We start from the raw sequence: 275,824 nt of genomic DNA, 5'->3' as shown, positions 1-275,824 counted from the left end.
ATTTGCTTTCTTTTTTAAATATTTTTTTATTTTTATTTATTTATTATTAGAGAGAAGGAGAGGAATGGGCACACCTGGGCCTTCTGCCAGTGCAAACGAACTCCAGACACATGTGCCACCATGTGTATTTGGCTTATGTGGGACCTGAGGAATAAAACCTGGGTCCTTAGGCCTTATAGACAAGTGCTTTAACCACTAAGCCATCTGTTTAGCCCAAGAACATATTCTTAAAAAAAAAATTTTTTTTTACCCAGGTGTGATGATGCATGATTTTAATCTTAGCACTTGGGAGGCAGAGGTAGGAGGATTTCTGTGAGTTCAAGGCCACCCTGAGACCCCATAGTGAATTCTAGGTCAGCCTGGGCTACAGCAAGACCCTATGCTGAAAATCATAGGAGGGTCATTCCATAAAATTCAGTTTTCTTCTAGAAGAAAGCTAGAGATGACAGAAAAAAATATAATCTCATATTTAAGGTTCCAATTTGCAATTCATAATATTATTCCATTAGAGACTATCATTCAAAAATGTCTCCTACCCAAGAATGAATTATTTAACTAGGTGTTCAAACTGTACTTCAGAAGGACTCATTCATAATACATCACAATATTCTCAAAATGAGAATGTAGGTCACCCTGGCACTTCTCTGTCCTGCTTTCCACGCAGTTTTCAAGGCCAGTGTGCTAAGTCAGCACTAACTGTTCGCCATCAGAAACAGAATCCACAACAGGCACCTTTACCACGTCAGGCCATGGAGCTCTTTTCCCCTCAGCCCTTGGTTTTCCAATGAAGAGAGGGAGACATAAAGCTATAAAGGTGGTTATGGTTTCTTGCCAGGAATAACCCTAGTGCCTAGCATCTAGCAGTTCTGGTAGCAGAATGAATGTGTCAGGTAGGGACTAAAGTAAAGAGGAGGTGATGCATAGACATCTGCTATCTCCTCCCTAGAGGAATAAGTACATCAACATCCTCCCACTGAGGGAGCAATTGAAGGCATCTTCTCCAATCTTCTCTTCACCAAACTCTGCCATAAAAGTAGGCAAAAATAGGGGCTGGAGAGATGGCTCAGTGGTTAAGGCGCTTACCTGCAAAGCCTAACGACCCCAGTTCAGTTCCCCACTACCCACGTAAAGCCAGATGCACAAAGTGACACATGCATCTGGAGTTCGTTTGCAGAGGCTAAGGGTCCTAGTGTTCCTATTTTTCCTCTCTCTTTCTGACTCTGCTGGGCACGGTGGAGCATGCTTTTAGGCAGACATAGGAGGCAGAGGTAAGAGAATCACTGTGAGTTCAAGGCCAGCCTGAGACTACATGGTGAATTCCAGGTCAGCCTGGGCTAGAGTGAGACCCTACCTGGGGAAAAAAAAAAAAAAAGTACAGGAAAATATCTGGTAAGACCCTCCCCAGGCTGCACTCCCCACTCACATTGCGTATGAACACTCATGAAGGCATGAAGGCACATAAACCAGCCCTTCTGGTCTTTATCTCTCATTCTAATTCTCTATCAAGTGCTGCTCGGGGTATCCCTCCATCCATCGCTAGATATTATGAACGGCAAAGCGTTTTCCTTGGGTGAATGTCAGTTTAGGGAAGGTGGCTGTGCTGAGCCATTTCTGACTTAGACTGTCATTACCTCAAGGACAGGCTGTTGCTAACTACGATAAGCCCCAGCTGCAACTGTTCCAAGGCACTGTGACCTTGAAACCTTGCCTGCTGACCCACATATAAAAGCAGCCCCTCACTTGGTAGCAGAGGCCAGTAAGTTAAAAAGGAGACATACAGGGAAGAGAAAGGAAGGGAGGAGGGTACTTAATAGGTTGATATTGTATATATGTAAGTACATTGATTGTAATGGGGAGGTAATATGATGGAGAATGTAATTTCAAAGGGGAAAGTGTGGGGGTGGGGAGGAAGGGGATTACCATGGGATTTTTTTTATAATCATGGAAAATGTTAATAAAAATTTAAAAAAAAAAGAAAAATAAATAAAAAGAAAGAAAAAAAAAGCAGCCCCTCTATACTGACAGCTTCTCTCTACCGTCTTGCCCACTGCGTCTGCACTGCAGTGCATCTAACGAGCTCTCCACTGCCTTTCTCTGCCTTGGCGAAGTCTCTCACTTGGCCATGTCATCAGCCAGTCACCACAATTCCCACACAGCACTTTAGTCTAGGTCTGAAGTTACTCAGCGGTCATATGGCTCAGTATTTTCTCCGCTGGCTCCTTAACAGTGTTTGGGGGCATTTGCATGCAGCACCTGCTGAGCCTGCCCGCCCAGAGTGTCGTCTCATGTCAGAAAGGCCTCGTTGTATGCAGAGCCTCTGCTGTCAGCAGCCTGGCGTGTTGGCTATGTGGGGCACCTTCCCGCCAAGGCCTCTGCCCACACACCTTTGCAAGTCTGTCTCCCACCAGAAACAGCACAGCGCTTTTTGTCATTCGTGCCTTAGAGGGTGGCTTGTCCAGGCAGTATGGGCAGAAGGGTAGATTGGCATGCTTTCTGATATACAATACTGGGTGAGGAAAGTATTCCCCAACCAGATACACCTAGTCCCATTACACACGTAATGGGGACACAACCACTCCATGCAAATCCTCTGTAAACTACCACTTTTCACCCAAACTTATTTTTTTGTTTATTTATTTAAGAGAGAGAAAGGTGTGTGGGGGGAGAGAGAGAATGGGTGTGCCAGAGCCTCCAGCCACTGCAAACAAACTTCAGATGCATGCGCCCCCTGTGCATCTGGCTTACATGGGTCCTGGAGAGTCAAACCAGGATCTTTTGGCTTTGCAGGCGTAACTGCTAAGCCATCTCTCCAACCCTCACCCAAACTTCTTATTCTTTTCTTTATTTTTTTCTTTCTTTCTTTTTTCTTTTGGTTTTTCGAGATAGGGTCTCACTCTAGCTCAGGCTGACCTGGGATTCACTCTGGCCTTGAACTCATGGCGATCTTCCTACCTCTGCCTCCCGAGTGCTGGGATTAAAGGCGTGTGCCACCATGCCCAGCTCAAACTTCTTATTCCTATCAACCTTATATTCCTCTGTTCTCCCAGACTATATCTCTGTTAACAGAATTACAGTGCTTCAGAGCTTAGATGGCTAGGAACTCTAGAAACATCCTTCTCTTGACCTAATTTAACCCACTGTTGTACAAAGTCTTGGGTCTGCAGCTAGCGCTCAGGCCAAGGGACTCAGAACCTCAAACCTCATGTCACTCTTTGTTGTTGTTACTATGTTGTGTTTGAGACAGGGTCTTGCATCTTTTGTCCAGGGTTTGGCCAGTTCAGGCTGGCCCTGAACTCACAGCAGTCCTCCTGCTCTTGCTTCCCCAGTGCTGAGATTTACAGGTATGTGCCATTGTGCCCAGGTTTTGTCATTTTTCCCCCAGATATTTTTATTTGGGAGAAAGAGAAATAACGAGTATGGGTGTGTCGGGTCCTCCTGCTACTGCAAACGAGCTACAGATGCATACACCACTTTGTACATCTGGCTTTATGTGAAAATTGGGGATTTGAACCCAAGCCTTCCAAGAAGGTGCCTTTAACTGCTGAGCCATTTCTCCGCCCCTATAGTGATTCTTTATCTTTAAATATATATATTTGTGTAAGTGGACTGGAGAGCTGGCTCAGAGGTTAAAGGTGCTTTTTTTAAAAAGACATCCAGCTTCAGTTTGATTCCCCAGGACCCTTGCAAAGACAGATGCACAAAGTGGTGTATGCATCTGGAGTTTCTTTGAAGTGGCAAGAGATCATGCCCATTCCCTCCTTTCTTCCCTCCCTCGAATAAATAAAAATAAAAATATTGGGGCTGGAGAGATGGCTTAGTGGTCAAGGCATTTGCCTGCAAAGTTAAAGGACCCTGGTTCGATTCCCCAGGACTCATGTTAGCCAGCTGCACAAGGGGGCGCATGCGTCTGGAGTTTGTTTGCAGTGGCTGGAGGCCCTGGCGTACCCATTCTCTCTCTCTCTCTGCCCCCCCCCTTTCTCTGTCAAATAAATAAATAAATAAATAAATATCTTAAACCAGGCATGGGGACGCACGCCTTTAATCCCAGCACTTGTGAGGCAGAGGTAGAAGGATCACTGCAAGTTGGAGGCTACCCTGAGAATACAGAGTGAATTTCAGGTCAACCTGGGCTAGAGTGAGACCCTACCTTGAAAAACAAAACTATATATGTATATATATGCATATATGTATACACATACATATGTGTGTGTGTGTGTGTGTGTGTGTGTGTATGTACAGACTTTGCAAGCAAGCACCTTTAACCACTGAGCAATCTCCCTAGCTCTATTTTTTTTTTCAGTAGGTCTTTTTCTAGCCCAGTAGCTCACAGTGATCCTTCTACCTCTGCCTCCCGAGTGCTGGGATTACAGGCATGCACCACCATGCCCGGCATTGCCATCATTTTTTTTCTATATAATTACATTTATTGAGACTTTACTAATACACATATAATCCTAATACTTTGATACAGTCAGTAGTGTATGGAACAATTTATTACTGTCAGTATTGCCAGTTTATAGTTAATGAAACTAAAATTCAGAGAGTGGAAGTTACTGCCTGAGATCACCCATCAAGAAACTTAATCAGCACTCAGACTTGGAGATCCAAACGTCCTTGGCTTGCCAAGCAGTTGCATGTTAATCCCCTCTCTGGAGCCAGGGCCCTTTCCTGTCTGCCCCGAGGCAGCACCTCCTCCTGAGTGGAAGTTCCAAGATTTGACATTCTCTACGGGCACTTGATGATACACCACTGTTGTATAATGCACACACAAGGTAGGAAATGAAGTGTAGTTGGCTGACTTCTCTGTAGCAATTAAATACCCATCTTCATTTAGAGTGCTAGGAAAATCTCTATTACAGAGTGGTAGATCAAGTAGTCTTGTCATGGACTACCCCAAAGTTCCTTATCTAGACACACATGTGCCTATGAATGTCCACATTTAATACTTTCAGAGAAATTACCTTTCATATAATTTTAAGCTTTTCTTCTAAACAAAAGGGTAAGTTATTCTCTGTGCCTTTAGGAGAATACAAAAGTAGGGCCAGTTGTTTGTTTGACTGGGATCAGAGCATCCGCCTTTGTGGTCACATTAGTGATACAAAGAGACATGGAGGAGGCCAGGTCTGCAAATCTATCTAGACTGTAAAACGGTTAGTCAAATGGGCACCTGATGGGTCTGCAAATTTATCTAGACTGTAAGACTGTAAGTCAGATGGGCACCTGGTGCGTTCTGCAAATGCATCCAGACTGTAAGTCAAATGGGCATAAGATGGATAGCAATCTGTCTCCTGGTCAGAAATTTTCTAATAACAGTCAATCTTAGCCACTTCTAACAGTGTGCATAAGATATTTTAAATGTTTTTATTTTTTGTCAACAAAATATATTGTTAAGTATCATTGAGGTAAATTTGCTTCAATATACTAATAGAGACAATATATAACTTTTCTTCAAAAATGTTGGTTCCAGGCAAGTGTGAGGCAAAGCTGGCTTACATAACAAGTTTGACTACCAGAGCCACATAGTGAGAAGTTGTCTCATAAAGATAAACTTTCGAGCTCGGAGCAAGATGGCTCAAGTGCTGCACGCCCGAGGAGCGGCCCGCTCGGAGGCCTGGGACGGCGGGCCACCGTCGGCAGCCTCCTGCCCGGGCTCCGGAGACTGATGACCTCCAGTAAGAGGCCTCGGGAAGACAGCTGGTTAAAATCCTTATTTGTCAGGAAAGTTGATCCAAGAAAAGATGCTCACTCTAATCTACTAGCCAAAAAGGAAACAAGCAGTCTGTACAAATTACAGTTTCACAATGTTAAGCCGGATTGCCCAGAAGCCTACAACAAAATTTGTCAAGAGGTGTTACCTAAGATTCATGAAGACAAACATTACCCTTGTACCTTGGTGGGGACTTGGAACACGTGGTATGGCGAGCAGGATCAAGCTGTCCACCTCTGGAGGTACGAAGGAGGCTATCCAGCCCTCACAGAGGTCATGAATAAACTCAGAGAAAATCAGGAATTTGTGAATTTCCGTAAGGCAAGAAGCCACATGCTTCTCTCTTAGGAAGAATCAGCTGCTATTGGAATTCAGTTTCTGGAATGAGCCCGTGCCTCGGTCAGGACCCAATATATATGAACTCGGGTCTTACCAACTCCGACCAGGAACCATGATTGAATGGGGAAATTACTGGGCTCGTGCAATCCGCTATAGACAGGACGGGAATGAGGCCCTGGGGGGGGGGGCGGGGCGGTTCTTCTCTCCGATTGGGCAGCTATACATGGTGCACCATCTTTGGGCTTACAAAGATCTGCAGACCAGGGAAGACATACGGAATGCAGCATGGCACAAACACGGCTGGGAAGAATTGGTATACTACACAGTCCCGCTTATTCAGGAGATGGAGTCCAGAATCATGATCCCACTGAAGACCTCACCCCTGCACTGAAGCTCCAGAGCTTTGATGTGCCTACACAGATGATGTGATGAGCATTTGCCATGGATTAATTTTAACTGTACATCACGTGAAAAAGAAACACTGAGTGTAAACTGCTGTACATAGCTTGTGAGGCTTCTTTTCTTTAAAATTTCTATAATCATGTGAAAGGAGAAACCAAGGCAGTTTGACTATAGCTGTACTCTTGGAAACATCTGTTTGTCCAATGTTAACCTCCCACCCTCCAGAAAAAAATGAAAACTTGAAGTAAGACATGGTGGCTCAGGCCAGCACTCTGGAGACTGAAGCAGAATTGCAGCAAGTTCTAAGCCAGTCTAAGCTACATAGTGGATTTCAGGCCAGTTTGGTCTATAGAATGAGAGCCTATCTGATAGATAGATAGATAGATAGATAGATAGATAGATAGATAGATAGATAGATAGATAGCCAGCCAGCCATGTATGGTGGCATACATCTTCAAACCCAGCACTTGGAAGGCAGAGGAAGGAGGATCACTGTGAGTTCAAGGCCAGCCTGACTACAGAGTGACTGTTAGATCAGCCTGGGCTAGTGTGAGGCCCTACCTTGAAAAAAGAATTGAATACATCTGAATAAGATTCCATCTATGAAAAGCAATTAGCTATTTCTTTCTACCAAAAAGGGTGGGGGAGGAATCTGTTTTAAACTTAAAAGTTTTGACAAATTTCAGTAGGGAAGACAAAAATTCACATTTTGTCCTGTTTCTCAAACACTTTTTCTGAGTCTCAAACTAGGAACAAATTATAAGTGTGCCCATTAACTAGAGATGTTTTAATCCACTCACTCTGACTGTGCCCACAGAGTGTGCAACATGACATCACTAAATGGGCAGTGTTGGTTAAGGCACATTTCATCAGTAATTCAGTCTTCACAGTGTGTGTGTCTCTATGTGAGAGGAAAATAATGGTTTGAACCTGTGTATCATGTGATTTCAAAATGAACACCTTGAATAGCACTAATTTTATTTGTAATATTTTTCTATAAAACAAGTAGCTATTGGAAAAGAAGTTTTATTTTGTAAACTGTCATTTGTGACCTCAGACCTTCTCTGGTTAATATTTTAGTAAGCTCATAGCAGATACTTCCAAGATCATGTGTGAAGGATAGTGCATGCTGAGATTTGACATAAAGATACATACATTGTCTAGTTGTTTGATTTTATTAATATAGTGTGCCAATTTTGTGACTGTGATCATGTGAAAGTCCCATTAAACTAAAAAATTATGTCCTATGAAATTCTGTTCCACCAATGGAGGAACTTATATATAAAATAAAGTGTGAATAAATCTCTTATCAAATGTCATACTTTTACATGTGAATGGTTTTCTCCAAGAGCATAAAAAAGTAAATAAAATCCTCTTAATTTTCACACACACACACACACACAAAAAAAAGATAAACTTTCAGGGCTGAAGAGATGGCTTAGCAGTTAAGATGTTTGCCTGCAAAGCCAAGGGACCTTGGTTTGTTTCCCCAGGTCTCACATAAGCACAAGGGGTCACATGCATCTGGAGTTCATTTGCAGTGGCTGGAAACCCTGGCACGCCCATTCACATTCTCTCTCTCTCTCTCTCTCTCTCTCTCTCTCTCTCTCTCTCTCTTGCTCTCTCTCTCTCTGCCTCTTTCTCTCTCAAATAAATAAACAATAAAATATATATATTTTTTAAAAAGATAAACATTTATCTAGGCCAGAACTTCTCAGACTGCGAACCTTGTTTCCCAGGGGTCACCGTGTGACGTCAGGAGATAACTTAGATCGTCCTGACTGGATATGGGAGAGCCAGTGGTGGTCAATAGACAACATCCGGGGATGCTAACTGCCCTGCAGTGCACGAGGGAATCTTCCAAAACAAATGTCCTAGTCCAAAAGACACCCATAATGCCAGAGATAAGGAATCCCAATCTAGATATACCAAATGTCTTATGTTTCACATATTCTTCTTACGTCTAGATTTTTTTTTTTTTCAAGGTAGGGTCTCACTCTAGCCCAGGCTGACCTGGAATTCACTATGGAGTCTCAGGGTGACCTCGAACTCCACAGCACATTGCCATCATTTTTGAAAAATATTTTTATTTATTTTCAAGCAGAGAGATGGAGAGAAGGAGAGAATGGGTCGCCAAGGACTCCAGCAACTGCAAACGAACTCCAGACACAGGCACCATTTTGTGTATCTGGCTTTATGTGGGAACTGAGGAATCAAACCCCAGTTAAGGGAGCGTCGTAACCACTGAGGAATTTGTCCAGCCCGCACCACACCCGCCTTTGAGAAGGTTGCTTGGGATCTAAACTCAGGTCCTCATGCACTTTACCCATGGAAGCATTCTCCAGCCCCTTTCTCATTTCTTTTTTTTTTTTTTTTTTTTGGTTTTTCAAGGTAGGGTCTCACTCTGGCTCAGGCTGACCTGGAATTCACTATGTAGTCTCAGGGTGGCCTCGAACTCACAGAGGTCCTCCTACGTCTGCCTCCCAAGTGCTGGGATTAAAGGCGCACTCCTCCCTTTGTATGTACTTGGGGCAAGAAAAAGAAATGAGTTGCTTTTTTTATGTTTTTAAACTTTTTATTGACAGCTTCCATAATTCCAGATAATAAACCATGATAATTCCCTTCCCCACCCCATTCTCTCCCTGTCAAATCTTCCACCAATTCCCCCCCCCCTTTCAATTAGTCTTTTATTTTGATGTCATCATATGAAGGTCTTGTGTAGGTGGCATCAGGCACTGAGAGGTCATGGATATCAAGGCCATTCTGTGACCGAAGAGTGCAGTCCTATCATCCTTGACTCTTTTCTTCCTGCCACTTCTTCTGTAGTGGACCCTGAGCCTTGGAAGGTGTGATAAGAGATATCTCAGTGCTGAGCACTCCTCTGTCACTTCTCAGCACTGTGGTGTCTTCTGAGTCATCCGAGTGGTCACTGTGATCTGACCAAGTGATATCTCTAACCAAGTGAGAGTAGCATTAATATATGAGTATAGGGTGGGCATGTAGGGCACGCCTTTAATCCCAGCACTCTGGAGGCAGAGGTAGGAGGAACATCACCATGAGTTCGAGGCCACCCTGAGACTACATAGTGAATTCCAGGTCAGCCTGGGCTAGTGGGAGACTCTACCTCAAAAAAAAAATTATTGTGAGAGAGAGAAAGAAGTGAGCATGTGCCTCTTGCCACTGCAGATGAACTTTAGACTCATGTACCACTTTTTGAGTCTGGCTTTATGTGGGTACTGGAGAATTGAACCCAGGTCTGGAGGCTTTGCAGGCAAGTACTTTTAACCACTGAGCCATCGCTTGAGCCCAGAAGTTGCTAGTCATTGTTTTGCATTTCTCATGTGTTTAGTGAACTGACGCTTCAGGAAGTTGGGTTAACCACTTCTGAGTTCCATGGATAACTTTTTCCTCTAGTAACTGATCACATCAAAGCCACCATTCCAAAGCGTGGGTGACTGTTCTAGAAGCAGAGGTTTGTCTATTCCTGCCTTTTGTTCTTTCTCTTGCCAAGCCTCACCGTGGAAATTGGAGACGTTAGAAGTCGGGAAGATTTCAATGAATCCCAGCTACCTTAATACTACATGAAGGTAGCCACGCTCCAAGGTTAAGAACAGAATCCTTCAGGCTGCTAAGTCTGTCCAACCTTCTAACACTATCTGAAAGAAGGCCAGGGTCAAATACACGGTTAGAGGTACAGTCTCATGACTGCCAGTACTTCTTAAGAGCCAGGTTTTGGTTTTGTGTGCTCGTTTTGTTTTTGACAATACTGAGGACTGAACTCAGGGCTATCAGTGTACTAGGCAATCACATGACCTCTGAGCTTTAGATTTCCAGCCCTGTAATGGCCTCACTTCTGACTCAATTCCAAGTTTAGGAGGTTTCTAAAACCATCCTAAGGTTCAATAATTCACCAAAAGTAACCGCAGAAATCTTTGAAAGGTGTTCTACTCAGTTACACTTTATTTCAGGAAAGTATATGGGTCAAAATTAGCCAAAGCAAGAGCAGCACTAAGAATGTTCGGGGGAGACAAATCTGAAGCTTAAACCAGGCATGCTGGCACAAGCCTTTAATCCCAGCACTCGGGAGCAGAGGTAGGAGGATTGCTGTAAGTTCGAGGCCATCCTGAGACTACATAGTGAATTCCAGGCCAGGCTGAGCTAGAGTGAGACACTACCTTGAAAACCAAAAATAATAATAATAAATTTAAAAACCATCTGAAGCTTTCATTGTCCTCAGGATGCATTACGCTCCCAGTATCGGTCATCACAATGGGTATAGAGTATTGTCAACCAGGAAAGGTAGCCTGAGCCCAGTGCACAGAGTTTTTATTGGTGCTTCATTACTTAAGTAAAAAGTGGGGGGAAGTTTACTGGAAACATAGCACAGTGGTTAAAGGCACTTGTTCACAAAGCCTGACAACCTAGGTTCGATTCCCCAGTACCCATGTAAAGTAGATGCACAAAATGGCTCATGTACCTGGAGTTCATTTGCCGTAGCAGGAGGCCCTGGTGGGCCCATGTTCACTTTCTCTTTGTCACCGTCTCTGTCTCTCTCTCTTTTCCTGCCTCTCTCTCTTGATCTCTCAGATGAAAATATTTTTTTAGGACTTGAGAGATGGCTCGGCAATTAAGGCACTTGCCTATAATACCTAACGATCTAGGTTAAGTTCCCTAGTACCCACCTAAAACTTGATGCACAAAGTGGTGCATGCATCTGGAGTTTATTTTGCAGGTGCTAGATGCACCCATTAACCCTCTCTCTCTCTCTTTGCAAATAAATAAATAAAATACTAAAAATAATTTTTTAAAAAGACTTTGTTGGGCATGGTGGTGCACACCTTTAATCCCAGCATGCAGGAACCCGGGGTAGGAGGATCACCATGAATTCAAGGCCACCTTGGGACTACATAGTGAGTTCCAGGTCAGCCTGAACTAGAGTGAGACCCTACCTCGAAAAACCAAAATAAATAAATAAATAAATAAAAATTAATTAATTTAAGGGCAGAAGAGATGGCTTAGCAGTTAAGGTACTTGCCTGTGAAGCCTAAGGACCCAGGTTCAATTTGCCAGAACCCACATAAGCTAGATGCACAAGGTGGCACATGCAACTGGAGTTTGTTTGCAGTGGCTGGAGGCCCTGGCATACCCACTCTCTCTTTATCTCCCTCTTCCTCTCTCTCAAATAAATAAATAAATATTTAAAATATTTTTTTAAATTGGGCTGGAGAGATGGCTTAACAGTTAAGGCATTTAAAGCCTAAGGACCCATGTTCTCTCTCCCGACTCCACGTAAGCCAGACATACAGAGGAGACGCAAGTGCAGGGTTGCACATGTGCACTAGGTGGCACAAGCATCTGAAGTTTGATCAGAGTGGTAGAGGCCCTGGCGTGTCAATATTCTCTATGTCTTGTTCTCTAAAACTTTTTTTAAATTAATTTAAGGGGATGGAGAGATGGCTCACAGTTATGATCTTGCCTGCAAAGCTTAATGACTTGAGTTCCCCAGTATACACAGAAAGCCAGATGCACAAAGTGCTGCATGCATTTGGAGTTCATTTGCAGTGGCTGGAGGCCCTGACACTCCTCCTATTCTCTCTGTCTCTCTTCTTGCAAAAAAATTTAAAAGTAAATAAACAAATTTAAAAAAAGAACTGGATGTGGAGCTGGAGAGAAGACTCATTGGTCAAAGGCATTGACCAAAGCTTGATGATCAGGGCTTGATTCCCCAGTATCCATGTAAAACCAGAAACACGAAGCGGAGCTTGCATCTGGAGTTTGTTTGCCGTGGCAGGAGGTGTGCCCATTCTCTTCTCCAACCGCTCTTTCAAATAATAACAGAGCAAATAAAACTGAGTGTGGCCACACCCATTGTAACCGCAGTACATACATGGGAGCATGGGTGGAGACTGGAGAGACACTGGGACTCGCTGATAACAGCTCTGAGTTGAGGGAGAGACCCTGCTTCAAGCAATACAGGGGGTAAGCAACGAATGACAAAGACATCCGACATCCTCCTTGGAGCTCCTCATGTGTATGGGGTGCACACATGCATACACCACACATACTCTAAATACACACACACACACACGCACACACACGCGAGCGCGCATAAGGAGCATTTCATAAGAAAAGAAAACTTTATGTCATCATTAGGCATCACGGAAATGCAAATTAAAACCGTAAGGCTATAGCCCAGCACAACTACAGAAAGTTTAAGATTTTAGAGGCAGGCAATATTCAGGATTAAAGAGGAAGCAGAATTCTCACACACAGCCAATGGCTATACCAACTGGTGCCAGATGCTTTAGTTTGTACTAAAACTCAAAATATGCATGCGTGGGCTGGAGAGATGGCTTAGCGGTTAAGCGCTTGCCTGGGAAGCCTAAGGACCCCGGTTCGAGGCTCGGTTCCCCAGGTTCCACGTTAGCCAGATGTACAAGGGGGCGCACGCGTCTGGAGTTCGTTTGCAGAGGCTGGAAGCCCTGGCGCACCCATTCTCTCTCTTTCCCTCTATCTGTCTTTCTCTCTATGTCTGTCACTCTCAAATAAATAAATAAATAAATAATTTTTAAAAATATGCATGCTTAATAAGCCAGCAGTTCCTATCCTAAACTTATATATTTAACAGCAAGCCATGTATGTGTTCAGTGAAAAAGAAATCTGCCTAAGAATGTTTAGAAGTACAAGAACAACTCAAATGCCCGATATCAGTACAGTGGAGAAACAGTGATAATCACCCGGCTGGCACTGGGAATAACACGTGGTATAGATCTCACACCAGACTGGGCAAATGAAGCAGACGCCAGAGACTCAAACTACAACTCTACTTGCCTAACATTCAAAACAAAGGTAACTAATCAATCTATGCTGTCAGAAGACAAAACAGTGGTTATTCCTAGGACCAGTGATTGGAAAGGGGGATCTAAGGAGGCTCTATGACTATCTTGTCACCCTCGATCCAGATGTCACTTCAACAGACTAGTTCCATTTGTGAGTAGTCACCAGGCTGCCGACAACTGACACTTGTCTGTTGCAATGTTATGCTTCAATAAAATGTTTTATAAAAGTCACAAAGGGGCATCTTTGTGTGGTACTGGATGCCTTATCCCATGTTGAGTAAGAAGGGTGTGGAGCAAAATGCATTACTGTTATTATTATTATTAACCTGTAAGGCCCAGGCTGGCCTTGAACTCTTGGGCTCCAGTGATTCTCCTGCAGCAGCCTCCTGAGCATCTGACAGAGCAGTCAGTCTGCAGTGTGCCAGCTTCACCTAAAGATCCTGAAAGTGACGCAGCGTGCTCTCTATCAGAAAGGAAGAATCTTCTCCAAAGAAATTGGGGGAAACTACAAATAAGAAAATATGGGTTTAGCTGGATGTGGTGGCACATGTCTTTAATCCTAGCATTTGGGAGGCAGAGGTAGGAGGATCACCGTGAATTCCAGGTCAGCCTGGGCTAGAGTGAAACCCTACCTCAAAATACCAAAAAAAAGGGGGGGGGGCGTCTGGAGAGATGGCTCAATGGGTAAAGGCACTTGTTTGCAAAGCGTGCAGACCTAAATTTGATTCCCCATTATCCACATAGGCCAGATATAGAATGTGACACATGCATCTGGAGCTGGTTTGCAGCAGCAAGAGTCCCTCATGTGCCCATTCTCTCTTTCCTTTTTCAAATTAAAAAAAAAAAAAAAAAGTATTTCAACTAAATAATATATGGTGAGAACAATCATCCCCTCAGAGGTTTTTTTCAGCTTTGTTTTGTTTTGGTTTTTGTTTTTGAGGTAGGGTCTCACTCTAGGCCAGGCTGACTTGGAATTCACTCTGTAGTCTCAGGGTGGCCTTGAACTCATCGTGATCCTCCAACCTCTGCCCCCCCAACAAATGCTGGGATTAAAGGCATGCACCACCAAACCTGGCCTTAAGTATAGTTTATATGAGTTCTGTAAAAGCCAAATAATGTAGCACCTTTTCAAACTAGCAATGAAAAGGCAAAGAAACCTTTAACAGGTTATAGTTTCTGATAAGTATTGATAACTAGAACCCACATAAACACAAAGCTCTTTGGAATCCTAAAGAAACACTTAAAGTGTTCTTGAAAAATTACATCATTAGGTTTGTTTTTCCTGTGACCTTACTCTGACCTCTTAGCTGTTCTTATCTTTATTATTTTATGCTTACTTTTTTATTCTTTTAATCAATTTTTCACTTGTATTGCTTCTTTTTGATATTTTTCCAGAATTTTGTTTGTGTAATTCCACCAAAAAGGTAAGTGCAAAAAATGACTCTGAGATTTCATCTCACTGCAGTCAGGATGGCATTTATCAACAAATCGGATGACAACAAATGCTGGCAAGGCTACAGGGAAAGAGGAGCCCTTACCCCCTGCTGATGGGAGTGCAAACTTGTATATCCACTGTGGAAATCAGTATGGAGACTTCTGAAAAAGATGAAAAGAGATCTACCATTTGATCCAGCTATAACACTCCTGGGCATATACCTCAAAGACTCCACTCTTTTTTTTTAAATTATTTTTTATTGACAACTTCCATGATTGTAAACAATATCTCATGGTAATTCTCTCCCTTCCCCCACTTTCCCCTTTGAAACTCCCCTCTCCATCATATCCCCTCCCTCTCTCAATCAGTCTCTTTTTCATTTTGATGTCATGATCTTTTCCTCCTATTATGATGGTCTTGTGTAGGTAGTGTCAGGCACTGTGAGGTCATGGATATCCAGGCCATTTTGTGTCCGGAGGAGCCCATTGTAAGGAGTCCTACCCTTCCTTTGGCTCTTACATTCTCTCTGCCACCTCTTCCACAATGGATCCTGAGCCTTGGAAGGTGTGATAGAGATATTGCAGTACTGAGCACTCAGGTCACTTCTTTCCAGCACCATGATGCCTTCTGAGTCATCCCAAGGTCACTGCTATCTGTAAAGAGAAAGTTATCTACCAAAAGTGAGAGTAGCATTAATATAAGGGTATGAACACTAAGAGAAGTGCTTACTGGGCAGTTTGATGAGCATAGTATATACACTTAGCCAGATACCAGCAGATGTTACACCCCTAGGACTCATGACTACCCCTGTTATAGGTTTTCAGTATCAGGATGTATTCCCTCCCACGGAGTGGGCCACCAGTCCAATTAGATGGCGTTGGTTTCTACCATGACAGACGTGCCACTATTGCACCCATTGACTCATTTGGCCTGGCTGGCCAAATAGAAGGCTTGCAGTATCCACTGATGAGTATCTTCACTGGTGATTTCTCTCTCTCCCATTGAACTGCATGCAGCATGGTTTTTCCCAGCTTTCTGTCAGCTGGTCTACATGGCGGTTTTCAGCTCAGTTCCAGCAGGATTTCTCAGTGACTTTGTAGCCCAAGTATGTGGAGTCTTCAGCAATAAAGTCTATTCCTGGTGGGAAACCAAGTTTTTTGGTCTTTGAGGTAGGGTCTCACTCTAGTCCAGACTGACCTGGAATTCACTCTGTAGTCTCAGGGTGGCCTCGAACTCATGGCGATACCCCCACCTCTATCTCCCAAATGCTGGGATTAAAGGCATGCACCACCATGCCAGGCTCCCCAATCTTCTTTAAAATTTTATTTTTATTGTTTAAGAGAGAGAGAGAGAGAGAGAGAATTGGCACACCAGGGCCTCAGTCAGTGCAATAGAACTCCAGATGCTTGTGCCACCTGGTGGGCATATGGTGGGCATGTGCAACCTTGCACTGGCCTCGTCTTTATACATCTGGCCTACGTGGGATTTGGAGAATCAAACATGGGTCCTTAACTGCTAAGCCATCTCTCCAGCCTTCTGCTCCTTACTATAAAGATACTTAGCTGTGTTTTCTGCCATTATATTCACAATAGCTAAGAAGTAGAATAAGCCCAGATGCCCATCAACTAAAGAATGGATAATGAAGATGTGGTACATATACACAATGGAATTCTATTCAGCAGTACAAGAAAATGAAGTAATGAAACCTGTAGGAAAATGGATGAAGTTGGGAAAAAATTATTCTAAGCAAGGTCACACAGGCACAGAAAGACAAACATCACATGGACTTTCTCAGCTGTGGTTCCTAACTGGGATCAATTGAGATGAGTGCAAATGGTGGTAAGCAGCAGGAATATGGGCATGAAACTAGAATGAGACCGAGAGAGAGAAGAAATGGGGTGAGAGGAGAGAGGAGTGTATGTGTGGGGAGGAGGACAGAATGTTGGGAGTGGGAGGGGCTTGGAGGGGTAGAGATGGTGGGGAGGGAATTACACAACAGTTAAGACAACATAAACCAGTTTAATAGAAGCCCTCATTCTGGCTAGCATGCTACAACACATAACCACCAATAATGGAGGAGGAGGAGAGGGGAAAGTCCAGACAGAAGATGAACCTTAAAACCACAGACTCTGACCAGTAAATTCCAGTCACAGAATTGAGTTGTCCCCAGAGTGAGCTATTGGTCAGGAAGACCCATGAGGTCCCCCAAAACTATGTAGGCCATTGTCAAAACACTTATTACCCTGTCAGAACTAAAAGGTAAGACCCTATTGCTGAAGACACCACTGGCTGCAGTCACAGGGCATCAGAATACCATGCTGGAACCATAAGGGAAACTAGCTCTTTCCTGGCCAGCCCTCATAGTGCTGGGGAGCCCTATAGGAGCTGCTGGAGGACAATGGTTTCAACTGCTTGAATAAGTGGGGAACTCTGCAGACTACAAAATCAACCAGCCAGACAAGACACTTGTGCAATAGTAGCATGCAGCCTCTACAGGTAACCAACTGTCTTCTGACTGGACTTGAGGCCCACTCAGTAGGAGAGAACTTATATCTGGTACTGGAAACGAGGTCAAAAATCCCATGGTCGGAAACCCAGACTTCAAAGAGATGCCCCCACTGCTCTCTCGAGAATAAGAGTGGGCTTACATACCAAAAATCTCTCAAATAATTTTGCATACCCCTTTAATCCAAGCTGTTCTCACTCTCGGTTGGAGAATCTGCTTTATTTTATAGATGGCAGAGAAAACGGTGGAGAGCCAACATCCATCAATAAGACAAGAAGATAGTTGACTGCCCACCACGAAATGTGCCATCTCTATCACATCTATCAGGGCCTGGGAGAAATTGCAGAGGAAGTGACGACACGAATACTGCTCTTACCGCTAGCCTGACAGCCAGCTCTAGGGTGATAATGACAGACATAGTGATCAATCAAACACTACCAAAGCATAAATTCAGAGGCTACAAAGAACTCAACAGTAAATCAGACTGCCAACCGGCCTGTTCAGGGAACATTGAGGAAGTAGAAATATTCTGAAGCATGGTCCCCAGATACCACACTGACTTGAGGCCTTCATGGCCCCACAGTGAATACCATAGCCCCACCGAGGAAGGTCTCCAGGGTAATGGGAGCTGGAGTGAGGGGATGAGTATAACCTGTTATATATAACAATTAAAAAAAAAAAAGAAAGGTAAGTGCAGCAGGTAAAATTTGCATTTCCCTTTGAGGTGGTTTGGACCAAGTTTTTATTTTCCCCAAATTTAACCTTATCATGAGACACCCTGGCTCTGAGTCTAGCACAAAGTTCAACATGCTGCAGAGCCTCTTGGCCATACCTGCCGGCCACGAGGCTCCTGAGGATGGCAGGCAAGGGTAACCTGGCTAAGGCGAAGTTGGTTCAGCACTTCCTCTCACCGGGAGAGCTACAGGCATGAGCTCCACTGACCACACTCAGCACACCTACTCTAACCACCAGAGAGCCAACTTAGGAAGTAGAATCCTAAGGCTGTGAGCAACCCAAACGAGAACAATTTGAAGCCATGGATACTGGAAAGACTTCTGCTTCGTCATGAAATTTACTAAAGGAGGGAGGCATTAAGGCACCTTTTGCCTCCTGAAGCAAACTCCACCAGAAGTGTTTGCGATGCACTTTGGTTTCACCCAAAGTGGATTATCCCTACAGACTTAAAGGCAGAGAAGCGAAGCTCTCCCATGCTGACATGAACATCAAGATTGCAAACTCTGGCGCCAACAAGTTCACCTTTTATAACAAGCTGGATGCCTTTTGCAGCAGCCCCATGCTCCTGCCCTGGAGTTTCCCTAAAGTAGATATTTGGAGCCTGGGAGTATTAAGTACTGGTAAGTGGATTCCTGCCCGTTGATGGACAGAACTTCAAAGAGCCCCGCCCCTCCGCCCCCAGCAGAATATATCTTATTCCTCCTACAGAGCCAGGGAGGGTGAGAGCCTGCATTAGAAAGATCTCACTCTGAAACCCAGCAAGAGAGCCCACTGCGACAGATCCGTGGGGAAATGGGGGATCGTGACCACGAGGAACTTGAGTACCCTGTGGCATCCTTCCCCGACTACAAGGACTATTGGCAAACGGAATTCATACTGCCCGTGGGTTACAGACCAAAAGATCGCCGGATGGACCGAAAACCAATTCCTGAGTTCTCGGAGCTGAGCCGGAGTGCTCTATCACCACCTGAAATGCAGCCTGCAGAGGACCGGAGCCCCTCCCCCAGCCGCGAAGCACAGTGTAGGGTGTCTGCCAGCCCGGGGGGGTGGGGGTCAGCAGCCTGACCCTGACCTTTCATAGCTACTCGGAATCCGGCAGCGCAGCCCGGGGCCTCCCCGGCCCTTGTTGCCCCGCCCCAACATGCGTCACATCAGAGATTCCCCACCTTGGGGGAGGGGGGCAGCCAGACTTGGCAGGACCTCCGGGCAGCCTAGCTGGGTCCGGGCGGCCCCTTCCCAAGGCCGCCCTCCCCGCCCAGCGCAGCGCAGCGCAGCGCAGCTCCCCCAGCCGCCTCGCCCTCCGCGCGGATGGCAGCGGAGGCGGCAGCTGGGTCCTGAAGGGATCTCGTCTCCACCCGGAGGCTCCAGACCCGCAGGAGGGCAGGAGGAGAACACCTTCGTTTCAGGGGTGCCAGAAGGAGCCTCGGAGAGATGGGAAGCGAGCACCTCGCGGAGATGCTCCCGCCGGGGCAAGCCCCAGCTTGCTGGGCTCTGGGTGGAGGCTGGGACCCGTCCTGGCCCGCGCAGCTGGCCACCCTCGTGGCGCCAGGCACCTCTTCGTGGGAGCTCCCTGGGCACCTCCAGGGGCACACGGGCGGCCTCCGCGTCCTCGCCGCCTGGGCCGGCTGTGGGCCGCATTTGGCCTTCCCTCCTGCGCTCTCCGTCTTTGCTCGGCCTCTGCGGGGAGAAAGAGCCGGAGCTGTCAAACAAAGGCCCGGCGGGCGGCGGAGCCCCGCGCGCTCTCCCAGCGGTTGCCTGGCCGGGCCCCGCCTCTCCTCCGCGCGGTCCCGCTTCTCTCCCCAGGGTGTCGGGAATGCTAAGCTTTCTCCCGCCTAGAAGGGCCTGTGTCACAACTCCTGCTGCCCGCGTTCCTCTTCCCACCCTTTGGTATAAGCCTGGAACCCCCAAGTATCTATTTATTTATTTATTTTATTTTTTTGTTTATTTTTATTTATTTATTTGAGAGTGACAGAGAGAGAGAGAGAGAGAGAGAGAGAGAGAGAGAATGGGCGCGCCAGGGCTTCCAGCCTCTGCAAACGAACTCCAGACGCGTGCGCCCCCTTGTGCATCTGGCTAACGTGGGACCTGGGGAACCGAGCCTCGAACCGGGGTCCTTAGGCTTCACAAGCAAGCGCTTAACCGCTAAGCCATCTCTCCAGCCCGTCCTTCCCTTTCTAACAGGGTCTCTGGCCCAGAACCCGGTGGACTAGCCATAGAGCAGTTCCTAGTCTGACGAAACCAGGGTCGCTGTGGGCACTTGGAGGGTTGGTGCCCAGCACCCTTCAGTGGATTTCTCTGCCCTTCCTGTTCTCCAGAACTCCATGGCCAGATCAAGGGATCTCCTCACCCCCATCGATGATGCAGGGATCCAGGAGGAAACGGCTGCGCTCCTGAAGGGGCTGCGGGGTGGGAGCGCCCTGGCAAGGGGCTCCTTCCTGCCCAGCGTCCCTCCGGCATGCAATTTCTTTCAGGGATCAAATGCATAAAAAGAGAGTAATCTGGAATGTGGAGGAGCATGGCTTCCTCCTCACAGATTGGGACCACTGACTAGTATGACTATAAAATTACCAGACAGATTTACTTAGGTGGTTCTCATTTATATGATCAGGGAGAAATTCCCAAAGAAAATTTACTTTCTTTAAACAACTAAAATAACAAAATACTTGTTTGGGTGTCTGGTTAAAATGTTATTGTCACCCAAACTCAGGGGATCACACAGTGGGACTGGGACAAACAGACAGACAGACAGACACACACACACACACACACACACACACACACACACACACGCGCGCGCGCGCCATGAAAGTAAGAAAGGGACTAATTGCAAAGAACTGGTTTAATAAGAGCAGGAGGGGATAAAAGAGGGTGATGAGGATGAATATCAATCAAATGCATTATATAGCATGTATGAAATTGTGAGACAGAATATAAAACTCAAATTAAAAATGTTATTATCCACGGGCTGGAGAAATGGCTTAGTGGCTAAGGCCTGCAAAGCCAAAGAACCCAGGTTCGATTCCCCAGGAGCCAGATGCACAAGGGGACACGTGCATCTGGAGGTCATTTGCAGCAACTGGAGGCCCTGGCACATTCATTTTTCTCTCTCTCAAATAAATAAATAAATATAAAAATATATTATTAGGGCTGGAGAGATGGCTTAGCGGTTAAGCACTTGCCTGTGAAGCCTAAGGGCCCCTGTTCAAGGCTCTATTCCCCAGGGTCCACATAAGCCAGATGCACAAGGTGGCACATGCATCTGGAGTTTGTTTGCAGTGGCTGGAGGCCCTGATGGGCCCATTGTCTCTCTAGCACTCTCTCTTTGCCTCTTTCTCTGTCACTCTCAATTAAATAAATAAAAACAAAAAAATTAAATATATATATATATATATATATATATATATATATATATATATATATATAAAATTATCATTATTATTATCCAGGCATGGTAGCTAATGCCTATAATACCAGCACTAGGAAGGCTGAAGTCAGAGAATTACAGGCAATCAGGCAAGCCTGAGTTATAAAATGAGCTACAGATCAGCTTAAGCTAGAGTGAGATCCTGCTTCAAAAAATATGCTATTGGGCTGGAGAGATGGCTTAGCGGTTAAGCGCTTGCCTGTGAAGCCTAAGGACCCCTGTTTGAGGCTCGGTTCCCCAGATCCCACATTAGCCAGATGCACAAGGGGGCGCACGCGTCTGGAGTTCGTTTGCAGAGGCTGGAAGCCCTGGCGCGCCCATTCTCTCTCTCTCCCTCTATCTGTCTTTCTCTCTGTGTCTGTCGCTCTCAAATAAATAAATTTAAAACAAAATATGCTATTGTAGCCAGGCATGATGGCACACACCTTTAATCCCAGCACTTGGGAGGCAGAGGTAGGAGGATCATCATGAGTTCAAGGCCACCCTGAGATGACATAGTGAATTCCAGGTCAGCCTGAGCTAGAGTGAGACCCTACCTTGAAAAACAAACAAACAAACAAAAACAACAGCTAAAGAGATGACTTAATGGTTAAAGTGCTTGCCTGTGAAGCCTAAGGACCCAGGTCCAATTCCCTAGAATCCACGTAAGCCAGATGCACATGGTGGCATATGTGTTGAAATTCATCTGCAATGGCTAGAGGCTCTGGAGTGCCCATGTTCGCTTTCTGTCAAATAAATGAAAATTAGAAAATAGGTCATTGGCAACAGAATAATTTGGAAAACATTTTTGTACAAGCTATTCTCCCAGTTTTTAAATTTTTTTAGTTTTTTTTTTATTTTTTATTTTAGAGAGAGGAGAGACAATTGGCCCACCAGGGCCTCAGCTACTGTAATCAAACTCCAGGTGTTTGTTCCACCTAATGGGCATGTGAGACTTTGTGCTTGCCTCACCTTTATGCATCTGTCTTACGGGGGATCTGGAGAGTCGAATGTGGGTCCTTAGGCTTCAAAGGCAAGTGCATTAACCACTAAGCCATCTCTTCTCCAGCCTTAGCCTTAAATTCTTTTTAAAAATTTTTTTATTTATTTTTATTGATTTATTTGAGGACAACAGACAGAGAGTCAGAGAGAGAGAGAGAGAGAATGGGAGCGCCAGTGCCTCCAGCCATTGCAAAAGAACTCCAGACATGTGCACCCCCTTGTGCATCTGGCTAACATACTGGAGAATCGAGCCTGGAACCAGGGTCCTTAGGCTTCACAGCAAGCGCTTAACTGCTAAGCCATCTCTCGAGTCCCCAAGCCTTAAATTCTTTTTTTTTTTTTTTTTTTTTTTTTGGTTTTTTGAGGTAGAGTCTCACTCTGGTCCAGGCTGACCTGGAATTAACTCTGTAGTCTCAGGGTGGCCTTGAACGGTGATCCTCCTACCTCTGCCTCCCAAGTGCTGGGATTAAAGGCGTGCGCCACCACACCCGGCAAGCCTTAAATTCTTAATCCTCCTTCCTCATCTCCCAAGTGCTGGGGTTACAGGTGTGTGCCTGGCTATAATTTTTGTAAGTCAATGTTTGTGATAGATGATGATAGATAGATAGATAGATAGGTAGATATTCATATGAATGTTACCTTTAAGTATCAGCTTGAGATAAATTTCTGCCACTTGCACCCAAGGAATCTGGAATAAACAAAAAATTATCTGGGTTTGGGGAAGGCTTTTAAAAAATTGTCTTCTGGCCAAGTGTCGTGGTGCACACTTTTAACCCCCGCACTCAGGAGGCAGAGGTAGGAGGATCGAAGTGAGATTGAGGCCAACCTGAGACTATATAGCGAATTCCAGGTCAGTTTGGGCTAGAGTGAGACCCTCCCTCCAAAAACCAAAAACGGGGGAGGAGGCTTGTGTAAACATGATGGTGGGGATTGTGACACCCCGCCCCCATCCATGTAAAGCCAGGCACAAGCAGTGTACTGTCTGTGACCCTAATGCACCTATGGCAGGAAAGGTAGAGTCGGGAGAACCCCTGTTTGAGGGGAGCTGCAAAATACAAGAGACCATTCAAACAACACGGACCAACGACGCCCGGAGATTGTCCTCTGACCTCCATGCGCACACCACGGCACATGTGTGCACACACACCAAACAGAGGAGAAAACTACCACTTAGGTTTGATTGTACTTTCTTGGGCTATAGATATAAATCATATGAGGACAAAATAAGGAGCAATTGTAATAATGAGATTTATTTTCGTAACACTGCATTTGTGAGAGATTCAAGAAACTTTATATTTTTAAAATAGTTTTTTTCTTAGTTTTCCCCAGTTGTGTAAGTGGGACATAAATTTTAAAAGGAAGAATGGGTGCTGCTGTATTTCGGCAAAAAATTGAAGTCCCAGGCAATTATTTGCTTCTGGAAAGAGGTTTGTTTTTGTTTTTTCCTGAGGCAGGGTCTCACTCTAACCAGGCTGACCTAGAACTCATTTGATCCTCCTATCTCAGCCTCCAAGTCTTGAGATGAAAGGCGTGGCCCACACTTAAATTTTGATTAACCCTTCTCCCAAGCTCACTATGCCGAGTGAGACTCTACGTCGAAAATTTAAAGAAAAAATTCACTTACTTATAAAATAAGAAGGGCAAGGGAGTAAGGGAGATTAAAACTGTGATAAATAGAGTAACAAACAGCACAGACTGAGGCTCATCTCTAAGCATCTCAGAAACTATTGCCAATGCAACTCCCTCCAATCCTCAACCCACCCAAGCATCCAAATTGCTATGCCCTAAGGGCCCTGGGACACTGGATTAGAAACACTGTGTAAAATGCATGTAAGAGGTTTATGAGACACTTCCCTCTAGTTGTCAAAGAATGAATGTGGTCACTTATATCATTTATCTCCTCTCCATCTGCTAAAATGTCACTAAAACATAGGTAAAGGAGATTGATTTTTAAAAGTCAAACGACAAGAAGCCGGGCATGGTGGCACACGCCTTTAATCCCAGCAGTTAGGAGGCAGAGATAGGAGGATTACTGTGAGTTCAAGGTCACCCGGAGACTACATAGTGAACTCCAGGTCAGCCTGGGCTAGCCAGCATTAAGACTCTACCTCAAAAAACAAAAACAAGCTGGGAGTGGTGGCGCACGCCTTTAATCCCAGCACTCAGGAGGCAGAGGTAGGAGGATTGCCGAGAGTTCGAGGCCACCCTGAGACTCCATAGTGAATTCCAGGTCACCTGGACTGGAGAAAGACACTACCTCGAAAAACCAAAAAAAAAAAAAAAAAAAAAAAAAAAAACACAAAAAAACCAAAAACAAACCAAAAAAAACCCCAAAACAACAACAACAAAAAAGAAAACCCTCAAATGACAGAATAAACAGAAGCAGGAAGGAGCCACCAGCAATACAGTTTTGGAAGTGAGCTCAGTGGAGGGCTCAGCAGTAAAGGGACATCTCCATCACACCCTCCAAGACTCAGGCAGTACAGAAGAAGAAGGGGTAGGAAGAATCTAAGCGCCAAAGGCTGGGGAGGTGTTTTCCAGATACTAAGGGCTCATTATATTCTTGACTCCACAGAGGCTGCACAAGACCTATGTCATATCGGCTGTGGTGGATGATGGGGGGCAGACGTTGTTGGGTGTGGTGGTGCGCGTCTTCAATCCCAGCACTCGGGAGGCAGAAGTGGGAGAATCTCTGTGAGTTTAAGGCCAGCCTGGAATAGGGTGAGAACTTACCTCAATAAAAACCAAACAAGGAAAAGGAAAGATATTAAAATAGATTGGGGAGGGGGGGAGGCAGCTGGAGAGATGGCTTTAGCAGTTAAGGCGCTTGCCTGTGAAGCTTAAGGACCCAGGTTCAATTCTCTAGGTCCCATGTAAGTCAGGTGCACATGGTGGTGCATGCATCTGGAGTTTGTCTGCTAGGGCTAGAGGACCTGGAGCGCCCATTCTCTCTCTCTCTCTGTCTCAAATAAGTTTGAAAAAATTTTTTTAAATAGATGAGGGAATAATCAGAAGGAAGAGGGGGACAAACGAGGGTGGTGGGAAAGAATTATGTAAATTTTTAACACCAAGTTTTTTACTAAAAAAAAAAAAAAAAGGAAAAGGATCTGGTCACAAGAGTGGAGGAAATTGGGAAAGATTAAGGAAAACACATGAGATCAAAAAAAAAAAAAAGAAAAAGAAAGGCACACTCTCTTTCTCTCTCATCACTTGGGAACTTCTAGCTGTGGGTGAGTTTTTCCTTGGGCTGGCTTGGCCCAGGTCCAGGCCCAGCGGGGAGCGCCCCCTAGCCCTTACTCTCCACATGGGTTCTTTATCCCCTCCAGCTCCCCACGTGGAAGGAGCTCTTTGAACTTTCTTTTTTTTTTTTTAAAATATATTTTATTCATTTATTTGAGAGCAACAAAGAGAGAGAGGGAGAATGGGTGTGTCAGGGCCTCCAGCCACTGCAAACAAACTCCAGACGCGTGTGCTCCCTTGTGCACCTGGCTAAAGTGGGTCCTGGGGAATCAAGCCTGGAAATGGAGTCCTTAGGCTTCACAGGCAACTGCTTAACCACTAAGCCAGCTCTCCAGCCCTGAACTTTCTTTTCTCTTTTCTTTCCACGCGTTTTACCCCAGGCCTTCCACGGGTGAGATCTCTAGCCATGTGGCTGCCTTTTTTTGGCTCTACTTCCCTCAATAAATATAATAATTTAATTTTTAAAAGGGCAAAAAAAAAAAAAGGGTACAGAGATGTGCATTAGCTTTTCAGCAAACATGAGAAAACCCTAAACCAGCTGGTGCGTGTGGTTGGCTTCCATCCATCTGTAATCCAGGTTCTGAGGAGGCTGAGAAAGGAAGATTACCTTGAGTTTGAGGCCAGCCTGGATAACATAGACCCTGCCGGGGGGCAGGATGGTGGGGATAGAGGGAGAGAGAAAGAGAGAGAGAGGGAGGTTTGGGGAGGCTGTCAGGGCAGAAGTCACATTCAGAGAAGAGGCAGAGTGAAGAAAGGGAGTCACTGGAAGTCTGAAGTCAGAATGGTTAATGTCTATGCATTCATGGCACTCGTAGACACCAGAGGCTTACTCTCTGTAAGTAGTGATTCAGAGAAGCTCTGGAGTTAAGGGTCCTGTGACCCTTGGGCAGTAAGATAGTGCTGGAAACAAGAGAACAGGTGAGAGTCTACCTGGGAAGAGTGAGCTGCTCTGGGCCTCGGTTCACCTGGATCCATGTTAGTGGTTAATTTAAGTATGGCTGTCAGGCTACCTTGACTTTCTTTTCTCTAGTTATACATTTTTTTTTTTTTTTTTTTTGAGGTAGGGTCTCACTCTGGCTCAGGCTGACCTGGAATTCACTATGTAGTCTCAGGATGGCCTTAAACTCTTGGCGATCCTCTTACCTCTGCCTCCCGAGTGCTGGGATTAAAGGCATGCGCCACCATGCCCGGCTCTAGTTATACATTTTTTAATTCTTTATAATGGCATGCATTATTGATATATGCAAACAAAATTTGGTAAATAATTACTTTCCACTTAAACAACTTTGCTCCAACAATGGATGACATCTAGAGCAGTAAGTAAATAAAAGTGATGGTTAAGGTGCTTGCCTGCAAAGCCAAAGAACCCAGGTTCAATTCCCCAGAACCCACATAAGGCAGACACACACAGTGGCACATGCATCTGAGGTTTGTTTGCAGTGGTTAGAGGACCTGGAATACCAATTCTTTCTCTCTCTCTTTCTCTGTAACAAATAAATAAAAATATAAAAATATGAATAAGTTGATGAAGACCCAATATCCATTTTCCTTGTTTGTTTGTTTGTTTTTGAGGTAGGGTTTCACTCTAACTCAGGCTGACCCATTTTCTTTTTGCAGAGATGTAATTGAGCAGTAAGTGATTTCTGGGTGGGGGAGGGCGAACATGGCGTATAATACCAATGCCCTGTAAGTGGAGGCAGGAAAATCATCAGCCTGGGCTACAAAGTGTCATACTGTCTGAAAACAATTTTTTTAAAAAATGAAAAGAAATAAAAGAAAAACCCAGGAAGAACATCATTCAACTAAATGGCCCAGTTCAAACAAGACTGTGGCTAGTAAGCCCACATCTGCACATGATGAGCCCTTAATGGCTCTATAATTTCAACACCTTGCCACCCACAAATCTGGACATGCATATTTAGAACTAAGAACCCGCCCCACCTTTTGTAGAAAATCAAAAAACAAAACAACAACAAAAACAGCAGCAGCATCCAGAACCAAGCCTTCCACCATCCTCCAAAATATCAAATAGAGCCCAGCAGGTACCCACAATGAGAATCAGTCCTTCTGGGATATCCAAACGATTTCTGGTGGAGGTTCCAGCCGCGGTCCCTTTCTGGACGGCGGTTTGGTAACGTCTCCGAACCTCCGCGAGCCGCAGGGGCCGGGCGCGAGGGCCCTTCTGCGCCCGCCCGCCAGCCTGGCCCGCGGCCCTCCATCCAGCCCTGGGGCCTCGGGCTGCGAAGTGTGGAAGAGACCCGGGAGGCGTTGGATGGCAGAGAGAAAGTGTTTGCACATTGAAATATGCGTTTGAAAATTGCCCAATAAGGCAAAAAAAAAAAAAAAAAAAAGATCTTAGAAGACCTTAGAAGCTGTTAGAAGATGTGCAAGCAGCTATTGCCCAAAGGCGGAGGAGGGCCTAGGGAAAAGGGAGCAAGGATTATGCTGTAAGGGAGTTCCTTTGCAGTGGCTGGGGGCCTGGCGCGCCCATTCTCTCTCTTTCTCCCTCCCCCCTCTTTCTCCGTCAAATAAATAAATAAAAATAAAAATATTTTTTAAAAAAGCTGAAAAATCTCCAAATATTTGGTGATTACAATAAGATAAACTGGGTCTGTGGCACCTGCCTGTAGTCCCAGCTACTTGGGAAGCTGGAGCAGGAGGATGGCTTGACTTCATCAGGTTCGAGACCAACCTGGTCAACACACCAAGATTCCATATCTCAAAAAATATGCATGCATGGGGCTGGAGAGATGGCTTAGCGGTTAAGCGCTTGCCTATGAAGCCTAAGGACCTCGGTTCGAGGCTCGATTCCCCAGGACCCACGTTAGCCAGATGCACAAGGGGGTGCACGCGTCTGGAGTTCCTTTGCAGTGGCTGGAGGCACTGCCGCGCCCATTCTCTCTCTCTACTTGCCTCTTTCTCTCTCTGTGTCTGTCACTCTCCAATAATAATAAAAAAAAGTACATGCACTTCTAAATAACACATAGATCAAAGAAGTCTCAAGAGAAATTTAAAAATTTTTATTTATTTAAGTCAGACACAATGGCATTCACCTTTAATCCCAGCATTTAGACAGAGGTAGGAGGATTGCTGTGAGTTTGAGGCCAGCCTGGGACTACATGGTGAATTTCAAGTCAGCCTAGGTTAGAGTGAGACCTGCCTGACCTCAAAAGAAAAAAAATTTACTGAGCTGGAGAGATGGGTTAGCAGTTAAAGTACTTGCCTGTGAAACCTAAGGGCTCAGATTTGATTCCCCAGTACCCATGTAAGCCAGATGCACAAGGTGGCACATGCATCTGGAGTTTGTATGCAGTGGCTAGAGGCCCTAACACACCTAATTCTCTCTCTCTAATAAATAAATAAAATTTTAAAACATTGGGGGCAGGAAAGATAGCTTAGCAGTTAAGGCACTTGTCTGCAAAGGCTAGGACCCAGGTTCAATTCCCCAGATCCCATGTAAGCCAGATGCGCAAGGTGGCACATGCATCGGGCTAATGGCCCTGGCACCCTTCCCCTCTCTCTCTGACTCAGTCTAACAAATAAATAAAAATTTAAAAAATATACTGGGCTGGGGAGATGGCATAGCAATTAAGGTGCTTGGCTGTGAAGCCTAAGGACCCATGTTTGACTCCCCAGATCCCATGTAAGCCAGACACACACGGTGATGTATGCATAAGGTCACATATGCATACAAGGTGACACACATGTCTGGAGTTCCATTGCAGAGCCTAGAGGCCTTGGTATACCAATTATCAATCTCTCTCTCATAAAGTTTTTTAATATATTTATTTATTTGCATGTATGTGTGTATGGATGCCAGGGTCTCCTACCACTGCAAACGAATGCTCTTGCAAGCTTTACATGGGTGTCTGGGGAATTGAATCTGATCTAGCAGGCTTTGCAAGCAAGTGCCTTTAACCTCTGAGCCATCTTCCCAGCCTCTCAAGAAAAATTATGCTGTTTTCCCCCACTAAATGCAAATACAATTTTACAAAATGTGTGTGGTACAGCAAAAGAGTACTAGAGAAAAATTTATAACATTGAATGGCATATATAAGAAAAGCAGGAGCTGGGCCCTGAGGTGGGTGGGCACTTATACTATAGCACTTGGGAGATTCAGGTGAGAGGATCACTAGAATTCAGGAGTTCAAGACCAGCCCAGACAACATAGTAAGACTCTATTTCAGAGGAGGAAGAAAGGAAAGAAAGAAGAAAAAGAAGAGGGGTGGGTTTGTAGCTCAGTTGGTAGAATGCTTGCCCAGCATGCATGAAGCCCTGGATTTAATTCCCTGTTCTGCATAAACTGGGCTGGTGGTGCATGCCTGTAATCCTAGCACTTAGAAGGCAGAGGGGGCAGAAGGTTCAGCAGTTCAAGGTCATCCTCTGCTACTTAGCAAGTTTGAGCCCAGTGGTTAAAGGCACTTGCTTGTAAAGCCTGCTGGCTCAGATTCAATTCCCCAGACACCCATGTAAAACCTGCAAGGGCATTCATTTGGAGTGGTAAGAGACGCTGGCACCTCACATGTACACACATGCAACCAGAGCTACATGGGACAATGTTTTAAAAAAGAAAAGAGGGCTGAGTATGTCAGCTTCAGATACACAGTAACTTGAAGGTCAACCTGGGCAACATGAGACACTGTCTCAAGAAAGCCACATGGTCAAATGAAGTTTGAGATAAAGCTACTGACAGTAGCATGAAAAGGGATAGGCTCAAGGGAACAAGTGCATATTGCCATCAAAAAATAATTAAAAGGCTGACAGAAAGCTGGAAGAAGCCATTCTACATGTACATTCTACATTCAATGGGGGAAAGAGATACCACCAGTGAAAATACTCAACAGTGGACCCTGCAAGCCTTATAATTGGCCAGCCAGCCCAAATGAGCCAATGGGTGCAATAGTGGCACGTCTGTCATGATGGAAACCAACTGCCCTTCAATTGGACTGGAGGCCCGCTCCATGGGGGGAAACACATCCCTGATACTGAAAACTTAAAACAGGGGTGTAACATCTGCTGATGTCTGGAAAAATGTATATAGTATGCTTATCAAATTGCCCAGTAAGCACTTCTCTTAATATTTATACCCTTATATTAATGCTACTCTCACTTTGGGTAGAGAATCTTCTCTTTTCAGATGGCAGTGACTTTTGGATGCCTCAGAAAGTATCGTAGTGCTGGAAAGAAGTGACTGGAGTACTGAGTAACATCTTGATCACACCTTCCAAGGCTCAGGGTCTAATGCGAAGAGGTGGTGGAAAGAATGTGAGAGCCAAAGGAAGGGTAGGACTCCATACAACATGCTCCCTCCAGACATAAAATGGCCTGGATATCCATAGTGCCTGACTACCTACACAAGACCATCATAAGAGGAGGAAAAGACCATGACATCAAAATAAAAGAGAGACTGATTGAGATGGGGAGGGGATATGATGGAGAATGGAATTTCAAAGGGGAAAGTGTGGTGGGGGTATTACCGTGGGATACTTTTTTAAATCATGGAAAATGTTAATAAAAATTGAGAAAAAATTAAGGGGGGCTGGGGAGATGACCCAGTCATTAAAGGAACTTGCTTACAAAGCCTGTTGGTCTGAGTTCAATTCCCCATTACTCATGCAAAGCCAGATGCACAAAGTGTTGCATGTGTCTGGAGTTCCTTTGCAGTGGCAGGTGGCCCTGGAGCACCTATTCTCTCTCTTTTTCAAATAAATAAATTCAGCAGTTTTTACTGACCCAGGACACCTATAGCTTTACAACGAAAGTGACTTTCCTTAAAAGACTGAGGATTTTTCTGGGTGTGGTGGTGCATGCTTTGAATTCCAGCACTCAGGAGGCTCACCATGAATTTGAGGTCAGCCTGAGATTGCATAGTGAAGTCCAGGTCTAGAGTGAGACCCTACCTCGAAAAACCAAACAAAGAAGAGGGTTTCAGGGAGGAGTGGGAGGAGCTGCTGGCGGCAAAGGCTCTCCCCAATCCCACTTCGGTTTGGGTAGGGGCTTTATATTTAATAAGACATCTCTCATCCTGGAAAATATTTCAGCTGTCAACAGTGACTTGAATCCATTATGGTTTTGGAGCACAGAAACAAGAATACATACATACATGTGCATACACACACACACATACACACACACACACATGGAGAAAGACAGAATCTTACTTTAGTCCAGGTTGACCTGGAACTCACTTTGTAGTCCAGGCTAGCCTCAAACTCACAGTAATCTTCCTATCCTAGTCTCCTGAATGTTCACATTAAAGGTGTGCACCACCATACTTGGTTTAGAACGTTTTAACATGTAATATATAAAAATTTCTTCAAAAAGTAAAATATGAAACTGGAAGGATTGCACAGTGGTTAAGGCACTTACTAGCAAAGCCTAATGACCTGGGTTCGATTTCCCAGTACCCACATAAAGCCAGATGCACAAAGTGCTGCGTGTGTCTAGAGTTCATTTGCAGAGGGTGGAGACCCTGGTGCGCCCTTTCTATCTCTTACCTTCCCTCTCTTTCCTTGCAATGAATAAAAATATTTTTTAAAGGAACTATTCTTGGAGTTGGTGATACAGTTCAGCGGTGGAGCACTTGCCTAGCATGCAGGAGACTGAGTTCAATTCCCAGCATTGCAATCAGTCAATCAATCAATCAATATTTTCTTTCGTTTTTTTTTTTTGTTTTTTTTTTTTTTTTTTTTTTCAAGGTAGGGACTCACTCTAGTCCAGGCTGACCTGGAATTCACTATGTAGTCTCAGGGGGGCCTCGAACTCATGGCAATCCTCGTACCTCTGCCTCCCGAGTGCTGGGATTAAAGGCGTGCGCCACCACACCTGGCTTCAATCAATATTTTTGCAATAACCCCCTCATCAATTTCTATTCTAACTGAAAACTGAATCTTCACCCTAAAACAAAACCACAAACTTGAGGTTTGTTGCATATAACTAAGGCAAACACACACATGTAGAAAGAGAGGACTCAGGTGTTGGAAACAATGCTGTGGAACAAAACGTGTGTAGATAAACGGCAGTGGGCATGAGGAAACATTTTGTATGAATTCTGTCTGGAGGCACCAGCTCCCTCCTTGGGAGATCCACGAGCAGGGAGAGAGGGGAGGAGGACACTTCTGTCACTCCAACCTTAGAAACTCCATGTCGAAAAAGAGTGTGTGTGGATGGATGATATCTGGCTGCCCAGTGTCTCCTTAGTATCTCCTGGGTGAATATATCTGTTTGGGTCTGACTCACATTCATCTGGCCACTCCTTCTCCCCGGCCTTGGGTCCCTTCCTGCTTGCTAGCATAAAATTAAAAGGTTTAGATCCCCTGATGGCTAACCCTCATCATTCTGGATAGAGCTGTGGGAGCTGCTGGGGTATAATGGTCACCAACCACATGAACTAGCTGGGGATCCTGCAAGCTACAGAACCAACCAACTGGGCAAAATGTTCACTCCTGTGCAATAGAGGCACACAAGCTATGCATGGAATCAACAGCTCTCTGATTGGATACGAGGTCCACTCAGTGGGAGAGAAATCATACCCTCATACCTGTGACTGAGAACCAAGTCACAATCCTATGAATAGGAAGGTCATAGACTCTAGAGAGAAGCTCCCACTGTTCTTTGGCTAAGAGTGGATATGCCCATCGAAGTCTCTTAAATAACTATGCTTATCCTCTTCAATCCATGCTGCTATCCACACTGCTCTCACCCTTGGCTGGAGGGTTTTTTTTTTTTTTTAAGTTTTTAAAAAATTTATTGACAGAGAATGGGCTCTTCAGGGCCTTCAGCCACTGTAAATGAACTCCAGATACATGTGCCCCTTTGTGCATCCGGCTTACGTGGGACCTGAGGCCTTAGGCTTTCAAGGCAAGTGCCTTAACCACTAAACCATCTCTCCAGCCCTGATTTTTTTGTTTGTTTGTTCACTCTAGTCCAGGCTGACCTGGAATTCATGATGTCTCAGGGTGGCCTCAAACTCACAGTGATCCTCCTACCTCTGCCTCCCAAGTGCTGGGATTAAAAGCATGCACCACCATGCCCAGCTGGAGGTTTTTTTTTTTTTTAATGAATGTGACATTAATGCCCTTGGGAATCGAACCCAGGTTGTTAGGCTTTTTTTAAAAAAAAATTATTAACATTTTCCATGATTATAAAAAATATCCCATGGTAATCCCCCCCCACACACTTTCCCCTTTTAAATTCCATTCTCCTTTTTTTTTTTTTTTAAACAGATGACAGGGATAATACCAGGGACAACCAAGATCTTTCATTACAAGAAAAGATAGTTGACTGCCTAGCCCTAGATGTATCACCTCGATCACACTTGCGGGGATTTAAGCACAAATGCTGCTCTCATTGTGACCTTGACAACCAACTCTAGGGAAATGGCCATAGACACTGAGGACACTCAAAACTTACCCAGCAGAAATCCAGAGGTTTCAGAGAGCTTAACACCAGAGAAGACTTATAACACACCTGCCAAGGCTCAGGCCAAATTGTGGAAGAGGACACTGAAAGACTGTAAGAGCCACAGGGCGGGAAGGAGTATCTTGAGTCATCACCTCCCACCTACCAGACAGTGATGCATTCATGACCCTGAGGGGTGGACAGAGTTAGGGTGACTGAACCTCTGAGGGCAAATAGGTAGAAATGTTTTTCTTATCTCTTGCCTAGTTCCAAAGAGCTGTTTTTCCACAAACAATCAGGACCCCTCCTGGGAGGGAGGTCTTTCATAGGATTTAAACATTGTGGTTGGTCAAGTTCAGCCCCTGGAACTCAGTGCCAGAGCTAATCTCTTCCTGAGACTGCTCTTAGCCCTAACCAGCCAGCTGGCCCTGTGGTTCACCTGGGCCAAAAGACAGCCCACCACCCTGAGGTTATAAATACCTTTGTAAGGGGAGGGCAAGGCTCTCTGATCATTGGGGAACTCTGCATGGGTTCTTTATCCTCTCCAGCTCACAACATGGTAGGAGCTCCTTGTATTTTCTTCTCTCTTTTCACTCTCCCCCCTCCAACCAGATCCTTACCTGGTCACATGAACTCCTGAGCTACATGTGGCCCACATGGGCTTTTGGGCTCCACAAGGTGTTCTCCCGCCCTCCCCCCTTATCTTCCCTTACCTCCCACCCTTCCCCACTCCTTTGTAAAATTTGAATAAAATGTGGTATTTTAAAAATCATTCTCTTAGCCTTTAATCCCAGCACTCGGGAGGCAGAGGTAGGAGGATCACCATGAGCTCGGGGCCACCCTGAGACTACATAGTGAATTCCAGGTCAGCCTGGGCCAGAGTGAGACCCTACCTGGGGGTGGGGGTAATCATTCTCTTGAATCTGAAACTGCCAATTCTTTGTTTAGTTTGCATATATGAACTCAGGGCTTGGGGTTCCAGGAAGCACCCTAGAACTCCAATTTCCCCATTACAACCCTACAGTGAAAACCAACAACCTACTGAGGAGGGTCCTCAGTGGAATGGGGATAAGGGAGAGGAGAAATGAGTATAACCCAATGGGATATGACCAATATACGATATGTTCATAAAAATTAAAAAAAAAAAACCAAAATGATGGAATTAATAGGAAAACACACAAAAAATTAAAAGGCTCTTTCTGTCCAGGGTGGAATCCAGCTTCTTTCTCTTCAAGCACCTGCAGCGCGTCTGCTTTAGGTAAAGCCCACCTACAAAGCAGAAGAGGAGGCGCATGCGCATCAGCAACCGGCCCCCCCCCCCCAGCGGCCCTGGCAGCCGCGCATGCCTGGTTTTGCCTCGTCACTAAGCGAGCGCCCCCTCCCCGCGCACGCGTGCTGCGCCCCCACAGCTTGCTGGTCCCAGAAGCCCAGCCCAATATAGTAACTTTTCCTTCATGGAGCGGATGGGAATAAATTTATCTGCAAACAGCAGGAGACTGATGGGCAGTGGCTCTCCAGTCTCATAAGTTTAGAGCTAGGCAGCCCGGGCACAGTGGCTGTTGAGTGGCCACCAAAGAGGGCGCCCTCTCACGTCCTCGGTTCACGGGCCTTTGCCCTCTGGCTTATCTCATGGAGTCTTCCAGTCGGGAGAGGGGGAAAAAAAAGCTTTGCCATTTCATTCAAGGAGAGGAAACTTCCCCTCTAGTGTTTTTTAAATCCACATCTTTAGCAAGTCACTTTGAATTCATGATCCTCCTGCCTCAGATTCGTGAGTACTGGAATTATAGATGTGCACGTCCACCCTCCTCACATTTTTGCCCCTTTTTTTGGCATATTACATAACCGAGTTGGTGCAGATTAAAGGTCAGAGCAGGGGTTTTGTGGAGCTTTTTCAACTGCGAAATGCCTTGTCTCCCTCTGGTGGACAATGTCAGCAGTACTCCAGCCTGCAGAATCCCAGCACTCGCTGGACAGGCGCTCAAGTGTGCACCCCCATAACTGGTTTTATGCATTCTGGGATTCTAACCCAGGGCCTCAGGTGTGACAGACAAACACTTTACCAAGGAACTACTTCCCTGGCCCAAAGCGTCTCTCTTTCCTCTTTTCATCTCCCTTCCCCTCCCTCTTTCTTTTCTGGTTCTTCGAGGTAGGTAGGTAGGCCCATGCTGACCTGGAATTCACTATAGTCTCAGGATGGCCTCTAACTCACCGCAATCCTCCTACCTCTAAGGGTGTGTGCCACTAAGCCAGGCCAAAAGGTATCTATATCTGTTATCTTTATTTTTTTATTTTCGAGGTAGGGTCTCACTCTAGCCCAGACTAACCAGGGTGGCCTTGAACTCACAGTGATCCTCCTACCTCTGCCTCCCAAATACTGGAATTAAAGGCATGTGCCACCACACCTGGCTTCTATTTTTAAGAGAATGAAATTGAGCTACCTATTTTAGTTACTGCTACTAGATATATTTTTTAGTATTTTTATTTATTTGACAGAGAAAGAGGGAGGGGGAGGGAAGGAGAGAGGGAGGGGGGGAAGGAGGGACGGAGAAAGAATTGGTGCACCAGGGCCTCCAGCCACTGCAAATGAATTCCAGACACGTGCATCCACTTGTGCATCTGGCTAACGTGGGTCCTGGGGAATTTAACCTGGGTCCTTTGGTTTTGCAGGCCAACATCTTAACCTTAACCCTCCAGCCCTATTTCTACACACACACACACACACACTCTCATACATTCACTGTTCCTGGATTAGGAGGACTAATGAAAGTAAGAACTGTTATCACATTAGAATGTTGAGAGGAAGCTGGGCATTAATCCCAGCACTTGGGAGGCAGAGGTAGGAGGATCGCTGTGAGTTCGAGGCCACCCTGAGACTCCATAGTGAATTCCAGGTCAGCCTGGGCTAGAGCGAGACTCTACCTCAAAAGACCAAAACATAAAAAAAATTAGAATGTTGAGAGGCAGAGTGAGGATGGGTTCAGTTTCACAAAAATTATAATAATAATAAATACAAACTCCAGAGTTCAAATTCAGATTTATTGTAAACAGGACAATCCTAGGACCCACCATACTGGCAGTGTCACATGCTTTCATTTTCACATCAATTGATCAAAGACTTTAAAAGTCTCCAGTAACTAATAACAAACAGTGTGTTTCCTTCCATACCTCACTTGCTACACACCGAGGAAATGGCAGTCTCTGGGGAGTCTCTTATTGCTTATGGACTGTAACCTGGGACCCACTTAAGATGAGTCCACTGGTGTGCCCGAGGGACCCACAGTAGCTCTGGAGACAGAACATGCAGGAACACACTGACCACCAGAGCAGTTCATGGAAGACTACTTGTGGATGCTTTCAGATCTCTCTTCAGGTACCTTTCCTCATAAAAATGGCATGCTTTAAAATTTTACCCATTTTGAAAACAGAGCTAAAAATTATTCAACATCATGTAATTTTCTACAGAAAAGGTAGGTGGATTTCTATTTACTTTTACACCAGGACTTGTTTTAGATTCCTCTTGTGTCTATCTGCAGTTGGATGAAAAGCTGCATAGTCATGCTGGCTGTGGTGGCTCATGCCTGTAGTCCCAGCACTTAGGAAGTGGAGGCAGGAGATTAGGAGTTCAAGGTGCATAGTAGATAGATGCACAAAGCCAGAAGGAAGAGAGGACGTCATAGAACCCCTGATGGACAAAGCCAGGTTTCTACAAGGAGCCTCTTGAGGATGTGGATTACAAGACAGTTAAAGCACCACATTGACATGACAGTAGAGATGGAGCTCCACTGTTGAAAGCAGCCTCCACAGTTGCCCCAAATTGAGAAAAGTTGGAAAATGGCAAATGGTAAAACTTAAGATGTGAAAAGTCAAGACTACAAAAGATGTCCTGGCAAATCAAGTCTTTTAGAATTAAAATGTCATTCTTTACTTTGCCTAAGTCAGTGGACAGCAGGACCACTTACTGTTTCCAATGTCTGTATGTCGAAATACAGCCACAATTTCTCTTGAAACAAGTTTTAATAATAGCTAATATTTTATGGTGTTTTTTTTTTTTTTTTTTTGAGGTAGGGTCTCGCTCTAGCCCAGGCTGTCCTGGAATTCATTATGTAGTCTCAGGGAGGCCTTGAACTCACAATGATCCTCCTACCTCTGCCTCCCGAGTGCTGGGATTAAAGGCGTGCACCACCACACCCGGCAAACTAGTATTTTAAATGGCTGGTAAATCTACAATAACATTTTCACTGAAAAATAGTATCTCATGAAAAAAATATTTTTAAAGTCCAGTCATCATCTGTATGTTTATTTTTATAATATTCCAAAAATAACACTTAAGGCAAGATTAGACTGGTAGGGGCTTGAGTCTTACAGAGACTTGCTACTGAAGAATGCAAGGTTATTTTTGAGGCGGCTTTGCATTGTTGCCTTTTAAATTCCTAAAGGGGCAAAATGTTTTGGTTCACACACTAATCAAAATCTCACTGTAATAAAGCTATGGGTGCTTACAACAGCTGATGTTAGAACAGCATGTCACACACTCCATACAGCAATGCATTGATGATAAAATATATACCTGATGGAACACTGCAAACCAACTATTAACAACAAAAAAAGTCACTAGAATCCAGTCAGGAAAAAAAAAAAAAAAAACAACCCACAGTAATCCTGAGAAATTCAGTTTGGGACAAAATTGATATAAGGTGAATCTGTGTTTCTAGCACTATAAATAGGGTATTCTAGGTTTTTCCAGCGTTTTACTAGTTGGATTAAAAAAAATATTCAAATTTTATAAAAAGGTTAAAATCATGCCACATATAACCAGCAATTTCACTAATAAAAGAAAATGACATTGCTTTGTGCATAATTTACCAAATGTAATATTCTCCACTGATTTACATGAAACTATCAAATAGAAAGCAAAGTTGAGGATCAATTTTTTTAAAAGGTAACACTTTTCTAAATGTTTTGAAGCCTTTTCTGCCAACCTAGGAGGTTTTTAGAGAAAAGCTAACTTTTATTTTCTTCTGACAAATGACTATTAGAATATAATTCATTATTTTAAGCAGTTAAATAAGGAACATTTCTATTAGGAATGAAAAGAAAAAATTTAAGGTCTTTAAGAGGCATGTATTTTAAAAATATTCTACATGTCTAAGATTTTATAACTTTATTACTTTGGGTTTTTAACATTCTATATGACATTTGACAACTTTTTTCCCTGTTTGTTTCTCTAATAGTGAACCAGAAACTATTCAAATGTCCAAGATTGTTTTCCCAAACCCTGGAAGACTCAGGAACAGGTATATCCGTTTATACTTTCCCACTATGGGACACCTTCAGAGTTTTGCAGCCATAAAGTTAACATGTGGTCTCACAAGGGGAAAGAGTGGCAGGCCACGCTTGAACTCAGTCATGTTCTGGATAACTTCAGGCTGCAAAGAAAAAAAAGGTGTCTTTCAATGTGTTTGACTTAAAAATTAAACTGAACAAGATACTTCTTTTATTTATCTATTTATTTGAGATAGAGAGAGAGAGAGAGAGAAGGAAAGAAAAAGAGAGAATGGACCTGCCAGGGCCTCCTGCCACTGCAAACAAATTCGAGATGTATGTGCCACTGTGCATCTGGCTTTGTGTGGTACTGGGGAATCAAATGTGGACCATCAGGCTTTGCAACCAAGTGCCTTTAACTGCTCTGCCATGTCTTCAGCCCAAACAATCTCTTTTAGATAAGACAGCACTCCATATGCTGGGATTGGCAGATTCAAGGGGTCTGTGTTAGTCTGTAGAAGTACATCAAGTAAGACTTACTTTGGGCCAAAAGGAAGACTATGGGCTTTCACCAGGCGGGAGCTGAGCCTGAGACAACAGCAGAGGAGCCGAGGCTACATGCCCATTTCCTTCTCCTGCAAGAAAATGCCCATCTTTCAAGGATTAAAATTCAGAGGCACTGAGGAAAGGGCTAAGCAGTGTCACTCTGATATTCAATGCTAGGAAAAGATGTGGCCAGAGGTGACACATAGCACAGGGATACAACTCTTCATACAAGTGGCAAGGACATGCTGGAGTGGAAGCACATGCCTGTAATCCCAACACTTGGGAAGTACAGGAGACCAGCTTCAGCTATACAGTGAGCTCAAGGCCATCTGGGGCTACATGACACCCTGTCTGTCTCAAAACAGAAGCAAAGACAAGACATGGCTAGAGGCTGAGTGAGCAGACATTTGGGGAAGACTTCAAATAGAAGCCCAAACACCTGGTAACTTTAAGCCTCTAAAGAGGTTTTGAAGTGACAAACAAGCTTCTTTAAGTAAAAAGCCCTCTGGTCATGCAACCTAGTGTTTCTTACTTGTGGCAAGGGTGGTGCTTGTGACAAATTGATATCATTTTGACATGGGAACTCTCCAACAACAGGACCTATGAGAAAATAAAAGGTTTAATGCTTTGCACTCACTCATACTTACACACAACTTTCAACAAACTTGAGCCACATTTCGCTAATCTAAAAAACTCTAACAGAGCCCAGTGTTGTAGTGAAAGCCTTTAATCCCAGCACTTGAGAGGCAGAGATAGGAGGATTGCCATGAGTTCAAGACCACCCTGAGACTACATAGTGAATTGCAGGTCAGTCTGGACTAGAGCAAGACCCTACCTCAAAACAAACAAACAAACAACAACAACAACAACAAAAACCCAACTCTACCAGGCCCAGTTCACATGCTCCTCCGACTGTCTCGTGATGCCTGACAATGTTACTGGGGCCTTTAAAGCCTTGGCTGTACAAATTCATGCCCAGGACTGATCTGACTAGACTCTGAATCTCTGGCCTCTGAAAAGGATGCAGTCAACTATCCTCAGAAAGTCAGTGGAGTTAATGGCTGAGTGCGGACAATGGCCAAAAAGATGACTTGTTCTTCTTCCTCCCCACAGGACTGCACCCTACAGCCTCTCTGAGGTGCGCACGGCGAGCAGCTGTGCGATCCTGTGAAGCTGTGGGAGCCCGGCACCGGCACTGCCTTCTCCTTCGCTCTCCTTCCCTCTTCCCTGTACTCCTGCAATGCAGCAGACCGGTCTTCACTTCTTTCTCTTATCCCTTTACTACTGTGCTAAGGGACAACCAGCATATGCTCACTATAAGCCTCAAAATGGACTTTTAAAAGAGTTAGCACTCAATACTTACAAGAATCCATTTCTCTGGCAAGAACATGGACGGATACTTTGTGCCTCCTTGGTGCATCCACGGCCAACATTTCCTAGGCAGAAAGAGAAGCAAGATTACCCTCTGCCCACAGGCCCCTACAGAGCGGCTCTCTCTTGGAGGACTGAGGAATCAGTCCTCACAGAGATGGAAAAGATGCTTCCTTTACCTTTCCTCCACATGGTTTCATTCCACTCTAGAAAGATTCACAAAGGTAGGCAAGCCTTATTTTTTCTCGTTTTGTGGTGCTGGGAACCTCCTCATACATGCTAGGCAAATGCTATCAATGAGCTACATCCCCTTCTGGAAGGGGCAAGAATGACTCACGTTTCTATTTCAGAGAGGAGGAGACCTAGCCCAAGGTGATCAAGTGATTTGCTCACGCATTTGCAGTTAGCATGTGCTGAGTTGGGCTTAAGCGCTCATCCTAGTGATCACCAGACAGCACGCAGTGGTACGTGTGTGAGTGATGGCGCAGGCCAGGGGTTGATGTTGGGCGTCTTCCGCAATCACCCTCTACCTTATTTATTGAGACAAGGTCTCTTGCTGAACCTGGTCAGCCTGCACCAGAGAGCTGTCTGGCTGCACCTCCTGAGCACTGAGATTATGAGCACACACAGTGACATCCAGCATTTATAGAGTGCTGGGAATCTGAATTCAGGTTCCTATGTTTGCAAAGCAAACACTTTGCCAGCTACACCATCTCCACAGCCCCTGTCCCTTTTGTTTTGTTTTTCGAGTAGGGTCTCACTGTAGCCCAGGCTGACCTAGAATTCACTATGTAGTCTCAGGGTAGCCTCAGCGATTCTCCTACCTCAGCCTCCCAGGTGCTGGGATTAAAGGCATGCACCACCACGCCTGGCTCCCCTGTCCTTTGTTTATTTATTTATATTTTATTTTTTCAAATGTAAAGTCTTCCTCTAGCCCAGGCTGACCTGGAATTCACTACATAGTCTCAGAATGGCCTTGAACTCCTGGCAATCCTACTACATCTGCCTCCCAAGTGCTGGGATTAAAGGCGTGTGCCACCACGCCCAGCTCCCTGTCCTTTTTTAAAAGACAGGGTCTGGGCTGGAGAGATGGCTTAGCAGTTAAGGCGTTTGCTTATAAAGCTAAAGGACCTCAGTTCGATTCCCCAGGACCCACATAAGCCAGATGCACAAGGTGGCACAAGTGTCTGGAGTTCGTTTGCAGTGGCTGGAAGCCCCAGTACACCTTTTCTCATTCTCTCTCTCTCGCTCTGCCTCTTTCACTCTCTGAAATATAAAAATAAAAACTAAAAATTTAAAGACAGGGTCCCATATAGCCTAGGTTAGCCGTTATCTTGCTATGGTTGTGGAAGATGACCTTCAACTTCTGATCCTCCTGCCTCCCTCCTAACTGCTGGGATTATAGGCATGTGCAACCAAACCCTGTTTATGTGGTTCTAGGGATCAAACCCAGGGCTTTGCATGTTAGGCAAGCATTGTCGAAATAAAGCTACATGCCCAGTGCCTAATGATGTTTTAAGTCTATTCTTTTTCTTTCTTTTTTGAGTTAGGGTCTTGCTCTAACCCAGGCTGACCTAAAATTCACTATTTAGTCTCAGGCTTGCCTCTAACTCATGGAGATCCTCCTACCTCTGCCTCCCAAGTGTTGGAATTAAAGATGTGCGCCACCACACCCAACTTTCTTTCCTTTACAGCAGGGGGCGGGGTGGGGGGAGAATTGGTACACCTGGGCCTCAGCCACTACAACTGAACACCAGATGCTTGTGCCACCTAGTGGGCAAGTGTGACCTTGCGCGTGCCTCACCTTTGGGCATCTGGCTTACATGGGATCTGGAGAGAGATCTCAACATGGGTCCTTAGGCTTTGCAGACAAGCACTTTAACCACTAAGCCATCTCTCCAGCCCTCCTTTTTTTCTTTTTTGTTTGGTTTTTCAAGGGAGGATCTCACTCTAGCTCAGGCTGACCTGGAATTCACTATGTAGTCTCAGGGTGGCCTCAAACACAGTGATTTTCCTACCTCTGCCTCCTGAGTGCTGGGATTAAAGGGTTGCGCTACCACGCCAGGCTCTCCTTTCTTTTTCTTGAAATGATCTTGCTATGTAGCCCAGCTGCCCAATGCTGGGATTACGGACATATGACACTATGCCTGTCTCCTCTAGTATCTTTTGTTGTTGTTGCTTTGTTTTGTTTCGAGGTAGGGTCTCACTCTAGCCCAAGCTGACTTGAAACTCACAGTGATCCTCCTACCTCTGCCTCCTAAGTGCTGGGATTAAAGGCATGGGCCACTACACTTGGCTCTAGTGATCTTTTATTTACAAGCAGGAGAGAGAAGATAAAAGAAAGACAGAGAGGAGTGGGACAATGGGCATTCCAGGGCCTCTAGCCACTGCAAACAATGTATGAGCCACCTTGTTCATCTGGCTTTATGTAGACAATGGGGAATTGAACCAGGGTTGTTAAGCTTTTCAGGCAACTGCTTTAACCACTGAACAATCTCTCCAGTCCTGGCTTTAGTGATCTTTAATGCCTACAGAGATAATGGCCTGTCTTACTTAGGATAACCTCAATCATTACTGCTCTAAGAACCACCTCAAATCTATACCAGAGCTCTGCTGGTAAGTTGTGGTTCCTCATCTACCAAAAGAGGTAAGAAACTAACATTTACTGAGTCCTGCCTTGTATCAGGCACTCTCCTGTATTGGCTTTATTTTTCCTAAATTAACCATCACAATCCTATTTTAGTGACATGGAGTGTACAACACAGAGAGGAGACTGGGGAGGTGGCTCAGCAGTCTATGGTGCTTGCGTGCAAAGCCTACTGACCAGGATTTAATTCTCCAGCCACTATGCAAAGCTAGTCCCAAAAAGTGGTACAAGCATCTGGCATTGGGGCAAAAGACACTGTCACACACACATGCATACACACCATGTACAAATGAAAACTAAAAACATGCCGGGCATGGTGGCACACGCTTTTAATCCCAGCACTTGGGAGGCTTAGGTAGGAGGATCGCCGAGTTTTCAAGTTCACCCTGAGACTACATAGTGAATTCCAGGTCAGCCTGAGCTAGAGTGAGACCCTAACCCGAAAAACAAAACAAAACAAAAACCACCACCACCTAAAAACAAATAAAAATCCTGAGACTACTTAATACATGTGTTGAGAAGACTTTAATGGTGGTATCTCTTTTCTCGTGCTAAGCTTTCTCAATATGTGCAGGCATTAAAGACTCTCACGACCTCTGAAAACAGTTCAAAAGTTGAGTAATTATTTGTATAAATAGGCGACCACAGAGGCACCTAAATGGATGGACAATATATAGCTGTCACAGGTTGGAAAATACTCTACCTCGAGGTCTTGTTCTTTTGCTTTCCCTCCCACCAAACAGCGGAGAAATGATCTTTGTACAGTATGGTAGAAACAGAAAACATGAGAGGAGAGCCCAGAAACGTGTATTTAGAAAGTAGCAAGGGTGGGACCCAGAGACAAGCAAAGCAGTCCTGGTTTCCATATGAATTGTCCATGGCTTTTCTAACAGGAATAGGTCAAAATGAGTCTGAAATATTTAATTGTACAAAAAAACCTTCATAAATCTGTCCTGAATAAATTCAGAGTAACAGCACACAGGATAGCACCTACTCCTTTACCTGTCAAGACTAAGTAAAAATCCAACAGACCTTGTAGAACTTGATGATGTCTTCCTTGGTAAGTGTCTTTAAATATGCAACTTCTATGTTATCTGAAAAGGTAAGCAAACAATAATTTACTAGTATTACTACATTAAATAGTCCAAAATACTTAACAACAATATACCTCAAGCCTATCAAGTATTCATATTTTTAAATGACCATCTGTTCCTGTAAGTGGAAAAGGACAGATTTCAAGCACAAGTAAGTAGGTACAGAGTAATAGAATTTGGGATGGGAACCAGGTCTAAGTTCATACTGTGGATCTATCCTCCCAGAAGATGCTGGGCCTTGGGTCAAGTCACTTCAACTTTTCTAAGCCTCAGATTCCTTTGATGAAATAACTACTTAATAAGGCTGTCATGGCAACTAAGAAGATAACATATAGTAGCATAAAGGTAAATGTTCAATAAACGGAAGAGGCTATGTTCATTAACAGTGGATTCAACTACTACAAAAAGTCATAGGTGGGAGAACCAAGGCCCCGGCATGGTGGCTGGTCAGCATGTTGGTGTCAGAATAAGAATATGACTCAAATTCTAGTGTCTCAAGTGGCTTAGCTTACTCTGTTGTTAACTGGAAGCTGGTAGACAGAAGACTTCAGAAAGAACACCTCTTCCGATCTGACAAACCTTTGGAGATCCTTCAAGGCAAAAGTCTGAATTCATGTTCCTCTACAGCGTCCCTTGCCTTAAGAAATTCTATCTACAAGTTTTTCCTTTCATTTTTTTTTCTCCAGTGTTACGAGAAATAGACACCAATGTATCATACTCAGAATCTTAGGGGTACACTGACAGAACAAAGTGCACTGATATCTTACTAATACATTAACATGAAGCAATGTGAAACTCCACTTTAGTTCTGGAGAAGATAGGACATAATGTTTCTAGCAGGAAATTGTTGTTACAGTAAATAAGTGTCACCCTGTCTTGCTACCAAATAAACACTAAAATATCTACAAAGTGAATTTCACTTTGTGGAATGGCCTCAATGTTGGAGGTATATTTTTATCTTACCTCTATCATAGTTGTATTGCTGGGAGATAATTTCCCCCCAATATTTAGCACACTCTGCAGATAATTTCTTTGGTTTGTCTAGTCGACGAATTGCTAATGCTTGAATATGTTTTTGGAAGGCCTCTTCTGTCATTTCCTCTATGGACTTCTCCATGGTAATCAGGAAGGCTTCCACTCTGCTTTCCAGGTAGTGTGGTGGCTTCTCTGACTGGATGATGAATCGTAAGCCCTGTATGCCATTGGCTCGACGGGGCCCACTGAAAACAATGTAGCCTGAAACACAAACACCAGCCAGTCAGGATCTTAGCATTTGACACTCAGGCCATTTTTAAATTTTTTTTGAGGTAGGGTATCACGCTAGGCCACACTGACCTGGAACTCATGCTATATTCCCAGGTTGGCCCCAAATTCATGACGACCCATCCTCCCATCTTTCTTCTGCCTCTTGAGTGCCAGGATTAAAGGCATGCGCCACCATGCCTGGCTCAGGTTGTCCATCAGTCCCTGTGTCCCTCTGCCCTGGCCAGGTAAGATCTTACTCTACCCCAGGCTGACCTGGAACTCAATCTGTAGTTCCAGGCTGGCCTCAAACTCACAGTGATTCTCCTACCTGTGTCTCCCGAGTGATGGGCAAGGCATGTGCCATCACGCCTGGCTTCAGGCCAATTTTAATCTTTTAGAGTAAATAAAATCGATTTTTAGAACCTTTACATTTTTTACCCCTGAAGAAATAGGAACAATAAAGGCACTGTTCTGTTCCTAAGGACAGAGCAGAAAGACTACTTGAATAGTCATAAGTTAGGGATGATTTTTTTTCCTTCTTAGAAAAACATCCCACATTCCTATTCATCATTCAAAATCACATTCTGTATGCATCACTCTTTGCTAATTGATCCTCTTCAATCTAAACTAAAGTTATTTCTATTCTTATAAAATGCAGCACTTATTTCACTCCCTAACCATGTCCTAGCTCCGTCTGCTTTAACATCTAAGTTCCTCACATGAACCCAGCATGACAAATACACTTCTTATTTGATAATCCATCTACAGACTAGCTCAATTTAAACTGAAACTCTCAAGAACTAGGCTAAGTAAAGGAAGGTCATGGTTCTACTGGCATCTTGTGAACTCACACACTACCCTCTTTCAATACCTTTTCTCCATACCTTTCCTCTTTTTACTTTGTTCTTACCAGTTCAAAGCTATTACCCTTGGCACTTAGTTATATAAATGACACAAAAAAATAAAGGACCAAGCCGGTGTGGTGGCACATGCCTTTAATCCCAGCATTTAGGAGTCAGAGGTAGGAGGACTGCCATGAGTTTGAGGCCAGCCTGAGAATAAACAGTGAATTCCAGGTCAGCCTGGACTAGAGTGAGACCCTACCTCAAAAAAACAAAAATAAAATTAAAAAATAGATGAAAGACCAAGGACTCCAGAGTGACATGGAGCTGGTGATGTGCATGGCAAGGAGTCCCCGCGAGGGTTCAGTTTCCTGCTAGTCCCCATTTCTTCTTACCCAGTTGCTCCTTGGTGCGCAGCGTGTTGAAGCAAGGCTCAGAGATAATCTGACAGAAAAGTTCCAGAAACATATTTTCTGAGGTGCTCTGCATGTCTGTCTGGTAGTATATTTCGATACCACAGTTATTGTGAACTTCATTCCTCTGTTGGTAAACAAACCATCCTCCTGGAAAGTTGCAAAAAGAGAACAGGTTCAGAAATGTACTCCTGATCTAATAAAGACAATGGTATGTATATCTCACTTTTTTTTTTTTTTTTTTTTTCCATTTTTCAAGGTAGGGTTTCACTCTGGTCCAGGATGACCTGGAATTTACTATGTAGTCTCAGGGTGGCCTCGAACTCACTGCAATCCTCCTACCTCTGCCTCCCAAGTGCTGGAATTAAAGGTGTGCGCCAACATGCCCGGCTTGTTTATCCATATTAAAAAAAATATATTTTTCTTTATTTATTTGAGAGAGAGAGAGAGAGAGAGAGGCAGAGACAAAGAAAGAGAAAATGGACATGCCAGGACCTCTAGCCCCTGTAAACAAACTCCAGATGCATGCACCACCTTGTGCATCCAGCTTTATGTGGGTACTGGGGAATCAAACCTGGGTCCTTTGGCTCTGCCAGTAAGCACCTTAACTGCTAAGCCATCTTTCCAGGCCCACTTTATTTATTTATTTATTTAGAGACAGGGTCCAGTGTATCTGTATATAGCCCAGGCCAGACTCTCAATACTCCTGCCTTAGCTTCCTGCATGTTAGGATTACAGGTGTGTATTACCATACTCTATCCCTCACTTTTTTTCTTTAAAAAAATTATATTTATTCGAGAAAGAGAGAGAGAGAGAATGGCTGCACCAGGGTCTCTAGCCACTGCAAACAAACTTCCCAATGCATGAGCCACCTTGTGCAGCTGGCTTTCCATGGGTATTGGGGGATCAAACTCTGTTCCTTAGGTTTTTCAGGCAAGTGCCTTAACTGCTAAGCCATCTCTCCAGCCCCCTTCTCTCTCTCTCTCTCTCTCTCTTTTTTTTTTCTCTTTTTGAGACTAAGCTCAGACTGGTCTCAAGCTTGCTATGTAGTCAAAACTGGCTTTGAACTTCTCATCCTCTTGTACCTTCCAAGTGCTGGGATTACAGGCCTGTCCACCTGGCCTGCCTTTAGAAACAATTTTCTGATTGTAAACTGGCAACACTAAGTTCTCTGGTCATGGACTATAAGGCCTATCTTTCTACTTGCAGCCTTTTCACACATATCCCAAAATGTCTCCTCCTTCACAATGCATTACATTTCCCTTTTTAAACTGCAAGTGCCTTCCAACAGAGAGTGAAGCAAAAGATTGCTTAAGACATTCACATCTGATCATCTGACAAAATCAGAATAATTTCCTAACATGGCATTTTGAGAATGCATTCGTAAGTTGTGCTATTTTTGCATTTGAGGCAATTTAAGAGAGGATTTAGGAGGTTAAAAAAAAGAAGATAAGGTCCTAAGGAAGAAAGAAAAAGGGAATAGAGAAGAGGTATGAAAGATAAAATTAACTTTGAAATTGTGCCTAGGGGGAAGAGATGGCTTAGCAGTTAAAGGCACTTGCTTGCAAAGCCTGCTGCCCTGGGTTCAATTTCCTAGCATTTTTGTAAAGTTAAACAGAAAAAGTAGCTCATGCATCTGGAGTTTGTTTGCAGTGGCAAGAGACCCTAGCACATCCATATAAACATAAAAAATTAATTAAAAAATTATGGGCTGGGGAGATTGCTCAGTGGTTAAAGATGCTTGCTTGCAAAGCCTACTGGTCTGGGTTCAATTTCCTAGCACCATGTAAAGCCAGATGCACAAAGTGTGCCTAGAGTTCATGTGCAGTGCAAAAGGCCCTGGTGTACCTATTCTCATAAATAAATTATATATATTTGTTGTTGATTTTTTTGTTTGTTTTTGTTTTTCAAGGTAGGGTTTCACTCTAGCTCAGGCTGATCTGGAATTCACTATGGAGTCTCAGGGTGGCCTTGAACTCATGGCGATCTTCCTACCTCTGCCTCCCAGGTGCTGGGATTAAAGGCATGCGCTACCACCCCCAGCTCAAAATACACTTTTTTTTTTTGATTTTTTTTGTTTTTTGTTTTTTTCGAGGTAGGGTCTCACTCTAGCTCAGGCTAACCTGGAATTCACTCTGTAGTCTCAGGGTGGCCTTGAACTCACAGCGATCCTCCTACCTCTGTCTCCTATATATTATATGCATATAGGGTCTCACTCTAGCCCAGCCTGACCTGGAATTCATCTGTAGTCACAGAGTGGCCTCAAACTCACAGTGATCCTCCTACCTCTGCCTCCCGAGTGCTGGGATTAAAAGAGTGTGTCACCACACCCAGCTCCAAATACACTTTTTTTTTTTTTTTTGAGGTAGGGTCTCTCTCTAGCTCAGTCTGACCTGGAATTCACTCTGTAGTCTCAAGGTGGCCTTGAACTCATGGCGATCCTCCTACCTCTGCCTCCCAGGTGCTGGGATTAAAGGCATGCGCTACCACCCCTGGCTCAAAATACAGTTAAAAAAATTTTTTTTTAAATTTTTTAATTTTTATTAACATTTTCCATAATTATAAAAAAATATGCCATGGTAATTCCCTCCCTCTCCCCCATACATTCCCCTTTGAAATTCCATTCTCCATCATATTACCTCCCCATCTCAATCACTGTACTTACATGTATACAATATCAACCTATTAAGTATCCTCCTCCCTTCCTTTCTCTACCCTTTATGTCTCCTTTTTAACTTCCTGGCCTCTGCTACTAAGAATTTTCCTTCTCACGCAGAAGCCCAATCATCTGTAGCTAGGATCCACATATGAGAGAGAACATGTGGCGCTTGGCTTTCTGGGCCTGGGTTACCTCACTTAGTATAATCCTTTCCAGATCCATCCATTTTCCTGCAAATTTCATAACTTCATTTTTCTTTACCGCTGAGTAGCAAAATACATTTTTTAAAAAAGAAAAAACCTATTCCTAGACTGGCCTCAGTTTGAGTAAAGACAAATGCTAGGGGGTTTCTTCTCTCTTTTCTTGTAAGTGCTCAGGACTGAACACAAAACTCCTCACCTCAGAGCTACCTCAACCCAATGGTATGGCTTTTGAAAGGATAGCATGATTTTTCCTTCCTGCCCTATTGCAGAAGCATGTAGTAACCATTAACCACTTTAGAGATGACTGTGCAGAGCAGCAAAGCTGGCTGGACTCAAGGTATCTAAGCAGTAATGAGCTGGGTGCACGCCTTTATTTTATTTATTTTTTAAAAATTAATTAATTATTTATTTATTTGAGAGCTACAGACACAGAGAGAAAGACAGATAGAGGGAGAGAGAGAGAATGGGCGCGCCAGGGCTTCCAGCCTCTGCAAACGAACTCCAGACGCGTGCGCCCCCTTGTGCATCTGGCTAACGTGGGACCTGGGGAACCGAGCCTCGAACTGGGGTCCTTAGGCTTCACAGGCAAGCGCTTAACCACTAAGCCGTCTCTCCAGCCCAGGGTGACGCCTTTAATCCCAGCACTTGGGAAGCAGAGGTAGGAGGATTGGTGTGAGTTCGAGGCCCTACCCCCCAAAAACAAAACAAAACCGGGTTGGAGAGATGGCTTAGTGGTTAAGATGCTTGTCTGTGAAGCATTAGGACTAAGGTTCAATTCCTTAGTACCCACTTAAGCCAGAATTACAAATGGCACGTGAGACTGGAGTTCATTTGCTGTGGCTAGAGGCCCTGGCATGCCTGTTCTCTCTAATAAATACACAAATAATTGTTTAAAGATAATCTGAGGAGGGCTGGAGAGATGGCTTAGCAGTTAAGCGCTTGCCTGTGAAGCCTAAGGACCCCGGTTCGAGGCTTGCTTCCCCAGGTCCCACGTTAGCCAGATGCACAAGAGGGCGCACGCGTCTGGAGTTCGTTTGCAGAGGCTGGAAGCCCTGGCGCGCCCATTCTCTCTTTGTCCCTCTATCTGTCTTTCTCTCTGTGTCTGTCGCTGTCAAATAAATAAATAAAAATTTAAAAATAAATAAATAAATAAATAAATAAAGATAATCTGAGGCAATATGCTTGAGTTGGGGTAGGCAGAGATTCTGCCTTTATGGAGGTACAGTGTAATAAAAAGCTGGTAATGGTCTTTAATCCAAATTCAAGAGTTGAAGTAACTTGGGAGGCACAGGTAGGAAGATTGCCATGAGTTCAAGGTCAGCCTGGGACCACACAGTGAACTGCAGAACAGACTGGGCTAGAGTGAGAGCCTACCTTGAAAAACCAAAAAAAAAAAAAAAAAAAAAAAAAAAAAAAAAAAAAAAAGGGCTGGAGAGATGGCTTAGTGGTTAAGCGCTTGCCTGTGAAGCCTAAGGACCCCGGTTCGAGGCTCGGTTCCCCAGGCCCCACGTTAGCCATACGCACAAGGGGACGCATGCGTCTGGAGTTCGTTTGCAGTGGCTGGAAGCCCTGGTGCGCCCATTCTCTCTCTCTCCCTCTATCTGTCTTTCTCTCTGTGTCTGTCGCTCTCAAAAAAAAAAAAAAAAAGCTAACATACTGAGCAACTTAAAAGAGGGTGAGAACACTGTTCTATGAGCTAAAAGTGTAGGTGATTACTTGATAAAAGGGCTCTTTTGTTTCTTTTTTTTGTATTTTCAAGGCAGGCTCTCACACTAGCCTAGACTGACCTGGAATTCATTCTGTAGTTCCAGGCTGGCCTCAAACTAGGTGATCCTCCTACCTCTGCCTCCTGAGAGCTAGGATTAAAGGTGTGTGGCACCATGCCCAGTGAGTTAAGAGTTTTAGAAAAAGTTTAGTGGATGCTATAGTTTGGGTACCCTCTTCTCCAGTACCAGGGATTGAACTCAGGGCCTTGCATATGCTAAGCAAGTGCTCTACCACTGAGCTACATTGCTAACCCTATAGTTTGGACCTTGAATATTCGCCTCCGAAAGGCTTATGGTTGGCTTGCAGCCGTGTGGCATCCATGGGAGATGGTGCAAGAGTTTATGAGGCAGGACTTGGTGGAAGAGAGTGATGTCTTTTGGGGGCATGCTCTTGAAACAGATATTGTGACTCCAGCCACTCTTCCTTTCTTTGCCTCCTTCCAGCCCCACCATGTACTCCTACCACGACACACTGCATTGTTACATGTTCAAAAGTCCACGTAACCCCGAATGGAAACCTTCTAAACTGTAAGTCAAAATAAACTTTTTCTATGTTTCCTTCTTTTTTTGTTGTTTTCAAGGTAGGGTCTCACTCTAGCCCAGGCTGACTGGAACTCACTCTGGAGTCCTACACTGGCCTCAAACTCACTGCGATCCTCTTGTCTCTGCCACCCCTTCCAAGTGTGCACTACCACACCCAGATAAACTTTTTCTTATATATTGTTTATGTTGAGTATTTTTAAACAGATTTTACTTTTATTTATTTTTTATTAGAGACAGAAAGAGGGAGAAAGAGTGAGAATGGGCGCACCAGGGCTTCTAGCCACTGCAAACGAACTCTAGACGCATGTGCCACCATGTGCATCTGGCTTACGCGGGACCTGGAGAATCGAACTGGGGTCCTTAGGCTTCGTAAGCATAACCTTAACCTTAAGCCATCTCTCCAGCTCTATATTGAGCATTTTTAGTGATGCCAAACTTACTAACACTATGGATATGCTAGGCCAGGGAAGATGACTGTCGACACAGGAAGAAGGGTAAAAGGGATTACCATTTGAGAGGCAGCACAGAAGGGGAAGGGCACATGTGATGCACACACACAGAACACCAGTATGTATGGCCTCTCCTAAAAAAAATCAGGGCTGGAGAGATGGCTTAGTGGTTAGGGCACTTGCATGCAAAGCCTAAGGACCTGGGTTTGATTTCCCAGAACCCACATAAGCCAGATGCACCAGGTGGCATATTCGTCTGGAGTTTGTTTGTAGTAGCTAGATGCCCTGGCATGCCCATTCACTCACTGGCTGTCTGTCTCCCTAGTAAATAAAAACATCAATGCTTTTGTTCTTGGTTTGTTTCCCATTACAGAGTTTTATGTTTCACTTTTATTTATTTATTTGACAGACAGAGAGAGAAGGGGGGGGGGAGAGGGAGAGAATGGGCATGCCAGGGCCTCTAGCCACTGCAAACAAACTCCAGACATGTGTGACCCCTTGTGCATCTGGCTAACAAGGGTCCTAGGAAATCGAACCTGGGTCCTTTGGCTTTGCAGGCAAACACCTTAAAAGCTAAGCCATTCCTTCAACCCCCATTACAGTTTTAAATAATATTGAAACAGTGTATAGTGAATTTTTATATCAAAAGAAGCCACACTGCTAAATCCAATATATAAAATTTACATTATTCCTTTATAAAAATATACCTGTCATAAATATATGTTGCTATCTGTACCTGGGACTAATCCAAAACTATTTCTGTCAAAGATTCTAGTGGGTTTTCAATGAAATGTCGTCACCCTGGCTTCATTTACTTATTGTTTGTTCTTTCGAGGTAGAGGCTCATCTAGCCCAGGCTGACTTGGAATTCACTCTGAGGTTCCAGGCTAGCCTCGGACTCACAGATATCCTTCTATCTCAGCCTCCCACGTGCTGGATATTTATTTATTTTTATTTTTTATTTTTCGAGGTAGGGTCTCACTCAAGCCTAAGCTGACCTGGAATTCACTATGGAGTCTCAGGGTGGCCTCGAACTCATGGTGATCCTCCTACCTCTACCTCCCAAGTGCTGGGATTCAAGGTGTACGCCACCAGGGCCGGCTAATTGTTGGGTTTCTTTAGAGATAGGGTTACACTCTAGCTCAGGCTGACTCACAGCAGTCCTCCTACCTCTGCCTCCTAAGTGCTGGGATTAAAGCTGTACACCACTGCATCAGGCTTCTTTTTATTGTTTTTGAGGCAGGGTCTCACTGGAGCCCAGGCAAACCTGGAACTCACTCTATAGCCCAGGCTGGTCCTGCACTCAAGGCAATTCTATCTTTACCTACTGACTGTTGGGATTATATAGGCATGAGCCATTGGACCTGACAGGTTTTGTTTATTTTTAATTTTTGAGACAGGGTTTCAGATCACCTAAGCTGGCTTCAAACTTTCCAATACAGCCATGAATGATCTTGATCTTCTGCTCCATCTCCTGAGTGCTGGGATTACATGTATGCTACCTGGATCATGCGTTGCTGGTGACTGAATCCAGAGATTCATGTATGCTTGGCAAGTACTCCACCAACTAAGCTACATCCCCAGCCCAACTTCCATTTTTTATTTCATGCTAACAATATTTTTTAGCTTTGTGGTACATCCAAGTACTACATAATTCCAGTATCACTTTCTTCAAAAATGATTGTCTATCTCTGATTTGACCTCTGCTAGGTATGGTGGTACAAGCCTTTAATCCCAGCACTCAGGAAGATGAGTTAGGAAGATTGCTGTGAGTTCACAGCCAGCCTGACTCTAATTCCAGGTCAGCATGGGCTAGAGTAAAACACTACCTTGAAAAGAATAATAATAATCCATTTTTAATCACATTTCTACAAATAAAGGCTCCCAATGGATATTTGACATGAAGCCATAGATAATTATCTAATACATTAAACTTACCTATAATTACCCACATTATTATGCCAAAATAATCCATTTCCAAAGTTACAACATTTCAACTCACTGTCAGGGAGCTGGACTTCTCTATACCGAACCAACTGACTTGGAAGGAGAGGCTTGGTATGCGCATGTTCAATCAGGGTGTCTTCAACCATCTGCATGATTCCTAATGCAGCCTGGGGAGAGGAGATGTACCACAACCTATTAACAACATGCTTATGAAATAGTTTAGGTGACCATAAAAGTAACTTTTAAATCTTAAATTCACTTAATCCTGTTCAAGTGGACAGAAATTGAATTTGACAATCAACATGGTTGTAGTGAAGAGAAATAGATGATTGTGGGCATACTGTTTTGGACACACTATAGCAGAGTGGTAGAGAGTAAGGGCTCTTGAGGCAGACACCATGGAAATATATACTAAGTCCCTGGCATGTTCTACTTATTTATTGTTTTTTTGAGGTAGGGTTTCACTTTGACTCAGGCTGACCTGGAATCCACTATGGTGTCTCAAGCTGGCCTTGAGCTCATGGTGCTCCTCCTACTTCCAGCTCCCAAGTGCTGGGATTAAAGGCGTGCGCCACCACGCCCGACTTTGTTTAATCTTTATGATACATGATGCAGATCAGGGCAGACTTATCTCACTGTTGAAGGATTACATAGCTAATACGTGGCAGTGTCAGGGTGTGAATACAGGCTGACTGCATCTACATTATGTGATCCCATATAACATAGGAATAATTATTCCCATTACCTTCTTTTGGTTGCACAGGGCAGGCCACAGCAGAGGAGGCAGCCGTAAGCATAGGGACTCAGTTAACTAAGCATCATCATTCTACCTCCCTTGTGCCTTCTGCCCTCCTCCAGAACAAAGAAGGGTGAGTGAATTCTAGTATGTTTATCATTATGCTGGCTAAGTCTTGACACAGGCTAGAGGGAAAAAAAACACTTACAGTGCTCAACAAAAGATCGCAAAACCTTCACCACTTGCCTGCTTTGTTATGTTGCCATGGAGAAGTGCTTCAATGTGCAGTCGTGAAAGTAGCTGAGGTATGAAGGCCTTAAGGCGAGGGAGGGTGACATCTGTGACAGAGTAAGAAATAGTACTACATGTAAGTTTAAAAAACTAAAAAAAAAATTGTTTCTGAGGGCTGGAGAGATGGCGTAGTAGTTAAGGCGCTGTCTCCGAAGCCCAAGGAGCCTTCATTTCCCTATTACCCACATAAGGCAGATGCACATGGTGGTACATGCGTATGGAGTTTGATTGCAATGTCTAGAGGCCCTGGTGCACCCATTCTCTACCTGCTTCTCTCTCTCTCAAATAAATAGATAAATAAAATATTTTTAAAAATTTGTATTTGAGGGCCGGAGAGATGACTTAGCGGTTAAGCGCTTGCCTGTGAAGCCTAAGGACCCCGGTTCGAAGCTCGGTTCCCCAGGTCCCACGTTAGCCAGATGCACAAGGGGGCGCACACATCTGGAGTTTGTTTGCAGTGGCTGGAAGCCCTGGTGTGCCCATTTTCTCTCTCTCTACCTGCCTATTTCTCTCTCTGTCCGTTTCTCTCAAATAAATATATAAAAATGAACAACAAAAAGATTTGTATTTGAGATAGGTTGAGATTGACAATAGGTTTGCAAAAATATCAGAATTCTTTTTCTTTTTTGTTGTTGTTATGTTTTGTTTTTTGTTTTTCGAGGTAGGGTCTCCGTCTAGCTCAGGCTGACCTGGAATTCACTATGTAGTCTCTGGTTGGTCTTGAACTCATGGTGATCTTCCTACCTCTGCCTCCTGAGTGCTGGGTTTAAAGGCATGCACTACCATGCCCAGCTCCTTTCTTTTTGAGGTGATCAAAAAGAAAGAAAACTGAGCCAGACATAGTGGCTCATGCCTTTAACCCTACCTCGAAAAAAAAGTATTAACTATAAATAATAATAAATAATAAAATAAATCAAATTAAGTATTAGTAAATTAAGCTTTGTTTAGATTTCAGTTTTCCATTTTCTTTGGCCCATAACCTAATCTACAAGGCCATTGTACAATTTGTTATGAAGAATCTTTACTATCCTGTCACTGGTAACAGTCTTTTATGACTTTTAAAATTCTTTATTCTTTTAAATTTTATTTATTTATTTATTTATTTATTTGAGAGTGACAGACACAGAGAGAAAGACAGATAGAGAGAGAGAGAGAGAATGGGCACGCCAGGGCTTCCAGCCTCTGCAAACGAACTCCAGACGCGTGCGCCCCCTTGTGCATCTGGCTAACGTGGGACCTGGGGAACCAAGCCTCGAACCTTAGACTTCACAGGCAAGCGCTTAACTGCTAAGCCATCTCTCCAGCCCTAAAATTCTTTTTACTATTATTTATTTATTTATTGTGAGAGGGGGGAAGGGAGGGAGAGAATGGTCATACTGGGGCCTCCAGCCACTACAAACAAACTCCAGACACATATGCCACTTTGTGCATCTGGCTTATGTGGGTCCTGGGGAGTCGAACCCAGATCCTTAGGTTTTGCAGGCAAGCACCTTAACTGCTAAGCCATCTCTCCAGCCCTTTCATGACTTTTTATTTAAGAGAGAGGCAGACAAAGAAAGAGAAAATATGCACACCAGGGCCTCTAGCAAATGGACTCCAGACACATGTGCCACCTTGTGCATCTGGCTTATGTGGGTCCTGGGGAATCGAACCTGGCTCCTTGACTTTGCAGTCAAGTGTCTTAACCACTAAGCCATCTCTCCTTCTTTTATAACATTTTATTTTATTTTTTGGGGGGTAGGGTCTTGCTCTAGCCCAGGCTGACCTGGAATTCACTCAATAGTCTCTCAGGGTGAACTTGAACGCAGGAAGATCCTTCTACCTCTGCCTCATGAGTGCTGGGATTAAATGCATGTGCCACCACCCCTGGCCTTCTTTTATGACTCCCCCCCTCCTTTGTGGTAGAGTCTCACTCTAGCCCAGGCTGACCTGGAATTCACTATGTAGTCTCAGGGTGGCCTCAAACTCAGAGCAATCCTCCTACTTCTGCCTCCCAAGTGCTGGGATTAAAAGCATGTGCTACCATGCCTGGCTTGTTTTTGTTTTTTGAGGGAGGGTCTCACACTAGGCCAGGCTGGCCTGGATTTCACTATGTAGTCTCAGGTTAGCCTCAAATTCACAGTGATCCTTCTACCTCTGCCTCCCAAGTGCTATGATTAAAGGAATGTGCTACCATGCCTAGCCTGTTTAGTTATTTTATAGAATGTGCTTCATCAGCTGGGCGTGGTGGTACACACCTTTAATCTCAAGTGCTCAGGAGGTAGAGGTAGGAGGACTGCCATGAGTTTGAGGCCACCCTGAAACTACAGAGTGAATTTCAGATCAGCCTGGGCTACCTCGAAAAAACAAAAACAACAACAAAAAAGGAATGTGCTTCATCTGAGTTTATCTATAGTGTTTCTTGAGGATTAAATTTTATTTACATATTACTAGGAAAAATATACTACAAAAACAAAGTGACAGGCTGGGGAGATGGCTTAGTGGTGAAGGTGCTTGCCTGTGAAGCCTAAGGACTCATGTTCAACTCTCCAGGTCCCATGTAAGCTGATGCAGCGATGCAAACAGGCAAGGTCATACATGCACACAAGGGGGCACATGTGTTTGGAGTTCAACTGCAGTGGCTGGAGGCCCTGGTGTGCCTATTCTCTCCTTTACAAAAAAAAGGCAGTCTGTTGCTCTTGCCTCAAAACAAACAAACAAGAAAAAGTGCTTTTCTTTTCTTTTTTTTTTTTTTTGCTTTTTCGAGGTAGGGCTCACTCTGGTCCAGGCTGACCTGGAATTAACTCTGTAGTCTCAGGGTGGCCTTGAACTCACGGGGATCCTCTTACCTCTGCCTCCCGATTGCTGGGATTAAAGGCGTGTGCCACCACGCCCAGCTAAGAAAAAGTGCTTTTCTCAGTACAAATTAACCTAGGAATAGTAACCATTAAATGTATGGGTCCAGGTTGAAAATAGTAAATATGACTAAATTACTTAAATGCAAAAGCCACATCAAAGGCTTTTATGAGAAATGTGCATAGCTGATTTTAACAGAACTATTTTATTCAAAAGTATCATAATAAACCAAAAAGATCTTAAGAGGAAAAAAAAAAAAAAAAAAAGACAGCACTAGGCTTCACGTAGAAAAGAATCTCACCGTCCAAGGCTTCTTTTAATTCATCTTTAGTCCAAGCCACTTCAGTCATCAGCAAGCGGAGGTAGTACATGGCATGTTGGTGAGGCTGCTCAGCCCGGAAGTTATTAAGAGATCGCATATACTAGTGAAGGAAGAGATGGGCGTATGAGTTTTAAATGTATTTTAAAAGACCAGCCATAGCCCAACTGTTTTATATAAATGATGTTACTGAAATTCAAGAATATTTCTTGTTAAAGCAATTAAGAATGGTGCCTCACAGTTAGAAATGAACATGTGCATAGGAGTAGACATAACTTGAAGCTAGATAACCGATCTGCTAGTCAAAACTCTGTCTTATGACTTTCTGAAAAGCCACCTGGGTTGTTTTGTCTCTATAATTAGCATATTAGGAACTTCACTTTTTATTATCTCTAAATTCCAGTAGTCTAAAAGACAGCTTTTTTAGTCCTGCTGCTACATGTGAGATGAAAAGGCTTTGATGCTTCCAACCACTAAATATGTAATCTGTACCTGAAGATATTTCTGAACTTTTGTGCAGCATATGGTTTGGATTCAAGGAGGAAATTAAGCTTAAGAGGATCCCTTCTCAGAGATTAGTTTTGAAGGTTCAGCACAGAACCCTATAAATGTGTATGACTAGCAGATACCTTTACTGGAATTTAATTCTGTCACAATAGATCTTGTTTTGTATACCCTTGGATTATAGATTTTAATTTAAAAGTTGTAAGAAAAATATATGCTGTATTTTCTCATGGGTGAAGAAAGGAATGAATAACTATTTAAGTCCATAGTTGGGAGGTTTCCACAAGAGCAAACTCCTTGCATTATAATAACAAAACATTGCTTTACAAATATGTAAATAGCAAAGTTATGAAGTTGCTGACTATGATATTTATAGGAAATATTATTAGTTGCCTTGATGTAGTAAGTGATTTTTCATCACGTATTAACTCCATTTGCTTGTTCTTTCCTTTATAAAATCAGCTTTTCAAATAATTGATAATTAAGGTATGAAAGAATAATATCAATTACTCTTTGATAATGATATATTCAATGAGTAAAATGGAAAACTGAAAAAAAAAAAGAATGGTGCCTACTCTTTTCTGATCCTTAAACTAAAGGGCATGAGCTCCCATTATCTAGGCTGCATCTTTGCTCTTGGCATGTGACATAAACTCTCAGTGCCTTTCACTATGGAACATCTTTCATCCTTATAAAGTTATCTCGTTTTCAGGGCCTCTGTCTTTTGCCATCCTTAGATTCTACACAGAAGGTCATCCCCAAAATCTCCATAAGCAAGTATCATGGGTAGATATATATTCTGGATCTGCAATTGAAACTGAGTTTCTTTTTTTTTTTTTTAAATGTTTTTAATCTTTTTTTTAATTTTTTATTTATTTATTTGAGAGTGACAGACACAGAGAGAAAGACAGAGGGAGGGAAAGAGAGAGAATGGGCGCGCCAGGGCTTCCAGCCTCTGCAAACGAACTCCAGACGCGTGCGCCCCCTTGTGCATCTGGCTAACGTGGGACCTGGGGAACCGAGCCTCGAACCGGGGTCCTTAGGCTTCACAGGCAAGCGCTTAACCGCTAAGCCATCTCTCCAGCCCGAAACTGAGTTTCTTATAGTTACATAAATGAAGGTCATAGTTTAGATCTCAAAACAGCTATCTATCTCATACTTCCATTATTAGGAGAAACAAAACACACATTTAAGTGGTGAGGATACATCAGACCTAAACATGTGCATAATGGGGCAAAGCTCTGACAGGAGGACCTCAGTCTGCTCAAACATGTATTTGTCTGAAATAAATCCTGGGATGAAACCTACATGAAGTCTGTCATCAGGAGCTCTCTGTGACTGTCAGAACTGCCATTACACTAGTCCTTAAAGTCCACAGAAAGAGTTCAGTATATACTAGTACACTAGGCTTTCTAAGTAAAACACAGGATTTAGCAAACATAAGTTGAGATGAACGCAATAGCATTATGAATGCCTTTGTGTTTTGTTTGTTTGTGAGGTGGGGTCTCACTGTAGCCCAGACTGACCTGGAACTCCCTCTGTAGTCCCAGGCTGGCCTGAGCGCACAGCGGTCCTCCTACTTCTGCCTCCTTGGTGATGGGATTAAAGGTGTGTGCCACCACACCTGTCCAATGAATGCTTACTTATTCCTCTTCCCATGACTGAAAATTTTCACAGTAGCACAACTGTATTTTATAGATAAAAATCATTATAAAAATGAGTCATTACACTTACCGCCTCTTTGATAATTTCAAATCTTTTCTTATCAATCTCAAAGGTAGCCATTTTTTCAGTAATCTTCTTTAGCAAAATTGGCTGTTTGTCATTATAACCTTTCACCGAAAGCTACAGGAAGAATTAAAGGTATTAAAATCTTAAAAGGATTCCATAATTTCATTTTAAACCTTATTTTCAAAATCCCAACTCTAAATATAGTAAATAGAAAAAGCACAAGTTCAATGAACTTCTTATAAATAGGTTAATACTGAGGAAGAGAACATTAACCAGCTTTATATTAGGTAATATTCAAAAACTTAATTTCATGTTTCCCAAATAAGTCAACAGTAGGTAAACCTACCTGATATCAAACTATGGTGGTATACATCACTCCACAAAATTCCCATTCTTACTGCATCAATTTAATTACAGAATGTGTATCATTTTTTTTCTTTTTGGTGCTGAGAACTGAGTCCCCAGGGCCTCAAATGTTAAGCACACACTCCGCTACTGAGTAAAACCCCAAATCCCTAAATTTTATCTTTAAAAAGATATTTTAATAAATGTGTGGTAGGTTTATTAAAGTTATTATCTAAGTAACAGATGCATTCCAGAACAGCACATAAATATTTATACAATTATCTTTGGGCAGATGTGGCAACACATGCCCGTGGCAGCACTTGGAAGGCAGAGGCAGGAGTATTGCTGTAAGTTTGAGGCCAGCCTGGTCTACATACGACAGGCCAGTTAGGGTGACATAGCAGGACCTGTCTCAATTCCCCCCTTCCCCAATAGAGATAATAAAACCATCTTTGGAGAAATCAGGCAGTCCTGTTTTGCACTGCATGGATTTATATTACGTTCATTCGGTGAGATCAATAAAGACCCATAATCCTAAGCACCTGCTTATTTGGTGAATTGTGCTGATGTCCTAAAAGCCAATGACAAAGTTGTAGGAAAGATAGGCATATACACCATCAGGATTTTCTTTAGGACAATTTAATAGTCTCGAAAGCACTTTGAAAACACTTTGAAAAGCAGGGAAGGAGAGGCTACTATTATATTTCCATAAGTGGCATTTATACTAGTACAGACGACACTGCAGCTAGAAACATCCTGTGAGGAATGACAGACAAGGACCTAGCTAGAGCCTCTGGCCAGAGGAAGCATGTCATGTAACATATGAACTATAACAAGTAGTAGAAAACCCATTTATCATAAACAGATGGTAATATACTGTTAAAAGTCAAGAGCAAAAGAAAAAAAGAACAAAGTACTAATCTTCTTGTAGTTAATTTTGATTTCTGAATCTCAAATATGTATACTCAAGACAGTTAAAGTATATACATGTTCATGCATTTAAAAACTATTGAAAAATGTATTTGATGACATGAAAACAAAGCTAATGCAAAATGAATGAAAATGTTAAAATGCCAAAAGCTTTTGTGAAAAATGCTTTTATAAAAGTACTCAGGAATGCTCTCATTTTTTAAAAACCTAAACCATGTATCTTCAAGGAAAGTACAAATAAATATGTGCTATAAGATGAATGTTAATTTGAATGAGATATAATTCAGGGTTGAAAACATATCAGAAACACTTGAGGATGTGGACATAACACGTAAAACAGCTAATGATGCATGCTATAAAATAGTGGCCAGGTATATTCAAATACAAGGATTTTCCACAGAAATAAAGGAAGCTGATGTATTAGCAGACTTCAAGCACTATGGTAACAACAGTGAGGACATTTTGCTTATAAACACTCAAATACATGGAAAAAACATGCTTTTGGGATTAGTATGTTAAACATCTCAAGCAGAACATGCACATAAATATAGCACACATGTTCATAAGATGCACTAAATTTTCCAAATTACTTATTAGTGGAACTAATTTGAATTTTTCAATCATTAAATAGGTGCAAGAAAGAAAACCATCAACCTTCTTATTTAAAAATGCAGAAGTTAATAGTTTTCCCAAGCTCAACAGAAGCTTTAACAGTGTGGTGCCTTTTCTTTGGTTTCCATTTTACTTACAAGTATTGCATTCATTCCTGATGCAATGCCATAGCTCAAACCTGAGAGGCGTGCTGCATATGTATACTCTTTTAAATCATCCTTCAATAACCTGATAAACAGGTATGTCATGTTGCAATGGAGAGGATCAGCATAAATGTAGCGACTAACAAAAAGAAAAACAAAAGAAATGCTTTGATACCTCAAGCGGTGGCATGGTAATGGAGAAACATGACTGAAGAGTATGGATATGCAGCCTCAAGGTCTGGGTTTTTGGAAACAGTATAGGCCAACCTCACGCTTTACACAGAGATGGCTGTACTCTGTTTCTCTGAAGATCAAGACTTCAGACACAGAATGGGTAAGACCTAAACCTAGACTAGGGTACAATTTTGTCTGAGGAGAAAAATATGACAGTTTGATGACAGATGTTAAAAAAAAAAAATCAAGGCAAATCTGTATAATATGAATGATAAATAGCTGAACAGTTAGAATAAATGCTAACTGAAAAATTAAATGAAGAGAAAATATGATAAGCCATGAAGAATTTTTAAAAAGAAATTAAACTCATACCCACAATTAAAAATGCTTCCATCAAATCAATATAAAAATGTTGATGAGTGGAAGGCTCTAAGACATGGGTACTTACATACATCCCATAGATGGTATTTTGGAGATCATAGCTCAAGCCTGCTAGCTCTGCTGCATATGCATACTCGTTGAGTGAGTCTTTGAGGAGCTCAAGGTACAAATAGGCCATGTTACAGTGCAAGGGGTCCACATAAGCAAATGGGCTGGAAGAAAATGTTGACAGTAAAATAGCTGATTTATTACCTCCCAATGTAATGTGGACTTTTGAGGTGGATGAAGAAACTGAATACTGGTTAACATCAATTCCTGAGGATAGGATTGAATTCTTGAATCTGTTTATTTTTCCCATGAGGAAAAAAAAAATGTCTAAGAAAGAAGTCTTAACTATGCTGTGTGAAGCTGGGCTTAGTGGTGCACGCCTTTAATCCCAGCACTTGGGAGGCCGAGGCAGCAGGATTGCCATAAGTTCAAGGCCACCCTGAGACTCCATAGTGAATTCCAGGTCATCCCGGGATAGAGTAAGACCCTACCTCGAAAAAAAACAGCTCCATGTGCACATGTGTGGACTGGCAGCAGTAAGGAGAGGAAACAATTACATATCCTAAGTGGGGCAGCTGACCCAGCGTGTTAGCAACACAAGGCATGTCAGCATGTGCTGTCCCTGGCTATCGGAAGGAAGGGTGGCTGATAGGAGTAAACAGAGCATTTGTAGGTCCTCTCTGTAAACAAGCCATACCATTGGTGGATAGATGTCTCAGACTGAGAAATCTTTATGTTAAAATTAGATGAACTTGGCCAGGCATGGTGGTACACACTTTTAATTCCAGCACTCAGGAGGCAGAGCAGGAGGATCACTGTGCATTTGAGGCTAGCCTGGGACTACAGAGTAAGTTCCAGGATAGCCTGGGCTAGAGTAAGACCATACCTCAAAAAAAGGGGGGGCTAGAGGGGTGGCTCAGCAGTAAAGGCCCTTGCTTGCAAAGCCAAAGGACCCAGGTTCAATTCCCCAGGACCCACATAAGCAAGATGCACAGGGTGGCGCATGCATCTGTAGTTCGTTTGCAGTGGCTAGAGGGCCTGGCATGCCCATTCTCTCTCTCTCTCTATGTGCCTCTTTCCCTGTCTCTCTCAAAAAAAGAAATAAAAAATATTTTTAAAAATAAGATGCACTTAAGCCGGGCGTGGTGGCGCATACCTTTAATCTGAGCACTTGGGAGGCAAATGTAGGAGGATTGCCATGAGTTCAAGGCCACCCTGAACTAGAGTAAGACCCTTCCTTGAAAAACCAAAAAAAAAAAAAAAAAAAAAAAGAAAGAAAAAAGATGCACTTAAAAGAAAGACTGAGAAAAGAAAAGTGAAACTATTAGCCTACCCTTTAGCTTCCCCCAACTCAATAAAGTTAGAGTACTGTCAGTAAGAGTCAATAACCTAAATCATGTAATTGCAGCTAGAATTAGAAAAAAAATATTAAAATAGGAAAATATTTAAGTGAGAAAGAATAAGAGGATAGAAGAAATAATTACAGAGCATAAGAGCTAAATAGAACTAATCTTCATTTCCCAGACAGGAAATATCCTTCCTCAGGTCCCCTGGGTTGGTGGCAGCAGAACTGAAATTCAAATACAAGTTAAGCAATCTACATATGGCTTTTTAAAATTGGACTTCATATTTTATTTTTATTCATTTATTTGACAGAGAAAAAAGGAGAGAGAGGAGGGGAGAAGGAAGGAAGAAGGAGAATGGATGTGCCAGGCCCTCCAGCCACTGCAGACAAATTCTAGATGCATGTGGCCCCTTGTGCATCTGGCTAATGTGGGTCCTGGGGAATCGTACCTGGGTTCTTTGGCTTTGCAGGCAAATGCCTTAGCTGCTAAGCCATCCCTCCAGCCCCACATATGGCTTTCTTTTATCAGAAGGGCAGTTTCATGCATTCAACAAATATGTATGATAAGCTTACAAGTGCACTTCTCTAGGCACCGAGAATATAAGGATTAGGCAAAACCCCTGACTTCTCCGTGGAAATGGCATAGGTGGAGGAAATAATCTGATGTTCCAGGTACTGACAGTACATTGGGAAAATAAATAAATAAACTTAGTAAGGAGAATAGGGAATGGTGGCATGGGAAGCAAGGAGGGGAGACTGGTAGTTTGTGTAAGATAATAAGGCCACTGTGGTAATAGCACTAGTTGGGCCTGGTCCTGAAGCAAGCTAGGGAGCAAGCCTTAGGGGTAATGAGGGATGGACAAAAGAACTTTCTTTTCAGTCTGAAGTAACACCTACTGCTCAGACCTGATGACAGATGTAGGGGAAAAAAAATTAAGGAATATGCCTGCTGCTTATTTGGCAGCAAATGACAAATTCAACTTCTTGTAGCACAATGACTATACTTCTGATAGCAACATCAACAATTTTATCAAAATTGGGAACAAAGCAAAAACTATAAGGAAAAATATTTAGGTACTTAGAGATTTAAAATCAAAGAGTCAGGCTGGAGGGATGGCTTAGTGATTAAGGTGCATGTGAAGCCTAAGGATCCAGGTTCAATTCTCCAGATCCCACCTAAGTCAGATGCACTTGATGGCGCATGCATATGCAGTTCATTTGTAGTGGCTAGAGGCCCTGGTGTGTCCAATTTCTCTCTCTCTCTAATAAATAATAAAATGTTTTTTGAAAAAAGCTGGCCGTGGTGGTGCATGCCTTTAATCCCAGCACTTGGGAGGCAGAGGTAGGAGGATCACACTGTCAATTCAAGGCCACCCTGAGACAACATAGTGAATTCCAGGTCAGCCTGGGCTAGAGTGGGACTTTACCTCGAACCCCCCCCCCCAAAAAAAAGTATGCACCACCAGACCAGTTGAATCTTTGATTTGATCCCCCACCCCCACCCCGTAGGGTCTTACTCTGGCTCAGGCTGACCTGGAATTCACTATGTCGTCTCAGAGTGGCCTTGAATTGACAGTGTGATCCTCCTACCTCTGCCTCCCGAGTGCTGGGATTAAAGGAGTGCGCCACCACGCCCGGCTGGTGGTGCATACTTTTAATCCCAGCACCTGGAAGGCTGAGGTCAGAGGATCACTGAGTTCAAGGCCACCCTGAGACTACATAGTGAATTCCAGGTCAGCCTAGGCCAGATCAAGAGCCTACTTCGAAAAACCAAAGGAAAAAGTTAATATCCCATCAATAAATACATTAAGTTTCTAGGGATATATATATATATATATATATATATATATATATATATATATATATATATATATACACACACACACACACACACACACATACACACATATACATATATATATATATATACACATACATATATATACATATATATATTGCTTTCTATATTGTCAGATGCACTTTTAAAAACAATTTATTTTTTTTTATTTAGTTAGTTGAGAAAGAGAGAATATGAATGCAAGCATCAGGGCCTCCAGCTGATGCAAATGAACTCCAGCTGCATGCTCCCCCTTGTGCATCTGGCTTACATGGGTCCTGGGGAATTGAACCTGGGTCCTTTGGCTTTGCAGAAAAGTGCCTTAACCGCTAAGCCATCTTTCCTGCCCCCAATGCAATTTTTTAAAAAGATTTTAATTTTATTTATTTATTAGACAGAGAGAGGGAGAGAGAATGGGCACTCCAGGGTCTCTAGCCACTGCAAACAAACTCCAGATACATGTGCCACCATGTGCATCTGGCTTACATGGGACCTAGAGAATTGAACCTGGGTTGTTAGGCTTCACAGTTATGTGCCTTAACTGCTAAGCAATCTTTCCAGTCCCAGATGCAATTTTTTAATAAGCTGTGCTATATTTAATTTGTTTTATACTAAGCCAGGTCTGACCTGGCTCTGTTGCACAATGGATGGCAGAATGGACTTCTAAACCAGGTCCCACATACTGTGACTCACTGTTGACTAAGAGCATTCCGAAAGTTGCTTTTATTTTTCAGTAGTGGAGAGTGATATTTTTGTTTTATTTATTTTTTAATTTTTATTTTACTTTTGGGTTTTTTAAATTTTTTTTTATTTTTTCCTTTGAGGTACGGTCTCAATCTAGCTCAGGCTAACCTGGAATTCACTATGTAGTCTCAGGGTGGCCTTGAACTCATGGCAATCCTCTTAACTCTGCCTCCTGAGTGCTGGGATTAAAGGTGTGTGCCACCATGTCCAGCACACATCCAGTTTTATATAGTGCTGGAAAATCAAACCCAGGTTTTATATCAATTCCATGTAAATTGAGCTATATACCACAGCCCAAATGTTAACGTTCTATTTAGAGACTTTCTCTGTTCAAAAACATCTGAAACATGTGTCACTTCAATATCATGTCATGACAACTGAATAATGTAAAATTCAGGAAGATGCTGATCATTATACCAAGCATTATTAAATGATAAAATGATCAATTTATTTCATAAAGCAACACTGAATTTAGATACATCAAATTAAAAATCAAACCAAGTATGGTGCTGTATACTCATAATCCTCACACTGAAGAGGGTAAGGTAGGAGGATTGAGACTTGTGTGTTAAGTTCCCCATTGCAACATTACAAATTACTTTAAAATTTAGCAGCTTAAAACCATACACATTTAAAAAATAAAACCCTGGCCGTGTGTGGTGGCGCATGCCATTAATTCCAGCACTCGGGAGGCAGAGGTAGGTGGATCACTGTGAGTTCAAGGCCACCCTGAGACTATATAGTGAGTTCCAGGTCAGCCTGGACTAGAGTGAGACCTACCTCAAAATACATACATACATACCCTGGTGCTGGGGAGATAGCTCACTGGTTAAAGATACATGCTTGTAAAGCCAGCTACTTGGGTTCAGTCCCCCAGCACCCATGTAAAACCAGATGCAAAAACTGGCACAGGTGTCTGGCATCTTCTTGCAGGAGTGAGAGACCTATTGTGCCCAAATGCATATATTATGTGCAAATAAGTAAATAAATAAGTAAAATAATAAATAAAAAGGCTATATGACTAGGTGTGGTGGCGCACACCTTTAATCCCAGCACTCAGAAGGCAGAGGTAGGAGGATTACTGTGAGTTCAAGGCCACCCTGAGACTACACAGTTAATTCCAGGTCAGCGAGGGCTAGAATGAGACCCTACCTCGAAACCCCCACCCCCAAAATAAAAAAAAGTATGCAGCCTCTATGTATAGACTTCTGTGTGTACATGCACACATGCACGCATGTTTGTGGAGGGAGGCCGGAGGACAACCTTAGTGCTGTGCCACAGGTGCTATCGACGTTTTTGAGACAAGGTCTCTCGTTGACTTGGCACTCACCTAATTAAGGTAGACCAGCTAGCCAGTGAGTCTGAGGAATCCACCTCTTTTCATCTCCTAGCACTGGGATTACAAACCCACACCATGAGTCCTGGGGTCAAGCTCAGGTCCTCATGCTTGCTTGGTAAGCACTTTATTACTGGGCTCCCCAGATACTACACATGTACCTGCTGAGGATCAGAAACCTAAAAATTGCATCATCGGATAGATAGTTCTGGTTAGTTGTCTATGGTTATAGTCAAGCTGTTGTCTGGAGCTTTGCACATCTGATAGTTTAAGTCGGGCTTGAGGATTCTCTCCTAAGTTCAATTGTGACTCTTAGGAGGCCTTAGTTTTATCTGCCCAGGCAAATTCCAGGAATTTAAAACCAACTCAACAAAATTACTTATTACCTTAGAAACCTTCTGGATAAATTGACAGTATATCCAGATTCCAAAATCTTGAAGGTCAGGAAGGGCCTCCTAATTACTAACAGCTAACGAATCACTGCAGTTAAAGGGCATGCACATTAGTACAGAGGAAGAAGAATTAGTGCCTGCCTCTTACAGCACTTCTTAGTAGCAACCTAACTCTCTTATTTCTAGAACAAAAAACTTAACAGAAATGTATTACTGATTTTAATAAGCTCTATAACTAGGTTTAACTTACATACCTGAAAAATTCAAAGTTGAGACAAGCCTTCGGCAAGAAAAACTTATCATCTTGTTTGAACCATAGCTTGCTCATTGCTGTATCCTGTAATAGAGAAGCAACTTGGTCAGGGAAATAGAAGTATATTCCAAAACTATTCAGTCAAATCACTCTGTCCTCCTCATTAGAATCAATAACTGAAAGCTTTGTTGTAGAGGCTAATGCCCCGTGATCTTGATGCACTTGGGTTAGTAAGCAGGAAACAGAGGACTGTTAACTCCAGAAGCAGAGAGAAGCCAGCCTTTTATGTGCCCTGGATTATGGAGATGAGCACATAGTAGAGGAAGAGACAGATTAGAGAAGACAATGCCAACTATTCTGTCCTCATCTTTCTGGATATGGGGGGCTGAGAGATACTGGCTACCTTTTGGAAACATGTAGCAGGTAGCCTCTAAGGCCACGTGTGATCCCTGTGGCTGGGATCCACACCCGTGCGCAGTCTTCCCCTGCTCTAGTCAGAACTGGTCTGCTTGAGTAACAAAGTGATGACAGGGCACTTCCAAGATTAAATTGTAAAACTGGCTTCCCTCTTTTATTTTCACTCTTTTCATCAATCACTTTGGGGGAAGCCAGCTGCCATGTCAAGCAATGCTATGAGGAGGTCCACCCAGTGAAGAACTAATGCCTCCTAACAGTCACCAAATTAAGCCTGAGAGTACCCTAGTTCTACTTAAGCCTTCAGATGAGCAAAGCCCCAGACAATAGCTTGGCCATAACCTCAGAGAATCTGAACTAAAAGTACTTAATGTTCATGGTTCTAAACTGCTAAATTTTAGAGTAATTTGTTATACTTCAATGGGAAACACACACAAAGATGAACAAGTAAGCCAGTATCTTGCCTCTTCACTCATGTTAAAGAAGAGTGGTCTTATGTGTTCATCTGAAACTACCCTGAGATTCTGTCAAGGGATATAAATGACTTAATGTTCTCCTTATGAAAGCATGTTTAAAATAGACAACCAGTTAGGCATGGGGGCACAGCTGTGCTCCTAGCACTGGAGAAGCTGAGTTAGGAGGACTGATGAAGCTAGCTCTGGATAAGTAGAATTCAAGGGCTGGAGACTGGTTTAGTGGTTAAGGCCTTGCCTGCAAAGCCAAAGGACCCAGGTTCAATTCCCCAGGACCCATGTAAGCCAGATGCACAAGGTGGCACATCTATTTGGAGTTCGTTTGCAGCAGCTGGAGGCTCTGGCATACCCATTCTCTCTACCATTTTTTTTTTTTTCAAGATAGGGTCTTGCTCTAGCCCAAGCTGACCTGGAACTCACTATGTAGTCTCAGGGTGGCCTCAAACTCATGGCAATCCTCCCACCTCTGCTCCTGAGTGCTGGGATTAAAGGCGTGCGCCACCAAGCCTGGCTCTTTTTTTTAAAAAATATTTTATTTTTTTATTTGACAGAAAATGAGGGAGAGAGGAAGGGAGGGGGAGAGAGAGAGAGAAAGGGAGGGAGGGAGGGAGGTAGAGAATGGGCATGACAGGGCCTCCAGCCACTATAGATGCTTGCGCCCCCTCATGCATCCAGCTAACATGGGTCCTGGGGAATTGAACCTGGGTCCTTTGGCTTTGCAGGCAAACACCTAAACCACTCAGCCTCCCTGTCTTTCTATCTTAAATAAATAAGTAAAAATAAAAACAAAAATATATATTTTTAAAATAAATAGAATCCAAGGCCATCCTGAATGTTATAGCAAGACTCTCTGTCAAAAAAACCAACATTGGCCAGGCATGGTGGCACATGCTTTTAATCCCAGCACTTGGGAAGCAGAGGTAGGAGGGTTGCCTTAAGTTCAAGGCCACCCTGAGATTGCATAATGAATTCCAGGTCAGCCTAGAGGAAGCCCCTACCTCAAAAAAAAAAAAAATAAAATTGATGGGCTAGAGAGATGGCTTAGTGGTTAAGGAGCTTGCCTGCAAAGCCTAAGGACCTAGGTTTGATTCCCCAGGACCCACGTTAGCCAGATGCACAAGGTGGTGCATGCAGTGGAATGATAACATGTACTTAAATCTATTCTGACTAAATCCTCAGTATCCCCACCAAAAAAAGAGGAAACCCATTAAAAATAGAAGCAATTAAGTTTTCTCTTTTTGTCTAACCTAATACATAACCCATTAAAATTGTTTTAAAAGCAAAAACAAAGTCTCAAAAATGTTACTAAAGATAAATTTCATGTTTCTAAACAACGATGTATGTAAGTGTTTATGATTATTAGTTTTAGTTTATAAATTTAGGACAGAGAATGTAGTGCACCTGCCAACCAAGTAGTGAAGTAATGACATGAAAAGAACACTCTGAAAAAGAAGGGTGAAAAGCCCACTTCTCCATCACTTCCAAATGGAGGTCCTGGGGGGAGGGCAGGTACTTGTACAACCTTGCCCAAAGACTGGTCCTCCTATTCTGGAGGGGCGCAGATAGAGCACAGAGGGAGGAAGGCGACACCCACTTACTCAGCCAGATCAGCCAAATCAGTCAGATCACCCACATATTCCTCAATGACTTATAACTCCACTAACTTCCTAAAGAGAATTGTATTTTGGGTGTAAGTCCAACAGCATCCCTTGAACACTCTCCTTCAGGTGTCAGATACTGTTTCTTAGTGTTTCATGATGTGGCATGAACCCTTTTTCTTTACTTAACCTTCAGAGCATATGGAAAAGAGGCTGGGGCCTTTCAACAGTCTTATGATCATAGCCCAGACTTTTTATCTCCTTTTTTTAAAAAAAAAGCACTTCTGGACTGGAGAGATGGCTTAGTGGTAAGGCACGTGCCTACAAAGCCTAAGGACCCAGGTTCCATTCTTCAGTATGTACATAAGCCAGAAGTACATGTGTCTAGAGGCCATGGTGCACCCATTCTATCTGCCTGTCTCTCAAATAAATTAAAATAAAATATTTAAAAAGATTTAAAAACAAAAACAAACTTCTTAGCTAGATCTGGTGGCTCACACCTATAATCCTAATACTTGGGGAGGTTGAGGAAGAAGGATCACCATAAGTTGAAGGGCAGCATGAACTACCGAGTGAGTGTCAGGTCAGCCTAAACTTTAAACTTGGATGAGAAGACCCTGGACTAAAAAAAAAAAAAAAAGTGCTGGCGAGATGGCTTAGCGGTTAAGCACTTGCCTGTGAAGCCTAAGAACCACGGTTCGAGGCTCAATTCTCCAGGACCCACGTTAGCCAGATGCACAAGGGGGCACACGTGTCTGGAATTTGTTTGCAGTGGCTGGAAGCCCTGGAACACCCATTCCCCCCGCCCTCTCTGTTGCTCTCAAATAAATAAATAAACAACAAAAAAATTTAAAAAAAAGCAAACAACCAAATAATATGTAGATGGTATGTTATTAAGTAGTCTTGTATGCCATGGGATTTTTAATCTTCTAATATTTCTTATATCCTTTTCTGTAACCTTTCTTAGGATATGAGCCTTCACCCTAAATCAAAAGAGTACAAATACAAGTATCCTTCTTTAATCCCCCATGTAATAAGTCTGATCCCAAATTTAAAACTGGTTCTTTCAGTGTAGTGGCACATGCCTATAAAACCTGCCATTCAGGAGGCTGAAGCTAGACGATCACAGGACCCCAGGAGTCTGGGGCTAGCCTGAGTAACATAAGATCCCATTACAAAACAAATAACTGATTTTTAGCATTTTACCTTAATAAGAGCAGGGTATGGTGTTGCTTCTTTTTCTAATGATAAAATCTCAAAATTTGTAGGAATAAATTCATTCTTTGTTGGAAGTTTAAATTTCCCATTCAGGTCAGCATTTTGCCATTTCTGGATGGATAAACAAACACATACACATAAAAACAATTAAGAGTTTGACTCAAGTTAAAAATAATGAATTCCAGGCCAGCCTGGGCTAGAGAAAGAACTACAGAGTTCTAGGTTAGCCTAGGCTAGAGTGAGACCCCACCTCAAAAAAATGAAATCCAACCCCCCCAAATATTTTTGCTCAATGTGCAATCAAATAGTACAGATATAAATGTCACACAGAATGCTTTCCAAGCATATATGGCTACAAACACAGCCCACTAATGGGCTTTCATGAAACTTGAGTTTAACTCTCTGGCACTAATGCAGATTTTGCACTCATCTAATCAGCTATTCCTTTCTACAGCTCCACGGTTAAGGAAAGCCATGAGTCTATAGACACAGACCATGTTTGCTCTAGCTCATTTTAAAGGGCAAAGAATAATAATCTGCATGGGAATACTTAGAACCCAAATTTTCAGCTATGTTTTATTACTTCCATGTTTGGCCTGAAAGCCAAACTCACTTCACTTCAGTACTTCTTAAGGCCTGGCCTACATTCTCCCAAATGACCACGTGAACTTTCAGTGAGCCAGTAATACAGGGCATGGGTAAGGACAGTCCAGATTCAAGTTCACACTGACAAAGCTACAGGCTGGATCTATGCCATAGGCTGGTTCCAAAAGTCAAGCGAGCAGACTAACAACCATTGATTATTGAACCCCAATTTACAGGACGTTTTAAGTATTTGACAAAACAGGTAGCCAAGGGCCAGGAAGTCTAGACTCAGTAATGTCATCTAGCTGATGTGGCACAACCTTGCAGTTTTGCAGTTCTATTTTGGTATCAACACACATGTTCTTTTGACACTGAGGTGGTTGAGATGTTGGCCATATGTTACTTAATCTGCAGTTATGCCTTCAAAATGGCATAGCAGCAAGCACCAGAAAACATTTAGCAAGTAGTTTCACTGTTAAATTTCCAGATAAACTTTAAAAAGAATTCTCCTTCCGGGCAAGGTTGTTACAGTTGGTGAGATAATCCTCTGATTTAGGAGTATTGCATGCACTGATTCAGACAGATTAGTTTTCCTCACAGTTTAGAAACACATGTTTGGTCACACTCTGGAGGGTTAGGGTAATCTCCTTCAGCACTGTGAACATGTCTGCAATTCCTGAAGTCCTAGTGACAATTTTCTTTCTAAAAATTTTTGTTCTTGGGGCTGGAGAGATGGCTCAGCAGCTAAAGGCGCTTGCTTGCAATGCACGATGGCCTGGGTTCAATTCCCCAGCATCCATGTAAAGCCAGATGCAAAGTGGTACATATGTCTGGAGTTTGTTTGAGTGGTAAGAGGCCCTGGTGTGCCCATTTTCATTCTGTTTGCTTACAAATAAATATTTTCTTCAATTTTTTTTTCCTTGCTGGCACTACAGAAAGAGATTTAAAGGGGGGGTTGCTGGAGAGATGGCTTAGCAATTAAGGCGCTTGCCTGAAAAGTCTAAGGACCCATGTTCAACTCTCTAGATCCCACATAAGCCAGGAGCAAAGATGAGGTAAGCACACAGCCAAACATGCCCACTAGGTGGCGCACGCATCTGGAGTTCAATTTAGTGGCTGAGGCCCTGGCACACCAATTCTCTCTCCCTCTCTCTCTCAAAAGAAAGAAAGAAAGGGCTGGAGAGATGGTTGAGTTACTTGCCTGTGAAGCCTAAGGACCCATGTTCCATTCTTCAGGTCCCATGTAAGCCAGACGCAAAGGTGATGCAAGGGCACAAGGCCGCATATGCATACAAGATGGTGCACATGTCTAGAGATCCTAAAGGCCCTGGCGTACCAATTCTTTCTTTCTCTCTCATTAAAAAAAAAAAAAAGTTCATTACTTGGAAGGCTTTCTGGTATTTTCCCATGAGTAATAGACACAACCTCAAGGGCAGACAGCCAACTCAAACAAGGAAAATATTTTAAGTAGATAAGCAAAGTCTTGATTCCTGACAAATGTGGTAAACTACAGTCTAAACAAAACTGCTTTGAAATAAATAACTTTCCTCCATTGAAATAAAAAGCAATTTCTGCATCCCAGAAATTGCTCCCAGCCAGGATTCACAGCAACACTGAGCTCCCTGGAGCCTGTACTCTTCCATGCTCCTCACTTCCCTGTCTCTTCTTGCAGATGCCTTTGTTTCCTGTGTACACTATTCTTCAGTGCTCTGATGCAGGAAACGGGGAGTCTGCCTTATAGCCCTAGTAGTTCGGTAGACATATGAGAAAGTGGCAAGAGCTGTATACAAAACCCCAAACTCCAGCTTTCTAGCTCCATCTTACTTCTTCTGTGACAGTAGTGACAACATTGGGTCATCACCCTGCACACTCAGGGATCCAGGTCTCATGTTCTCATGGTTCCTCACATACCAGACTTATTCATAGATGGCTGAACTTTACCTTAATGACTTCATCTGGTATAGCTTCTTGTTTGTATTGAGTACCATACCATTGTTCTGTACGATCAGTTTTTCCTTCAAATGACTTGGAAACTATTGCAACCCTAGAGGTACAAGGAAAAAGCAAACAGGAACAAGCATGTAATTCTCAAATTAGAGAATTTGACTCATGAAAATATAAATAATATCTAAGAATATGTTAGGATTCTTAAAACCAAGTAAACAGGCATGATTATGATCTGTTATCCTTTGGGTACAGCCCATTAGTTTTAGTATGAAAACTTGCTGCAGAAAAGATTCTTCTAGTTCTGCTGTGTATGAATTAAAAAAAAAAGAACAACAACAAAAAAGGCTGGGGAGATGGCTCAGTAATTAAAGGCACTTGCTTGCAAAGCCTTCCACACTAGGTTCAATTCTTTACAACCAAGTAAATCCAGATGGGCATTTGTTGTGCACACACACAAACACATGCAATTACATAAATAAATTTTAAACCAAGACCAGCTGGGGATGGGGTGAACAAGAGACAGGTATGGTGGCACATGGCTGAACTTCCTGCACTGAGGAAGAGGTTAAAGGTGCTTGCTTGCAAAACCTGCTGGTCTGCGTAAAATTCCCTAGTAGCACTTAAACTACACACATTAAGTGGCATAAGCCCCTGGAGCATGTTTGCATCTGGAAGAGACCCTGGTACACCTACACTCATCCTCTCTCTTATTTGAGAGAAAGAGGCAGAGAGAGAATAGGCACTCCAAGGCCTCTAGCCGCTGCAAATGAACTCCAGACACATGTACCACCTTGTGAATCTGGCTTACGTGGGCACTGGGGAACTGAGCCCGGCTCCTTAGGCTTTGGAGGCAAGCACCTTAACTGCTAAGCCATCTCTCCAGTCCATCATCTTTCTTTTTTAAAAAAAATATTTAAAAATTTTATTTATTTGAGAGAGAGAGAGAGAATGGTTACACCAGGGCATCCAGCCACTGCAAACGAACTCCAGACACATGCACTCCCTTGTGCATCTGGCTTATGTGGGTCCTAGAGAGTTGAACCAAGATCCTTTGGCTTTGCAGGCAAACACCTTAACTGCTAAGCCATCTCTCCAATCTCAGTCATCTTTCATGTGTATGTATATATATGTATGTGTATATATTTATTTATTTATTTATTTTGGGGGTTTTTGAGGTAGGGTCTTGCTCTAGCCCAGGCTGACCTGGAATTCACTACGTAGTTTCAGGGTGGCCTTGAACTCACGGTGATCCTCCTACTTCTGCCTACCAAGTACTGGGATTAAAGGCGTGTGCCACCACGCCTGGCAATATATATGGCATTACCCTCTTCCCACTTTTCCCTTCATAACTCTGCTCTATGTCATATCCCATCCCTCTCTCCATTAGTCTTTTAATTTGATATCATCATCTTTTTCTCCTCTGAGGGTCTTATGTAGGTATTGCTAGGCACTGTGAGGTCTTGGATATTGAGTCCAAATTCTGTCCAGACAGTTGTATATAAGGAGTGGTACCCTTCCTTTGGCTCTTACATCCTTTTTGCCATCTCTTCTGCAATGGACCCTGAGCCTTGGAGGGTGTAAGATGTTTCAGTGCTGGACACTCCTCTGTCCCTTCTCCCCACCACCTTTCTTTGATGAGAGAACAGAAACAGCCCAGAAAATAAGTCAAAAGGAGGTGTGGGTACTCAAGGTGGAAAGGTAACTAAAATATCAAAAGATAAGTAAGTAATAGGGCCTGAGATGTAGCTCAGCAAATAAGAGTACTTGCAAGCATATAAGAGGCCCTGAACTTGACCTTAAGCACCAATGGAGAAGTAGGGGAGGAGTAGATGAGCAAAAAAAATACCCTGTATTAGGGAAACTTCTGCCTCGACTATTTCTCAATTAGCTAAGTTGAAGTCATTGCATCCCACCAGAACATTTAACACAGGCTGGGACCAAGACTACTTTGAACACTGTGGATTGAGAAATTCTAGTGCATGGGTTGGCGTGAAGTCAATGCTGTTATGGTTCTGCTCCCCACTAGGTCTCAGTTTAAATAATTAGCTCCATGTCAATACTTGCTTGTTCTCATCTGCTCACTCGTTTGCCTCTGAAAGTTGGCCTCACACCTGAAATTCTAGTACCTACAATCCAATAACCCCTCTGCTGAATGAATACCCAACCATTTTCAGATCTCTGCTCCAAGAGCCTGTGGGACTTCCCAAACTACAATGTCTGGTTGTCTAAAATTACCTTCTTTAAAAAAAAAAAATTATCAGCCGGGTGTGGTGGTGCAAACCTTTAATCCCAGCACTCAGGAGGCAGAAGTAGGAGGATTGCTATGAGTTCAATGCCACCCTGAGACTCCGTAGTGAATTCCAGGCCAGCTTGGGCTAGAGTGAAACCCTACCTTGAAAAGCAAAAAATAAAAAAATAAAAAAAATAAAAAAATAAATACACACACACACACACACACACACACACACACACATCTAAAACCAGGCATGGTGGTGCATGCGCCTTAAATCCCAGCACTCGGGAGGCAGAGGTAGGAGGATCACTGTGAGTTCAAGGTCACCTTGAGATTACATAGTGAATTCCAGGTCAGCCTGACCTAGAGTGAGACCCTATGTCAGAAGACAAAATAAAACAAAAAAATTATCTATTTATTTGCAAGGAGAGAGAGGCAGAAAGAAAGGGAGGGAGACAGCAATAAAGAGAATGGGTACATAAGGACCTCCTGCCACTGCAAACTCCAGATGCATGCACCATTTGTGCACCTGGCTTTACATGGAGACAGGAGAATCAAACCCAGGCTGTTAGGCTTTGCAAGCAAGTGCCTTAAACTGCTGAGCCATCTCTCCAGCTCTAAATTAACTTCTTTTTCGTATCCACGTTAGAAAAAAAATGCTCTATCTGCTTGACTAGACTTGGTATTATCACCCACTAGGTAGATGTGCTAAGTAAGCAATCTGATCATCTATCTGTTAGTATGACTAACTAATCTTCCAGGTGTTCCTGGGTTCATTTATCTGCCACTGACCAATACCAGTTCCAGAGCACATGCTAAATAAGAAGAAATGTGTTCCACAAAATATAGAGAAGAGGGGCTAGAGAGATGGCTTAGTGGTTAAGGCGTTTGTCTACAAAGTCAAAGGATCCCAGTTCGACTATCCAGGACCCACATAAGCCAGATGCACGAGGGGGGGCGCATGTGTCTGGAGTTCATTTGCAATGGCTGGAGGCCCTGATGTGCCCTTTTTTCCTGTCTCAAATAAATAAATAAATAATATCTTTAAAAAACACAGAGAAGAATCAGTGGGCTTAGGCAATGGAAGAGTTATGTCCAGAAGGAAATGATGCAGGTTGGTAGTCAGAGCATCCCTTCATGGGTATGCATGGAACTGGCCAAAGGACCATGTACCCATGAAGGATGCACAGTGTTTCTTCAGGGTATACAACACATGAGAGAGCTTACTAAGACAAGGTTCTAAAAACTGCTTCTACCCCTGTTGATTGCTCAGAGAACAAATGGATTAGTTGTCAAGAAGACCTGAAAACTATAGTAGGAACAAAAACCTAGTAGAAAGATCGTATACCCAATCTTCTCTTTTGCTGACTGGTTTTGAAAGAGCTCATTTACAGGTGGCTTTGATTTCCCTTGATGGTTTCTCAACTGTGTCTCCCCTCTGAACAGCCTTTAGTGCCTGCTTCTTTCTATGTAATAGTTTTATTCAGGGTATCTGGGTTGGCAGCACTTCTTGAGCTTTTCTATTTTCTCTCTCAGAATTGAGTTTAAGGAGCCAGGTGTGGTGGCTCACGCCTTTAATCCCAGCACTTGGGAGCCAGAGGTAGAAGGATCACCATGAGTTCCAGGCCTCCCTGAGACTAGGGAATTTCAGGTCAGCCTGGGCTAGAGTGAGACCCTATCTAAAAAAAAATAAAAATAAAATAAAATAAAATTGAATTTAAGGTTTTCTTCTATCAGAAGGCAGTGTGAACTACCAAATGAATGCTTCAAGTGTTTTAAACTGTACCTTGCTCATTATTTTGATAACAGAAACCATTAAGATGAAAATATACAATGGGAGGATGTGTGTTAAAAAATACATTAAGCCAGGCATGGTGGCACATGCCTTTAATCCCATCACACAGGAGGCAGAGGTAGGAGGATCACTGTGAGTTCAAGGCCACCCTGAGACTGCATAGTGAATTCCAGGTCAGCCTGGGCAAGAGTGGGACCCTACCTTAAAAAACAAAACAAAACAAAACAAAAAAACATTAAACAGGGTTGGGCATGGTGGTGCACACCTTTAATTCCAGCACTTGGGAGGCAGAGTTTGAGGCCACCCTGAGACTACAGAGTGAATTCCAGATCAGCCTGGGCTAGAGTGAGAGCCTACTCCAAAAAGAAAAAATACATTAAACAAACAAATAAATGTAGGGTAAGGGAATGACACTAGAGGAAGAATATACACATGCCATGTCCATCTAGAAATCTACGAAGCAGAGTGGGAGTAAAGGGAAGAAACAAGAATTAGAGAAAATGAAATGAAGGTTAAGTCACAGTCATCCAAACATACTACACATAATCACAGAATACTTGAACGCAGGCAATTTAGAAAAACCAGCACATCTACTGTATCATTTTAGACTATCTGCTAAAAGTCTAATTAAATTAAAATTTGTGGGCTGGAGAGATTTTTCAGTGTTTAAAGCACTTGCCTGCAAAGCCTAAGGACCTGGGTTTGATTCCCCAGTCCCCATGTAAAGCCAGATGCACAAAGTGGCGCATGCATCTGGAGTTCATTTGTAATGGCTAGAAACCCTGGTGCTCCCATTCTCATTCTCTCTCTCAAATAAATAAATCATAAAAAAATATTCAAAAATTGTTCTGGTGACAGGTTTTCCTTAAACATGGTGATAGGGAGAACTGACATGATCCTTATAAGAAAACAATCTTTGCAAACTGAAACTTAAGCTGTTAAAAAAAAAAAGTTGGGGGCTAGAATGAAAGCTGACTTTTGACTTCAAGTTAGCACATTTAACTGTGCCCAGGAATGTGGCTGGAGGAGACCCATTTGGAAACAAAAAGGTATTCTGACCACAGACAATGAAGGCAAGTATGATTCCCAGGGAATAATTCCTCATGAAGCTTTTGCAAAGCACCCCTGAAAGAAAAGAAAGATGACAGCGGAAGAATGGGAAGAGGCTTCACAGGTCACTCGTAAATTCAAACAACTAGTGGAAGGACACAGACCGGGCAATTACAAACCTGGATTTGGTAGATACTCTGACTCACATTCTTTGAAATCTGTCCAAAATCACAGTTAAGATCTAAATGAGGCAATCATTTAGCCTCTCTGGTTTCAGTTTCATTCTCTTTAAAAAGATATTCAAATTAGATTAACTCTATTCTTCTATTAGTAGAATTGTACAATATTCTAAGTAAGATTATTAAAAGAAACATTCTTATTAGATGCTGAAACAGATTTATTCTTAGGGGAGAGGCTTATTGCGGAGGACAGTACATCATGAAAGAGGACAACGGGGCTCTTGAGGGCCCTGGCAACAGAGGGGCTGGTTCTGCTTTCCTGCTTGGCCTTGGGCCTCTTCAAGCAGCTGCATGTGATCTAACATTAACAAATTTTTGTTTGTTTTCAGTGCTTGGGATTAAACCCAGGCCTTGAACATGCTCTACCAAAAACTGTATTAAGACTCAAAACCAGGGCTGGGAAGATAGTCCTGTGATTAAAGACACTTGCTACCAAAGCCTACCATCATGGGTTTGATTCCCTAGTGCCTGCATAAATCCAGACGTCCAGTAGAAACATGCACTTAAGAGTTCATTCACAGCAGTAAGAAGCCCTGGAATGTCCATGCTTGCTCACTCTTTCTTTCTCTCAGTCTCTGCTTGCAAATAAATAAAAACATTTTTTAAAAGACTCAAAGCCAGAGCCAGGTGTGGTGGTGCATGCCTTTAATCCCAGCACTTGGGACTCAGAGGTAGGAGGACTGCCGTGAGTTCAAGGCCACCCTGAGACTACACAGTGAATTCCAGGTCATCCTGGACTACAGTGAAACTCTACCTCAAAACAAAAACAAAAACAAAAAAAATCACAAAACAAACAAAACAAAAATTTTAAAAAAAAATGCTCAAAAACATTTTTTAACCAAGTGCCTCTCAGCCAGGCATTTTGGCTCATGCCTGTAAACTCAGCACTTGGGAGGCTGAGGCAGGAGGGTTACTATGAGTTCAGGGTTAGCCTGGATGATAAAGTGTGATTCTATCTTAAGCACAAACAAACATGTTCCTTTGAAAAAAAAGTTTATTTGTGGGGTGGAGAAATGGATCAACAGTTAAGAACACTTCCTATGCAAGAGTGAGGAAGCCTGAGAGACCACTCCAGTTCAGACCCTGTTCCAAAAATAAACTCCACAGCCACGATCCTATATGTAACCCTAATTAAACTCATTGGAATAAACAAACAAATATATACCGAAACCATAAAAGTAGAAGAGGCACTATTTGAGAAATTCCAGCACAATGTACCACTTTGCGCATCTGGCTTTAGGTGGATACTGGGGAATCAAACCTGGGTCATTAGGCTTTGCAAGCAAAAGCCTTAACTGCTGAGCCATCTCTCCAGCACTATTTAGTAGGGTTTTCTTTTTTTTTGCATAAATGTCTTGTTTTAATGTCACTTCTGAGCATTTATGGTTCTGTTGTATTATAAATATTCTAAATCTTCCCCCTCCTTTACATATATATATATGTTGCTATACACAGAAATGCAAGTACCTTTGGTATATAGTCCTTGTAACCTATGACTGTGCTGTATTACTTTAAGTCATTTAAATCACAGAGACTATCTCCCATTCCCATCTAGGCTACTTCAGGGATGAACAACACGGTTATATAACTATTTCATCTTCAACTTTCTCTGTCATTCACTGACTGGAAATGAAAAATTCCATTTTGTATTCTTCAGTATTTAAACAGATTATCTAGAGCTGAAAAGGAGCAATATTATTAAAGGGAGAAAGATTAGCTCACCAATCTTTAGCTTTTGTTAACATCAATTTTTTGAGTAGAATTTTTTATATCATAATCAATTCTTGAGTAAGGATTAGACAACTTTAAAATACTAGCATTTTATGAGGGTGCCGAGGATCTGAACACTTTACACAGTGAGACATATCCCCAACCCTTTAGTGTCATTTCTATCACTGACTTAGGGAGTTTGAGTACAGAGGAGTGAGTACAGATAAAAGGACTGATCACATATTGACCACTGAAGCTTGGTGTTTGTTCATTGTATTACTCTCTGCTTAAACAAAATAAGTATGTGAGTGTGTGTGTGCTCACACATGTGAATATCAGGATGTGAGCATGTGGAAGTCAGAGGACAGGCTCAGGTGTTACCTTCAGAAACACCAGCCACCTCCTTTAATACAGGGTCTCTCACTGGCCTAGAGCTCACCAATTAGGCAAGACTAACTGGCCAGTAAGCCCCAGGGATGCCTCTCTCCACTTCCTCCACATTGGGAGTACAGGCACATGCCACCACATCTGGCACTTTATGTGAGTACAGGGGATTGAATTTAGATCCTCATGCTTAGAAGACAGACATTTTATTTTCAGAGCTATATGAACAAGGCTCCTATTCTTTACTTTGTTGTTGTTGTTCATTTCTGTGTGTGAGAGAGAATATGTGAGAAAGACAGAAAGAATTGACATGTCAGGGCCTCTAACCTCTTGTGCACATGCATCATCCTGTGTGTGTGGCCTGTGAGGTTTCTGGGAAGTCGAACCTGGGTTCTTAGGCTTCACAGGCAACTGCCTTAACTGCCAAGCCATCTCTCCGGCCTCTATTCTCTACTTTTGCAATCAATCAATTGTTGTTTGATGTTTTTTGACATAGGGCCTCATGTAGCTCAGGTTGGCCTCAAACTATGCAGCTGAGGCTGGCCCTGAATTCCTGATCCTCCCCATCCCAAGTGCTGGAATTATAGACAAGTACAACCATATTATAATCATATTTGATTTAAAGAAAAGAATTAAAATCACTCATTTATAACCACAAATTTTTAGATTCAAATCACAACTAAACGTTTAATATGTCATAGTAAAACATATAGGTGACTCACCGGACATTTTCTGGTCTGAGTTTATCAAGAACCATGTCTATTAAGTCAGGTCTAAATTCTTCCAGTAAATACTCTGCTGTGAGTACTCCTTTCAAGGGATAGTACTTTAAAATAGGAAAACACAAATAATTAAAATGTGCAGGCTACCATGGGTTTAATTTATTAAGGCAAATAGAAATCTAACATGTTAGATATATTATTTTATGTGTCACTTTCCTTCCATTCCATCCCATTCCATTCCATTCCACTGGGAAACTTTCTTCTTCCCTCTACTACCACATCTTTATTTTTTGCAGTGCTGGGATTGAACTCAGGGCCTTGTGCATACTAGACAAATTCTTCCATAGCTAACCTCCTGGCCCTACCTACAATATCTTTAAGTAGTCCCATAGACTGTGCTGATTCTGCCAAAAATACCATCATCTCTCATTAACTTACATTATAGAGAACAAAATCACCTTTTTTTTTTTTTTTTTTTTTTTTTTAGACAGGCTCTTACTCTGTTGTCCAGGGTGGCCTAGAACTCACTATCCTGCCTTGGCCTCCCAAGTGCTTGGATTACAGACATGAGTCACTATACCTGGGTCTCACATTTCTTTTGAGGAAAATACACTATTTCTGGTTAAAAATTGGTACGTGCTAAGAAAATCTGACAGTCTAATACTGACACATATAGGATTTTTTTTTTTTTTTTTTTGAGATATGGTCTTGCTCAAGCCCAGGCTGACCTGGAATTAACTATGTAGTCTCAGGCTATCTTTGAACTCACTGCGATACTCTCCCTCTGCCCCCCAAGTGCTGGGATTAAAGGCATGTGCCACCACACCTGGCTCATACAAGATTTTTAATATGAAACACACACATTTTTACAAATAGAATTTCCTCTCAATTTTTAATGAATGAAATCACACAAACATTTAGAGAAATAAATGAAATGGATTTTGGCTAGTATAGAAAAATAATGGTTTTTAGTAAACACAACTTCCAAAATACTGAGGACTAACTAAAAATTTATTGAACATCTACTCTGTGCTAGCTATTATTCTAGGTACTGTAGATACAATGGCTAAAAGACACAGAAGGTCCTTGTCGTCCAAGGAACACATATCCTAACTGGGAGGGAGGCAGACAATAAGCACGGGATATGATTTTAGTGAGAGGTGTTATGAAGAATTTAAGAAAGAAGCACATACAGGGGTTTACTCTAGGCTGGGTGGCCATGTATGTGAGGACAGCAGCGAATGTAAAGGCCCGAAAAGAATGAGCAGTCCTGTTACCCCATCGATGCACAATGCGAAGGCTGTAAGTTGAAGGCCTGTCAAGTCTATAGAGATTCCAAGGCTGGCCTGAGTGATGTAATGAGATCTTGTTTCAAAACTGCATGGTGAGGCACGAAGTGAACTGGAAAGTACAAAAGGCGTGGAAGCAGCCACCACAGCTTTCCTGGGAATGAAGCTTCCCAGGGAATGCCATCTTCACCCAAGATAGCATGAAACAAGAAACCCACTACTCCACGGCATGGTTGGTCACCATGTACGGCAGGCTAAGTGCCAACGGTGTTCCGGTCAGGTTAAGAGGTGTGCTCCAGACCCCTTGTCTACTTACTGTAGCTGTAGTACAGGAGCTAGCTTGACAGGAAGTAGCATTTTTTATGTTGTAAAAATGAAGATCTGGCTTTTGTTTCTAGACTGTACCTTCAAATCCTCAACTGCTTTCAACAACAAATAAAAAATGATCTTGTGAAATGTTAAAATTGAAACAAAAGAAAAAAAGTACATAATGAATTCCAAGTCAGAAAACAAAAGTTGGGCCAGGCATGGTGGCGCATGCCTTTAGTCCAGCATTCAGGAGGCAGAGGTAGGAGGATCACCATGAGTTCGAGGCCACCCTGAGACATTATAGTGAATTCCAGGCCAGCATGAGCTACAGTGTGACACTACCTGGGGGGGGGGGGGGGGGTTGGGGCATGAAGCCAAGTTGTGGAGTGCTTGTGTAACATGAGAAAGGCCCTGGGTTCAATCCACATTACCACAAAAAGACGGGAAGGGTAAACTTAGTGCTTGCAAATTAGACAGAGTCAGTATAGCTGGAGCAGAATGTGAATAGCAGAGGAAGACTGAAGAGTGGAGAATGGTCTGATTGTCTGGGACCAGAGGTAGGTCTAGGAGGATTTTGGATTTTACGTCAACACTAAGGGAAAACCATTGAAGGACTTTACACAGAAGAATAAACAATTTGATTTTGGTTTCAAGCCCCTTCCCCCAAAAAATCAGTGAAGTGCTACAAGAGTAGTTTAGTGGTGGAGCACTTGCTCTGCCCGAGTAAGACCTTGGGTTCAATCCATAAATACAGTTTAAAATGCATGTCTTCCACAAGTGTGCAAGGTTGCACATACACACAAGGTGGCACATATGTCTGGAGTTTGGGGCTGCAGAGATCACTTAGTGGTTAAGGCACTTGCCCGCAAAGCCGAAGAACCCAGGTTTGATTCCCCAGGACCCACATAAGCCAGATGTACAAGGTGGTGTATACATCTGAAGTTTGTTTGCAATAGCTGGATGCCCTGGTGGGCCCATTCTCTCTTTCTCCCTTTCTCTCTCAAATAAATTAAAAAAAAAAAAAGGTCTGGAGTTTGATTGCAGTGGCTGGAGACCCAGGTGCACCAAGTCTTTCTCACATGTTCCCCCCCCCCTTCTCTCTCTCTCTCTCTCATATAAATACATACATAAGTAAAATGCATGTTTTAAAAATCACTAAGGCTAGAGAAGCAAACTGTACTAGGAGACAAGATAGAAAACATGTAAGAGATTTATGGTAGTACAGGTCAGGTAACAGTAGCTCGGGTTACAGTGATAACAAGGAAATGGAGAAAGTTAGATGATCTAAAATTTTTAGACAGGAAGCACCTGACACAGGGTAGATCTAAAAGCTATTTAAAGAACAACGTGTATGGAATAAAAATGTTACAGATAATGATTTTCAGGATGTTGAAAAGTGAGATCTTAAACATTATGTCAACAAACGCTGCTCAGCTGCTACAAAGTCTAAAGTTTCATAACAGCATGAATTTTTACCATTTGTATAGTACTTAAAAGTAACATATGGAGGAATCTAAAACATGCTACATATCGCTGTACAGGAAAACAGTAAAACAATAAACTTACATGCAATTTCCCTGCATTCTTGGATGTGTAGCCCCGTGGCCTCTCTTTATCTTTAAACCTAAAAGCAACAGCATTCAAGTCCTAAAACAGAAAGTTAATCCAATTAGACACAAGTCAACTATTATTTAGAAATATAATTTTAATGTTTTGCTCCAAATTTATTATTATAACAATTAATAATAAAACAGTGGTACTTAATTTAGGAATGTATAGGCTATGGAAAAAGGTCTGGGGATATTGTTCAGTGGTAAAGCACTTGTCTAAACATGTGCAAGACCCACAGTTTAATCCCCAGCACTGGAAAAAAAAAAAGACATGGAAATAAAAACTTCTTAAAACTCAACCTATTAAACTATCTTAAAATCAAACTAAAAGGGAAAACAATTTTAAAAGAAATTAAACAAACATGGTTCTCAAACTGGGCATGATGGTGCAGGTCTGTAATCCTAGTACTCAGTAGCCTAAGGTGGGAGGATCACAAGTTCAAGGTCAGCCTGCACTACAAAGAGCAAACAAAACACTGTTTCATTAGAAAAACATAAAAAGTAAAAAGGAATATGGTTTCACTGACTAAACTACTGAAATTACTATAGTATTCAAAGAGTTGAGAAAAACTGTATCAAAGAATCTGGTGAGATCTAAAGACTCTAAAAAATGATAATTGTGGTGACCCATTTTAAAGAAATGCAACCAGAATAGAGATTACAGCCCTAATTTCTACACACAGAGATTATACCTCTAAATTTTTACCAGCTAAAAAGGATATTCATTGGGATGGGTATTCAATTCAGTGACAGGGTGCTTACCTAGCATTCACAAAGCCTAAAGTTTGATCCTTAGCCCCAGAGTGGAAGAAGGGAAGGAGGGAGGGAGGGAGGGAGGGAGGGAGGGAGGGAGGGAGGGAGGGAGGGAGGGAGGGAGGAAGGAAGGAAGGAAGGAAAGAAGGAAAGAAGGAAGGAAGGAAGGAAGGAAGGAAGGGAGGGAGGGAGGGGGGAAGGGAGGAAGGGAGGAAGGGAGGGAGGGAGGGAGGGAGGGAGGGAGGAAGGGAGGGAGGGAGGGAGGGAGGGAGGGAGGGAGGGAGGGAGGGAGGAAGGGAGAAAGGGAGGAAGGGAGGAAGGGAAGAAGGAAGGAAGGAAGGAAGGAAGGAAGGAAGGAAGGAAGGAAGGAAGGAAGGAAGGAAGGAAGGAAGGAAGGAAGGAAGGAAGGAAGGAAATTCCTCAACTTAAGTCTAAAGTATGTTCAGCGTGTATCTCTTTAACCCCCCCTTTGAGGGGGCTTTTCCAGGCAGGGTCTTACTGGAGCCCAGGCTGATATGAAACTCACTCTGTAGTTCCAGGCTGGCCTCGAAATTCTTGGTAATCCTCCTACCTCTGCTTCCCGAGTGATGGGATTAAAGGCATGTACTACCACACCCGGCTTCCTTTTAAAATTTGTAAGACAAATACCTTCTGCTTAATATATTTTTTAAAAAAGACACTGGGCATGGTGGCACACGCCTTTAATCCCAGCACTCGGGAGGCAGAGGTAGGAGGATTGCCAAGAGTTTGAGGCCACCCTGACATTACATAGTGAATTCCAGGTCAGCTGAGCCAGAGTAAGACCTTACCTTGAAAAATCAAAAAAAAAAAAAAAAAAAAAAGATAGCTATGCTTTTCCATGCATACAATAATAAAATCACTTTTTAAATATTCATTGATAGAGAAAGAGGGAGGGAGGGAGGCAGAAAGAAAAAGAGATAAAGAGAATGAGCACACAAGGGCCTCCAGACACTGTAAACAAACTCCAGTCATGTGTGCCTCCTTATGCATATGGCTAAGTGGGTCCTGGGGAATCGAACCTGGGTCCCTTGGCTTTGTAGGCAAACACCTTAACCACTAGGCAATCCCTCCAGCCCAATAAAATCACTATATTTTTGGGGGGAGGGTGTTTGAGATGGGGGTTTCACTCTAGCTCAGGCTGTCCTGGAATTCACTATGTAGTCTCAGAGTGGCCTCAAACTCAAGGCTATCCTCCTATCTCTGCCTCCCGAGTGCTGGGATTAAAGGTGTGCACCACCACACCCAGCTAATAAAATCACTTTTAAGAAAACAATCATATATGAAACAATTCACTATTTTTTTCAGAGTTTGCTATAAAGTTTTATTACTAGATCTAAAATTGACAGACTTCATGCCTAACATAAACCCTGAACACTACTACTTAACAAAATGATTGGCTTTCTTCTAAGGGTCAGAAAAGCAATCCACTCTCTTCCTTTTTCTCTCCTTTAAAAAAACAAAAAAAAAGACTACCTGATGTCTTTACCCCTAAGTTGTGCCTCAAGAAGCAAACTGAACTAGTACAATGAAGCTTTGACTAGTACAATACTTTTGTACTACACAGTACGACTAAACCTTGACTAATACAATATGTTACAAAATTTTAAACTTTAATTAGGGAAAAAAACCCAACCTTAAAAGTTTAAGTGGGCCTTAAATTTCTATTAGTTCACATATATTTGTTTTTGAAAAAGAGATTCCTTAAGACAGATTTTGGTGAAACAAAAGTACCTTGCACTCTTGGAAAACCCATTCTTGAGGTCCTTCTGCACGTAACTTCTGAATGTATTGAAACATGTGCAAAATTATATCTTCAACATGTACTGGAAAAAAGGGGCACACTTAAAAACCATTCAGTCCTTGCATCCTTCAAAGTAGTGAGCTCACTCCTACAGTAAAGTCAGGTAAGTAGGAGAGGGTCTCTCTTAGAAGGTAGAGACCTCATCTCCCTGAGTCTAATTTCAGATGTCCCACATACGGCCCTGTGGACTCAGACACATGTGACAGATGGGGAGCAGGGCAGTAAATGAACAATGAAAAGCCAAGCACACATTTTATGAATATGACATAATGATCAGCTGTTAAAGCAATGGGGAAATCATCTACGGAACAAAGACCAATTGACACATTAAAAAATACATGGATTAAGTATTTACAGTTTTTCAACATAAAATAGATACATAATTACAAAATTCAAAAAATTATATGAAGTCAATTTTCATTCAAAACTGAAAAGACCAATTAATACTTACATAATCCTTCCTCGGTTAAGTCCACATTAATGATAAAAAACATAAAACCACGAGCTCCTTCCTTCTGTCCACCAACCAGGGTATTTACCCAGCCTGCAACATTCAAAGAAAACCAACATAATTATGTGTTCAATTTCTTTCACAACTAGGACTGGGCATAAAGCTCAGTGCTCACTTCATATGCACAAAGCCCTGGATTCAAACACAAGTACCCTCCAGACACACAATTCCATCCATAGGGGTCTGTTTGTTGTGGTTTTTTTATTTGAGAGAGAAATAGCTCAGGCTGACCTGGAACTCCCTATGTAGCCCAAGCTAGCCTTGAACTTGTAGTGATCCTCCTCCTTCAGCCTCCTAAATGCTAGAATTACAGGTGTGCACTATCATGACTGGCCAAATTCACACTATATGTCTGAAAAGATTAAAATGGTCTTTGCAGGAAAAAAAAAAGTCTAGAAAAGCAATTTCAAACTAAAGGTTTTTAAGTAGCAACTTTCTAAAGACCCACAAATGAATTCCTAATAAGGGTAGAGTACTGTGTTTAAATGTTACATAAAAACAGAGGCTAAGGAGTAAAGGGATTTTCTAAATCCTATGCCTTTCTGAGTTGATGGATCAGAGCAGGCAAATAACAACTGAGACTGATTTTCAGAGGTGGTAAAAAATACCAGCATGTGTTTTGATTATTTGTTTTGTTTTTGGTTGTTTTGCTTCTTAAAGTAGGGTCTTGCTCTAGTCCAAACTGACATGAAATTCACTATGTGGTCAGGCTGGCCTCAAACTCACAGCAATCCTCCTATCTCAGCCTTGTGAGAGCTGGGATTAAAGGTGAGTGCTACCATGTCCAGCTTGTTTTGATTTTTTTTTGACATAAGGCCTCACTATGCAGCCTAAACTAGCCTTGAATTGGAGATTCTCCCACCTTGGCCTTGCAAGTGCTAGGGTTACATACATGAGCCACTACCCTTAACTGAACTTTCACTTTAACCTCCTTCTCATTTAAAGCCCAGGTGTATGGTTCAGTGATAGAGCACTTGCCAAATGCACAAGGCCTGGATTCCACCTTTTAAAATATCTAACCTTGGGCTGGAGAGATGGCTTAGCGGTTAAGCGCTCACCTGTGAAGCCTATGGACCCCGGTTCGAGGCTCGGTTCCCCAGGTCCCACGTTAGCCAGATGCACAAGGGGGCGCACGCGTCTGGAGTTCATTTGCAGTGGCTGGAAGCCCTGGCGCGCCCATTCTCTCTCTCTCCCTCTATCTGTCTTTCTCTCTGTGTCTGTTGCTCTCAAATAAATAAATAAAAATTGAAAAAAAAATAAATAAAATATCTAACCTTCACTGATTGATACTGAAAGCCAAAACCAATTATGTGAAAAGAGCCCCCAAACCAAAAACAGAGGCAGACTGTAACCATCATTTTTCTCATTTACTATAGTGTCTCACCTAAAATAAAATCTTCCTTCCAAGGCTGAGGATGTAGCTCAGTTTGCAGAATACTTGCCTGAATGCACAAAACCCTGGGTTTGATCCCCAGCACTGAATAAACCAGGTGAGCTAGTGCACACCTATAATACTAACACTCGGAGGTAGAGACAAAGGACCAGAAGTTCAGGCCAGCCTGAAATGCATATAACCCTGTGTCGAAAAATAAATAAGGGCACAGTGGCACATGTCTTTAATCTCAGACTAGGGAGGCAGAAGTAGAAGGATTGCTGTGTGTTTGAGGCCATCCTAAGACTACACAGTGAATTTGAGGTTAGACAAGGCTACAGCAAGACCCTATCTCAAAGAAAGAAAAAAGCCAGACATGGTGGTGTATGCCTTTAATCCCAGCACCCGGGAGGCAGAGGTAGGAGGATTGCCATGAGTTTGAGGCCACTCTGAGACTACATAGTAAATTCCAGGTCAGCCTGAGCTAGAGTGAAACCCTACCTCAAAAAACAAAACAAGCAACAACAACAAAAACCCCCAAATAAAAAAAATAAATAGGGCTGGAGGGATTGCTTAGCAGTTAAGGCATTTGCTTGCAAAGCCAAAGGACCTTGGGTCAATTCTCCAGGACCCACATAAGCCAGATGCATAAGGGAGCACATGTATCTGGAGTTTGTTTGCAGCAGCTAGAAGCCCTGATGCACCCATTCTCTATCTCTGCCTCTTTCCCTCTCTCAAATAAATAAATAAAAATAAAATATTTTTAAGAAGTTATTAAAAATAATTAATTAAAATGTTCCTTTAGAAGAAAATGGAGACTACAGTGAAAGACATGGTATGGTCCTACATTCAGAGTTCAAGACACTCACCTTTTGATTTAAGTTCTGATAACAGACTTCCAGGTCCTTCATGTCCAATCAGATGACCAAGATAATGACCAGGATTTGACTTGTAGTACTGCTGAAGGTCTGGTATGGGAAATGTCACATAAAGATTCCTAATATCCTTAATGGGTACAATTTTATATAGTTGCTGGGGGAAAACAAACCACAAAAGATTTACTATATACAACTCCTATTAAGTGAAATATTTACAAATTCTGAAGAATATGACCAGTTAATCCTAAACTATCAGGCCACGAAGAACTGACCTCAAGAAAAATGAGTTGGGCTTTAATTTACTGGCATTTTGTTACAGTGGTTAAAGCAATCTGTATTTGGTGTTCTGAATCCTGAAGGCAAGTTTGGGGGTTTGCCTTCTGGCACTAGATGACATCTTTAATAGTCCGCCAAAGCTAAGCTACTGAAACCAATCAGTAGACAATGATACAAACATTCAGGCATATTTTTATTGATATATGATCCTAATATACAAAATGGAATTAATTACCCCAACAAATACATCCACAAATTAAATAGAAAAAATAACAGGCATGTATACACTTACTTTAAGATGTTCTTCTTGGAAAGGGTGTTCAGGAAATTCTGGCAACGGGACATTTTTATTCTCTACTTCAGAAAATAACTTTACAACCAGGTTAGTCAAGTCATCTAAAGATTCTACAAGAAAAAAAAAGGCATGGTAAACAGAACTTTACCAATAATAACATTTAAGTAGATACTATTTAAGGTTTTAGGATCTTCTGAAGATCCTTGGGGTTTTAAAAGGAAAACCTGGAAAAACAAAACTGCAGCTGATATCAAGTATTGGTTAACAACTATGTTTCATATATATCTACCTCTTGGGCAAAAATTTAAATATAGAACCATTTTTCATAATATTACTGCTTCACATATATTATCTTGCAATACATTTGAAACATTTCATCAACCTCAGGATATTTAGTTGGATTTGGAAAAATGATCTTAATTACTGACAAGAATTATGTAATTATATTAAAACATTGTCAGAGAGTATCATATTCACTTTATGCTCAATCTAAACTCTAATATTTGACTTTTAGCAATAAGCTTGGACAGTATAAAATGATGAAAAGAACACTGTGTGTAAGGAGGGGCACAGGACCTGAATTCTAACCATCTTTACTAGCTGTGACAGACAGGCAGATAAACAGACTCCCTGCTGCATTGTCTGTAATGACAAATAAAGATGACCTACACATCTAGTAAGCAGGTATCATGTAGCCATTAATCAGTGTGTACAACATTAAAATATCTCAAAGCTCCATTAAGTGAAAACTATATCTACAAAATATCTCAAAGCTCCATTAAGTGAAAACTATATCTACAAAATGATGCTATGAATAGTCTTATTTAATTGTTTAAAGTACACACATATTAATAAACTTTTGGAGTCAGATATGTTATTCTTGTGCAATGAGGTCCTCACATTAACAAAATTTAGAATTTACTACAGTTGTATAGCAAAAGTCCTCAGCACTGAAAGCAGTGAACAGCTACTATCAGCTTTAACAAAAGCTGCTGGGACAACTCACCAGAGAGAGCATGGACAGGGCCATGAGACCCCCACCTGAGTCTCAGGTGCCCCCTGTGCCAGCCGTAGACAGTGATGCCTGGTCTGGGGGGTGGAGGGGAACAGAGGGTAAAGAAGGTAAAAGTTCAAGTAAAAATGTGCTCCGCTCCCTCCATCGAGGAGGCTTTGTTGGAGTCTCCATGCTTGTACATAAGCCCTCCAGCCGAGACTGAGGAAGAGCATCTATGGAGCTATCCTGTCACAGAGGAGCTCCATTGAAGCGGCTTCTTTGGAATCTCCATGCTCTGAGTAAGCCCTCACCTCCAGACTGGTGCTGTAAGGACCCCTTACTCCTGGACAGGAACAAGGAGCTCCTTGAAGCGGCCATGGGGAAGTCATTCAGGGTGGGAGGAGGCTTCTTGGTGGTGTGGCTGCTCAGGGGTCCCCATTCTCTAAGTAAGCCATTGCCCTGTGGCTGAGGGAGGAGCATGCAAGGAGTCATCGTGATGCAGGGGGCCTATGGAAGCTGCTGCTTTGGGGCTTCACATCCCTGTAAATAACCCTCTCCATGCTCTGTAAACAACCCCAATAAACTCACGGGCTCACCAGACTGAAATTGTGCACTCATACTTTAGTCTGCCATCTAAGCCCTATGTGGGGTACAGACATGTGTTCACATTCCCCAAGGGCACAGTTTCCTGAGACAATGATAAGAAATGACTTGAGATAACTGTTTCTGAGGAAAGGGCATGGTGATAATAAGATGAGATAAAGAGGAGCTTGTTTTTTATATCTTGTTAGATGATGCTGGGGATTATTCTGTACCTTTGGATAGTGAGTCATTTTTCCAGGGGCATGTATTACTATTACTTTTAGTGCTAAACCCAGGACCTCACACATACTGATCACTTATTTTACTTTGACCCGTGCTTCCAGTCCCACATATAACTGAAAACAGAGAGAGAGAGAAAAAATAAAAAGAAAAAAAAAACTACTCATCATTTATAAATCAGAGAACCACACACCTTGATTCTGTCTCTTCAAAAGCAGGTTATTTAGGTACAGTATAAACATGCTTCTCCATTAACTCTCTTGAGTTATAATCACTGTGTGAGAACTGTCTTTATATAGTAAGAACTTCTCTTTTTGACCTATGAATGTATTTGTATTTTATTTCAATTATTTCTTTGTTTTGGGGGGGGAGGGAAACTTGGGATTGAATTCAGGGAGTCATACATGCTAGCAATGAGAGCTCTATACCTAGCCCGAACTTTAAAAACATTTAAAATACTTTATTTAGCTGGGCGTGGTGGCGCACGCCTTTAATCCCAGCACTTGGGAGGCAGAGGTAGGAGGATCGCCGTGAGTTTGAGGCCACCCTGAGACACCATAGTGAATTCCAGGTCAGCCTGGGCTAGAGTGAGACCCTACCTCAAAAAACCAAAATAAATAAATAAATAAATGAAGTATTTTATTTATTTATTTGTTTGTTTGTTTGTTTGTTTATGAGAGACAGAGAGTGAGTGAGTAAGAGAATGGGCATGCCATGACCTCTAGCCACTACAAACTCCAGATGTATGTGCCATCTTGTTTGTGTATCTGGTTTACATAAGTTCTGGGGAATCGAACCTTGATCCTCAGGACTTGCAGGCAAGTAAGCCCTCAAAAAAATTTTGTTTGTCAAATGATCATAAATGTTGGCGGGGATGTGGAAAAAAAGGAACCCTTCTGCACTGCTGGTGGGAATGCAATCTGGTCCAGCCATTGTGGAAAACAGTGTGGAGGTTCCTAAAGCAGCTAGAGATTGATCTACCATATGACCCAGCTATAGCACTCCTAGGCATATATCCAAAGGACTCATCTCATTTCCTTAGAAGTACATGCTCAACCATGTTTATTGCTGCTCAATTTATAATAGCTGGGAAATGGAACCAGCCTAGATGTCCCTCAACAGATGAGTGGATAATGAAGATGTGGTACATTTATACAATGGAGTTCTACTCAGCGGTAAAGAAAAATGAAGTTATGAAATTTGCAGAAAAATGGATGGACCTGGAAAGTATTATACTAAGTCAGGTAACCCAGGCCCAGAAAGCCAAGCGCCACATGTTCTCTCTCATATGTGGATCCTAGCTACAGATGACTGGGCTTCTGTGTGAGAATGAAAATACTTAGTAGCAGAGGCCAGTAAGTTGAAAAGGAGACATAAAGGGTGGAGAAAGGAAGGGAGGAGGATACTTAATAGGTTGATATTGTATATATGTAATTACAATGATTGTAATGGGGAGGTAATATGATGGAGAATGGAATTTCAAACGGGAAAGTGTGGGGGTGGGGAGGGAGGGAATTACCATGGGATATATTTTATAATCATGGAAAATGTTAATAAAAATTAAAAAAAAAAATTTTTGTTTGTGTTTTGATGTAGGGTTTCACTCTAGCTCAGTCTGAGCTGGATGTCACTCATGACAATCCTCCTGCCTCTGCCTCCTGAGTGGTGAGATTAAAGACATGCATTACCACAACAGGCTCAAAAACTATTTGACATGTCCAAAGGATTCCATAATGTCCCCAGTCAAATATAAAGCAGACCAGGGCTGACTTATATGACAAATGAACTCAGGAATGCAGTAAGGGATGTCAGGGGGCCAGGCATGATGGGACATGCCTGTAATCCCAATAAGTGGCCAGGATAAAAGGCTTTTGCGTTCTATGCCAGCCTGGGCTACTTATTGCAACTGTCTCAAAAAAAATGTCAGAAACATCTTTATGCACAGATAGGGTATATGACTTTTGAAACAAGGTAGGCTGTCAACAAAACAAAACAAAAAAACGGTCTGGGGAGATAGATGGCTCCATCGTTAAAACACTTGTCACTCAAAAGCCGGACACTGTGGTAGGCATCTGTAATCCCAGCATGCCTACGGTAAGAAGGGAAGCAGAGACAGGAAAATCTACTGGAAGCTTCTCAGCCACCTAGGCTGGTGAATAGGAGACCCTGCCTCAAGCAAGGTGGAATGTAACGACCAACACCCAAAAGTTGTCCCCTGACACTCCCCCCCACACACATGCACTCTGTAAGATGCATGTGCCTACACTCACACACATGAACAAACACCAAAACTAAATAAATTAATAAAGTTAACAAAAACACACCTTGATAATTTGATAGGGGAAAACAACACATTGTTACAAGTTTACACCCTAAAAATTTAACCTTTGGTGTTTACAAATAATTCCTCCCATTTATTGTCATCTGCTTCTTAAATTGTTTGTAGATTTGTGAATTGTTCTAAGGTCAAACCTGTCAATTTTCCATCATGCCATCTTTCTTACCTTTATGCATAGGAAATTTATATTTATGTTTATAAATATACTTTATATGTTTCTCAGGTCTCCACTGAAAGCCATCTAAGCTTTTTTGGATCAGTGTCTTAAAATTAAAAATCTCATCTACGGATTATGTAACAAGTAGCTTACTTACAAAAGAAAATAAGATAAATAGCTATATTTCATGTCCTTTTAATGCTTGTAAAATGTCAAAATGAAAAACAAACTTGGGTTATCTAATTTTATGAAAATTTTATTTTATTTTTTTAATTTATTTTTGTTTATTTTTATTTATTTATTTGAGAGTGACAGACACAGGAAGAGGGAGAGAGAGAGAGAGAATGGGCACGCCAGGGCCTCCAGTCCCTGCAAACGAACTCCAGATGCATATGCCCCCTTGTGCATCTGGCTAACGTGGGTCCTGGGGAATCGAGCCTCGAACCGGGGTGCTCAGGCTTCACAGGCAAGCGCTTAACCACTAGGCCATCTCTCCAGCCCTAATTTTATGAAAATTTTAAATGAGAGGTCTTACCTCGACCGAGCACACAAATAGCCATCAAATTGGATGAATAGTAAGTCGAATGAAACTTCAGTAGCTCTTGTCTGACATCAATGCCTTCTTGGTTGGGCCGAGTTTCTAGTGTGTATTTATTACCTGAAAGGATAAAAAAACAAGCGTTTCTTAAAAAATTACCATCTGTAGACCTTGTAGTTTTACTAATTATTGTTGGCACTGTTGTAAGATGAACTTAAGAAACTAACCTACATAATAATTAGTCAACTAGGTTTGAGCCAAAGGTGGATAAACAGGACACTATAGTATAAAACTAGAGTTTTGTATAAGGAACTAAATTATACAAAAATTATGCTTCTTGGGCTAGGCATGGTGGCATATTCCTTTAATCTCAGAACTTGGGAAGCTGAGGCAAAAGGATCAGTTCCTAGCTAGCTTGGGCTACATAGCTCAAAAAACAATGACAGGGCTGGAGAGATGGCTTAGCAGTTAAGCGCTTGCCTGTGAAGCCTATGGACCCCGGTTCGAGGCTCGGTTCCCCAGATCCCACGTTAGCCAGATGCACAAGGGGCGCACGCGTCTGGAGTTCGTTTGCAGAGGCTGGAAGCCCTGGCGCGCCCATTCTCTCTCTCTCCCTCTATCTGTCTTTCTCTCTCTGTCTGTCACTCTCAAATAAAATAAATAAAAAAATTATAAAAAATAAATAAATAAAAAATGACAAAAAAGCTTAAAAACCCTGAGATAAATATTATGGGCATTTTTAGACAAAAGAGATCCACATGGCTTCCATTCTCACTTGTTTAATTGTCAGTTCCCTGTGCACTCCAATCTTAGTTTAACAGTCACTGAGGATGTTCTGGGAACTTGTCAAATTACTTGTACAAATAAAAGAATAAATTTACTAATCCCAGCAAGCATTAAATTGTGACATGAACTCTCATGGGTTTGATACAGACTGGTATAGATAGGATACAATACTATTTCTATAAATCTCAAGTGATGTATATAGTGTCCAATACAAGCTCTTTTATGAGATTTTAATAGCTAATTCAATTAGGATGAAATTATATACAAGAAACAAAACCTGAAGCTCTTTAAATACTACCTTTCTAACTAAGAACTTTCAACCAGGGGCTACTATTAATCTGAACTGTATGAGGGACTTTTGGCTTCTGAGCATATCAAACAAAAACATGCATGTAGCTCAAAAAGACACTGTAGCTAGAAAAGTATGGAAGAAAGCCAAATAAATGTCCTAATGACTTTCTCCCATCTGCAAATCCATGTGTGGAGAACAATGTGAATAGGACTAAGATAATAAATACCAGTTCAGTCTAAATACCAGCTCATTGTCCTAAATTAGTGCTAATACAGCTGGGCCATTCACACCAAATTAAAATGCTGCTGCCTTTCTGGCTCCAGCAGCAGACTGAGGAAATCAGGGTTGCTGACCCACTGGGACTTTTCTACCCTAGGTTTTCTGGGAGAAAGCCCTGCCTTGACATTGGGAGATTCAGAGATTCTTTTATTATTATTATTATCTATTTTAAAAACAGAGAGAGAGAGAATGGGCATGGCAGGGCCTTCAGCTACTGCAAATGAATGTCAGATACATGTTCCACCTTGTAGGTACTGGGGAATCAAACTGGGGCTGTTAGACTTTGCAGGGAAGTGCCTCAACCATTGAGCCATCTCTCTGGCCTGAAATTCCATCAGGTACTAATTAAATTACTTTGTGGGATTTTTATTGTTTTTGTAGCCTAGGATGGCCTTGAACTCATGGTGATCCTACTTAAAAACCTCGTGAGTGCTGGGATTATAGGCATGAGCCATCATGCCCAATTGAAACATGGTCTTATGCAGCCCAGACTGGCTTCAAACTTGCTATGTAACCAAGGCTAGCCTTCAACTCCAGATCCTCCTACCTTAGCCTCCCATGTGCTGGGATTACAAGCATAAACCATCGTGCCAAGTTTAGCTTTGGAAAAGCCTCCAAATATCTCAAAGGAAGCATTTGCTTTACCTGTAAAATACAAGTAATATGGAGACATGCCCAATTGTTAAGAGTTCAACAACTGGCAGCCCTAATTTGATTCCTTAGTACCCACATAAAAGTTAAGAGCAATGCTTGACTCCTTCAACTCCTTGATATGCTGGAGATGACTTAACAATTAAGGTGTTTGCCTGCAAAGTCTAAGGACCGGGATTCAATTTCCCAGTACCCATGTAAAGCCAGATGCACAATTCCTTGCTGTGAGATTTAGGTTCCTGTGAGGCTTAAATCTGATAATAGGGCTGGAAATATCACTCAGTGGTAGAGTACTTGTCTAGCATGTGCAAGGCATACTCAACACCATGAAAAGAAACATGGGATTGGGGAGATAGCTTAGTGGTTAAAGGCCTCAGGAGAGAAGAACAGCCAAAAAGAAAACTGGTTTTTTTTTTTGTTTTTGTTTTTGTTTTTGCAGGGGGAGGGGAGGTTGAGGTAGGGCCTCACTCTAGTTTAGGCTAACCTAGAACTTACTCTGTAGTCTCAGACTGGCCTCCAACTCACAGTAATCCACCTACCTTTGCTCCCCAAGTGCTGCGATTAATGGCGAGCGTCACCATGCCTGTACAAGCTTTTAAGGATTGAGACTGAGAGCTTCTGGAAAGTGGTTTTGATCCAAATATCTGTGACAGCAAGGGCAGGACAGGCCTTCATCTGTCCACAGCTGGAGAGGATGTACAAATCTACCAGCTATTGAATAATTCTAGGGTTGATGTGCTGACCACAGAGTACCAAGGAACACAGTTCTTTCACATCTATGGCCATCTAGGTATCATCCAATTATTAGTTTTCAATGGACTCAAAATTGTATTTGTGATCAAGATGCTACCCTGTCAATTCTGGCAGAGGACAGGGGAGTGAGTAAAGATGTCACCCAATTTCTAGAATCTTTGGGAGAACAGGAAGTACTTCCAACTAGAGAGACCCTATAGGTGGCAGAGAGGAAGTATCTAGAAAGCCATTCTTTTTTTTTTTTTTTTTTGTTATTGTTTTGCTGTCTTGGGGCAATATGTATAGGGTATTGACCTTTGTAGGAAACCAGTCAGAACAGGTACATTAAGGATCTTGGGGTAGATGAGGCAAATGCAGTTTTCTGGCTCCTAATATCTGGTTCTCAGTTTCTCATAAATTTTAATAGTGTAAAGGCTATGTAGTTTTCTTTTTATATTTTTACGTACTTTAACCTTTTAGAAGAATGATGTGTTCACTTTAACTTCCCACTCTAGTCAAGGACACTGTTCTACTCCCGCCTCTGACTAACCTGACTTCTTAGGAAAGCCAATCATAGCCTCGTTTGGTCAAAACAAAGTAATGATGAGAATGAAAGGTAAAGACTTTACAACAGAAACCTTACCCTAACAGACCAGCTGCAAAGTGGTTTGTTCACTTTTTCAAGAGCCCTTTTCTGTTTACTTTCTGTGGTGGGAGAGTAAAACCTTTTGCCTTCACACTTTGCATCTTTTCTTCACATCCTGTATAGCAAATCAGTATTGTTAGACTCTTGTTTGGTTTAACATTTTTAAGGCTAATTAAAAACCAAACAAAGCTGGAGTGGTGGTATGCACCTTTAATCCCAGCACTTGGGAGGCAGAGGTAGGAGGATCACTGAGTTTGAGGCTACCTGGGAATACAGAGTAAGTTCTAGGTGAGCCTGGGTTAGCATGAAACCCTTCCTCGAAAAAACTAAAAACCAAACAACATTTTTGGAAATTAGTTATGCTTTCTTGATATTAATTTGATCTCATAAGTAAATGTCAGAATAATTTTTACTTATTATAAACTGATTTGCTTTTTTATACGCTTTATTGATTTACTTATTTGGTTTTTCAAGGTAGGGTCTCATTCTAGCTCAGGGTGACTTGGAATTCACTGTGTAGTCTCAGGGTGGCCTTCAACTCATGGTTATCTTCTTACTTCTGCCTCCCAAATGCTGGGATTAAAGATATGTGCCACCATGCCTGGCTACATTTTATTTGAGAGAGACAGAAAGGCAGACAGATTGGGCATATCAGGGCCTTGAGCCATTGCAAATGCACTCCAGATACATGTGCCACCTTGTACATCTGGCTTTACATGGGTACTGGGGAACTAAAGCTGGGTAATTTGGCTTTGCAGGCAAGTGCCTTAACTGCTAAGCCATCTCTCCAGCCCTGATTTGTTTTTAAGTTTTTTTTCCCCTGAGGTAAGGTCTCCCTCTTGTCCATGCTCACCTGGAGCTTACTCTGCAGTCCCAGGCTGGCCTCGAATTTATAATGGTCCTCCTACTTCTGCTTTCTGAGTGCTGGGATTAAAGGCATGCACCACCATGCCCAGCTCTGATTTGCTTTTTATAGTCTGTGAAAAATCAGTTTAAGGAATTCATTTCATTCACTTTTCCCAATTTATTTTATTTTACTTTATTTTATTTTACTTTATTTTTTGGTTTTCCAAGGCAGGGTCTTGCTTTAGCCCAGGCTGGCCTGAAATTCACTATGTATTCTCATGCTGGCCTTGAACTCACAGTGATCCTCTTACCTCTGCCTCCAAAGTGCTGGAATTAAAGGAGTGTGCTACCATACCCGGCTCTCCATTTATCCTATATTAGAAAACTTTTTCTAAATTAGCAGAGACAAATAACTGTGATGCTTAATTGCCACGACAGTTCTGATAGTGCTACGACAGTGAGTAAGTGAGCCATTTTGTCACAGTCTTACCATCTGTGCAGCCTTGATGAAAGGCCTGGTGGACTCTTACAACTTTATCCTGTCAGCAGCAATAGATGGACTATTTCTGAGTTACCAGCATGGAAGAATATTATACAAGATGTCATAAACTCTTTAAAATCAGGTCCCCATACTAATATTATAGCTCTTGGCAGGGTATTTACAGGCCTCTTTTGTTAATGATTCTATAATGTATAAATGCTATTCATTAGTACTACAAAGAAAGCATGAATACTTAAATATTCGTTGACAAAATCTGAAAGCTGCAGTGAAAGAGCTGAAGGTTTGATTTCCAGCATGAAGGTGTTGGGGCTGTTGCTAGAATTAGAAATCAGCAGAGCTGTATTTCGGTGGTCCTGCTTGTTGGTCTTTTCTCCTTTGTATACATCTGTTATTGAAGCTCTGCTCTTCTGTGTGGCTTTAGCCTGTCTTAGAGAGCTGTTTTAAAATCCCACACTAAATGGCTGTTTCATTAAATATGAACAAAATTAATCATGCTTGGTACAGTTACAGCAAAAGAACAGCTGGTTTTAGAATAGAGTTCACAAGAGCTCAAGTTCAAGGTATATTCAGAATAAAAGGTCTAGAATTAGCTTAACATTTGTTTATAAATCTAAACAGATTTGCAACATGGTGAATATATGTCAGTAGATTGAATTTAAGGTTAATATTTCCTTTTTTTTTTTTTCTGGTTTTTCGAGGTAGGGTCTCACTCTGGTCCAGGCTGACCTGGAATTAACTCTGTAGTCTCAGGGTGGCCTTGAACTCACGGTGATCCTCCTACCTCTGCCTCCCGAGTGCTAGGATTAAAGGCGTGCGCCACCACGCCCGGCTTGAGATTAATATTTCCTTTTAAGGGTGACTTCTTTGTAGTAAAGTCTCTGCATTCATCATTCAATAATATCACTAATAAATGTATTTATAAATCCTTTACAGATATGAAATAAGAATCTGCTCAAGCCCCTGCAATATGAGTTGGGTTTAAAATGGACAAGGCCCTAACTAAACCTCAAAGAGCACAAGAAAGCACTGACATGCCTCTGGCCATGATGTTTCTGAATTTCACAGCACAGGTTCGAGCTACAAAAGCAAAATAAATAGAACTACATCAAATAATAGCCGGGCGTGGTGACACATGCCTTTAATCCCAGCACTTGGGAGGCAGAGGTAGGCGGATCACTGTGAGTTCAAAGACAGCCAGGGACTAGAGAGTGAATTCCAGGTCAGCCTTGAAAATAAAAAAATAAAATAAAATAAAATAAACCTAATAGATCTCTGCACAAGAAACAATCAACAAAATGAAAAGGCAACCTCTGACAGGTCTGATAGGAGTTAATATCCAAAGTTTATTCTTTAAAAAAACTCACATGATGCCAGGCGTGGTGGTGCATGCCATTAATCTCAGCACTCAGGAGGCAGAGGTAGGAGGATCACCATGAGTTCAAGGCCACCCTGAGTCTACAGAGCTGAATTCCAGGTCAGCCTGGGCTAGAAAGAGACAATACCTGGAGAACTCCCCCCGCACCCTCTACCCCCCTCCCCACAAAAAAATCCCTTACATAACTAAGTGGCAAAAAGCAAATAACCTGATTTAAAATAGAAACAGCCAAATATAGTGATGTATGCCTGCAATCCCAATACTCAGGAGGCTGAGGCAGGAGAATGGCAGACAGTTTGAGGCCAACCTAGATAGCATACTAAATTTCTGGACTTGCTGGGCGTAGTGGCGCACGCCTTTAATCCCAGTACTCGGGAGGCAGAGGTAGGAGGATTGCCATGAGTTCGAGGCCACTCTGAGACTCCACAGTGAATTCCAGGTCAGTCTGGGCCAGAGTGAGACCCTACCTCGAAAAACCAAAAAAAAAAAAAAAAAATAATAATAATAATAAATAAATAAATAAATTTCTGGACAGCGTGATCTACACAGATAATGAGACTGTGTTTCAAAAACGGGGAAGGTAGCAGCATATGGTGGCACACACCTTTAATCCCAGCACTTGAGAGGCAGACGTAGGAGGAGCGCCATGATCTTGATGCCACCCAGTGACTACATAGTGAATTCTAGGTCAGCCTGGACTAGAATGAGACCCTACTTTGGAAAAACAAAAACAAAAACAAAAAAACAGGGAAGATAAGAGGGAGCAAAGGACATAAACCAACAATTCTCTAAAGACATAAAAATAACTACCAAGTATATGAAAAGGAGTTCAACACAACTAATCATCAGGGAAGGGAAGTCAAGACCACTATGAACAAGTAAGAGAAAAATAACACAGAGATAGTCATACCCTATTATCAAAACAAGAGGTGGAGCTGGGGAAAGCTCAGTGGTTTGAGGTGCTTGTCTGTAAAGCCTGATGGCCCCAGATTCAATTCCCCAGAATCCATATAAAGTCAAAGGCACAACATGGCACATGTGTCTGGAGTTCATTTGCAGTGTCAGGAGGGCCTGGCACCCCCACCCTTTCTCTCTCAAATAAATAAATAAATAAATAAATAAATAAATAAATAAATATTTTTAAAAGACAAGAGGTAACATGCTGGTGACGGTGTGGAGTATAAAGAACCCTAGTACAGTGTTGACAGGAATATATATTGGTACAGCAATTATGGAAAACAAAATGGGGGTTTCTAAAGGTAAAACTGCCCAGGCATGGTGGTGCATGCCTGTAATCCCAGCACTTGAGATGTGAAATCAGAAAGATAAGGAGTTCAAGGCCAACCTGATCTACATAAGATTCTGTCTCAGAAAGCAAAATAAGGCCACTACATAACAATACAGGAATATGAATGGGAATGTGGATCACACAGGACTAGCCAGAGGCAAATGATAAATGCATACATGCATTTATGATGGTATTGTGTGTACCTCTCAGGATGATTTAATTTTTCACTTAAAACAAAGTGAAGAGAGGAACAAACAGGAGAAAAAAAAGTCAGTGATGAATTTGTTTTAGAGTCCAATTTTGTTTTTTTGTTTTTTTTTTTTTTTAATTTGGTTTTTCAAGGTAAGGTCTCATTCTAGCCCAGGCTGACCTGGAATTCACTATATAGTCTCAGGCTGGCCTCCAACTCACAGTGATCCTTCTACCTCTGCCCCTCCCTCCCAAGTGCTAGGATTAAAGGCATGTTCCACCATACCCAGCTACTGGGTTGTTGTTGTTATTTTTGAGGTGGGGTCTTTTTCTGTACCCCTGGCTAGCCTTGAACTCATGGATAACCCTCCTGCCCCACCATCCTGAGTGCTAGGATTAAAAGCATGAGTCACCACACATGCTATATAGCCTGATTTTCTAAGTTAGTATCCTTTTCCAGGGCCAGTAGTATTGACCTAACGTGTGTGTATGTTTATACGCAAGCAAGTGAATGCTTTCTAGTCTATTTTTCTAGTCTATTTCTTCCAACTTTCCTATGCAAAGAATGCTTTATGTTATTTTTGTTTTCTTCAAGGTAAGGTCTTACTCTAGCCCAGACTGACCTGGATCTCACTCTGTAGTCCCAGGCTGATATCGAACTCACAGTGATCCTCCTACTTCTGCTTTCTGAGTACTGGTATTAAAAGCATGTGCTACCATGCCTGGCTCTTTGGGTTTTTTAATTTTCTGTTTATTTATTTTATTGGTGTTTATATATGCACCAGGGTTTTCCTGATGCTGCAAATGAACTCCAGACCCACATGCTTCACTTTTTGTATCTAGTTGCCTTTTTTTTTTTTTTTTTTTTTGAGGTAGGGTCTCACTCTAGCTCAGGCTGACCTAGAAATCACTATGTAGTCTCAGGGTGGCCTTGAACTCACAGCAATCCTCCTACCTCTGCCTCCAGAGTGTTGGGATTAAAGGCATGCACCACTCACATCTGGCTTTTTATGAGTGTTGGAAAATTGAACCCAGGCCAACAGGCTTGCAAACTGCTGGGCCACTTCCCCAGCACACAAAGAACCCATTGTCAAAGCCAAACTACTGATCTGGGAATGTAATTCAGTGGTGGAGAAACTGCTTAATACACACAGGTTCAATCTCCAGGATAGAAAAAGAAAATGTAAGCTTTTTAACTAGAAAAAAAAGAAAAGACCAACTATCCTAATACATATTCTCCATAAGACAACATGATTTCTTGTTAGTCTTCTCCTTTGCCAAGGTTTTGTAGGTCAACCTATGATCTTCACAAAGAACATGGACCTTGAATTCAGACTAAAACTTGCTATCAAATCCCATAACCTATACAGACATTCTACTACCACCCCCCCACCACCAAACTACCCACAAAGATATAAAACGCTGGTTGAATTATTCTAAGTATCACTTTTCCATTTCTCAAAGGGAATAATGAATTTCACTACTGGGATAAAGGTTAAGTGAGTTCCTACTTGGAAGAACCCCTTCCCAGTGTATAACTCTCAGTATCCATGCAATAAATAGTAGTCCCTTTCCTTTCCCCCTTGACTGGCTCGTCCTACTTTTTCTTTGTGACAGGGTCTCACTTTGTACTACAGGCTAGTCTTAATCTCACAATCTTTCTGTCTCAGGCTATTGAACCCTGGGTTATTGCGGTTTTTGTTGTTTTGCAGGTCACTATGCAGCATAGGAGATAGAAAATGGCTAAGCAGTTTAGGAGTGACCTGACTTTAAAATGAATAGCTTTCCCCTGGCTAAATGTGGGAACTGCCTTTGGGCCCAGAAGGGTAATCTAGGTCATTTTTCACTGTGGGTCAGAAGGGTCTGGCCTTTTCTTATCTGCCCCCTTAGGAAGTCTTGCCACTCCCTTCTGAGAAGGCCTTTCCTAGAGAAGATTTCTCTTGTCCAGGAATCCTGACTCCAGACACCTGATGTCAAGACTAATTGGCTAGAACCAGGCGTGGTGGTGCACGCCTTTAATCCCCGTGCTCAGGAGGCAAGGGTAGGAGGATCTCTATGAGTTCAAGGCCACACTGAGACTGCATAGTGAATTCCAGGCCACATGGGCTACAATGAGGTAGGGACCTCAAAGAAACAAAGAAAAAATTAAATTTGAGGCTAGAGAGGTGGTTAAGTAGTTAAACGCATTTGTTTGCAGGCCTGCCAGCATAACCCTAACTCCTCAGCACTCACGGAGAGCTGGATGCGAAGTGGCACAGCATCCGTAATACCAACAGGACTATTGCAGGAGAATCCAGAAGGCTCATGGGCCAGCTAGATCAGCACACTGGAAGTGGCAAAAAACTAAACAAAGGAGACCTTGTCTCAAGCAAAGTGGAAGAAGAGGACAAACACCTCGAGTTGTTCTCAGACCTCCACATGTGTTGTGGCATGCACACACCCATCCGTACGCCCATACGTACCACACCCCCATACATATACACATGTATGCAAACAAATAATATTTTAAGAATTATGTTCTCATCTATCTTTCCAAAGAATTTCCTGATAGAATGAATCACATATTAGAACTGAACTCTACGTCAGGCCTCGGTATAGACCTATAATCCCAGTTGCTGGGGAGATGGAGAGAGGAGGACTACAAATTCAAGGTCAGCCTGGGCAACCAGGACCCTATCTCAAAAAGCAAGATGGCTTAGTGGTTAGAAGCATTTGCATGCAAAGCCTTATGGCTTGGGTTTTAATTTCCCAGTACTCATGTGTCTGATGTTTGCAGAAGCAGGGGGCCCTGGCATAACCATTCTCTCTCTATCATAAATGAGTAAATAAGCACTTTCTTAAAAAGTAAAAGAGGGATAGGAATGTAGTTCAATGGAAGAGTACTTGTCTAGCATGTCAGAGGTTCAATCTGCAGTTTTATCACCAAAAAAAAAAAAAAAAAAAAAAAGTTTAACAACTAATGTGCCAGACAGGTTAATTCACTTTTAATCCCAGGCCTAGAGAAGTTGAGGTAGGAGGGTTATCATGAGTCCAGGACTACTGTGCACTACATAGTGAGTTCCAAGTCAGCATGGGCTGCAGTAAGATGCTACCTCTACAAAGAACTAATAGGTTGGTGCTTGAGTCTATTGTCCTTATAGAGCTTCCCTCCAGTGTATTCAGGACATGGCCCGGAAGACTTGCTGCTTTCCCTTGCCTGGAGGACAGTGACTGATGGCTCAGAGTGGACTTTTGCCTATGACACCTAAGCTTGTCTACAGATAGCTGTGTTATTCATCAGAACAATGACAGACAAGGGTTTTCTGAGTTTCTTGTGGATGTGGAGATTTTGGTAATAAGCAGGGTTATTTTATTTTTGTTTGTTTGCTTGTTTTTCAAGGTAGGGTCGTACTCTAACCCAGGCTGACTTGGAATTCACTATGTATTCTCAGGGTGGCCTTGAACTCATAGCAATCCTACCACTGCCACCTGAGTGCTGGGATTAAAGTCATGTGCTACCATGCCTGGCTTTTTAATTTTCTTTTTTGTTTTGTTTTGTTTTGGTAAGCAGGGTTATTTTAAAACTACATGAGCAGTGGAAGAATTTTAATGAGGAGAAAAGGGATGGCAACTATTCTTAGTAAGATGCTGAAATGCAAAGCATCTTCAAATAGAAATTCCCTGAGTTAATCTCCACCAGTGGCGAGGGCAACATTTTCCAGGAAATTTTCATGCTTCTTCTGGATTATAAAGCTTTGCTATAATCATTTATGATTTTACTATACACCTGGACATTTTTTTAAAAAGAACAAATTTGATTCTTCTAAATCACAGAATTAGATTTTTGTTTTGTTTTTCGAGGTAGGTCTCACTCTGGCCCAGGCTGACCTAGAATTCACTATGTACATTCAGGGTGGCCTTGAACTTACAGCAATCCTCCTATATCTGCCTCGTGAGGGCTGGGATTAAAGACATGCGCCACCATGCCCGACAAGAATTAGAATTTTACATACAAAATTTAATTTTGTTGGGAACTTATCCAGGAAAAGCAATAATTTCTATGTTGACTGAAACCTTTAGTAACATCCCAAACCCTAATTAAAATTTTCTGAGTGTATATGGACACTAACTTTTCGACTGCTGGTATGTGTGAGGATACAAAGTTACAGAAAAAATAAAAACAATTTTGGATAAAGAAATGCTAGGCATGGTGACTCACGACTTTAATCCCAACACTCAGGAGGCTGAGGTGGGAAGAGCATCATAAATTTGAGGCCAGCCTACTCTACAGACAGAGTTCTAGGTAGCGCGGACTACAGTAAGACTCTGCCTCAGAAAACAAACAAACAGAAAAGAGAACTGGAGAGACGGTTCCGTGGTTAAAATCGCTTGCTTGTAAAGTCTGATGGCCCAGGTTTGATTCCCCACAAAGTACACACATTAAGCCAGATGTACAGAGTGGCGCATGCACCTGGAGTTTGTTTGTAGTGGCAGGAGGCCCTTGTGAGCCCCTTCTCTCTCATAAATAAATATTTTAAAAATAACCAAAATAAATGCTGTTTAGTAACCATAAACAACTCCAACTGTTCTGCTTCTGAGATATTTAGATCCCTCTTTATTTTTCTTGTTGTTTTGCTCATTTAATTTAATTAATATATTTATTTAGGCAGGATCTTGCTGTAGCCCAGGCTGACTTGGAATTCACTATGTAGTCTCAGGGTGGCCTCAAACACAGTGAGCCTCCTACCTCTGCCTCTGCTGGGATTAAAGGTGTGTGCCACCACACCCGGCTTTAGACCCCTCTTTAAATGGGATGCAAGCTGAAATGGAAAATTATTTTTAAAAAATACCCACAATACTTTGCAAAGAGTCCATGGGACTAAATGAGGTCAAGAGGAACTGATGCATGAAAGCTGCTGTTGACAAACCTGTTCCAAATTTGCTGAAGGGGTGATTGGGATTCCCTGTAGCTTTTTCCAACTGAAAGAGTCTCCAGGCATCATTCATCACATTTTTCTCGTGTTCTGAATCAACAGCATTCACTTCTCTGTCTTTACAACTGGCATCAAACAGGGGGCACAGGAAAAATTGTGCAAACCTAAAGATGTAAACAGAATTAACAACTTGAAAGCTGTAATTAAAAAAAAAAAAACAACTATAGCCTTTGAGTCAGGCATGGTGGCACATCCCTTTAATCCCAGCACTCAGGAGGCAGAGGTAGGAGGATTTTTTGAGTTTGAGGCTATCCTGAGAATAACAGTGAATTCCAGGTCAGCCTGAGCTAGAATGAGACCCTGCCTTGAAAAACAAAAACAAAACAAAACAAAAAAACAAAAAAATCTAGCCTTTGGCTCTTGCTCTCTCTGATCACTTAGGAACTTCCAGCTGTTGTGTTTATCCCTCAGTTGAGCCTGGGCTGGCTCAGGTCAGGCCCAGTGGGGAGGGCCCCCTAGCCCTTACTCTCTGCATGGGTTCTTTATCTCCTCCAGCTCCCCACATGACAGGAGCTCCTTGAACTTTCTTTTCTTTCCTCTTTTCTTTTCTCTTTTCTTGCTACACTTTTCCCCCAGATCCACATCTGGTTACATGGACTCCTTGGGCTCCAAGTGGTGTACTTCTCCCCATTTTATCTCCCCTTAACCTCCTAGCCTTCCCCTTTCCACACTCCTTTGTCAAATCTGAATAGAATGTGGTAGTTAAAAACAACAACAACAACAACAACAAAAAACTAGACTTTGAAATATTTCCAAAACCTGTTGAGAGTTAATATGAATTGTATATACTCAGAAGAAACATAGCTCAGTGGTAGAGTACTTACCAAGAATGCACAAAGACTAAGACTCAAACCCACTACCACAAAAAGCCAAGCAAAAATCTACCATTGCTACTAAAATAAAGGCATGTAAAATAAATTCTAAGCAGAAAAAGAAAAACATAATATTGAATACATTTAAATTCAAAAGGCAGTGATTTAGTCCAAAGATGCTGAAATTAGAAATATAAACACATTAGCATTAAAAGGTCAAGGCAGACTTATGGAAATGGCAGAAGTCTAGTTAAGACTTAAAATTTAGAGGCCGGGAGGGTGATGCAGACCTTTAATTCCAGCATTTGGGTCACAGGGTTGCTGTGAATTTGTGGTCAGGCTGGAACTACAAGCGAGTTCCAGATCAGCCTGTACTAGAGTAACACCCTACCTGAAACAGGCCAAATTAGAGGAAGATTTGCAATTTGGCATGCCTATGAAATTTAATTCCCTAAAACAGGAAAAAGGCAGGTTGGTAGCTCTCAGTCAAATCTTACATGTACAGCATTAGGTTCAATTTCATTAAGACTCAGGCAGTTTAGGACAAACATTAAGTGACTTATTTTATAAAAATGTTTACTTATTTACACATTGTGGTGGTTTGAATAGAATAGATGGCCCCCAATATATTCAGTTGTTTATTTGTTTGTAGTTTGTATCTTTATCCACCTGGCTAGAGGCAATGTCACTGGGTGGATCTTAAGGTGTGGTGGTGGATTTCAGGTTTCAATCTAAAGATAAGCAAAGTGTGTCTAGCTGGAGTTCCTGAAGCAGGCTGTGGCTTTTGACCTTTAGGCTTGTACTGCTCTCTTTCTGCTTGGACATGTGAAGGCAGGCCAACTTCTTCTGCCATTTATGGAACTTCCCCCTGGATCTGTAGGCTTCAATAAATATCCCTTCCTCCATAACTGTGCCTGGTCTGGAAGTTCATCTCAGTGGACCTGAATCTGTCAGCTACACACATGTACATGTATGGGTGTGCCAAGATCTGTTGCTCCTACAAATAAATGTCATGCACTATACCTAAGTCCAGCTATCAAAGCGGCTGTTCTTATGGGAGGTAGAGGGAGGAGGATCACTGTGAATTTGAGACCAGCCTGAGACTACAGAGTGAATTCCAAGTCAGCCTGGGCTAGAGTGAGACCCTACCTTGAACCCCCCTCCCAAAAAGAGTAGTTGTCATTATTGGATACTTATTTTAAGCCCTAAATCCTTTACACAACCAAACCAAAGGGAAACTCTATCAATCTGGAGTATATACTCAAAGAAGGATGAAAACAGATATTTATAGCACATACCTCTTTGATGTGCCTCAATACAGTAAGGTTGGGGAAAAGCCTACGTAAAAAGTCATGTTTATAATACTGAATAACAGATCTTAAAACAAATCACCAAAGCCAACCATGGTGGTGTATACCTGTAATCTCAGCACTCAGGAGGCCAAGACAGAAGGCTAGCTTCAAGTTCAAAGCCAGCCTGGGCTACATAACAAGTACTAGGCTACCTAGGGATACATACCAAGACTCTCTTAAAAAAAAGAAGTAGGCTAGAGGAATAGCTTAGCGGTTAAGGCATTTGCCTACAGGGCCAAAGGACCCATGTTTGATTCCCTAGGACCCACATTAGCCAGATGCACAAGGGTGCACATACATCTGGAGTTCATATGCAGTGGCTGGAGGCCCTGGCGTGCCCATTCTCTCTCCCCCCTTTTCTTTGTCCCTCCCCCCAAAAAAGTGTGGTCTTTAATTCCAGACCAGCCTCGAACTATAGAGTGAGTTCTAGGTTCGCCTAGGCTACCGTGAAAAATAAATTTCAAAAAAAATTTTAAAATTTAAAAAATTTTAAAAAACAGGAAGTAATCAAGTGTTTAAAAAAGATACTCCTCCCGAGGGAATTACCATGGGATATATTTTATAATCATGGAAAATGTTAATAAAAATTAAAAAATTAAAAAAAAAAAGATACTCCTCCCCAGACAGTCAGTGCGTCTAGTGCCAGAAGGTGCTACATGGATGAGTGGGGGAAAATGACCAATATCTGTCCAAGCAACCCATGGTTTAACCTACTTAGCAGCAAATAACCTGTTGTGATGCCCATACAAGTGCAATAGTGGCACACAGCCAGGGCAGGGCTAACTGATCCCCTCAGTGGTACGGGACCCATAGCTGGAGCTGGGGAACAAGTCAGAACCATATCCAAACATAAGCCCACTCTCCATTATCAAGCTACCATCAATTGTGGGCTACAAGAGTGCCTACACCTATTAAATTCTCTATAAAAAAAAACAAGGGTTATCTCATTTGTCCTTTTGCTAACTTACTCTCCGTTGGAGAATCTGCTTCTCTTTTTCAGATAGATGTAGATCCTAAGGAGAGAGCCACCCCATCATACCTCAAAAGGGCCCCAGCTGAAACTAAGAAAAATAGGCGAAACAAGCAAGGGTGCTGTTTTCTTGGTGAACCAGGTAGCAGCATAAGGGTGAAGGAGATCAACACAGAGAAAAATCAACTACCAAATCAGAGAGCCAGAGACCCAGAGGCCCCCAACACCTCATCACTGAAGCAGACCAAAAATAAACCCAACATGGTTCAGGGAAATTTTGCGGAAGAGGGGATGGAAAGAATGTCAGAGCCACATGTTGGGTCATGATATGCAGAGACTTTTATCTTACCCATAACTGTGGGCTAACTCCACAATGCATGACCCATATACCTCAACAAGGAGGGGCCAAGGGAAGGGTATAGGTCATGGATGAGCCTACTAATGGTACCAAACAGACTGTATTTGCTGAATACAAAATTAATTAATAAAAATAAAATAAAAAGATACTCCTATCAAGTAGAGTTACTCCACGTAATATAACAGACGTCCTCCACCATACAGACACCTGCTATAGGTATTGCAAAGGAACAAATACAGCTCAGTGAATGGTCATGGAACCCAGTAACAGAAATTTTCTGGGAATACATACAAAACATGATAATCTTGGGGCTGGAGAGATGGCTTAGTGGTTAAGCACTTGCCTGCGAAGCCTAAGGACCCCAGTTCAAGGTTTGATTCCCCAGGACCCACATTAGCGAGATGCACAAGGGGGATCATGCATCTGGAGTTCGTTTGCAGTGGCTGGAAGCCTTGGTGTGCCCATTCTCTCTCTCTCTCTCTCTCTCTCTCTCTCTCTCTCTCTCTCTCTCTCTGCCTCTTTCTTTCTCTGTCAGTCAGTCTCAAATAAATAAATAAAATAAAAACATGATAATCTCAAAACTGCTGTAGGAGAACTGCTGCTGCAAGTTCAAGGCCAACCTGGGATATATAAGGAGACCCTGACTCAAATAATTTTTTAAAAAAGGGCTGGAGAGATGTTTTAGTGATTAAGGCACTTGCCTGCAAAGGCTAAGGACCCATGCTCAACTCTCCATATCCCATGTAAGCCAAACACACAAGGTGTCACAAGCACATAAGGTCACACATGTACACAAGGTTGCGTATGTATCTGGAGTTCAACTGCAGTAGCTGGGGGACCTAGTGTGCCAATTCTCTCTCACACTCTCTCATAGAAAGGAAAAAAAAGAAAGAAAGAAAGAAAGAAAGAAAGAAAGAAAGAAAGAAAGAAAGAAAGAAAGAAAGAAAGAAAGAAAGAAAGCAAGCAAGCTGGGCAGGGTGGCGCATGCCTTTAATCCCAGCACTTGGGAGGCAGAGGTAGGAGGATTGCAATGAGTTCAAGCCACCCTGAGACTACATAGTAAAATCTAGGTCAGCCTGGGCTAGAATGAAACCCTACCTCAAAACAAAACAAAACAAAACAAAAACAGGGTGTGGTGGCACATGCCTATAATCTCAGCACTTGGGAGGCAGAGGTAGAAAGATCACCATGAGTTTAAGGCCACCCTGAGACTACATAGTAAAATCTAGGTCAGCCTGGGCTAGAATGAGACCCTACCTTGAAAAAGAAAAAACAGACCACACTAGATGTGGTAGCCCATACCTTTAATCTCAGCATTTAGGCAGAAGTAAGAGCATTGCTGTGAGTTCCAGGCCAACATGGGTTAGAGTGAGACTCTGCCTCAAAAAAATGAAAAATAAAAAAAGGAAGAAAGAAAGTTGACCAAGAAACTAAATAGGTGTCATGGAACTTGCTCCACAAAATATTTGCAAATCATCCCCAAAGTTGACATCAAAGTTCAATACACCTGTATCCACTAAATAAGTACCTTGACAAGTGAGAAGCCAAAGGAAAAAAGAGAATATTTAATTACGGTCTAGCATTCTGGGATGGTGACTATGTTCGAAAACACCACGACACTGTCACAGGTTATTTTTTTACCATGTGCTTTAGATGCAGCTCCAGTTAGAATGGGAAAGGCCAATGAAAATTTTATAAGTCAATATAATATTTTATAGGCCTGAAGACTAGTTTAAAGTCATGCCATTATTTTTCTTTTGCCACAAAGTAAATATGACATCTTTCATTATCTTTCCTGTTTTATAAAACAATATCTTTTGTTAAGCTATAAAGTTATGAGGTAAAACAATAATTATTAAAGTTCAGTAACTCAGAGGGCATTCAGTATTACCTGTCTAGGGCACCTTCTAGGTGCTCATGAGAAACATCAAAATAGTAATTGGTATGCTCTCCACTAGTAAAGGCGTTTGAACTTCCTGCATGTTCGCTGAGAAACTGGCTGTATTCGTTTTCTTTAGGATATTTCTTTGTTCCCAAAAAAAGCATATGTTCACAAAAATGACTTAAACCAGCAATATTTGGAGGGTCTGACAATGAACCTGAAAAAGAAAATACAGAATAAATCATTTTTATTTATTATTTTTAAACTTTTTTCCCAGTTTTTTGAGGTAGGGTCTCACTCTAGCTCAGGCTAACCTGAAACTAATTATGTAGTCTCAGGGTGGCCTCGAACTCATGGAGATCCTCCTACCTCTGCCTCCCGAGTGCTGAGATTAAAGGCATGAGCCACCACGCCTAGCCTGTTATTTTTAAACTTTTTATTTCATTTTATTTGAGAGAAAGAGAGAATGGGTGCACCAGGACCTTCAGCTGCTGCAAAAGAAATCCAAATGTGGGCTGGAGGAATGACTTAGCTGTTAAGGTGTTTGCCTGCAAAGCCAAAGGACCAAGGTTCAATTCCCCAGGACCCACGTTAGCCGGATGCACAAGAGGGCACACGCGTCTGAAGTTCATCTGCAGTGGTTGGAAGCCCTGACATGCTCATATTCTCTCTCTCTCTGTCAAATAAATAAATAAATAATATTTTTAAAAAAAGGAATCCAAATACATGCACCACCTTGTGCATCTAGCTTACATGGCTACTAGGGAACTGAACCTGGGTCCTTTGGCTTTGCAAGCAAGGGCCATAACTGCTAAACCATCTCTCCAGCCATCTTTCTCTCTCTCTCTCTCTCTCTCTTAAATAAGTAATAAATAAAAACATGTAAAAATAAATATATGTATATCAAAATGAGAAAGTAACTGTATTGTAAAGAATGGGAATGAGGGCTGGAAATATGGTTCAACAGTTAAAGGCATTTGCTTGTAAAGCCTGTGACCCAAGTTCAATTCCCCAGCACCCATGTAAAACCAGATGCAAAACCTACAGCTTCAAGAGACCCTGGCATACCCAGACACACACCCACATATAAATTAATAAATACTTTTTGTGTGTTTTTTGGTTTTCAAAGTAGGGTCTCGCTCCTGCCCAGGCTGACCTAGAATTCACTCTGTAGTCTCAGAGTGGCCTCATGGTGATCCTTCTACCTCAGCTCCCCAAGTGTTGAGATTAAAGGCATGCACCACCACACCCAGCTAATAATTTTTTAACAGAATGTAAATGAGCTGCTAGGTTACCTACAGTATGAATCTAACCTCTTAGTAAATAAAATATTATTTTGACTTACAAAATTATAGTTTGTAAATAAGAGTTCTGGTACAAAATAAGGAATTAAGAAATAAAAGTGAGAGCTGGAGAGATGGCTTAGCAGTTAAACGCTTGCCTGTGAAGCCTAAGGACCCCGGTTCAAGGCTCAATTCCCCAGGACCCATGTTAGCCAGATGCACAAGGGGGCACACACATCTGGAGTTCGTTTGCAGTGGCTGGAGGCCATGGCACATCCATTCTCTCTCTCTCTCTCTCTCTCTCTCTCTCTCTCTCTGCCTCTTTCTCTGTCTGTCACTTTCAGATAAATAAATAAATAGTTTTTCAGAAAAAGAGATAAAAGTGAGCTAGGTGTGGTAGCTCATGCCTATAATCCCAACACTTTGGAAACTAAGGTAGAAAGATTATGAGTTTGAGGCCAGCCTGGGCTACATAATGATTTTCAGGTCTCCCTGGGCTACACAGATCCTGTCTCCAAAAACAAAAACAAAACAAATAATAAAAAGGGGAGAAGGGAGGTTAAACTACTGGGTCTTTACACTCATATGGTCAGTTCTACTGAGTGTCAACATTAGATCAGTAAAAATGAGCAAAACTTCTTTCACGAGATGAGACTGTACCTATGTGCACATCGAGTGCCGCTGATGACTTATCCGTGGTGGGGTCACTGATGAGGAGCACTTTGATGCCATTGACCAGTTCTAGTCCACGGTAGTCTCGTTTATCTTCAGGAGATTTGACAATGTCATCTTCTATTGTCTTGATAGATGGATTATTCATTTTGCTATAAGTCTTTTTTTGGAAACTAGAAAGAAAAGGATTAATTGTTACATTGTGGCCACTCCTTTAAAATAAAAGACAGAAAATAAATAACATCAAGCAAATTCATGTAATATATCATCCAATTAAAGGCATACACCTTTAATCCAAGCACTGGGGAGGCAGAGGTACAAGGATCGCTGTGAGTTAGAAGCCACCCAGAGACTACACAGTGAATTCCAGGTCAGCCTGGGCTAGAACAAGACCCTACCTCCAAATAAATAATAATAATAATAAATAAGTCACACCAAGATGAAACTTGTTGCTTTGCACACGCTAAGCTTTACCGTAGCCCTGGAAGAAAGCCTATGTACAAGGTATAGTCAATTCCTCTTCATCTTACCCCTCATTTTTTCAGAGAAATGCTAGCAATGTTGTTTCTGTGGAACCCTTGTATACAGATCAACACATCACTGGGGTTTGACACAGGGTCAATTAGGTCATGAGCTGGTCAGTCTGCTGACCTAGAATTAAGTTTTCAATTACCAACAAGTACTTTCATACACATTTCAGAGGTATCTGCTGGAGTGAGGTTAGAGAGTATGTAAGAATTATTACTGGGTCAGCCAAAACATTGTTCAACCTGATGATTTTCAAAGATAAGGCAGATGCAGAACTTAGGAGTCTTACATGCACATGCTCAGAATACCTAAATACCTTCTAAACAGAACAATGCTGTGAAATTTTTTTAAAATTTTTGTTTGTTTGTTTCTTTATTGGAGAGCGACAAACAGAGAGAGAAAGACAGGGGTGGGGGGGGGGGAGAGAGAGAGAGAGAGAGAGAAAGGGAGAGAGAGAGAAAATGGGCGCACCAGGGCTTCCAGCCACTGCAAACGAACTCCAGACATGCGCCCCCTTGTGCATCTGGCTAATGTGGGTCCTGGGGAATCAAGCCTCCAACCAGGGTCCTTAGGCTTCACAGGCAAGCGCTTAACCGCTAAGCCATCCCTCCAGCCCCCTGTGAAATCTTTTAAAAATTAAAAAAAAAATAAAAAGCCCAAGCTATCCTACAAAACAGCAAAAGCCAGGACATAAAATAAGCAAACAAAAAGTCAGAAAGACCCTAAGTAATGTCTATAATTTGCTGACAGACTGAGTGCCAGAGCAGAAGCAGTCTGGCAGTCTTACAGAGATGTTAGGTCAGTTGCCTTTCCAAGGGCTCCCTCTGCCCTCTCCCTTTTTTCTAGGAAGGCTAAAGACCTGAACTACTAGCACACAGATGTAAGGGCATTTGTTAGTATTAGTGAAGTAAAGGAATTTCCCAGAGTGTAAGGTATATACAGGGACTTCTGGTTTTGTTTTTAGGTAGGGTAGATGTTCTTCTGTCTATACTGGGTACTATATAAGGGACAAAAATTACACTTAAAAGCCGGGCGTGGTGGCATACGCCTTTAATCCCAGCACTTGGGAGGCAGAGGTAGGAGGATCACCGTGAGTTCAAGGCCACCCTGAGACTACATAGTGAATTCCAGGTCAGCCTGAGCCAGAGTGAGACCCTACCTTGAAAAACCAAAAAAAAAAAAAAAAAATTACACTTAAATTATTGGCAGGTTTATTCAGGAACCAGGTAAAGCCAAAACATACTTGAAACTACAGGGGGAAAAAATGAACCTACACTAATACACTGGCTTCATGCTTAGAAGACAGGAGAAGTAGACTCAGCTGTCTTCACATGCTGACAGCCGGGCCTGGCGATGTAGCTCAGTGGTAGAACATTTGACTAGTATGCATAAGGCCCTGGACTGGATCACCCACACCTCAAAATAAAAAGATAAATAGAAAACTGATTTACTGAAAAGAAAACTAATAAATTAAATTAAAAAAAAACTGGCTGGTAGCCAGATTTATAGGTAAATGAAATGGGGCATAAACTGGCATACAATATTTTCAACAAAATGTTCTGCCAAAATGTCAAGAGATTAAAAGAAAACTTCAAGCCAGGAGTGGTGGCACACGCCTTTAATCCCAGCACTCGGGAGGCAGAGGTAGGAAGATCGCCGTGAGTTTGAGGCCACCCTGAGACTCCATAGTGAATTCCAGGTAAGCCTGGGCTAGAGTGAGACCCTCCCTCGAAAAACCAAAAAAAGAAAGAAAGAAAGAAATGCCGGGCGTGGTGGTACATGCCTTTAATTCCAGCACTGGGGAGGCAGAGGTAGGAGGATCACCGTGAGTTCAAGGCCACCCTGAGACTACAGAGTTAATTCCAGGTCAGCCTGGACCAGAGTGAGACCCTACCTCGAAAAACAAAAAAAAAAATAATAATAATAAAAAATAAAAAAAGAAAGAAAGAAAAGAAAACTTAGTCTGACTTTGATCAGAATCCCTTCCTCTCTGAAGTCATCTGTGATTACTGGTATAATCAGAATAAAAATTGATAAGCCAAAGGAGTTTGTTCCTATTAACAGTGTCTCCTATATCTTCTGAAAGATACTTAAATTTTGTTTGTTTTGTTTTTGTGAGACAGAGTCTCTGTATATAGCCCAAGGTTGCCTAAAACTCACAATCATCCTGCCTCAGTCTCCCAAAAACTAGGATTACAGATGTATAACACCATGCCCAGCTATATTCTTTTTTTTTTTTTTTTTTTTTTTTTTTTGGTCTTTCAAGGTAGGGTCTCACTCTGGCCCAGGCTGACCTGGAATTCACTATGGAGTTTCAGGGTGGCCTCGAACTCACGGTGATCATCCTACCTCTGCCTCCCAGTGCTGGGATTAAAGGCATGTGCCACCATGCCCAGCAATATTCAGAATTTTTTTGAAATTTGTATTTATTTATTTGAGAGAGAGAATGGGCACAGCATGGCCTTCAGCCACAACAAATGAACCCACATGCATGCACCACCTAATGCATCTGGCTTATGTGGGTCCTAGGGAACTGAAACTGAGTCCTTTGACTTTTCAGGCAAGTGCTTTAACTGATTAGCCAACTTTCCAGCCCTGATATTCAAAATTTTATTTATTTATTTGACAGAGAAAGAGGGAGAAGAGAGAGAGAATGGGCGTGCCAGGGCCTCCAGCCACTGCAAACAAACCTATGAGGTCCTTGTGCATCTGGCTAATGTAGGTCCTGGGGAATTGAACTTGGGTCCTTTGGCTTTGCAGGAAAACAACTTACCACTAAGCCATCCCTCCAGCCCCTGATATTCAAACTTTTAAAGATCAATACTACAAGTAATACTTAATGTATAATACTATTTTTTTAAATTACATAATGCTTTACACAGATGGTGCTAGTGATCTTATCCCTATTTAGTGAAAATAAATTCTTTTTTAAAAAGCATAATGGGGCTAGGGACATAGTTCACTGGGTAAAGTGTTTGCCATACAAGTACTACAGATTTGAACTCAGATCTCAGATCTCCAGCACCCATACAGAATGCTAGGCATAGCAGTGCATCCCCGTAATCCCAGTGCTGGAACAATTAAGGCAGGGAATCTCAGGTGCTCACTGGCTACCTAGTCTAGCCAAATGGGTGATTTCTAAGTTCAGTAACAAACCTTGCCTCCAAAAATGGGATGAGAACTGGGCATGATGGCTCTATAGTCCCAGCACTTAGGAGGCTGTGATAAGAGTATCATCAACATGGGGCCTGGAGAGATGGCTCAGCAGTTAAGGTGCTTGCCTGCAAAGCCCAAGGACCCAGGTTTGATTCCCCAGTACCCACATAAAGCCAGATACACAAGGTGGTGCATGGTGCATTGTTTTCAACAGCTAGAGGCCTTGGAATGCCCATTCTCTCTATCTGCCTTTCTCTCTCTCTAATAAATACAAATTTTAAAACAAGAGCAGGAGTATTATCAACATGAGTTCAAGGCCAAACAAACAAAAGGTGATGATTAATTAAGGAAGATACCAACATCAACCTCTGGCCTCTATACACATTCATGCATGCATACACATGTGAACATGCAAACACACACAACTATACAAAAAAAGCATAAAATGTAATACTAACATCTTAGGATATACAGCCACCATTGGAAAATCCAAAAACAATTTTGAAGTAAAAAGGTTGTGGATTTTTTGTTTGTTTTTTGAGACAGACTCACTCTAGCCCAGGCTGACCTAGAGCTCTCCCTGTAGCTCAGGCTGGCCTTGAAGTCATGTGATACACCTACCTCCACCTACCCAAGGCTGGGATTAAAGGTATGAGTCACCACTTCTAGCTAAAAGATTATTGTTATTGTTGCTTGCTTGCTTTCTTTTGAAACAGGGTCTCCTGTACCCAAGGACTCCTAAAATTTACTATACAGCTGAGGATGACCTTGAATTCCTGATCTTCCTGCCTTTAGCTCCCAAGTACTAGGATTATAGGCATGTACCAACATGTCCAGAAAAAAAGCCATTAGTAATGACTATTTTCTACTTCATTAGCCATAAGGCAATTTTAGTATTTTAGTATTAAAGAGAGATGAAAATAATCTGAATACAAAATCTAAAAGATGGTGTTTGTGGCCAAAAATAGGATCACGGGGGGGGGGGGGGGGGGGAGGCGGAGTAGCAATAAGAATTATGCACCAAATACCATGCCTACATCTGCACCCAGCAAGTTTCTAAAGGGAGTGGGGTCAGCGTTCCAGTGAGACATTCCACTAGGTGGGAATAATGTCAGAGAATGTTTCCTTCCATCACCATTATTATTATTATTATTATTATTATTATTATTATTATTATTATTATTATTATTTGGTTTTTCGAGGTAAGGTCTTGCTCAAGTCCACGTTGGCCCGAAATTCACTATGTAGGCTCAGGGTGGGCTTGAACTCATGGCCATACTCCTACCTCTGCCTCCTGAATATTGGGATTAAAGGCGTGCACCACCATGCCCAACAAATCCTTCCATCACTGTTATTTACACCCAACTTCTCTACTGTGGTTGTGGTTGCCTCAGCTTCCAGTGGGTGTGTCACACTGTGGCACTTTGTGTCATCTACAAAGCCTTTACTCAACAATTTTGCAATCAAATTACAAAGTAATAATTATAATAATCTCACAATGTTTTAAGTAAATTTACGATTTTGCACTGGGCCACATTCACAGTTATCCTGAGCTATAGGATGGCCATGACTTGTCGGAGAACCAAGAATTACACATAATTTAAAATAGCACATTTTCAAAGCCTGATGGCCTAGGTTTGATTCCCCAATACCAAGTAAAGCCAGACGCACAAAGTGGTACATGCGCCTAGTTTGTTTCAGTGGCAGGTAGCCTTGGAATAGCCCCCGCAACCCCTCAAATAAATATATTTAAAATAATGTAAGATATGATGATGATGGTACTCTAAAACCATATGGTTGTGAGAAGAAACACTACCTGTTCACCTCTGAGAGGAGATAGCTCACTTGGTAAAGTGCTTGCAATGCAAGTGTGAAGATCTGAATACAGACCCCAGGCATCCAGGTAAAATGCCAGGTACTTGTGGCAGCCTGCCTGTAATCCCAGTGCTCAGGAGGCACTAGGGCAAGCTCTATAGCTATACTAGCCAAAGCAGCAAGCTCCAGGTTCAAGCAAGAGACCCTGTCTCAATAAATAAGGTGGAGAGCAACTAAGGAAGACACATGACTTCAACCTCTAACCTCCACATGTGCACCCACACACATATGAACATACATACACAAATTCTCACACATCACACATGGGGGAAAATTCATGTGAGGTGAGGAAAAGTCAAACACATGGAAGGTACAGGCAGGAGAATCAACAGTTCAAGGTCATCCTCAGGTACTAAGCTACCTAGGAAGTTTGAGGCCAACGTGGGATCCTATCTCAAAAATAAAAACAGAAGGCTGGAGAGATGGTTTAGCAGTTATGGTGCTTGCCTGCAAAATCTAACAACCCAAGTTTGATTCCCCATTGCCCATGTAAAGCTGGATACACAAAGTGACAAATGTGTCTAAAGTTTGTTTGCAGTGGCTGGAGGCCCTGGCACACCCATTCTCTCTGTCTCTCTTTTCTCTTTCTCTGCTTGCAAATAAATATGTAAAAAAAAAAAAATGAAATGAAAAAAATAAAATGATGAACAAAATCTACTTCATTACATAAAAGTAACCATGTAACCAATTCAACTATAGGCTATATATTCCACACTTTTTCAGTTTCAATTTCCCTTACCCATATTTGAATTTCCTCAAACAAAAAATAAATTGTGCCAGGCAGAGTTGAACACACACTTGTAATCATACTACTCAGGAGGCTAGGGCAGAATGATCCAATTAGAGGTCAGACTAGGCTACACAGTAAGACCCTGTCTCAAAACACAAATACACATATGCACAACACTTAAACTGTGAAACAGAGAGTAAGGTGCAGGTAGATAGAAGAGCATGAAATGGAAAGTGTTGGGCCCTGAGAGGGGAAGGGGATATAATTGAGGATGGATTTGTGAGTGGGAAAGTGGGGCTAGAAGGGAAATATCATGGTTTATTGTCTATAATTATGGGAACTGTCAATAAAAAAGTTTAAAAAATTTAAAAAAGTGTTAGGACCAACACAATTATTTATAAGTCATCAAAGTCTATCATAGATACAGATATAACTATTTGGACACTGAAGTATTGTCCCTTAAGTAGCTGAAAATAAGGTAAACATTCTATAATTACACATAAAAATTAATGCTGGGCTTAGCATCAGAGTCTAAGGAAGGTGTAGCAGACAACATGTCTGGTCCCCAAGGTGACAAGAAGGGGAAACAGCTCAAGAGGCAGGCCAAGGAGATAACTGGAAACAATAAGGCTTTCAAGCAGAAACAAACAGGCGCTTAAAGCAAAAGCCATAGGGAAGGGCTCTCTGGCAAAAAGAGAGCCCTTGCCCGTTCCTATTCAAACATCTGGATTCCCTGCCATAACAAATTTTACCAATACAGCTAGAATAAAGTGTTGTTTTGGAGTCTGTTGCACAGTGTAGTCCACTTTTGTAGAAACAGAATATATCAAATGACAAAAATCACACAGCAGCTCACTGTCTCTAGTTTTTACTCAGTTATTCCTCTGTCAACTGTGAATTTAAAGTAAATCCACTTGCTGGGCATGGTGGCGCACACCTTTAATCCCAGCACTATGGAGGCAGAGGTAGAAGGATCACTGTGAGTTCGAGGCCACCCTGGGACTACATAGTGAATTCCAGGTTGGCCCGGGCTAGAGTGAAACCCTACCTTAAAAAAAAAAAAAAAAAAAAAAAAAAGAAGAAGAAGGAGGAGGAGGAGGAGGAGGAGGAGGAAGAAAGAAGAAGATAAAAATAAAACAAACAAATTAAATCCATTCTAGATTCCTGCCCCGCTGCTGTTTGGTGTTTGTTCTACTCTTTTTTTTTTTTTTAATTTATTTATTTGAGAGAGAGAGAGACAGAATGGACACACCAGGGCCTCCAGCCACTGTAAATCAACTCCAGATGCATGTGCTACCTTGTACATCTGGCTTATGTGGGTCCTGGGGAATGGAGCCTCGAATCAGGGTCCTTAGGCTTCACAGGCAAGCACTTAACCTCTAAGCCATCTCTCCAGCCCTGTTTGTTCTACTCTTAATTCTGTATAATCTCTAACTAAACTAACTCATGTGAAAGGCTGTCCAAAAAAAACCCAGTAATCCAACTACTTTTAGACATTTGTATACAGAATCAAAAGCAACTAAAAATTTCTAACCTGGCAATGCTCCAAAATCAAGTAAGTTCAGTAAGCAGGCTGATCCTTACCTTATGGCTGGGAAGTCCTGCCCTGACGGGATGAATTCATCACCAGCTTGCCCGTCTGCCTGTGTACTTATATTTATACGCATGCAATCACATGTCTGTCTATCTCAGCTTCCTCATTAGCATAGCCTTCAGTTCTTTTACTCCTTGCAAATGTTCTTCAATAACCAAGCACTCTAACATTTCAGATGACAAACAAGTGCTAACTAAAATGCTTTCCCAGGCATTATTTGATATTTTAAACTTGTCGAAGTCAAAATTTTAGAAGCAAATAAAATGATTTTCAATTTTAGGGATGTCAGCATACACTGGAAACAATAAGGTACAGAACTGTCAGTTTTCAGCATCCTAATAAACGGGAGAGCTGACTGGTAATTACAATATTTTGTATTTCGTTCAGACTTTAAAGCATCAAGTCCACTCACAGAGGAGAGCTAGTATTGTCGAGCCCTCTGTAATCTGAGGACCGGCAGCACCGGCTCCTTCTGGGAGTTGTTCAAATACAACATACCAGAGCCCACCAGAGGCCAACTCAACCAGACTCTGCCTTTTTAACGGATCTCCAGGTGAGCTGCTTTCCTGGTTTACCTGACAGAAGCTGAAGCTCATGGGGCTTATGTCCCATGCCCAAAATCATTCCACACAAAGTGGCTACTACAACTCAAATTCCTGTATTCAACCTCACCCGCTCCGTACCCAAACAAATATTTAAGGAGGCACTGCACCATGCATATTGGCTACAAAGATAAGCACACCAGAGCCTCTACTCTGCAGGAATCCAGACTAGGAACAGTGGACAGGACAATACATGTTTCCAGTTGTAACAGAGTTGTCTCAGTGGTACGGTAAGCGTGATGAGAGGAGGTGCATCCAAAGCCTATTTGAGAAGGGAGAAGGGACAGCAGTGAGTACAAGCATGCTAAGAGGCAAGGGGCGACCAAAGGAGCAATGAGGAGATATCGATCAAGGCCTGCTAATAGAATAAAGCAAAAGAGGGCTGCAAAGAAGACTCAGGGGATAAAGCACTAGCTGAGTTCGGAACTTCAGCAGACTTGTCACCCCAGCCACATCTACAGGAAGGAGACAGGAGAATCTACCAGAAGCTGGGGAGAGACGGGGGAACATGAGACCCTGCCTCAAATGAGGTGAAAGGTGAGGACAGACACCCCAAAGTTGTCCTCTGACCTCTACAAGTATCCCATGGCACGTGCATGCCCACACTCACACACCCCAGAAAAAAAGAAGGGAGGGAGGGAGACGGGAAGGAAAAAGGGAAGGGAAAGGAGAGAGTGGGGCAGAAAACTGGGAACCATGCGTTAATGAAACTAATCACAACTTCCACTTGGAAAACATGAACTAAGGAGATACAAATCTCTCAGCAGTGGAACACACATGTGCTTAGCATGTGCAAAGCCTTGGTTTTTTTCCAGTCTTAACACCACAAAAATAAAACCAGTCAAAACAAGATTATGGTCTATGATATGTAAAGGCCCAAATTTCGAACTGCCAGCAACAAATTTGCACAACAGAAGGTCATTTCCAAATTCCTGAATCAAGAGTTGGGAAATTTTACTTTGCCTTTTGCTACCTACCCACTTCATTTAAAGTTAGACCCAATTTAGAAATGAGGACCTATCTGAACAGGTGAGTGACTATAGTCAGTATTATAAATCAAAACCTCCCTCCTTTGGGATCCACCCAGCCACTCCCAGAAAGTGGAAGTTGAATGGAAGGGCATTCTAGAGCATGAAGCAAGAGCCCTGAGAAAAAGTACCTGGTATTAGAACTATACCACAAACAACCCTGCTTCCCACTGGAGGTAGAGCAGAGAGGTGTCAAGGTGGTGGTATAAGCCTTGAGGTATCTCAACATAGTGACACAGTTTAAGATCACAATTGTCAGGTTAAAATAAAATTAAAATATAGCAACATGTCTCAGAGAGCCAGCTAGCCATGAGTCTTTCTTTAGTCTTGTATTCCTTCATATATGAGCTGGAATACATGATAAAGGTGAGGATGAACTAAAATCTTATTGGCTAAATGGTATTTCCCAAGTGTTCTAGTTATGTGTCCTAGCCTTCAGGAAAGGAATGTATGATTAACAACTAAAACTTAAATGAATTTGAGTACTTGCAATTTAACTAAATCCTACAGCAATATCACATTAAAGATCAGTCCTTTGGCAAACTGGTACAAGCTTATCAATAGCTGTTAATTCTTTTTTCTTTTTCTTTTTTTAACGTTTAGAGACAGTATTAGATTAAGAGAAGGAAAGAGAAGAAAGTACAGAGAACTCCCCTGCCCCTCCCCCAAGAGAAGGCAGGAGAGGCTAAAAGCCCAATGGCTCATGGAATACTTTCCAGAGGCTGGATAAAGGCTTAAGCAAATGAACTCAACTTCTACTTTACACCTCTTACCACAGGTAACTGCAGAAGGCTTTTACAGGTGCACTTTGGGGACAAGCATCTTTCACAAGCCCTCTTGTGCATAGTTTTCAAGCTATTACAAAATGTGACATAGATGTCACCATATAAATCTAATTCTTTTTTTTTTAATTATTTATTTGAGAGCGACAGGCACAGAGAGAAAGACATATAGAGGGAGAGAGAGAGAATGGGCACGCCAGGGCTTCCAGCCTCTGCAAACGAACTCCAGATGCATGTGCCCCCTTGTGCATCTGGCTAATGTGGGACCTGGGGAACCAAGCCTCGAACCGGGGTCCTTAGGCTTCACAGGCAAGCGCTTAACCGCTAAGCCATCTCTCCAGCCCAAATCTAATTCTAATAATCCCTCACACTTAAAAAAAAAAGTCACGTATTTTGTAAAGTGATCTTTGAATCGTCTCATTATCCCTAAATGGCTCACAGAAGTTGTGATGCTTGTCTTCCTCAACCCCAGTAAGTAACAAGAACTCAGTGATAAAGCAACTTGGCCAACTGCAGTCAGTCAAGCAGTTGATCTGTGGCAAAGCAGGAACTGCAGAGAAAAGAGGAAGTGTGGGAGGAGGAGGAGGAACAGAAGCAAACCACTTGGGATTTTTGCTCTGGCTCCCAGTCCTTCCCTGACTCCAATTCTCCTTCCTTATGATGTCAAATCCCTCTACCCCCTCAAATTACAATAGTCCAAAACAAATGCTCTAAGGGCAGTTTTCAAATTTTTACTCCTGTCACATATAAAACAAAGACAAGAGCCTATGACTCTGCCAGAGTCCCTGAAATGGAAGGACTGTCTCAGTCAGGACTCCCTGGAAAAGGAAAATGTAAAGCAGGACTAGATGCATGGCACAGGAAAGAAATCATACAAAACCATCTCTTGTGTGAAAGAGAGCATAAAATAATTGTATCATTAGACACGTGGGTTTACGGATGACTTGTTTTTCAAGGGCATGCATGGAACCACATGAACAGAAAAAAGAAAACTCATAGTTATCCTGGTAGATACAGAAAAAGTATTTGCCAGAGCTTGGAATTTAGCTCAGTGATAGAATACTGGCCTGGCTTGCATGATGCTCTAGGTTCAATTTCCAGCACATCAGAAAAAAAAAAAAAAAAGGCAGGGCGTGGCAGCACATGCCTTTAATCCCAGCACTCAGGAGGCAGAAGTAGGAGGATTGCTTGAGTTCTAGGCCACCCTGAGATTACATAATGAATTCCAGGTCAGTCTGGGCCAGAGTGAGACCCTACCTTGAAAAAAAGAAAGAAAAATTGGGCTGGAGAGATGGCTTAGCAGTTAAGGTGCTTGTATGTGATGCCTAAGGACTCACACTTGATTCTCCAGGTCCCACGTAAGCCAGACACACAGTGTTGCAAGTGTGCAAGGTTGCACATGCGCACAAGGGGGCACACGCATCTGGAGTTCGATTGCAGTGGCCGGCAGCCAATTCAAGAGCTAGGTATGGTGGCCCGCGCCTTTGATCCCAGCACTCTGGAGGCAGAAGTACAAAGACTGCTGTGAGTTCAAGGCTACCCTGAGACTACATAGTGAATTCCAGGTCAGCCTGGGGAGAATGAAATACTACCTAGAATTTTTAAAAAAACACCAAAAAAAAAAGGCCAATCTGTTGGCCTCAAAAAATTTTTTAAATAAAAAGAATTTAACTATAACAAATAGTGACTTTTAAATTTTTTTGGAGGGGGGATTTTGTGAGGTAGGGTCTCACTCTAACTTAGGCTGACCTTGAATTCACTTTAGTCTCAGGGTAACCTTGAATTCATGGGGATCCTCCTACCTCTGCCTCCCGAGTGCTGGGAATTAAAAGGGTGTACCACCACGCCCAGCTAAAATTTTTATTTATTTGCAAGCAGAGAGGGGAGGGGAGGGGAGGGGAGGGGAGAGGAGAAGAGAAGAGAAGAGAAGAGAGGAGAGGAGGGGAGGGGAGGGGAGGGGAGGGGAAGAGAGGAAGGGAGGGGAGGGGAGGGGAGGGGAGGGGAGGGGAGGGGAGGGGAGGAGACAGAAAGAATGGGCACATCAGGGCTTCTAACCACTGCAGACGAACTCCAGATGCATACACCACCTTGCGCATCTGGTTTTATGTAGGTACTGGGGAATCAAACCCATCCATTAGGCTTTGCAGGCAGTCACCTCAACTGCTGCACCATCTCTCCAGCCCAATAGTGACTTTTAAAAAGAAGTCAGAGCTAGGTGTTGGTGGTGCATGCCTTTAATCCCAGCACTCAGGAGCCATAATTAGGAGGATTGCCATGAGCTCTAGGCCACTCTGAGGATACAATAGCGAATTCTACGACAGCAGGAGCTAGTGAGACCCTACCTTGAGGGGGAAAAAAAGGTCAGGGAACTAGAAAAATGAGAAAAAAAATCCAATATCTGAAAAAGAATGCCTACAAAAACTATACCAATTATCACACTCAATGGGAAATAATACAGAAACTCTTAGCTCCATGAGTACTGTCTGGTAATGCTGGTCAGCACAATAAAGAAAAACAAAGAAACAAAACATAAACATGAGAAAAGAGTTGGAGAGATGGCTTAGCAACTAAGGCTCTTGCTGTGAAGCTTAAGAACCCAGGTTCAATTCCTCAGTACCCACATAAGCCAGATACACAAGGAGGCACAATTGTCTGGAGTTTGTCTGCAGTAGCTAGAGGCCCTGGCATACCCATTCTCTGTTCTCTCTCTACCTCTTTATCACTTACTCTCAAATAAATAAGATAAATTTTTAAAAAGTGAGAACAGGAAAGGGAAAAATCCACATGACTGTGCACACAGAAAATAGCAAGAATCAACCGACAACTTCTACTCCTGTACAGGTTAGAATGTAACAAACTGATGTAGCTTCAAGGAATAAAAGGCCACAATGTGTTGTAAAATCATACTTTTACACATGTTGAAGAGTTGAAGGACTAAGAAGATGAACTAGAATTCCAGAGGAGAGAGACCCTAGGGTTGAACTGAAGATCTCCAGACATCTTCTCTGGAGGTATTTGTTAGTTCTGAGTGTAGTCCCAACAGAGGGACTCTACTATATAAAAGGATGATGTCATTAAGGCTTTTATTGACTAAATTGATGTGGCAGGTTAAGCTATAAGTAGCCCCAAATTTCTGGCTAATTTTTTTTTTTTTTTTTTTTGGTTTTTTTCAAGGTAGGGTCTCACTCTGATCCAGGCTGACCTGGAATTAACTCTGTAGTCTCAGGGTGGCCTTGAACTCACGGCGATCCTCCTACCTCTGCCTCCCGAGTGCTGGGATAAAAGGCGTGCGCCACCATGCCTGGCTTTCTGGCTAATTATAACTGACTCCATGGAGACTTCCTTCTATCCTTCCTCCCCTTCCTTCTTTTTGACAGGGTCTCATGTATCCCAGACTGGCCTCCACTCACTATGTAGCCAGGGATGACCCTGAACTTCCAAGAGCTAGGATTATAGGTGTGCCCTACTGCATCTGGTTTATTTGGTGCTGGGGAACACTGTGCTTTGTGCATGCTAGGCTGCCACTCCACCAACTAAGCAACATTTCCACCTCTCAAGGCAGCGTGCCAGAATGCCTATAAGTAGACAGCTGGGCTAGGGAGATAACTCAGTGGACTCAGCACTTGCTGGACAAACATGAGGATTGAGTTCAGATCCCCAGCACTGTGTAAATGCTATACAGGTGTGTGGCACATGCCTGTAACCCCAGCACTTGGGAGGTGGAGAAGGGGATCCTCAAAGCAAGCTAAACTATAGACTAGCCAAATTGGTGAACTCTGTGTTCAAGTTACAGGACAACCCAAAATCTCATACACTGGTATGGGAATACAAGCTGATAGAATTATCTTCATAGACAGTTACAATATAAAGGCAGGCATGATGACTTATGCCTATAATCCCAAAGGCTGAGGCAAGAAGACTTCCCTGAGTTCAAGGCCAGCCTGAGTTAGAGTGAGATGTTGTCTCAGAAATAAACTTAGCAGCTGCTCACAGATCTTTCACTGTGAAGCCTGCCTGCTTCTCTTACTCTTAGGAAGTGTAAGTTTTCTTTTCCCCTCCTCCTTTCTCTTCTTTGGATGCTGGCTGAAACCCTCAGCTTGCTTGTCCTGATGCTTTGGGGTTTTCCCACCTTTTTCTCAATAAATCTCCTTTACGCCGGGTGTGGTGGCACACGCCTTTAATCCCAGTACTCGGGAGGCAGAGATAGGAGGATTGCCATAAATTCAAGGCCACCCTGAGATGACAGAGTTAATTCCAGGTCAGCCAGGACCAGAGGGAAACCCTACCTCAAAAAACTAAAAAAACAAAATAAAATAAAATAAAATAAATAAATCCCCTTTGCCTTAAAAAAAAAAAAAAAATCAGGGCTGGGAAGATGGCTTGGTGGTTAAGGCATTTGCCTGCAAGGCCAAAGGATCCAGGTTCAATTCCCCAGGACCCACGTAAGCAGATGCACAGGGTAGCACATGTATCTAGATTTTGATTGCAATGACTAGAAGCCCTGGTATGCCCATATCCATTCTATCTACACCCCCTTGCAAATAAAAGATTGAATTTTTTAAAAAGAGAAATTATGGCACAAGTGAATAGTATAAATCAGTGAACATGAATAATAAAAGGTTGAGTGAAAGAAACTAGGTTCAAGAGTGAATACCAGATGCTTGCATCTATATAGAGTGCAAAAGTCAATCTAGTTATGCCTTTCCATCAGGATGATCATTACCCCTGGAGGCAGGAACAGTGACTAGAAGGCTTCCTGGTCATATGCTGGTTATATAGGTATGTTCAAGTGTGCAAAAATGCATCAAGGTGGGCTGGGGAGATGGTTCAGCTGTTAAGGTGTTTGCTTGCAAAGCCTAACAGAGGCCCTGGCACAACCATTTGGTCTCTCACTGTCTGTCTGTCCATCTATCTTTCTCTCTCTGATTGCAAATTAAAAAAATATATTTTTTAATTATTTTTTTTTCATTTGAAGAAGAGAAAGAATGGGCATGCCAGAGCCTCTAGCCACTGCAAACAAACTCCAGATGCATGTGCCCCACAAGGCATCTGTCTAACGTGGATCCTGGAGAATCGAGCCTCGAACCAGGGTCCTTAGCTTCACAGGCAAGTGCTTAACCACTAAGCCATCTCTCCAGCCAATAAAAGTATTTTTTAAGTGCATCAAGCTGAGCATGGGGGTACATGCCTTTAATCTCAGCACTCTGGAGCCAGAGGTAGAAGGATGATATACACCTATATATATCATTTACATATGGATTATCTTACTTATAGATGTCTTTGAAGCAAGAACAACAAAGATAGTTTACAGACTGCTGTCACAGTAGGGCCTGGTGGTGCAGACTTGTTATCCCAGATGCTTAGGAGACTGAGGCAGGAGGATTATATGTTCAAGGTCAGCTAGGGAAACTTAGGGACACAGTGTCTCAAAACAAAAAGTACAAAAGAGGGGCTGGAGAGAGAGCTTAGCAGTTAAGCAGTTGCCTGTGAAGCCTAAGGACCCCAGTTCAAGGCTCGATTCCCCAGGACCCATGTTAGCCAGATGCACAAGGGGTGCACACATCTGGAGTTTGTATGCAGTGGCTGGAGGCCCTGGTGCACCCATTCTCTCTATCTGCCTTTCTCTGTGTGTCTGTTGCTCTCAAATAAATAAAAACTGAACAAAAAGTACAAAAGAGGATTGTATGGGTGTGAAAGCACATCTTTAATCCCAGCACTCGGGAGGCACAGGTAGGTGGATTGCTATGAGTTCAAGGCCACTCTGAGACTACATAGTGAATTCCAGGCCAGCCTGGGCTAGAACAAGACCTTACCTTGAAAAAAACAAACCAAAGAATCAGGTGAAATGTTCACATGGATCCACTACATTGATAGGGACACATGAAGTGCATCAGATTTAGGCAGTCTTCATAAGGTTTCTCTAGTAAAATACGTGAAGTAAGCTTCACTAGGGCATAGTGTCTGGCACAAAGAAGGCATCTGCAAATAACAGCCTTATTATTAGACTCATCATCATTATTATTATGGTCCTATGAGGGTGAGATGTACATAAGCTGCTTCAATAACTACCATGTTATTGCTTACATTCTTAGCATGTGCTCATGTAAATTCCCATAGTATATTGTCATCTGTAGAGGTCAAACACATTCATTGGAACATCCAGGTAGGAGGATCACTGTGATCACTGTGAGTGTGAGGCCACTCTGAGACTACAGAGTGAACTCCAGGTCAGCCTGGACTAGAGCAAGATGCTACCTTAAATAAAAAATAAAAAAAGCATTCATTGGGCAGGTATGTTACTTTGTAAGTCTACCAGGAAAACAAGTAACTAATTATCCTTCTATAATTAATTGCTATAGGTGAGGCAACGTTTAGTCAGCAGTTCTCAATGGGCAACAATTTTATCCCCACCTCCAGAGGACATTTGACATTGTCGGAAGACATTTTTGATGTACAAGAGCTAGGATGCCAGTAAGCACCCTACACTACATATGACTGCCCCCACAGTGAAGAATTATCTGGCTCAGAATGTCATTAATGCCGAGGATGAAAACCCCTACTATATAGATCTGACTTTATCACCCAAAACACTGGATAATCACTGCAACCAGAGCTGGGGATGCAGTTCAGCTGGCACAATGCTTACCTAGCATGCATGAAACCATGGGTTTGATCCTCAGCCCTGCATTAAAACAGACTGTGGCACACATGCCTGTAATCCCAGCACTTAAGAGGTGGAGGGAGGAGAACCAGAACAAGTCATCCTATGTTCCATAGCCTCAGCTACATGAGAGAAGAAAAGAGAGAATTGGATATGAATCACTGTAACCAATTCTATTTAGTTAAACTAAGCTCAGTGAACAGCCTCATCAAAATGAAAGAAGCTAGCTATCATAAACTCCTATTTACCAACCTACTTACTCCTAACCAGAAAGGCTTAAAAAAAGAAGTGGGCTGGGCATGGTGGTGTATGCCTTTAATCCCAGCACCTGGGAGGCAGAGGTAGGAGAATTGCCATGAGTTCGAGGCCACCCTGAGACTACATAGTGAATTCCAGGTTAGCCTGGGCTAGAGGGAGACACTACCTCGGAAAACCAAAAGTGGGGGGGAGGAGCAGGAGAAGGAGGAGGAGGAAGGAGGAGGAGGAAGGAGGAGGAAGGAGGAGGAGGAAGGAGGAGGAGGAAGGAGGAAGAAAGAGGTGGAGGAGGAGGAGGAAAGAGGTGGAGGAGGAGGAGGAAAGAGGAGGAGGAGGGAGGAGGAGGAAAAAGATGTTGCGGCACACACCTTAAATCCCAGCACTAGGGAAGCAGAGGTAGGAGGATTGCCCTGAGTTTGAAGCCACCTTGAGACTACATAGTGAACTCCAGGTCGGCCTGAGCTAGAGTGAGAGCCTACCTTCAAAAACAAAACAAAACATTTAAATAGTCAATTTTCTGGGCTGGAGAAAAGGTTTGCCTGTAAAGTCTAAGGACCCACATTTAATCTCTCTCCAGATCCCACATAAGCCAGATGCTCAAAGGTGAGGCAAGTACTTGAAAGGTCACACATGCCCACCAGGTGGCACAAGTGTCTGGATTTCAATTTCAGTGGCTGAAGCCTTAGTGCACCAATTCTTTCTCTAATTAAAAAAATTCTAAAAAATTTTTGAAGTAAATTTTTGGGCTGGAGGGATGGCTTAGTGGTTAAGGCATTTGCCTGCAAAGCCAAAGGACCCAGGTTCAATTCTGCAAGACCCACGTTAGCCAGATGCACAAGAGGGCACATGCATCTGGAGCTCATTTTTATTTATTTATTTATTTATTTATTTATTTATTTATTTTTAAGAAAGAACCGGAGACTTTAAAAAGAAAGAAAGAAAGAACTGGAGACCTTTTTTTTTTTTTTTTAAAGAAAGAACCGGTGGAGCTCGTTTTTAGTGGCTGGAGATCCTGGCACGCTCATTCATTCCCTCCCTCCCTCCCTCCCTCTCTCTCCCCCTACCCCTCTTTCTCTTTCTCTGTCAAATAAATAAATAAATGAAAATAAAATATAAACAAAAGTCAATTTTCTAGGGCTGGAGAGATGGCTTGGCAGTTAAGGTGCTTGCCTCTGAAGCCTAAGGACCCAGGTTCGATTCTCCAGGTCCCACATAAGCCAGATGCACATGGTGATACATGCGTCTGGAGTTCATTTACAGTGGCTAGAGACCCTGGCATGCCCATTTTCACACACACTCTCTCTCTGCCTCTAATAAATAAATCAGAAAAAAAAACTTAAGTTAGTTTTCTTATCCCCATCTAGCTAGCTGCCTACATCTCTGAAATTACATTTCTGCTATCCCACTCAGAAAAACACATTTTTTGCTCTAAAGTAATGGTGGAATTATCAATGAATTCTAACCACACATCTATGCTGGACACTATCCATTACTAATCCAGTACAAAGAGGTAGAGCCAATAGGAATAGAAACTGAAGGTTACCCTTGGCTAACATACTAAGTTTGAGGCCAACCTAGGCTACATACAAGTCTGTCTCAAAAACCAAAAAGCTGCTTAATGGGCCAGAGAGGTGGCTTAGCAGTTAAGGTGCTTGCCTGCCAAGCCTAAGGACCCAAGTATGATTCCCCAGTACCAACATAAACCTGATACACAAGGTGGTGCATCTGGAGTTTGTTCACAGTGGCTAGAGGCCCTGGTATACCCATTCTGTCTATCTTCCTCTCTCCCTCACTCTCTCAAATGGATAAACATCTTTAAAAAATACTTTTGGGCTGGAGAGATGGTTTAGCAGTTAAGGCGCTCACCTGTGATGCCTAAGGATCCAGGTTTGATTCTCCAGGTCCCACATAAGCCAGATGTACAAAGTGATGCATGCATCTAGAGTTCATTTGCAGTAGCTAGAGGACCTGGCATGCCCATTCTCTCTCTCTCTTTCTGTCTCAAATTTAAAAAAAATGCCTTTCCAAAAAGCTGTTTTATGAAGCTGGTGAATTTTTATAAGACTTATGAAAAAATTAAACACAATGCCATCTAGGAAAATAATGAAAAACTTTCAGAGGGCAGATCTACCCAACATTAAAACATACCAGAACCGGGCTGGAGAGATGGCTTAGCGGTTAAGCACTTGCCTGTGAAGCCTAAGGACCCCGGTTCGAGGCTCGACTCCCCAGGACCCACGTTAGCCAGATGCACAAGGGGGTGCAAGCATCTGGAGTTCGTTTGCAGTGGCTGGAAGCCCTGGCGTGCCCATTCTCTCTGTCTACCTGCCTATTTCTGTATCTCTCTCTCTCTCAAATAAATAAATAAATAAAAATTAAAAAAAAATACCAGAACCTAGCATATGTAAAAGGCCATAAATAGTTTGATCCCTAGTGCACACATGTGTGTACACATACAAAATCAGAATGGCACTGAAGCACAAGACAAGTAGATCCATAGAAATGACTAGAAAGAACAGAATCAGACTCAAATACATATGAAAATGTATTTGTCCAAGGTGGCATTTCAACTTGCTGTAAAAAAGCAAGTTCTAGGAACCTGAAGGTGCCAGAGTCTACGACTGGATCTCCGCGGCCGTGCTCCCCGAGCCTGAACACAAACTTGTTTTCAAACTTTGCTCCATAAGGCTTTGAAAAACTAAATAGTATTTCCTGAAACTGTACAGAATAAAAATGTCTGTAACATTGCATACAAATGTGGGAGATATCAAAATAGAAATCTTCTGTGAGAGGACACCCAAAACATGTGAGGCACTGGAAGAGGAGGTAACAGTATCTGGGGCAAGAAGTTTGAGGATGAATACAGTGAATATCTGAAGCGAGATGTTCGAGGTGTTGCATCTATGGCTAATAATGGCCCAAATACAAATGGATCTCAGTTCTTTATCAGCTATGGCAAGCAGCCACATTTGGACATGAAATGCACAGTATTTAGAAAGGTAATCGACGGTCTGGATGAATTGGAGATGGTCTGGATGAATTTGGATGAATTGGAGAAGTTACCAGTAAATGAGAAGACATATCAACCTCTGAATGATGTGCACATCAAGGACATAACCATTCATGCCAACCCATTTGCTCAGTAGCTATAATAGACCAGGATAGATACTTGGCAAACTCTTCACTGGAACATGCATGTTATGGGTACCCCCAGGTTTTTCTTTTTCTTTTTTTTTTTTTTTTTTTGAGGTAGGGTCTCACACTACCATTACGAGTGTATTTATTTAATGTTAACATAACATAGTGCCTTATTACATGTAAATATTCTTGTGTTGTTTAAATGTTTTTATTGATTTGTTGGCAGAGAGAGTGAATATGGGCACACCAGGGCCTCTTGCTGCTGCAAATTCCAAATGCATGCACCACTTCATGCATCTGGCTTTACCTGGATACTGGGAAATTGAACCTTGGCCGGTAGGCTTTGTAAGCAGGTGCCTTTAGCCACTGAGCCATTCCCCCAGTCCCATTTACTATGTTCTGTTTATTTTCTGAGGAATGATGCCAGTATATTTGCTTTTCAGTTCTTTTGTTTGAATCAGGTTCTCACTTTATCCTAGGTTGACAAGGAACTCACTTTATAGTCCAGGTTGGCCTTACACTCAGAGATCCTCCCGCCTCAGCCTTCCATGTGCTGGGATTAAAGTATAAGCCACCAGGCTTGACTGGCATTTTGGCTCATGAGAATTTATTCTTGAGCTGGAGAGATGGTTCAATGGTTAAGGTACTTGCCTGCAAGGCCTAAGGACCCAGGTTTGATTCCCCAGTACCCACATAAGCCAAGATGCACAAGGTGGTATGTGCATCAGTAGTTTGTTTGTGGTGGCTAGAGGCCCTGGCACACTCACCCACTCTCTATCTGCCTCCCTGTCCCTCTCTCTCAAATAAATAAATATTTTTTTAAGATATTTTTTGTCATTTTTATTTCTTTATTTGAGAGTGACAGAGAGAGAGGGAGAGAAAGAGACAGATAGAGAGGGGATGGGTGCGTCAGGGCTTCCAGCCACTGCAAACGAACTCCAGAGGTGTGCGCCCCCTTGTGCATCTTGCTAACGTGGGTCCTGGGGAACTGAGCCTCGAACCAGGGTCCTTTAGGCTTCACAGGCAAGCATTTAACCACTAAGCCATCTCTCCAGCCCAGTAAATATTTTTTTAAAAAAGAAAAAAAAGCAAGTTCTAGTAGATAAAGGAACAAAACATCAAAAAGAAAATTATAAATTATACAGTACTGGAAAAGATATTTGACTTCCTCTTTTAACCTTAGTGCAGAGAAAAAGTTCTGACTCAAAAAAAAAAGAAAAAAAGAATCATCATTCAGGGGGATAGACCAAACAGCAAAACCTATGAACTCTAGATTTGGCAATGAGTTCTTAGTTATGACATGAAACGTGCAAACAGTGACAGAAAAAAACATAACAAAACAAATTAAGACTATTTCAAGCTTTCCCGTGTAGCAAGGGCTAGACATAAAGCTCAGGGGTGGGGCATCTGCCCAGCATGCACCAAAGCCTCCATCCTTATCTCAGAACCATCAAGTAAGAGTTCTCGTACCTGGGTGTTTAAAAGCATTTGTTATGCTGGGCGTGGTGGTGCACACCTTTAATCCTAGCAATTGGGAGGGAAAGGTAGGAGGATCACCTTAAATTCAAGGCCACCCTGAGACTACATAGTGAATTCCAGGTCAGCCTGAGCTACAGTGAGACCCTACCTTGAAAAACAAACAAACAAAAAAAAAAGCATTTATTTTTGCTTCCTTCATTTTATAACTACCTAATTAATAAAGAAACAAAGTTATCTATGGTAGTTAAAGCTAAAGGGTCTTTGAAAAGCATTAAGGAAACTAGACGTGGTAGTTCATGCCTTTAATCCCAGCACCCGGAAGGCAGAGGTAGGAGGATCACTGTGAGTTCAAGGCCAGCCTGAGACTACATAGTCAGCCTGGGCTAGAGTGAGACCCTACCTTAAAACAACAACAAAAAGCATAAGGGCTGGTTCAGCGGTTAAAGGCACCTGCTTGCAAAGCCTACAGGCCTGGGTCCAATTTCCTACTACCCAGGTAAAGCCAGATGCACAAAGTGGTGCTTGCAGGGCTAGAGAGATGGCTTATCAGTTAAGGCACTTGCCTGTGAAGCCAAAGGACCCAGATTTGATTCCCCAGTACCCACATAAGCCAGATACACAAAGTGGCACATGTTTCTAAAGGTCAACTGTAGTGATTAGACAGAGGCCCTGGTGTGCCCATTCTCTATCTGCCTCCTTCTCTCAATGAATAAATAAAATATATACCAATTTTTTTCCCTAAGTTACAAATTTAAGATGAGAACCACTCTATATTTAAGTTCCCATTTGTCACAGCACCTTATTTTACAGCCACCAAACAGAATATCTTGAGGGAAAAGGCAAGATACTAAGGTTTCTAATATAAGGAGACTCGGTACCCTTCCTCATCACTCTGTTCCCTGAATTTTGTAGGCATCATAGAAAAACAGGCCTTGGTTGGGGGTGATGGCGCACACCTTTAATCCCAGCACTGCATGGCAGAGGTAGGAGGCAGAGGTAGGAATATCTCTGTGAGTTCAAGGACACCCTGAAACTACAATAATGAATTCCAGGTCACCCTGGGCTAGACTGAAACCCTACCTCAAAAAAAAGGAAAGAAAGAAAAGCAGTTAGGCCTTGTACTCCGCTCTAGCTACAAACTTCAAGGACACTTAAAACAAAGGATTCAGGTTTTCAAATACCCATACTCCTCAGTGGAATAAGGAAAGCATTCTTAGGCCTCTTGTGGCCTAGCATGATAATTAAAGCCTATGTAGAGGAAGAGGGTGTATCTGCAAGAGGAACCTGCAAGAACAGCTCCGACTGGCTGCCACAGCTCAAACCAAATAAACAGGGCCATCCATCATTCAACAGGCAGCAAGGTGTAACAGAGCTTGAACAAAGGCTTCAAAGGCAAGGATATGGACTGCAGAGATGGCTTAGTGGTTAAGGTACTTGCCTGCAAAGCCAAAAGACCAAGGTTCAAGTCATCAGAACCCAGGTTCAATTCCTCAGGACCCATGTAAGCGAGGTGCACAAGGTAACACAAACATCCGAAGTTTGTTTGCAGTGGCTGTCTCCTCCTCTCTATCTGCCTCTCTGTGTTTTGTTTTGTTTTTCAAGGTAGGGTCTCACTCTAACCCAGGCTGACCTGGAATTCACTATGTAGTCTCAGAGTGGCCTCAAACTCATGGCAATCTTCCTACTTCTGCCTCACAAATGCTGGGATTAAAGGTATGTGCCACCACGGCCCGCCAACCTCTCTGTCTTAAATAAATAAAAATATTTTTTAAAAAGGCAAGGAGATGGCAGTAGCCATGAGAAAGTGGTCACCGTACCGCAGGGTATAAAAGTGTTGTATGTTGAGAGCAATGCGGACCACAGTCCTCACGAGCAGGCAAGAAGTATGTTCTTTTGGTTTTATAGTTCACAGTTTAGATACCCGGACTTTGGGGGTGTTTGAACAGTATTGGGATTGGTAAAAACTATGGGACTTTCAAAGTTGGACTGAATGCATAGCAGTTTACATCATGCATGGTCATCAAAAATGGTCCGGGGTAAAATGTAATAGTTTGAATTAGGTATCCCCCATAAACTCATGTGTTCGGAAGGCCTGGTTCCCAGCAGATGGCAATTTGGGAATTGAAACCTTCTTGCTGCAGGTATGTTGCTGGGGGTGCACTTATGGAGATGATAGCCAGCTTCCCCTTGCCAGTGTTTGGCTCAATCTCCTACTGTTCTTTCCAACTGTCATGGCAAAGGTGATGTCCAACCTCTGCTCACGCCATCCTTTCCCCTGCCATCATGGAGCTTCCCCTTGAGACTGTATGCCAAAACAACTTCCTTCCCATCTGCTGCTTTTGGTGGGGTGCATTGTGCCAGCAACATGAAAGTAACCAGAAAAGAAAAACTGGTAACAGTGAAGTGGAAGTTTGTTGCTGATATAAACCTGAATGTGTGGCCTTTAAAAAAATTATTTTAATTTATTTGGAAGGATAAAGAGAGAGACTATGAATGGGTTCACCAGGGCCTCTAGCCACTGCAAACAAACTCCATATGCACGTTCCTCTTTGTGTGGTTATTAGGGAATCAAACTCTGGTCCTTAGGCTTTGCAGGCAAGCACTGGGCCTTTTTGAACTGATTGGAAACTTGGTCTAAGAAATGGCTTGCATTGTTGAAGGCAGAGTTTGATGGGCCATTCTGGTCAGACTTGAAAGACCTAAACACAAAAAGAACTGTGAACTGTGAGGTATGGCTTATAAGGGGAAGAAAAAACTTTGTCTAGACTGGGCTAGAAGCAGTTTGTCTGATAGACTTACTACCTCTTCCCATATCCTGGAAACTTAAGCAAGGTTGCACTGCATGGAAATGGACTGGTGTGAGCAGAAAGATATGGCACAAAAATAAATAAAAACAATCAGCCAAAACTGCTGTCCGTTCAGCCACAATTGTTGGTGAGATTGGGCCAGCTGTTCTACACCAGGACAGCAGAAAGCATGATGACTTTTTGAAAGTAAGGGGCCTGAATGCTGCAGGAGTGTCTTGCTCTTCAAAGTTGACTTTACTCCCCACTGGATTAACAAATTTAGTAGTCCATCTGATAGTACGAAAGAAAGGATCATTGTATTTGCAATGAAATTTATTTTGTTTTTGAGGTATATTGGCCATGGGCATTGTAAAGCAAGCTTGTTGGAAATTCCTGTGTGGAGGCCCAGTAGAGCAGAGGATGAACTTGGAGGCCCAATAGAGCCAAGGATAAACTATGGAGACCCCAGCCAGGACTATAGGACTGGCTGCCAAAGAGAGCAACTGATTTGGGAAGGAGTTTCCCTTGGACTGTGAGCAGCCTGGCTGGAGGGGCAAAACTGTAACCTCAGAAACTGCATCATTGATTAGAGATACAGGATTTGATGTTTGTCCTGTTTGGTTTACATCTTGCATTGGTTCAATCTTTTCTTGCAATGCCATATTTCAAAAGCTAAAATTGACCTTGCAGTTTTAGATTGAAACTGAAGCTGTGAGAACTTGTCATCTGTTTTGAGTTTTTGTTTGTTTGTTTGCTTGCTTTTGTGGGGCAGAGTCTCATGTAGTCCAAGCAGGCCTTGAACACACTATGTAATCTGAGGGTAACCTTGAACTTCTAATCCTCCTGCCTCTATCTCCTGAGTGCTGGGATTACAGGTGTTTGCCACCATGCCAAGTTCAAAGTTTTCAATATATAGGCAGATACAGAAACATACACTTACAAATGTGTTTGCATGAATGTGTTTATATGTATGGTCAGGAATATATACATGAATAAGCATGCATGAATACATGCATTCATAGTCATATAAAGTACCTATTGGTTTGTATAAACATATTTCCTAGCTCTGTCCACTATATCCTTCCCTTCCTCCCTAAAGAGCAATGGATACATCTAGCGCCAAGGACTTGTTTGTTTTCTAAATTGTGTTCTGCACTAAAAGCAACCATAGAGGTTAGAGAGATGGTTCAGTAGTTAAAGGTACTTGCTCGCAAAGCCTGATGGCCAGCACCTACCTAAAGCCAGACTCACAAAGTAGTGCATGTGTCTAGAGTTTGTTTGCAGTAGGAACAAACCCTGACATTCTTTCTCTCTCTCTTCCTCCCCATTGCAACTAAATAAAATATTTAAAAATAAATAAAGAAAGAAAAGCAACCACAGCTCTTAGGAGAAATGGTTGATGTCATAATTAGGGCAGGAAAACACAAGATAAGCCAGAACATTTGGAGTGCCAAAAATAAAGTGCTGAAAGAATGATTAGCCATTAAATGGACAGAAAAGCTAGTATTAAAAAAAAATCCCAATGTGCGGGGCATGGTGGCACACACCTTTAATCCCTGCCCTAGGGAGGCTGAAGTAGGAGTATGACTGACATATCAAGGCCAGCCTGAGATTACATAGTGAATTCCAGGTCAGCCTAGACTAGAACAAGACCCTACCCCCCCCCACACACACACACACAAAAAAACTCTCCCAATGCCCATATTTGAAACAACTTAAGCATTAGAACAAATAATGATAGTAATGAATTAAAACTAGTCAACTAGAGATGGAGAGATGGCTCAGCAGTTAAAGGCACTTATCAGCAAAGCCTGCAAGGCCAGGTTCAATTCTCCAGTACCTATTCATAAAGCCAGATGCACAAAATGACATATGTGTCTGGAGTTTACATGGAGTGGTAAGAAGTTCTGGCCTGTTCCTCCCCCTCCCTCTCATAAGTAAATAAAAATACTTTTTGAAAAAACTAGTCAAAAAAACCAAAAAACTAGTCAACCAGGTATGGTGGCACATGCCTGTGATCCCAGTACTCAGGAGACAAAAGGATCAGGAGTTCAAGGTTATCCTCTGACATCTGGCAAATTCAAGGACAGCCTGGGACTCATAAACCCTCTCAAAACAAAACAAAACTTGTACATAAAGCAATATATCATAAATTTACACTAAAAGATAAAATGGACAAAACCAAGGGTGGTGGTACATGTTTATAATCCCAGTCCGTGGGAGATTGAGACAGGAGGATCACAAATTCATGGCACTTCTGGGCTACAATACTGAGTTCCAGGTGACCCTGAACTACAAAGTAGGATACAAACTGAACAAAGAGTTTGATAAGAAATATTACACATAAAAGCCTAGCATGGTGGCACATGCCTTTAATCCCAAGCACCTGGGAGAATGAGGTAGGAAGAGCACTATGAGTTTGAGTTTGAGGCTAGCCTAAACTAGAGTGAGTTCCAGGTCAGTCTGGGCTGGAGTGAGACCCTGCCTTAAAAAACACACACACACACTTTAGAAGTACTCCCTGCCACCACCAAAAAGAGATCCTTATGATAACAGGGAAAATAAGACTGGAGAAATGGCTTAGCGGTTAAGGTGCTTGCCAGCGAAGCCCAAGAATCCATGTTCGATTTTCCAGGCCCCATATAAGCCAGATGCATATGGTGGCACATACATCTGGAGTTTGTTTGCCGTGGCTAGAGTCCCTGGCATGCCCATTCTCTTTCTCTCTCCCCACCACTCTCTCTGCGTCTCAAATAAATAAATAAAAATAAATCATTTAACAAAAATAAAGGGAAAAATAATGAGAGTAGAGAGCTAGAATGAACTACCTTAAATTGATCCAAGTAAAGACCGGTAAAGAAAGACGGTGAAAACTGAATTGCTAGGACCTAAGAATATAGATCTCTGTGATCGTCTTGCCAAAGGTAGGAAACCTGCATTTAATCATGAAGAATAATCATTCAAATTCAAGCGAGGGACAGTCTACAAACTAACTTCTAAGAGACAAAGTCATATAAAGCAAGTGGAGACTTTGGAACTATTCTCCTCTAAGAAGACTAAAAGGATATAACCACTAAAGACAACAATGCTAATTCTTTTTTAAGACACAAAACTTAATAGAATTTTGTTCGTAGTTCTTACAATTCTCAGTGTTAGCTGAGCTGAAATCCACTGCCCCACTCAAGTGGCCCAGTCCTGAGGGCAGGGTTAGAAAAACAGATGGGAAAAAGCCCCATTCTTTTTCAGTGCCGCCACCCACCCCTTTCTCCTGATCCCCTCTGTGTTGGGCCTTGAGAGGCCTTGACGCGAGGCCCTAGTGGAACTTCCTGAGCCTAGCTAAAGTTTGGCAACCTGTCTTTGGCCAGCTAGGACTCAGCAAGAAGCCTACTGGCTTCCATGTAGGAGTTGGAATTATTATTTCAATAGTCACATTTTATTATTTTATTATTGGCCCATTCTCCCCCCCCTTTCTTTCTCAAATAAATAAATAAAAATATTTTAAAATAAATAAGCCCTCCAATTGGAGACATGGTTCAGCAGTTAAGGCGCTTGCCAGCAAAACCATAGGACCCAGTTCGATTCCCCAGTACCCATGTAAGCCAGATGTACAAGGTGGCTCATGTGTCTGGAGTTCATTTGCAGTGGCTAGAAGTCCTGGCACACCCATTTTCTCTCTCTCTTTGTAATAAATGTATAAATAAGTATTTAAAAATATTGTAAAGCTCTGTCCATTAGTATGATCCACCTTTCAATTTTCCCTTCCTCCAATTGAACAATAAGAATGTTGGATCTAGGGCTGGAGAGATGGCTTAGCGGTTAAGCACTTGCCTGTGAAGCCTAAGGACCCCGGTTCGAGGCTCAGTTCCCCAGGTCCCACATTAGCCAGATGCACAAGGGGGCGCACGAGTCTGGAGTTCGTTTGCAGAGGCTGGAAGCCCTGGCGCGCCCATTCTCTCTCTCTCCCTCCGTCTGCCTTTCTCTCTGTGTCTGTCGCTTTCAAATAAATAAATATTAATTAATTAATTTAAAAAATATCTGAAACTATATTAAAAAAAAATGTGGATCTAGCTTCCCCCAAAGCCTATCCTGCCGTGAAGCATCAGATTCTAAGACCCAACTCCACCAAGCCTGAAATTTATAGGCATCCTTGTAATTGTAATCAAGTAAAGAAGACTGTCTCTCATCCTCCCACTCCCACAGATATGGCCCGATTCCTTGACCAGTCCTAACGAACTATCTGCTTCTGTATAGAGGAGCACAGTAAAGAAGATAACGACCAGATTAAGACATAAATTTAAGCTGTCCGTGGTGGCGCATGTCTTTAATCCCAGCACTCAGGAGGCAGAGGTAGGAGGATCACCATGAGTTCGAGGACAGCCTAAGACTACATAGTGAATTCCAGGTCAGCCTGGACTAGAGTGAAACCCTACCTCGAAAAGCCAAAAATAAATAAATAAATAAATTAATAATAATAATAATAAAATAAAAATTAAAAAAATAAGGAAAAGAGAAGAAAAATAGAGATAAATTCAAAACTGTGATCCCTCAGACCAACTGTATGCATGGGAATTTCAGAGACAGAATATCTTGGCACCCCACAGATCTAAAAACATTTCAACACCTGGAATCTGAGCTACAAAAGAGGTGGCAGAAAAGCAACTGGCCAAATAGCAACTGTATGATTCAGAAATCAGCATCAACAGAACACCTGGGCCTCGCCTCTTCCTAGAACTCTGAACACGGCTGGAAATCTAAAACAGGCTACACCTGTAATCCCAGCACCCAGGAGGATGAGTCAGGAGGATTGCTACAAACCAGAGGCCAGCACGGAACTACACAGCGAGTACCAGCCCAGGCAAGGTGACATAGCATGACTCTTTCAAAAACAAAATCTTCTAGTACAAAGATGATCTAATTCCTGATCCTCCTGCCTCCCAAGTGCCAGGATTACAGGTGTGCACCATGATGTCTGGCTTGCTAATAAACCTTTTATGATTAACATTACCAATGGGAGAGCCTTACAGCTAAATCTTTTTACTGATTTTCTTGAGACAGAAATGGATGCACCAGGGTGTCTTGCCACTGCAACAGCTCCAGACACATGCACCACTTTCTGCTGCTGGCTTCCCATGGTACTGGGGAATAGAACCTCGCCTGGCAGGCTTTGCAAACAAGTGCCTTTAACCACTGAGCTGTCTCCCCAGCATTCTTACAGCTAATTTATTTTGCCTCCACCACACGTCAGGCTTGCTTTATGGTGTAAATCTACTTCCTATCCTTAAGCAGAGGAAAGTAGCTAGCTAGTAGCAGCTCAGGACTCATTAACCCAATGCTGATCTTCTAACTAAACCCCTTTTTCCTTGAGCTATTAATCTATGAAGTAGACCATTGTTTTATTTTCCCTTCTGGATGATTAAGGACTGCTCAACACATCCACTACTCTAAGAGGTCCCATGTCATCCAACTTCCGGAAGGTAACAGCCTGCTCAAGTGCCTACAAGACTGTGCCACCGTGCCCCACTTCTGTACCTGACCAACCTGTTCTCTTGGCATGCCTGTGGAAAATCAGCCACCTGCCTGCCAGGCAGGACCAACATCTCATGTGACTGGACTCATTCCCAGTCTGCAGCTGAATCTCCCAAGCCTTCTCTACCCTGGCTGCCTCTCCCAGCCTAGGCTCACGTCAGCACTCATCTTAGTCATTAATTCTCAAGACCTAGAGCCCCACCCCTCCGCCCAACCAGTTATCAGAAGCTGTGAAATCCTTCACCTCGTCCACTGACAGTCTCCTCATCCTTGTCATTTACACGTATTCTTTTGAGCTGTTGTTGCTTTGTGTATGTGTATTCCTGAACTCAAGCAATTCTTCTGCTACAGCCTTCCCAGGACCTGGAACTACAGGTGAGTGCCACTGCACCTAGCTCTATTTGAGGTCTCTCTCTCCCTTCTTACTTTTCTTTCCCTCCCTTTCTTCCTCTCTTTTCTTCCCCACTCCCCACTCCAGGCCCTGGACCTCATGCCTGCTAAGCAACAAATCTAACTACATTGAACATCCAAGGAAAGAGCTGAATGGGAAGTTATTCACACCTCAACTTCAAGGGAGAGGTTTGGCTACAGACTGATATTTGGAACTTGTCACAATATTAATCAGGCCTATCTCTTTGACTCTTTAATGATGGATAGCTTTGTATTTGCATTGTCTCATATAGTAGCCACTTAGCCAGATGTCTCTTGAAATGTGGCTACAGTGACTGAGAACTGCTGATTTTAGTTCATTTTAATTTTAAATCACTTCAATAAATACATGTGACTAGTGGCTACATATTGGGCAAAGCACAGACAGAATTTAAAGCAATGTAACTGGATAAGACACATAAATAAATGAGTACAGTACAGAAGACCCTAAAGATTGGGTAATGATGTGTAGAGCAAAGAAGATTTCTACGTGATTGATTCATGTTGCCATTGGTTTTGTGTATCTCTCCTAAACCCCTCCCCTCGGTTACCTGCAAAAGCTAAAAGGTAAGTGCTTATTGCTGAAGAAACCACACTATGCAGCCATAGGACATTAAGAGATCGTGCTGGAACCGAGGGAATAATCCAGTACCCTTCCAGATAGCCCTCAACGTGCTAGGACGTGCTGTGAGAGTAGCTGGAAAATGACTGTTGCCAACTAATTGATTAAGCAGCAGATCCTGCTATTTACAAAATCAACCGACTGAGCAAGTATCCACTTGTACAATAGTGGCACATGGCCAATGCAGGTAACCAACTGCTCATGGGTTGGACATGAGACCCACTCAGTGGGGGTGAACCCATAACTGGCTCCGGGAACCAAGCCAGATTCCCTAGGACATGAAAGCAATAGGCTCCAGAGAGAACCTCCACTGCTCTGTAAGAAGAATCCAATATACACATCAATATATCTTTCCAATAACCAGGCTTATCACCTTTTATTCAAACTGTTCTCACTTTTGGTCAAAGAACTTGTTCTATTTTACAGATGGAGAATACAGACAAGAACAGGATACATCAATACATCAAGAAGAGCGAGCTGGGTTGGAGAGATGGCTTAGCAGTTAAGACACTTGCCTGCAAAGCCCAAGGACCCAGGTTTGATTCCCCAGGACCCACATAAGCCAAATGCACAAGGGGGCACATGCATCTGGAGTTCACTTGCAGTGGCTGGAGGTTCTCAAGCACCCATTCTCTCTCTCTCCCTCCTCTCTCTCTGTCAAATAAATTAAAAAGAGAAAGAGAGCCAACTGCTTACCATGAGATGGGTCACCTCCACCTCATCTACCTAGGCCCAGAAGCAATGACAGGAATACTGCTCTTATGGCCAGCCTGAAAACAAACCCCAGGGAAACGGCGACAAACACTGTGGTCATTCAAATTTCATAAAAACAGAGATCCAAGCCGGGCATGGTGGTGCACGCCTTTAATCCCAGCACTCAGGAGGCAGAAGTAGGAGGATCACCATGAGTTCAAGGCCACCCTGAGACTACACAGTGAATTCCAGGTCAGCCTGGACTGGAGTGAGACTCTACCTTGAAAAAAAAAAAAAACAAACAGAGATCCAGAGTCTACAGAGAAAGCAACACTAAATCAGATCTCTATCTTGCCCACCAAGGCTCAGAAGAGGGGCAGAAAGATTGTAAGAGCCTCAGGGTGAGTGGGGAAAGACCATGTTTCCATCCCCGCTGAGACGGGCAGAGGCCTCTTGGTCCCACAGTGAATATCAAAGACCCTCAGCAGAACTGGAGGAGGGGAGGAGGGTCTACGTGTGCAAACATTTTATTTAAAAAAATAAAGCTTTCCAGGTCAGCCTGGACTAGAGTGAGACCCTACCTTGAAAAAACAAAAAAAAAAAAAAAATCAATAAATTAAAAAATTTTTAAACTACCCATTTTATATGAAAACAGAAGGGGACTAGTTGGGAAGAAGTGTTCAGCTGGAGTGGGAAAGGGGTAAGGAAAAGTAATAGAGAGTGAATATAATGAAAATACATGACCAGCCTCATAGAATGACAGCAGGTCTGACTCCAAAATACATTGTCAAATAAGAAATATTTTTTAAGCAGGGCATGGTGGTGCATGCCTTTAATTCCAGCACCTGGGAGGCAGAGGTAGGAGGATCACCGTGAGTGAGTTCAAAGCCACCCTGAGACTACACAGTGAATTCCAGGTCAGCCTGGACTAGAGTGAAACCCTACCTAGAAAAACCAAACACAGATATTTTTAAAACATCCGTTTCTTTATAAGTTAAGCAAGTCTTTTTTTTTTTTTTTTTTTTTTTTTTTTGGTGAGGTAGGGGTCTTTAGCCCAGATTGACCTGGAATTCACTATGTAGTCTCAGAGTGGCCTCAAACTCATGATGATCCACCTACCTCTACCTCCCAAGTGCTGGGATTAAAGGCTTTGCCACCATGCCTGGCTCTGGCTCTTCCCCCCCCCCAATATTTATTTATTTGAGAGACAGAAAAGCAAATACATAGAGAGAAAATGGGCACACCAGGGCCTCCAATCACTGTAAACTCCAGATGCATGTGCCACCTTGTCCATCTGGCCTATATGGATACTAGGGATTCAAACCTGGGTCCTTAGGCTTCACAAGCAAGTGCCTTAACTGCTAAGCCATTTCTCCACCCCCCCCCCCGTTACAGTTTAAAAATTATAATTATTTATGTATTCGTAAGGAGAGAGAGATAGAAGAGAGAATGAGTGCACCGGGGCCTACACCTAGTGAACTCCAAGTGCATGCGCTACTTTGTGCATCTGGCTTCACATGGGTGCTAGGGAATTGCACCTGGGCATTAGGCTTTGCAGATAAGCACCTTAATCACTCAGCCATCTCTCCAGCACTCCAATTACATTTTTCTTTTCTTTTGTTTTTTTTTTCAAGGTAGTGTCTCACTCTAGTCTAGGCTGACTATGCCCAGCTTCAGTTAGACTTTTAACAGGCAAAAAAGAAAAGATAAACAGTTCTGTGGGAAGAATGAAAGTCTTTATTATTTTTTTTTCTTTTAAGATAGGATTTCATTATGTAGACCCAAGCTGGCCTCAAACTCCCAGTCCTCTTGCTTCAGCCACTCAAGTGCTAGAATTACAAGCAATATACTACCATGTCATATCCAGAATGAAAACTTGTTTTTCTTTTTAAAAGCGTTTAACTTTACAAGAATTTTCTAGCTGGGTGTGGTGGCACACACCTTTATCCTTCCCAGCACCCGGGAGGCAGAGGCAGGAGAATCACTGTGAGTTCAAGGCCACCCTGAGACTACAGAGTGAATTCCAGATCAGCCTGGGCTAGAGTGAGACCTTACCTCGGAAAAACAAAAAGAAAATAATTTTCTAAAAACTATTTATTTATTTGTTGGTTGGTGTATATATATATATATATATATATATGCATACACACGTGCACACACATATATATGTGTGTATATATATGTATGTATGTATGTGTGTGTGTATATATATATATATGTATATATATATATATATATTTTTTTTTTTTTTCATGTTTGTTCAGTGCTGCATTCACTAGGCTAATTGGTCAACAAGCTTCAAGGAAATTCTCCTGTCTCTGCCTCTCATCTCACCATCAGCATGCTGGTGGGATTACAGAAAACTGCCAATTTCCAGCTTCCATGAGGTCTGGAGATCTGAACTGGTTGAATTGGGGACTCTGGCTTCAGGGGCAAGCACTTTATACACTAAGCCATAACCCTAGGTTTAACACTAACTATTGAGAGGTAACTTTTTCTTATTTGAGCTGATGCTAAAGATATTCAGGGGTATCCTGTCCTTGAAACTACTAAAAGGCTTTTTTCTAAAATAGTTTGTGTATGTTTATTTATTTTTTTTTTTACTCCAGATGCATGCGCCACCTTGTGTATCTGGCTTATGTGGGACCTGGAGAATCAAACCTGGGTCCTTAGGCTTTGCAGGCAAATGCCTTAACCACTAAGCCATCTCTCCAGCCCAAGTTTTCTTCTCAAAATTCTCATACAGGCAAATATGTTTGTATAGATCCCTTTCCTTTCCCCTCCATCCTCCCTTTTGATCCCCTTATTCTAGACAACTTTTTTCTACATTCATTTTATATAAAATAAATGACTTAATGGAACTAAATAAAATCTAAGAACTGAAAATGAGAAAAAATATGCATTACTTGTTTTTCTGAAACTGGGTGATTCAGTTAGCATGATTATATCCAGTTGCATCCATTTTTCTACAACTTGATTCTTCTTTATGGATGAAAAACATTCCATTGTGTGTATATATCACATTTCCCTTATCCATCCTCTGTTGTTGGAACCTAGGTTGGTTTCATACTTTAGCAATAATGAACAGTACTTTAATAAGCATTGGTGTCCAAATACCGCTGTGACGTGCTGACTTGGAATCCTTTGACTAGGTAACCAGGAGTGGTATATTGGTAGATCTATTTTTAGTTTAATATTTTTTAAATTTTTATTTATTTATTTGAGAGCAACAGACAGAGAGAGAAAGAGGCAGAGAGCGAGAACGGGGGGGGGGGGGGGGGGGGCGCACGCCAGGGCTTCCAGCCATGGCAAACAAACTTCAGACATGTGCGCCCCCTTATGCATCTGGCTAACATGGGTCCTGGGGAATCAGGCCTTGAACCGAGGTCCTTAGGCTTCACAGGCAAGTGCTTAACTGCTAAGCCATCTCTCCAGCCCTAGTTTAATTTTTTTGTTTTAAGAACCTCCCAATAGGGCCCTATTGGGAGGTTCTTAAAACAAAAAAATTAAACTAGGGCTGGAGAGATGGTTAGCAGTTAAGGTACTACTGCCTGCAAAGCCTAAGAACCCATATTCAATTCTCCAGATCCCACATAAGCCAGACACACGTGAGGCAAGCACAAGGGTCTGGAGTTCAATTGCAGGCCCCAGTGCACCAATTCTCTCTCTCTCTCTCACTCTGTCTCTAAAATAAAAAATAAATAAAGCCAGTGTGGTAGCACACACCTTTAATCCCAGCACTTGGGAGGCAGAGGTAGGAGGATCACCATGAGTTTGAGTCCAGCCTGAGACTACACAGTGAATTCCAGGTCAGCATGGGCTAAAAAGTGAGAACCTACCTAGGAAAACAAACAAACAAAAAAGAATATATAAGTAAATAAATTAAATTAAATTAAAATATAAAAGAAACCCCCACAGTGATTTTCCCAGAGGCTAAACTAGTTTACCTTCCCACCAACAGTGTGTGAGAGTTCCCTTTGTACACACTGGAGCCACAATTGTGTTTTCTTAATGAGTAACATTCTGACTAGGGTGAGATGGAATCTTAATATAGTTTTGATTTGCATTCCTCTGGGCTAGTAAAGTTAAACATTTTTTCATATGTTTATTAGCCATTAGTATTTCATCTTTTGAAAGCTGTTTATTTCATTGGATAATTAATTGACTGGGTTGTTCACTTTTTTGTTATTTTTTTTTTTTTTAGTTCTTTGTATAGTCTACGTGTTAATCATGTGTCAGATAAATAGCCGTTAAAATTTTCTCCCATTCTCCATAAATATATATATTGGGTATAAATTAAAATGAATAAGAGTTACAAAAAAAAAAAAGACTTTCTCCCATTCTATAACTTGGCTCTTCACTCAAGTTACTTTATTTCCTTTGCTGTACAGAAGTAAGTCTAAATCTTTTTTCCAGAACCTTATATGCATTCTAGGCAAACACTCTACCAGAGCTATATCCCCAGCCTTATCGGCTCAATAGCTTAAAAGTCAATTAGTCCCACATGGTACACTCTTGTTTCTGAAGTCTGTGGAATAAAGAAATGAAAGGAAGTGTCCACTGCAAAGGAAGATGAATGATGCCATGTTACGAGCCAAGAACTAGGTATTTCTAGTTCATATATTCCATCCACATAGTCCCAATTTATCCAGTACAACTGAATGGGAAACTACTTATGGTGGTTTGATTCAGATGTCCCCATAAACTTAGATGTTCTGAATGCTAGGTCCTCGGCTGATAGCAATTTGGGAATTAATGCCTCCTGGAGGCAGTGTATTGTTGGGGGCGGGTTTATGGGTGTTGTAGCCAGCTTCCTCTTGGCAGTGTTTGGTATACTCTCCTGTGGCTGCTGTCCATCTGATATTGGCCAGGAGGTGATGTCTACTCATCATGGAGACTACATAATGAATTCCAGGTCAGCCTGTGCTACAGCAAGACCCTTACCTTGGGGGGAGGGGGACTTAAAATACATGTTCTCTTTAAAACTAAAAGTTCTAGTTGGACATGACTATGCACACCTGCAACACCAGTGTGGTGGTTTGATTCAGGTGTCCCCCATAAACTTAGGTGTTCTGAATGCTAGGTTCCCAGCTGATGGATATTTGGGAATTAATGCCTCCTGGAGGGAGTGTATTGTTGGAGGCGGGCTTATGGGCTTTATAGCCAGTTTCCCCATGCCAATGTTTGGCACACCCTCCTGTTGCTGTGTCCCACCTTATGTTGGCCAGGGGGTGATGTCCACCCTCTGCTCATGCCATCGATTTCCCCTGCCATCGTGGAGCTTCCCCTCGAGCCTGTAAGCCAAAATAAATCTCTTTTTCCCAGAAGCTACTCTTGGTTGGGTGATTTCTAACAGCAAAACGAACCGGACAGCAACAACCGGCAAAGGCAGGAAGACAAATCTGAGGCAAGTTTCTAACAGTTCCAAGTTCTAGCTTTGCCAAGGCAATTTGGTATGTTTGAGACCCTTTCAATGAACAAACCGGAGTGGAAAATGTTGCTCAGTTGGGAACTGCCCATCATGCACAAAGCCTCAATTTGATCCCAAGCACCCCATAAATCAGGGTCTGGGTCACATTCCTGAATTCCCAGAACTCAGGAAGGAGAATCAGAAGATCAAGGTCATCCTCAAATGACATACCACGTATGACATACCACGTTTAAGGCCAACCAATCATACATGAGACCCTGTCTCAAAAAAAAAAAAAAAAACTAGGGATGGAGAGAGCTCAGCACTTAAGGTGTTTGCCTGCAAAGCCTGACAACCTAGCTGTGATTCCTCAGTACCCACAGAAAGCCAGATGCACAAAGTGGCACATGCATCTAGAGTTCGTTTGCAGTGGCTGAAAACCCTAGCATGCCCATTCTCTTGCTCACTTCCTCTTTCTCTCTCTCTCTCTCTCTGCTTGCAAATAATTTTTTTAGAAAGCACTAAATAAAAAATTCTGGAATTTGGATGTGATGGTCCATATCTATAATCCCAACACTTAGAAGGCTGAGGCAAGAGAATCCACAATTGCAGGCCAGTCTGAGCTGCATAGTGACAACTTGTTGCAAAAATAAAGTAAAGGGCTGGAGAGAGGGCTTGGCAGTTAAGTGCTTGCCTGTGAAGCCTAAGGACCCCAGTTCGTGGCTCATTTCCCCAGGACCCACATTAGCTAGATGCACAAGGGGATGCACACGTCTAGAGTTTGTTTGTAGTGGCTGGAAGCCCTGGCACACCCATTCTCTCTCTCTCTCTCAAATAAATAAATAAAAATTTAAAAAATTAAAAATAAAATAAAATTGTTGAAAGCTAGAGTATATGTTTATAATCTCTGAATTTGGGAAGCTGAAGTAGGATTCCATGATCAAGGATAGCCGGGCCACCTAGCAAGATCTTGTCTCCAAAAACAAAAACAACCTGGGTGTGGTGGCGCATGCTTTTAATCCCAGCACTTGGGAGGCAGAGGTAAGAAGACTGCCATGAGTTTGAGGCCACCCTGAGACTACATAGTGAATTCCAGGTCAGCCTGAGATAGAGACCCTACCTCGGGAAAAAAAAAAGGGGGGGGGCTGGGGAGATGGCTTAGCAATTAAGGCATTTGCCTGCAAAGCCTAAGGACCCTGTTTCAATTCCCCAGGACCCAAATAAACCAGATGCACAAGGGGGTACATGCATCTAGAGTTCGTTTGCAGTGGCTGGAGGCCCTGGCGCGCCCATCCTCTCTTTCTCTCTGCCTCTTCCTCTGTCTCTCAAATAAATAAATAAACAAAATATAAAAAAAAAAAAAAAAAAACAAGGGCTGGAGAAATGGCTCAGCAATTAAGGCACTTGCTGCAATGCCTAGGAAGCAGGTTCAATTCCCTAGTGCCCACATAAAGCCAGATGTACAAAGTGGTGCATGCATATGGGGTTTGTTTCAGTAGCTAAAGGGCCTGGCATGCCCATTCTCCCCCTCTCTCTCCTTCTTTGTCTCTGTCAAATAAATAAAGTATTTAAAAAAGAAAAGAAAAGAAAGAAACCTAAGCAGACATATTCTTTTAAACTAGAGGCAGGGGCTGGAGAGATGACTTAGCGGTTAAGGTGCTTGTTCAGAAAGCCAAAGGACCTAGATTCAATTCCTCAGTAGCCGTTAAGTTGCTTGCTTGCAAAGCCAAAGGAACCAGGTTAGATTCCCCAGGACCCACCTGAGCCAGATGCACAAGGTGGCACATGCGTCTGGAGTGCCTGGAAGCCTTGGTGTGACTATTCTCTCTATATCTGCCTCTCTCTCTGCTTCCCTCTCACACACAAATTAAAAAAATAAAATAAAATTTTAAAAACTTACAGATTCTGTATACTGGAGACAATATAGCCCAAGACTAGCCTGTCAGTAATGAATGTAAAACAAAGGAGAGCACTGATCAGAAGATCCTATGTTCACACCCCCTTCTCTACTCCTAGGGTTATTTTTTTTTCTCTCTGTAGTAGATTGTGTGGTGTAATGGAAAATAAAAGGAGGGGGAAAGGGGCTGGAGAGATGGCTTAGCGGTTAAATGCTTACCTGCAAAGCTAAAGGGCCTCCATTCAATTCCTCAGAACGCAGGTAACCCAGATGCACAAGATGGCGCATGCAGCTGGAGTGCATCTGCAGTGGCTAGAGGCCCTGGAGTGCCCATTCTTTCTCTCTTTCTCTCTCAAATAAATAAATAAAATGGAGGGGGAAAGGTTCTATAAATTTCTCATTTGCATTAGTCCCTCTTAGACTCACCACCACCTTCATAATCCAAGCAGTAAAGGCTAAATCCTAACAGGCAGGTCTCTACTCCCTTATGCCCTACACAGAGCCATCAGAGCCTGCCAGTTTGTTTGGATTACCCCAGTTCAATTTTTTGGTTTTGTTTTGTTATTCAGTGTGTTACTGGAGACTTGAGTCTAGCCAGCGCCTTGCCATATGCTAGACAAACACTCCACCACTGGGCTACATTTTAGCCCTCTTTTTATTTTTAGACTCGGGCTGGCCTGGAACTTAAACTCAGTCTGCAGGCCTTGAACTTGTGATCTGCCTGCCTGAACTTCCCAAGCAGCTGACATAAGAGGCCTGTACCACTAAACCCAGCTCCAGTACAACACTCTTAACAACACTCTCTCTAGTACTATTATTCAAGTGTATAATTAGGCAAAATAACCGAGGAAAACTCAAGGCACAGGAAGCGGTATATAGGACTTGTGTCTTTCTAATTCCCACAGGGAAATTCTCTAAAATCTTCAGTTAAACTAATCGGCTCACTAGCCTCTCAAAACCACCAGCACACACAGGTGAATTATGCCTAGACTCCATCACTTCTGCCGTTCCTTCAAAGGCCAGCCTAAATCCCTTAACCCGCCTCTGCCTCTCCCTGGGCTCCTAAAGCACACACTGCCCATTGTCAAACTCATCTTTTATTAACTGGCAGTATCAACCGGCTCCAACCAAGTCACAGTTCTTTGGAAAGCAGAATTACATACTTACACAACGCCCATCGGTATTATGCATTCAGTAGGTCCTAAATATTACTAAAGTCGGGAGGTGCTCAAATCATGATCTAAGCAAGTCAAGATAACACTGCCCATCTATCTTCACGCACGACAGAGCGTTCTGGCCCTTCACTAACAAGACCGAAATTCTGTAGTACACACGGAGCAGCAGTAGAGGAAGCATGCTACTGGACATCAAAAAACACCTGCGTCCTAAACCCCCGCTTTGGCTACCTCCACTGCAAATGGAGGGAGAACTCATCTCCCTGGGCCGTGGTTGTTGGAGGTGTGAAACAGGGGAGTTGCTATGAAGGACTGTCCCAAGGCACGTTTGGGCCCTCCCAAGTTTCTCCCCCCCCCCGGCCGAGAACCCCAACACGGTCTGCTCACTACGGCGGAGGCAGGCAAAGTTTTCAGACTTCCCCTCGCGGGGCACGTCCCTCGTCCTGGAAGCCCGGGGCCGCGGGAGAGCGCGCAAGCACGGCGAGAAGCGGTCTCCGCGTCGGGGGGTCGGCCGCTCACGGCGTGGGCAGCCGGCGGAGCGGGGGGGGACGGGAGCGGCCCCGCGGCCCTGCACTTGCCGCAGCGGCCCCGCCGCCGTCCCGCGGTCACCGTGCCCCGTCCGCCCGCTCGCCGCCAGGCCAGGCCGCGGGCGGGCGGACGAGCCTCCCTTCCCGGCCCTGCGGCGGCCTCGGCGCGGACGTCCGCGCGCCAGGCGGGCGGGACCCCGCGGCGTGAGGGGCGGCGGTGGCGGCTCCCCGAAGTGCTGAATCACCACTTTGCAAGCCCCACAGCCAAACCCCCGGGGACCCGCGCGCTCGGTTCGCTTACCCACACAGACGCTCCGGGGGCCGCAGGCGGGCGCTGAGGATGGAGCGCAAGGTGCTGGGCAGCGCGGGGTGCAGCAGCCACGCTAGCCGGTACCGCATACCCCAGCGCCGACGCCCGGATCGCCGCGGACGCTTCCTTTTGGCGCTGGGAGCCGGCCCTGCGCACTGCGCATGCTCCGCCCGCCGCGCTGCGCCGCCTCTGGGCGGCGGCGAGGAAGGCCCGGGCGCCGGCTCCTACGTGGAGCCCGAGCCCCAGGGCACGAGCGCCGCGGCGGCCCGCCGGCGGGCAGGTGGGAGCCGGCGCGCTGGCCCGCGAGCTTCCTGCCGAGCTGGGCTGCACCGCGGCGACCCCCCCACCCCGCCCCACCCCGCCCCCGTGAGGGCTGCGGGCGTGCGTGTGTGACTGCGGAGTGCGGCGACCCCGAGGACGGCGAGGGCCCGCGTGCTTCCTGGGGCAGCCGGCCGGCGGCGGGAGCACGCGGCCGTGCAGCAGGTGTGGGAAAGGAACAAAGTCCTCGCGGCCCGCGGGCTCCCTCCAGAGCGCGGACGGAGCGTGCACCGCCTGCAGCGCACCCGCGGAGGCGCGGGGTACCTACCCACGCGGGTAGCAGGGAGGATTCCGATCTCCAGTCACAGGAGCAAATCTCCGTCTCTGGGGAAGCTAGCAAGCCCTCAAGGAGGAAGGAGAAGATGAGATAGGTATCAGCAAAACAAGTTTTTTAAGATACGTATTTATAGCCAGCCGCGTGTTGGAGCACACGGCTTTAATCCCAGCACTCGGGAGGCAGTGGTAGGAGGATCGCTGCGAGTTCGAGGCCACCCTGAGACTAGTTACTGAATTACAGGTCAGCCTGAGCTAGAGTAGGACCCTACCTCAAAAAAAAAACATACACACACACAAATATATATTTATATATTTAAAAAAAAATTTCTTAAGAGAGAGAAAGGCAGATAGAGAATGGGCGCACCAGGGCCTCTGGCCACAACAAAGGAACTCCAGATGCATGTGTCACCTTGTGCAGCTGGCTTATGTGGGTACTGGGGAATCGAACCTGGGTTCTTAGGCTTCACAGACAAGTGCCTTAACCATTAAGTCATCTCTCCAGCCCCCAAACAGCTTTTGTAGACTTAAATCCAAAACGGGAAATTTTTGTGAGACAGGGATTCATGTAGTCACACTAGCCTTGAATTTATTTTGAAGTGGAAGATGATGATGAACTCCTGATTCTCCTGCCTCCACCTCCCAAGTGCTGGGATTACAGGCATGCTCACGCCTCCAGGCCAGGTCAGAGCAGGAAACCTTTACTACAAACTAATAAGACTGTTATTGTCAGTGGACATAGGTCATTACTGTTTAAGAAATGACTTTTCTCGCTGGTGACTTGCTGGTACTTTGCAAATAAGCTAATAGTTGGAACAAACTGGACTTTGCATTGTGTTTTATGAGAACAGGGTAGGGAATTATCTTTAAGGAACTGTTAGACATGATGACTCCCCAGCTTAAGTACTTTTGGTTTTTTTGAAGTAGGGTCTCACTCTAGCCTAGGCTGACCTGGAATTCACTCTTTAGTCTCAGGGTGGCCTCAAATTCACAGATCCTCCTACCTTTGTGCAACATCACTCCTGGCCTTAAGTAAGTACTTTTTTTTTTGATTTTTTGAGGTAGGGTCTCACTCTAGCCCACGCTGAGAATTCACTACGGAATCTCAGGGTGGCCTCGAACTCACGGCAATCCTCCTACTTCTGCCTCCCAAGTGCTGGGATTAAAGGCATGTGCCACCATGCCTAGCTTGTTTTAAGTACTTTTAAAGAATTTTCCAAGACCAAAATAAGCAGAAAGATTTATTAAAATTCACTGGAGGAGCTGGGGATGTAGCTCAGTTAGTAGAGGGCTTGCATTACATGTAGGAGAGTCAGGGTTTCATCACCAGCACCTTTTAATCTATTGTGTTCGTACATATCTGTAATTCCAGCACAGGGGAGGTGGAGTCCAGACGATCAGAAATTCAAAGTCATTCTCAGCCATGCAATAAGATCTGTTTCAAAAAAAAAAAAAAACCACAGACACAACAGGGAAGCTCCCATCATGCCACTAGGAAGAGGCAGCACTGTGTGTGTACATGTGTGTGTGTGTGTGTGTGTGTGTGTGTGGTATATGCACATGCATGTACAGATGCAGCCTCCTGTGTGCTTGCCTGTAGTACAAGAGAAGGTTGGATGTCTATTCTTCACCATCACTCACCTGCCTGTTTTTAACCTGTGATGAAGTCTCTTATTACTTTTCCAGACTTGCCATTCTCAAGCTCCAGGAACTCTCTGGTCTCTGCTCACCACAGGATTAGGATTACAGGTGTATGTGGCCATGTCCAACTGTTTGCATGAATCTCAGGCCCCTCCTGGCCTTCATGCTTTCAGAGGAAGTGCACTGAGTCATCTTGCCAGTCTGAGGCAGCACTTTTTTGTTGTTGCTGTTTGTTTTTCGAGTTAAGGTCTCATTCTAGCCCAGGCTGACCTGGAATTCACTATGTAGTCTCAGGGTGGCCTTGAACTCATGGTGATCCACCTACCTCTGCCTTCCGAGTGCTGAAATTAAAGGTGTGTGCCACCATGCCAAGATAGCACTTTTTTTTTTTTTTTTCAAGGTAGGGTCTCACTCTACCTCAGGCTGACCTGGAATTCACTGTGTAGTCTCAGGGTAGCCTCAAACTCATGGCAATCATCCTATCTCTACGTCCCAAGTGCTGGGATTAAAGGCATGAGCCACCATACCCGGTGCTAGCACTTTTTATTTCTATTTATTATTTGAGAGTGACAGACAGAGAGAGAAAGAGGCAGAAAGGGAAAGAGAGAGAGAGAAAGAATGGGCGTGCCAGGGCCTCCAGCCACTGCAAACAAACTCCAGAGGCATGCGCCCCCTTGTGCATTGGCTAATGTGAGCCTCAAACCGGGATCCTTAGGCTTCACAGGCAAGTGCTTAGCCGCTAAGCCATCTGTCCAGCCCACTAGCACTTTTTAATAGTAGTTAAAACTGAAAAAAAGAAAAAAAAAAAACTGAGTGGAGGGCTGGAGAAGTGGCTTAGTGGTTAAGGTACTTGCCTGCAAAGGCAAAGGACCTCAGTTTGATTCCCCAGAACCCACGTAAGCCAGATGTACAAGGTGGCACATGCATCTGGAGTTTGTTTGCAGTGGCTGGAAGCCCTGAAGTGCCCATTCTCTCTCTCTTCTCTGCCTCATTCTCTCAAATAAAAAACTGGATGGGGCATCTGTGTGGGGCTTATAACTGGGGGGCTCAGATCTGGATAGTTAAGTAGACACATTATTTTGCTGAGAAATAAATTTTATATTGTTTCTTCTTGGGACTGGCTATCAGTGTAATACCTTAGGGGTCAGATTCCAGGTGGCCTGAGCTTGCTTATTGAATTGTGTGTGTAGATGGGCATATCCCACATGTGCCGGTGCGAAGACTGGAGGGGAAATCAGGTGTCCTACTCTATCACTCTTCCACCTTATCTCCCCCAAGACAGAATGTCTCACTGAACCTGGAGAATGGCTGACCAGTGAGCCCCAGCAGTTCTGTCTCCGTCCTCCTTGGTGCTGGGGTTACAGGCATGTGTGACCACGCCTAGCTTTTTACATGGTTGCTAGGGATTAAACTCTGGATCTCATGATCTTACCCACTAAGCCATCTCCCTAGCCCTAAAGTATAAAATACAGTAGTTTCTCTACTATAGAGACAGATTATAACTAAGGGTTGTAATGTCTTGTTCTTAGGCAACAGGGCCTTCCCTGAGTCCATCCCACCCTGAGACAGTAAGATCCTTTTCATGAGGCTAGAATAGCTCAGCACGGCCAGTCAGCTATCCCTGATAGCATCCACACATACTCCCAATCACCAATCTCAAATTATTGACAAGGGATGCAAATTGATCTTTTTTTAAATTTTTTTTATTGTTTATTTATTTGAGAGCAACAGACAGAGAGAGAAAGAGGCAAACAGACAGAGAGAGAGAATGGGCGCGCCAGGGCCTCCAGCCACCGCAAACTCCAGACGCATGCGCCCCCTTTTGCATCTGGCTAACGTGGGTCCTGGGGAGTTGAGGCTCGAACCGGGGTCCTTAGGCTTCACAGGCAAGTGCTTAACTGCTAAGCCATCTCTCCAGCCCCGAAAATTGATCTTTTTAAAAATACTTTATTTATTTGAGAGAGAGGCAGAGAGAGAGAATGGGTGAACCAGGGTCTCTAGCCACTGCAAATGAACTCCAGATACATGTGCCACCTTGTGTTTCTGGCTCACTTGGGATTAGAACCAGGGTCCTTAAGGCTTCACAGACAACTGCCTTAATGCTAAGCCATCTCTCCAGCATGAAAATTGATCTTCTGAAGCTTCTTCACAGCAGAGTAGCAGCAGCAAGGGCTCTGGTTGGTTTGCTGATCTGTCAAAGTTCAGGTGTAGCGTGTCTCAAGAGAACCATTGGTGACAGGAGAAAGCACCTGTTACAGGAGACCAGAGGCCAGACAATGATATAAAATCAAGAGATCCAGAGCTAAGGAGATAGCCCAGCATTTAAAGGCTCTTGCTTACAAAGCTTGATTGCCCAGGTTTGATTTCCCAGTACCCCCACAAAGCCAGATGCACAGAATGGTGCATGCATTTGGAGTTAATTTGTAGGGGTTGGCCCTCATGCACTCATCCATTCTCTTTCTCCCCCACCCCCTCTCACTTCACAAATAAATGAATAAAACTTTTAAAAAATTAAATATTAGGGCTAGAGAGATGGCTTAACAGTTAAGGTGCTTGTCTGCAAAGCCAAAGGACCCAGGTTCAATTCCCCAAGACCCATGTAAACCAGATGTACAGGGTGGCACATGCATCTGGAGTTCGTTTCCAGAATCTGGAAGGCCTGGCACACCCATATTGTCTCTCCCCCGTTCTCTCAAATAATTAAAATAAAAAGAGCTCCTCAGTGGTGGGAGGCGTCAGTGTTGATGGTAGTGGTTGTGGCCCCTAAGACAGCACCATCAGAAGCTTAAGCTCTAGAGGCTTTAGTTGGGAAGATAACAATAGTACTAGAAGGTTAAGAAAGCAGGGGTCAAGGACACAAAGCAGGCTAAAAACAAGAACAGGGCTATCAGAGCAAAGAGTCCAAACTCTAGATCTAGAGAACCCAGGAGCTGTCCCACCCAGGAGGTCTACACTGCTTTTAGGTTAAAAGCCTGTAGTAGGGTTGGAGAAATGACTTAGTGGTCAAGTGCTTGCCTGTGAAGCCTAAGGACTCAGATTCAAGGCTTGATTCCCCAGGACCCATGTAAGCCAGATGCACAAAGGGGCACATGCATCTGGAGTTCGTTTGCAGTGGCTGGAGGCCTTGGCGCACCCATTCTCTCTATCTGCCTCTTTCTCTGTCACTTTCAAATAAATAAATAAAAAATAAAATAAAAATTTTTTTAAAGCCTGGAGGAGTTTGTTTTGTTTTGATATTTGTTTGGGGGTGGGGGATGTTAAGAGATTTTTCTCTTCTTGCTATTAACCACGTTTAAGGAGAGCATATGAATCTCCTACTTTTAAAAAAATGTTTTTTGTTTATTTATTTATTTAAGAGCGACACAGAGAGAGAAAGGGGCAGATAGAGACAGACAGAGAACGGGCGCGCCAGGGCTTCCAGCCTCTGCAAACGAACTCCAGACGCGTGCGCCCCCTTGTGCATCTGGCTAACGTAGGCCCTGGAGAATCGAGTCTCGAACTGGGATCCTTAGGCTTCACAGGCAAGCGCTTAACCGCTAAGCCATCTCTCCAGCCCTCCTACTTTTTTTTTAATGCAAGAGAGAGAGAGATAATGGGCGTGACAGGCCTCCAGCCATTGCAATCAAACTTCAGACATGTGCGCCCTTTGTACGCATGTGCAACCTTGCACACTAGTTTCACTTTGTGCATCTGACTTACATGGGACCTGGAGAGTGGAACGAGTCCTTAGGCTCAGCAGGCAAATGCCTTAACCGTTAAGCCATCTCTCCAGCTGGAGTCTCCTACTTTTGTAGTGAGGATATTATGGGCCCTGTGGTTTTCAGAACCACTCCTGCTGGAAAGTTGAGGCTGTTGTTGCTCTGTCATGGGTACTCTGGCCTTCCAGTAGATCGGAGGATGAGAAAGATCTTTTATTTTATTTTTTGAAGCAGGGTCTCACTCTAGTCTAGGCTGACCTGTAATTCACTCTGTAGTCCCAGGCTGGCCTCGAACTCACAGTGATCCTTTTCCCTCTATCTCCAGGGTGTTGGGATTAAAGGTATGCCCTACCATGCCCGGCCAAGGGAGATATTTTTTCATTATTTATTTGGTAATTTTTTATTTATTTGAGAGAGATTGAGAGATAATGGATGCACCAGGGCCTCTGGCCACTGCAAACAAACTCCAGATGCATGTGCTACCTTGTGTATCCATCCGGCTTTTTGTGGGTACTGGGGAAGTGAACCTAGGTTCTTTGGCTTTGCCAGCAAGTGCCTTAACTGTTAAACCATCTCTCCAGCCCATGATATTTTTAATATTTATCTTTATGGCCAAAAATGTCCCCTAAAAATTGACCAGCCCAAACTTATCTTAGTACTAAGCTGTTTGTGGCTAGTCCTCAACATTTGGGAATGTCAGGCATTCCTGGGACTTTGTTTTTGCTATGTTAGGAAGGAGGGTATAAAGCACCTTTTTAGAAAGGTGCCTACACTGGGAAAGCATCAGGAGATAAGATATCTGAGACACTGACAACCCAGATGAAAGAGATGGCAGCCACCATTTTACAGAAGCTCCCTCATCCCCTACCCCCCCCCCATAGGGAGGGTTGGGTACAAATTAGTTCCACATAGAAAGTAGCAGTCTGTCCCTTGAAGGCTTACTCCAGTGGTTGGTTCTAGATATAAACATATCAGGAGTTAGCAAGGATGGAAGGATTCCAGGATCTCCAGGCGTGGAATCTTTTTGGCCTGCCATCAGAATAGTCATCATTACAGAGAGGAACTATTAGTGGAATAGTTGTGAAGGGCCTGGCAGTCCAGGTTCCAAAACATCTAAGTTGAAAGGGAAAGTGGCCAGGAGTGGTGGCACACTCCTTTAATCCCAGCACTCGGGAGGCAGAGGTAGGAGGATGGCTGTGAGTTTGAGGCCACCCTGAGACTACATAGTAAATTCCAGGTCAGCCTGAGCTAGAGTGAGATCCAACCTCAGAAAAAAGAAAAAAAAAAAAAAGGAAAAGTGGGCCAGGAATGGTGGCACATGCCTTTAATTAATCACAGCACCTGGGAGGTGTAGTGGTTTAATTCAGGTGTCCCCATAAACTTTAATACTAGGTTCCCAGCTGATAGTGACTTGGGAATTAACACCTCCTGGAGGCAGTGTATTGTTGGGGGCAGGCTTGTAGGTATTATAGCCAGTTTCCCCTTTCCAGCGTTTGGCATACTCTCCTGTTGCTATTGTCCACTTGATGTTGGCAAGGAGGTGATGTCTAACCTCTGCTCATGCCATTGTTTTCCCCTGCCATCATGGAGCTTCCCCTCGAATCTGTAAGCCAAAATAAACCTTTTTCCCCCATAAACTGCTCTAGGTCGGGTGATTTCTGCCAGCAATGCTAACCTGACTGCAACAAGTGGCAAAGGTAGGAAGATCACTGTGAGTTTAAGTCCACCCAGAGACGAGATTGTGAATTCCAAGTCTGCCTGGGCTAGAGTGAGACCCTATTTCAAAAACAAAAGGGGGAGGCTGGGCATGGTGGCACACGCCTTTAATCCCAGCACTTGGGAGGTAGAGGTAGGAGGATTGCTGTGAGTTTGAGGCCACCCTGAAACTACATAGTTAATTCCAGGTCAGCCTGGACCAGAGTGAGACCCTGCCTTGTAAAAACAAAAAAAAAAAAAAAAAAAGGGTGGGGGGAGTGGGACCCTGCTCGGTTGCAGATGGACCTACAGTTAGTTATCCTTGCCAGAATGTCAGTGGTCTCATTTGTTGTTGACTTGCTTTTGGTGTTATTTGAAGGCAAAAAGCAACCATTAAGGAATTTAGTCATTGTAGCAGTTATCTTCTCATTACTGGGACCAAACAACCAACCAGAAGCAGCTTATGAAAGGAAAAGGTTTATTTCTGGTTTACAGTTTTGAGGGAACGTTTCTTCATGACTGGGAAGGCATGGCAGGAGCAGATACTCAGGCTGGCATCACATCTCCACAGCAGTAGGAAGGAAGTAGTATGAGTGGATTAGCTAGCACTGGCAAGTGGGGCTGAACTATAAAATGCCAAGGACAGCCCCCACCAGTGACACACCTCCTCCAGCAAAACTCTACTGCCCAAAGGCTCAACCAGCTGAGGATGATGCATGAGGCTTAATCACAGACACATGAAGCTGTGGGGGACATTTTGTGTCTGGAAGGCTGCATTGTAAGCAGGTATACCCTTCCTTTGACTCTTACATTCTTTCTGCCCCTTTTCTGAAATGCACCCTGAGCCTTGGAGGGTGTGATAGAGATGTTTCAGTGCCAAACACTCTTCTGTCACTTCATCTCAGCACTATGGTGCCTTTTGAGTCATCCCAGAGGTCACCACCATCTGAAAAGAGGAGCTCCTCTATCCCAAAAGTAGAGTAGAATTAATATATGAGTATAAATGTTAAGAGAATTACTGAGCAGTGTGGAGAGCATAATCTATGCCTTTAGTTAGACACCAGCAGGCGTTACACCTCTAGGGCTCATGACCTTCCCCGACGTAGGTTTTCAGTAGCAGACATGTATTCCCTGCCTTGGAGCTGGCCTCCAGTCCAATTAATGATCAGTTGGTTTTGCCCATAACAGACATGACCCTTTTGCACAGATTGGCTCATTTGGCCTGGCTGTCCAAATTTAAGACTTGCAGTGTCCACTGTTGTTAATCTCCGCTGGTGACCTCTCTCCCAGAAGGCTACTGCATAAAGCATAGCTTTTGCCAGCTTTCTGTTACAGTTATTTATTTTTATTTATTAATTTTGATGGTGGGAACATGCTACAATACCTGTGGAAGTAAGAGGACAATCTGAAGGTGTCTGTGCTCCACCTTCTTTGAGGCAGGACTCTTGCCGCTGGAAAGCGGCTATTAAACTGCAAAGGAATGTTAGACTAGCCGATCCACATGCTTCAGATTCTCCTCACGATGTCTCCCATTGTTGTAGATTCCTCGGGATCACAGATATGTGTACGACTTTGCATCTAACTTTAAAAAATATTTTATTTATTTATTTGAGAGAGAGACAGAGGGAGAGGTAGAAAGATAGAGAGAATGGGTGTACCAGGGCCTCCAGCCATGCAAACAAACTGCAGATGCATGCAACCCCTTGTGCATCTGGCTTACATGGGTTCTGGGGAATCAAACCGGGGTCCTTAGGTTTTGCAGGCAAGTGCCTTAACTGCTAAGCTATTTCTCCAACCCCTGCATGTAACTTTTTATGTGGATGCTGGGAATTGAACCCAGCAGGTTTTGCAGGCAAGTTCCTTAAACCTCTGAGACATATCTCCAGCCCTTAATTAGGTTTTAGCGTTTTTCTCCCCATAAGTTGACATAAGTATAGGATGTATAAACACTGGGCTGGAGAAGTGGCTCAGCAGTTAAGGTAATTGCCTGTGAAGCCTAAGGACCCATGTTCAACTCCCAGATTTCATGTAAGCCAGATGCACTAGGTGACACATGCATAAAGTTGCATAAGTGCACAAGGTGGCACATGCATCTGGAGTTTATTCGCAGTGGCTGAAGGCCCTGGCACACTAATCCTCTCTCTCTCTCTCATAAATAAAAATAAAAAGGAAAGTAAAAACATAATTTATCATATGGCTCACATGTGGGGACATCAGTGTTAGAATCCTTCAAAAAAGAGTTAGGCTGGAAAAGTGACTCCAGCATCCACCTAAATCTCAGTACTTTGGAGGCAGAGACAGGATCCCCAGAGCAAGCTGACTATCTAGACTAGCCAAATCAGCAATCTCAGGGTCTGTGTAAGCCCCTACCTTAGTAAATAAAGAGTGAGTTATCCCTCCCCGAGGAGTTATTTGCAGTCAGTGGTTACTGGGGACAGGGAGTCATCTTTTGTAGTGGCATAGCCATTGGTAAGTTGTCCACTTTGCTAAATTGAATAACCTTCTACCCATGTCTATGCAAGGAACCCTAAATAGGGGCTGGAGAGATGGCTTAGCAATTAAGTGCTTGCCTGTGAAGCCTAAGGACCCTGGTTCAAGGCTTGATTCCCCAGGACCCACGTCAGCCAGATGCACAAGGGGGCGCACTCGTCTGGAGTTCGTTTGCAGTGGCTGGAGGCCCTGGCACGCCCATTCTCTCTCCCCCTCTCTCCCTCTTTCTCTCTCTGTCGGTTGCTCTCAAATAAATAAATAAAAATTTAAAAAAAGGAACCCTAAATAAACAGTGCACACACACATCAAAGTAGCAGTGGGGACTAGCTGGGGAGAAGAAAGGGCTTGGAAAGATGACTCATCAATCGAGGTGCTTGCTTGCAAAGCCTAACGGCCTGGGTCTGATTCCCCAGTACCCACGTAAAACCAAATGCAGGGGCTTGGCAAATGCAGGGGGCTGGAGAGATATCAAGGTGCTTGCTTGCAAAGCCTACTGGCCTGGGTTTGATTCCCCAGTACCCACATAAAGCCAGATGCACAAAGTGGCACATGCTTTTGGAGTTCATTTGCAGAAGCAAACAGCTCTGGTACACCCATTATCTCTCACTCTCTCCCTTTCCCTTTCTCTTAAATAAATAAAAATTTTAAGAGATGGTAATGGGAGGTGAAGAAACTTTGAGTTTCTGCAGGTGAAAGTTTTAACTTTAAACAGAAAGATTTTTTAAGCCTTTTTCCCCCCCTCATCTAACAGGAATCTGAAAGATACACAGAGTTATATTTTAAATTTTATTTATTTGCAAGCAGAGAGAGAAAGTGACTGAGAATTAGAACCCCAGGTCCTCTTTCCCCTGCATACAAACTCCAGACACATGTGCCACTTTGTGCATCTGTCTTTACATTAGTACTGGGGACTTGATCCAAGGTCAGTGTGCTTTGTAAGCAAACACTTTTAACCACTGAGCCATCTTTCCAAGCCCATCATGTTATATTTTTGTAAGAACTGGTTAAGATAACCAATGACCTTGGACAGTGAGTTGTCTAAGTAGAATGGAGATAGAATACACAGAGAGCAAAGCATCTTTATGTATTAACCCTATAAGAGCTGGTTTGGATATGAAAGGCAACTGCTCCTCTAGAGAACTGGGGGAGATAGCAAAAGGTTACTTTTCCTGGAAGACAGAGGGGAAAATGAATGCAGTCAGTGATGGCTCTCTGGACCCACAGCATTTGTATTTGAGAAGTACCAGAATTGGGGAAAAGGACATGTACCTGGATGGTGCTGGCCCCTTAACCACCTGGTGAAGAGAGGTGTGTTCTCTGAAGGAGAGAAGGTACCTTTTGTTCGTCCCATGACTTGCGTATATGAGTGAGTATATAAATGAGGAAGTGTATCTGGGTAATCAGGACAAAGAAAAGAAGGCAAGTTGTTTCTTTTTGAGGGTTTAAGACCAACATTTAGGACTGATGCCCATATCACCTCAATATCTACTTCCCTTCATACAGCCATTTCCTCTCTGTGCCCTTTCCTCATTTGTCTCTTCTAAGAACATTTGCCATCAGATTTTGAGTACAGTCGAGTAATCCAAAATGATGTCATCGGGAGACATCCTTGAAGTTAATTATTCCTTCAAAGACATTTCCTCCAAATAATTTAACATTCATAGGCTCCAGGGATCAGAACATAACTTCTTAGGGGCCAACATTCAATCGACCATGCCACATTTTCAGGCTCAGCTCTCACCCTCCACTAAACCTGGCTCCCACAGCCAATTGATGATTAACATACAAAGTTGTCGGTGTCCCAGCAACTTTTAAGCCAGTTAAAATGTCATCGTCTTCACAAAACACTCCCTCATTTCCGTTTCTCACTTAGCTTGCTGGAAGCTGAGCTGCCAGCTAGTTCACCACTCTGAAGGCACTTCTTCAAATCTTAATTTTCCATGCTTCCAACAAGCAATTAGGAATGATGCCTAAAGTCGCTGTTGTCTCACACCTGGGCAACAGGCACAGCGCTCAGTAAATGCCAAATGCATAGTCGGTGAATCCAAGCATGGCTCTGTAACACTTGGAAGCTGAGGTAGGAAAATCCCAAGTTCATTGTCAGCCTGGGATATATAACAAGACCTTGTCCTTAAAAGTAAAAGAATTAAAAAAAAAAAAAGCATGGGATGGGTGAGGTTCTAAATGACTTATACTTATTTAGTTTTTAGGTAAGTTTGAGTTACTTTCTAGACACTAGAAATTATATGAGAATAAATAGTTCATATTTTTCACAGTTTAGACTATTGCTTTGCTTTTCCTCCCTCCCTCCCTTCCTTCTTTCCTCTCTTCCTTCCTTTCCACAGGGCCTTACCACATAGCCTAGGCTGACCTTAAACTTGAGATCCTCTCACTTCTTCTTCCCAAGCGGGACTACCACCACATCTGGCTCTTAAGACTACTCTTGATTTATTTGCCAAATATATAATATGAGCCTAGGCCTTATTTTAATGTTGAGCATACTTCAGTAAAAAGAGCAACCAAGGCTGGAGGGATGGCTTAGCAGTTAAGGTACTCGCCTGAGAAGACTAACAACCCAGGTTCGATTTCCCAGTACCTAAGTAAGCCAGATGCACAAAATGACTCATACTTCTGGAGTTCATTTGCAATGGCTAGAGGTCCTGGAGTGCCCATTCTGTCTCTCTCTTTTCCCCCCCTCCCTCTCTCTCTCTCTCTCTCTCTCTCTCTCTCTCTCTCTCTCTCTCTCTCTCTCTCTCTGTTTGCAAATAAATTTTAAAAAGAGCAACCAGCATTCTTTTTTATTTTTTCTCTCCTCTCTTCTGTTCTCTTCTTCTTCCTCCTCTTCCCTTCCTCCTCCTTCTTTTGAGACAGGGTTTCAGCCTGAAGCCATACTGGCTTGGAACTCACTGTGTAGCCCAGGCTGAACTCAAACTCACAGTAATCCTCCTGCCTCAGCCTTGGAGGTTGACATATGTGGGCTATGTGATTGTGCCCATGACCTAAATTAGACAGGAGCTCAGCAAAATTTCAGAGCATAGCAGTCAGGGTTTGGGGCTGGGCAGGCATCTGCCAATGGATACTCATTCTACAGTGCTTCTCATTGGCTGATACTCTAGTAGGGCCCTTCCCTTGAAGCCCTTATCCTTTATCCTTCCTTCCTTCCTTCCTCCCTTCCTTCCTTCCTTCTTTCCTTTCTTTTTGTCTTCTTCAGCTTCTGACTCCTTCACCTTCTCACCTTTACGTCCTTTCTCTCTACCCAATACCCTAGCTACAAGTTTCTTAGGTAAAGGTTGAAAGTGGGGAGATACAATCATCTGCACCTCCTTCTGCACTGTCTTGCTTGGGCTTCTCTCAGGACCTTCCCTTCAGAGCCTATTTGAAAGTCTAAACCACTGAGTATTGTTTATTCTCTTTACAGTCCTACTTACAGGACCCAATTCCCTTTGATCTCTAGGGAAAGATCCTGAGGTTTAGTAAAGAAATAAGAGAAGCTGGCCATGGTGGCATACACCTTTAATCACAGCATCAGGAGGCAGAGGTAGGAGGATCACTGTGAGTTCAAGGCCACCCTGAGACTACTTAGTGAATTCCAGGTCAGCAAGACCCTACCTTGAAAAAAAAGAAATAATAGAAAGATGCATTTCAACATATTCTTTATTTATTTGTGTGTGTGTGTGTGTGTGTGTGTGTGTGTGTGTGTGTGTGTGTGTGTGAGAGAGAGAGAGAGAGAGAGAGAGAGAGAGAGAGAGAGAGAGAGGGAGAGAGAGAGAATGGGCACGCCAGGGCCTTCAGCCACTACAAATGAACTCCAGACTTGTGTGCATATCTGACATTGTGTGCTTGTGTCACGGTGTGTCTGGCTATATGAAACCTGGAGACTGAAACATGAGTTCTTAGGCTTCACAGGCAAATGCCTTAACCGCTAAGCCATCTCTCCAGCCCTCAACATATTCTTTTGCTAGGCAGAGACAGGAATAAAGGAGGTTTGAGAGGGTTGGGGGGCTATTTCAGAAAGAATGACTGGAGAAGTTTTCTGGGATGAAATGATGTTGTGGCTTGAAGGGTTAAAAAGGCAATCGTGAGAAGAGGGGAGAGTAAAGCCCATGTGGGAAACACTAATAGCAATGTTGAGGCAGGAGAGAGTCTGACATTTCAAGGGCCTATAGGAAGCCAGGAAACTGAACTGGAAGCCTCTTCTTTCCCTTTCTCTCCCTGTTCATGTTTGCTACTGACGTTCTTCTATTAGAAAATTAAAAACTGGGCTGGAGCCGGGCGTGGTGGCACATGACTTTAATCCCAGCACTCGGCAAGCAGAGGTAGGAGGATCGCCGTGAGTTCAAGGCCACCCTGAGTCTATATAGTGAATTCCAGGTCAGCCTGGGCTAGCGTGAGACTCTACCTCGAAAAACAAAACAAACAACAACCACATCAACAACAACAACAAAAATCTGGGCTAGAGATATGGTTTAATGGTTAAGGTGCTTGCCTGTGAAGCCTAAGGGCCCAGGTTCAATTCCTCAGTACTCAAGTAAGCCAGATGCACAAGGTGGTAGCATATGTGTCTGGAGTTAGTTTGTAGAGGTTAGAGGCCCTGATGTGCCCCTTTTCTCTCTCTCTCTCTCTCTCTCTCAAATAAATAAATAGAGAGCTAGATTACAATAAGATATCTTAGGAAATTAAAAACAGTCACCAAAACCTGGATTGAGGAAAACTCTATACTTAATATGCATAAGGTCTTTATTTTATTTGCTTTGTTTTTTCTTAATTTTGTTAATTTTTATTTATTTATTTATTTGAGAGCAACAGAAAGAGGGAGAGAGAGAGCATGGGTGCACCAGGGCCTCCAGCCACTGCAAACAAACTCCAGACACATGGGCTACCACCTTGTGCATCTGGCTTACTTGAGTACTGAGGAATTGAGCCTTAAATGGGGGTCCTTAGGCTTCACAGGCATGAGCTTAACTGCTAAACCATCTCTCCAGCCCTTGTTTTGTTTTTTTGAGTCAAGGTCTTGTTTAGTCCAGGGTGGCCTCAAACTCACTATGTAGCTGCAGATGGCCTTGAACTCCTAATCTTTCTGCCTCCACTTCAAAGTGCCTGCATTATTGGCAAGTGCCATACTGCATGGTTTAATGGTTTATGTGGTGGGGATTTATCCAGTATTGTGCATGCTATGCAAGCCCTCCACCAACTGAGCAACATTGCCAGCCCCTACTTAGGTACTTAGGTACAAGTTTATGAACAGTTTATCAACTGTGCTTTCTCCTTAGTTTGCAAGCACATGCAGACTTACTCTATAGCATTCATACAGACGTACAGCAACAGAACCCAACATGATTCTGACAACTGTGAAAACAGGTGGTTAAAATCAAGAATGTTATCCCCAACTGTTCACTACGGAACTGCATAGGTGTTTTTCAAGAGCCTGAAAAGATTATAAAAACAGAAATGGTGTTTATCAACATTTGTTAAGAAATGAAAAGAATGCTTAAGTCATGTTAATTCAGGATGCAAACTCAATTATGGTTTCATTTCAAGTATATATATAGACAATTGGACGAAATGCATCAAAGTATTAGGAATTCTTGCTGGGAAGAGGAAATGCGTTATCTGTACACAGGAGTCCCAGAAAGAAAGAACACAGAAAAATGAGTGAAACGCAGGATGAATTATTCAAAACTATTCCCAAGAATTGAAGAAGGGGGTTGAAAGGGTTCTCTGAACACCCAGTGCAGCGGATGATGGTAAATGTACACGTGAGCGCATCATGACTAATGTACAGTCCCTCACCATAATGAAATGCTCACACATGAAGTCATAATAACCTAAATATAAATTATTAATTGAAATTTTGTTTATTGAGCTGAGAAAGCATAGAGCATTGTAAACTTCTAAACTAAATTCTCATCTATCATGAGCCAATGATGTCTAAAATTGATGAATCAGAGGTAATAGTGTACACAATTTCCTTACAAAAATGGAAATTTATCAGTGCTAGAAGAAATCATTGAGCCCGGTGTGGTGGGGCACACCTTTAATCCCAGCACTCAGGAGGCAGAGGTAGCAGGATTGCCCAGAAAAAAGAAAGAAAGAAATCACTGAAACAATTGAACACCATTGCTGCTTCTGGGTGGAGGTCTGGAGGCACTGGTGTGGGATAGGGCAGAGAATTTGTTTTTTTCCAAGGTAGGGTCTCACTCTAGCTCAGGCTGACCTGGAATTCATTATGTAGTCTCAGCGTGGCCTCAAATTTATGGCAATACTCCTACCTCTGCCACCCAAGTGCTGGGATTAAAGGTGTGCGCCACCACGCCCAGCCAAGGCAGAGAATATTTTTGTTACTGTTATAAGCTTTTTAGAACTTTAGATGCTGCTTTTTACAAAAGTTTTATTTCTTTATTTATTTGAGAGAGAGAGAGAGTGGAGAGGCAGATATATACAGAGAATGGGCGTGCCAGGGCCTTCCAACACTGCAACTGAACTCCAGATGCATGAGCCACCTTGTGCATCTGGTTTACGTGGGTCCTGGGGAATTGAATCTGGGTTCTTTTTATTTTTATTTTTTGTCTTTTTATTTATTTATTTATTTTTGGGTTTTTGAGGTAGGGTCTCACTCTAGCCCAGGCTGACCTGGAATTCACTATGGAGTCACTATGGTGGCCTTGAACTCACGGCAATCCTCCTACCTCCGCCTCCCAAGTGCTGGGATTAAAGGCCTGTGCCACCACGCCCAGCTTTTGTCATTGTCATTTTTTTTTTTGAAATTGACAACTCTGGGTTCTTTTCAAAGATTTCTTTCTTTCTTTATTTATTTGCAAGCTGAAAACAAGAGTTAAAGAGAAGAGAGACAGACAGAGAGAGGAGGGGCATGCCGGGGCCTGTTGCCACTGCAAACAAACTCCAGATACATGTGCCCATTGTGCATCTGGCTTATGTGGGTCCTGGGGAATCAAACCTTGGTCCTTTGGCTTTGCAGGCAAGGGCCTTAACCACTAATCCATCTCGCCAGCACTCTGGATTCTTTTTAAATATTTATTATTTACTTGTGTGCACATGTGTGATTCTATGTTCCATCTTCTCTGAGATAGGGTCTTTTGCTGTTGCAAATGAACTGGTAGTCTGCAAACAAACATCAGACTACCTAGCCCAGAAGCTTCAGATTCTCTGGGCTCTGCTTCTTGTTGTAGGCACACTGGAATCACAGATGAATGTGCCACCTTACATCCAGCTTTTTTTTTTTTTTTTTTTTTTTTGGTTTTTTTTTGAGGTAGGGTCTCACTCTGGTCCAGGCTGACCTGGAATTAACTATGTAGTCTCAGGGTGGCCTTGAACTCACGGCAATCCTCCTACCTCTGCCTCCCGAGTGCTGGGATTAAAGGCGTGCGCCACCACGCCCGGCTTTACATCCAGCTTTATGAGGGTGCTGGAGAATTGAACTCAGGCTAGCAAGCAAGTAACTTTAAATGCTGGACATCTGTTTTTACTTTACACTCATTACTTTAAGAAAAAGAGAAGTCTTGGGCCACATATGGTGGCCCAAGACTAATTCTAGCCCTTGAGAGGTTGAAGCAGAATGATGGTAGAGTCAATGACTATGTAGTCTCAGGCTGGCCTCAACTCACAGCAGTCCACCTATCTTGGCCTCCCAAGTGCTGGTATTAAAGACGTGAACCACTACCCCGGGCTTTGTTAATTTAAAAAAAAGTTATTTTATTATTATTTATTTGAGAGAGAGAGAGAGAGAGAGAGAGAGAGAGAGAGAGAAAATGGGCACACCAGGGCCTTCAGCCACTGCAAACAAACTCCAGATGTGTGTGCCCCCTTCTACACATGTGCAACATTGCATGCTTGCATCACTGTGTGCCTGGCTTACATGGGACCTGGAGATTCAAACATGAGTTCTTAGGCTTCACAGGCAAGTGCCTTAACCAAATATTTTAAAAAATATTTAATTTTATTTATTTATTTGCATGCAAAAGACAAAGAGGGGCTGGAGAGATGGCTTAGTGGTTAAGCGCTTGCCTTTGAAGCCTAAGGACCCCGGTTCAAGGCTTGATTCCCCAGGACCCACGTTAGCCGGATGCACAAGGGGGCGCACGCATCTGGAGTTCGTTTGCAGTGTCTGGAAGCCCTGGTGCGCCCATTCTCTTTCTGTTTCTCTTCTCTCTCTGTCTCTCTTTTCTCTCTGCTTGCAAATAAATAAATTTTAAAAAATAAATAAAAATTAAAAAAAAAAGAGAGAAAGAGGCAGAGGGGGGAGAAAGAATGGGTGCAGCAAAGCCTCAAGCCACTGCAAACAAACTCCAGATGCATGCACCACCTTATGCATCTAGCTTACATGGGTCCAGGGAAATTGAACCTGGGTCCTTCGGCTTTATAGACAAGCACATTAATCATTAAGCCATTTCTCCAGCACCAACCCAAATATTTTATTTTAATTTATTACACAGAGAGAGAGAGGCAGATAGAGAGAATGGGTGTGCCAGGGCCTCTAGCCACTTCGCAGGCAAGTGCCTTAACTGCTATGCCATCTCTCCAACCCCAGTTAATTTTTAAAATATTGTAATTCATTTATTTACAAACACACACACACACACACACACACACAGAGAGAGACAGAGAGAGACAGAGACAGAGACAGAGACAGAGAAAGAGATAATGGGTGCACCAGGGCCTCCAGTCACTGAAAATGAACTCCAGATAAATGCCCCACTTTGTGCATCTGGCTTTATATAGCTACTGGGGAATTGAACCAGGGTCATTAGGATATGCAGGCCAGTGTCTTAACCAGTGAACCATCACTCCAGCTCTAATGCAACAAAATTCTTATTTATGACCTTAGGACCCTAGATATCTACATTAGACTTAGTTTTGAGGGCCAGACAGTAATTCAGCCTGCTTTGATTGCACTAAATGAAGAGATGATAAAAGTTGATGCATGCACACTGAGCAAGCAGAAAAATTAGTTAGCAGTCTGGAATTTGAAATCAGTAAGACTTCTGAGCTTCCTTCCTGTGTATGACCACAGACAGTATATTTGCTTTGCCTGTTGGTTGACTAAATATTATAAAATTCCTATTTCAGTGAGTAGTTCTGAAGATTAAGTGGGATGATATGTGCAAAGGCTTTAGGGCAGTTTGATAACTCATAGCTGTATCTATGATTGGTTACTTATGTCACGTGTGGTGGTTCAGCATGGGATATGGGGGGCGGGGACAGGACTGAAGCAGGAGGACTGCTGGATTTTCCGGCCAACTGGGGCTCTGTAGCAATATCTTTATTTTTAAACATCTTATTTACCTATTTTATTTATTTATTTGAGACAGACAGAGGGAGAGAGAGAAAAAAAAATGGGTGCGCCAGGGTCTCCAGCCACTGCAAACGAACTCCAGATGCAGGTGCCACCATGAGCATCTGGCTTATGTGGGATCTGGTGAATCGAACCTTGGTCCTTAGGCTTTGCAGGCATACGCCTTAACAACTAAGCCATCTCTCCAGCCCTCTGTAGCAATATCTTCTCTCAAAAACAAAACATGGGGCTGGGGAGTGGCTTAGTGGTTAAAGGTTCTTGCTTGCAGTGCCTGCTGGTTTTGGTTCAATTCCTCAGCACCCATGTAAAGACAAATACACAGAGGAGTGCCTGCATCTGGAGTTCATTTTTGCCTTCACACACTTATTCTCTCTCTCATAAGTAAAAATACATACCTAAATAAACAAGTAAATAAATACTTAAAACAACAACAGGGGGCTAGGAAGATAGCTCAGTTGGCAAAGTTCTTACCTTGTAAGCATGATAACCTGATTTCATCACCAGAACCCACTTTAAAATGCCACACAAGGGACTGCAGAGATGGATTAGTGGTAAAGGCATTTGCCTGTGGAGCCTAGAAACCAGGTTTGATTTCCCAGTAACCGCATAAACCAGGTACACAAGGTGGCTGTGGTGGTTTGATTCAGGTGTCACCCATAAACTTTGGTGTTCTGAATGCTGGGTTCCCAGCTGATGGAGATTTGGGAATTAATACCTCCTGGAGGCAGTGTATTGTTGGGGGTGGACTTATAGGTGTTATAGCCAGTTTCCCCTTGCCAGTGTTTGGCATACTCTCCTGTTGCTATTGCCCACTTTATGTTGGCTAGGGGGTGATGTCCACCCTCTGGTCATGCAATCATTTTTCCCTGCCATCATTAAGCTTCCTCTTGAGTCTGTAAGCCAAAATAAGCCCTTTTTCCCAAAAGCTGCTCTTGGTTGGGTGATTTCTGTCAGCAATAGTAAAGTTGGTACTGAGGCGTGGGATTGCTGCTAGACACCTGACTGTGTGGCTTTAGCCTTTTGGAACTGATATTTTTTATTTATTTATTTTATTTTTTATTTTTTTGGTTTTTCAAGGTAGGGTCTCACTCTAGCCCAGGCTGACCTGAAATTAACTATGTAATCTCAGGGTGGCCTCAAACTCATGGTGATCCACCTACCTCTGCCTCCCAAGTGCTGGGATTAAAGGAGTGTGTCACCATGCCTGGCTGGAACTGATATTTAAGAGGAATAGGGAAGGATTTGAAACCTAGGCTTAAGAGACACCTTGCAGTGCTGTAAGTACAGTTTGATGGACTATTTTGGTCAGAGTTGAAAGACCTGAATGCAGTAAGAACCATGGACTGTGAGGTTTGGCTTATGATGATGAGAAAGAGCTTTGCCTGAACTGGGCTAGAAGCAGTTTGTGTGAGAGGCTTGCTGTTATGCCCATGTCCTGTGTAGGGTTGAAGTGCATAGAAACAGACTGTGCAGAGTGTTATGGTACAGAAAGAAATCTTTGGTGAGCTCCTCTCCCCAGGTCTCTGGTGCTTGCTGGCATTTGTGCTGGCAGTGGGGGAGGGGAGGCTGTGGATGGTGGCTGAAGTTCTGCTGGTCCTTGCAATCCTCTTCCTCACTAGCTGCTCCTCTCCCTCACCAATAAATAAATAATATGTCAATAAATAAAATGCCACACAATTGTGATGATCCCTAGAGCATGTCAGCCAGCTAGTTTAGCCTAATTGATGAGCTCCAGACCAAGGAGACATCCATTCTCAAAAAACAGAGGTGGATGGGCTGAGAGATGGCTCAGCAGTTAAGGCACTTGCCTACAAAGCTTAATGACAGTAATTTGATCCCTGGTAAACTTGATCCCATTTAAAGCCAGATGCACAGAGTGGCACATTGATCTGGAGTTTGTTTACAGCAATTGAAGGCCCTGGAGTGCCCATCCACCCTCTTTCCTATCTTTTGCTTGCAAATAAATAAATATATATTTAGGGCTGGAGAGATGGCTTAGCTGTTAAGGTGCTTTCCTGCAAAGCCTAAGAACTCATGTTCAAATCATCAGGTCCCACATAGCCAGACACACAGTGACGCAAAGCACACAATGTTGCACATGTGCACAAGGGGACACATGCATCTGGAGGAGTTTGTTTGCAGTGGCTAAAGTCCCTGGCATGCCCATTCTGTCTGTCTCTCTCTCTCTTAAAAATCATATAAAATAAAAATGTCTCAAAATATTAAAAAAAAAAAACAGGTGGGCAGCGTACTTGAGGAATGACCCTGAGGTTGTCCTCTGGCCTCCACATGTGTACTCCACATGTGCTTGTGTACACACATGCACAAGTATGCATACCCATCACACATATACAAAGCAAAGGAGATGCTGGGTGTGGTGGCCCATGCCTTTAATCCCAGCACACTAGAGGCAGAGTTAGGAAGATCATTGTGAGTTCTAGGCCAGTCTGGGGTTACACAGTGAGTTCCAGGTCAGTCTTGCTTAGAAAAAGACAACCCCCCACCACAAAAGCAGATATTTGAATTTTTCATATTTTATCTTATTTTTTCTTTTGTTAATTTTACTTTTATCTATTGAGAGAGGTAGAGAGATTAAAGTGAAAGAGAGAGAGAATGGATACTCCAGGGCTTCCAGCCACTGCAAAAGATGTATGTTCCACCATGTGCATTCTGGGGAGTCGAACCCAGGTCCTTAGGCTTCACAGGCAAGCACCTTAAAACTAAGCCATCTCTTTATTAACCCTTTATCTCATTTTTCAGTTTATTTATTTATTTTTTGCATCGAGGTTTCATTGTGTGTCCCAGGTTGGCCTCAAACTGGTTATCCGCTACCTGTACTTACCAAGTGCTGGCATTATAGATATGTGTCAACATGTCCAGCTTTATTTTTACCCTGGTGGGGATCCAAATCAGGGTCTAGTGCATGCTTAGCAAGTTGCCAACTACTGAGTTACTCTAGTCCAGGCTGGTTTCAGTATGTAGTCCCAGGCTGACCTCAAACTCACTGTGCTCCTCCTACCTCTGCCTCCAAGTACTATGACTAAAGGCATGCACCACTATTACCTGGCTTTCAGACTGTACTCTTTTTTTTTTTTTTTCTGAGGTGGGGTCTTACTCTGGCTCAGGCTGACCTGGAATTCACTATGTAGTGTCAGGGTGGTCTCAAACTTATGGTGATCCTCCTACCTCTGCCTCCCGAGTGCTGAGATTAAAGCCATGTACCACCATGCCTGGGCTAGACTGTACTTTTTAATTTTATTATTTTTTCAATTCTTGGCATTAATCCAAAAGACTTACAATGTAAATATTTGTTTGATATTTATTAAGGAGCAAGAAAAGAAAAGAAAAAGAAAAAGCTTTTTTTTGCCTATTATCTGTCAGGCATCTTACATATATTATTATTTTAATCCTCACAATGATAATTGTAGCTGTAACAAGTCTTGAAAAAATTTAAATTGCTGGGTGTGGTAGTGCACACCTTTAATCCTAGCACTGTGGAGGTGGAGGAAAGATCACTGTGAGTTTGAGACCACCCTGAAATTACGTAATGAATTCCAGGCCAGCCTGGGCTAGAGGGAGATCCTACTTCAAAATACAAAACAAAACAAATATTTAAATTTGGATGCTAGAAAGATTGCTCACTGATTAAAGGTACTTATTTGCAAAGTCTGATGGTCTGGATTCGATTCCCCAGTACCAACATAAGCCAGATGCACAAAGTGGTGCATATATCTAGAGATCATTTACAGTGGCAAGAGTCCCTGGAGTGACCATTCTCTCTCTGCAGTTTTTTTTTTTTGTTGTTGTTCATTTTTATTTATTTATTTGAGAGTGATCGAGAGAAAGAGGCAGATATAGAGAGAGAATGGGTGTGCCAGGGCTTCTAGCCACTGCAAATGAACTCCAGATGCATGGGCCCCCTTGTGCATCTAACTAACATGGGTCCTGGAAAACTGAACCTCGAACCAGGGTCCTTAGGCTTCACAGGCAAGCGCTTAGCGGCTAAGCCATCTCTCCAGCCCAGTTTTTTTTTTTTTTGTTTTTTTTTTAAATTGAGGTAGGGTCTCACTCTAGCTCAGGCTGACCTGGAATTTACTATGGGTGCCATTCTCTCTTTACAAATAAATTTAAAAAATTAAATTAAATTTGGGCGGGCATGATGTGGCACATGACTTTATTCCCAGCACTCAGGAAACAGAGGTAGGATGCCCACTGTGTGACTGAGGCCAGTGTATGGCTACAGAGTTACTTTGAGGTCCATTTGGGCTACCGTGAAATCTTACCTTGAAAAACCAAAAACGAGATTTAAAATTTCGCCCCTTCAAAAATCATGTACAAGGGCTGGGGATGTATCTCTGTGGCAGATTATTTGCATAGCAGGTAAAGGCCCTGGGTTTAATCTTCAGCAGCTCAGGGTTGCGGTAGCACACAGATGAGCAACAAGAAAAGGACACTTGATGCTTTCTGGCCTCTTCATGCACATGGACACATGGGTTCTACATATGTGCACACACGTGCATATACCACATATCTCACAGTCCACACACATACCGAACAGGCACACACCAATAAATAAATAAATAAAAGCAAATAAAAGGCATCTGATTCGTTTTTTTTTTATTTTCGGGAAAGTCGATTCAGGGTCTTAGGCTGGCTCTGAACTTGCTATACCCCAGAATCACCTTAAATTCCTTGATCCTCCTCCAGCATCCACCTTCTTAATGCAGATGAGTTCCTACCTAACGTGAGACCACGAAGAATCGAACCTGGGTCCTTAGCCTTCGCAGACAAGCACCTTAACCGCTAAGCCATCTCTCCAGCCCAGAAGTAGGGAGATTTAAAAAAGCTGATGACAACTCATTCAGAGAAAAGATTAAAAAGTCAGGGACTAGGGTGACTGCACAGGAGATAAACAGAATTGTACTTTGGAAGAGCCAAAGGTTTTTGTTTTTTTCCGAGGTAGGGAGGTAGGGTCTCATTGTAGCCCAGGCTGACCTGGAACTCATTTTGTAATATCAGGGTGGCCTTGAACTCATGACGATCATCTTACCTCTGCCTCCCAAGCGCTGGGATTAAAGGCGTGAGCCACCACGCCGGGCAGCCAAAGGTACTTGTTAGCTCCGAGCGTGACGGTGAGGAAGACTAGTGTGTGCAAGGGAATGGAGTCCCGTTATGGGTAGATCCATTTCGAGACACCCAGGAGTCATCGAAGGAAATCAATCGGTAGACAGGTGGCTATAGGCGTAATAGAGAGACTGTCTGAGCTGTGGAAGTTGGTTTAAGAGGAGGACCACGGAGGGGACAAGAGGCATATAAGTTCTCGTGCCTAAGCGTGGCCCCGAAGAGGAATCCAGCCACAGAGTCTACGCCTGATTATTCCTGGGCCCCCGCGACCTCCATTGGCCAGGTCTATCCAGACGTTCGAAGCGCGCCTACGGAAAGCCGGAGGTCCGCGAAGCCCGGCACAGTGGGATATGTAGTCCGGGCGGCGCGATTGCGTAAGCAGGCTCCGCTGAAACCCGCGCCGCGCCCTTCCACTGCGAGCTCGCGGCTGGCGCGCGGGAAGCCGCGGTTCCCTTCGCTTCTGGCCACGCCCCGTGGGCGGAGCTCCAGGGAGGACGCCGCGTCCCATGATGCCCTGCGCGCCCGCGCTGCTATTGGCCTGGCAACTCCGCTCCTTTTTCAAATTGAGGCGCCGAGTCGTTGCTGGGCTCCTGGGCCGAGACGAGATTGGAGGTTCGGCAGCTGTCCCCCGCCTCCCGCTGGTGCGGGACAGTCGCTACGGCCAGAGTCCTGGGTGGACAGCGGGGACGCTGAGCCGCGTGTCTCCGCCGTAGCACCCCGCGGGAGCAGGCGGACACTCAGGTACCCAGAGCCCCCGAGTCCGCGGTCGGACCGTCAGGGTTTGGCGGCACAGTCATGGCGTCCCAGCCCAATTCCTCGGCGAAGAAGAAAGAAGAGAAGGGCAAGAACATCCAGGTGGTGGTGAGATGCAGGTAGGGCGAGGCTTTGCTGCTGGGCTCCCTCCTGCGCGGGGCCGCAGAAGGGTTCTGTTCGCCTTTCCCCAGGGCATCAAAACTGTGCGGGTTACAGTGTTTTTGGTTCGGTAAAAATGCTGTCAGGTTGGCGTGAGATCTAAGCAGAATGTTAGTTTTAGAGGTTCCTGCTGGACCGAGCTCCCCAATGTCAGTGTTAAAATGAACTTGTTGAAATTGTTGCTTCATTAGTGACTTCGGTATTTCTTGCAGTTTCTTAGAAGCGTCCCGCAGTTTATTCATGTAGATGTCTTTTGTGTGTCTTTTTTATTGCTGCTAAAATTTTGTTGTTGTAATTTTTCTATAAACCCAAAAGTATTCTCAAAATTGAAAAGGTTATTTTAAGACCCTCTTGTCAACAAACTGTTAAGTTCTTGATAGCTAAGCTTTGGCAAGACTAGCCATCAATCAAAGGTAATGACAAAGGTTTTGTACTTTTCGGTGGCTTAATTTTTTAAAAATGTTTTTGACAGTTTCATACATGAATATAATCCACCTCCCTTGTGGTGTTTTTTTTTTTTTTTTTTTTTTTTGGCGGGGGGGGGGGTTCGAGGTAGTCTCGCTTTAGCCCAGGCTGACCTGGAATTCACTGTTTCATTGTGAAGTCTCAGGCTTGAACTCACAGCGATCTTCCTACCTCTGCCTCCCAAGTGCTGGGATGAAAGGTGTGTGCTACCACACCCAGGCCCCCCCCCCCTTTTTAAAATTGAGACAAGGAATCACTTGACAGCCTATACTGATTTGGAACTCACTATGTAGTCCAGGCTGGATTTGAACTCCTGGCGATCCTCAACCCCCGCGTTCTGGGATTACAGATACAAGCTAGCAGGCCCTAGTGATGGACAAGTTTTAAAACTAGGTTCCAGAGAAGAAAGGTGGCGACTTAAGTCTAGTCAGTGACACCCCTTGCAAGCCCAGGGCCACTTATTTTGGAGATTTTCATTCATATCCCCCCCCCCCCGCCCCGCCCGCCCGCCCAACCCATAGGGTCTCACTCTAGCCCTGCCTGTCCCGGAACTCATTCCGTAGTCTAAGGCTGTCCTCAAACGCACAGTGATTCTCTTACCTCTGCCTGCCAAGTGCTGGGATTGAAGGTGTGCAACACAAGGCTGTGGTGACTTTTATTAATAGCACAACAACAAATATAAATTTTAAAATTGTTTGTTTACTAAAGCTAAGCAATACTAACTTACTGCTTTTAGTTTCTTCGATTTTGTTTTTGTTCCTTACAAAATACTTACAAGGGACACTAACAAACATTTGAGTGTCTGTCACTTAAATCATAGCTGTGCTCCTTCTTTCCTCTATCCACACTTTTTTGAACTTGATGTTTATTGTGCTTGCCTTAGGATAAATTTCGTTTACATTTTCAACACGGAAATGCTTAAGTTGTGTCTAGTATGGACAATAAATTTGGTATAGTTCTTTTTTCTGGTTAGGATTTCTCTGTCAAATAATCTTGCTACAAATTTGTCATTAAACTTAATAAGCAACATATGAGGCGCTCATTGTTTGCAAAGTTTTTATGTAAAGGAAAATTTTTCCTTTTGATCAAGAGATAGTTTTTAAAAAATTAGGCTTTGGGGGCAACATGTAATTTCTGTCACTTAGTGTCTGGTTTTAATTTTAGAATGACCCTTTAAAACTGTCAAAGCAGTCATAGATCTTCGGAGGGTAAGGGCCAAATTTTGACCCACAGGCCACAGTTTACACATCCTGGTTTACTTGATCTAGCTACTGACTTGTTTTCTCTCTACCCTTAACAACTCCTTCCCCTCATTCTTCCTAGTCTTAAAAACTTGTGTTCCAAATGCACAAAATGAATATAATGTACAGATGTTTCTTCAAGACTCTTGTTTTCAATTTTTTTGGTGTCTAAAAATGAAATCACAAGCAGGGCGTGGTGGCGCATGCCTTTAATGCCAGCACTCAGGAGGCAGAGGTAGGAGGATTGCCATGAATTCGAGGCCATCCTGAGACTACATAGTGAATTCCAGGTCAGTCAGGACCAGAGTGAGACCCTGCCTCGGAAAACCAAAAACCAAAAAATGAAATCACTAGATCATATGCTAATTGTTAACTTTTTTGAAGAACTAACATACTGTTTTCCATAGTGGCTGTGCTATTTTACATTCTCACCCACACTTTTCTGTTTTTCTTTTTTTGTTTGTTGTTGTTTGTTTTCATAGTAGCCATCCTAATAAGTGTGACAGTATTTCATTATAGTTCCCTTTCCTATCTCCCAATGCTGGTAGGTAGATTGGTAGATCAACTGCCTCACCAATCCCTCCCATACTAGCTTTGGTTAGCATTTCCCCAGTGATAAGTGATGTGGAACATCTATTCTTATTCATGTAGTGCATATCTTTGGAGAAGTGTCTTAAATTTTTTTGGGGGGATGGGAGGGGGTGTTTGGTAGTGTTAACTGTGGAAGGATTGAACTCAGGGCTTCATTCATGCTAGAAAAGCTCTACTTTTGAGCTGTACCCTGCTGTATCCTAGCACTTGCCCACTTCTAAATTAGATTTTGTTGTTGAGTTTTAGAAGTTTATTATATATTTAAATAATAATCTCTTCAGATTTGCACATTTTTTATTTATTTGAGAACAGACAGAGAAAGAGGCAGAGAGAAGGAGGGAGAGGGAGAGAGAGAGAGAAAGAATGGGCATGCCATGGCCTCCAGCCATTACAAACGAACTCCAGATGCATGTGCTACCTTGTGCATTTGGCTAACATGGGTCCTGGGAAATCGAGACTCGAACCCAGTGTCCTTAGGCTTCACAGGCGAGCGCTTAACCACTAAGCTATCTCTCCAGCCCTGCACATATTTTTAATCTCATTCTATGGATTGGTTTTATATGTTGACAGGTGTTTTGCTTTCCTTGAAAAAGCAGTCTTACCATGCAACTTAAGCTGGTTCTCTCAGGTTTTCAATGCAGGTCTCACTGTAGCCCAGGCTGACCTGGAACTTACTCTGTAGTCCCAGGCTGGCCTCCAACTCACAACTCTGGGGATTAAAGGCATGCGCCACCACGCTCAGCTGATTCTTTCTCTCTCTGTTTTGGGCTTTGGAGGTAGGATTTCACTCTAGCTCAGGCTGACCTGAAATTCACTATGTAGTCTCGGGGTGGCCTCAAACTCATGGCGATCCTCCTCCTCTGTCTCTCAAGTGCTAGGATTAAAGGCATGTGCCACCACACCTGGCTGATTCTCTCTTTTGATATACTTTTTTTTTCTATTTTTATTTTTATTCATTAGAAACGTCGTTGTATGGATAAGTCAATGTGTTGGTAAACAAAACTTTTAGTTACAGGTGTCTGCCACCATGCATGTTTTTTAATTACTGTTTTAGTTTAGTGCTGAAGTGGGTTTCACTGTGGTGGCTTCCTTCACGTATCATGACACAGTGTTCTTGTTTGTTCACCCCACTGTCCTCCCTGGGTGTGCGTGTGTGTAGGTGTGTGTAGGTGTGTGTGAGTGTAGAGCCAGAAGTTGAGGCTCGGTGTCTTTCTCAGTTGCTGCCCACCTCAGTTTTTGAGACAAGAGCTTGCATAGAACCTAGAGCTCACCAGTTGGCTAGACTTGCTAGCCAGCAAGCCCTAGGGATCTCCTGTCTTGGCTTCCTCAGCACTGGTATTACAAGCAGGTGCCACCATGTCTGGCCTTTGCCTGGGTTCTGAGGACCTGAGTTCAAGGACAAGAAGCATTTTGCTCATCCATGGGTCTACCATCTCCTCAGCTCAGTCTTCATCTCATAAGGAAGAGGGAAAAAAGGAACTGTGTAGCTCTGTGGTAAAGTGCTTTCCTTGCATGTTCAAGGTCCTGAGCTTGATACCCAGCAACACACACACACACACACACACACACACACACACACACACACACACGAAAAATACATATGGATTAAAACAAAAACAAAAACATTCCTGTCATCTGAGAACAGAGATAAGTGTATTTCTTCTTTTCCAATTTGGGTGTCTTTTTTTTTTTTCCCTTTCCCTTTTCCTGCCTACTTGCTCTTGCTGAATTTACAGTGCTCTTTTGACCAGAAGTCATGAAAGAACTCTTGTACTTAAAGGTAAAGCTTCCAGTCTTTGAATTGAATTTCATGTTTGCTAAGGTTTTTTTTTTTTTTTTTTGTATTTGGCTCTTATTATGTTGAGCTATTTTCCTTGTGATCTTTGTTCACTGAGTGTTTTTAGCCTGAAGTGCTTTTGAATTTTGTCAAATATTTTTTCTTCATCAGTTGACAGGAAGGGTTTTTTTCTCTTCATTTTGTTAATTCTTTCTGATCAGTTTTTGTATGTTGAGTTATCCTTGCATTGGCCATGTGTATAATAACTTTTTGTTTGCTTGTTTGTTTTTTGGTTTTTCAAGGTAGGGTCTCACTCTGGCCCAAGCTGACCTTGAATTAACTATGTAGTCTCAGGGTGTCCTTGAACTCACGGTGATCCTCCTACCTCTGTCTCCCGAGTGCTGGGATTAAAGGCGTGCACCGCCATGCCTGGTTTTGCATAATCTTTTTCATATGCTGTTCAACATAGTATGCTAATTTTTGTGTGTGTGTGTGTGTGTGTGTATGTGTGTGTATGTGTGTGCATGTGTGTGGTTTTCCATGGTAGAGCCTGACTCTAGCCTAGGCTGACCAGGAATTCACTATGTAGTATCAGTGTGAACTCACAGCAGTTCTCCTTCCTTTGCCTCCTGAGTGCTGTGATAAAAGGCATGTGCCACCATGCCCAGCTTGTTTTTAATGTTTTTTAAATTATTACTTGCAGGAAGGGAAGAAAGGAAGGAATGGGTGTGCCAGGGAGCTCCAGATGCATGCTCTACTTTATGAAGCTGGCTTTATGTGGGCATGGGCTATTGAACCTGGGCTGTCATACTTTTCACAAGTGCCTTTAAGTGCTGAACCATTTCCAACCTCTTTTTTCTGTTTGTTGTGTATTTCAAAAAAATGTATATTTTTTATTTTTTTGAGGTAGAGTCTCACTCTGGTCCAGGCTGACCTGGAATTAACTATGTAGTCTCAGGGTAGCCTTGAACTCATGGCAATCCTCCTTTAAAAAATATTTTAAATTAATTAATTAGTTTGAGCAAGAGAGGAAGAGGGAGAGAGAAAATGGGCACATCAGGGTCTTCAGCTGCTGCAAACAAACTTCAGATGTGTGTACCACTTTGTGCATCTGGCTTATGCGGGTCCTGGGCACTTAAATCTGAATCCTTTTGGCTTTGCAGGCAAGTGCCTTAACCGCTAAGCCATCTCTCCAGCCCTATTTATATTTTTATTTATTTGCTTTCAGAGAGTAAGAGGGGAGAAAGAGGGAGGATCTGAGAATGGGCATGCCAAGGCTTTGCTACTTCATATGAACTTCAGATACATGCCCAGCTTTGTGTGTGTGGATTTATGTGGTGCTGAGGAATTGAACCTGGGCTGGTAGGCTTTGCAAACAAGTACCTTCAACCCCTGAGCCACCTCTCCAGCCTGAGGTCCATTCTTCATTTCCTCCCTCCATTCCTTCCTCTCTCCTCTCTTTCTTTCTTTCTTGGAGATAGTCTCTATTAGGTAGTCTAGGAGGACCTTAAACTTAATCATCCTGCCCAGCCTTCCAAGTGCTAAGTGTATATACCACCATACTTACAGACAATAAACCATGATATTTCCCTCCCCTCCCCCATTTTCTACTTCACAACTCCACTTTCCACCATATCCCCTCCCTTTCTCCATTACTTTCTATTTTATTTTGATGTCATCATCTTTTTCTTCTATTATGAGGGCCTTGTGAAGGTATTGCTAGGCACTGTGAGGTTGTGGATATCAAGGCCAATTTCTGTCTGGACAGTAGCATTGTAAGGAGTTGTACCCTTCCTTTGGCTCTTACATTCTTTTCTCCACCTCTTCTGCAATGGACCTTGAGCCTTGGAGGGTGTGATAGAGATGTTTCAGTGCTGAGCACTCCTCCATCACTTCTTCTCAGCACTGTGTTGGCTTTTGGTTCATCCCAGTGGTCCTCACCATCTGAAAAGAGAAGCTTCTCTAACCAACAGTGTGAGTAGCATTAATATATGAGTATGAACATTAAGTGTAGTGCTTTCAGGGCAGTTTGGTGAGACAAGAGGCTTTATACCCTTAAGGCACATGACCTCCCCTGCCATAGGCTTTTGATTATGTTTTCAGTACCAGGCATGTACTCTCTCCCATAGAACAGGTCTCCTGTCCAAGTAGAGAGCAGTTGGTTTCCTCCAGAGCAGACATGCCACTATTGCACCCATTTGGTCATTTGGCCTATCTGGTCAAACTTGAGGCTTCTAGTGTCCACTGTTTTCACCGCTGATGACTTCTGTCTCCCATAGGGCTGCATGCAGTGCAGCTTTTTCCAACTTTCAGTTGGCTGGTCTACAGGGAGAAGGTTTTCAGCTCCACACCAGCTTGATTTTTTTCACTGATCTTGCTGCCAACCCATGTGAAGTCTTCAGCAATAGGATGTTACCATTTGTTACTTGTGGGAAACCAAGGGCCTTGGCAATAGCCTATAATGTTTTGGAGGCAGCAGGGACCTCCTTGGCCAATGACTCACTGGTACGCATCCCATCCCTGGCACTGAAAATTTTCTATTAGCAATCTATGGCTTCTGGATGTGCCGTTATCCAAAGAAGTAGGCTTTCATATGTCTTATTCAGAATATCTTGATTTGATTTTTTTTGTTTGTTTTTTTTGAGGTAGGGTTTCACTTTAGCTGAAGCTGACCTGGAATACACGATGTAGTCTTAGGGTGGCCTTGGAACTCTTGGCAGTCCTCCTACTTCTGCCTCCGGAGTGCTGAGATTAAAGGCATGCGCCACCATGTCTGACTTAGAATATCTTGAATTTTGATTGACCCTTCCCCCACCCTTCTCTTACTCAATCTCTTCCCCTGGCCTCACTTAAGCCATTCCACTCCCTGTAAGGTTCTTCTACTTACATATATACAATACCATCCCCTAAAGTTCTCTCTCCCCCCTCCCTTATAGTCTTTTTCTAGCTTACTTGCCTCTGTTACTGATTTTTTTGCTTCCAGCTCACACACAAGTCTAAACATTTGTAGCTAGGATCCACATATGAGAGAGAATATGTGCTGTTTGGCTTTCTGGATCTGGGTTACCTGGCTTTGAATTTTTTTTAAACATATTTCATTTATTTACTTTTGAGAGGTTGGGGGAAGAGAATGAGCACACCAGGGCCTCCAACTACTGCAAATGAACTCTAGACGCATGCACTACCTTATGCATCTGGTTTTAATGTACTTGGGAATTGAACCTGGATCTTTAGGCTGCACAGGCAGGTAACTTAACAGCTAAGTCATGTCTCCAGCCCTTGGCTTTGAATTTTTTTTTAAAAATTTTATTTATTTATTTATTTATTTGAGAGCGACGGATGCAGAGAGAAAGACAGATAGAGGGAGAGAGAGAGAATGGGCGCGCCAGGGCCTCCAGCCTCTGCAAACTAACTCCAGACGTGTGCACCCCCTTGTGCATCTGGCTAAAGTGGGACCTGGGGAACCGAGCCTCGAACCGGGGTCCTTAGGCTTCACAGGCAAGCGCTTAACTGCTAAGCCATCTCTCCAGCCCCTTGGCTTTGAAATTTTATGTGAGTGGTATAAGGAATAGTAATCTGCAGTTTTCACATGTCTTTGTATTTTTATTTATTTATTTATTTATATATATATTTTTTTTGGTTGTTTGAGGTAGGGTCTCGCTCTAACCCAGGCTGATCTGAAATCCACTAAGTACTCTCAGAGTGGCCTCAAACTCATGGCATTTTCCTACCTTTGCCTTTCAAGTGCTGTGATTAAAGGCATGTGCCACTACACTTGGCTTTTGTATTTTTTTTAAAACAAATTTATTATTTGAGTATAGGGGGTGTGGGTGTGTGGAAATCAGGGGACAACTTTAAAATGTGTATGTTCGGGCCGGGCGTGGTGGCGCTCGTCTTTAATCCCAGCACTTGGGAGGCAGAGGTGGGAGGATCACCATAAGTTTGAGGCCACCTTGAGACTACATAGTGAGTTCCAGGTCCGTTTGGGCTGGAGTGAGACCCTACCTTGAAAAACCAAAAAAATAAAATAAAATAAAATGTGTATGTTCTACCTTCTTTGAGACAGGATCTCTTGCTACTGCAAATAAACTGTCTGTCACACTTGGAATTGAGTGTCAGATTAGCTGGCCCATTTGTATGGTCTTGTTATCAGGGAAATCCCACCTAGTCTCAGAATGACTAAGTTTGAAATATTTGATAGTTCATCTTTGAAACCATCCGGTCCTGAGTTTCTCTCTTCCTTCCCTCCCTGCCTGGGCAAAGTGGTATTAGAGAAAGTAAGGACTAAATAAGGTTTAAGAGTTGGCATTGAGACTCTTCTTGTTAAAGGTGGTCACAACATGACAAAACCAAGTTGTACTGTACCACTGCTTTGCCTGGCCTGTTTGGTGACTTTGGGAGTTTGATCTCTCCTGTTTCCAGCATGGGGATACACACTATAGGCTTTACCTCCCAGCATGTGGATGGCCTCTTCCTCACTCTTCACAGCTAGGGTGGCTTCATCCTCCAGCAGTGCCCTCCACTGAGGCCATGGCTGCCTCCATTTGGGCTAGTCTCCTGGCTAGGCGGTAGCTCCCAGGCATGCGTGTTGAGCAGCATCTTGGAAGTTGAACCTTAGGGCCAGCTGCTTCTGGGAAGATGAGAAATTGTAGGACTTTCTTTGTCAGACTCCCTCCTCTACCCCCCCCCCACCTCTATGTTGGGGACCAAAGTCAGGGTCTTGTGCATATTAGGCATGTCCTATACTAATAAGCCACATCTCCAGACCCTGTCTGATTTTTTTCATTACTGATTAAATCTCACCAGTTACAGGTCATTTAGATTTGCTATTGCTTTGTGATTTGGTCTTGGCAGGTTTTTATTTTTATTTATTTTATATTTTGATTTTTTGAGGTTGGGTCTCACTCTAGCCCAGGGTGACCTGGAATTAACTCTGTATTCTTTTTTTTTTTTTTTTTTTGGTTTTTCGAGGTACAGTCTCACTCTAGCCCAGGCTGACCTGGAATTCACTATGGAGTCTCAGGGTGGCCTCGAACTCACAGCAATCCTCTGCCTCCCGGGTGCTGGGATTAAAGGTGTGCGCCACCACGCCCAGCTAACTCTGTATTCTTAAGATGGACTTGAACTCAGGCAGTCCTCCTACCTTGGCTTCCTAAGGGCTGGGACTAAGGGTGTAAGCCATCATGCCTAGCCAGGTTTTGTATTTTTAGGAATCTGTTCAGCTAGGTAAAATTTTGTCAGTATATAATTGTTCATTGCACTCTTTAATCATCTTAATTTTTGTAAAGTCTATTACCACTTTCACTTCTAATTTTAGTAAGCTTGTTTTTCACTGGTACATATAGTTAAAGGTTTGCCAACGTACTACTTTTGTTTTCTGAGGTAGGGTCTTGCTTTAGCCCAGGCTGACCTGGAATTCACTATATAGTCTAAGGCTGGACTTGAACTCATGGCAATCCTTCTACCTCTGCCTCTTAAACGCTTTTGTTTTGAAGAACCAACATTTTTCATTTTTTCCTGTTTCTACTTTATCTTTTCTCTAATATTTGGTCATTTCTGCTAGCTTTAGATTCTCTTTTATTTTTTTGTAATGTTAGAGTGTTAGTGTGGATTCTTTTTTTTTTCCCCCTGGATGCAATACTGGGTTTATTTGACTTTATTTTTTTTCTTTTTCAAAATTTTTTTTATTAACAACTTCCATGATTATAAAAAATATTCCATGGTAATGCCTCTGAAATAATGAGCTCAAATAAATCTTTCCTTCTTTTAAGTTGTTTTTCTTAGGTATTTTATCACTGTGACAGAAAGCTGACTAATGTATGAATGACATGTTTTTGCCTCAATTGAAACCAGCTCAAACTTACAGCCCACTTCTACAGCTAGAGACAACCCCATGAATAACATGTTTTCTGAATTCCGATATTTTCCCTTTTAATTTTACTATATATTACAGGCCAATTTCTCTTATAGATGGAAATCCTAAATAAAATATTACCAAGCTGAATTCATTAATGTTAGAAAATATATCCTAGAATTTATTTTAGGGATGCAAAGATGGCTTAACTTTTAAAAACTGATATTATTGGTGCTGGGGAGATTGCTCAGCAGTCAAAGACACTTGTTTGAAGACTACCAGCCAGGTTTGATTCCCCAGTGCCCACATAAAGCCAGATGCAAAAGTGCAACATGTATCTGGAGTACATTTGTAGCAGCAAGAGGTCCTGGCATTCCCATTCTTTCTCTTTCAAATAACTAAACAATTAAAAAAAATTTGGGCTGGAGAGATAGTTTAGTGCTTAAGATACTGCCTATAAAGCCTAAAGACCCATGTTCAACTCTTTGGATCCCACGTAAGCCAGATAGATGCACAAGGTGATACAAGGTCACATATGCACACAAGGTAGGCACACTTTTGGAGTTTGATTACAGTGGTTAGAGACCCTGGCATGCCAATCCCCCCTTTAATTTTTTTGTTTATTTTTATTTATTTGAGAACGACAGACAGAGGCAGAGAGAGAGAGAGAGAGAGAGAGAGAGAGAGAGAGAGACATGCCAGGGCCACCAGCCACTGCAAATGAACTCCAGATGCGTGCACCCTCTTGTGCATCTGGCTAATGTGGGTCCTGGGGAAATGAGCCTTGAACCGGGGTCCTTAGGCTTCACAGGCAAGCGCTTAACCGCTAAGCTATCTCTCCAGCCCCCTCTCTCTCTTGCATTAAAAAAAAAGGCTAGTCTGTTGGGCTTGCCACAAAAAAAAATCTTATATTCTCATTACATATACCCACTAAATCATCCATCAGAAGAAGACAAATTGTTTTTCTACTGATTTAGTCAAGAAAAGACAAGGCCTTAGCCGGGCTTGGTGGCACACGCCTTTAAGCCCAGCACTTGGGAGGCAGAGGTAGGAGGATTACCGTGAGTTCAAGGCCACCCTGAGACTATATAGTTAATTCCAGGTCAGCCTGGACCAGAGTGAGACCCTACCTTGAAAAAGAAAAAGGAAAAGAAAACAAAAGACAAGGCCAGGCATGGTAGCAGGAGCCTGTGGTCTCAGCTATTCAGGAGGCTGAAGTAGGAAAACTATAGGCTTGTGCCACCTGGATAACATAGGGATACTCTTTCTCCATAAGAAGAAGGGAGGAGGAAGAGAATTGATAAAGGTTACACGAGCAGGAGCAGCATTAGGTAGGGATCTTATCGGAATAGAATTGATATAATGCATGCAGATCATAGCAGGTTTTTTTCCTTTTTCTCAATTTTTATTAACATATTCCGTGATTATAAAAAATATCCCATGGTAATACCCTCTCCCCCCACTTTCCCCTTTGAAATTCCATTCTTCATCATATTCCCTCCCTATCTCAATCAGTCTCTCTTTTATTTTGATGTCATGATCTTTTCCTCCTCTTATGATGGTCTTGTGTAGGTAGTGTCAGGCACTGTGAGGTCATGGATATCCAGGTCATTTTGTGTCTGGAGGAGCACGTTGTAAGGAGGCCTACCCTTCCTTTGGCTCTTACATTCTTTACGCCACCTCTTCCGCAGTGGACCCTGTGCCTTGTAAGGTGCTGAGAACTCCTCTGTCACTTCTTCTCAGCACCTTACTTGCCTTCTGAGTCATCCCAAGGTCACTGCCACCTAAAAAGAATAGATTCTCTACCCAAAGTGAGAGGAGCGTTAATATAATAAAGGTATAAATATTAAGAGAAGTACTTACTGGGCCGTTTGATAAGCATAGTATACACACTTATCCAGACATCAGCAGATGTTACAACCCTAGGGCTCATGACTACCCCTGTTTTAAGTTTTCAGTATCAGTGATGTGTTTCCCCCCATGAAGAGGCCTCCAGTCCAATTGGAGGACAGTTGGTTTCCACCATGACAGACTACTACTGCACCTGTTGGCTCATTTGGCCTGGCTGGCCAATTATAAGGCTTTCAGTGTCCACTGTTGAGTATCTTCACTGGTGGTATCTCTTTCTCCCATTGAACTGCATGTAGAATGTCATCTTCTAGCTTTCTGTCAGTTGGTCTACATGGAGGAGGTTATCAGCTCAGTTTCAGCAGGATTTCTCAGTGGCCTTGCAACTCAAGTATGTGGAGTCTTCTGCAATAGGGTCTTACCATCTATTCCTGGTGGGAAACCAAGGGTCTTGGCAGTGGCCTATAATGTTTTGGGGGCATCAGGGACCTCCCTGGCCAACAACTCACTGGAAGGTATCCCATCCCTGGCACTGAAAATTTTCTAGCAATGATCTATGGCTCCTGAGTGTTCCATTGTCCAAAACCGGAGGATTCTATGTGATTTATTTATATCCTTTTAGATTTTGAATAGCCCTCCCTCCACCTTTCCTTTACTCAATTTCTTCCCCTGACCTCACTTTGGGCCTTTTCACCCCCATTAGTCTATTCTTCTACTTACATATATACAATATCAACCTATTAAGTACCCTCCTTCCTTCCTTTCTCTTCCCTTTGTATCTCTTTTTTAGCTTACCTGCCTCTGTTCCTGAGTTTTTTCCTTCTCACACAGAAGCCCAATTATCTGTAGCTAGGATCCACATATGAGGGAGAACATGCGATGCTTGGCTTTCTGGGCCTGGGTTACCTCACTTAGTACAATCCTTTCCAGATCCATCCATTTTCCTGCAAATTTCCTAACTTCATTTTTCTTTGCTGCTGAGTAGAACTCCATTGTATAAATGTGCCACATCTTCATTATCCACTCATCAGTTGAGGGACATTTAGGCTGATTCCATTTCCCAGCTATTATGAATTGAGCAGCAGTAAACATGGTAGAGCACGTACTTCTAAGAAAATGAGATGATTCCTTAGGATATATGCCTAGGTGTGCTATAGTTGGGTCATATGGTAGATCAATCTTTAGCTGTCTTAGGAACCTCCACACTGATTTCCACAATGGCTGGACCAGATTGCATTCCCACCAACATTGTAGAAGGGAACCTCTTTTTCCACATCCCCACCAGCATTTATGATCTTTTCTTTTTCATGATGGTAGCCAATCTGACAGGAGTGAAGTAGAATCTCATTGTAGTTTTAATATGCATTTCCCTGATGACTACGGATATAGAACATTTTTTTAGATGCTTATACGACATTCGTATTTCTTCTTTTGAGAACTCTATTTAGCTCCATAGCCCATTTTTTAATTGGCTTGTTTGATTTCTTATTATTTAACTTTTTGAGTTCTTTGTATATCCTAGATATTAATCCTCTATCAGATATATAGGTGGCAAAGATTTTTTCCCATTCTGTAGGTTGCTTTATTCACAGTGTCTTTTGCAGTACAAAATCTTTATAATTTCATGAGGTCCCAGTGGTTAATCTATGGTTTTATTGCCTGAGCAATTGGGATTATATTCAGAAAGTCCTTGTCAAGACCAATATGTTGAAGGGTACTTTCTTGTACACCTCACTTTTTAGTAGAAGAGTGTATTTTGCTATTTATTTTTTGTCTTTTTCTTTCCTAGGCTGCTTTGGTGTGGTTCCTACACCACTATTAAGTCGGGTTTCTTTAATTTTAATTTTTTTTTTTGTTTTTTTGAGGTAGGGTCTCACTCTAGCCCAGGCTGACTTGAAATTCACTATGGAGTCTCAGGGTGGCCTCGAACTCATGGCAATCCTCCTACCTCTGCCTCCCGAGTGCTGGGATTAAAGGTTTGCGCCACCACGCCCGGCTCAAGTTGGGTTTATTTTAAATTCACAGCTAAGGAAGGAATGGCAGAATAAAAGCTAGAGACAGTGAGCTACTGTATGATTGGTGTTTTTTTTCCTACAAAAATTTATTGTAATGCATAGCAGACTCCAAGACAACACTATATTCTAGTTATAGGTGGCAAAAGATGTTATGGCAGCTGGGTATGGTGGTACACACCTTTAATCACAGCACTCGGGAGGCTGAGGTAGGAAGATCACTGTGAGTTCAAGTCCAGCCTGAGACTACATAGTGAATTTCAGGTCAGCTTAGCTACAGTGAGACTTTACCTTGAAAATAATGAGGGGAAGCTGGTTGTGGTGGTACATACCTTCAATCTCAGCACTCGGGAGTCAGAGGTACGAGGGTTGCTGTGAGTTTGAGGCCACCCTGAGAATACAGAGTGAATTCCAGGTCAGCCCGGACTAGAGTGGAACCCTACCTCCAAAACAAACAAACCCAGGTTTGATTCTCCAGTACTTTGGCTTTGCAAGCAAGCACCTCAACTGCTAAGCCATCTCTGCAGCCCTGGAAGTACTTTTTCTGCTAGTACTGATAGTCTCTAAAGCACCTCTGAGTATTTTGGTAACTTTTAGGAATGTGTGATCTGTGTAGATCTCTTACTACTTAGTCCTGCCAGTTCAATGGTATTCACTTGCTAACTTAGTCACTGTTTCAGGCAAGAGAGTAATTCAGGCATGCTAGGTAAAGTAAAATGTCTTATTCACACAAATCATCATACTTGAAACCCTGAGCCTACCTCAGTGTAAGCAGGTTCTAATATTTTTTTTTTAAGAGAGAGAAAATTGTCATGCCAGGGTCTCAGCCACTGCAATTGAACTCTAGATGCTTGTACCACCTAGTGGGCATTTGAGACAAGCCCAACCGACTGGGCTTTTTTTTTTTTTTAATGAGCGAGAGAGGGATAGGGAGAACTGGTGCACCAGGGCCTCCAGCCACTGTAATCAAACTCCATATGTGTGTACCACCCTGTGCTGAGGTGTGACCTTGAATGCTTGAGTCACCTTGTGCATCTAGCTTAAGTGGGACCTGGAAAGTCGAACATGGGTCCGTAGGCATTGCAGGCAAGCACCTTACTGCTAAACCATCTCGCAGCCCTCTAACATTGTTTTTTTGTTGTTGTTTGTTTTTGAGGTAGGGTCTTGCTGTAGCCCAGGCTGACCTGGAATTCACTATGTAATCTCAGGGTGGCCTCGAACTCATGGCAGTCCTCCTGCCTCTGCCTCCCGAGTGCTGGGATTAAAGGAGTACAACACCATGCCCAGCTTTCTAACATTGTTTTTAGTGAACAGTGAACTTTTAATAATGTGTATATTTCTATGACTAATGTTTATGTATGGGTTTCAGTATAGTGGCAAATGACAGCATTACTAAACCAAGAGTTCTCAAATTTCCTCAGATCACAAATCTGGTTATTCAAAAATTTTTATTTACTTGTTTGAGAGACAGAAGAGAGAGAGAGAGAGAGAGGGAGAATGGACACCAGGGCTTCCTGCCACTGCACACGAACTCCAGATGTATGTGCCACCTTGTGTATCTGGCTTAACATGGGTCCTGAGGAATCAAACCTGGGTCCTTCAGCTTTGCAGGCAAGCGCCTTAACTGCTAAGCCATTTCTCCAGCCCTAAAACATTTTTAATTTACCTGAGGGAGTGAGAGGCACAGAGAGTGAGAGAGGGTGAGTATAGGCGTGCTAGGGTCTCCTACCACTGCAAACAAACTCCAAATGGATACATGAGCCACTCTGTGCAACTGGCTTTATGTGGGTACTGGGGAATCGAACCCTGGCCATCAGGCTTTGCAAGCAAGTGCTTTTAACTGTTGAGCCATCTCTCCAACCCACAAATCTGGTCTTTTCATGACTTAGAAAATATTAGTGAGTGGGTTATGCCAGAGGAAGCTGTGGTATGCTTCCTAAATAAATAGCAAACTCGTTCTAATGATGAGGGGAAGATAATTTTTTTTGTTTGACCTTTACATGTAAGGCCTTTAATCCTCAGTGGGAAAAATAAACTCAGGTCAAGTATGTAAGCATGAATGCAACTGCGTGGGCTGCATTTTTTTTTTCAAGGTTGGGTCTTGCTTAGTCCAGGCTGACCTGGAATTCACTATGTAGTCTCAGGGTGGCCTCAAATTTATAGTAATCCCCCTACCTCTGTCTCTCAAGTGCTGGGATTAAAGACATGTGCCACCATGCCCGGGTGTGGGCTGCATTTTAAAACAATATCTTTTTACTTGTTTATTTGAGAGTGAGAGAATGAATGAGAATAGGTGTGCCAGGAAATCCTGCCACTAAAATTAACTGCAGACACATGTACATCTGGGGTATTGGGCCCTCACTGGCTTTGCAAGCAAGTACCTTTAACCATTGAGCATTCTCTCCAACCCTGGACTTTTGATAGGAGTTAAATGAGGACTAAATGAATACTATTGAAGCAGGCAGATTTATAAAGGCCTTAGTTGCTAGAAATTTAAAATACCGTTTTTTGAGAATATTCTATTCATTTGTATGTATGTATATGGTTGTATGGGTTTATTGCCATTGTAAATGAATGCTACACACAGGCACCACATTTTGAATGTGGCTTTATGTGGATACTGGGAGGTCAAACCCAGGCCAACAAGCTTTGCAAGCAAGTGCCTTTAACCATTCTAGTGAGCCATCTCCCAGCCCCTAACATATTGATGTTTTAGTTTTTCGAGGTAGAGTTTCACTGTGGTCCAGCTTGACCTGGAAGTTACTATGTAGTCTCAGGGTGGCCTTATGCTCACAGCGATCCTACTTCCTCTGCCTCCAAAGAGCTGGGATTAAAAGCATATGCCACCATGCCTGGTCTTAAAATAATTGTTTTTCATTTTTAAGGTTTTCTTAGTTTTTTTTTTTTAATCATTCCTCTTGGAATGGCATTTCCTAGGTGATATAATTTAACAGTGTTAAGCATCGTACTGGTCACTGGAGAAATGAAACAATTTTCTTCTCTGATGGCCTGAGTTCTGTTAGGAGACACTGATAAATGATTATAAGAGATGACATATAGAACAGAAATATAAAGGTGCATTTTTTAATCTTAAGTTGTGTTAGTATCTACACTTAAAAAACTGTTAGTATTGGGCTGGAGAGATGGCTTAGCAGTTAAGGTGCTTGCCTGTGATGTCTAAGGACTCATGTTCCAGCTCTTTCCATATCCCACATTAATCCAGGTGCACAAAAGGCGAGACAAATGCAAGGTTGCACGTGCCCACTAGGTGGCGCAAGAGTCTTGGGTTCAAGTGCAGTGGCTGAGGCCCTGTCATACCAATTCTCTCCCTCCACCTTCTCTCTAAAATATTAGTGCTGGAGAGATGGCTTAGCGGTTAAGTGTTTGCCTGTGAAGCCTAAGGATCCTGGTTCAAGGCTTGATTCCCCAGGACCCACATTAGCCAGATGCACAAGGGGGCATACACGTCTAGAATTTGTTAGCAGTGGCTGGAGGCCCTGGCATGCCCATTCTCTCTCTCCATCTGCCTCTTTCTCTCTCTCTCTGTTGCTCTCAAATAAATTTTAAAAAAAAAGAACAAAAAATTAAAAAACAAACTGTTAAGCATTGGGTTTGGTCATGTAGCTCAGTTGGTAGAGTGCCTGCCTTGCCATGTGGTAGGCCATGGATTTCTTCCCCAGCACTGGGTAAACTGGGCCTGGTAGTGCACAAAAGTTTAATCCGAGTACCTGGGAGGTAGAGGCAGGAGGATCAGGAGTTGAAGATTATTATCCTCACTCAGCTACATATTAAGTTTGAGACCAGTCAGGGCTGCATGGGGTGGGGGTGGGGGCTGGGGGGGGAGAGAGAAAATGGGCATGCCAGGGCTTCTTTGCAAGGGAACTCCAGACATATGTGTCATGTTGTGCATCTGGCTTAACTTGGGTGCTGGGGAATCAAACACATTTCATCTGGCTTTGCGTGAAAGCACTTTTAACTGCTGAGCCATCTCTCTAGCAACTCTCTTTGAAAATTAAGTGATTTTTTTTTCTGAAAACTAAGACCTTTATAGTTCTGCCTGCTTTATAACATTTAGTCCCTATCAGCAACTTTATATTTTAAAATTTTATTGACTAATGTAGTTAATGAAAACATTATTAAATAATCTCCTAACAGTTCTTGAGTAACTTTGTATGTCTTCTTATAGACCATTTAATTTGTCTGAGCGGAAAGCTAACGCCCATTCAGTAGTAGAATGTGATCATGCACGAAAAGAAGTTAGTGTACGAACTGCAGGATTGGCTGACAAGAGCTCAAGGAAAACCTACACTTTTGATATGGTACTTACTTTCTTTTAATTCGGTTGCTACTTTTTGATTATTCTAATGTAATCTAAATATATGAGTTTCTTATGGAACATGGTATACTAAGTTTTTTTAACGTCTTTTTAACATTTTAAAAATATTATTTATTTATTTATTTATTAGAGATGGGGCGGGGGGAATATGAATGGGCACACCAGGGCCTCTAGCCACTGCAAACGAACTCCTGACACATGCACCACTATGTGCATCTGGCTTATGTGGGACCTGGAGAATGGAATCTGGTTCCTTAAGCTTTGCAGGCAAGTGAACAATGCTAACAGTTTGTTTTCTAATTTTTTAGAGAGAGAGGGTGGGGGAGAGAATTGGTGTGTCAGGGCCTCAGCCACTGCAGTTGAACTCCGCATGCTCCACCTAGTGGGCATGTGTGACCCTGCACTTGTCTCACCTTTTGTGTTCTTGGCTTAACATGGGATCTGGAGAGAACTCCAACAAGAGGCCTTAGGCTTCGCAGGCAGGTGCATTAACTGCTAAGCCATCTGTATCTCCAGCCCTACTTAGATTTTTTGGGGGGGGGGAGTTTCGAGGTAGGTTCTCACTCTAGCTCAGGCTGACCTGGAATTCACTCTGTGGTGTCAGGGTGGCCTTGAACTCATGGTGATCCTCCTACCTTTGCCTCCCAAGTGCTGGGATTAAAGGCATGTGCCACCACATGCTTTAGATATTTTTAAAAATATATTTTATTTATGTAAGAGAGCGAGAAAGGGAGAAGGAGAGGGAGGGAAGGAGAGGGAGGGAGAGAGAGAAAAAAGAGAATAGTCATTCCAGGGCCTCTACCAACAGCAAAAGAACTCCAGACACATGTGCCACCTTTGTATCTGGCTTTATGTGGGTACTGGAGACAAGTGCCTCAATTGCTAAGCCATCTCTAAAGCCTTACTAAGGAATTAAAAAAAAATAATTTATTTATTTATTTGAGAGAAAGAGGCATGTAGAGATAGAGAGAATGGGTGCACCAGGGTCTCTAACTACTGCAATCAAAACCCAGACACATGGGCCCCCTTGTGCATCTGGCTTATGTGGGCACTGGGGAATGGGACCTAGGTATTTAGTCTTTGCAGGTAAACACCTTAACTGCTAAGCCCTTACTTAGGAATTTTAATTGTTACTTTGAGTTGGTTTCTTGTGAGTAAAATTATTAAAAGGAATTATTATGTTTTCCTTTGTTAAGAATTTTTCTTTTAAATAGGTTTTTGGAGCATCAACAAAGCAAATTGATGTGTACCGAAGTGTTGTTTGTCCAATTCTGGATGAAGTTATCATGGGCTATAATTGCACCATCTTTGCGTAAGTAAAACAGTTATTTTTTTAGTTTGATGAAGTTTAGATGTATATATTTGGTTTTGATTTAGCACTTTTGTTAATCTTGACAGATATGGTCAAACTGGCACTGGAAAAACCTTTACAATGGAAGGTGAAAGGTCACCCAATGAAGTCTACACATGGGAGGAGGTATTGATGGACAGAACAAGTAGAATGCAGTAGTTCTCTTATCTGTGGGAATATGTTCAATTATTTAAAATTTATTAGAGAGAGACAGAGATGGGGAGAAAGACAGATAGAGAGAATGTATTGTATATATGACTTTATGTGGGTACTGGGGAATCAAACCTGGGTCATTAGGCTTTGTAGGCAAGTGCCTCAACTGCCAAGCCATCTTTCCAGGCCTATGTTTTTTCCTTATATGGATGTACTCATGATAAAATGTAATTTGTAATTTAGATTAGTAATATATATATAAATAATAATAAATATAAGAATTATAATAATAATAGTCTAAGACCTTTTAAGCAAATAGAGTTTTTTTGTTCATTTTTATTTATTTATTTGAGAGCGACAAATAGAGAAAGAGGGGGAGAGAGAGAAAAGAGAGAATGGGCTCTCTAGGGCTTCCAGCCACTGCAAACGAACTTCAGATGTATGCGCCCCCTTGTGCATCTGGCTAACGTGGGTCCTGGGGAATCAAGCCTCGAACTGGGGTCTTTAGGCTTCACAGAGAAGCGCTTAACTGCTAAGCCATCTGTCCAGCCCAAGCTTCTTTTTTTAATTTAAGATAGACAGAGGCTGGGCATGGTGGCACATGCCTTTAATCCCAGCACTCAGGAGGCAGAGGCAGGAAGATTTCCGTGAATTCAAGGCCACCGAGACTACATAGTGCATTCCAGGTCAGCCTGATCTAGAGTGAGACCCTACCTCAGGGGAAAAAGAGAGAGAGAGACACAGACAGACAGACAGACACACACAGAGAGACAGAATGAGCACACCAGAGACTCCAGCCAGTGCAAACAAACTCCAGAGGAATGCACAACCATGTGCACCTGGCTTATGTTGTTCTGGCAAATTGAACCTGGTTCCTTACGCTTTGTAGGTAAGCACCTTAAACGCTAAGCCATTTGTCCAGCCCTGAAATAGGGTTTCTTTACGTGTGTTTCTCAAAGTATCTTATTATTTTTTCCTTTCTTTTTTTTTTTTGGTTTTTTGAGGGTAGGGTCTCACTCTAGTCCAGGCTGACCTGGAATTCACTCTGTATTCTCAGGGTGGCCTTGAACTCATGGTGCTCCTCCTACCCCTGCCTCCTGGCTACTGGGATTAAAGGTGTGCCATCAGAGCCAGCTTTATGTTGCATTTAGACTAACTGGAGAAGAGGGACTAACTGGTTTAGGTTTAAATATACCATAAGCCAGACATGAAGCCAGGAGGATTGCAAGTTGGGACAACCTGGGCTAAAACCGTGTTTCAAGAAAATAAATAAGTAAACTAGTTAGGTGTGGTGGTGTGTACCTGAAACCCCAGATGCAGCAGAGACTGAGGCAATATGAGCCCCAGTTTGGGAAATTTAGGGAGACCTAGTATGCAAAAGATCCTGGGTTCAATCCTCCTTATCACAGATAAATAAACTATAAAGGAGGCCTTTGTCATATGTTTTAGCTGTTACAGTAAATCACATTCTTTATTTTGATCTCTAATAATATAATTTCAGGATCCTTTGGCTGGTATAATTCCACGTACCCTTCATCAAATTTTTGAAAAACTCACTGATAATGGTACTGAGTTTTCAGTCAAAGTATCGCTGTTGGAAATTTATAATGAAGAACTTTTTGATCTTCTTAGTCCATCCTCTGATGTTTCTGAGAGGCTACAAATGTTTGATGATCCCCGAAACAAGGTAATTCAGTCTTTGAGAAGGAAATGCTTCCAAATTTTCATGTGTGGTTCTTGTAGAAGTCCATGTAGTTTTTAGAAAACTAATCCTATGGCTGTTCTTCTGCTGTCTGGTAGAGGGGAGTGATAATCAAGGGCTTAGAGGAAATTACAGTGCACAACAAAGATGAAGTCTACCAAATCCTGGAGAAGGGAGCAGCTAAAAGGACAACTGCAGCAACTTTGATGAACGCATACTCAAGGTAAGAAACAGAACCTCCCTTGCTCCACTAGAAAAGGTCAGGACCTTGGGGAAGTCAAGTGGTGGTAGGTTGAGGTATGAGGCAAATACCTAGATTTGGTGCTATGAATAGTGCGTTGGTCATCAAGAAGATGTTAGTATTGGAAGAATGTTAAAGAGAACAATGATCATTTGAATTAGTACAGAATTATTTAACTTTTTAAAGATAGAATTCTTTTTTCAAGTGGAATCGTATGTTGAGTAGAATACTGCACACCTGTAATTCTACTACTCAGGAGGCAAAAGAGTCACATGTTGGTGGCTAGCTTGGGCTACCATGTCTCAAATCAACAAGAACAAATAACAGTCTTCTTCCTATCTTTAATTTCCCTCTTAGCTCAAAAATTAAACCACACAAAAAATGAAACCTGGGGCTGGAGAGATGGCTTAGCGGTTAAGCGTTTGCCTGTGAAGCCTAAGGACCCCGGTTCAAGGCTTGATTCCCCAGGACCTACGTTAGTCAGATGTACAAGGGGGCGCACGCATCTGGAGTTGTTTGCAGTGGCTGGAGGCCCTAGCGTGCCCATTCTCTCTCTCTCTCTTTCTCTTTGTCTGTCGTTCTCAAATAAATAAATAAAAATAAACAAAAAAAATTAAAAAAAAAATGAAACCTGCCAGGTGTGCTGGTGCATGCCTTTGATCCCAGCACTTGGGAGGCAGGTAGGAGGATCACTGTGATTGCATAGTGAATTCCAGGCCATCCTAGGCTAGAGTGGGTCCTACCTTGAAAAGTCAATAGAAAAAAAAAAAAATCATATGTAGAAGCCCAGATTAAAATTTGATGACTTTAGTTAATTTCAGGATGACTCAGAGGCTAAACCATTGATGAGAAAGGCCTCTTGTGTACTACTGTAGAGCTTTTCCTGGCAGTTAAAAACCCTTGGTTTGAATAAAAGAAAAATCATATATAATTAAAGACATGCACCACCACACCTGGATATATTTTAACTTTTATTCAAGCAGAAAGCATGAGAGAAAAAGAGAGGGATGGAGGGAGGGAATGGGTAATGGTGATTCAAATCTTGGCTTCCAGGCTTTCCAAGCAAGTGCCTTTAACCACCGAGTCATCTCTCCAGTACCCAAAAGATTGCATTTTAGTGTAGACAGACAGATGATGATCATATACACTGGCTTTCATTAGAAGGAAGGGACAAAGGTTTCATACATGCTAAGATAAGCATTCTACTGAGGTACATCTTGGCCCATCATTTTTTAAAAATTTATTTTATTGAGGGGGAGGCTGGGTATGCCAGGGCCTCCTGCTACTGCAAACAAACTCCAGAGACATGGGTCACTGTGCATTTGGCCCTGTGTGGTTACTGGGGAATCGAACCTGGCTGTCAGGCTTTGCAAGCAAGTGCCTTTAACTGCTGAGCAATCAATCTTTTTGGCTCCCATAAAGATCACGTTTTATGAATCCTGGATTAGAAATGATAGAAAACACAAGATGAATATGATAATTTGGATTTATAGTTCCTGTGCCCTCCTACCTTTCTATATTTAAGTTGTATACCAATGATACTTAGAGCTGGGCATGGTGGTGCATGCCTTTAATCCCAGCTCTTGGGAGGCAGAGGTAGGAAGTTTGCCCTGAGTTTGAGGTCATCCTGTGACTACAGCGTGAATTCCAGGTCAGCCTGAGCTAGAGTGAGACCCTACCTTGGAAACAAAACAAAACAAAAAAATAATTAGAATTGTATTAAATGGCATGAAAACACAAAGAAGAAAATTAAAAATTACCGAATGCTCCACTTTTAATGATGTTAACAAGCAGTGATATTATGATTGGAAGCTATTTTCTTCAGCATACCAGAAGACAACCAACCCCTTAAAACCTTTTCAGAAGTTCCTGAGTTAACAGTTAATTTATTAATTGGTTTTTCGAGGTAGGTTCTCACTCTAGCTGTGACTATTCCTATGTCGTCTCAGGGTGACCTCGAACTCACAGCGATCCTTCTACCTCAGTTTCCTGAATGCTGGGATTAAAGGCGTGCCCCACCACTCCTGGCCTGGGTTAAAGTTTTTTGAGGTAGGGTTTCACTCTAGCCCAGGCTGGCCTGGAACTCACTCGGTAGTCCCAGGTTGGCTTCAAACTCTGGTGATCTCCTACTTCTGCCTCTTCAGTGCTGCCACCATGCCCAGCCTTGAAAATTTTTAGTAGTTTTTAGTCTTTTTTGGTGCTGAGAATCAAACCCAGAGATTTGTGCATGCCAAGCAAGTACTCTACCACTAACCCACATTTCCCAGCCTGTGTCATTTTTTTAGGGTATTTTGTTAGCTTCCTGTTGGAGTCACTTCTGTAGGCAGCAGGTACAAGAGTGTGCCTTCCAAAATTTCATAGATATTTCCTGACTGATAGTCTTTTCTCCCTTTAAGCATTTAGATCTTCCATTTCTGTTTTCAGTATGTTATAAGAAGCAAATGGTGTTTTATATTATAATGAATAGACAATTTGATCTTGCATTCTAGTCGTTCCCACTCAGTTTTTTCTGTTACAATACATATGAAAGAAACTACAATTGATGGAGAAGAGCTTGTTAAAATTGGAAAGTTAAACTTGGTAAGCATCTACCTGTTTTATTCCACTGTTTTATTCTTCATCCTTTCATAAACCAACTTGAAAACTTGTACTTAAGAGTTAATTTTTTTTACTGCATTATTTGCTTGTCATAGAAGAAATTTATTTGAAAGGGGGGGGAAGAGAGAGAGAGAGTGAGAGTGAGTGTGTGTGTGTGTGTGTGTGTGTGTGTGTGTGTGTGTGTGTGTGTGAAGGGCCATACCAGGGCCTCTAACCACTGTAGATGAACCTCACATACATGTGACACTTTGTGCATCTGGCTTTATGTGGATACTGGGAAATCTGACCTGGGTCATTAAGCTTTGCATGCAAGTGCCTTAACTGCTGAGCCATCTCTCCAACCCAAAACTTATTATAAAATTCTTACTTTGTTGGCTGTTTAATAATATATAATGTATAATATAATCTTTATATTTTATTTTTTTTTAAAGAATGAAAATCCAATCCAATAGATTAACCTTTTCTTTTTAAAATGAAAGGTTGATCTTGCTGGAAGTGAAAATATTGGTCGCTCTGGAGCTGTTGAAAAGAGGGCCCGGGAAGCTGGAAATATCAACCAGTCACTGTTGACTTTGGGAAGGGTTATTACTGCTCTTGTGGAAAGAACACCTCATATTCCTTATAGAGAATCTAAACTAACTAGAATCCTACAAGATTCTCTTGGGGGACGTACAAGAACATCTATAATTGCAACCATTTCTCCTGCTTCTCTCAATCTTGAGGTAAGGTCCCCTCCCAACTTTTTTTTCTCCCTGAGGCACCATCTCAATCTATCACAGGCTGACCTGTGAAACTAACTCTGCAGTCACATGATAACCTCCAACTCATAGCAATCCTTTTATCTCTGCCTCCTGAGTGCTGAGATTAAAGGTGTGTGCCACCATGGCTGGCTAGGTAAGCCCTTTTGAAGGAAGCTGCAAGTGTGGGAGCTATATAATTTTTAAAATTGTAAATATTTTATTTATTTGAGACAGACAGAGAGAATGGGACCTGCCAGGGCCTTTAGTGACTGAAAATGAACTCCAGATGTATGTCCCACTTTGTGCATCTGGCTTTACGTGGGTACTGGGGAATTGAACCTGGGTCCTTAGGCTTTTTGTAGGCAACTGTCTTAACTGCTAAGCTGTCTTTCCAGCCTGGGGTGCTATAATTCTTTTTTTTTTAAAGCCCCTCAAGCAAGGCTCCATCTTCCTTTCTTTTTTCTTTTTTTAAATATTTTTTATTTTTATTTATTTGAGAGAGAGAGAAAGAGAGGGAGAGAGAGAGAGATACAAAGGTAGTCAGGGAGAGAGAGAGAGAATAGATGCAACGGTGCCTCCAGCCACTGTGAACGAACTCCAGATGCGTGTGCCCCCTTGTGCATCTGGCTTATGTAGGTCCTGGGGAGTCAAACCTAGGTCCTTTGGCTTTGCAGGTAAGCACCTTAACCGCTAAGCCATCTCTCCATCCCTATAATTCTTTTTTTTTTTTTTTTTTTTGGTTTCTTGAGGTAGGGTCTCACTTTGGTCCAGGCTGACCTGGAATTAACTCTGTAGTCTCAGGGTGGCCTTGAACTCATGGTGATCCTCCTACCTCTGCCTCCCGAGTGCTGGGATTAAAGGCCACCACGCCCGGCCCCCTATAATTCTTATTTAAAGGTCATATCTTAAAAGTTCGTTTACTGGCTTCATTCATTCAGAAATGTAGTATAAAAGCATCTTGATGTTGCATGTGAACTTTAGTATGTATGTAGTCTTTTGTTACTGGCTTCTTTCACTTAGAATGGTGCTTTCATTATGTTATACTATGTTATAGTTTCTTACTATATCAGAACTTCATTTTTTGTTGTTGGGTAATATTTAATTGTATGGGCATAAGACAAGACTAGAATGAAGGAAAGATATGATTAGGTCAGAATGTCATCAAGACGAAAGATCTAAGTAAGACATGGTGGCATACACCTAAAATCCCAGTACTTGGGAAGCAGAGGCAGGAGGAGTTCTGCAAGTCCGCATCTAGCCTGGGATACATAGCAAGACTTTCAGAAAATGAAAAAAACAAGTAAACATATAAAAAGAGTAAAGAATCTGGCATGGTGGCACATGCCACCAGCACTCGGGATGCAGAGGTGGGGGGATTACTGTGAGTTCAATGCCAGCCTGGGATAGAGTGAGACTCTACCATGAAAACCACACAACAAACAATCAAAAAAAGTAAAGACCTTGGAGACTGAAAAGGAGAACCAAAAAGCAGCTGATGTAGCTATTACAGAGTGGTTGACTAGCATGCATGAGGTCCTAGGTTCAATCCCCAGTATTGGAAGAAAAATATTGACAGGATAGGTAAAATGGAACAAAAGATGAAGTTGATTGAGGAGGAGGAATAAAAGAGCTTAGAATAGGGGGCTGGAGTTATGGCTTAGCAGTTAAGGTACTTGTCTGGAAAGCCTATGACCCAGGTTCGAGTCCTCAGTACCCACGTAAAGCCAGATACACAAAATGGCATATGCATCTGGTATTCTCTGGCATGCCCATTCTCTTTCTCTACTTGCACATAAGAAAAAATAAAGAAGAGCTGAAAATAATAGTCTTAATGAATAGAGTTTTAGATTAAATATAGATCTGAGGGGTTTTTGTTGTTTGTTTGTTTTTGGTTTTTCAAGGTAGGGTCTCAATCTAGCTTAGGCTTACTTGGAATTCACTATATAGTCTCAAGGTGGCCTTGAACTCATGGTGATCCACCTATCTCTGCCTTCCGAGTGCTGAAATTAAAGGTGTGTGCTACCACGTCTGACTAGATCTGAGTTATTTTTAAAATATATAGTTTTTATTTATTCATTTGTAGAGAGAGAATCAATGGGCTTACCAGGGTCTCTGGCCATTGCAAACAAACTGAAGATGAATGTGCCACTTTGTACATCTGTCTTTATGTGGGTACTGGGGTATTGAACCCAACAGTCAGACTTTGCAAGCAAGTGCCTTTAACGGCTGGGCCATCTCTTCAGCCGTAGATTTGAGTTATTATTTGTATGTTATAAAGTACATTCTAGATGACAGAAGTATCTTTTTCTTGTGTCTTCAGTAATTAACTTTTACTTTTTGTGACAGGAAACTCTGAGTACATTGGAATATGCTCATAGAGCAAAGAACATATTGAATAAACCTGAAGTTAATCAGAAGCTCACCAAAAAAGCTCTTATTAAGGTAATTGTAAATATTTATGGAGTAATGTACTCTTGCTCAACACATGTGAAAGTAACAAGCAGAAGCATTACTGTTAAACAAGGTCTGTTAACTACCTGTGCAGCCACTTGTTAAGCCAGGGTCTCGTCAACTAGGCAAAAGGTGTTTTGTTTTTTTTTCCTCACCCAACTATTGTTTTTTTCTTTTTATGGGTTCGGGGACCCCCCATCACTGCAACAACACTAAAATCCCAAAGTAAGCATTTTATCTAATGTTTTAAGGTAAATGGCTATTATATTAAGATGCTTTTCTACTGCTAAAATGTTGACATTACTAGCTTTATAACTCACTATACTTGATAAAGTTTGCACTTATTTATAATTAGAAATTCTGTTTGTATACTTGAGGTGTAATTTATATCATAACATTTCACCTGTTGTAAACTTTGCAATAATTTCTCAACAATTGTGCAATGTAGCATAATCTACTTTTAGGTTTTTTTTTTTTTTTTTCGAGGTGGGGTCTCATTCTCACTCAATCTGTCCTGGAATTCACTATGTAGTCTCAGGGTGGCCTTGAACTCTCAAAGATCCTCCTACCTCTGCCTCCCAAGTGCTGGGATTAAAGGTGTGTGCCACCATGCCCCATTATGGATCACTTGTTTTTTTTGTTTTTTTTTTTTTAATTTTTATTAACATTTTCCATGATTATAAAATATATCCCATGGTAATTCCCTCCCTCCCCACCCCCACACTTTCCCATTTGAAATTCCATTCTCCATCATATTACCTCCCCATTACAATCATTGTAATTATATATATACAATATCAACCTATTAAGTATCCTCCTCCCTTCCTTTCTCTACCCTTTATCTCTCCTTTTTAACTTACTGGCCTCTGCTACTAAGTATTTTCATTCTCACGCAGAAGCCCAGTCATCTGTAGCTAGGATCCACATATGAGAGAGAACATGTGGCGCTTGACTTTCTGGGTCTGGGTTACCTGACTTAGTATAATACTTTCCAGGTCCATCCATTTTTCTGCAAATTTCATAACTTCATTTTTCTTTACCGCTGAGTAGAACTCCATTGTATAAATGTGCCACATCTTCATTATCCACTCATCAGTTCAGGGACATCTCGGCTGGTTCCATTTCCCAGCTATTATAAATTGAGCAGCAATAAACATGGTTGAGCACGTACTTCTAAGGAAATGAGATGGGTCCTTTGGATATATGCCTAGGAGCGCTATAGCTGGGTCATATGGTAGATCAATCTCTAGCTGTTTTAGGAACCTCCACACTGCTTTCCACAATGGCTGGACCAGATTGCATTCCCACCAGCAGTGCAGAAGGGTTCCTTTTTTTCCACATCCCCGCCAACATTTATGATCATTTGTTTTCATGATGGTGGCCAATCTGACAGGAGTGAGATGGAATCTCAATGTAGTTTTAATCTGCATTTCCCTGATGACTAGTGACATAGAACATTTTTTTTAGATGCTTATATGCCATTTGTATTTCTTCCTTTGAGAACTCTCTATTTAGCTCCATAGCCCATTTTTTGATTGGCTTGTTTGATTCCTTATTATTTAACTTTTTGAGTTCTTTGTATATCCTAGATATTAATCCTTTATCAGATATATAGCTGGCGAAGATTTTTTCCCATTCTGTAGGTTGCCTCTTTGCTTTTTTCACAGTGTCCTTTGCGGTGCAAAATATTTGTAATTTCATTAGGTCCCAGTGGTTAATCTGTGGTTTTATTGCCTGAGCAATTGGGGTTGTATTCAGAAAGTCTTTGCCAAGACCAATATGTTGAAGGGTTTCCCCTACTTTTTCCTCTAGCAGTTTCAGAGTTTCCGGTCTGATGTTAAGGTCTTTAATCCATTTGGGCTTAATTCTTGTGCATGGCGAGAGAGAAGAATCTATTTTCATCCTTCTGCAGATATATATCCAGTTTTCAAAACACCATTTGCTGAAGAGGCTGTCTCTTCTCCAATGAGTATTTTTGGCATTTTTATCGAATATCAGGTGGCTATAACTACTTGGGCTTACATCTGACCACAATGGAATTAAACTACAAATCAGTAGCAAGGAAGGCTATAGAGCATACACAAAATCATGGAAACTAAACAATACACTACTAAATGATGAATGGGTCAATGAAGAAATCAAAAAGGAAATCAAAAAATTTATAGAGTCAAATGATAATGAGAACACAACATACCAAAATCTCTGGGACACAATGAAGGCAGTTCTAAGAGGCAAATTTGTAGCCTTGAGTGCCTATATTAAGAAATTAGAAAGGTCGCAAGTAAACGACCTAATGCTTCTCCTTAAAGCCTTGGAAAAAGAAGAACAAGGCAAACCAAAAATCAGTAGATGGGAAGAAATAATAAAGATTAGGGCAGAAATTAATGAAATAGAAACAACAACAACAAAAAAAAAACAATCCAAAGAATTAATGAAACAGAGTTGGTTCTTTGAAAGGATAAACAAGATTGATAAACCCTGAGCAAATCTGACCAAAAGAAAGAGAGAAGAGACACAAATTAATAAAATCAGAGATGAACAAGGTAACATCACAACAGATTCCAGAGAAATTCAAAAAATCATAGGGACATACTACAAAAGCATATACTCCACAAAGTATGAAAATCTGAAAGAAATGGATGATTTCCTTGATCTATATGACCTACCTAAATTAAATCAAAATGAGATTAATCACTTAAATAGACCTATAACAAACATGGAGATCCGAGCAGTTATCAATAATCTCCCAACTAAAAAAAGCCCAGGCCCGGACGGATTCACTGCTGAATTTTACCAGACTTTTAAGGAAGAGCTAACACCATTGCTTCTTAAGCTTTTCCAGGAAATAGAAAAAGAAGGAATTCTACCAAACTCCTTCTATGAGGTCAGCATCACCCTGATACCAAAACCAGGCAAAGATAGAACAAAACAAGAAAATTACAGACCAATCTCCCTCATGAACATAGATGCAAAAATTCTCAACAAAATATTGGCAAACAGAATACAAGAGTATATCAAAAAGATCATTCACCCTGACCAAGTAGGCTTTATCCCAGAGATGCAGGGATGGTTCAACATACGCAAATCTATAAATGTAATACATTACATAAACGGGTTGAAGGACAAAAATCACATGATCATCTCATTAGACACAGAGAAAGCATTTGACAAAATCCAACATCCCTTCATGATAAAAGTCCTACAGAGACTGGATCACTTGTTTTTAACTTACTTTTTCTCTGACCAGTAATGTTAGATATTTGTCTTATATTTACTATTCAAAATACTTTTTTTGGTAAAATGCCTGCTCATAGCATCAAGATGATTTTCTAAGTGGATTATTTGTTGTTTTAAGATGGTTTTAGAGTTCTTAATGTTGCTGGATACTAGTCCTTTGTTGCATACAAAGGTTTCTGAGTATTTGAGGTTTGTGAATGTTTTCTCCCCATTTTGTCATCTCATCTCACACACATGGGCTTTTGCAGAGCAAAAGTTTTTAATTCATTGTGTCAGTTTTCCACATATTTCTGTGGCCCCATTTTTGAACTCTCCATTCTGTCCTATTTATTTATTTATTTATTTATTTTTACTCATTTGAGAGTGACAGACAGATAGGTAGGCAGAGAGAGAGAGAGAGAATGGGTGCGCCAGGGCCGCTAGCCACTGCGAACGAACTCCAGATGCGTGCGCCCCATTGTGCATCTGGCTTACATGGGTCCTGGGGAATCGAGCCTCGAACCGGGGGTCCCTAGGCTTCACAGGCAAGCGCTTAACCGCTAAGCCATCTCTCCAGCCCCCTATTGATTTATTAATCTGTCTCTCCAGCAGATTTTTCAGTTAGAGTTTCTGAAGTTATATAATGATTCTTGAAATGGGGTAGAGTTTTAAAGGAAGTTTTTTTTTTTTTTAATTTTTATTAACATTTTCCATGATTATAAAATATATCCCATGGTAATTCCCTCCCTCCCCACCCCCACACTTTCCCTTTTGAAATTCCATTCTCCTTCATATTACCTCCCCATTACAATCATTGTAATTACATATATACAATATCAACCTATTAAGTATCCTCCTCCCTTCCTTTCTCCAGCCTTTATGTCTCCTTTTCAACTTACTGGCCTCTGCTACTAAGTATTTTCATTCTCACACAGAAGCCCAGTCATCTGTAGCTAGGATCCACATATGAGAGAGAACATGTGGCGCTTGGCTTTCTGGGCCTGGGTTACCTGACTTAGTATAATGCTTTCCAGGTCCATCCATTTTTCTGCAAATTTCATAACTTCATTTTTTTTTACCGCTGAGTAGAACTCCATTGTATAAATGTGCCACATCTTCATTATCCACTCATCAGTTGAGGGACATCTAGGCTGGTTCCATTTCCCAGCTATTATAAATTGAGCAGCAATAAACATGGTTGAGCATGTACTTCTAAGGAAATGAGATGGGTCCTTTGGATATATGCCTAGGAGTGCTATAGCTGATTCATATGGTAGATCAATCTCTAGCTGTTTTAGGAACCTCCACACTGCTTTCCACAATGGCTGGACCAGATTGCATTCCCACCAGCAGTGCAGAAGGGTTCCTTTTTTTCCACATCCCCGCCAACATTTATGATCATTTGTTTTCATGATGGTGGCCAATCTGACAGGAGTGAGATGGAATCTCAATGTAGTTTTAATCTGCATTTCCCTGATGACTAGTGACGTAGAACATTTTTTTAGATGCTTATATGCCATTTGTATTTCTTCCTTTGAGAACTCTCTATTTAGCTTCATAGCCCATTTTTAAAGGAAGTTTATAATGAGCACCTTTACAGGATCTTTGAAGGCCATTGCAAGATTGGTTCTAAACAAATTAACACTGGTTTAAAATTATAGTTGGATATGGTGGCCCATGCCTGTAATCTCACCTACCTTGTCTCAAAAAAAGTATGGTTGTAACTTTTTATGTTTGAAAAAATGTTAAAGGCTATCTTTGTGGGGTTTGTTGTTTTTCCTGTTGTGTTCAACACAGGGTCTCACTCCAGCCCAGGCTGAACTGAAATTTATTCTATAGCTCCAGGCTGGCCTCAAACTCATGATGGTCCTCCAACCTCAGCCTTCTCCTTAGTGCTAGGATTAAAGGTGTGCACCACCATGCCCGGCACCATTTTGTTTTATTTATTGTACATACTCCTCAACTTGAGGAAAAATAGTCAACTGATACCTATAGCATTTCTCTTGTGTAGGAGTATACAGAAGAGATAGAGCGTTTGAAGCGAGATCTTGCTGCAGCCCGTGAGAAAAATGGAGTGTACATTTCTGAAGAAAATTTTAGGTAAGCTTTTGGCTATGGAATTTCTTTCTTTTTTGAATATTTTATTAATTTACTTGAGAGGGAGAGAGAAAGAGAATGGGCATGCCAGAGCCTCTAGCTACTACAGAGAAACTCCAGATGCATGTGCCACCTTGTGCATCTGGCTTTGCATGGGTACTGGGGAATCAAACTCGGATCCTTGGGTTTTGCAGGTAAATGTCTCAACTACTGAGGCATCTTTCCAGCCTGTCTGTCTGTCTGTCTGTTTCTTTCCTTCTTTCTTTCTTTCTTTCTTTCTTTCTTTCTTTCTTTCTTTCTTTCTTCCTCCCTTCTTCCCTCCCTCCCTCTCTCTCTCTCTCTCTTTCTTCCTCCCTCCTTCCTTCCCTCCCTCCCTCTTCCTTTCCTTCCCTCCCTCCCTCTTCCTTTCCTTTCCTTTCCTTTCCTTTCCTTTCCTTTCCTTTCCTTTCCTTTCCTTTCCTTTCCTTTCCTTTCCTTTCCTTTCCTTTCCTTTCCTTTCCTTTCCTTTCCTTTCCTTTCCTTTCCTTTCCTTTCCTTTCCTTTCCTTTCCTTTCCTTCCCTTTCCTTCCCTTTCCTTCCCTTCCCTTCCCTTCCCTTCCCTTCCCTTCCCTTCCCTTCCCTTCCCTTCCCTTCCCTTCTTTTTCTTTTTCTTTTTCTTTTTCTTTTTCTTTTTCTTTTTCTTTTTCTTTTTCTTTTTCTTTTTCTTTTTCTTTTTCTTTTTCTTTTTCTTTTTCTTTTTCTTTTTCTTTTTCTTTTTCTTTTTCTTTTTCTTTTTCTTTTTCTTTTTTTTTTTCTTTTTCTTTTTCTTTTTCTTTTTCTTTTTCTTTTTCTTTTTCTTTTTCTTTTTCTTTTTCTTTTTCTTTTTCTTTTTCTTTTTCTTTTTCTTTTTCTTTTTCTTTTTCTTTTTCTTTTTCTTTTTCTTTTTCTTTTTCTTTTTCTTTTTCTTTTTCTTTTTCTTTTTCTTTTTCTTTTTCTTTTTCTTTTCAGAGAAAGCAGAAAAGATGTAAAGATGTGCCAGGGCCTCAAGCCACTGCAAACGAATTCCAGATGCATGTACCATTTTGTGTATCTGGCTTTATTTTGGGTACTAGGGAATTGAACCCGGGTCATTAGGCTTTGTAGGTGCTAATCGCCTTAATTGCTAAGCCCTCTATCTAGCACGGTGGAGTTAATTTCTGATAATACTTTTTTTGTTTGGTTTAGTTTTCTGGAGACAGCAGTCTCACTATATATCCCAGGCTAGCCTAAAACTTTGAGTGTTTGCCTTAGCCTTCTACTTGTTGGGATTACAGAAGTGTGCCACTATTCTCAATTCTAAAAATAGCAAATTCTGATAATAGGTTGTTTGTGGCAAAATTTGCTTATACAGCACTAAGTTAAATATATTTTGTACTTATAAGTGCTTCATTTGGTTTTCATATTAAAAAGTAATTGGGTATGGAGGCACATTCCTTTGATCCCAGCACTCAGGAGGCCTGGGTAGGAGGGTTGCTGTGAATTCAAGGCTAGCCTGAAACTACATAGTGAATTCCAGGTCAGCCTGGGCTAGAGTGAGACCCTACCTTGTAAAAAACAAGCAAGCAAGCAAGCAAGCAAACAAACAAAAACCATAAAACAAAATGTATATAATCCCAGCACTCAAGAGGCTGAGGGACAGGGGTAGGGAGTATCACATTCAGGTTGGAGTCACAGGAAAAATGTTTATTTATAGAATGGACTGATAACACATTTTTTTCTTTGCAATTTGCATTTATTACTGTTTGAAACTTAGGTGTCATTATGATGTTGATAAATGTGGAAATGAGTTTGTGTCAGCAATGATTGTGTTATTCTAACATTTTGTAGGATTTATGTCAAAAATTAAATATTAAATTATTACTCTTTATTTTAGAGCCATGAATGGAAAGTTAACTGTTCAAGAGGAACAAATTGTTGAATTGGTTGAAAAAATTGGTGCCCTTGAGGAAGAGCTAGGTCGGGTAAGCATTCTAAGAAATATGCAGTTTTATGTGAAGACAGTTTTCTAACTTTATTCTCTTACTTATTTTTATTTATTTGTGAGAGAAAGGGGTAGATAGAGAATGGGTGCACCAGAGCCTCTAGCCACTGCAAATGAACTCCGGACCAATGCATCACCTTTTACATTCTGGCTTTCATTGGTATTGGGGAATGAAACCTGGGTCCTTAGGCTTCACAGGCAAGTGCCTTAACCATGAAGCCATCTCTCCAGGCTGCAAAGTTTTTTTTTTTTTATTTTGAGAAAGGGGGTGGTGGGGAGAATGGGCATGCCACAGTCTTTAGCCACTACAGTCAAACTCCAGATGCATGTGCCATCTTGTACATCTGGCTTTATGTGGGTACTGGGAAACTGAACGTGGGTTCTTAGGCTTTGCAGACAAACACCTTAACTGCTTAGCTATTTTTCCAGGCCTAAAAGGAAAATCCTTTCATTTTGCCTTTTCAAGGTAGAGTCTCACTGTAGCCCAAGCTGTCCTGGAATTCACTATGTAGTTTCAGGGTGGTCTTGAACTCATGGCATCCTCCTATCTCTGATTCCTGAGTGCTGCGATTAAAGACATATGCCACCACACCCAGCCTTTAAAAGGCATTTACTTTTTATTTTTAAAGAGAGAGAGAACTCGTGCATCAGGTACTCAGCCACTGAAATCAAACTCTAGATGCTTGTGTCACCTAGTGGGCATGTGCGACCTTGTATTTGCCTCACCTTTGTGCATATGGCTAAAGTGGGATCTGGAGAGTCCAACATGGGTCCTTACGCTTCACAGAAAAGTGACTTATATGCTAAGCCATCTCTCTCTAGCCCTAAAAGGCAAATTAAAAAAAAATGTATTTTTAAAAATTTATTTGCAAGCAGAGAGTGAGAGAGACAGACAGATAGAGATATAAGGGGTGCATCTGGTCTTCTTGCCACTGCCAGTAAATTCCAGATGCATCTACCACTGCTTTATATGTGTGCTAGGGAATCAAATCCAGGTAGGCCCTAAACTGCTGCACCATCTCTTCAGCCCAAAAGCAAATTTTATAATAAAATTTTGGAATGTGAAGAACTTGCTTATTTTTGTTTAAAGATTTTTTTTTTTGCTCGCATTTTATTTTATTTTTATTTATTTATTTTTTAAAGTATTTTTATTTATTTATTTATTTGAGCGCGACAGACACAGAGAGAAAGACAGATATAGGGAGAGAGAGAGAATGGGCGCGCCAGGGCTTCCAGCCTCTGCAAACGAACTCCAGACGCGTGCGCCCCCTTGTGCATCTGGCTAACGTGGGACCTGGGGAACCGAGCCTCAAACCGGGGTCCTTAGGCTTCACAGGCAAGCGCTTAACCGCTAAGCCATCTCTCCAGCCCTCATTTTATTTTTTAAATTATTTGTATATTATAAAGAGAGAGAGAGATTGAGTATGGATGTGCCAGGTCCTCTTGCCACTGTAAACAAATTCCAAACACATATGCCACTTTGTGCTCTTGATTTATATGGGTACTGGGTAATGAAACCCCGGTTGTCAGGCTTTACAAGGAAATGCCTTTAACTACTGAGTCATCTCTCCAGCCTCTGTTGCTGACTTAAAATAATATTTTAGTTGTTGGGGCTAACAGTGGCAGGAAGCCCTAGCTTTTCTCTTTCTGCCTTTCAAATAAGTATTTAAAATACTTAGTTGAAAGCTAGCCATCGAGAAATTGGGTGTGCCAGGGCCTCTTGCTGCTGCAAACAAACTCCAGTCACTTGTGTCACATTATTTGTATACCTACCATTTTGTTGTTTGTGGGCATGTGTTTTGTGCAGTGTGTCACTCTAGTCCAGGCTGACCTGAAACTCTGGTTATAACAAGTTACTAAAATGGCTAGCATTTTTGTTGGTTGGTTGGTTGGTTGGTTAGAGGCAGAGTTTCTCATTAGCCCAGGCTGACCTGGAACTTACTCTATAGTTCCAGGCTGGCCTCAACACACAGTGATCCTCCTACCTCTGCTTCTGCAGTGCTGGGATTAAAGACATGCCCTACTCTACTTTATTCTTTGAGATAAGATCTGTCACTGATTCTGCTAGTCTAGTTAGCCAGTGAGCCCATGGATTTTGTCTTTGCCTCCCCAGTGCTGATATTCTAGGCACATGCCACAATGCACGGATCCTGGGGATCCAAACTTAGGTCCTCGTGCTTGCAACACAAGCACTTCAGCCACTGAGCCTTCTCAGCCCTGAGATCTCTTAATCTGTAAAGTTTTGAATAAGCTTACAGAAAGAAACCAGATGCCTTTTTATTTTTTTGAGGTAGGGTCTCACTCTAGCCCAGGCTGACCTGGAATTCTCAGGGTGGCCTTGAACTCATGGCAATCCTCTTACCTCTGCCTCTCAAGTGCTGGGATTAAAGGTGTGCGCCACCATGCCTGGCCCAGATGCCATTTTAAATGGTGTGATGGTGCATGCCTTTATCCCAGCACTTGCAGAGGTAGGAGGATCACTGTGTGTTGAGGCCAGCCTGGAACTATAGAGTAAGTTCCAGGTCAGCCTGGGCTAATGAGAAACTCTGCCTCTAACCAACCAACCAACCAACCAACAAAAATGCTAGCCATTTTAGTAACTTGTTATAAGTTTTAAAATTAATAAGTGTGTGTGTATTTGCACACCAGAGTATCTTGCTGTTGCAAACGAATGCCCATCCAGCTTTACGTGAGTGAACTCAAACTGGCAGGCTTTTAAGCTCCTTTAACTGCTGAGCCATTTCCCCAGTCCTACTTGTTACAATTTTTACATGGGAATAATTTATTTTGTTCTCCTAATATTGTTATGAACTAGCCAGGTGTCTCACCAGCCAGTTCAGCACTTTTTAATTCTTAAAGAATTTTTTCATATTTTACATGAAGGTTACAGAATTGTTTATGGATAATAAAAATGAACTTGACCAGTGTAAATCTCACCTGCAAAATAAGACACAGGAACTCGAAACCACTCAAAAAAATTTACAAGAAACCAAGCTGCAACTTGTTAAAGAAGAATATGTCTCTTCAGCTCTGGAAAGAACTGAGGAGAAACTTCATGACACTGCCAGCAAGGTTTGTCCTTTGCTTTGTTTTGTATTTCCATTGAAAAGATACATAGGTTGGGTACAAGAAACTTTATTTGCAAGATTTTAATCACCCCAATAATATTTGTGGTCATTTATAAAATACTGTTTTACTATTTCATTCACTTTCACCTCACTGGAGATGCTAACTTAAGAGGGAAAATCTACTCTTGGAATTTTAAAAATAGCATAACTTTATTTTATGGGCATTTATAATAATAATGTGGTCCTTTGTTATGATAACATTGAAATTAGTCATTAAGAATTTAGTATTTTCTAAAGATGATAGATAGTGAATGTATTAAGATTTTAAAAAATATTTAATTTATTTAATTTATGAAAGAAGGAAAGAGAGAAAGAGAGTGAATGGGCATGTCAGGGCCTCTAGCTACTGCAAAGGAACTCCAGGTGCTTGTGCCACCATGAACATCTGCCTTTCATGGGTACTGGAGAACCAAAATTTGGTCCTTTGGCTTCATAGGCAAACGCTTTAATCACTTAAGTCATCTGTCCAGCCCAATTGCATTAAATATTTTTTATTAGGTGTACGTTTTTTGTTTTGAGACAGTGTCTCATTCTAGTCCAGGCTGACCAAAAATTCACTCTGTATCTTAAGCTAGCCTCAAACTCATGGCAGTTCTCCTATCTTAGCTCCCAGGGGCTAGGATTAAAGACATGAGCTACCTAGCTTGGTTCAGGTATACTTTTTAAAACGTATGTTAATTTTATTTATTTATTTATTTGAGAGAGAGAAAAGAAAAAAGAGAGGGAGAGAGAATGGTCACACCAAGACCTCCAGCCACTGCAAATGGACTTCACACGCATGTGCCACCTTATACCTTTGGTTGATGTGGGTCCTGGGGAATCGAACCTAGGTTCTTTGGCTTTGCAGGCAAATGCCTTAAGTGCTAAGCCATTTCTCCACCCTGGTTTAGGTATACTTTTGAGAAGATAATAAAACATAATAGGTAAACATTTAAAAAAATATTTTATTTATTTTTTGCAAGCAAAGAGAGAGAGAATGTGAATGGGCACACCAGGGCTTCTAGCCGCTGTAAATGAACTCCAGACATATGTGCCACCATGTCCATCTGGCTTACGTATGGGTGCTGGGGAAATTGAACCTGGGACCTTAGGCTTCGCAGGCAAGCCCTTCAGACATTAATCCATCTCTCTAGCCCAGTAAACATTTTTGATGCAAGCATAATTACTGAGTGAATTTGTGAAGTCAGTTCTACGCATAGTTGGCTGGTAGGGGTACAAGCTTGGGAGAATAGAATTCCTGAGCACCTGGGTAATTTAGCATAAGATTAAGCATTTGTTTAGATGTGGTGTCTAAAATTTACTACTTCTCTTCAGGGAGAAATCCTTCAGTAGCACAGATAAATTTCACTTGCTTTTTCCTGTTTCTTTTTAAATTTACATAGTTGCTTAACACAGTTCAAGAAACCACACAAGATGTATGTGGTCTCCATTCCAAACTGGATCGAAAAAAGGCAGTTGAGGAGCACAATGTAGAAGCTCAGGAGGTTTTTGGCAAAAACCTGGGGAGTCTGTTTAATAATATGGAAGAGCTAATTAAGGGTGGCAGCTCAAAACAGAAGGCCATGCTAGAAGGTCACAAGGCCATGTTTGGTAAGTTAAGTTTATGCATTTCAAAATCTAATTGTTCTAGAATCAATTTTTTAAATTAATTAATTAATTAATTTAGTTTTGGCTTTTTGAGGTAGGGTCTCACACCAGCCTAGGCTGGCCTAGAATTTACTCAGTAGTCTCATGGTGGCCTTGAACTCAGGACAGTTCTTCTACTTCTGCCTCCCAAGTGGTGGGATTAAAGGCCTGTGCCACCATGGCTGGCTTATTTAAAAAAAAAAAATTATATTTTTATTTGCAAGCGGAGAGAAAGAGGAGGTGTTTGTCAGGGCTTTCTCCCATTGCAAACGAACTCCAGATGCATGTGCTTTTCTCTCTCTTTCGGTTTTTGAGGTAGGGTCTTGCTGTAGCCCAAGCTGACCTAGAATTCACTATGTAGTCTTAGGCTGGCCTCACAGTGATCCTACTTCTGCCTCCCAAGTGCTGGGATAAAAGCATGCGTCACCACAGCTGGCTCTCTCTCTCTATTTCTCTCTCAGCTTCTTTTATAAAACTGCAAAGAAACCTCAATTGACAATGTCCCTAGTTTCTGCCCCGTGTTCTTGTCCACATAGGTTAGAGATTAATACAATTACTTTGAATTAGTACAAATTTTAGAGGTTTTATTTGTTTTTTCTCTTTAAGCTGTTTCCTATAAAATAGTTTATTAAATAAGCATATAAACATTAGAAATAAAATTCTTTATAACTTAACCTGGCTCATTCTTGAGTCTCCTTCTGGAGATTTCTTTATTTTTAAGTATTTTTAAAATTTTTATTAATTTTTATTCATTTATTAGAGACAGAGAGAGAGAGGAAGAAAGAGAGAATGGGCGTGCCAGAATCTCTAGCCACTGCAAATGAACTCCAGAAACATGCGCCACCTTAAAAAAGAAACAACTTGCCGGGCGTGGTGGCGCATGCCTTTAATCCCAGCACTCAGGCAGAGGTAGGAGGATCACTGTGAGTTCTAGGCCACCCTGAGATTCCATAGCGAATTCCAGGTCAGCCTGGGGCTAGAGTGAGACCCTACCTCGAAAAACAAAAAAAACAAACAAACAAACAAAAAAAAAGAAACAACTTTTATTTTATTAGAGACAGAGAGAGAAAAGGCAGAAAGAGAGAAAGAGGGAGAGATAGAATGGGTCCTCCAGGGCCTCCAGCCACTGCAAATAAACTCCAGATGCATACACCCCCTTGTGCAGCTAGCTTGTGTGGGCCCTGGGAAATCAAACCGAGGTCCTTTGGCTTTGAAGGCAAATGCGTTAATTGCTAAGCCATCTCTCTAGCCCACATGCATCACCTTTTGTATCTGACTTTATTTGGGTGCTAGAAAGTTGAACTTGGGTCTTTAGGCTTTGCAAGTGCCTTAACCACTAAGCCATCTCTCTAGCCCCTTTAAAAATATTTTACTTATTGCCTGGCCTGGTGGCGCATGCCTTTAATCCCAGTACTCAGGAGGCAGAGATAGGAGGATCACTGTGAGTTCAAGGCCACCCTGAGACTACATAGTGAATTACAGATCAGCCTGAGCTACAGTGAGACCCTGCCTCGAAAAACAATTTTTTTTTTTTTTTTTTTTTACTTATTTATTTGAGAGAGAGAGAGAGAGAGAGAGAATGAGCATGCCAGGGCCTCTAACCACTGCAAATGTTGAACTTGGGTCCTTACCCTTTGTAGGCAAGAGCCTTAAATGCTGATCCATCTCTTCAGCCTGCTGAGCTAATTCTTTTATGCTTTATGCAATTTCCACTATAAAAATTGGATTTTGTTTGTTTGTTTGTTTTTCAAGGTTGGGTCTTGCTCTAGCCTAAGCTGATGTGGAATTCACTATGTAGTCTCGGGGGGCCTTCAATTCTGGTGATCCTTCTACTTCTGCCTCCTGAGTGCTGGGATTAAAGGCATGTGCTACCACGCATGGCTTGATTATTTTTTTTTAAGCCTTTTATGGTAGTTAAACTGTATTTAAATATTTTATGAAAAATTTAAATCTTCCTTTTTTAAAATACTGTATCCATTTAGTCACTAAAATTGTATAACTTTATGCTGTATATGCTATTTTGATATATATACATATATGTGTATGTATGTATGTGTGTGTGTGTATGTATGTATATCTCCAGACCCTGCTTGCTCACAAAACCTGTTTTCTTTCTTTTTTTGTAGATAATTTGATGTCTTCCAGCGTCTCTGCATTGGACACCATTACCTCAACAGCACTTGAATCTCTCACATCTATTCCAGACAATGTGTCGGCTCATGTTTCTCAGATTTCTAATAGGATATTAGAAGAACAGTCATTATCAGCACAAAGTAAAACTGTGCTACAAAAATTGATTGTTAGTATATCTCTTAATGTCTTCTAAGGGTTATCTTTGATAAGTTGGCATAAGCATTACTTTCTCTTTAATCTTAAACTTTGTTGAAGAGGTGACAGTCTTATTATTCCCAAAGAATCTTATATTTAAGACAAATTACTGGAGGGTTTTGTTTGTTTGCTTGTTTGTTTTGTTTCATCATGTTTTTAAAATCCCTCCTAGAAAGACTGATGTCCAAGTGTATATCCCTAGGCTGTGAAACGTCTTCACTCATCTGGTAGAGTTAAGAGTAGGAGTTACTGAACTAGAGGTGTAGCTCATTTGTTAAGAGTGCTTGTCTAATATGATTAAAAATGTCTCGTGTGGGCCACTTTCATCCCAGCACTCCGGAGGCAAAAGTAGGAGGATCCCCATGTGTTTAAGGTCAGCCTGAGACTACATAGTGAATTCCAGGTCAGCTTGGACCAGAGTGAAACCCTGCCTCAAAAAGTAAAACTTGAAAAAAAAAAAAAGTCTAAAGGTTAGGTGTGGATTGTACACCTGAGATCTTACTTAGTACTTGAGAAGTGGAGGCAAGAGGGCCAGGATTTAAAGGTCTTTCTTGGCTACATATTGAGTTGAAGGTTAGACTCAGCTAGTTTTTGTTTTTCAAGGTACTGTCTCTAGCCCAGGATGACCTAGAATTCACTATGTAGTCGCAGGCTGCCTCCTGAATGCCGGGATTAAAGTATGCCCGGGAAAACTCAGCTTTTCTTAATTACTGGAAGTAGGACCATGTGATTTTTGCTGTCTAGATATGCACTTGTGTCTCTGTAGGTTATAGAGTGCCAAGAAGCTGAGTGTGCTATATTTAGTTGCTGAAGTATTTAAGATATAATTTAATCCACTAGGGTTATTGAAATGAAAATATACTTCTTAAAGCCCTGTTTATTTTTCAAACTAGAATGAACTGAAGACTGACCTTCTAAGTTCCCTAAAGACTATTTTATCCCCCACTGTGGTGTCCATATTGCAAATCAATATCCACCTTCAACATATTTTCAAGACTTCATTGATAGTGGCTGAGAAGGTAACAAGAATTATGCTGTTAATTTCTCAAAATTTTTGTGTTGGTTTAACAAAGAAACTAATTATTTTTTTCTTCAAAGATAGAACATCAGAAAAAAGAAATAGATGGTTTTCTCAGTGTACTGTGTAACAATCTACATGAACTCCAAGAAAACACAGTTTCCTCACTGGGTGAATCAGAGAAACATTGTCAGAACTTAAACGAAGACTTGAAGACAATGAAGCAAACCCATTCACAGGTAAGTTCTTAGCTGGCATGGGAACATAGAAAGTTTTATGACTACTCAATGTGACATTTGTTTTAGCAACATTCAAGTACCATAGAGACTGCTGCCCATTATGGTAATAAATAGTTGAGGATACTTTAGATGAGTTAGCATTTGAGAATTTGCTATATGTAGAACTCTGCGCTAAACCATATGACACATAAAATGGTCTTTTGCCCACAGCATGATGGAAGAGTGAACATACACCCTTAGAAGAAAACCGTTAGGACATTTAAAGTGAAGATGTTACAAATATTCTTACTAGGATGACACAAATACTTAACTTCCTTTAAAAACTCAGCCCTGCCGGGCATAATGGCGCACACCTTTAATCCCAGCACTCGGGAGGCAGAGGTAGGAGGATTGCCTTGAGTTTGAGGCCACCCTGAGACTCCACAGTGAATTCCAGGTCAGCCTGGGCTACAGTGAGACCCTACCTTGAAAAACAAACAAACAAACAAAAAACCTCAGCCCTGCTTTCTCATATTTTTTTCTGTATCATTAAGAATTGTCTCTGCCTCCTGAGTGCTTAGATTACAGATGTGCATCTCCACATCCAGCTCCAGCATCTATTATTTTTTTTTAATTTAATTTATTAGTTTTCTTTTCAGCAAACACAGGCAGTTTGGTACCATTGTTTAGGCTCATCCATGACCTACCCCCTCCCAATGGCCCCTCCTTGTTGATGTAAATGGGTCATGCATTGTGGAGTTAGCCCACAGTTACTGGTACGATAAATGTCTCTGCATATCATGACCCAACGTGTGACTCTGACATTCTTTCCGCCCCCTCTTCCGCAAAATTTCCCTGAGCCATGTTGGGTTCATTTTTGGTCTGCTTCAGTGCTGAGGTGTTGGGGGCCTCTGAGGCTCTGGCTCTCTGATTTGGTAGGAGTTGATTTTTCTCTGTGTTGGTCTCCTTCCTCTTTGTGCTGGTATCGGTTCATCAGGAAAACAGCACCCTTGCTTGTTTCGCCAATTTTCCTTAGTTTCAGTCGGGCCCCTTTTGAGGTATGTTGTGACAGCTCTCTCCTTAGGATCTGCATCTATCTGAAAAAGAGAAGCAGATTCTCCAATGGAGAGTAAGTTAGCACCTGGAAAATTGAGATAACACTTTAGAGTGAGACCCTACCTCAAAAAAAAAAAAAAAAATAGGTGGGGTACAAGAGGGCCTACACCTATTATTTTTTATTATTATTATTTTTTGGTTTTTCGAGGTAAGGTCTCACTCTAGCCCAGGCTGACTGGAATTCACTATGGAGTCTCAGAGTGCCTCGAACTCATGGCTATCTCCTATCTCTACCTCCCAAGTGCTGGGTTTAAAGGCGTGCGCCACCATACTTGGTTTAGCATCTATTATTTTTTTTTTCTTTTTAAATTTATTTTATTTGAGAGAGAGAATGGGTGCACTAAGGCCTTTAGCCACTGTAAACCAACTCCAGACACATGCACCACCTTGTGCATCTGGCTTACATGGGTCCTGGGGAATTAAACCTGGGCTCATTGGCTTCATAGGCAAATGCCTTAACCACTAAGCCATTTCTCCAGCCCTTTTTCTTTCTTCTTTATTTATTTTTTATTTTTTTAAAATTTTTATTAGCATTTTCCATGCTTATAAAAAAATCCCATGGTAATTCCCTCCCCCCCCACACTTTCCCATTTGAAATTCCATTTTCCATCATATTACCTCCCCATCTCAATCATTGTACTTACATATATACAATATCAACCTATTAAGTATCCTCCTCCCTTCCTTTCTCCACCCTTTATGTCTCCTTTTCAACTTACTGGCCTCTGCTACTAAGTATTTTCATTCTCACGCAGAAGCCCAGTCATCTGTAGCTAGGATCCACAATATGAGAGAGAACATGTGGCCCTTGGCATTCTGGGCCTGGGTTACCTCACTTAGTATAATCCTTCCCAGGTCCATCCATTTTTCTGCAAATTTCATAACTTCATTTTTCTTTACCGCTGAGTAGAACTCCATTGTATAAATGTGCCACATCTTCATTATCCACTCATCAGTTGAGGGACATCTAGGCTGGTTCCATTTCCCAGCTATTATAAATTGAGTAGCAATAAACATGGTTGAGCACGTACTTCTAAGGAAATGAGATGAGTCCTTCGGATATTGCCTAGGAGTGCTATAGCTGGGTCATATGGTAGATCAATCTTTAGCTGTTTTAGGAACCTCCACACTGCTTTCCACAATGGCTGGACCAGATTGCATTCCCACCAGCAGTGCAGAAGGGTTCCTCTTTTTCCACATCCCCGCCAACATTTATGATCATTTGTTTTCATGATGGTGGCCAATCTGACAGGAGTGAGGTGGAATCTCAATGTAGTTTTAATCTGCATTTCCCTGATGACTAGTTACGTAGAACATTTTTTTAGATGCTTATGTGCCATTCGTATTTCTTCCTTTGTTAGCATCTATTATTGATAAATCTTTTTTTTAAAGAAAGATTTTTATTTTATTTGTTTATTTATTTGAGAGCTACAGAGAAAGAGGCAGAGTGAGAGAGAATGGATGCACCAGGGCCTCCAGTCACTGCAAACGAACTCCAGATGGTACGAGCTCCCTTGTGCATCTGGCTTATGTGGATACTGGGGAATCTAAACTCAAACTGGGGTCCTTAGGCTTCACAGGCAAGTGCTTAACCGCTAAGCCATCTCTTCAGCCCCTATTATTGTTAAATCTTAAGTAATTAAACATCTGAAGTTTTGTTTAATGAGCCTATTACAATAGGATAGCACTTTTTGATAAAGTTATTAGTGAGAAGAAGTTTTGTTTTTAGAAAGTGAGGAAGAAGAAATTCATTCATGAGACAGGAAAAGCAACCATATCCACTGGTTTTAGTGAATGAAATGAAAACAACTTAGATGGTCAGTTTCCTTAATTCAAAAGCATGAAACTTAGAGAATTAAGATCAGGATTTAGAAAACATAGTTAACATTTATTGAAGAAGCCACTCCTATCAGCATAGATACAGACTCTTAGGAACTTGCCAGCGTTTTTCGTGAGACAGTCCTTGGGAACTGTAGCAGTATTTAGTTCTGTTTACACTCGTGACGATTGTATTGTACGAAAAGCATCTATGTTTGAGTGCCTGTTTTACACATTTCTGGCAGTTTGAAGTTGTACTGATTTATGTCTCATGTAGAGCTTTTATCTTAATTAATTCTGATTTCAATTTCTTTTGAATATATATTTTCAAGCCAATCAGCCTTTTGAAGATCAAGTGTTTTGAAATGCTTGAAATTAATGGGTAACTCTTTTAAACACAAAACAAAAAGCCTGATCCAAAACATCTTTACCTGAGTGGTTTGATTTCTCTGGCTTTAAAGAAGCAAGTCAACTAAGTAAAGTATTTTTTTAGGTTTTCTAGAACTTGAAGTGAGCACTAATTAAACAGCTGTAAACTTCAAATACGTCTCTCTATGTTTATAAATCTGATAACACCTGCATTACTACCTGTTTTGAGACTCAAAGCATCTATTGACGCTGACAGATGATTTTCATAATGAGAATGTTAGATAAGTATTGTCAGCAGGTATGTTTGTTATTCAGAGATTTGGCCCGTGCATTGCAAGAGATTCTTGCACAGTGGATAAAAGTCCTGGGTACATTTTCAGCTCTGCTTCTCTTTGCTGTGTAGACCCTTCATTTTATAATAGGCTTGTTGTGTACCTATAAGAACTTTTTTTTTTTTTTTGAGGTAGAGTCTCACTCTAGCTCAGGCTGACCTGGAATTCATTATATAATCTCAAGTAACCTCAAACCCACAAAGATCCTTCTACCTCTGCCTCCCAAGTGCTGGGATTAAAGGTGTGCGCCACCATGCCTGGCTAGAACTTAAACCTAAAGATATCAAGTCTGGGTAGAGAGTAGAATCTAGGGCTGAGGAGATGGCTCAGGAGGGAAAGCACTTGCCACACAATTCTTTTTTATTTATTTATTTTAATTTTTTATTGATAACTGCTATAATTGTAAACAGTAGCCCATGGTAATTCCCTCTGTCCCCTGACTTTCCTTTTTGAAACTCCACTCTCCATCATATCCCCTCCCCCTCTCAATCAGTCTCTCTTTTATTTTGATGTTATGATCTTTTCCTCCTATTATGATGGTCTTGTGTAGGTAGTGTCTGGCACTGTGAGGTCATGGATATCCAGGCCATTTTGCGTCTGGAGGAGCATGTTTTAAGGAGGCCTACTCTTCCTCTGGCTCTTACATTCTTTCTGCCACCTCTTCTGCAGTGGACCCTGAGCTATGGCAGGTATGATAGAGATATTGCAGTGCAGAGCACTCCTCTGTCACTTCTTCTCAGCACCATGGTGCCTTCTGAGTCATCCCAAGATCACTGCCATCTGAAAAGAGAAGGTTCTCTACCTAAAGGGAGAGTAGCATTAACATATGGGTGTGAACATTAAGAGAAGTGCTTTCTGGACAGTTTGTTGAGCATAGTATATACATTCAGCCATACACCAGCAGATGTTACACCCCTAGGGCTCATGACTACCCCTGTTGGAGGTTTTCAGTATCAGGGATGGATTCCCTCCCAGAGGGTAGTTGGTTTCCACCATAACAGAACACAACATAACCCTTGAGTACCTGAATTCAGTTCCTCATACTACACATAACAGCTGGAAGTTATGGTGACTTCTGTATAATCCTAGTGCCTCTGTGGTGAGGAGAGAGGTAGACACAGGAGCATTTCCAGATAGCTCAAACATGGAGTGATAAACAGGAAGATCTACTGCATCAAATGAGGTAGAAGGTGAGGACTGGCCTCCACACATGTGCTGTGGCAGTGGCATGCATTCATTCACAATCCCACATGAACACACATAAACACACATGCATTGAATTTTTAAAAAAATTAAAAGTATGTTTGCCTTTTTTTAAACGTTTCTTTTAAAATTTTTTATTTATTTGAGTGAGAGAGAGAAAGAGGCAGATAGAGAGTGAGCATGCTTTTAAGTTTTTTTTTTTTAAGGTAGGGTTTCACTCTGGCTCAGGCTAAGTTGAAATTCACAATGTAGTCTCAGGGTGGCCTTGACCTCAGGGCAATCCTCCTACCTCTGCCTCCCAAGTGCTGGGATTAAAGGTGTGTGCTACCACACCCAGCTAAAAGTACTTCTATTTGCAAGCAAAGAGAGACATTGAGAGAGAGAAAGAGAATGAGTGTGGGCATGCCAGGGCTTTTAGCTGCTGCAGGCGAGCTCCAGATGCATGCACCACTTTGTTCATCTAGCTTTATATGAGTACTGGGCTGTCAAATGCAGATTGTTAGGCTTTGCAAGCAAGTGTTTTAACCACTGAGCTATCTCTCCAGCTCTTAAAGCATTTCTTGTATTATTTATTTCAAGCAGAGAGTGAGAGTGAGTGAATGAGTGAGAGATTAGGTTCTCTAGGGCCTCTTGCCACTGCAAGTGAACTCCAGATGTGTGTACCACTTTGTGTACCTGGCTTTATGTGGGTATTGGGGAATTGAACCCAGGCCATCAAGCTTTGTAAGAAAGTGCCTTCAATCACTGAGCCATTTCTTTAGCTGTAATTATGTTTTCTTAATACTTCCTACGAGGACTATATAAAACTTTCAGCTCTAATAATTTAAATTGTTTGACTCATTAATTTCCCCTTTCAGTGTATTATCAGTTTAAAGATGTCTTTATTTATCCTAGTGGTTCTCAAGTATAATTCTGAGTGAATTGTTTTGAAGTCAAAGGAAAGTAATTTGTTACTAGTAGTTAAAGTAGCAATGTTTGAACTAGGCATAATGGAACATGCATGCCAATTTGGGAATCAGAGGTAGGAGGATTACTGAAAGCTTGAGGCTAATCTAGTGTACAAAAGGAGTTCCAGACAATGCAGGCTACCTAAACAAACAAACAAACAAAAATGAACAAAAAAGATAAAGTTTGTTAATTATTTACTACTTTAAAAAGTTCTGAATTACCTTTTAATGTCATTTCCACTTTTTTTCCTCTACTGGGGATAGGTAAAGTCAAAGATCTTTTTACCAAGAATTTATACAATTTGGCTAGAAATATGGCTCAATGAGTAAAGTGCTGGCCATGCAAGGATGAAGTCCTCAGTTCAGACCCCAGAACCCATGTAAATGCCAGCCGGTTATAGTGACGAATGTCTGTGATCTCAGAGCTGGGGAGGTGGAGACAGGGAAACCCTGGGGCTAACTGGCTAGGTAGTTCAGCAAATATGTGATTGAAAAACTGTGTATCAAAAAATAGAGTCAAGAACAATGAATAAGATACCTGACATTGGCCTCTGGCCTCTAAACACACACATGTTCCCACGCATAGGAACATGCATACATATATGTATGCACACCATACACACACACACACACAAATTTGCACAGGTGCTGGGTGTGGTAGGTCATGCATTCTTTTTCTTTTAATTTTTTTTTGTTCATTTATTTATTTATTTGAGAGTGACAGAGACAGAAAGAGGCAGAGAGAGAGAGAAAGGGTGCGCCAGGCCTCCAGCTACTGTAAATGAACTCCAGATGTGTGTGCCCCCTTGTGCATCTGGCTAACATGGGTTCTGGAGAATTGAGTCTCAAACCGGGGTCCTTAGGCTTCACAGGCAAGCACTTAGCCACTGAGCCATCTCTTCAGCCCAGTCATGCATTCTTATAATAACAGAGGCTGAGGAAGGAGAATCAAGCTAAACATGAGACCCTGCAAAAAACAGAAAAAAAATATATATATAAATATAAAAAATATATAAATATATATATAATATATATTAAATATATATAAATATAAAAATAATATAAATTCTCATCTGTGGGTAATATGTCATCATCATTCATATAAAGAAAAAAAATGTTCAAATGTTAAAATTTTAAGTCTCTTCCCTTTCCTATATCTTTCTTACAGGAGCTTAACCAGTTAATCAATCTTTGGGCAGAGAGATTCTTTGCTTTGGAGGAAAAGTGTGAAAACATCCGGAAACCACTTAATAAAGTTAAAGGAAGTACAGAACAGTAAGCTAATTTTAAATTCTGTTATTTATTTTTTTTTTATTAGTTTGGAATTATTTCAGAATAGAGAAAAATATTTCAAATAGTACATATAATTCTTATGATCCCAAGTAAATCTTTCACTTGTTGACACTTTATTACTATGTACCTTTTTTTTTTTTTTTAATCTCTAGTTAATTTTTTGTTTTTTCTTTTTGAGTCAGGGTCTCTTACTCTTGTCCAGGCTGGCCTTGAACTCATAGCAGTATTTCATCCTTTCGAGTGCAGGTTAAAGGCATGAGCCACCACACCTTGCTTTTCCCTCCTTCCCTCCATTTCTCCTTCCTTCCCTCCCTCTGTTCTTCCCTCTTTCCCGTTCCTCCTTTATTCCTTCCCTCCTTTCTTCCCTCCTTCCCTCCCTCTCTCTCTCTTTCTCCCTCTCTCTCTATTTTGTGAGCTCCTGTGATTCTCAGGTGTGTGCTCCTCTATGGGACTGGTGTTACAGATATGTGTGGCCATGTCCAGATGTTTATGTGGATCCTGGAGATAGAACTGGACAAATATCTTGCAGTCCCTCATGCTTGCACAGGAAGTGTGTGTTTTATGCACATAGGTGCACAGTAGAATATCAGGTGTCCTCTTCTGCTGATCTTCACCTTGTTTCCTAGAGAGTCTCTCATTGAACCTGGAATGCCTTCTTTTCCCCCAGCCAACCAGCCAGCCCTAGTGATTCTCCTTTCATCATCCCCTCAGAACCAGGTTACAGGCATGCCTGGCCACACCTGGCTTTTTACAAGGGTTCTGGGGATTGAACTCAAGTCTTTCGGTGGTATGACAATCTTTCCTGCTGAGCCATCTCCCTAGCCTGGTTTTTCTAGTTCTTGATAATTTGCAAAGTTTTACTTTTTTTTTTGAGGTAGGGTTTCACTCTAGCCCAGGTTAACCTGGAATTCATTATGTAGACTCAGGGTGGCCTCAAACTGAAAGCGATCCTCCTACCTCTGCCTCTCGAGTGCTAGGATTAAAGCCATGCACCATCACGCCTGGCCATCAGCTGTTACATTTATTTTCTTAATCATTTTTGTCTCATGTATTGACATTCTGTGTTGGATGTGTACCTATTGAGGATTGTTATGTCTGCCTTATTTTCACAAGGTATTTCTTTTTTATCCCTGATCATCTTTCCCATTCTGAAATCAGATTTATGGATAGCTGTGGTAGTGTGTGCCTATAATCTCAATACTCAAGAGATAGAGGCAGGAGAATCTTGATTTCTGGGCCAGCCTAGGCTATGAGGCTTTTCTTTTTATTTATTGGAGACCAGAGAGTATGGGCACACCATGACCTTTTGTCACTCCTGTGAACTCCAGATGCAGGCTCTGCTTAGTGCATCTGGCTTTATGTGAGCACTGGGGAATTGGACCCAGGTTGGCAGGCTTTGCAAGTGTCTTGAACCGCTAAGCTATGTCCCCAGCCCTGGTATGAGACTGTTTCTGTGCCCCACCTCCAGGCAGGGTCTCACTGTAGCCTATGCTAGCCTCATATTCACAGCCATCTTCCTACCAGTTGCTGAAACTAAAAGCATGCATCACCACACCTGGCTGTTGTTTTAAAGCAGGGGCCTTACTGTGTCTCACAGCCTGGCCTAAAACTCAGTCTTCCTGCTTCTGCCTCCCAAAGGCTGGAGTTACAAGGGTAGACTGCTACAGCAGCTTATCTTTCAACCTTATTGTTGATCTTACTCAGTGTACAGTGTTCTATTTTGAACTCTTGGTAGTAATGAATGAGACAAGTGTTTTCTCATTATTCATTCTCTGTTCATAGTGATATATTTTTACCCCTTCTGTATAGCTTTGGAGGGGACAATAGAGGAGGATTGAAGTGGGTAGGGAACCGTGATATTTTTAACTGAGATTATACAAATGAATCCTTCCAACATGTATTTCCTACCTCACTGTAGTGTGGTGCTGGGCTTCTGTCAGAATCAACCAGGAATCCAGTGATACTTATGTTCACTGGACATAACTGCCTTTGGCAGTTATTGTCATAGTCTAATCACTTTGACTACATCTTCTCACTAGGTTGTAGGTTCATTGGAGGGGATTTATGTTAACTGTCTAAGTTACCATTTAATTTCTTTTCCCTTTTTAATCATTTCACTTAATTTGTAGGTAAACTTTAGATTTTTTTGTTATTGTTGTATTTTTTTGTTTGTTTGTTTGTTTTTGTTTTTCAAGATAGAGTCTCACTCTAGCCCAGGCTGACCTGTAATTCACTATGTAGTCTTCAGGGTAGCCTCAACCTCACAGCATCCCTTCGAGTGCTGGGATTAAAGGTGTGTTCCATCATGCCCAGTTAGATTTTTTTTTTAAAATATTTTATTTCTTATTTATTTGAGAAAGAGAGAGAAAGAGGCAGATAGAGAGGGATAGAACAGGCGCACCAGGGCCTCTGGCCACTGCAAATGAACTCCAGATGCATGTGCTACCATGTGCATCCTGCTTAAGTGGGTACTGGGGAATCGAACCTGGGTCCTTATGCTTCAGAGGCAAGCACCTTAAGTGCTAAGCCCAAAACATTAGTGTTTAACTATCTATGCTTGTGAGATGTCTTTGAGTGCTGGTACAAAAAATCTAGAAAGAGGACTTCACCAAAGAATTTTTTTTTTTTTTAAAGGTAAGGACTTACTCTAGCCTGGGCTGACCTGGAACTCACTCTGTAGTCCCAGGCAGGGCTCAAACTCATGTCAATCTTCCTACCTCTGCCTCCTGAGTGCTGGGATTAAAGGTGTGTGCTACCACACCCAGCTTTCATCAATGAATTTTAAGAATATATTCTAACCACTTGGTGTGGTGGTGTACACCTTTAATCCCAGCACTCAGGAGACAGAGGTAGGAGGATTGCCATGAGTTAAAGGCCACACCGAGATGACATAGTGAATTCCAGGTTCAACCCGAGCTAGAGCGATATCCTACCTTGAAAAGCCAAAAAAAAAAAAAAAAGAATATATTTTAACTGAAATTAGTTTTATTTTTGTTAATATTTTTATTTATTTGCAAGTAGAGAGAGAATGGGCATGCCAGGGCCTGTTGCTATTATAAACAAACCCCAGATACTTGTGCCATTTTGTACATTTATTTTTATTTATTTGAGAGAAAGAGAGGCAGAGAGAGAGATTGAGAAAGAGAGAATGGGTGCACTAGGGCCTCTAGCCATTGCAAACAAACTCCAGACACATGTGCCACCTTGTGCATCTGGCTTACGTGGGTATTGGGATTTGAACCTGGGTCATTTGGCTTTGCAGGCAAGTGCCTTAACCACTAAGCCATCTATCTCTATAGTCCATTAAAATTTATTTTACTTTATTTTTATTTATTTGAGAAAATATTTTTATTTTTTTGCAAGCTGAGAGAAAGAGATAATGGCTATGCTTGAGCCTCTTGCCACTGTAAATGCACTCCAGATGCATGTGCCACTTTGCATCTTCCTTTATGGGGGTAGTAGGGAATTGAACCCAGGCCATCAGGCTTCCAAGCAGTGTGCCTTGCCCACTGGATCATCTCTCCAGCTTTTTTCTATATATTTTTAAACTGCATTTTTGCATGTGTGTGGTGTGGTGTGTATGCATATATGTATGTATGTGCCCTTGTAGCACCCCATATACTTGCCTGTGGTGGGGGTCTCTCACCTGCAGTGACCTGCAGTGGCTGGAGTAGAATATTGGCTTCATTACTCTCATGCCTAGTGTTGTTTTTGAGCTAGAGTCTCCCTCTTCCTCATTCTGGAACTTTCTGGGCTCAGAAGATTCTCAGGTCTTTGCTCCCTTTTGGGAATGGCATCTGGAGATTTGAACTCGCACTGTCAGACCCCCTTAGGCCCTCATGCATGTGCAGGAAGGACAGTCAACTGCTGAGCCATCTCTCCAGCCCTGTTGATCTTTTTTATTGACAATTTTCATATATGTACATACTGTATATCGATCATAATCCCCTCCTGTTGCCGCCTTCTGCTCTTCCATTCCTCCTTTAATGAACCATTTCTTTCTGAAACCCTCTTCTGTTTTAGTATCTTTTTCTTGCTCTCTTCCATTACCCATGATGAAATGTTGATGGGCCAGTACTGTACAGGTAAGACAGCCACCGTGAGGTCATGACTGCAGTGGCCACTATATGTCTGGAAGACAGTGTGCCACAGCACTACCTCGCCTCCCCCAATCCTCTGGCTCTTACATCCTTTCCACTCCCTCTTCTACAGTGTTTCCTGAGTGTTGTAGGACATGATAGAGATGTCGCATTTAGTATTGAGCAATCAACAGTTACTTATTCTCAGCTATAGTTGACTTTCTTTTAAAAAAATTATTTTTATTTATTCATATATGAGAGACAGAGACAGAAACAGAATGGGTACACCAGGGCCTCTAGCCACTGCAAGTGAACTTCATACATATGTGCCACCATATGCATCTGGCTGACATGGGTCGTAGGGAATTGAACCTGGGGCGTTAGGCTTTGTAGGCAAGCACCATTTATAATGTTAATGATCTATTTTATGTCATAGACAAGGAAAATTGCTTAATAACAATGGTGGGCTAGTTTAAGAACAAGAAGTGGTTGTAAGAGATTCTCTTGATTGAATAATACAAGAGGAATAAATCTAGGTAGGTTTCCTTTTAATAACCATATGAGTAAATATTGTAACTAGGGCTGGAGAAATGGTGCTTGCTTGAAAAGCCTGAAAGCCCAGGTTTGATTCCTTAGTACATAGAGCCAGATGCACAAAGTGGCAAGAGGCCCTGATGAGCCCATACTCACTCTCCCTGTCTACCCCCGCAGTACATTAAAAAAAGTTGAAAAATACTGTAACTAATATGTAGTAAAGCATCATATTGAGAGGAAAATGGGAAGGATCATTTGGTGGCAGATGTGATGTCATGTCAGTCAGCTGGAAAATATATAGGAAAAGCATCATGCTTAGCCATGAATAACAGGGACGATGGAGCTGCACCAGTGGTTTGCATCATGTCTGCCAAAAAAGAGCGGTAGGATCTTTTTTTAAAAAATATATTTATTTATTTATTAGAGAGAGAGAAAGAGGCAGAGACAGAGTAAGGAAGGGAGGGAGAGAGAAAATGGGCATGCCAGGGCATCCATCACTGAACGAACTCTAGCTGTATATATCACCTTGTGCATCTGGCTTACTTGGGTCCTGGGAATAGAACCTGGGTCCTTTGGCTTTGCAGGCAAACACCTTAACTGCTAAGCCATCTCTCCAGCCCTGTAGGATCTTGAGAAGGTATGCACTCTTTGGGTGTTAATTTCCCCTTTCAACAATGTTATTCTCTTTCTATAGGAAATCTATAGATATGATCAACAAAACAACTTTTCACAGTAAAAAAATTATTGCTGATTCTGATGCCTTATCTCAAGAACTCAAGCAGTTTAAGGAAGATGGCACAAGACTGATTGAAGAGTCTGTGAAACACTGCAATTCATTCACTGTCAACCTGGATGCTATAGTTCAAGAGACTGAGCAGAAGTGTGAGTCTCTGAACACAAGCACAGCTTGTTTTTCTGAACAGTGGGTATCTTGGTTAAATAAAAGGGAAGAGGAGCTTCAGAACTTAACAAAGGTAATAACTTTGTACCTGCAGCCTACTTTGAGGAAGAATTAGAAATTTTAGAAATTTAATTGTTCTTTTGTTTTGTGTGTGTGTCTATGTGTGTGTGTGTGTTTAAAGACAGGACTCACTGTAGCCCAGGCTGACCTGGAACTCATGCTGTAGTCCCAGGATGGCCTTAAACTCACAGCAGTCTTCCTACCTCGACCTCCCAAGTGCTGGGATTAAAGGCATGCAGTACCACGCCCGACTAAAAAGTAATGCTTTGAAAGTAATTCTAAATCAAGAACATTTAGCTGAGCATGGTGGCGCATGCCTTTAATCCCAGCACTAGGGAGGCAGAGGTAGGAGGATCACAGTGAGTTCGAGGCCAGCCTGAGACTACAGAGTGAATTCTAGGTCAGCCTGAGCTAGAGTGAGACTCTACCTTGAAAAAAGAAAGCATTTTGTTTTAAGATATTATGGATGGCTTAAGCTTATTTTTTCTTTTTTGGTATATGTGTATATGGGTATGATATGTATGCTCCATATATATATATGTGGAGGTCAGAGGAGGATGTCAGGTGACCTAATCTGTTGCTCTTCTGTCTTTGCTTGAGACAGGATCTCTTAACCTGGAGCACGTGTCATTTTTCTGTTAAATTTACTGACCAGAGAGCTCCAGTGATCCTCCTATCTTCCCCTGGCACCCACTGCTGGAGTGACAGGAGTGTGGCAGGCATACCCATTTCTTACATGGATTCTAGGAATTGAATTCAGGTCCTTATGCTTGAGCAGCAAGTGTGTTTACCCACTGAACCATCTCCCTAGCCCCTTGAGTACATTTTAGTGTAATAAGTAATATGTTCACACACACTTTATACTTTGGCATATGTCTTTTAGATCTCAGAGTTAATTTGGTATCTGTTCTGTATTGTCAACTTTTGTCTTGTTAATGACTTATTGATTGTTTCAGTGAAGGGTACCTTTCATTTATGTTTACCTTTCTTCAGGCACTTTCAAAGTGCTGTAAGTATTTAGATATTGTCCTGACATCTTATGTGGGTTCTCAGGATCAGTTAAGTCTTGGGCTGGAGAGATGGCTCAGCGGTTAAGGTGCTTGCCTGAAGACCCTAATGACCTGAGTTTGATTCCCCAGTACTCATGTGGAGCCAGATACACAAGGTAGCACATGTGTCTGCAGTCCATTTGCAGTGGCTGGAGGTCCTGGTGTGCCCATTCTGTCTTTGAGGCCACCCTGAGACTACAGAGTAGATTCTAGGTCAACCTGGGCTATAGCCAGACCCTACCTCGGGGAAAAAAGGCTTAGCTTTTAAGATATATGCTGAAATGAATGGATTAAGTGATTCATAATAATCCTGAGTATGAGGAGTAAATGGCTCATCTTATTTAATTTCTACCTGGTGTGTTGAGGTAGACAGTAAATTTCTCTTTATTCTTGTATGTGATTGATTGATTGTGGTTTTTCAAGGTAGGGTCTCGCTTTAGTCTAGGCTGACCTGGAATTCACTATATAGACTCAAGGTGACCTCGAACTCAGAGTGATCCTCCTACCTCTCCTCCACAGTGCTGGGATTAAAGGCATGTGCCATTACACCTGTTATATGTGTTTAAAAAACTTATAGAATAAGGGAAAATGAAGTATTGAGTAACAAATTTGACAATTTTAATTTTAGTAATGAAAGGTTATTTGTATCATTTACAGGCTGTAAATCGATGTTGTGAGGCTTCATGTTCAGAGATCACTGAAAAATTAAGTGGACACAAAGCAGCTAATGAAGACCAGCATAATAAGTTCATTAGCCATATAACTACTGATGAAGAAAAGCTGGTAGCACAAAGTCTAGAACTTAATGAAACTGTAACAGCTTGTTTGACTAAGCTTAATTGCTTTCTGCAACAGGATCTGAAAGTAGATATACCAACAGGTACTTTAAAACAGAAATAGAATTGTTTGTTTATGTTATTTATTTATTTATTTTTGGTTTTCCGAGGTAGCGTCTCACTCTAGCCCAGGCTGACCTAATTCATTACGTAGTCTCAGGGTGGCCTCAAACTCATGATGATCATCCTGTCTCTGCCTCCCGAGTGCTGCGATTAAAGGGATATGCCACCACGCCTGACAAATTGCTTAATTGTTTTTAACTTGAATTCAGCTATATGCAGTCCTAGATGTTCTTTAAAACTGGGTGTACTTATTGATGATATGACTATACCATCTCACTGTAATAAATTTAAATGTGGTAAATTCAGACCCCAGAGTAGGGCTGGGGAAATGACTTAGCGGTTAAGGCATATGCCTGCGAAGCTTAAGGACCCAGGTTTGATTTACAGGTCCCACGTAAGCTAGATGCACAAGGTGGCACATGTGTCTGGAGTTCATTTGCAGTGGCTGGAGGCCCTGGTGCACCCATTCTCACTCTCTATATCTCTCTCTGTGTCTCAAATAAATAAATAAATTAGATAGTAAAAAGAAAACAAAGTAGTTTTAATCAGGTGGTAGGTTTTTTTCATATAAGTGATTTACTCTTAGAAATTTATGAACAAGCCAGACATGGTGGCACACACCTTTAATCCCATGTACTTGGGAGGCAGAGGTAGGAGAATTGCTGTGAGTTTGAGGCTACCGTGAGACTACATAATGAATTCTAGGTCAGCCTGGGCTAGAGTGAGACCCTACCTCAAAAAACAAATTTTTTTTTTAAAGTCACGTTGGTATATCTTTGGTGCATCCTCTGTAATGGAAAGTTTCCATATATGGTCAGGTCTATTAAAGATGACTTGCCACGTTAGAAAATATTACTTGCAAGCCGGGCGTGGTGGTGGCGCATGCCTTTAATCCCAGCATTCGGGAGGCAGAGATAGGATTGCCGAGAGTTTGAGGCCACCCTGAGAATACAGAGTGAATTCCAGGTCAGCCTGAGCTAGAGTGAGACCCTACCTTAGAAAACCAAAAAAAGAAAGAAAGAAAAGAAAATATTACTTGCTTTAAGCAGTATGGGTATGCCAGGTAGCAGGACTGATTCTGACTTACAACTCATGTTTTTGGAAGACAGAATTCACTGGGAAGTGCATTTTTGCATGTTTTTAAAATTTTTATTTATATTTCACACTTGAATTTCTCCCACATTTTAAATGCCTGTTAAAGGTACAACGCCACAGAGGAAAACTTACTCATACCCATCAACACTGGTAAGGACTGAACCACGAGAACAGCTCCTTAATCAGCTGGAAAAGAAACAGCCCACGCTGCTAATGATGCTAAGCTGTTCAGAAAACATCAAAGAAGAGACCAGTGAGGTAAAACTTACATATCATGTCTGTAGAGCTCTCCGTGAACTCCAGATGTGGTAGATTCTGTGAGAAGAATATTACACTTCTTCTCTCAGTCCTGCTCTGCCTCCTGTGACAGTGGCCTGTCTCTTAAGCCCTTGTTTTAATATTGTAAGTTTTTAAATCATGAGATTACTAGGTAATAATAGTAGCTAGTATTTAAATTGTGATTATATGCCAGACTCTTCTAAGGTCTTTCCATGTATGGTAACTTATTTCTTTCAATATCCCTATTTAGGTACTAGTACTATACCTGTCATGTAAGTGAGGGAACTCAGAATTATTTTGTCTCAAGTCACAAACATGATTGGCAATTAGAACCTTTGACAATCAAGCGTATAATTTGTGTTCTATAGTTAATAGCAGTTATAGAAAAGTTAGGGAATTTGGGCTGGAGAGATAGATGGCTCAGCAGTTAAGGCACTTGCCTACAAAGCCTAATGACCTGGGTTCGATTCCCCAATACTCACATAAAGCTAGATGCACATGCATCTGGAGTTTGTTGGCGGTAGCTGGAGGCCCTAGTGTACCCATTCTCTCTCTCTCTCCCCTCTCCTTTCTACTTGCAAATAAATAAATGAATGAATATATTTTTAAAAAAGAAAAGTTAGAAAATAAAAAGTAAGCTCATTATCTGAGGTTACTACTTTTAACATTTTAGAATAGGAACTGTAACTATAAAAATACAGTAGGAATTTTTTTTATCTTGAAGGTTAGGTTTTATATGATACATATCACATCATACCTTTACTTTGGATCTCACTAGGTAGACCAGGCTGTCCTCCAACTTGCAGAAGTCCTTCCTCTGCTATTGAGTGCTGGCAGCACATGCTACACATCCTGTTCTTGGTGATGATTTTGTACCCTTGTACTTAATCACTTATCCATCTTCTTATTTTAGGACATCAATGAAGAAAAGCCAGTTCTGCCGCAAGATATTGAAGAACCTTTAAGTCAAGAGCCATCTGTACAGACCAGCGTGGATTGCTCTTCAAGTGGCGGGGTTCCATTTTTCCAGGTACCTGATTATATTTTACCTAACCCTTCCATGTCTGCCAAATGTCAGACACATAGTATTTGGTACAAATGCAGTATTTTAACCTAGATAGGTATGATGGTGCCTGCCTTTAATCCCAGTACTTGTGGATGGCAGGATCAGAAGTTCAAAGTTAACTTAGGCTACAGTGAGACCTTGTTTCTTAAAAATAAACACCAGTATCCCCCCCCACCCGCCAACTCCAGTGGTATAGAACAAAATATTTTCAGTTATACCTTTGGGAAAGCTTACCAACTTATTTAAATTGTTCTACATAGTCTGATTGATAAAGGGGTCTTTTATAGAATACGTAAAGGTGAAATTATATCTTTGGCTGATAATCTTTATTGTCTTTGTCCCCTTTCTGCTAGACTAGCTAGAGAGAGCAGTTATTTCTCTCCCTTTTCCCTTTATCCTAGAATTCCTGGAACTGTCTCTGCTCATCAAATGCTGAAGGCTAAGGGATTCAAAAGACTGAAAACCTTTTAGGTCGTACAAGTGGTGTTTCCTGCCTCAGGCTCTCTTGCTAATTATTCTGTTTCCTATGTTCCTTGTATCTCCGACCTTGTACACTTGAATCCTGTGACCTTTCTGCCTCCTGTTGTTATTTTAAAAATAGTTATTTGAGAGAGAGAGGGAGAGAGGGAGAGAATGGGCATGCCAGGGCCTCCTGCCATAGCAAGCGAACTCCAGACACATGTGCCACTTTGTGCATTGGGCTTTATGTGGGTACTGGGAAATCGAACCTTGACTGTCAGGCTTTGCAAGCAAGTGCCTTTAACTGCTGAGCCAGCTCTCCAGCTCTAACCCTTTGTCCTTTTGAAACTTGGTCTCTCGGTAAACAGGCCGACCCTGCAGCAGTTCTGCCTTAGTCTCCCAAGTGCTGTATTAACAGGTGTAAACCACCATGCCCATGTGGCACTGTTGCCAGCATGATACTAAAAGCTGTCTAGCAGTTTTCCCTGTAGTTTGAAGACATGAGGCTAGACAAAATAAGAACTTCCTTACGTAGGGCGTCATTTTCTGCATTGTACAGTTAAAGTGCTGCTTTCTGTATGTATATGTTGGATCTGATTTTAATAGCTATTTTTTTTAAGGTCTAAAAATTCTTTCTTCATCCCTGATTTAAACTGTCAAGTATCTGCGTAGATTCCTTTAAATCCCATTCTGTCTACCTTAGGGCAGTTTCATTCCAAAATTCTTCTGCTTTATATGTACTTAAAGGTGCTGGGGGGTCAAATCCAGGGACAGAGACATGCCAGGCAAGCACTGTACCACTGAGCCACCCTTAGCGCTGTTCTTCACTATTAAAGGACTGTAAGCGCATTTCTCTTGGATTTTTATCCTTCTCTTCTCATAAATTTATGAAAAGAGGGAAAGAGGAGAACTAGTAGACTACTTAATCTGATCAGATGCTTGTTTGGTGTTTTTTGTTTTTTCAAAGTAGGGTCTCACTGTCTCACTCTAGCTCAGGCTGTCCTGGAACTCACTATGTAATCTCAAGGTGGTCTCGAACTCTGACATTCTTCTACCTCTGCCTCCTGAGTGCTGGGATTAAAGGTGTGTACCTCCACACCCAGCTCTGTTTTGGTGGTTTTGAGGAGGGTTTTTTTTTTTTTGGTTTTTCGAGGTAGGGTCTCACTGTAGCCCAGGCTCACCTGGAATTCACTATGTAGTCTCAGGGTGGCCTTGAACTTACGGTGATCCTCCTACCTCTGCCTCCCAAGTGCTGGGATTAAAGGCGTGCGCCACCACGCCCGGCTCTTTGAGGAGGTTTTTAGCCTAGGCTAGCATTTATTTTTACTAGTTTTTAAAATTTTTATTTATTTATTTGAGAGAGGGGGATATAGGCAGATGGAAAAAGAGAGGGAGAGAGAAAAGAGAGAGAATGGGAGCACCAGGGCATCTAGCCACTGCAAATGAATTCCATAAAATATATGCCACCTTGTGAGGCTTATGTGGATCCTTTGGTTTTGCAAGCCTTAATCACTAAGCCATTTTTCCAGCCCCTGTTTTTTTCTTTTGAGGCAGGGTCGCAGTCTAGCCCAAGCAGACCTGCAATTCACTCTGTGGTCTCAGGCTGGTCTTGAATTCACAGTGATCATCCTACCTCAGCCTCTTGAGTGCTGGTATTAAAGGTGTGAGTCGACATGCCTGGCAGAGAGAGAAAATGTGCACGCCAGGGCCTCTAGCCACTGTAAACAAACTCCAGATGTGTGTGCCAGTTTGGGCATCTGGCTTTACGTGGGTACTGGGGAATCAAACTCCAGTTGTCAGGCTTTGCAGATAAGTGTCTTAACCACTGAGCTTTCTCTCCAGCCCTGTTTATTTTAGAGAGAAGTGGTGTGTCAAAGCCTCTTACTCCTGCAAACAAACTCCAAATGCATGTGTCAGTTTATGCATCTGGCTTTATGTGGGTACTGGGGAATTGAACCAAGGCCATCAGGCTTTGCAAGCAAGCACCTTTAACCATTGAGCCATCTCTCCAGACCCAGAAATTCTTTTATTGTTACTCTTTTTATTGCTTTTTGTTTCTGAGTTGTGGGTGGTCCTTGCTATGTTGCCTGGGCTGTACATGTATATACACACATATGTATGTATGTGGGATTACACTTGCATGTGTCACCATACCTGGCTGCCTTTCATTATTTGTGCCACTTTACATGCTAGGGTTAGTGAGTGTAAGGAATTTCCGTAGTATTGGAAAAGATTTGAGATGGTGTTTTAGGTTTTTAGCTGAAATCCAGAAATGATTTCTTCCCTGATAGCAGCCTAATGTAGGAACTTTGATTGGTCTAAAACTAAGGTAGTATAGGGGATTTTCTTGTTCAAAAAGAATTTTTTTTCTGCTCATTTCTTTTCCCATGCTGGGGGTAGAATTTAGAGCCTTGCATATGTATGTAATTGAACTAATTCCCCACTAACATCTAAAAACAGTTGGCTTATGATTTGTCGTAGCATTCATGATTGTGTATACAGAGAATATTACATTTCTTTATGAGTAAGTAGGAAGATTAACGACATAACTCCCAAATAGGAAATGTGAAACATTTTAAATAGAAGATAACAAAACTGTCTTAAAGTAGCCCATGTCAGCATTTCTTCTTCAAATAGAGAAACTTTTTGTTTGCTTTTTGTTTTTGGAGGCAGTATCTCACTTCATAGGATGACCTGGAACTCACTTTCTATCCCAGGTTGGCCTTGCACTCATGGCAATCCTCTCTCAGCCTTCTGAGTGCTGGGATTAAAGGTGTGTACCACCACACCAGTCAGAATTGGCTTTTATGTGTGGTGACAGATCTTTGTTTTCCCTAAGCAGGATTTCTCCACAATAGTACCATTGACATTTTAACTGCATGGTTCCTGTTGGTTGACCCTGTCCATGAGGAGCTCACTAGAAGCCAGGAACACTCCCTATTATCCCAACTCAGAATGCCTTGTGTCGTTGCCACATGTCCACTGGGGGGCAGAATTACTCCCTGGTTGGAACCATTGTCTTCAGTAGAAAGTGGAATTATATCTGAGGAAAATAACACAAAACTAATATTTTCTATTCTTTCCATTACTGGTACATTAAAGAAGCTATACTTAGCCAGGCATGGTGGCACACACCTTTAATCTCAGCACTCTGGAGGCAGAGGTAGGAGGATCACCATGAGACCACATAGTGAATTTCAGGTCAGCCTGAGCTAGAGTGAGACCCTATCTTTTATGCAGTTTTCCATTTTTGAACCCTAATGTGTATCAAATGTTACATTATATTGACTTACTTTCTCCCCTTCAATCCACAGCATAAAAAAACACATGGGAAGGACAAAGAAAACAGAGGCACTAACCCACTGGAGAGGTCGAAAGTGGAAGAAGTCTCAGAACATGCTGTTATAAAGAGCAGATTGCCACTACGAGCCCAGATAAACATTTAGTCAAATTGAGGGGCATGATAATTTAAGAAAAAAAAAAAAAAACTAAAACCTGAAACCCCAGAATTTGAGTCTGTGTACAGATTAAAACGGATTAGAGTATATCAAGGCAGAGTAGTAAATGTTGTTGAATTTAATGTCTTTTTTTTTTTTATCATCCCTATAGTTTGGTATGTAGTAAGTTGGGTCCCACTTGCATTGAATAAATGTTTCTAGTTTTTTCATGTAATGTAGCCCTTTTATAACAAATGAAAAATATTTTTCCTGTATATTACTACGGACTGAATGTATGGAAGCTGCATTGTTGTAGGCTTGGACTTAGGTGACCCTTGTCAGCACTTGGCCTTGAAAGGACTACCACATTTATTCTCTGCTATGACATAGGTAAGTCTATATTTTCTTGCCTTTTCCTAGATTTTTCTGTTTTGCCCTCTCACCTCACCTTCTGACCTATTTGCTACCAAACCATTTGTAGAGCTACAAAAGGATTTCTTATTATGAGAAAGGAGGATTTCACCTGGAAATCTTAAGCATGTTTCAGTGGTTATGTCTATAATCATTGTCAATAATAAGCATAACCCTGGAAGTACCCTCCTAAAAAATTTTTATTTATTAGCTATGAAAGCATTTTCTTTCTTTATGATGCCTAACACATTAGTTTCCACAGAGCTAACCCAAAGCCAGCTTCCCTGGGATATAGACTGCTGTTAGAGGAGACCTGCCTGGAACTCTGACCATCGTTTTGTGGCCCTATTTTAAGGCCTAGATCTTTTGGAGAAGGCAAGATTTTTTTTTATAACTACTAATTATGGCCATAACATATATTCTTTATCAGATAAAACTTTTTATTGTTCTTTGTATATAATAAAATGTGTATGTACATATTTTTTGCTGTTAAATTTTTAGCCCTTAGAAGGGCCCCGACATTTTCAATGTGACAGCTGTATTTGAGATGCTTCAACATGAACAAGAATACCTAGAAGGAATATATGCAAAGAATAAATGTGTACACATAAAATTTAGTGTATGAATTTTAGAGTGACTTGAGTTTATTTTTTCTCTTGGGTAAGTGTGAGTAAGTATGCCACAGCATCTATGTGGAACTACATGTGTGGTCCTTGCCTTCCACCTTGTTGGAGCAAGGTCTCTGTTGCTTAGCTGGCCCGTGAACTCCTGAGTTCTCATCTTTGTCTCCCATCTTGCCTTAGGTGCACTAGAATTACAGATGTGTGACCACATCTGGCTTTTCCATGGGTGCTAGGGTCTGAACTGTTATTCATGCTTGTGTGACAAGAATTTTGTCTGCTGAGTCATCTCCCCAGCCTCTAGTTTCTTTCTTTCTTTTTTAGGCAGCTTCTTGGAACTGAGGTGATGGTTTGGTGGGGAGGAAACTCTAGCACATGTAAAAAGCCAGGTGTGACCACACATACTTGTCACCCCAGGCTGAGGGCTGGAGACATGATCTCCAGGACTTTGTGATCAGCCAGTCGAACCAAAAACAGCAAGCTTCAGGTCTGGTGGAAGGAAGACACTGTCTTAGGGAAATAGGTGGAAGAGTGACGGAAGAGGAGCACCCAGCATCCACCTCTGCTCTCCCACGTGTGGGCATGGGATGCACACACCATACACACCATTCATACTATGTACACACACTTTGTTTTTGAATTTCTTTTTTTTAAACTTTTTGTTTTTTATTTATTTGAGAGCATCAGACAGAGAGAAAGAGGCAGATAGATAGATAGAGAATGGGCACGCCAGGGCCTCTAGCCACTGTAAAGAACCTACAGACGCGTGCGCCCTTGTGCATCTGGCTAACGTGGGTCCTGGGGAATCGAGCCTCAAACCGGGGTCCTTAGGCCTGACAGGCAAGCACTTAACCGCTAATCCATCTCTCCAGCCCTTGAATTTCAATTTTAAAAAGACAGGGCAACCTGCTTGGGACCCCTCCTGGCTTGTTAGCTGTTCTATTTTTCCTTTACTGTGTGTGTGTGTGTGTGTGTGTGTGTGTGTGTTGTTGTTGTTATTGTGTGCTTGTTTGTATTTGTCTTTGTAGTCTAAAGTTGGCCTAGAACACATGTCACAATGATCGACAATCCTACCTCTCTTTCCTGAGTCCTGGCATGTACCACTACACCTGCCTGGCTGTTTCTGCTTTACTTTTGCTTTCTGTTTTGCTAACAAACTTTTGTGTAAAAATGAGGAGGAAAGTTGGGTGTGGTAATACATATATTTCAGCCCAGTACTCAGGAGGCTGAGGTAAGATGATTTCCTTGAGTTTAAGTCCAGCCTGTGCTAGAGTGAGGCTCTAACTTAAGGGGAAAAAAAACAAACGAGAGAAAAAAGAAACAGTATATAGTCCAGGGTAGCCTGGGGCTCATGACAGTCCTGCTTAGCCTGCTAGAGGTTGAGATTACAGGTATGTGCTACCATATCCAGTGTGAGAGATTTGACGTTGATAGCTAAGTAAAACTAAATCTTTTTAAAATATAATTTTATTTATTTATTTGAGAGAGGGAGAGATAGGGAAAAAGAGAGAGAGAAAGAGAATGGGTGTGCCAGGTCCTCTAGCCACTGCAAACAAACTCCATATGCATGCACCCCCTTGTGCATCTGGCTTATGTGGGTCCTGGATAGTCGAACTGGGATCCTTTGGCTTTTGTAGACACATGCCTTAACCACTAAGCCATCTCTGTAGCCCCTAAAACTTAATCTTATTGGGAAGTATGCTATTTGAAGAAACTAAATTTGCTTATTAAAAATAGTCATTAAGAATAACAGATAAGATTAGCCAGGCATGGTGACACATGCCTTTAAGCCCAGCACTCTGGAGGCAGAGGTAGAAGGATCGCCATGAGTTCAAGGCCACCCTGAGACTACATAGTGAATTCGAGGTCAGCCTGGACTAGAGTGAGACCCTACCTCAAAAAACCAAAAAATAAAATAAAATAAAATAATAGCAGATAAGGGCTGGAGAGATGGCTTAGCGCTTAAGGCACTTGCTTGCAAAGCCAAAGGACCCTGGTTTGATTCTCCAGGACCCTTGTAAGCCAGATGCATAAGGTGGCACATGCATCTAGAGTTCGTTTGCAGTGGCTGGAGACCCCGGCATGCCCATTCTCTTTCTGTCTGCCTCTTTCTCATTTTCTCAAATAAATAAATATGTTTAAAAAAATAACATAATAGGACTGGAGAGATTGCTCCACAGGTAAAGATACCTGCAAAACCTGCCAGCCCAGGTTTGATTCCTCAGCACCCTTATAAAGCCAGTTGTAAAATGTACAAGCCCCTGGTATTCATTTACAGTGGCAAGAGACCCTGACACATCTATACACACACACATGCGTAACATATGCAAATAAAAAGATTTTATTTTTTTGCAAGCAGAAAGATAGAGTATGGGTGCACCAGAGCCTCTAGCTGCTGTAAACAAACCCCAGAAGCATGTGCCACTTTGTGCATCTGGCTTACATGGGTACTGGGGAATCAAACCCATGTTGTTAGATTTTATAGGCAAGCACCTTACCTGCTGAGCATTTTTTCCAGCCCTGCAAATAAGAATATTTTTTAAAATAATTGGCAAATTTCTCTGCAAACGATTGTCAGCATAAACTACTTTCTATAATAAGTAAATTTGGTTTCTTCATTAACTTACCCATAATTTCTTACTTGGCTATGATATTTATAAAATTAAGCAAGCTGTATTGGCTCCTAGAATAAACTATCTACATACCATCAATGAAAATAAGCCCTGGTGGTCATGGAAGGCTTTCAGGCTACTCCAAGGGGCTATCCCTTCAATATATGAGAGGGGGAAAAAAAAAACAAAACACAAAGAATCTGAAATACAGCTTCATGTCATCTTATTCCTTGACTGATTTACAGTTCTCGGAATGCTAATGCAATTGCCTGACAAAAATAAAAATTCCAGAAAATATTCAGAGTCACTGTTGCAGTCAACCCCTTGTTGCTGCATCAAACATCCAGCCAGAAGGAGCTTATGGTTGGAAGGGGTTTCTTTCAACTTACAACATCCAGGGGAAACGCTGTCAATGGTGGATGAAGTTGGCTTCCGTAGATGCGAAGAGAGAGAAACAACTGCATCAAGCAAGCGCCACCTCAGCAAGCATGACCTGCAGAGCTCAATCAAGCCACTCTGAACATGCCCAATAGAAGCTCTACTCAGACCCGCCCCCAAATACACCTTTCGGCTGGACTCAAACAACATAAGTCACAAATGAGCTCTTACAAATTTTCATGTGCAGTGTCACTCAGAGACTAAAACAATACACAAGAGTGGCACTAGCAAAAACGGCAGAGTAGTAGGGCATGGTGACACATGCCCATCATTTCTGCAGCTGGAGGCTGAGGTAGGAGAAGCATGAACTCAGTGCTATAAGGACTTGTTCTTCCACACAGACATTGAAGAATCAAGCAGAAATACTTGGAACTTCATCTAAACCAGAAATAGTGAAAGGTTTATCGCCAAGAAGCATGTGCTGAATTAGGAAAACAACATCCCCATAGCTAATTTTGTAGCATTCGAGTTGACCTTTTCCCATTCTCTCCTCGTCTTGAAGGGTCTACAGTGGTCTTGAAGATGGCAGCCCCCTTCTCAGTATGGGGTTCTGGTGTTTCATATTGAACAGAATGTTTCATTCTGCAAAGAACCTTGTTCTAGCCTTTCTGGCACAACTGACAGATAAACACAAGGAATTTTGTTTTGTTTCATTAACTCAGAGTAGAAAAGAGTTTTCTTTGTTTTGTTTTTTGTTTTAATACAAAGATAATGAACATCACACTGCTGTTAGAACAAACAGAACGGAAATGAAGAAGTGTGTTTTTGCTGAGAGAAGTGGTGGCAGGCTTTCTGGGGTGGGGGAATCTGATTATCCAAAATAATCTCAAGGGGACTTCGGGTTAAGATGGCAGCTTAGGAACCACACCAAAGCAGCCTAGGGGAGAAAAAGCCAGAGAATACCCAGCAAAATACACACTTTTACTAAAAAGTGAGGTGTATAAGAAATTAAAATGGCAGCAGAAAAGTAGGTGAGATCCAGAGCCCACACAGTCCTAAGTGGCTCTAGCAATGGCAGCTTCGGCTCTGGCAGCGGGGGATCTAGCAGCAGCAGTCGCAGCTTCAGCAGCAGCAGCTCCAGCAGTGGTGGTGCCAGGTCTGTGGGGCCCCAGCTGCCAGGCTCGTCTTGCCCCACAGGAAAAGCCAGTGCCCACCTCCAGAAAACAGCAGCAGTCCAGCCAGCCTACTTGAACCCACAGGGCACCAAAGAGGGATGCAAGCAGAGTGCAGCATAAGTGAGACCAAAATCATCCAAAAAGGTAACTGGGATTGCACCAGGGAAGGGGTCTCACTTGGTCACAAGCTGACTTGGAACCCTCAACACACCAGAAATCTTAACCTCTTTGTTGATAGAGTATCTGGTTGCTATAATACCTACTCTTGCATAAATACTCAGTGATGTTTCTCATTGAATGTGTACAGTGTTTAGTTAAGTTTTAGAATCTACCTGTATTTTGTTCCACTCAGCCTACTTGAATACTCCCATAGTAGGCAACCCAACCCCTAGGAACACCTTTGTAGATACTCTGAGAGTCTTACGAGCCACACCTAACACCTTAAGCTCCTACCCTGAAGATATATAACATCAGATCAATTGATACAGCTAAGAATACCCAGTTTAGCTATAAAATCCAAGCATTAACTTAATCCAAGATGCAAGTATATATACATTATAACACAAGAAACACTAAAAAGCAAGACAATATAAATCCACCTAAAAATATTAATGCATCAGAAATGACCTCCAGTGAGAACGAGTTAGAGGAAATGCCTGAGAAAGATTTCAAAAGACTGATTGTAAATATGTTTAAAGAAGTCAAAGGAATCAAAGAGGAACTCAAAGAGGAAATCAAAAGAATCAAAGACGACACAGGACAGCAGTTTAATGAAATAAGGAAGTCAATACAAGACAGAAATAAGGAAATAGAAATAATAAAGAAAAACCAGTCAGAATTACTAGCAATGAAGAACACAGTTAATGAAATAAAAAAAACTGTAGAAAATCTCACCAGTAGAATGGATGAAGGAGAGGACAGAATATCTAAGCTAGAAGACCAGGTGGCAAATCTAAAACAGTCCAACAAAATGAAAGACAAACTAATAGAAAAGTATGAGTGGGAATTACAAGATATTTGGGACACTCTGAAGAGATCAAACATAAGAATTCAGGGCATAGTAGGAGGAGACAAATTTCACTCCAAAGGCATAGTAGGAATCTTCAACAAAATGATAGAAGAAAACTTCCCCCAAATTGGGAAAGAGGTGCCAATGCAGATACAGGAAGCCTTTAGAACCCCAGCCAGACAAAACCTGGAAAGAACCTCTCCTCGCCATATTATTATCAAACTACCAAACACAGAATCCAAGGAAAAAATATTGAACAGTTAGAGAGAAAAATCAAGTCACCTACAAAAGCAAGCCCATCAGGATTACAGCAGGTTACTCAACACAAACTTTAAAAGCCAGAAGGGCTTGGAGTAATGTATTCCAAGCTCTGAAAGATAACAACTGTCAACCAAGGTTACTTTATCCTTTAAAGCTATCCATTCAAATAGATACAGAAATAAGGACATTCCATGGCAAAAGCAGGCTAAAGGAGTATTTGAAGACAAAATCAGCTCTACAGAAAATACTTGAAAGAATCCTCCATGCCGAAGAGAAGGAAAAGCACACATACAAGGAACCTGGAAAAAACAAACAATACTCAAATACTAGTTAACACAAGAGAGCAAAGGTAGAACTGGAACTACCAAAAAAAAAAAAAAAAAGGCAAACATAAATACATATCTTCCAATAATATCTCTTAATATCAATGGCCTCAATGCCACAACCAAAAGACATAGGGTTGCAGACTAGGTTAAAAAGCAGGATCCTACAATTTGTTGTCTCCAAGAAACTTACCTTTCTACAAAGGATGGACATTATCTTAAAGTGAAAGGTTGCAAAACGGTGTTTCAAGCAAACAGACCTAGAAATCAAGCAGGGGTTGCTATCCTACTATCTGACAAGGTAAACTTCAGTCCAATGTTAGTCAAGAAAGATAAAGGAAGGTCACTTTATATTGATTAAGAGCACACACCAACAGGATTACATTACAATCCTAAACATATATGCACCTAACATGGGTGCTCCCAAATTCGTCAAACAAACGCTATTAGAATTAAGGTCACAGATAACACCAAATACCGTGGTAGTGGGGGACTTCAACACCCCACTCTCAACAAAATAATCTCAAGGGCTAGAGAGATAGCTTAGTGGTGAAGCACTTGCCTGAGCCTAAGGACCCAGGTTCTATTCCCCATATCCCACATAAGCCAGATGCACATGATGGCACATGCATTTGGAGTTCATCTGCAGTGGCTATAGGCCCTTGCATGTTCACTCTTGCTTGCTCTACCCTTCCTCAAATAAAATAATGTGTTTTTTGAAGTAACTATAAAAGTTAGTTGTGGCCAGGCATGGAGCTCTACAGAGTGAGATCCAGGTCAACCTGGGGTACAGTGAGACCCTCCCTTAGAAAAAGACAAAAAAAAGGTCAAAGTACAATAGCAATGGGAAAAAGTTCCAATGGTAGATATGTACATGTAATAGAAATTAGTGCACACTGAACTAGATTGTTTCAAATTTATTCAATAAGAAACCCATAATGCACCACCATAACTTGCAGAACTGGAGTCCCAGAAAAAAGAGAAAGATGCAGAAAAGAAATTGAAGACATAATGGTTGAAAACACCCCAAAATTTAAAAAAACAGTTGAATCTATACATTCAATAAGATTATAACACTTCCAAGATGAAATCCACATTGACACAATATAATCAAACTGTCCAAGCTGAAGACAGAATCTTACAAGCCTACAAGAAGTCATGAGAAAAATGCAATTCAGACTCGCAATGAACATCTTCCATTTGGCATCCAGGAGGACCTGTCCCCAGATCATGAAAGTACCAAGTTAGTGGGAGTGCTGGTAAGTAGGAATTCTTGTACGGTGCTAGTCAATTTTGAAAATGCTTTAGCTACTATGGAAAAAAAAAATGGGACCAGGCATGGTAGCTTATGCCTTTAATCCCAGCAATTGAGATGCAGAGGTAGGAGGATCACCATGAGTTCGGGGCCACCCTGAGACTACAGAGTGAATTTTATATCAGCCTTGGCTAGAGTGAGATCCTATCTCAAAAACAAAAAATTGATGAGTCCTAAAAAAGTTCAACATAGTCATATAATTATATGACTCAGGAATTTCACTCCTAGGTATTTACCTACCTACAGGGAAACAAAACATGTATCCCAAAATTTGTACACAAATGCTCACAGCCGCACTATTCACACCAGTGAAATGATGTGAATAATAACCCAAGTATACATCAGTGTATGAAAGGATCAACAGGGTGTGTGAGTGCGTGTGTGAGAGAGATGAGGGGCTGGGGATGGATATAGCTTAGTTGGTAGAATGCTTGCCTAGCTTGCAAGAAGCCCTGGGTTTGTCGCCACTACTGCATATATTGGGTGTGTAATCCCAGAACTTCGGGAAGTGAACCTGGAGATCAAGGCCATCCTCAGCTACAGAGCGAGTTTGAAGTTAGCTTGGATTATATAAGTGCCTATTAAAAAAAAAAAAATCTCTGGCCAACTCCAAGGACTTGCTACACACACATGCATGATGGATTTCTTAGCTATAAAACCAGTGCTGATTCAGGCCTCTGAATGAACCTCAAAAACATTGTGTTAGGTGAAAAAAGTCAGACAAAATTGACTTTTTTTTCCCTTTCGTTTTTCAAGGTCGGGTCACATGTTAATCCAGGTGACATAGTACTGACTATATAGTCTCAGGGTAGCCTCAAACTCTCAATGATCCTCTTACCTCTGCCTCCCAAGTGCTGGGATTAAAGGCATGCACCACCATGCCCTGCAAAAGTGACTATTGTTATGAAATACATAGAATAGGTAAATACAAACAGCAGATTGGTGATTAACCAAGTTGGGGTGAGAGGGGAATTGGGTGACTGGGATATATACAGTTTCACTGTAAGGTGTTCGAACTAGGTAGAGATAGTGGCTATAAATATGTCAATTGCTACTAAATTATATATTTCAACATGCTTTTGTGTGAATTTCATCCTTAAAACCTTATTAAGATATATAATGTATCATATCAGCCATGCATGGTGGCAGATGCCTTTAAAACACTTCATTTAAAGCAGTAAGAAGAGAGAGAGAATGGCATGCCAGACCCTCAAGCCACTGCAAACAAACTCTAGATACATGTGCCACTCTGTGCATCTGACTTTACATGGGTACTGGGAAAATGAACCCAGATTGTTAGGCTTTGCAGGCAAGTGCCTTAACTGCTGAGCCATCTCTCTAGCCTGGCATATGCCTTTAATCCCAGCACTCAGGAGGCCAAGGTAGGGGGATCACTGTGAGTTGGAGGCCAGCCTGAAGTCTATATAGTGAATTCCAGGTCATCCTGAGCTAGAGTGAGACCCTACCTTGAAAAACAAGCAAAAAATGTGTCATAAGCCAGGCATGGTGGCACACACCTTTGATCTCAGCACGTGGGAGGTAGAAGTAGGATTGTTGTGAGTTCAAGGCCACCATGAGATTTCATAGTGGATTCCAGGTCAACTGGACTAGAGTGAGACCCTACCTTGAAAAACCAAAACCAACAAAAAAGTGTCATGTCAAATAAGTGCCTAGTTGGTAGAATTAAAAGATTCTAGCTGCATGTGGTGGTGCACACCTTTTCATTATAGCACTTGGAAGGTAGAGGTAGCAGTGTCGCTATGAGTTTGAGACCAGCTTGGAACCACAGAGTAAGTTCCAGGTCATCCTGGGCTAGAGTGAGACCCTACCTCAAAACAAACAAATGATAATGTAATGTAGAGCTGGGTGTGGTGCCTCATGCCTATAATCTCAGAACTCACTAAGTGAAGCTGTGGCAGGAGGATCACAATGAATTCTAGGTGAGGTCGGGCTCAGTGAGAACTACCAAAGTATAGCAACAAAGAAGAGCCTGGTGTATATGAGGAGATGAACCTTGATCAAAACCCAAATCAACCAAGCAGACAGTAGCAACCAAAAAAGGGAAAAAAAAGTCACAGAAAATACTACCTTTTAAAATTAAATATTCAGAAGATTCACAGACAAGATAGAACATTTTGGCCTAATATTAGAAACTATAAGATGGAGTAAGGTAGTAATTCTAGAAATAAATTATCAAATAGGATGCATTTAATTGTTAAGTAGTCACAGTTAAAAAGAGCAAAGTAAGGTTGGGGAGATGGTTCAGCAGCTAAAGTGCTTCCTTGCAAAGCCTGCTGGCCTGGGTTCAATTCCCCAGCCATCCAAGTAAGCTGGATGCAAAAAGTGGTGCAAGTGACTGGCATTTGCTTACAGCAGTGAGAGGTCCTGGTGTGCCCCCACATACGTAAATAAATAAATAATTTTTTTAAGGAGCAACATGAATGATAGAAGACAATTATTAGCCATGCTTGATGGTTCATGCATATAACCCCAACATTTGGGAGGCTGAACAGGAGGATTGCCTTGAGTTCAAGGCTAGCCTGGACTACAGAGCAAGACAAAAGAAAACAATACGTGTTTGACTGAAGCATGGATAAACAAAAGAATTAAAGACGTGGTTATGATGAAGAGATCTGTTATAGTTGGATTCTGAAATGTCTCCTGAACTGACTCCAAAGCTGACTGCAGAAAGAAAAAAAAAAGTGCCACTATAATGGAATGATTAGCTTTAAAGAACTATCCATTAACATACCCCATGTCCAGGGGGTTGTGGTCTGTGCTAGCATGTACGCTTAGTATGTATAAGTCCCTGGATTCAATCCCCAGCTCCAAAGCAAAACCCAAAGACCTGAACAAGGTGATATTGGTGGGAATGGTGGAATAAGGTCCTGTGAAAATCCATTCCTCTATAAAAGCAATGAGAATCTTAGGTAATTTACCAATACCACCTCAGAATTCTGGAAATCAAGCAAAAGCTTACAACAATCCAAGAGCAAGCAGACATTCCTTATGAAAGCTTATCACAAGAAGATGAGCTTTGTGCTGTGCTGCTGGCTCTTGCTTGTTTGTTTACTTGGGTTTTGCCATGTGAGCTCTCAAGCATGCTGGGCAAGTGCTGTGCTAATGGGGTCTTAGAGCCCCCTTTTTCACAATGCTGCCTAAACTATGAGGATGTGCTAGAAATGTCACACTTAGTGCTGAACACTCCACTAGAAGTGACCTTCTTTATCTCTAATTACTAATATTGGTTGGAAGTCTTTCTTCTCAGATGTTTGTTTCCCAATTTGTTTGAAATACCATTTTCCATCCTTTCACCCTAATAGAGTGCTTGTCTTTTATGGAGAGATGTGTCTTGGAAACCACAAATAGAAGGATCTTGCCTTTTAGTCTATATTGCCAGTCTGTGTTTTATTTATTTATTTATTTTGAGGTAAGGTTTTGCTCTGACCCAGGCTGTCCTATAATTCACTATGTAGTCTTAAGCTGGCCTCGAATTCACAGCCATCCTCTTACCTTGGTCTTCTGAGTGATGGGATTAAAGACATGAGCCACCATACCCAGTTGGTCATGTATTTCTTTTCTTTTTCTTTATTTTATTTATTTGAGAGAAAGAAAGATGCAGAGAGAGACAGACAGAGAGAGAGAGAGAGAGAGAGAGAGAGAGAGAATGGGTGCTTCAGGGCCTCTAGCCACTGCAATAGAACTCCAGATGCATGTGCCACCTTGTACATCTGGCTTACGTGGGTCCTGGGGAATCAAACCAAGGTCCTTTGGCTTTGTAGGCAAGTGCCTTAACCACTAAGTCTTGTCTCCAGTTGCTGGTCATGTATTCCTTTAGGCTGTTTTTATCATGGAAAGTTCTTTCTCCTGCAATTATGACAGATAGATTTTCTGGGTGTAGTAGTCTGGGTTGGAAGTTGTCCTTTTAGAACTTGAAATATATTCCCATGCTCTCCTGGATTTAAATTTTTCTGTTGAGAAATCAATTATTATTGTTATTGTTATTATTATTTGTTTCTCAAGGTAGGGTCTTGCTCTAGCCCAGGCTGACCTGGAATTCATCTCAAGCTGGCCTCAAACTCACAGCGATTCTCTTACCTCATGAGGCCTCCTGAGTGCTGGGATAAAGGCATGCACCACCATATCTGACTATTGTTATTTTTATAAACTTGCCTTTGCAAGTGACTTGGTACTTCTCTTTTGCTGCTTATAATATACTTTCTTTGGCCTGTATATTTAGTACTTTCATTATAACATGATAAGGAGAGGTTCTTTTCGGGTCTTGTCTGGTTCTGAATGCCTCATGTATCTGTATCGGCATCTCTTTCCCTAATTGTAAATTTTCTTCTATGATCTTGAAGATACCATGCCTTTAGACTGAAATTATTCTCCTGTTCCCAGTCTTCTTAGGTTTGATCTCTTCATAGCTTCCTAAATGTCTTGAAATTCCCCTCTCATTTCTTCTTGCTGATTTATCTTTCTCCTTGTTGAAAGTTCCAATTCCTCTACCTTGTTTTCAAGCTCAGATATTCTGTCCTCTGTTTGATCTGTTCTATTGGTGAGCTTTTCTATGGAGTATTTTTTTTTTTTCCGAGGTAGGGTCTCACTCTAGCCCAGGCTGACCTAGAATTTCACCATGGAGTCTCAGGGTGGCCTCGAACTCACAGAAATCCTCCTACCTCTGCCTCCCAGGTGCTAGGAGTAAAAGGCATGTGTCACCATGCCCAGCTTGACTTAGCTTTAAAAAAAACTCTTAAACTTTTTATTAACACCGTCCTCTCCATGCATATATGCAATGTTCTTGATCGTAATCTCCCAAATGTCTGTCTTACTCCTGTCTCGTATTGACCTCTTGTTTATTTTATTCAGCTGATTTTCTGTGTTCTCTTGGGATTCAGTCAGGAACTTGTTTTCTTTTAATTCCCTGTCTGACATTTTGTCTAATTCACTCACTGGAGGCCATTCCTGTGGGACTCATCATTTTTGGAGAAGTTATGTTCTCTTCATTTTTTGTGTTTCTTATGTTACTATATTGTAATTTATGCATCTCAGGTTGTTTCATTTCTTAGATTTTGTTTGTTTTACCAGCTGTATATGTAAGTGAATAGTTCTGAAGTTACATCTTCAGTCTTAAGTTTCTTTTGTCAGGTATTTTGTCACAGCAAAATAAAGGTAACTAATCCACTCAGTAAGAGCAGCATTTTCCCTGGCAACATTTGTTGAAAATAATAAGCAAGCTGGGCGTGGTGGCACATGCCTTTAATGCCAGCATTCCGGAGGCAGGTAGGAGGATCGCCACGAGTTTGAGGCCACCTTGAGACTACATAGTGAATTCCAGGTCAGCCTGAGCTACAGTGAAACCCTATCTTGAAAAAGGAAAAAAAGAAAAAAATGAAAGAAAGAAATGGTTAATATCTTAGACATTATCTGAAACAGTAATAACAGTTGGGGCAAACAGTAAGCTGACTAAAATAACATTTTTTAATTTTGTAATTCTTTTTTAATTTTTTTGTTTGTTTATTTTTATTTATTTGAGAATGACAGAGAGGAGGCAGAGACAGAGACAGAGACAGAGAGAGAATGGGTGTGCCAGGGCTTCCAGCCACAGCAAATGAACTCCAGACACGTGTGCCCCCTGTGCATCTGGCTAACGTGGGTCCTGGGAAATCAAACCTCGAACTGGGGTCCTTAGGCTTCACAGGCAAGCGCTTAACCACTAAGCCATCTCTCCAGCCCTAATTTTGTAATTCTTTACTGTGGAATAGCTCAGAATGTCAGTTCTGTCTTAAGTAAAACATTGGTAACTGGGCAAGAAAATATAATTTGCATTATAAAATTTTTGCTTTAATAAAAATTCTTTAAACAAAAGCTGGGCATGGTGGTACATGCCTTTAATCCCAGCACTTGGGAAGCAGAGGTAGGAAGATCACCATCAGTTCGAGGCCACCCTGAGACTACATAGTGAATTCCAGGTCAGCCCGGGCTAAAGTGAGACCTTTCCTTGAAGAAAACAAACAAACAAAAAATTCTTTAAGCAGTGAAACAAACCTGAAGCTTGGAAATAAGGAGCCCATGGGACATTTTCAAGACTACTGACACATTCATGCAAATCTATAATAAGCCTATTTGATGCCAAGCCTGCCCACATGTCCAGGAATTACCAAAGAAGGGCCTACATTCTCACAACTGTCAGACCCTGGGGGACTGAAAAAACAAACAAGCAAACAAACAAATGTAGTGAAAGCTAAGCCAGAGTCTTAATTTGCTGACCTGAGTTGCAAATGCTCTCCAATACAGACTCATGAAACCTCTTGACAGTGGTTGGAAGAGTTACTGAATTTAAGTATTCAAGTAAATCTCTAATCAGCTGACTACTAAGGAACTGAGCAGAAACCTTAGTGGTCACACATAACAAGACAGGTGTCATAGATTATGATCATGACAATTGTTTTGAGATAGGGTTTAGTGTCCTGGCTGGCTTGAACTTACTACATAGAGCAAGTTAGCTTCAAACTTGAGGCAGTTTATCTGCCTCCCAACTGCAGGGATTATAGACATGCATGGTTATACCTGGCTTGTTTTTTAAGGGGAATAAATAAGCAAAGAACAATCAATAATAAGCTTGAAGGATATAGATTTTATTTTCAGAGCTATTCAGCTTTTTGTTTTCAATTTTTATTTTTTGACAAGTTTATACATGTATATGATTTTTTTTTTTGGAACCAATGAGTTTATTGGGGTTACTTACAGAGCAGGGTTAAGGGTTGCTTGCAGGAGCAATAAATGACTCAAACACAACCATTACATGAGAAGTCACTTCCCATTCTGGATGAAGACTCACTGAAGCTGCATCTCTGCAGGCAGTGGTCCACAACAATAATTCCAGCAGTTGAGAGGTTTAAGAGGATTGTGAGTTCAAGGCCAGCCTGGAGTACATGGCAAGATTTTCAAAAGTACAAACATACATTGGAGAACAATCTTAATGGAACTGTGAAAATGGGATTTCCATATATATGTAAAAGAATAAAACTAGATCCATATCTCTTACCCTACATGTTAAAAAAATTAAAAATGGAACAAATACCTTAATGTAAGACCTGAAACTTTGAAACTGCTCAAGGAAAAGTTAGGTAAGGCATTTTAAGATACAGGGATAGGTGAAAATTCTCTGAACAGAATTCCAATAGCATAAGAAAATAATCCCCAAAATTGACAGGGGAGATGATATGAAATTAAGAAGCTTTTGCATGGGGGTGTAGGGGGTGCATGGAACAACTCAGCAGAGTTAAGAGCCAGCCTACAGAATGAGAAAAATAATCTTTTTAAAAATTTGTTATTTTATTTATTTGAGAGAGAGAGGCAGATAGAGAATGGGTATGCCAGAGCCTCCAGTCACTGCAAACAAACTTTCCAGACACATGCACCACCCTGTGCATCTGACTCATGTAGGTACTGGGGAATTGAACCTGGGTCCTTTGGCTGTGCTGGCAAGTGCCTTAACCACTAAGACATCTCTTCAGCCCCAAAATAATTTTTTTAAATTAATTAATTTATTTTTTTATTTTTTGATTTTTCGAGGTAGGGTCTCACTCTAGCCCAGGCTGACCTGGAATTCACTCTGTAGTTTCAGGGTGGCCTTGAACTCAGTGATCCTCCTACCTCTGCCTCCCAAGTGCTGGGATTAAAGGCATGTGCCACCACACATGGCCCCAAAATAATCTTTCCTAACCACACATCAGACTGGTGATCACTATCTAGGATATATAAAGAAATGTAAAAAAAAACAAATCTAATCAACAAGTGGGCCAATGAGCTAAATAGACAATCTCAAAAGAAGAAATAAAAAATGTCAATAAATACTTTAAAAAATACTGTTTGCAGAGACGAAACTGAGCCTTCTTCATAATTATCATGTGACGGGTTACGATTTAATGGTGGTGGAAAGAGTGGGAAAGGAAGAGGACCCACACTGACCGATTCCCCATTCCTCCCTGCTCTCTGCGCTGTTTCCTCCTGCCACACTGCCAGGATATATTTCCCTTATTTCAACCCTGCAACAACCTCCTTTCAACTGTTTAAATGAGAATGCCCTTGGCTTAGAGAGTACTACTCACCTGGCTTTTCACATTGCTCTTCTTGATCATATTGGTGTTGAAGCTGGATGAGAAGGCACCTTGGAACTGGTTCCTTATCTTTATTCCAGTCTGGATATTCGACACTATCCTTCTGGTGATGCTGATTGTGAAAATGGCTGGGTCATGTAAATCTGGCTTTGCCCCTCGACATGGATCACATAGCATTAAAAAAACAAGCCTGGTACCTCATCACGATGTTACTTACATTAGCCTTCTGCCTCGCACTGTGCGCTAAACTTGAACAGTTTACTACCATGAATTTCTTCTATGTCTTCATTCCTTTGTGGGCCTTACTGGCTGGGGCTTTAACACAACTGGGATATAATGTCTTTTTTGAGAGAGACTGACTTCTAAGTATATCATCTCACTTCTATTGCTTTCAACAAGCAGTAATAAAATTGTTCTGAAACTTCACAAAGCTTCAAGAACTGAGGGGAAAATACCAAATGTAGTCTTACACTACTTCCATAAAACAGGACTGGTGAGTCAACCCAAAGCTGAATTATTCAGTATTTGAGTTAGTGATACTATCATCATCCTATGTAAATAAAGTTTATGTTCAACCTTAAAAAAAGGTTCAATAACCTAAGACATTAGGAAAATGCAAGTGAAAAATTCTTTGCAATTCTATCTCATCCAAGTCAGAATGGTGAATCACTAGGAAAACAAATGATAACAAATGTTGGCAAGGATGTGGGGAGAAGAACCCTTATTCACTATTGGTAGGAAAGTAAACTTGTGCAGCCAGTATACTAATCAGTATGGAATTTTCTCAAAACAACTGAAAATGGGGGTAAATAAATGGCTCAGTGGGTAAACTTACCATGCAAACATGAGGATCTGAATTCAGACTATTAACACCCATGTTAAAACCAGGCAAAGGGCCTGGAGAGATGGCTTAGCGGTTAAGGTGCTTGCCTGCAAAGCCAAAGGACCCATGTTCGACTCCCCAGGACCCACATAAGCCAGATGCACAAGGGGGTGCACACATCTGGAGTTCATTTGCAGTTGCTGGAGGCACTGGCATGCCCATGCTCTCTTTCTCTCTACCTGCCTATTTCTGTATCTCTCTCATAAATAAATAAATAAATAATATAAAAAAGTTTAACAAAAAAAAAAAACCACAACAAAAACCAGGCGCAGACACATGTACAGGGGAAGTGGAAACAAGGCTCCCTAGAGCTTACTAGCTAGCTGAAGTCTAGCCAAATCAGTGGGCTCTAGATTCAGAAACCAAAACAAAAACATATCTTGGGCTGGAGATATGGCTTACCAGTTAAGATGCTTGTCTGCAAAGCCAAAGGACCCCAATTTGAGTCCCCAAGGCCCAAGTAAACCACATGTACAAGGTTGTTACTCTCACTGAATTAGAGACTAATTGATTTGATAAGCCAAAATTAAGACAGTAAAAGCAAACTACTTACTATTCAAATTTTTTGAGTGTGTATGTGTGTGGTGTATACATGTTTGAATGTGTGCATGTAGAGGCCAGAGGCTGAAGTTGGGTGTCTTCCTCAATCGTTTCCACTTTTTTGAGACAGGGTCTCAATCCAGACTTCACAGATTCATCTAGGCTAGTTATCCAGCACAGCTGAGGGCTGCTCCTGTCTCTATTTACCCAGTGTTGTGATTATAGGCATGCTCCGTTATGCTCAGAATTTAAAAAAAAATAGCCAGGCGTGGTGGTGCACACCTTTAATTCCAGCACTCGGGAGGCAGAGGTAGGAGGATTGCAATGAGTTCAAGGCCACCCTGAGACTCCATAGTGAATTCCGGGTCAGCCTGGGCTAGAGTGAGACCCTACCTCAAAAAACAACAACAAAAAAAATCAAAATTTTATTTATTTATTTATGAGGAAAGTGAGAGAGAGAGAGAGAATGGGTGCACCAGAGCCTCTCGTCTTTGCAAACAAACTCCAGATACATGTGCCACTTTGTGCATCTGGCTCTATGTGGGTACTAGGTAATTGAACCTAGGCCGTCAGGCTTTGCAAGCAAACACCTTAACCACTAAGCCTTCTCTCCAGTCCTGTGCTCAGAATTCACATGGGTTTGGGGTCCTCATGCTTTTGTGGTAAGTACTTTACCTACTGAGTCATCTCTTCAGCTTCAAGCTACTTTTGTTGTTGTTTTGAGGTAGGGTCTCCCTCTAGCCCAGGCTGATCTGGAATTCACTATGTAGTCACAGGATGGCCTTGAACTCTTGGCGATCTTCCTACCTTTGCCTCCTGAGTGCTGGAATTAAAGGTGTGTGCCATCATGCCTGGCTACTTTCTTTTTGAATCACTGAGGAGCATCACTGTGAGTTCAAGGCCACCCTGAGACTACATAGTGAATTCACATCAGCCTGGGCTACAGTGAAACCCTACTTGAAAAACCAAAAAACAAAATAACTGATTTCTCTGTTAGCCATCTAAATCACTCTGAGTACTGATTCAGCCATGACACTTTGGAGACATCATTCTGGCGGGAATCACATCACTAATCTATACTACCACAAAAGCCCAAATACCAAAGTCCTATGCAAAGTTGACGGCTTGGCCAAGCTGACCCTCCCATTCAGAGATGTTGGTGCAAGATATGAGACACTGGCTCCACAGTCACATGCCTGACAGGGATGACCATGTTTCAGGATGCTAAAGAACACCTGTGATTTACCAACGACAGTGAATCCTCTTAGGTAAGGACGAGGAGAACTGATGCTACTGAGATAGGTAACAGGAAGAGCGCACTTAGAATGACCTAGGCAGAAAGAAAGGTGCATGCGATGGTTAATATTGACTGGCAACTTGACTGGATCTCGAATCGTTTAGGAGACAAACCTTTGGGCAAGTCAATGAACGAGTTTCTAGAGTGTGGTAATTGAGGTGGGAAGACCCATTCTAAATGTGGGTGGCTTCATCCACTGGGCTGGAGTCCCAGACTGAATAAAAAGCTAAGCACCAGCATTCAGCACTCTGCTTCCTGACTGTGGATGCAATGTGCCTTAAGCTTCTGCCAACCATGACTTTGCTGCCGTGATAGCCTGTGCCCTCAAACTGTGAGCCAAAAAAAAAAAAAAAAATCCTCTTGCTTCCTTAGGTTGCTTTTTTCAAAGCAACAAGGAAGATAATTAACATACCCTACATTGACAAAGTAATTTCAATGCTTCCTTTGTTTCTACCCTGCTAGAGAAAATGTCTGAAGTAATTTTGATTATCATTTAAAAAGGTGGCCACCCAAAACATAATCTGATTAATTCTTAATGACAGAGAGAAGATGTTAGGGAGACATTAAATGTGTACAGAATTCTTTCTCACTGGACTTGAAAAGTTGTGGTAATGAGAAGATAGACACTGGTTAAGGTCAGATGCAGTTTGACCTATGTGCTAGACGTCATATTCAGAACAGCCGAAGACCAGTTCCAGCTGCAGTTTGCCCTTGGTGGGAATAGCCCCCAACTGCCTAGTCAGACAGCTAGTTATCTCATGGCAAATGATGCTCGCTGGTGGTTGGAAGCCAATGACAAGCAAAGATTTCAGATAATGAAGTCAAAGTGGACAAGCTAGAAAAAGTGGAAAAAGATGAAATTTAACAAAAATATATCTGATCACAAAAATTGACAGCACAAGAATTAAGTCCAAATGGATTCAAGACATTTACATCAGACCTGAAACTCTGAAATTGCTAGAGGAAAAAGTAGGAGAAACCCTTCAACATATTGGTCTTGGCAAAGACTTCCTGAATATAACCCCAATTGCTCAGGCAATAAAACCACAGATTAATTGCTGGGTCCTCATGAAATTACAAAGATTTTGTATGGCAAAGGACACTTTGAATAAAGCAAAGAGGCAACCTACAGAATGGGAAAATCTTTTCCAGCTATACATCTGATAGAGGATTAATATCTAGAATATACAAACAACTCAAAAAATTAAATAATAAGAAATCAAACAAGCCAATTAAAAAATGGGCTATGGAACTAAATAGTTCTCAAAAGAAGAAATGCACATGGCATATAAGCATCTAAAAAAATGCTCAACATCCCTAGTCATCAGGGAAACGCAGATTAAAACTATGATGAGATTCCATCTCACTCCTGTCATATTGGCTAACATCATGAAAACAAATGACCATAAATGCTGGTGAGGATGTGGGAAAAGAGGAACCCTTCTACACTGTTGGTGGGAATGCAGTCTGGTCCAGCCATTGTGGAAATTAGTGTGGAGGTTCCTAAGACAGCTAAAAATAGATATACCATATGACCCAGCCATAGCACTCCTAGGCATATATCCTAAGGACTCATCATTACCTTAGAGATACTTGCTCAACCATGTTTATTGCTGCTCAATTTACAATAGCTGGGAAATGAAACCAGCCTAGATGTCCCTCAACTGATGAGTGGATAATGAAGATATGGCACATTCATACAATGGAGTTCTACTCAATGGTAAAGAAAAATGAAGTTAGGAAATTTGCAGGAAAATGGATGGATCTGGAAGGGATTATACTAAGTGAGGTAGCCCATCCCAGAAAGCTAAGCGTCCTATGTTCTCTCATGTGGATCCTAGATGACTGGACTTCTGTGTGAGTAGGAAGAAAGCTCAGTAGCAAAGACCAGTAAGTTAGAAAAGAGATATAAAGGGAAGAGAAAGGAAGAGAGGGGGTACTTAATAGGATAGTATTGTATATATGTAAGTAGAAGAATAATGGGAGTGAAACGGCCCATGTGAGGTCAGTGGAAGAGATTGAGTAAAGGAAAGGTGGAGGGAGGGCTAAACAAAATCTAAGAGGATATAAATAAATCATATGGAAACCTACTTTTTTTGGACAATGGAACACTCAGGAGCTGTAGATTGTTGCTAGAAAATTTTCAGTGCTAGGGATGGGATACCTTCCAGTGAGTTGTTGGCCACTGAGGTCCCTGATGACCTCAAAACATTATAGGCCATTGCCGAGGCCTTTGGTTTCCCACCAGGAATAGATGGTAAGACCCTATTGCTGAAGACTCCACATACTTGGGCTGCAAGACCACTGAGAAATCCTGCTGGAACTGAGCTGAAACCTCCTCCATGTAGACCAGCTGACAGAAAGCTGGAAGAAGCCATTCTGCATGCAGTTTAATGGGAGAGAGAAATCTCCAGCAAAGATACTCAACAGTGGACACTGCAAACCTTTTATTTGGCCAGCCAAGCCAAATGAGCCAATAGCTGTAATAGTGGCATGTCTGTCATGGAGGAAACCAACTGCCCTCTAATTGGACTGGAGGACCACTCCATGGGCGGGAATACATCCCTGATACTGAAAACTTAAAACAGGGGTAGTCATGAGCCCTAGGGATGTAATGTCTGCTGCTGTCTGGCTAAATGTATATACTATGCTTGTCAGACTCCTCAGTAAGCAGTTATTTTAATGTTCATACCCTTATATTAATGCTGCTCTTTTGGTAGAGAATCTTCTCTTTTCAGATGGCAGTGACCTTAGGATGACTCAGATGGCATCATGGTGCTGGAAAGAAGTGACAGGAGTGCTCAGCACTGTAGTATTTCTATCACATCTTCCAAAGCTCAGGGTCTATTCTGGAATAGGTGGTGGAAAGAATGTAAGAGCCAAAGGAAGGGTAGGACTCCTTACAAGGTGCTCCCCCAGACACAAAATGGCCTGGATATCCATGACCTCACAGTGCCTGACACTACCTACACCATCATAAGAGGAGGAAAAGATGACGACATCAAAACCAAAGAGAGACTGTTTGAGAGGGGGAGGGGATATTTTGAAGAATGGAGTTTCAAAGGGGAAAGTGGTGGGAGGGAGGGTATTACCATGGGATATTGTTTATAGTCATGGAAGTTGTTAATAAAAAAAAATTTGAAAAGAAAAATGAAAAAAAAAAAGTAGCAGGGATGAGGAGTTGATACAAGCCTGTGTGGGGCAAGTTGCATTTGAGATGCCTATGGGAGACTTGGGTGGAGATGTCCGGTAAGTAGTTGGGTGTGGAAGTCTACAGCTAGTAGATGGAATTTAAAGGTATTTAAAAGGACAAGACTTGCATATCCATGACCTCCCAGTGCTTGGCAGTACCTACTCAAGACCATTATAAAGGGAGGAAAAGTTAACATCAAAATAAAAGAGAGGGCTGGAGAGATGGCTTAGCGGTTAAGCGCTTGCCTGTGAAGCCTAAGGACCCCGGTTCGAGGCTCAGTTCCCCAGGTCCCACGTTAGCCAGATGCACAAGGGGGCGCACGCGTCTGGAGTTCATTTGCAGAGGCTGGAAGCCCTGGCACGCCCATTCTCTCTCTCTCCCTCTATCTGTCTTTCTCTCTGTGTCTGTCACTCTCAAATAAATAAATAAAAAATTTAAAAAAAATAAAAGACAGACTGAGAGGGGGAGAGGGTATGATGCAGAGTGGAGTTGTGATGGGGGAGAGGGAATTATCGTGGTTTATTGTCTATAATTATGGAAGTTGACTATAATAAAAAAATTAAACATAAAAATATTGAAAAGAAAAAAATCAATGGGACTAAATTGATATTCCTAACAATCTTTTCTTAAATTTTCTATAAAAATAAATTATGAGGCTATTTCAAATCCTTTGTACAGAAGGTGTGATTATTTAAAATAAAGCACTAGATAAATGAAATAGAAGCAAGGTATGGTGGTACATGCATTTAATCTTAGCACTTGGGAGGCTGAGGTAAGAGGATCATTGTGAGGCCAGCATGGGACTACAAAGTGAGTTCCAGGTCAACCTGGGCTACAGTGAAACCCTGCCTTGAGCAAACAAAACAACCCCCCAAAAAAACAAGATAAATGAAATAATATAATAACACTATATATTATAACACATAGTGTTTGAAATAACCTGTATAACTATGCTTTTCAAATAAAAGGTGGTAGGGATCAAATCTTAGTATTTTTGCATATGCAAAGCATTTATGTATGTATATAGTATGTACCTGATTACAATGTGCAATATATACTTACATATATATTTAGATTTATTAGAACAAGTTTGCTTTTCAATTTTTTTTTTTTTTTTTTTTTTGATTGAGGGTCTCACTCTAAGCTCAGACTGACCTGGAATTCCCTATGTAGTCTCAGGGTGGCCTTGATCTCACAGCGATCCTCCTACGTCTGCCGCCCAACTGCTGGGATTAAAGGTGTGAATACCACGGCCAGCTCTTTAATTTTTTTCCCTTTGTTGGAGTCATCATTTTTTTTTTTGCCTTAATATCACAGGTGATCCAGGAATGGGTGCAAATCTACGGACTAAAGACATAGACATAGGCTTCTTAATTATAGTCTCTGAGCCCATAACAAAGGTTCTATGGGACCACAGAAAGCCCTTATTTGAGAATAAATCCTTTCATTGCTATTTATTAGTTCTATACCTCTGTACCAGTCCCCTTGGACTTATTTCTTCACATATATAAAATGGAATTATCTACCTCCTGGACTCTCAAAATGTAGCAAAGGCTCCTGAAGCTTGGAGCTTTAAAGACTTATATGTTATATAAACAAGGTCATATATGAACAATACATATTAATATAAACAAGGTCCTTGCTAGCTCCACAGTTGGTGCTCTTCAAGACCATGAAAGAGAATCATGTCAAAACTCTGGCTCAGTGCCATAAGCCATTCAAGTTTAGGAGACAGCGCTTTCCATCCTGACCTGTCACTGTCATTCTTTTTTGGTTTTTTGAGGTAGGGTCTCCCTCTAGCCCAGGCTGACCTGGAATTCACTATGTAGTCTGGAGTCTGGCCTCCAACTCACAGTGATCCTCCTACCTCTGCCTCCCAAGTGCTGGGATTAAAGGTGAGCACCACCATGCTCAGGGCTCAGTCTTTTTTTTATTATTATTACTAACTTTACGGGATGAACATATTGCATATTGATCATATTCCCATCAAATTGTACTCTCATATACCCTCTCCCCTGCCCCCGTCCCCCTGAAGACCCTCCTCAGCCCGGTATCTGTATTCACCGAGGGGTCATGAATGCCTTATCTGTTGGGGGGTGGATCAAGCCTCAGGGTACTCCTTCCCACCCCGTGGCTCTTACAATCTTTCTACTTCCCTCTTCCACGATGTTCCCTGAGCCTTGGAGGACATGTCCTAAGTCTACTTTAGTATTGAGTTCTCAGCAGTCTCTGAATTACTGCCTTTCTTTTGCTGCCACCACAGGAATGCCAAAGCAATTGCCATGATTGCTCCTGCCCATATTCTGCTCCATTGGGTGTCCACTTCACCACCCAGAAAAACAGAATGGACTCTCCTGAAAAACCCAGCACGTTTTTTGGATTGGAACCTGGAATTGGAGCCTGTCAGCTCCTGTCCTTCCTTCTAGCAGCTCTGAGGCGATGGCGCCACTTAGAGATGCCCACTGGTCAGGTAGCTCAGTCTCTGCTCTTTAGGAACCTTGAGCCCAAATCTTGGGGGGCAATTCTCTATTAAATTTAGTCCCACAAAGCAACTTGACCTCTCACCTGCTTCCTTCCTCTCAAGCTATTTCCACTTCAGTCGTCCACTTCCTTCTTTCTGTCTTCTGCTTTCCCCTCTTCTTTTGCTCAAAATTTAGCTTGAGTGACTGGTAACTGAAAGCAACTACCACTGAGGTGGGCAAACCAGTAGGACTCAGTCCCAACATCTTTCTCAGCCAGTAAAGACTCAGACCTGTCCCTTTTATTGATTTTCTTTTTTTCAAGGTAGGGTCTTGCTCTAGCCCAGGGCGACCTGGAATTCACTATGTAGTCTCAGGGTGGCCTGGAACTCACTGTGATCCTCCTACCTTTGCTCCTGCTGGGGTTAAAGGCATGTGCCACCATGCCTGGCCCTTTTGTTGATTTCTGTTTGTCCCTCAGTATTTCAGGGACAATAGTATTTTGCATGACTTTTAAATTTATTATGTGTGTGTACTTGAATGCATGGGTGTCTTGCTGCTACAATGGAATGCTTGCCCAGCTTTATGTGTGTGTCTGGGGCATTGAGCCCAGGCTGGCAGGCTTTGCAAGCAAGCACCTTTAACCAATGAACCATCTTCCAAGCCCTTTTGCACAATTTATTAAGTTTTTTTTTTAATCAGCCATGGGCTGGAGAGATGGTTTAGTGGTTAAAGCACCTGCTTGTGAAGGCTGAGGACCCAGGTTCAATTCCCTAGTACCCACATAAGCCAGATATATAGTCTAGTGCATGTATCTGGAGTTTGTTTGCAGTGGCTAGAGGCTCTGGTTTGCCCATTCTCTCTCCATCTCTCTTCTCTCTCACTGCTTGCAAATAAATAAATAAAATTTTAAAAATAAAAAAAAAATCAAATCTCTTTTCCCTCCAACTTGGGAAAAAGAAAGGTGGGCTGAAAAAATTCTTACAACTTTGACTCTTCCATCAGGCAAAATTTATTCTCCTCACACAGAAAAGTTGAGAACTTACTTTCTTCAGGCATCCTTACCATACAATATAAGTGTGATAATTAGCCTGGCTTTTTCTTTTTGGCTAGGAGGGACTGAACAAAATAAGAACATGTAGGCTGGGAAAGAATGAATGCCTTGCCCAAGGTCTGAGATTTAGGAAGTCAGAGAGGTGCCAATATAAAAAAAAATTGTTAGCATGTAGTAACTACACACAATAATGGACTCCATTACGACATTTTCATACATATGTACTTTTTTGCATTTCAATATAATTAGATTTATTATTTATTATTTATTATTTATTTATTTTTATTTCATTTATTTATTTTTAAACAAAAGAAATGGTCTAAAAGCAAACACAGATAGGTACCAAGGGATGGGCATGACCTGGTACAAAAGAGCTGCTGTATCATAATGGGAACAGCATATTAGGAGAAGCGGTAGTGCTGGCTGCTACAGTAACCAGGAGGTGCAAGTGAACTAAAGAGTGGGTGCTCTTCCTAGACCTCAGTATGGAAAAAGAAAGAAAAAACACCAGAGTTGCTTCCAGAGAACTACACTGTGGCAGCATGAGAACTGGCATCAACTCACAGTCTTCTCATTTTCCCCCTTTTCTATAATTTTCCTTTTCTTTTCATCTGTTTTATTCTTGAAGATGTTATTTCGGTAACATTGAAGTTCTTTGATGCTTTCACTAATGTCATCAAGTGCCTGTGAGAAGCAGCCTTCTTAGGTGCAAATTTGTATTCTTCTGGATACCAGCGTCTGCACAGTTCTTTAACAGTGCTCACATCAATTATTCTATAATGAAGATGTTTCATGAACTGGGGCATGTATTTGTCAAGAAACTTATCTGCATGAACTGAGTTTCCTTCCAATGATGCACCTTACACCAATCTGACATGCTATCCAGCAAGTCATCTGGCTGCTTTATAGTCAGGTTGGGACCTTCAGCCAAAATGTTAAGGCCAGAGTCAGTAATCAGACAGGCCATCTCAATAATCTGGTCCTTCTCAATGTCCAATCCTGTCATCTCCAGGTCCACCCACACCATCCGCTGAGCCATGCTCTCCCCAGCCACCATGGATGGGCTGCCTCCGCGGATACCTCGCGCCCCGAACTGCCCATGGCTCCCACCCGCACCCCGCAACAGCCTGGAGCTCAGGGAGCCGCCTCGTATCACCCAGCACGAGCAGCCACCGCCCCAGTCTTGCCGCCAGAGCGCACGCAGGCGCGACGGTCACATATGTATTTTTTTTCATACTCACCTTTCAGAATCCTTTTTTATCCCCTTCCCACTCTCCCAATCTCCTTCTTCTCAATCAGTTCCCACTTCATTGTCATGTATTTTGTTCTTTTCCTTTTTCTGTAACCCAGTAAGTTTTACGGTGGCTTGTAGGAGTTTACAGGAGCATGGGCATCTTACCAATGGTTGAA

At 42.2% G+C, this 275,824-nt stretch overlaps 2 protein-coding genes and 4 pseudogenes across 4 annotated transcripts; 4 read left to right on the top strand and 2 right to left on the bottom strand.

The window, feature by feature from the left end:
• Positions 1-5,567: 5,567 nt before the first annotated feature.
• On the top strand, positions 5,568-6,834 carry LOC123460787 (annotated as a pseudogene).
• Positions 6,835-37,025: 30,191 nt separating this feature from the next.
• Ide (insulin degrading enzyme) lies at positions 37,026-160,048 on the bottom strand. Of its 3 annotated transcripts, none has more exons than XM_045153594.1 (25): positions 159,961-160,048; positions 118,160-118,344; positions 116,226-116,433; positions 110,777-110,946; positions 98,281-98,403; positions 93,432-93,544; positions 92,855-93,017; positions 90,554-90,646; positions 90,033-90,124; positions 87,484-87,564; positions 84,320-84,423; positions 76,181-76,283; positions 73,643-73,765; positions 69,953-70,035; positions 64,064-64,208; positions 61,415-61,525; positions 59,159-59,279; positions 55,978-56,069; positions 55,051-55,162; positions 47,411-47,578; positions 45,892-46,164; positions 44,867-44,928; positions 41,180-41,252; positions 40,349-40,416; positions 37,026-39,434 (listed from the first exon to the last, which is right to left on the bottom strand). In XM_045153594.1, exons 2-25 carry the CDS (start codon positions 118,317-118,319, stop codon positions 39,339-39,341), a joined length of 2,937 nt encoding a protein of 978 aa, XP_045009529.1. In that variant the 5' UTR covers positions 118,320-118,344; positions 159,961-160,048; the 3' UTR covers positions 37,026-39,338. The 3 variants fall into 3 exon arrangements, with proteins under 3 accessions (XP_045009529.1, XP_045009515.1, XP_045009522.1); XM_045153580.1 differs by lacking the exon at positions 159,961-160,048 and adding an exon at positions 159,366-159,476; XM_045153587.1 differs by lacking the exons at positions 64,064-64,208; positions 159,961-160,048 and adding exons at positions 63,436-63,580; positions 159,366-159,476.
• Positions 138,116-138,587, top strand: LOC123461716 (annotated as a pseudogene).
• Positions 160,049-184,507: 24,459 nt separating the features above from the next.
• Positions 184,508-248,857, top strand: Kif11 (kinesin family member 11). Its single transcript, XM_045134159.1, has 22 exons — positions 184,508-184,795; positions 202,810-202,942; positions 204,174-204,271; positions 204,358-204,436; positions 205,965-206,150; positions 206,264-206,388; positions 208,896-208,986; positions 209,484-209,726; positions 212,091-212,186; positions 217,423-217,511; positions 219,400-219,487; positions 222,391-222,579; positions 224,018-224,225; positions 226,388-226,560; positions 227,483-227,608; positions 227,688-227,846; positions 234,779-234,885; positions 240,211-240,490; positions 242,184-242,406; positions 243,627-243,778; positions 244,713-244,829; positions 248,639-248,857. The coding sequence occupies exons 1-22, from the start codon at positions 184,719-184,721 to the stop codon at positions 248,768-248,770; spliced, it is 3,171 nt and encodes a 1,056-aa protein (XP_044990094.1). The 5' UTR covers positions 184,508-184,718; the 3' UTR covers positions 248,771-248,857.
• Positions 248,858-264,944: 16,087 nt separating this feature from the next.
• LOC101613022 lies at positions 264,945-265,347 on the top strand (annotated as a pseudogene).
• Positions 265,348-274,969: 9,622 nt separating this feature from the next.
• LOC123460778 overlaps positions 274,970-275,824 on the bottom strand; it is a 1,039-nt pseudogene continuing 184 nt past the window's right edge.

Source organism: Jaculus jaculus, chromosome 1, assembly GCF_020740685.1.
Source record: "Jaculus jaculus isolate mJacJac1 chromosome 1, mJacJac1.mat.Y.cur, whole genome shotgun sequence".
Taxonomy (NCBI): Eukaryota; Metazoa; Chordata; class Mammalia; order Rodentia; family Dipodidae; genus Jaculus; species Jaculus jaculus.
The sequence above is the reverse complement of the archived record's forward strand: the minus strand, read 5'-3'. Positions and strand labels throughout refer to the sequence as shown.

Bases quoted from the DNA above. Each gene is read 5' to 3' on its own strand.
- Kif11 (XM_045134159.1), top strand. From the start codon at position 184,719: ATGGCGTCCCAGCCCAATTCCTCGGCGAAGAAGAAAGAAGAGAAGGGC. The intron at 202,943-204,173 runs GTACTTACTTTC...TCTTTTAAATAG, and splicing joins AAACCTACACTTTTGATATG to GTTTTTGGAGCATCAACAAA. The intron at 244,830-248,638 runs GTACCTGATTAT...TTCAATCCACAG, and splicing joins GCGGGGTTCCATTTTTCCAG to CATAAAAAAACACATGGGAA.
- Ide (XM_045153580.1), bottom strand. From the start codon at position 159,463: ATGCGGTACCGGCTAGCGTGGCTGCTGCACCCCGCGCTGCCCAGCACC. The intron at 76,284-84,319 runs GTGAGTCACCTA...TTGTACCTCTAG, and splicing joins CTCAGACCAGAAAATGTCCG to GGTTGCAATAGTTTCCAAGT. The intron at 55,163-55,977 runs GCAAGTGGTGAA...TCCTCTCCCCAG, and splicing joins ATGGCAACATAACAAAGCAG to GCTGCATTAGGAATCATGCA.